The sequence below is a fragment of the Hermetia illucens genome, chromosome 3 (genome assembly GCF_905115235.1).
Source record: "Hermetia illucens chromosome 3, iHerIll2.2.curated.20191125, whole genome shotgun sequence".
NCBI classification, from domain to species: domain Eukaryota; kingdom Metazoa; phylum Arthropoda; class Insecta; order Diptera; family Stratiomyidae; genus Hermetia; species Hermetia illucens.
This window is the reverse complement of record NC_051851.1, coordinates 108,212,541-108,500,898: the sequence shown is the minus strand read 5'-3', so window position 1 is coordinate 108,500,898 and position 288,358 is coordinate 108,212,541. Positions and strand designations below refer to the sequence as shown.

The 288,358-nt window shown below is 41.6% G+C and overlaps 1 protein-coding gene and 1 long non-coding RNA gene across 9 annotated transcripts; one reads left to right on the top strand and one right to left on the bottom strand.

Annotated features, from left to right (window-relative positions):
- Positions 1 to 56,060: 56,060 nt before the first annotated feature.
- Positions 56,061 to 246,027, bottom strand: LOC119650746 (protein roadkill). Of its 8 annotated transcripts, XM_038053823.1 has the most exons (10): positions 245,692 to 246,027; positions 227,214 to 227,294; positions 176,220 to 176,306; positions 109,813 to 109,966; positions 90,253 to 90,374; positions 79,070 to 79,231; positions 78,714 to 79,009; positions 59,143 to 59,321; positions 58,947 to 59,089; positions 56,913 to 57,057 (listed from the first exon to the last, which is right to left on the bottom strand). In XM_038053823.1, the coding sequence occupies exons 2-10, from the start codon at positions 227,255 to 227,257 to the stop codon at positions 56,913 to 56,915; spliced, it is 1,332 nt and encodes a 443-aa protein (XP_037909751.1). In that variant the 5' UTR covers positions 227,258 to 227,294; positions 245,692 to 246,027. The 8 variants fall into 8 exon arrangements, with proteins under 8 accessions (XP_037909749.1, XP_037909751.1, XP_037909754.1 ...); XM_038053826.1 differs by lacking the exon at positions 176,220 to 176,306; XM_038053824.1 differs by lacking the exons at positions 227,214 to 227,294; positions 245,692 to 246,027 and adding an exon at positions 210,718 to 211,243.
- On the top strand, positions 65,412 to 68,490 carry LOC119650747. Its single transcript, XR_005249365.1, has 2 exons — positions 65,412 to 67,910; positions 68,074 to 68,490. It is a non-coding gene; the product is annotated as an uncharacterized LOC119650747 (long non-coding RNA).
- Positions 246,028 to 288,358: the final 42,331 nt, after the last annotated feature.

Sequence of the window (288,358 nt, the reverse complement as noted above, 5' to 3'; positions counted from 1 at the left end):
ATCAGCTGTTAGAAAGAACAACTCCCTCTCTCTTATGAGAAAGTATAATACATTCATTACAAATTGGCTACTATTGGTCAACTGATAGAATTTAATTCAGTAACAAATAAACAAATAGTCACATACATCTCCGAAAACGAAAATAAAAGCTTTGAAATGTCCTTCTAAGTTTTGAATAAACGATAGGGGATCCAAATGAGATACTAGCAATTCTCACATTTTAGTTCAAATATAATTGTCGCCACATTCTAACGTGCCATTCAATTGAAAAATACCAATTCAAAGTGCATCCGAAGCGCCATTACCATCATAAGATACCACAGTATATGTACTATACTGTAATATGATAAATGCATTTTAAGAAAAGGGTATGAGCGAACAAGAAAGAAAAAAATTAATACATTATCGTAATGAACTTGGAGCGACCGCATAATTTAAAATTTTCCACTTTAATTTTACATAGTGGCAAGATCTAGTAATCATATATCATATCAATGTAATGATATAGTTATAACCCCACAGTCCTCTACTTTCAATCCTACCTATAAATCACCCAAACAACACCACATATCATCAAAACAGACAAGAGAACTAATATTTTAAATAAATATAATTCACACCAACCTCCTCTCATTTCAAATAATTAGTTCAAGTAGCACTTATATAATTATATAGTTATAATTTTCGCTTTCTAAACTAATTCCTTTTTGGTTCTTAACATATGGTACTTAAAATAGAAGTTTTTAAAAAATGTACAAGAGGTTGAAATCAAGTCGAGCGGGATAAAATTAAAGAATGAAGCAAGAAAATTACGTTCTTTTATAATTTTAAAAGTATTCCAAAGGAGGAGTACGCACCTAGAACATTTACTATATATAGTTACATTTGCATCATGCCCTTCGTACGAATATACAACAGTGGCTTTCTAGATAATGAAAATGATAGCTGTAGGCAATAAGAACTGGAAGAATTTTTATTGCCAATTTATTAGGTTGTTGCATATGAAATGGCCGATTTGGTACTAAAATTTGAAACGACTGTAAAGTCTAGAAAAATTTATTTAATTAAACAAAATAGTTGCCAATCGGTTCAAAACACTTCTCCCAGCGAGATACAAGAGCATGTATGCCAGTTTAGTAGAAGTCCAATTTTCAGGTGTTGATAAACTTGTCGAAGGCAATTTTGATGGCCTCTTCATTCCTAAATTGTTTTTCCGCCAAAAAATGATCCAAATGCTTAAAAAAGAGGTAGTCGGTTGGCGAAAAGTCCAATGAATATGGTGAATGAGGCAGAGGCTCATACTGCAATTCGTTCAACTTTTGAATACATATGCATTTCTCGGCATTTATCGTTTCTCCAGGTGCCAAACAAAAATAGTGGACAACTCCAACTGTAGACCACCAAACAGTCACCATTACCTTCTTCGGATGAAGCTCGGTTTCGACATATGCTTCGGTGGCTCATCAGCATCTAGCATGTGTGATGATTGGCGACGATTGCCATATGATATCCACTTTTCATCACATGTCACTATTCTGTGCAAAAGGGGATAGCTTCTGCTGCGGGAGAGAAAAAACTGAAAATTTCCATTCAAAGCGCCATGTTTTGCGTAAGGGCATGCGGAACCCATTTGTCGATTTTTTCACGTTTCCAAGTACTTGCAACTGCCGGAAAACTGTCGAATAGTGTATGCCCAGTTTGTCTGCACTGTCTCCCACAGACTGACGTGTGTTGAATTCGACTAGCAAACGCAGTTCGTCGTTGTTAATCGATGGTCCTGGATATCCACGTGGCTCACGTTCAAGGTTTACGTCGCCTGACCGGAATTTTTCAAACTACCGCCGTGTGGTTCATTCCTTTACCGTATCAGCTCTGAATGCGCTGTTCCTGGTCACCTCCGCTGCTTTATGACCGAGTTTGAACTCATACAGAAAAAGTATACGTTCTTGGCTCTTTTCCATTATTTTTTTTCTTTTTATTTACTGTTATCGCAACAATGGTCAAAACTGAAATGACTCCTTGATTAAAGGTACGAATATTTATACTTCATTATCCGATACCAACAGCGCCAACTGGTGATGGTTTGATGCTGCAAAATCCCAACTAACTTCACTTCATTGCCAAATCGGCCATTTCATATGCAACAACCTAATAATTAAGAAATAACCGAACGCACATTTGCACTTAAGCAACAAAATGCATTAAGTGCACTAATTGATAAGAGTATACCCTAAGGCAAGATATTATTAGTATAAATAGGAAAGAGTCAAATATATAGTCAGTTGATAAGTAAGTGCCGACACAAAAGCATAATAAATAAATATATTTAGGAAACTCCTATTTCAATTTTATTTTTTTTATTATTCACTTTTATTCGTAAAATTTATATTTATATCGTATCAAATCTACATCATAACAATCTACATCATAACAATATGATGTGGACGGCTCAAGCGTTCCCAACACATTAAAGTGCCTGGGATGCTTTTCAAATGATCAAGCACACACTGAACAGATTTGCAACCAGTTGACATTTAGAGGCCACGTCCACAAAATATCAAAACATTTTGATGTTCTTGTAACCGTTGCCGCAATACGTTTGTATTGAGAATTTCTCCACAGACGTGCAACCGCACTGAAACCAGGAACCAACTAGGTTCGTCGTCTGTGCTTCCTTTCACGCACGTGTGAGTAGATTGGCTGCAGTCTCAGCAGAACCGAAATTATCTACATATCCACTACGCTGCGTACTTTAAGCGAACGTGGTGAAAGAAAATTATGGAATAGTATGGCAGTAGAAGTATTCCGTTTGAACAGTACGTGTTCAATTATCATTTAAGGAGGGCTTGAGGAGTAAATGAAACCCCGTTTCGGTATTTTATCTGCTCGATGGAGAGTTTTCTGCAGCCTTTTTCCTGCGAATTCACCACACCGGCATAATGCCGCGCTTACGATGCGTATAATGAGATGTCAGTTATCGTATTGCATTTAATGTAAACCGACGTTAAGAGTTAAGCATATGGCAACTCCCACATCATATTGCGATGCGAATCAGATAGCGTAGAATCTTACTAGGTTCTAACTTTAATATTACGTGACATATCCGTGTAGTGAGATAAATTCAACAGCCAATCACAATCATGTGTATATGGTTGCAGACATAGAATTGTTTATTATATGGCGGGAAACAGAAAAGAAAGAAGAAGAACTTGTTAAAAGTGTTCTACCAAAAATTGCACTTTGGTTTTAAAAATCCAGCAACACAAAATGTGTCGTGGATGCGAATAGCCGTTACAATGAACGATACGTTGGGCTGTTTTTTTTATTGAATTTCTGAATTTGTTTCATTTTTTGGAATCTTTAAACCAATTAACGATTGCACAAATTTATGTTTATCTAAATCCTGTTTCAAGTTCATCACACAAATCTTTTCAGACAATATTCATCATAATAAAGTTGACCCTTCGGTTTGTCGTATAAACTTGTGGGAGCGAATCGTATTCTCAGAAATTTCACAAGAATTTTTAACGATCACAGCAAAAAGACAACGACGACAGAGTTCTGTACCATCTTTCAAGAATACCGTTTGCTCTTAGCCGATTACTTTCCCGGAAGATTTCCGATTCGAATTGAGTGCCTTGATCTGTAGTTATCACCACAGTAGATTTACTATAGGCAATACCCACACTAAAATGACTCGACTTGCGAATGCACTTCAGAAGCTTATCAATACACATCAGAGACGCTAAACAAGGAAAAGGCATGATCTTTGTCAAATCGTATTGGTAAGAGAGAGAGATCGGTAAGCTTTTGCTATTCTGGTATTACTGCCGTGCTCACTCATGTAGCAAAAAGTTCTTTCACGTATTCACTTATACATAAGCAGAAAATTTCTGATCTCACCAATACATTTGCAAGTCCGGGGGGTATGTTAAACACAGCTGATCGGATTTTCGTTACATCTAGCTCATGCTCATTGGCCCTTGAGGTGCAAGGGGGAGTGTGATAGCTGTTTAGTATCTAACTGTGGTTATCACCTCAGGAGTACCATATCGTGCAATCCAGTTGTTATAGAAAGCTTCTGCTACAAATTCCGCAGACTGGTCTGTAATTGGAATAGCCTCGGGCCATCGCGAAAATCGGTCTGGCAATATCTACACCCTTTCGATTGTATTAATGGTCCTACTATCTCAAGATGAAATTTTTGCGAAAGATTTTTTGTATGCTGCATGACTTTTGATCTTTGGCAAGGTATGCATGCTCGTGACTATGACGAAAGATAAGGAGACCTTATGCTGGGCCAAATATATTTATTACGTAGTTGACGAGAAATAGAACGATTACCCGAATGGGAAAGACGGTGAGTCGCATTCAAAATGCGCTTGCACATAGTCATTGGTATGTAGACTCTAATATTGCCGCTTGGTGCGTCGCAGTAAACTTTTCCTTTTCTTTTTCCCTATGCTCATTTGTTGCTTGCTGTAAGTTTAATTGTTGGAGGGCCGCAGCCAATTGTTGTACTTGTTGCTCCCTCTTCTGAACTCGTTCTTGGAGTTCTCGAAAAGTGTTCTCCATACTGAACTCGTCAATTAATTTGCGGCTGATATTAAATATTTCACCTCTCTTCCCTTTTCTCCGCACTTTTCAGAAATGTACTCTAATCTACCTTACTTTCTACTACCTTGAATTTTCTGTAATTTTTTTATATAATTTGGTCCTTGGTCACTCACTGTCTCTCACAATTTTTTTTTTTTCACTGTTTGTCAAAGTATTTCACTGTTTATCACAATTTTTCACTGTGCTTTCTTTCTATTCACTTATTAGTTTAGTTTCACTATAACCAGATTTCTCTTTGCAGGCTTATCCTTTCGGACTTGGCCGCTCTGGTTTTATAAAATTTTTGATTAATTTTATTAATGTTCGCGTCGCGAAGCCCGTTTACTACCGAGTAACCTTTTCGGTCTTTCGATTTAATTAGTTATGCACTAATTACGGACACGACACTTGTGGGAGTAAAAAAAAAGAAAAAAAATATTCAAAGAATATTCTTCTTTAAATCTAATTAACTTTATTCAAGTTTAAATAATTGACAATTGACTTTGTTCAAGTTCGTTTTTTTTTTCCGCGAGTAATACTCTTACCAATTTTAGAAAAACGACGGGGGGGCAATCTATGTAATCAGTTTTCTTTTATACATTTTCAAATTGCAATTGTAATCTAAGACTAAGAATTTCCGCGGATGGGTAAATGCAAACCTGCAACGTAGAGTCTGGCAGATTTCCGTTGTTGGAATTTTCTCATGAAATTTCAGCAACGTTTGCATTTACTTGTTGTAGAATATTTCTTATTTGTTCGGAATTTGGAATATTATACATAACTCGCGTTAGGCTTTTTTTTGTGATTGTGCCCCCCTCTCTAATTAGACCTTCTGGCAGTTTCACTCCTTTGGAATTGAAGTTTTCGGTGGTATCAACCCGCCTCGAGATTTTACGTCTCTATTAGAGTAGTTTACCCGGGATGGGTTTAGTTTTTCTCTTGACTATTAAGTCAAGGCACGTGATTAAATCTCTGTGTGTGTGACAAGGAGGTAAAATTTGAGAACCTCTTGGCGAACTGCTAGCAGTTGGCTCCAGCATGTGCCGTCCGTTTCATCATATTATCTCGCGCAGTCGGTGTTCACGACTGTCAAACCTGTTAGTGGAGTTTAGTTGGTTGACAGCCTTGGTGACAGTGCTGGTGCCGAGGTGATACAAGGCCATACTCTCCTCATAACAGAGTAAGAATTCCCAACACGTGTCGCAGTTGGCGAAGTCTTGTTACGACCTTGATCGCAATAATGTTGCGTAATTTTAAATTTTTGTTTTTAATTTTTAAAAAAAAGTCCGCGAAAGTTCTTCGTAATGTAATGTCCAAGAATTACAATTAATTTTTCCATATAAAAAAATCTCAAAAAATCATGTGAAAAAGGAATTCTAATGTGGTTTCCTCAGTTAATTAATACAACTAGCGCTTTGTTGCTTATAAGTTGGAATGTACCAATATAGAGATTTTGAACTCATTGCAGCTTCAGGGTTACAGCGGCTACAGACGCGCAACCAAGTTACGGTTCGTTTGCCACATATGCAACTACATTTCATTGCCAGATCCCGATGAATACGCATCGTCACATCGTGAGGCTCATTCCGACGCGAGATGTCAAAAAGTGCACATCTTTGCACCGTGAGCTTCGGTACGTTGTGCGCTCTTTTAGTGTATGTCGTCGAATTACATACGTGTGTAGTCCTCCACGAGGGTTTTAGGGAGTAGCAATGATTGGGAACAACCGGATTTAAACTAAAATTATGGATTTTACTCACAGTTCCAAAGCAAGGAATGAGTTAATTGACTCCTTAGTTTCAATTCCAATAAAAAGTCGCAAGTCTAATTGTGAGATATTTACCTAGTCTAAGCTAACCTTGTGTAAATCTTAACAACAACAATTCCTGTGTGTTGTTCTTTAGTTCCCATGAGCTATACATTCTTATTGGAATTCCGCATTAGTTTATTGGAACTGATATGTTACATTAAAGCTGCACTCCAACATTTTATTTACTCTCCTAAAATCTTATTGAGTGGTTGTGTGGTTTGCATGGTCCAATGTAACTGGATGGCATCTCGAAGTTTTAAATGCAAGATTTGTAAATAAACTTAATTTTATTATATATATTTCCGATTTGGAAGTTTTTCACTTTTCGTTCAACTTATACTAAAGATATTTTGCTTTAGGCTATACTTTTACAAATTAATGCACTTAATGCATTTTATAACAACAGTTTATAACAATCATCATCATCAACGGCGCAACAACCGGTATCCGGTCTAGGCCTGCCTTAATAAGAAACTCCAAACACCTGCTTTTGCGCCGGAGTCTACTAATTCGATATCCCTAAAAACTGACTGCGTCCTGACCTATGCAATCGCTTTACCTCAGGCAGGGTCTGCCTCGTCTTCTTTTTCTACCATAGATATTGTCCTTATAGACTTCCCAGGCTGAATCATCCTCATCCATACCGATTAAATAACTCGTCGGACTTTATCCACAACCTGACGGTCATGGTATCGTGTAAAGGGGCCCAAAATTCTTCGGGGGATTTTTGTCTCGAACGCGGCCAAGAGGTCGCAATTTTTCCTGCTGAGAACACAAGTCTCCGAGGAATACATGAGGGCTAGCATGATCATTGTCTTGTACAGTAAGAGCTTTGACCCTATGGTGAGACGTTTCGAGCAGGACAGTTTTCAGTCAGCCAAAAACCATGCGCGGATCTCATCGTCATAGCTGTTATCGGTTGTGATTTTCGACCCAAGATAGGAGAAATTATCAACGGTCTCAAAGTTGTAGTATCCTATCTTTATTTTTCCCGTTTGACCAGTGCGGTTTGATGTTGTTGGTTGGTTGGTTTTGCTGCTGACGTTGCCATCATATATTTTGTCTTGCCATTCATTGCGGTCCAAGATCTTGCGCCGCCTGCTTGATCAGGATGAAGGCAGTTTGTACGCCTCGCGTCGTTCCTCCCATGAAGTCGATTTCAGTCTTATTAATTTCATCGGGATACCGAAATCTCTCGTGTCCGTGTACATTTATGATAATGTTCCGCAGGTGATTGCGAAGATCATTTGTTGATGCTTCATCTCCAGGATCTCTGTTGACTGGGGTTATTGCGGCATCCATTTCCCTCTTATAGGTGATAAAGAGGGCTGTGTTGTGGATGACTTCAGTGTTAACTCTCACCTGATTTTTGGGTGGTGTTGTAATTCGAGATTCTGGGTGGTGTTGTAATTCGAGCTCGGAGCACTATACCAATGAGATAGTGATCCGAGTATATATTGGCCCCTATGTATTCTGAGGTTCATCAAGGCGAAGAGGCGGCGATGTTCGATCAACACGTGGTCAATTTGGTTGAAAGTGATCCCGTCTGGAGGGGCCCACGTTTGCTTGTGGACGGCTTTCCGCGCAAACCAGGTACTAATTGAATATTCCGCAGTCCGTTATCATTTGTATTTTGATGTTAGCTATGGGAGGTAACGTATCGCCTGAATACGGGCTGCGTCCTTACTTGGCTGTTAAAATTCCCAAGTTTAATTTTGATATCATATCTGGGATAGGCTTCATTCTACTGCCCCGTAGAAGGTATGCTTCTCCGACTCTGCAGTCTCCTCTGTAGGTGCGTGAACGTTAATTTGGCTTATATTTCTAAATTTGCCTCGCAAGCGCAGAGTGCATAGCCAGTTTGTACAATTTGTCCCATTTTTATACGCGAAAGACTCCCCTTCATCCTTCTCCGTCTGTAGCTTTTCGTTAAGAAAGAGCTCCCAGCGTTTACCACGTGGAGGTGGAGATAGGGTTTGATAGTAGAGCTGTTGGTGTTGGCTTAGCAGGCGTTTCCCAGGTTTTGTGCTCCATCGTGTATACCGATCCACGTTTCACCCTGGGACCTATACTACCCTTTGACCACCAAAATGCAAATATGCCTCCGATTTTTCTAATTGTCAACATGTCTCCAGCTATAATTAGCCATTGCTGTGGCACCGTTTTTGATAGCGAATGCTTATAATGCAATAAAACGTTCTGTATGAAAGGATTCACGCAGCTTAGCAAGGTAATAATGCACATAGAGGAAGTGCAGTAATAAACAAAAAAACATGTCTGTGTCATCTTTCACCAATAGGTTAATTAGAATTTGGTGGATCAACTTATTATTTTTAGTGTGCATAATTTAATTTAATTCAGTATTTATAAACACCAAGAAATTAACGACATATGGAGCGAATTGCTAATTATCGAATCTCAAATGATTTTGTTTTTTTTTTTTGATTTTGATTGACTTCTTAATTTCAAAATGAAGCAAAGGGCTAACTTCACTATAATTTCCCATTTTCAAAAAATACACGGCAACATTACAGGGTCCAAGTACATCGCAAACCCGCGTTAATTAGGTTTCGTTAATACAGAACAAAATTCTTAATTACCAGGCGTGTTCCACACGGGAACTCCACCTACACGGACATGCGTCACCTGCTCGCAATAAAATAACCTAATAGAAGGATTAAGATAGACAATGGGGATGAGGGTTCTTTCAGTTAAAATTCCTTCATAATTAAGGAAGCATTAACGTAAACGTGTATCCACGTAAAAATCATTTCTTTAAGAATTAATATAAACATGTACAACTAATTAACGGTGGGAATCAGCTGTTAGAAAGAACAACTCCCTCTCTCTTATGAGAAAGTATAATACATTCATTACAAATTGGCTACTATTGGTCAACTGATAGAATTTAATTCAGTAACAAATAAACAAATAGTCACATACATCTCCGAAAACGAAAATAAAAGCTTTGAAATGTCCTTCTAAGTTTTGAATAAACGATAGGGGATCCAAATGAGATACTAGCAATTCTCACATTTTAGTTCAAATATAATTGTCGCCACATTCTAACGTGCCATTCAATTGAAAAATACCAATTCAAAGTGCATCCGAAGCGCCATTACCATCATAAGATACCACAGTATATGTACTATACTGTAATATGATAAATGCATTTTAAGAAAAGGGTATGAGCGAACAAGAAAGAAAAAAATTAATACATTATCGTAATGAACTTGGAGCGACCGCATAATTTAAAATTTTCCACTTTAATTTTACATAGTGGCAAGATCTAGTAATCATATATCATATCAATGTAATGATATAGTTATAACCCCACAGTCCTCTACTTTCAATCCTACCTATAAATCACCCAAACAACACCACATATCATCAAAACAGACAAGAGAACTAATATTTTAAATAAATATAATTCACACCAACCTCCTCTCATTTCAAATAATTAGTTCAAGTAGCACTTATATAATTATATAGTTATAATTTTCGCTTTCTAAACTAATTCCTTTTTGGTTCTTAACATATGGTACTTAAAATAGAAGTTTTTAAAAAATGTACAAGAGGTTGAAATCAAGTCGAGCGGGATAAAATTAAAGAATGAAGCAAGAAAATTACGTTCTTTTATAATTTTAAAAGTATTCCAAAGGAGGAGTACGCACCTAGAACATTTACTATATATAGTTACATTTGCATCATGCCCTTCGTACGAATATACAACAGTGGCTTTCTAGATAATGATAATGATAGCTGTAGGCAATAAGAACTGGAAGAATTTTTATTGCCAATTTATTAGGTTGTTGCATATGAAATGGCCGATTTGGTACTAAAATTTGAAACGACTGTAAAGTCTAGAAAAATTTATTTAATTAAACAAAATAGTTGCCAATCGGTTCAAAACACTTCTCCCAGCGAGATACAAGAGCATGTATGCCAGTTTAGTAGAAGTCCAATTTTCAGGTGTTGATAAACTTGTCGAAGGCAATTTTGATGGCCTCTTCATTCCTAAATTGTTTTTCCGCCAAAAAATGATCCAAATGCTTAAAAAAGAGGTAGTCGGTTGGCGAAAAGTCCAATGAATATGGTGAATGAGGCAGAGGCTCATACTGCAATTCGTTCAACTTTTGAATACATATGCATTTCTCGGCATTTATCGTTTCTCCAGGTGCCAAACAAAAATAGTGGACAACTCCAACTGTAGACCACCAAACAGTCACCATTACCTTCTTCGGATGAAGCTCGGTTTCGACATATGCTTCGGTGGCTCATCAGCATCTAGCATGTGTGATGATTGGCGACGATTGCCATATGATATCCACTTTTCATCACATGTCACTATTCTGTGCAAAAGGGGATAGCTTCTGCTGCGGGAGAGAAAAAACTGAAAATTTCCATTCAAAGCGCCATGTTTTGCGTAAGGGCATGCGGAACCCATTTGTCGATTTTTTCACGTTTCCAAGTACTTGCAACTGCCGGAAAACTGTCGAATAGTGTATGCCCAGTTTGTCTGCACTGTCTCCCACAGACTGACGTGTGTTGAATTCGACTAGCAAACGCAGTTCGTCGTTGTTAATCGATGGTCCTGGATATCCACGTGGCTCACGTTCAAGGTTTACGTCGCCTGACCGGAATTTTTCAAACTACCGCCGTGTGGTTCATTCCTTTACCGTATCAGCTCTGAATGCGCTGTTCCTGGTCACCTCCGCTGCTTTATGACCGAGTTTGAACTCATACAGAAAAAGTATACGTTCTTGGCTCTTTTCCATTATTTTTTTTCTTTTTATTTACTGTTATCGCAACAATGGTCAAAACTGAAATGACTCCTTGATTAAAGGTACGAATATTTATACTTCATTATCCGATACCAACAGCGCCAACTGGTGATGGTTTGATGCTGCAAAATCCCAACTAACTTCACTTCATTGCCAAATCGGCCATTTCATATGCAACAACCTAATAATTAAGAAATAACCGAACGCACATTTGCACTTAAGCAACAAAATGCATTAAGTGCACTAATTGATAAGAGTATACCCTAAGGCAAGATATTATTAGTATAAATAGGAAAGAGTCAAATATATAGTCAGTTGATAAGTAAGTGCCGACACAAAAGCATAATAAATAAATATATTTAGGAAACTCCTATTTCAATTTTATTTTTTTTATTATTCACTTTTATTCGTAAAATTTATATTTATATCGTATCAAATCTACATCATAACAATCTACATCATAACAATATGATGTGGACGGCTCAAGCGTTCCCAACACATTAAAGTGCCTGGGATGCTTTTCAAATGATCAAGCACACACTGAACAGATTTGCAACCAGTTGACATTTAGAGGCCACGTCCACAAAATATCAAAACATTTTGATGTTCTTGTAACCGTTGCCGCAATACGTTTGTATTGAGAATTTCTCCACAGACGTGCAACCGCACTGAAACCAGGAACCAACTAGGTTCGTCGTCTGTGCTTCCTTTCACGCACGTGTGAGTAGATTGGCTGCAGTCTCAGCAGAACCGAAATTATCTACATATCCACTACGCTGCGTACTTTAAGCGAACGTGGTGAAAGAAAATTATGGAATAGTATGGCAGTAGAAGTATTCCGTTTGAACAGTACGTGTTCAATTATCATTTAAGGAGGGCTTGAGGAGTAAATGAAACCCCGTTTCGGTATTTTATCTGCTCGATGGAGAGTTTTCTGCAGCCTTTTTCCTGCGAATTCACCACACCGGCATAATGCCGCGCTTACGATGCGTATAATGAGATGTCAGTTATCGTATTGCATTTAATGTAAACCGACGTTAAGAGTTAAGCATATGGCAACTCCCACATCATATTGCGATGCGAATCAGATAGCGTAGAATCTTACTAGGTTCTAACTTTAATATTACGTGACATATCCGTGTAGTGAGATAAATTCAACAGCCAATCACAATCATGTGTATATGGTTGCAGACATAGAATTGTTTATTATATGGCGGGAAACAGAAAAGAAAGAAGAAGAACTTGTTAAAAGTGTTCTACCAAAAATTGCACTTTGGTTTTAAAAATCCAGCAACACAAAATGTATCGTGGATGCGAATAGCCGTTACAATGAACGATACGTTGGGCTGTTTTTTTTATTGAATTTCTGAATTTGTTTCATTTTTTGGAATCTTTAAACCAATTAACGATTGCACAAATTTATGTTTATCTAAATCCTGTTTCAAGTTCATCACACAAATCTTTTCAGACAATATTCATCATAATAAAGTTGACCCTTCGGTTTGTCGTATAAACTTGTTGGGACGTCAAGCAGTGGATCCAAGGTGAGCATTGGTATACTGCATGGACTACAGCCAACGAACACCACTGCTCAAAGAGCAGGGACCAGCAAAAGCACGTCTGAGATAAACATAACAGACGTCAGGAAGGAGACAGGTCTCAGTGGCGCCGGGGTTAAATGGTACCTGCGCTATCTGAAGGAAGGCCTGAAACCAGAAGAGGCCCTTAAGAAGGCTCAGGACAGACCTAAGCCATCTCTACCGGAGCCGAGAAAGCGGGGAGCAGCAGAGATCAGCCCGCATGAAGGGAATGCCCCCAAAAAATCCAGACCTGAACTCGCGGGAGGAGAAAACCCGGGCAGGTCAGGAGTGAAGGCAGGACCCAGGAAGCCCGGCATAAGCTATGCTAGTGCGGTCAAGGGCATTCGGCTGGCCATACTGCCAAAAAGGTTTCCCGAGCAAATACTCACTCGGGAGGAACAGGAAACCATTGAAGAACTGGTCGTCAAGCAGATGATCAAGGGATGGACGTCGAAACTGGTGTTCACCGGGATACGCTTTCGACCAGGCCTTATACTGGTGGACTGCGCGACGGAAGGTACCGCAGAATGGGTCAGAACCATAATTCCTAGATTGCCAGGCTGGGAAGGGGTGGAACTGTCAACATGTGCTGGAGATGATATACCAGGAGCCCACATGGTGACAGTTTTTCTCCCAAAGGCCGCGGCAATAGTAACAGAAGACCTCATGAGACTCCTAATTGCTCAGAACGAAGATCTCCATACTCGACTATGGAGAGTCTTCAGAAGCAAGGTGGAGGGAAAGGGTAAACTCCTCACGATCGGGGTAGATGACCGATCACTAGAGGCAATTAAACGTCGGAGTTGTCATATCAACTACCGATTTGGCAACATACCCGTGCATGTGCACAAGGAAAAGCCAAGGAAAGAAACCTCGGAGGAGGCATCGGGTGGAAAACTTACCGAGGTCCCTGAAGAAGTCGCAGAAGCCATAGAGGCGGAAAGAACGGGATCAATCAGGGAAATAGACCTGCTGCCCAGTGAAGAGCAGAAGCTGGACGACCTAGACCTAGGACTGCTAGGGCTCGGGGTGGACAGCGACGCGCAGGAAAGCGCCATGTCGGAGGAGGAGGGTGACACTCCGACAGTGGAGAAGAGCTCCAAACAATAACGGAGCCAATGGCCAGCACTAGGATAGCCCAGATAAACCTCCACCATGCGAGAGCTGCATCTGCAGTGATTGCAAGGGCAAATTCCAAGGAGAACATTGGAATAGTGCTGGCTCAGGAGCCCTGGGTGTACCGGGGGCAGATTCGCGGTCTGCAAGGAGGAGACATGCAGGTAATTTGGGACTCGTCTTGTGAAAAACCAAGAGCTTGCATAATTCTCAAACGTAATCTAAAATACATATGTCTTTCAGAGTTCTTAACCGGGGACCTTGTGGCTATCCAAGTCTCATTGGAAGCCGGGAGGAGCACTCGAAAGGTAGTGGTAGCATCGGGATACTTCCCAGGAGACGAGAGCCGGGCTCCACCGGAACAAGTCGCAAAGCTGACGGAGTATTGCGAGGAGAGGGCGTTACCACTTCTTCTCGGCTGCGATGCCAACGCCCACCACGTAGTGTGGGGAAGCAGTGACACTAATCGTAGAGGTGAGTACCTTCTCGAATTTATTCTTAGTAATAAGTTAGAAATATACAACGTAGGGAACACTCCAACATTTGTGACCAGCACCAGACAAGAGGTACTAGATATAACTCTAGGAAATACCCTAATGAACGGGATGGTCAGGAATTGGAGGGTGTCGGATGAACCCTCAATGTCTGATCACAGGATAATCAGATTCGACATTGAGGGTAACTCCGAAATAAAAAGAATAATAAGGAATCCCAAGAGGACGGATTGGGAATCCTACACAATGCACCTGAGCAACAACATTGCCCACCTTCAAGGGAGCGGGGACATCAGGAGCGAATTAGAATTAGAAACGGTGGTGGAAGACCTCAACACAATCGTCATTGACGCATATGAGGCCAGCTGTCCGGCCAAGACAGTCAAGTCATCAAGGGATGTACCATGGTGGAACAGAAACTTAGCCAGAATGAGAACGGAGGTACGAAAACTCTTTAACCGGGCAAAACGAACCGGGGACTGGCGGAGGTATAAAAATGCACTGACTGCGTATAGCAACGCCATCAGGGAAGCGAAACGGAACAGCTTTAGGGAATTCTGTGAAGGGATTGAACAGATCACAGAAGCAACTAGGCTGTACAAGGCTGTAGCCAAAGACGGGAGAATATCCTCTGTCTGCTTGAAAAAGGAAGATGGGACATTCACCGAGAATGAGGAGGACAGGGTACACCTGCTTCTCAGAACTCATTTCCCGGGGTCCTACCCCTCGGCGGCAGGCGACAATAACCTGCCTGACACCCCAACAACGAATAAAAGGGGAAGGAAAGAGAGCTGGAAACTAGCAAAAGAGGTATGCTCAGAAGCTAGGCTAAGATGGGCAGTGGGAACCTTTCAACCAATGAAATCTCCCGGAGCAGATGGCATTTTCCCTGCACTTATCCAGAGGGGCCTAGGAATTATCCTAGAGTCTCTTCTGAGGGTGGTAAGGGGGAGCATAGCACTGGGTTACATACCAAGGGCATGGAGACGGGCAAAAGTGGTCTTTATTCCGAAGGCGGGTAAAAAGGATCCTTTTCACCCTAAATCTTTCAGACCAATCTGCCTAACATCGTTCGTACTCAAAACGGTGGAGAAGGTCATAGACAACTATATTAGAACTAACGTTCTAAAGCGTAATCCCTTACATCACTGTCAACACGCTTACCGGGCAGGAAGGTCAACTGAAACTGCTCTGTATCAGCTGACAGAGGTACTACGGGACGCCATTGAAACAAAAGAAATTGCACTGTGCGCGTTTTTGGATATCGAAGGAGCATTCGACAACACATCGCACACAGAGATACAGGATGCCCTGAGCCGCAAAGGAGTGGGAAACACCCTGGCACTCTGGATGGGCAAAATGCTAGAAAGCAGACAAATAGAGGTACAAACAGGTACAAATTCTATTATTATGAACACCACTCAAGGCTGTCCACAGGGCGGAGTACTATCGCCGCTGATGTGGAGTATGGTAGTGGATGAACTCCTGGACGTGTTAACTAATACTGGAATACAAGTCCAGGGCTACGCGGACGACATTGTTTTAATCTGTAGGGGCAAATATGAAGATACCCTATGTGATAGAATCCAAACTGGATTAAGGGTTACTAGTGCCTGGTGCAGGAAGGTGGGACTGCGGATCAACCCAACCAAAACCACCATAGTACCATTCACTAGGAGGCGTAAACTGGATCACCTGAAAGCCATAACATTACATGATATGGAGGTGAAACGAGAAACAGAGGTCAAATACTTGGGAATCACGCTAGACCAAAAATTACTCTGGAAGACACATGTCGGAAACACTTGTCGGAAAGCCACGAGGGCTCTGATGACTTGCAGATCCATAGCAGGAAAAAAATGGGGTTGTAGCCCGAAGATACTACTTTGGATATATACTGCAATAGTAAGACCAATGATTACCTATGGAGCGGTAATCTGGGCAGAAAGAACCCAACTCAGCACACAAGCCAGGGAATTACATAAGCTCCAAAGGCTGGCTTGCGTGTGTATCAGTGGGGCAATGAGGACATGCCCAACGGCATCCCTGGAGGTCCTTCTGGGATTAACCCCTCTCCATCTGCACATACAGATGCAGGAAAGGAGATCAATATTCAGGATGGCCGGTAGATGAGTGAGGCGGGGAGCTGCCTAAATCGAAGGAAGATTGATATCCTTTCTAGGCGGTATCCCGAATTACTGATACCGAGGGACAACATGACAACGAGGTTTCACTTCGATAAGAAGTTTGAAACACGTTGGAGTAACAAGACAAACTGGGAAAGCGTGGCTGTGACATACGGCTTAAACCAGCAACTGATTACTTGGTACACTGACGGATCCCTCACAGCAGAGGGAGCGGGTGCCGGTGTCATTGGTCCAAGGAAAATGTACTTTGAGCCAATGGGTAGGTACACTAGCATATTCCAGGCGGAAATTTACGCCATAGACAAATGTGCCTCCTTTAATCTACAAAGGAACTACAGGGGGCAGAACATAGCTATTCTCACCGATAGCCAAGCAGCGATCAAGGCACTTAGGTCCAACCAGGTGAACTCTAAACTGGTATGGGAATGCCTTGAGAGACTGAATACACTCGGCTCGTCCAACAAGGTCTGGATACTTTGGGTTCCAGGCCATGCTGGGCTGGAAGGCAATGAGGCAGCGGATGAACTAGCCAAGAAGGGAGCAGGGATGCCTTTATACGGGCCAGAACCCTTCTGTGGAATCGGAAACGGTTTCATGGCTATGAATCTAAGAAACGAAGAAAAACGGTTGAGGGAACTATATTGGGCGGGCCTACCAGGGATGGAGCAGTCCAGGGTGCTTATTGGGGGATACGAACCCATGCGCACAAAGGATTGCTTAAACCTCACCAAAAAGAACCTCCGAATCATAGTGGGAATTCTCACTGGTCATTGTCGGCTGAACTACCACCTAGGGAAGCTAGGGATATCTACGGACACTGCCTGCAGGTTCTGTGAGGAGGAGGACGAAACCTCTATGCACGTCCTGGGACAGTGTCCAGCACTTGTGCAAAGTAGGTCGATACATCTGGGAGAACACTTAATACCAGATGCAAAGCTGAAACTTCTGGAAGTGGGGAACATACTAAAGTTCCTAACGGTTACTGGCCTGCTTGAGATACTATGATCAACAGGTACACTATAACCAGTAAAAGGGGCACAATAGTTCTTCAAGGACGCGGTGCGACTTTCCCTTAACAAAATAATAATAATAATAATAATAATAATCGTATTCTCAGAAATTTCACAAGAATTTTTAACGATCACAGCAAAAAGACAACGACGACAGAGTTCTGTACCATCTTTCAAGAATACCGTTTGCTCTTAGCCGATTACTTTCCCGGAAGATTTCCGATTCGAATTGAGTGCCTTGATCTGTAGTTATCACCACAGTAGATTTACTATAGGCAATACCCACACTAAAATGACTCGACTTGCGAATGCACTTCAGAAGCTTATCAATACACATCAGAGACGCTAAACAAGGAAAAGGCATGATCTTTGTCAAATCGTATTGGTAAGAGAGAGAGATCGGTAAGCTTTTGCTATTCTGGTATTACTGCCGTGCTCACTCATGTAGCAAAAAGTTCTTTCACGTATTCACTTATACATAAGCAGAAAATTTCTGATCTCACCAATACATTTGCAAGTCCGGGGGGTATGTTAAACACAGCTGATCGGATTTTCGTTACATCTAGCTCATGCTCATTGGCCCTTGAGGTGCAAGGGGGAGTGTGATAGCTGTTTAGTATCTAACTGTGGTTATCACCTCAGGAGTACCATATCGTGCAATCCAGTTGTTATAGAAAGCTTCTGCTACAAATTCCGCAGACTGGTCTGTAATTGGAATAGCCTCGGGCCATCGCGAAAATCGGTCTGGCAATATCTACACCCTTTCGATTGTATTAATGGTCCTACTATCTCAAGATGAAATTTTTGCGAAAGATTTTTTGTATGCTGCATGACTTTTGATCTTTGGCAAGGTATGCATGCTCGTGACTATGACGAAAGATAAGGAGACCTTATGCTGGGCCAAATATATTTATTACGTAGTTGACGAGAAATAGAACGATTACCCGAATGGGAAAGACGGTGAGTCGCATTCAAAATGCGCTTGCACATAGTCATTGGTATGTAGACTCTAATATTGCCGCTTGGTGCGTCGCAGTAAACTTTTCCTTTTCTTTTTCCCTATGCTCATTTGTTGCTTGCTGTAAGTTTAATTGTTGGAGGGCCGCAGCCAATTGTTGTACTTGTTGCTCTCTCTTCTGAACTCGTTCTTGGAGTTCTCGAAAAGTGTTCTCCATACTGAACTCGTCAATTAATTTGCGGCTGATATTAAATATTTCACCTCTCTTCCCTTTTCTCCGCACTTTTCAGAAATGTACTCTAATCTACCTTACTTTCTACTACCTTGAATTTTCTGTAATTTTTTTATATAATTTGGTCCTTGGTCACTCACTGTCTCTCACAATTTTTTTTTTTTCACTGTTTGTCAAAGTATTTCACTGTTTATCACAATTTTTCACTGTGCTTTCTTTCTATTCACTTATTAGTTTAGTTTCACTATAACCAGATTTCTCTTTGCAGGCTTATCCTTTCGGACTTGGCCGCTCTGGTTTTATAAAATTTTTGATTAATTTTATTAATGTTCGCGTCGCGAAGCCCGTTTACTACCGAGTAACCTTTTCGGTCTTTCGATTTAATTAGTTATGCACTAATTACGGACACGACACTTGTGGGAGTAAAAAAAAAGAAAAAAAATATTCAAAGAATATTCTTCTTTAAATCTAATTAACTTTGTTCAAGTTTAAATAATTGACAATTGACTTTGTTCAAGTTCGTTTTTTTTTTCCGCGAGTAATACTCTTACCAATTTTAGAAAAACGACGGGGGGGCAATCTATGTAATCAGTTTTCTTTTATACATTTTCAAATTGCAATTGTAATCTAAGACTAAGAATTTCCGCGGATGGGTAAATGCAAACCTGCAACGTAGAGTCTGGCAGATTTCCGTTGTTGGAATTTTCTCATGAAATTTCAGCAACGTTTGCATTTACTTGTTGTAGAATATTTCTTATTTGTTCGGAATTTGGAATATTATACATAACTCGCGTTAGGCTTTTTTTTGTGATTGTGCCCCCCTCTCTAATTAGACCTTCTGGCAGTTTCACTCCTTTGGAATTGAAGTTTTCGGTGGTATCAACCCGCCTCGAGATTTTACGTCTCTATTAGAGTAGTTTACCCGGGATGGGTTTAGTTTTTCTCTTGACTATTAAGTCAAGGCACGTGATTAAATCTCTGTGTGTGTGACAAGGAGGTAAAATTTGAGAACCTCTTGGCGAACTGCTAGCAGTTGGCTCCAGCATGTGCCGTCCGTTTCATCATATTATCTCGCGCAGTCGGTGTTCACGACTGTCAAACCTGTTAGTGGAGTTTAGTTGGTTGACAGCCTTGGTGACAGTGCTGGTGCCGAGGTGATACAAGGCCATACTCTCCTCATAACAGAGTAAGAATTCCCAACACGTGTCGCAGTTGGCGAAGTCTTGTTACGACCTTGATCGCAATAATGTTGCGTAATTTTAAATTTTTGTTTTTAATTTTTAAAAAAAAGTCCGCGAAAGTTCTTCGTAATGTAATGTCCAAGAATTACAATTAATTTTTCCATATAAAAAAATCTCAAAAAATCATGTGAAAAAGGAATTCTAATGTGGTTTCCTCAGTTAATTAATACAACTAGCGCTTTGTTGCTTATAAGTTGGAATGTACCAATATAGAGATTTTGAACTCATTGCAGCTTCAGGGTTACAGCGGCTACAGACGCGCAACCAAGTTACGGTTCGTTTGCCACATATGCAACTACATTTCATTGCCAGATCCCGATGAATACGCATCGTCACATCGTGAGGCTCATTCCGACGCGAGATGTCAAAAAGTGCACATCTTTGCACCGTGAGCTTCGGTACGTTGTGCGCTCTTTTAGTGTATGTCGTCGAATTACATACGTGTGTAGTCCTCCACGAGGGTTTTAGGGAGTAGCAATGATTGGGAACAACCGGATTTAAACTAAAATTATGGATTTTACTCACAGTTCCAAAGCAAGGAATGAGTTAATTGACTCCTTAGTTTCAATTCCAATAAAAAGTCGCAAGTCTAATTGTGAGATATTTACCTAGTCTAAGCTAACCTTGTGTAAATCTTAACAACAACAATTCCTGTGTGTTGTTCTTTAGTTCCCATGAGCTATACATTCTTATTGGAATTCCGCATTAGTTTATTGGAACTGATATGTTACATTAAAGCTGCACTCCAACATTTTATTTACTCTCCTAAAATCTTATTGAGTGGTTGTGTGGTTTGCATGGTCCAATGTAACTGGATGGCATCTCGAAGTTTTAAATGCAAGATTTGTAAATAAACTTAATTTTATTATATATATTTCCGATTTGGAAGTTTTTCACTTTTCGTTCAACTTATACTAAAGATATTTTGCTTTAGGCTATACTTTTACAAATTAATGCACTTAATGCATTTTATAACAACAGTTTATAACAATCATCATCATCAACGGCGCAACAACCGGTATCCGGTCTAGGCCTGCCTTAATAAGAAACTCCAAACACCTGCTTTTGCGCCGGAGTCTACTAATTCGATATCCCTAAAAACTGACTGCGTCCTGACCTATGCAATCGCTTTACCTCAGGCAGGGTCTGCCTCGTCTTCTTTTTCTACCATAGATATTGTCCTTATAGACTTCCCAGGCTGAATCATCCTCATCCATACCGATTAAATAACTCGTCGGACTTTATCCACAACCTGACGGTCATGGTATCGTGTAAAGGGGCCCAAAATTCTTCGGGGGATTTTTGTCTCGAACGCGGCCAAGAGGTCGCAATTTTTCCTGCTGAGAACACAAGTCTCCGAGGAATACATGAGGGCTAGCATGATCATTGTCTTGTACAGTAAGAGCTTTGACCCTATGGTGAGACGTTTCGAGCAGGACAGTTTTCAGTCAGCCAAAAACCATGCGCGGATCTCATCGTCATAGCTGTTATCGGTTGTGATTTTCGACCCAAGATAGGAGAAATTATCAACGGTCTCAAAGTTGTAGTATCCTATCTTTATTTTTCCCGTTTGACCAGTGCGGTTTGATGTTGTTGGTTGGTTGGTTTTGCTGCTGACGTTGCCATCATATATTTTGTCTTGCCATTCATTGCGGTCCAAGATCTTGCGCCGCCTGCTTGATCAGGATGAAGGCAGTTTGTACGCCTCGCGTCGTTCCTCCCATGAAGTCGATTTCAGTCTTATTAATTTCATCGGGATACCGAAATCTCTCGTGTCCGTGTACATTTATGATAATGTTCCGCAGGTGATTGCGAAGATCATTTGTTGATGCTTCATCTCCAGGATCTCTGTTGACTGGGGTTATTGCGGCATCCATTTCCCTCTTATAGGTGATAAAGAGGGCTGTGTTGTGGATGACTTCAGTGTTAACTCTCACCTGATTTTTGGGTGGTGTTGTAATTCGAGCTCGGAGCACTATACCAATGAGATAGTGATCCGAGTATATATTGGCCCCTATGTATTCTGAGGTTCATCAAGGCGAAGAGGCGGCGATGTTCGATCAACACGTGGTCAATTTGGTTGAAAGTGATCCCGTCTGGAGGGGCCCACGTTTGCTTGTGGACGGCTTTCCGCGCAAACCAGGTACTAATTGAATAATCCGCAGTCCGTTATCATTTGTATTTTGATGTTAGCTATGGGAGGTAACGTATCGCCTGAATACGGGCTGCGTCCTTACTTGGCTGTTAAAATTCCCAAGTTTAATTTTGATATCATATCTGGGATAGGCTTCATTCTACTGCCCCGTAGAAGGTATGCTTCTCCGACTCTGCAGTCTCCTCTGTAGGTGCGTGAACGTTAATTTGGCTTATATTTCTAAATTTGCCTCGCAAGCGCAGAGTGCATAGCCAGTTTGTACAATTTGTCCCATTTTTATACGCGAAAGACTCCCCTTCATCCTTCTCCGTCTGTAGCTTTTCGTTAAGAAAGAGCTCCCAGCGTTTACCACGTGGAGGTGGAGATAGGGTTTGATAGTAGAGCTGTTGGTGTTGGCTTAGCAGGCGTTTCCCAGGTTTTGTGCTCCATCGTGTATACCGATCCACGTTTCACCCTGGGACCTATACTACCCTTTGACCACCAAAATGCAAATATGCCTCCGATTTTTCTAATTGTCAACATGTCTCCAGCTATAATTAGCCATTGCTGTGGCACCGTTTTTGATAGCGAATGCTTATAATGCAATAAAACGTTCTGTATGAAAGGATTCACGCAGCTTAGCAAGGTAATAATGCACATAGAGGAAGTGCAGTAATAAACAAAAAAACATGTCTGTGTCATCTTTCACCAATAGGTTAATTAGAATTTGGTGGATCAACTTATTATTTTTAGTGTGCATAATTTAATTTAATTCAGTATTTATAAACACCAAGAAATTAACGACATATGGAGCGAATTGCTAATTATCGAATCTCAAATGATTTTGTTTTTTTTTTTTGATTTTGATTGACTTCTTAATTTCAAAATGAAGCAAAGGGCTAACTTCACTATAATTTCCCATTTTCAAAAAATACACGGCAACATTACAGGGTCCAAGTACATCGCAAACCCGCGTTAATTAGGTTTCGTTAATACAGAACAAAATTCTTAATTACCAGGCGTGTTCCACACGGGAACTCCACCTACACGGACATGCGTCACCTGCTCGCAATAAAATAACCTAATAGAAGGATTAAGATAGACAATGGGGATGAGGGTTCTTTCAGTTAAAATTCCTTCATAATTAAGGAAGCATTAACGTAAACGTGTATCCACGTAAAAATCATTTCTTTAAGAATTAATATAAACATGTACAACTAATTAACGGTGGGAATCAGCTGTTAGAAAGAACAACTCCCTCTCTCTTATGAGAAAGTATAATACATTCATTACAAATTGGCTACTATTGGTCAACTGATAGAATTTAATTCAGTAACAAATAAACAAATAGTCACATACATCTCCGAAAACGAAAATAAAAGCTTTGAAATGTCCTTCTAAGTTTTGAATAAACGATAGGGGATCCAAATGAGATACTAGCAATTCTCACATTTTAGTTCAAATATAATTGTCGCCACATTCTAACGTGCCATTCAATTGAAAAATACCAATTCAAAGTGCATCCGAAGCGCCATTACCATCATAAGATACCACAGTATATGTACTATACTGTAATATGATAAATGCATTTTAAGAAAAGGGTATGAGCGAACAAGAAAGAAAAAAATTAATACATTATCGTAATGAACTTGGAGCGACCGCATAATTTAAAATTTTCCACTTTAATTTTACATAGTGGCAAGATCTAGTAATCATATATCATATCAATGTAATGATATAGTTATAACCCCACAGTCCTCTACTTTCAATCCTACCTATAAATCACCCAAACAACACCACATATCATCAAAACAGACAAGAGAACTAATATTTTAAATAAATATAATTCACACCAACCTCCTCTCATTTCAAATAATTAGTTCAAGTAGCACTTATATAATTATATAGTTATAATTTTCGCTTTCTAAACTAATTCCTTTTTGGTTCTTAACATATGGTACTTAAAATAGAAGTTTTTAAAAAATGTACAAGAGGTTGAAATCAAGTCGAGCGGGATAAAATTAAAGAATGAAGCAAGAAAATTACGTTCTTTTATAATTTTAAAAGTATTCCAAAGGAGGAGTACGCACCTAGAACATTTACTATATATAGTTACATTTGCATCATGCCCTTCGTACGAATATACAACAGTGGCTTTCTAGATAATGAAAATGATAGCTGGAGGCAATAAGAACTGGAAGAATTTTTATTGCCAATTTATTAGGTTGTTGCATATGAAATGGCCGATTTGGTACTAAAATTTGAAACGACTGTAAAGTCTAGAAAAATTTATTTAATTAAACAAAATAGTTGCCAATCGGTTCAAAACACTTCTCCCAGCGAGATACAAGAGCATGTATGCCAGTTTAGTAGAAGTCCAATTTTCAGGTGTTGATAAACTTGTCGAAGGCAATTTTGATGGCCTCTTCATTCCTAAATTGTTTTTCCGCCAAAAAATGATCCAAATGCTTAAAAAAGAGGTAGTCGGTTGGCGAAAAGTCCAATGAATATGGTGAATGAGGCAGAGGCTCATACTGCAATTCGTTCAACTTTTGAATACATATGCATTTCTCGGCATTTATCGTTTCTCCAGGTGCCAAACAAAAATAGTGGACAACTCCAACTGTAGACCACCAAACAGTCACCATTACCTTCTTCGGATGAAGCTCGGTTTCGACATATGCTTCGGTGGCTCATCAGCATCTAGCATGTGTGATGATTGGCGACGATTGCCATATGATATCCACTTTTCATCACATGTCACTATTCTGTGCAAAAGGGGATAGCTTCTGCTGCGGGAGAGAAAAAACTGAAAATTTCCATTCAAAGCGCCATGTTTTGCGTAAGGGCATGCGGAACCCATTTGTCGATTTTTTCACGTTTCCAAGTACTTGCAACTGCCGGAAAACTGTCGAATAGTGTATGCCCAGTTTGTCTGCACTGTCTCCCACAGACTGACGTGTGTTGAATTCGACTAGCAAACGCAGTTCGTCGTTGTTAATCGATGGTCCTGGATATCCACGTGGCTCACGTTCAAGGTTTACGTCGCCTGACCGGAATTTTTCAAACTACCGCCGTGTGGTTCATTCCTTTACCGTATCAGCTCTGAATGCGCTGTTCCTGGTCACCTCCGCTGCTTTATGACCGAGTTTGAACTCATACAGAAAAAGTATACGTTCTTGGCTCTTTTCCATTATTTTTTTTCTTTTTATTTACTGTTATCGCAACAATGGTCAAAACTGAAATGACTCCTTGATTAAAGGTACGAATATTTATACTTCATTATCCGATACCAACAGCGCCAACTGGTGATGGTTTGATGCTGCAAAATCCCAACTAACTTCACTTCATTGCCAAATCGGCCATTTCATATGCAACAACCTAATAATTAAGAAATAACCGAACGCACATTTGCACTTAAGCAACAAAATGCATTAAGTGCACTAATTGATAAGAGTATACCCTAAGGCAAGATATTATTAGTATAAATAGGAAAGAGTCAAATATATAGTCAGTTGATAAGTAAGTGCCGACACAAAAGCATAATAAATAAATATATTTAGGAAACTCCTATTTCAATTTTATTTTTTTTATTATTAACTTTTATTCGTAAAATTTATATTTATATCGTATCAAATCTACATCATAACAATCTACATCATAACAATATGATGTGGACGGCTCAAGCGTTCCCAACACATTAAAGTGCCTGGGATGCTTTTCAAATGATCAAGCACACACTGAACAGATTTGCAACCAGTTGACATTTAGAGGCCACGTCCACAAAATATCAAAACATTTTGATGTTCTTGTAACCGTTGCCGCAATACGTTTGTATTGAGAATTTCTCCACAGACGTGCAACCGCACTGAAACCAGGAACCAACTAGGTTCGTCGTCTGTGCTTCCTTTCACGCACGTGTGAGTAGATTGGCTGCAGTCTCAGCAGAACCGAAATTATCTACATATCCACTACGCTGCGTACTTTAAGCGAACGTGGTGAAAGAAAATTATGGAATAGTATGGCAGTAGAAGTATTCCGTTTGAACAGTACGTGTTCAATTATCATTTAAGGAGGGCTTGAGGAGTAAATGAAACCCCGTTTCGGTATTTTATCTGCTCGATGGAGAGTTTTCTGCAGCCTTTTTCCTGCGAATTCACCACACCGGCATAATGCCGCGCTTACGATGCGTATAATGAGATGTCAGTTATCGTATTGCATTTAATGTAAACCGACGTTAAGAGTTAAGCATATGGCAACTCCCACATCATATTGCGATGCGAATCAGATAGCGTAGAATCTTACTAGGTTCTAACTTTAATATTACGTGACATATCCGTGTAGTGAGATAAATTCAACAGCCAATCACAATCATGTGTATATGGTTGCAGACATAGAATTGTTTATTATATGGCGGGAAACAGAAAAGAAAGAAGAAGAACTTGTTAAAAGTGTTCTACCAAAAATTGCACTTTGGTTTTAAAAATCCAGCAACACAAAATGTATCGTGGATGCGAATAGCCGTTACAATGAACGATACGTTGGGCTGTTTTTTTTATTGAATTTCTGAATTTGTTTCATTTTTTGGAATCTTTAAACCAATTAACGATTGCACAAATTTATGTTTATCTAAATCCTGTTTCAAGTTCATCACACAAATCTTTTCAGACAATATTCATCATAATAAAGTTGACCCTTCGGTTTGTCGTATAAACTTGTGGGAGCGAATCGTATTCTCAGAAATTTCACAAGAATTTTTAACGATCACAGCAAAAAGACAACGACGACAGAGTTCTGTACCATCTTTCAAGAATACCGTTTGCTCTTAGCCGATTACTTTCCCGGAAGATTTCCGATTCGAATTGAGTGCCTTGATCTGTAGTTATCACCACAGTAGATTTACTATAGGCAATACCCACACTAAAATGACTCGACTTGCGAATGCACTTCAGAAGCTTATCAATACACATCAGAGACGCTAAACAAGGAAAAGGCATGATCTTTGTCAAATCGTATTGGTAAGAGAGAGAGATCGGTAAGCTTTTGCTATTCTGGTATTACTGCCGTGCTCACTCATGTAGCAAAAAGTTCTTTCACGTATTCACTTATACATAAGCAGAAAATTTCTGATCTCACCAATACATTTGCAAGTCCGGGGGGTATGTTAAACACAGCTGATCGGATTTTCGTTACATCTAGCTCATGCTCATTGGCCCTTGAGGTGCAAGGGGGAGTGTGATAGCTGTTTAGTATCTAACTGTGGTTATCACCTCAGGAGTACCATATCGTGCAATCCAGTTGTTATAGAAAGCTTCTGCTACAAATTCCGCAGACTGGTCTGTAATTGGAATAGCCTCGGGCCATCGCGAAAATCGGTCTGGCAATATCTACACCCTTTCGATTGTATTAATGGTCCTACTATCTCAAGATGAAATTTTTGCGAAAGATTTTTTGTATGCTGCATGACTTTTGATCTTTGGCAAGGTATGCATGCTCGTGACTATGACGAAAGATAAGGAGACCTTATGCTGGGCCAAATATATTTATTACGTAGTTGACGAGAAATAGAACGATTACCCGAATGGGAAAGACGGTGAGTCGCATTCAAAATGCGCTTGCACATAGTCATTGGTATGTAGACTCTAATATTGCCGCTTGGTGCGTCGCAGTAAACTTTTCCTTTTCTTTTTCCCTATGCTCATTTGTTGCTTGCTGTAAGTTTAATTGTTGGAGGGCCGCAGCCAATTGTTGTACTTGTTGCTCTCTCTTCTGAACTCGTTCTTGGAGTTCTCGAAAAGTGTTCTCCATACTGAACTCGTCAATTAATTTGCGGCTGATATTAAATATTTCACCTCTCTTCCCTTTTCTCCGCACTTTTCAGAAATGTACTCTAATCTACCTTACTTTCTACTACCTTGAATTTTCTGTAATTTTTTTATATAATTTGGTCCTTGGTCACTCACTGTCTCTCACAATTTTTTTTTTTTCACTGTTTGTCAAAGTATTTCACTGTTTATCACAATTTTTCACTGTGCTTTCTTTCTATTCACTTATTAGTTTAGTTTCACTATAACCAGATTTCTCTTTGCAGGCTTATCCTTTCGGACTTGGCCGCTCTGGTTTTATAAAATTTTTGATTAATTTTATTAATGTTCGCGTCGCGAAGCCCGTTTACTACCGAGTAACCTTTTCGGTCTTTCGATTTAATTAGTTATGCACTAATTACGGACACGACACTTGTGGGAGTAAAAAAAAAGAAAAAAAATATTCAAAGAATATTCTTCTTTAAATCTAATTAACTTTATTCAAGTTTAAATAATTGACAATTGACTTTGTTCAAGTTCGTTTTTTTTTTCCGCGAGTAATACTCTTACCAATTTTAGAAAAACGACGGGGGGGCAATCTATGTAATCAGTTTTCTTTTATACATTTTCAAATTGCAATTGTAATCTAAGACTAAGAATTTCCGCGGATGGGTAAATGCAAACCTGCAACGTAGAGTCTGGCAGATTTCCGTTGTTGGAATTTTCTCATGAAATTTCAGCAACGTTTGCATTTACTTGTTGTAGAATATTTCTTATTTGTTCGGAATTTGGAATATTATACATAACTCGCGTTAGGCTTTTTTTTGTGATTGTGCCCCCCTCTCTAATTAGACCTTCTGGCAGTTTCACTCCTTTGGAATTGAAGTTTTCGGTGGTATCAACCCGCCTCGAGATTTTACGTCTCTATTAGAGTAGTTTACCCGGGATGGGTTTAGTTTTTCTCTTGACTATTAAGTCAAGGCACGTGATTAAATCTCTGTGTGTGTGACAAGGAGGTAAAATTTGAGAACCTCTTGGCGAACTGCTAGCAGTTGGCTCCAGCATGTGCCGTCCGTTTCATCATATTATCTCGCGCAGTCGGTGTTCACGACTGTCAAACCTGTTAGTGGAGTTTAGTTGGTTGACAGCCTTGGTGACAGTGCTGGTGCCGAGGTGATACAAGGCCATACTCTCCTCATAACAGAGTAAGAATTCCCAACACGTGTCGCAGTTGGCGAAGTCTTGTTACGACCTTGATCGCAATAATGTTGCGTAATTTTAAATTTTTGTTTTTAATTTTTAAAAAAAAGTCCGCGAAAGTTCTTCGTAATGTAATGTCCAAGAATTACAATTAATTTTTCCATATAAAAAAATCTCAAAAAATCATGTGAAAAAGGAATTCTAATGTGGTTTCCTCAGTTAATTAATACAACTAGCGCTTTGTTGCTTATAAGTTGGAATGTACGAATATAGAGATTTTAAACTCATTGCAGCTTCAGGGTTACAGCGGCCACAGACGCGCAACCAAGTTACGGTTTGTTTGCCACATACGCAGCAACTACATTTCATTGCCAGATCCCGATGAATACGCATCGTCACATCGTGAGGCTCATTCCGACGCGAGATGTCAAAAAGTGCACATCTTTGCACCGTGAGCTTCGGTACGTTGTGCGCTCTTTTAGTGTATGTCGTCGAATTACATACGTGTGTAGTCCTCCACGAGGGTTTTAGGGAGTAGCAATGATTGGGAACAACCGGATTTAAACTAAAATTATGGATTTTACTCACAGTTCCAAAGCAAGGAATGAGTTAATTGACTCCTTAGTTTCAATTCCAATAAAAAGTCGCAAGTCTAATTGTGAGATATTTACCTAGTCTAAGCTAACCTTGTGTAAATCTTAACAACAACAATTCCTGTGTGTTGTTCTTTAGTTCCCATGAGCTATACATTCTTATTGGAATTCCGCATTAGTTTATTGGAACTGATATGTTACATTAAAGCTGCACTCCAACATTTTATTTACTCTCCTAAAATCTTATTGAGTGGTTGTGTGGTTTGCATGGTCCAATGTAACTGGATGGCATCTCGAAGTTTTAAATGCAAGATTTGTAAATAAACTTAATTTTATTATATATATTTCCGATTTGGAAGTTTTTCACTTTTCGTTCAACTTATACTAAAGATATTTTGCTTTAGGCTATACTTTTACAAATTAATGCACTTAATGCATTTTATAACAACAGTTTATAACAATCATCATCATCAACGGCGCAACAACCGGTATCCGGTCTAGGCCTGCCTTAATAAGAAACTCCAAACACCTGCTTTTGCGCCGGAGTCTACTAATTCGATATCCCTAAAAACTGACTGCGTCCTGACCTATGCAATCGCTTTACCTCAGGCAGGGTCTGCCTCGTCTTCTTTTTCTACCATAGATATTGTCCTTATAGACTTCCCAGGCTGAATCATCCTCATCCATACCGATTAAATAACTCGTCGGACTTTATCCACAACCTGACGGTCATGGTATCGTGTAAAGGGGCCCAAAATTCTTCGGGGGATTTTTGTCTCGAACGCGGCCAAGAGGTCGCAATTTTTCCTGCTGAGAACACAAGTCTCCGAGGAATACATGAGGGCTAGCATGATCATTGTCTTGTACAGTAAGAGCTTTGACCCTATGGTGAGACGTTTCGAGCAGGACAGTTTTCAGTCAGCCAAAAACCATGCGCGGATCTCATCGTCATAGCTGTTATCGGTTGTGATTTTCGACCCAAGATAGGAGAAATTATCAACGGTCTCAAAGTTGTAGTATCCTATCTTTATTTTTCCCGTTTGACCAGTGCGGTTTGATGTTGTTGGTTGGTTGGTTTTGCTGCTGACGTTGCCATCATATATTTTGTCTTGCCATTCATTGCGGTCCAAGATCTTGCGCCGCCTGCTTGATCAGGATGAAGGCAGTTTGTACGCCTCGCGTCGTTCCTCCCATGAAGTCGATTTCAGTCTTATTAATTTCATCGGGATACCGAAATCTCTCGTGTCCGTGTACATTTATGATAATGTTCCGCAGGTGATTGCGAAGATCATTTGTTGATGCTTCATCTCCAGGATCTCTGTTGACTGGGGTTATTGCGGCATCCATTTCCCTCTTATAGGTGATAAAGAGGGCTGTGTTGTGGATGACTTCAGTGTTAACTCTCACCTGATTTTTGGGTGGTGTTGTAATTCGAGATTCTGGGTGGTGTTGTAATTCGAGCTCGGAGCACTATACCAATGAGATAGTGATCCGAGTATATATTGGTCCCCTATGTATTCTGAGGTTCATCAAGGCGAAGAGGCGGCGATGTTCGATCAACACGTGGTCAATTTGGTTGAAAGTGATCCCGTCTGGAGGGGCCCACGTTTGCTTGTGGACGGCTTTCCGCGCAAACCAGGTACTAATTGAATATTCCGCAGTCCGTTATCATTTGTATTTTGATGTTAGCTATGGGAGGTAACGTATCGCCTGAATACGGGCTGCGTCCTTACTTGGCTGTTAAAATTCCCAAGTTTAATTTTGATATCATATCTGGGATAGGCTTCATTCTACTGCCCCGTAGAAGGTATGCTTCTCCGACTCTGCAGTCTCCTCTGTAGGTGCGTGAACGTTAATTTGGCTTATATTTCTAAATTTGCCTCGCAAGCGCAGAGTGCATAGCCAGTTTGTACAATTTGTCCCATTTTTATACGCGAAAGACTCCCCTTCATCCTTCTCCGTCTGTAGCTTTTCGTTAAGAAAGAGCTCCCAGCGTTTACCACGTGGAGGTGGAGATAGGGTTTGATAGTAGAGCTGTTGGTGTTGGCTTAGCAGGCGTTTCCCAGGTTTTGTGCTCCATCGTGTATACCGATCCACGTTTCACCCTGGGACCTATACTACCCTTTGACCACCAAAATGCAAATATGCCTCCGATTTTTCTAATTGTCAACATGTCTCCAGCTATAATTAGCCATTGCTGTGGCACCGTTTTTGATAGCGAATGCTTATAATGCAATAAAACGTTCTGTATGAAAGGATTCACGCAGCTTAGCAAGGTAATAATGCACATAGAGGAAGTGCAGTAATAAACAAAAAAACATGTCTGTGTCATCTTTCACCAATAGGTTAATTAGAATTTGGTGGATCAACTTATTATTTTTAGTGTGCATAATTTAATTTAATTCAGTATTTATAAACACCAAGAAATTAACGACATATGGAGCGAATTGCTAATTATCGAATCTCAAATGATTTTGTTTTTTTTTTTTGATTTTGATTGACTTCTTAATTTCAAAATGAAGCAAAGGGCTAACTTCACTATAATTTCCCATTTTCAAAAAATACACGGCAACATTACAGGGTCCAAGTACATCGCAAACCCGCGTTAATTAGGTTTCGTTAATACAGAACAAAATTCTTAATTACCAGGCGTGTTCCACACGGGAACTCCACCTACACGGACATGCGTCACCTGCTCGCAATAAAATAACCTAATAGAAGGATTAAGATAGACAATGGGGATGAGGGTTCTTTCAGTTAAAATTCCTTCATAATTAAGGAAGCATTAACGTAAACGTGTATCCACGTAAAAATCATTTCTTTAAGAATTAATATAAACATGTACAACTAATTAACGGTGGGAATCAGCTGTTAGAAAAAACAACTCCCTCTCTCTTATGAGAAAGTATAATACATTCATTACAAATTGGCTACTATTGGTCAACTGATAGAATTTAATTCAGTAACAAATAAACAAATAGTCACATACATCTCCGAAAACGAAAATAAAAGCTTTGAAATGTCCTTCTAAGTTTTGAATAAACGATAGGGGATCCAAATGAGATACTAGCAATTCTCACATTTTAGTTCAAATATAATTGTCGCCACATTCTAACGTGCCATTCAATTGAAAAATACCAATTCAAAGTGCATCCGAAGCGCCATTACCATCATAAGATACCACAGTATATGTACTATACTGTAATATGATAAATGCATTTTAAGAAAAGGGTATGAGCGAACAAGAAAGAAAAAAATTAATACATTATCGTAATGAACTTGGAGCGACCGCATAATTTAAAATTTTCCACTTTAATTTTATATAATTATTATATAATTATATAGTTATAATTTTCGCTTTCTAAACTAATTCCTTTTTGGTTCTTAACATATGGTACTTAAAATAGAAGTTTTTAAAAAATGTACAAGAGGTTGAAATCAAGTCGAGCGGGATAAAATTAAAGAATGAAGCAAGAAAATTACGTTCTTTTATAATTTTAAAAGTATTCCAAAGGAGGAGTACGCACCTAGAACATTTACTATATATAGTTACATTTGCATCATGCCCTTCGTACGAATATACAACAGTGGCTTTCTAGATAATGATAATGATAGCTGTAGGCAATAAGAACTGGAAGAATTTTTATTGCCAATTTATTAGGTTGTTGCATATGAAATGGCCGATTTGGTACTAAAATTTGAAACGACTGTAAAGTCTAGAAAAATTTATTTAATTAAACAAAATAGTTGCCAATCGGTTCAAAACACTTCTCCCAGCGAGATACAAGAGCATGTATGCCAGTTTAGTAGAAGTCCAATTTTCAGGTGTTGATAAACTTGTCGAAGGCAATTTTGATGGCCTCTTCATTCCTAAATTGTTTTTCCGCCAAAAAATGATCCAAATGCTTAAAAAAGAGGTAGTCGGTTGGCGAAAAGTCCAATGAATATGGTGAATGAGGCAGAGGCTCATACTGCAATTCGTTCAACTTTTGAATACATATGCATTTCTCGGCATTTATCGTTTCTCCAGGTGCCAAACAAAAATAGTGGACAACTCCAACTGTAGACCACCAAACAGTCACCATTACCTTCTTCGGATGAAGCTCGGTTTCGACATATGCTTCGGTGGCTCATCAGCATCTAGCATGTGTGATGATTGGCGACGATTGCCATATGATATCCACTTTTCATCACATGTCACTATTCTGTGCAAAAGGGGATAGCTTCTGCTGCGGGAGAGAAAAAAACTGAAAATTTCCATTCAAAGCGCCATGTTTTGCGTAAGGGCATGCGGAACCCATTTGTCGATTTTTTCACGTTTCCAAGTACTTGCAACTGCCGGAAAACTGTCGAATAGTGTACGCCCAGTTTGTCTGCACTGTCTCCCACAGACTGACGTGTGTTGAATTCGACTAGCAAACGCAGTTCGTCGTTGTTAATCGATGGTCCTGGATATCCACGTGGCTCACGTTCAAAGTTTACGTCGCCTGACCGGAATTTTTCAAACTACCGCCGTGTGGTTCATTCCTTTACCGTATCAGCTCTGAATGCGCTGTTCCTGGTCACCTCCGCTGCTTTATGACCGAGTTTGAACTCATACAGAAAAAGTATACGTTCTTGGCTCTTTTCCATTATTTTTTTTCTTTTTATTTACTGTTATCGCAACAATGGTCAAAACTGAAATGACTCCTTGATTAAAGGTACGAATATTTATACTTCATTATCCGATACCAACAGCGCCAACTGGTGATGGTTTGATGCTGCAAAATCCCAACTAACTTCACTTCATTGCCAAATCGGCCATTTCATATGCAACAACCTAATAATTAAGAAATAACCGAACGCACATTTGCACTTAAGCAACAAAATGCATTAAGTGCACTAATTGATAAGAGTATACCCTAAGGCAAGATATTATTAGTATAAATAGGAAAGAGTCAAATATATAGTCAGTTGATAAGTAAGTGCCGACACAAAAGCATAATAAATAAATATATTTAGGAAACTCCTATTTCAATTTTATTTTTTTTATTATTAACTTTTATTCGTAAAATTTATATTTATATCGTATCAAATCTACATCATAACAATCTACATCATAACAATATGATGTGGACGGCTCAAGCGTTCCCAACACATTAAAGTGCCTGGGATGCTTTTCAAATGATCAAGCACACACTGAACAGATTTGCAACCAGTTGACATTTAGAGGCCACGTCCACAAAATATCAAAACATTTTGATGTTCTTGTAACCGTTGCCGCAATACGTTTGTATTGAGAATTTCTCCACAGACGTGCAACCGCACTGAAACCAGGAACCAACTAGGTTCGTCGTCTGTGCTTCCTTTCACGCACGTGTGAGTAGATTGGCTGCAGTCTCAGCAGAACCGAAATTATCTACATATCCACTACGCTGCGTACTTTAAGCGAACGTGGTGAAAGAAAATTATGGAATAGTATGGCAGTAGAAGTATTCCGTTTGAACAGTACGTGTTCAATTATCATTTAAGGAGGGCTTGAGGAGTAAATGAAACCCCGTTTCGGTATTTTATCTGCTCGATGGAGAGTTTTCTGCAGCCTTTTTCCTGCGAATTCACCACACCGGCATAATGCCGCGCTTACGATGCGTATAATGAGATGTCAGTTATCGTATTGCATTTAATGTAAACCGACGTTAAGAGTTAAGCATATGGCAACTCCCACATCATATTGCGATGCGAATCAGATAGCGTAGAATCTTACTAGGTTCTAACTTTAATATTACGTGACATATCCGTGTAGTGAGATAAATTCAACAGCCAATCACAATCATGTGTATATGGTTGCAGACATAGAATTGTTTATTATATGGCGGGAAACAGAAAAGAAAGAAGAAGAACTTGTTAAAAGTGTTCTACCAAAAATTGCACTTTGGTTTTAAAAATCCAGCAACACAAAATGTATCGTGGATGCGAATAGCCGTTACAATGAACGATACGTTGGGCTGTTTTTTTTATTGAATTTCTGAATTTGTTTCATTTTTTGGAATCTTTAAACCAATTAACGATTGCACAAATTTATGTTTATCTAAATCCTGTTTCAAGTTCATCACACAAATCTTTTCAGACAATATTCATCATAATAAAGTTGACCCTTCGGTTTGTCGTATAAACTTGTGGGAGCGAATCGTATTCTCAGAAATTTCACAAGAATTTTTAACGATCACAGCAAAAAGACAACGACGACAGAGTTCTGTACCATCTTTCAAGAATACCGTTTGCTCTTAGCCGATTACTTTCCCGGAAGATTTCCGATTCGAATTGAGTGCCTTGATCTGTAGTTATCACCACAGTAGATTTACTATAGGCAATACCCACACTAAAATGACTCGACTTGCGAATGCACTTCAGAAGCTTATCAATACACATCAGAGACGCTAAACAAGGAAAAGGCATGATCTTTGTCAAATCGTATTGGTAAGAGAGAGAGATCGGTAAGCTTTTGCTATTCTGGTATTACTGCCGTGCTCACTCATGTAGCAAAAAGTTCTTTCACGTATTCACTTATACATAAGCAGAAAATTTCTGATCTCACCAATACATTTGCAAGTCCGGGGGGTATGTTAAACACAGCTGATCGGATTTTCGTTACATCTAGCTCATGCTCATTGGCCCTTGAGGTGCAAGGGGGAGTGTGATAGTTGTTTAGTATCTAACTGTGGTTATCACCTCAGGAGTACCATATCGTGCAATCCAGTTGTTATAGAAAGCTTCTGCTACAAATTCCGCAGACTGGTCTGTAATTGGAATAGCCTCGGGCCATCGCGAAAATCGGTCTGGCAATATCTACACCCTTTCGATTGTATTAATGGTCCTACTATCTCAAGATGAAATTTTTGCGAAAGATTTTTTGTATGCTGCATGACTTTTGATCTTTGGCAAGGTATGCATGCTCGTGACTATGACGAAAGATAAGGAGACCTTATGCTGGGCCAAATATATTTATTACGTAGTTGACGAGAAATAGAACGATTACCCGAATGGGAAAGACGGTGAGTCGCATCCAAAATGCGCTTGCACATAGTCATTGATATGTAGACTCTAATATTGCCGCTTGGTGCGTCGCAGTAAACTTTTCCTTTTCCCATGAAAGAATCTTGTTTCAACTGAAGTGATGTGTTATTTGAATGGAAAATTTCCCTTAACTGCTGGTCATTTTTTTTATTCGTTGATGATGTCTTAGATGGATACCGGCTCAGGCATGGATATAGTATCGATTCCCGATAGTGCATCAGCTACTGAATTTTCTGATCTAGTAATATGAATTTTATCAGTCGTGTAGTTTGATATGTACTTTAACTCGCGGATTCTTTTCAGTGATGAATTTTCATCCTTCTGATAGAATGCGTAGATAAGGAGTTTATGGTCTGTTACAATTCTGCAGTCTGCTCCTTCGAAAAAATGCCTTAAATGTTTAACGCTTTCGTAAATGGCTGTTTGCTGCTCTATTTTACTTAATTTCCGTGTAAAAAATGCTGTGGGACACCAAATTTCACCATCAAAGCTGCTCCAAACAGAAACCAACAGCCACGTCGGACGCATCTGTTGTAAGGGTTAAAGGGTTGCCTGGTTTATAGTGCACGAGCAGCGTTGCTTCAGCTAGATTGTGTTTAGCTTTTTCGAACACGTGATTTGTTTCGGGTGTCCATATGATCAGTCTTTTGTCATTGCGGGTACTTCCACGTGTTACGCCACTAGTCCAACGCACCATCTGCGTCTCCATTAAAGCAAGACGCCGTTCATTGTCTTTTATAATTGGCCAACACTTAGAACCGTAAAGGGCGACAGGACGGACGACATTGCGGTAAATTTTAGATTTCAGACATTCGCTGATACGTCGATCACGAAGAACACCAGTTGTGGAACGCCACTTCATCCAGATTGCGCTAATGCGTGAAGCAATTTCACAACGCAGTTCTCCATTGGCTGATAGCATTGCTCGGAGGTATTTAAATCGCTCAGTTCTGGGCAGATCACTGCCACTGACAGTGATTGTCCCTGTTTCGTGGGGATTATGGCTCGGGTTACATCAGCGATACAAAATATCCAGGTGAAAACACGGTGCAAAGCAATATTTAAAGTCAATGTTTTGGTACCATATGTATCTATTTTTGCCTTGTTTACTGCATAGAGACGAAGCGCTATAGGCTTTACCTTACAAATAATCGATTTCGGTAATCATCGACCTGCTACGTTGCCGATGGTCACGTAATTGAAGTTTGTTGATTGCTTTACGCAATTCCGCCATCTCACTATGCAACACAGGAATATTTCCATCGGCAGATGCTGACATTACCTGCGGCTCCCGAACGTCGAGAAGTTTATCAGCAGCCAGGGCTAATTTGTCATTATTCGCTATGCCACACGATGCTAGGATTGAACATACATCGGGTGGTAGACGATGCATCTATAAGGTCTTCAAGACATCTCCTACAATGGCGGGGCCTGCGCAACTCGCATTTTCCGCAGTAGATCGCTTGGTTTTTCGTCACCCAATTCTATGCCGCCGAACAGTTTTCAATATCGCTTATTGCCGGAATCGGTGAATTGCGTTAAAATTCATTGTTTGATAGCATCATACTTGTTTTCGGTATGCGGGTTTTCAATTATGTCTGCTATTTGTTCCAAAATAGTCGTGAGTAATCCGAAATAAGTGGAATGCGCTTCGATTTGTGCAAACCACAACGCAGGTCTCTGCTTCCAAAAGCAAGAAATTTTATTCTATTGATGGTAGCTACCTGATTTTGATTTTCGTTCGAAGCGTCATGAAATTCCTCGTCTGCTTGATCGGGTGAGTGTACTGAATTCAGAAGGAGTCACTAATGTAGTTCTCGTAACCAAAAATGAAAAACATCCGTTTTTAAATTCAATAAACAATCATTTATTCGCCTCACCAACGGTGGCTTAACATTTTGAATTTTTAACAACTCGTTAGGTTAGGTTTTGACATACGTTATCTCCAAAGATTCTCTTGAGCTCTGCGCCATCGCTATCTCACGGTGCAACTCTTTCATCGTTGGGCAACACGGTGGTGCTGCCACACAATAAATGCAATACGTTAACTAACATCTCATTATACGCAATACGTAAATGTGCCCTTATGCCGGTCAGGTAAATTCAACAGTCAACCACTAGGCACGCATGGAATTGTTTATTGTATGGCGGAAAACACAACGGAAAAAAACTTTTTGATAGAACCGCGTTCTCATCAATTTCATAAGAATTTTCAACGATCGCAGCAAAAAGGCTGCAGAAAACTCTCCATCGAGCAGATAAAATACCGATACATTTTCTCCCCGAGCCCTCCTGAAATAATAATTGGACACGTGCTTTTCAAACAGAATATTTCCACTGCCATACTATTTCATCATTGTCTTTCGCAACAATCGCTTAAAGTACGCAGCGCAGTAGATATGTAGATAAATTACCCAAGCTTCATTCAATCCACTAACACGCGCGTAAGAGTTCCACACCCAGAAGGAAGAATGGGTGCAACAATCTCCGCTGTTTCAACGTAAAAAGCCACTGTTGACGTGCGAAATTTCAAGTCTACAGCGAAGACAACGACGACGAAGTAACTATTTGCCCATTTTTCCATGGAATGTGCATTCCCTGCCAAGCAACTAGCCGATAGCCTGCCCCAATAGGGACCGGTTTCCTAGAGAAGAGCCACTACACCATATATTATAGCGGCCATCCAGTAAACCATGGCTCGGAGTGGGTTTCTTAGTCAGCCAAAAAATGAAACCTGCTGTTATCCGCTTTGAAAACATAAGCGAACGACTATGTACTCTGGGCTTGCGAGGCAAGTTTAGAAACATAAGCCTCATTAACGTTCACGCACCTACAGAGGAGACTACCGAGTCGGAGAAGGATATCTTCTACGAGCCAGTAAAACGAACCCTCGAAGTCTGTCCCAGATATGATATTAAAATCACACTTGGGGATTTTAACAGCCAAGTAGGGACGCAGCCCGTATTCAGGCGATAGGCTGGCTCCCATAGCTTATACCAAAATACAAATGATAACGGACTGCGGATTATTCAATTAGGAATGTCATACCAAATGGTTGTTGGAAGTACCTGGTTTGCGCGGAAAGCGGTCCACAAACATACGTGGGCCTCTCCAGACTGGACCACTTTCAACCAAATTGACCACGTGTTGATCGAGCGCCGCCACCTCTCACCCTTGATGAACGTCAGAACATATAGGGGGGCCAATATAGACTCGGATCACTATCTCTTTGGAATGGTTCTTTGAGCTCGAATAACAACATCACCTACAATCCCCTCTGACAATCAGGTGAGAGTTAACACTGAAGCCATCCATAACGCAGCCCTCCGCGACACCTATAAGAGGAAAATGGATGCCGCAATATCTGCAGTCAACAGAGGACCTGGAGATGGAGCATCAACAAATGATCTTTACAATCACCTGAAGAACGTTATCATGGATACGGCCACAAGCATACTTGGCCCCAGCCGCAAAAGGAGTCGGAACGGCTGGTTTGACGATGAATATAAGCTAGCAACGGAACGGAAGAATGCCGCATATCGAGTAATGTTGCATTCTCAAAGAACGCGGACACGCGCAGAGACTTACCACGAACTCCATTGAGCGGAGAAGCGACTTCACAGACGAAAAAAGGGAGCCTGGGGGAATCAACAAGTCTGTGAACTCGAAAAGTACAATGAGCAACCGCACTAGGGGCAGAAGTTTCACCAACAAGTCAGCAGGATGAAGCTTTATACACGTCGATGTTCATCCTGCCGAGACAAAGAGGGAAATTTGATTTCCGAGAGAATGGGTTGAGTATTTTGATAAACTGCTCAACAACCAAAATATCGGTGAGTTGTAATCCACCAGCTTAAAAATCATAAGTAATTACAGCCGAATTGGTTAAATATGGAGGCGACCAATTATACCAAGTGGTTCATCAACTGATGCTCAAGGTGTGGGACAGCGAATCAATGCCTCTGCCCCATACATAAAAAGGGAGATATTAAGCAATGTATCATGTTGCTGAGTACCATGCATAAGATATTCTCCATTATCTTGCTAGGCCGGGTAGCCCCGTACGCCCAGAACATCATTGGCTCATACCAAAGAGGCTTCACTCCAGGCAAATCAGCAACAGATCAGATTTTCTCTCTGCGGCAAGCGATGGAAAAACTGTTAGAGTATGGACATCAGTTGCACCATCTTTAAATCGACTTAAAGCCGCCTATCACAGCATAACCATGGTAAAACTGTACACGTGAGAGAATTCGGTATCCCGATGAAATTAATAAGATTGACTAAGCTGACCCTGACCAATGTGCGAGGCGAGATAAAAGCAGCAGGATCACTCTCAAGACCATTCGACATCAACAACGGTCTAAGACAACCTGGCCCTGGAGAAAGTGATCCGCGATGCACATGTAAATGCGGTAGGCACTATCCTCTTCAAGTTCACTCAACTACTGGCCTACGTTGACGATATTGACATTATGGGAAGAACAAGCCGAAATGTACAGTCTAAATTCTTCCAGATCGAGCAGGCGGTGCGAGATCTCGGGCTGCACATTAATGAAGGCAAGACAAAGTACATGGTGACAGGGATCAAGCAGTGCACTGCAGGATAGACTGACGCGGAATATAGCTCCCTGAGGCCAACCTATCTTTCTCTGAGCATGAGCTGTCCCTCCTCTGGAACGGTGCGTGGCTTTTCAGGGGCCAAGCTCCTCATATACCAAGACCGTTAGTGAGTGGTGATTGCCACACCCTGTACAAGGTGACCCTACTATTAATAAAACGCTGCGGATCTAGACTGGGGAGTCGAAAAACACCTCCCCCAATCCAGGGTGTTATGCGAACCGTGCCCATTGGATAGCCTGTATTCGAACGGAGCCTTACTGATACTTGGTCGCCTCAGTGAGTAAGTTAGACTTTACCGTGCTATGGGGGGCTATCGCACGCCAGACCTCCTAACCCCCATACTCGTGGGAATCAAATGAGTACAAACAACAAAGAAAAGAAAACGAAAACCAACGAAGCGGAGCCCCGTGCCGCACAAAAACTGGTTAATCAGGCAGAGACACATCTCCGAATTACTGAGAGCCAGGTGATTACACCCAAGAAAGGAGAAGTTGGGACGTCAAGCAGTGGACTAAAGGTTAACATTGGTATACTGCGTGGACAACAACCACTGCTCAAAGAGCAGGGACCATCAAAGGCACGTCTGAGATAAATATAATAGTCGACATCGTGGCAACGTCAGCGCCAAAACCAAAGAATGAACAACATCGAATCGCAATGGTCAAACGAGAAGAATAAAGATAAGAGGCTATAACTTCGAAACCTGGGTTCTTGGCTGCGTTCGAGAGAAGAATCCTCCGAAGAATTTTTGGCCCCCTAGACGAAGATGGACAATTCCGTAGCCTACATAATGACGAAATCTATGAGCGATACCATGACCGTCTGGTTGTGGATAAAATCCGGCTCAACAGGTTGCGGTGGTCGGGTCACTTAATCCGTATGGAATTATCCAGCCCGAAAAGTCTATAAAAGAAGACGAGGCAGACCCTGCCTGAGATGGAGCGGTGGCGTAGATCAGGACGCCAGACAGCTTTTAGGGATATCGAGTTTGTGGACCTCGGCACCCCCTGCCACTCCAAAATTAAGGGGGAACTTATATAAATGGGAGGACTGACGCTTTCCTGGGGAGATTGCAGCAAAAGCAACTCAATTAATTCATAATTACCTTTATATACTAGAAGAAATCGTTTTTTTTTTATTTTTAAAGTTCACATTTTCATACTTTCATTTGAAAATTTTCAATATGAATTTTATAACCAAAGAAAGAATTCTTCTTTCTTCTTTAAACGGGATTCATTCAAAATATTGCGAATATTCACTTTATTCCAGTCCGACTAGTCGTTGTTCTCTATACAGATTTATCTATTACCCAGTCTCAAGTCATACCTTAGTGTAGTTGGGAGACTTTTCCTCATATGTGTATAATTAGTTTCACAAATGCTCCGTTCTGAGGTCATCCGTGTGGTGAACAGGCTGCGATCGGGAGATTATGATTCTTTTCCATGTTTCCCTGACAACCGCCCGCACTCATTAGAATTGTCGGCAAACAGAGCAATCATCCATTTTTAACATTGGCACTAAATTTCGAACACTATCGTTGCGTTCAAAAATCGTTCCATCGCATCCAAGCACCTGTCAAAACTTTCCGTCATCTCCAGAACAAAATTTCCCAGCCAAATATCGTGGGAAAGCAGAGCAGGGCAGCCACAACGACAAGCTTCCCGTCCGTGGCCGAAGCTCGACGGCTCAAATTATTAATTAATTTACAAAGACAATATAGATTAATTTCAAATTATACTATGACAATTTCAAGTACGAATTTTACTTTCCTTTGTTACTTGTTACCTGCCGGAGCCTCTACGACTCAAACTCTATAATACCCAACCGTCCCTGTACCTATAAGGACTTCACACAGTGAAACTATTTAGTTTTATAATATCAGAAATCAAGTTTTACATTTCCAGACCGTTGCTATAGTGGCAAAACCTCAGCAAACACATCCAAAGTTCAATAAAATGTAACTGCACCTACGTTATAGTATAAAGGTTGAATTTGATCTACTTCGTTAGCGTAACTATAAGAGTATGCTTCCTCCCAGCCAGACATTTTTGGCAGTTCTAACCCTTGCTAGACCAGGTCCCACAAGTACTTTAATTTCTAAGAAAAATTATCGCCTTTACACTACTCAAATCATAATATATATAATATAATATAATAAAGTAACGATATCTAGAGCATCGGAATAAATGTTGAATCGTAGCTAGGGTTTAGTTTTGACTTTTTAGTATCAAAGGTGCTAGAGTTAGTACCTTTTGAAGTTCATCAATACCTCAGTACTTTCCTCATCTTTTAGTACTCTTTTAGTTAAATGAGTACTTTGCAAAGGTCACGAAACTGAAGTTCATATTTGGCAAAATCATTTTTTGTGAATGACAAAATGATCGAAAAGTTGAATTGGTAACATTACGTTACTTGTTACTTCGTGAAATAGGTAAAAATTTCCGTAGAATTGCAAAAACAAAGTATCGATTTCTGTGAGTACAGTTCATCACATCATAAAAGGTATAAAATAATCCACTAAATTGGACATAGCTGGCAGTTCAAAAACAACGTTCGAAAGTGCCATGACATTGGAAGAGTATATCGCGACATCCGCGGGCGGACAAGTTCACCTTAGAACAGAGTATTTGTGGGTAAAGAAGTTTCATAGTCGCCTGGTTAGAAGGAAACGGTTCATATTCAAAAATAACCAAGAGAATAGCCTGCCTTAAACTTTTGGTATTCAATTCGATTTGGGTTTAATAGGAAACAGTATGGTTGAAGGTAAGTCAATAGAACAACAAACCCATTTCCTTCTCGGCACGAGAATGATTATTATATCATGCCCCATGCCGACTCTGTACTATGCTGCAAAAACAAATCAATGTTGTTTGAAAGTGTAAAGAACCTCTCATTATAGCCCATGCGTTGAAGTTAACAGAAAAATATATTTATTATCATACTCTGTAATATGGGAGTAATCTATTCGGTTGAAATTTTGCCTCTCTTTCTTCCTGTCCCCCTTCCTCCCAAAAGAGAAGCCGAAAAACTGTTCTTATAATATTACTTTTCTTTTCTCTTACAATTGTAATGGGAAAATAATTTTTTATAGTTATTGTTTCAACACGTGGTAAGCATTATTTATTTATAATGAAAATCCTTATGATCGTAATAAAAATTGAAGTTATTTTTGGTTTCAGGGGCGATAAGGCAAAATTATTGCGAATTGGTAAAAAATCTGTAACGAAAATTATAAATGATTTAAATCCGACTACACCCTCCTAAGGTCCCACGACAAAAAGGGGAGCTCATAAAAGATTACATCAGCTGACGGACGAGATTTGACCCATCAGCAAGCGGTTATTCGTTTCTGGTAGGGTAAAAAGGACGAACGAAGCTACTGCTCTTGTGAACGATGCCATTAGTGATAGACAATTCAAAGACCATTTGTGAAAAAGAAAAAGCTAAAAGTTTCTTCGAAAACTCTCAAAAAAGGGAGGGGTTTTGTTTCAAAAAGTACAAATCTTGAACTACTTGAGATTGGAATTCGAAACTACAATATAGCGCGGTATTCGTTATTACATGGGTGGAGTCGAACGGAGTCGACCTGCTTATTCAAATAGATGGGGTAATTCGTAATTTGTATTATCTGCGTATTCTTGTTGACAATTTTCCTGCCGCAGTTAAAAAGATATGAGAGCTTCGTCGCGGGATCATATTTTAACATAATAATTACCCTAAGCTTCCGGAGAAAAATCGCAAAAGCATGGATCAGCAACCAATAATTTGAAGTCTTCAAGTAACTAGAACAGAGTCCGGATTTAAATCTAATTGAAAATTTTTGGGATTACCTTAGGTACCATTTATGTTGGACATCCTTACGGATGTGTGTCCGGATAGCTGAGTGGATAGAGCACAAGGCTGTCGTACGGAAGGTCACGGTTCAAATCTCGCTGGCGGCAGTGGGATTTGTATCGTGATTTGACGTCGGATACCAGTCGACTCAGCTGTGAATGAGTACCTGAGTCAAATCAGGGTAATAATCTCGGACGAGCGTAATGCTGACCACATTGCTTCCTACAGTGTTCTGTAGTATACCGATACGGTCTTGAATGAAGTGCTCTAACACACTTCAAGGCCCTGATCCAACATGGATTGCTGCGCTAACGATTGTTATTTATTCTTACGGAATCAATCAACTCTGGGAAAGAGTACAACAATATAAGCAGCAGTCGAAAAAAGACAAAAAACATTAGACAAAATACTTGAAATGTTTGCCTGGGGAAAAATTGAATCAATGATATTTGATGTTTAAGTGTATACATTTTTTTCATTAGTTTATAAAATTATTAACTTTGATTTCGCTTTTTAATACTAATGAATTATAGTTCAATAAAATAAAAAAAAAATATTTGGTTGATTAAATAATCAGTTTTTAATTGGGACTTTTCATTTTCTTATAGCATTGACTCATTTTTGCACCCTACTGTATATGTGCCCACAATCGGTAGACCTTAACCTACTTGAACATCTGTAGCATTTGCACGAATTCCAGATTAAAAAACGTAACCTCTCCTGAAAACAAGTCGGAATACCGGAAGCTCGCGCTTCGGGTATAAAGGTTTTGTGTTGATCTTATGTAAGAAATTTCAACCCACATTTTTCTATTCATTAGCACGCATATACTACATATATACCTACATACACACATGCCTGTTTGGAGTAATTGATATTCATATACAAATGACTAAAAAACTAAAACAAAATAATTCTTTGCGACCCCATTCATAAGAACTCATTTCGTTCTGGCATTGACGAATTGATTGCATGCAGGTTGTAGAGTCCACGAAATTCACGCAAAATGGTAAAGTTTTACCCCCTATAATTTTGTTAATAATAATAATAGTGGTCTGGGATGAACATCAGGGGGGTGCCGGGAAAATTTCTAAAATGTGGAAATTTACTATTATTAACTTTATTTGTGCAGATATCGGAACCGGATATATCTTGAGGCCTAGATTTCGTAGAGATACACCACTGTGATTTTTTTAAGATTTTTCAGTTGGATAGATTCTGAGAACGAGACCTGTTACAGTTTTTGGGGGTCATATTTTGAGCCCTTACTCCCCTATGTTTCACCCAATATCAGATATTGAACCAGTTTCGGAAAGTACTACATTCTGTGAAAAAAAAAATTTGCACCCTCCATTCACATGTATGGGGACCCCCCTTAAACTTAACACAAAATGGGGCCACTTACTGCATGTAAAGGGAACACCGGATTATATAATCTCACCAATTTTCATGAAAATCGGTCTAGCCGTTTCCGAATAAATCGGGTGTGACAGACAGATGGACAGACAGATACCGTCTCGATTCTAATAAGGTTTTGTTTCACACAAAACCTTAAAAAAATGATCTCCGGAAAGCATTGTAGTGGCCTGAGAACGGAATTCCTCCCGATGGGATTTGTTGTTTTAGAGCCTTAATTACATGCAGGCTATCAAAATTGAAATTAAAGTTCGAATTTGGTTGGTTTTCAATTAGAATTCGTTCTTTTTTTCGACAATACTTTTGTGCTATGCTGATTTTTTCTGCTTTCCTTGTGCGATCTGTACTACTTGGGGGGTTATAACTGTTTGAAGCCCAAAAAGAAAAACGTTTTTCTTCAAGATTTTTCTGTGAGCACATGTTTGAATTATAATTCGCAAGGAATACACCAATGGATTAAGCAACTTTGCGGGAGTAAGAAAAAAATGTATTATTGGTAATTTTTTACAAAATGGCGGCTGCAGGACTGTACAAACAAAACAAGATGTTTTGGGAATCGTCCGCGGCGAGTAGTAGAAATCCCGTGGATCACTATCTAAAATCATACCAATTTTTTTTTCATAAACTACATAAGTGTAGCTAGTGAAGTTCGAACGATTGCAATTTTAGAATCTTTTTTTTTGCAAAATGGCGGGGCTTAGAAAAAAAATAGCTTTTTCGACGAAAAAATTGACATAAACAAATAGTAAAGAAAATTTTTTTGCTCAATTACTAAAATCGTGTGCTTCAATAGATAATCCAATCAAGAAGTTACAATTAAATTTACACGTCTATCGGATGAAAACTCTTTGAGTTCTACTGCTCTAATTTTGAAAACGAAAGTTTAGGAACGCTAGAACTTTTCAAAATCATAACAATATGGTTCATACAATTTTTTTTTTAATTTCACTCTGCTATCCTAACATCATACCATTGCCCTTCTACAACCATATTTTGCTGTATAGTTCTTTCACTTCAATGTAATTGGTTATTAAATACTAGGGGTTTGTAAGAACAGTTGAAAAAGTTAGATTTATAGAAAGTGCTTGCCAATTCGGCTGTCATTCTAACTATTACTGCAGTTTACTAAAATCATCATTAACGCGAACAAGCGTAACTGGAAAGTAACCTCACCAATAAAACAAAAAATTTATTCTTATCATTGCAAGCCAAAACAGAACACACTTTTGCGATTGGGTGCCAGAGAGAATTAGAAAAAATTGGAACTTCACTAGAAATAAAAATATATACCGGTAAATAAATGTCTTTTTACCCAATAAGAAATGTGAATGTGTGGAATGAATCTGTTTCACGATTTATATTATCAAAAATGATGGAATTTAAAAGCTTGAACGCAATTATTGGAGATCAACTTATAGGGTGTTATATTTTCCCAAACCAATTGACACGTGAAGGATATAAATCTGCGGTTCCCTGCAGAACAGCCGTCAAATTCCCGATCTTACCGACTTTGGCATAATGAGGAATATAACAAGCCGGGAAACCGGAAGCTGGGTGCTTCCGGTAAGAAAGTTTTTGTTTGCTTCTTTTGTGAGTATATTTAAGTGTAGAACTATCCCATTTGTACGTAGCCCGTTATGTATATGCATTTAGCATGTCTGACTACCCACTTTGGTGTGATATTGATATTCAGTTGCAGTAAATTTACACGGTAAAGTCAACTTTGACATACTGTAACTTTGTTACTAATAGTATGATTTTGATCAAACTTGGGGATAATATACTTCATATTATATTTTATACTACTACCAACTTTTATAACTTAAGGGGGTTTTTCTCAATTTCCCTAAAAATATGGTAATATACTATTATTAACTTAATTTGAACGGATATCGATATGGAGAGTATTTTGAGGCCTGGGCACTATATGGAGGCAGCGTCATTATTTTTTTCACATTTTTCGGTTGAGTAGTTTCTGAGAATGGGTCCGTCAAAGAAATCATCACTTTCCACCCCTCCCACTCCCCGCCTTTCTAATAAATCTCCAAACTAAGATTGACTTCGAAAAGTACTAATCGAGACCTTTCCTTTGATACCCTCCTCCCCCCCCCCCCCATTCGGTGAAAAAAAATTTTACACCTCCTTTTTCATGTATGAGAACCCCCCCCCCCTAACTCTCCACGTAGAAGGATATAATTCACTGCATGTCTGGGGGTCCACAGCTCCCACCTTCTCACCAAATTTTGTGCCAATCGGTATAGCCGTTTCTGAGAAAAGTGTATGTGACAGACAGACAGACATTGAACCGATTTTAGTAAAAGGAACTAACTATCAGCGCAGCCCTGCTTTGATGTAAGTCCAGATCATTCGCAGGTTCCTAAGAGCTTACTCAAAGGTCCAATCAATCCAATGGGTCTACCAAGCTGACGACAAAGCAGAATGATTGGCCTAAGTATCGGAAATACATATTTTTGCGTCTAAAAGCAAATGCATCCTTGAAATTGATGCTCAAACTCAATCGGGCGGTACATTTCCTCACCAACATGTTAACATCAGCTGCCCTGCATGCCACAACGAAGTTCTAATGTGCAGATCATCCAAAGTGTTAAAAAATAATAGACCAGCTTATAAGAAGAAAACGACAATTGAGACGTGAATGGCGACTGTTTAGAATTCGAAAAGAACCTGGCGGCAGCTAGAAAAAAGCACCCAGAAGCATTTAAAAAGAAGAAAAATAAGGATATAAAGCGCCTTCTTAAAAATCCTGTTTCAACAAAGAATTATCCCCTTTGGAGAGCGGTGAAGAAGCTCCGCTGCGGAACCCTCCATCCTCATGTAGGGAAACAAACATTTTTCGGGAGATTCTTCTTTCGAACGCGGCCAAGCGTTCGCAATTTCTTTTACTAAGAATCCAGGTCTCCAAGGACTACATGCGGACGACGTTGTTGGTTCTTTGTTCTTTGGCGTTAACGTTGCCGCCATGTACTTCGTCAGCCCGAAATATCGCACCGCCTGCTCGATCTGGATGAAGGTAGATTATATTTCTCGAGTTGTTGTGCCCATAATGTCAATATCGTCAGCGTAGGCCAGTAGCTGAGTGAACTTGAAGAGAATGGTGCCTCTTGCATTGACACCTGCATCGCAAATCACTTTCTCCAGGGTCAGGTTAAAGATGACCCTTATCTCAGACCGTTGTTGATGTCGAATCGTCTCAAGAGTGATTCTGCTGCTTTCATCTGACCTCGCACATTGGTCAGGGTCAGCTTAGTCAATCTTATTAATTTCGTCGGGATACCGAACTCTCTCATGGCCGTGTAGAATTTTACCCTGGCTATGCTGCCATAGGCGGCCTTGAAGTCGATTTAAAGATAGTGCACCTGATGTCCATATTTCAACAGTTTTTCCATCGCTTGCTGCAGAGAGAAAATCTGATCTGTTGCTGATTTGCCTGGAGTGAAGCCTCTTTGGTATGGGCTAATGATGTTCTGGGTGTACGGGGCTATCCGACCTAGCAAGATAATGGAGAATATCTTATAGATGGTACTCAGCAACGTGATAGCTCTTTTTCTTTGCCAGTTCTCATGTATTCCTCGGAGACCTGTGTTCTTAGCAAGAAAAATTGCGAACTTTTGGCGGCGTTCGAGAGAAGAGCGCTCCGAAGAACTTTCCGTCCCCTACATGAGGATGGGCGATTCCGTAGCCTACATAACGACGAAATCTATGAGCGATACCATGACCGTCAGGTTGTGGATAAAATCCGGCTTAAAAGGTTACGGTGGGCGGGCCACTCAATCCGTATGGATGAGGATGATCCGGCCCGGAAAGTCTATAAGGGCAATATCTATGATGGAAAAAAAAGACGAGGCAGACCCTGCCTGAGATGGAACGATGGCGTAGGCCAGGATGCCAGACAGCTTTTAGAGATGTCGAATTTGTGGACCTCGACGCAAAACGACGAAAACGACGCAAAAGTTCCTTACAAAGGCAGGCCTAGACCGAATACCGGTTGTTGCACCGTTGATTATGATGAAGTGAAAATACAAATACACAAAGAGAGTGTAGATACCTCCGGCTAAAAATTCAATTTTTATGAATGCAAGCGACAGGACTAATGCGAGTGACATTAATAATTAGCACTTGTAACGCAAATAGTGCCTTCCGCAGTTCTCAAAACGAATTCATTTAAATAAAGTTAATAAGTTAAGTTATTTTAGAAGTTTGGCCGGAAATCCCCCTTAAATTCATAAGGCATAACTCTGGGAAGATTGAAGGAAATCCAATTATTACTAACAAAGTTATGAAAGGTGAAACTTTTACATTTTATATGAATTTCGTGCATTCTAAAATGTGTAGGACGTTATCATAACATGTCAATTCGCCAATATCACTACGAAGCGAGCTCATATGAATGGAAGGTCTTATGCAAATATTTCGTTTTAGTTTTTGAATCATTTATATATCAATATCAATTACTCGATACAAATATATGTATGAATTTATATGTATAAGCTAATGAAACTTTGGAGTAGTGCCTAATTCAGTTAGATATATTTGTACCTTAAAGCAGCGGTATTCAATGTACGTACTGTATATGTACGGGATGGCTGCTTCGACAATGAATGTAAGCTAGTAACGAAACGGAAGGATGCTGCATACCATGATTTGCGGTAATGGAGACGAAGATGTTGCGTTGGACTAGTCGCATGACGCGTTTTGATCACATCCGAACTGAGGATATCCGCGATCGATAGAGGGTTGCAACGATCGTGGAAAAATTGCGGGAAAGGCGTTTCCGATGGTATGAGCACGAAATTCGCGCTAACGAAAGTTCATTTGCCAAGATTAGTCTTAATATCGAAGTCGATGATAAACGACCAAAAGGCCGGCCAAAACAACGGTGGCTGATACTCTGGATGGGAATTTAAAAGCCTGGAGATTGACGATGAGCCGACCCCGCTTGTAAACGGGACAAAGGCTGAAGAAAAAGAAGAAGGTAATAGACAATGTTTGATCGTTTAAGGGGTATGTATCTACGTCTGTAATATGTTTCTACACCTTGTAATTTAACAAAAAATGTGAAGCAATATTTTGGATTTTTTGCCATATACAAATGGAAAAATGTGCGTAGGAAGCTTCTCACATAAAACGAACCCAAAACCCCGAAGCCCCAACTCCAGTATTCCCAGTTGTTTGTAAAAAGTTGTGAAAGCAAACCACATTCGTAGCAATTAAACAAAAATGTTCCACGGTCGCAGCAGAAAGACTACAGAAAATTCTCCATCGAGCGGATAAAATACCGAAGGCAATTTCATTTACTCGCCGAGCCCTCCTTAAACTTTAACTCAACACATACTTTTCAATCGGAATACATAGCCCAGTAGATAGTACACAGCCCAGTAGATAGTACACAGCCCAGTAGATATTAGATAATTTCGGAATCATTGCCTGTCTTTATTTTTCACTTCTTTTCATAAATAATGATTTAAACCAAGGAAACACTAATTGTCACTCTATGTTCTTACGACAACCGTAAATGATATACGATAAACATTACGTGACAACGTCTTACGTTAAGCGGCTTACGGTAAGTGGCATTTCGTTATGCGCATGGTAAATGCAGTATTACGGTATATTGCTTCATACGAGTCCTTGTAATGAACTTCATTTGAGAGCTCTCTCAACGTTGCCGCACGCATCCATTTCTGTTGTATTTTAGGCTTATGACATTAAAAAATGAAGAGGAATGTCTGATGCAACTATACTGGGCGAACCTACCAGCAATGTAGCAGCCCAGGATATTTATTTGGGGATTCGAATCCAAGCGCACAAAGGACTGTTTAAAGCCTACCAACAAGAACCTCCGAAACATAGTGGAAATTCTTACTGGTCATTGCCGATTAAACTATTCACTAGGAATGCTAAGGATATATATATAGGACAGTACTAAGGATATATACGAACAGTGCCTGCAGCCTCTGTGCGGTGTGTATCGAAACAGGGTCCGGCACTTGTGCAAAGTAGGTCGAGTCACCTGGGAGAGTACTTAATACCAGATGTGAATTTGAAAGATTTGGAAGTGGAATAAACTAAAATTCCAGACGGTTATAGGCTTGCTTGACATACTATATACGTAAACCGTATATATACGTATAACCAGTAAAGCACAATGCTTCTGTAAGGACGCAGTGCAACTTCCCTTAACAGAATAATAATAATAATCCATTCCTCAGTCTAAGGAGGTTAAATACCTAGGAATATACTTTAGGTTTACTTGCAAAAAATATAGAGGCAAGAAAAACCCAGGTCAACCTGAGATTCAAAAACTTGCACTCTATTAGTTTTCCAATATGCACCGGAGTGCAACCGCAAACGAGTTGCTAGCGCAGTTCGCTGCGGAGACCAAAGCTGATTTAGTACTCATCAGTGAGCAGTACCGAAACAAGGGCCCAGTTTCATGGCACCCAGACATATCAGGTACCGCTGTATGGAACGTCGCGAAAGTGAACACCAGGAAGTTTGTCGAAACTCTGGGAACAGGTGGGGCCACGCTGAAGGGTACTCGTGGGGGCGGTGGCGCCGCTGCTGACACTGTCGTAAATTCAGTTATGAACCTGATAACGACGGTCTGCGGAGCCTCCATGCCCAGGAAGACATCGAGGCGCGGCAAACCTTCCATGTGTTGGTGGACAGTGGAAATAGCAGAGCTCCGGAAGGAGTGTCACAGGCTCCGCCGCTTAACACAACGTCTAGGCGACCGGGAGGAGGCATGTACCATAATGATGGAGTACAAATCAGCCAAAAGGAGACTCCGCAGTGCAATCAACAAGAGCAAAGCTCGCTGCTGGCAAGATCTGATCGACGAGGTGAATGGGGATCCGTGGGGACTCGGTTACAAACTTGTAACCCGAAAAATCGGGGCTCTGTGAAAACCCTGTTGACTTAAGGCCGAGCAGATGGACCGCATTGTGAGGGCACTCTTCCCTGCACACCCCGTATGGGATGGTGACGTCGGCGCGGAGAGCGCAGAGGACTGTCCACTTTTCTCTGTAATAGAGTTGGAACAGGCAGTCCTCTCTATGAAAAATAAGAAGGCGCCAGGACCCGATGGTATTCCAGCAGAGGTGTACAAACTGGTATTCCAACACCGGCCAGACCTACTGCTCGGCGCATTCAACACTTGCCTGAAAGAGGGCATTTTCCCTGCTCGTTGGAAAGTTGCGAGGCTTGCGCTGTTCCCTAAAGGGAAAGGCGATCCCGAACTGCCGTCTTCATACCGCCCACTATGTATGCTTGATACTGCTGGGAAATTGCTCGAAAAGCTCATCAGAAATAGACTCGCTGAAGCGATACGCGCTGCCGGAGATTTATCTCCCCGGCAGTTTGGTTTTAGGGCAGGGAGATCGACAATTGATGCTGTCATGCAGGTCGTGGACGCCGTTCGACAAGCAGAGGCACATAGCCGCCGAACTCGACGGGTGGTGCTCCTCGTAACGCTTGACGTCAGAAACGCCTTCAATTCCGTAAGATGGAAAGACATTCTAGGCACACTAGACAATACCTTCAACGTGCCGAACTATCTCTTACGGATTTTGAGGGACTATCTGAGGAACCGCTCCCTGCTCTATGAAACACTAGAGGGTCAAAGGTGGATGGAGGTCACGTCGGGGGTAGCACAGGGATCCATCCTAGGGCCGGATCTCTGGAACGCTACCTATGACAGTCTGCTTAAACTCGACATGCCAGAAGAGTCGCGCCTGGTCGGCTACGCAGATGATGTCGCAGCGCTTGTTGCTGGGCGCACTGTCGAACAGGCGCAAAACAGACTCGGCATATTGATGCGACGGGTAAGCGGATGGATGACTACTCATGGTTTCAACCTTGCACTGGAAAAAACCGAAGTAGTCATCCTGACTAAGAAGAGAATTCCGACCCTGCGTCCCTTATCGTTCGGCGAGTCGATAATCGAGTCAAAATCAGCGGTAAAGTACCTCGGGTTGACTCTTGATTCAAAGATGAGCTTTTCTCAGCAAATCCAAGCAGCAGCAAACAAAGCTGCGGCTGGAGTTTCGGCGTTAAGTAGGCTAATGGCGAACATTGGGAGTCCTACGTCTAGTAGGCGACGTCTCCTGATGAGCTCAACGCAGTCTGCCTTGCTCTACGGTGCAGAGGTATGGGCTGGCGCTCTTAACAAGGAGGTATATCGTAGATGCCTCGCGCAAGTACAGAGACGGGGAGCTTTACGGGTGGCGTCTGCGTACCGCACAGTCTCTGAACCGGCCGTGATGGTGATCGCGGGAGTTATCCCCGTTGCCCTTCTTGCTAGGGAGCGTCAGGCCATATACAAGCGCAAGGGAGATGAGCCAAGGGAGGTGGTTGCTCGCGAAGAACGGCAACACACTCTAGACGAATGGCAGCTCTCTTGGCAAAATGAAACTAGAGGCAGATGGACTGCGCAGCCCATCGGCAACTTAGGTGGGTGGCTGAATCGGAAGCATGGTGAGACTGACTATTTCCTTACCCAATTTTTAAGTGGGCATGGAAATTTTCAGTCTTACCTGCACAAGATTGGAAAGGCGCGTTCTCCGCATTGTGTGTTTTGCAATGGAGTTGTGGACGATGCCCACCACACTTTTTTTTCTTGTGGAAGGTGGGATGGGGTTCGTCAGCAACTCTATTTAAACACAGGGGATCTTTCTCCAGACAACATTGTGGAAGAGATGCTGAGGACTGCTGACAGCTTGAACCGTGTTGCCCATTACGTTCGGACCCTTCTCGTTGCTAAGAAGATAGAACTCGACCGGTGGAGGAGCCGGATGGCAGGGGGTTCCTTGAACTGACAGTTCCCTTCCTCCTCTCCCCTCCCGTTGGTGAAAGGAATTCCCTGATTTGAAGGCTCCGCAAGGCGGGAGAGTTCGAGGGCTGGCCCGAAGTAATGTGACAAACGGTTTCAGGCTAGCTCTCTGACGATGGGGAGGTGTTTAGTTGGTAGTCCGACGACGTACCGAATCGGGAGTCCAACACTGTATGCGGAAATGCATTCACCTATCCTACCCCAAAAAAAAAAAAAAAACTGCCCTTGGAATTCAAAGTGCTGATATATAACGCAACGATAAAGCCAATATTTTGGTGGACTCATGGTGCACAACTTTGGGGATCTACTCGCACATCCAACATGGAAACCCTTCAAGAAGACCGCCTTAAATATACCTTGAGAATTAATAAACCAATATTTTATCATTTTGGTCTGAGTCAGTGGCAATGTAAATTCAAAACGACTTCCGGGGTTGTGGCAATGTAAATTCAAAACGACTTCCGGGGTTGTGGCTGCGATATAAATGCAAATTACTTTCTCAATTTATAGAATCTAAACTTAGAATAAATTATAAAAAAGCAAATTGTAAGAGGGCATTTGGTTAAAAAAAAAAGAGCTGCTTGTAAAATTAAAATTGATTTGTTTTCTTTGTTGTCGATAATTGATCTAAAGGAAAAAGTGGACTTAACTGTGAATACAATCTAAAAACAAAAATACATTTACACACTAATTTACAAATAGAGATAAATTATTATAACATTACATTTGTGGTTTGAAGTATGTTTTTCTTTAATTTTTCTGATTTTTTAGGGATTACATTTTTTTATTCATAGTCTATCTTACATTTTCTTTCCTTTGATTTTCTCGAGATAGGAATTTTTATTACTGTTTATTTTTAAGTTTATTATGTTAATATTAATCACGTTATTACTAGAAACTAAAATATATTAAATAATAATTAAAACAATAGCTTTACATTTTCTGCTGGGCTAACTATTATACATCTGATTGAAAACGAAAATTGATGACATCCAGCATTATTTTTATACAAACAATTCAACAGCAACCGGGCAAATAATACGGGATACCCATTCATAAAACAGATTATAAACAAAGTATAATAATAATAATAATCGGCAAATACAGAGACAAGGCAAATCCATCCTGTTTCAAAACTTATTCAATTGATTGAGTTTGTTTTTACGATTACCACTATTACTATATGAATTGATTTCTGAGTGGAGGAGAGCGGTCAGTCGAGTACTTATAATTAGTGCTGTATGTACTGCTGCCTTTATTTGTAATTGTTTATAACGTTGCTGTAAGTGTAACTTGTCCATCTTACGCCCGTCATTACGATCGTTGGTGAAGCTATCAACTTCCTCGCAATCATGTCGGTGCTGTTGAAGTAGTTGTTGTCGAATTAGTTGTTGATTTATGAAAGTAAGTTTAATAGGCAGTTGCATCAATATCTTTCAGCTCATCTTAACGCGTTTCCTTGGTGGTCCAATTGGTGGGATTTGTTGGGTAGCAAGTGCACGAAATGCCTCAGCTATTAAATGGGGGTGTGTTTTAATCATGTTTTTCCATCCGACTGTCTCCATCACATCAGTAGGGTGGCTAAAAGCGAAAGTTTGATGAATTATTTTTAGTCTTTTATTGAAAAATTGGCAATAATTTTTCCAATTATGTTTTAGTGTAATAAATTTCTTGAAAAGGGCGGTTCAATTTTATTTCGTTAGATCCATTCCCGTATATTCTAGTTTTTTATATTTCTAAAGAAAAGGTAGTCCATTTTTTTAATATTTTGGTTAAAACAAAATCTTATTAAAATCACTGTCACACGCATTTTTCTCCAAAACAGCTATACCGATTCAAACGAAATTTGGTGGACATATGAGAACTATGATATCACAGAGTAACATAAATTTACGTGTAGTTTTAAGGCGCTCCCATACATGTAAAAGGGGACTTTAAATTTTGTTCACTAAATATAGTCATGTGATATATAAAATGAAAGGTCTCGATTAGTACTTTCCGAAACTGATTAGTTTTGATTTAGATTGCGCGAACGAAGAGCTAAATTTGAATACTTAAAATCTTATGCTCAGAATAGACTGGAAAAGCCCCCTTATGTTCACCTAAGTACCAACTTCAGTAGCATAGAGCGCAATATCGCACATAATACTGCCAAGTTTCGTGGAAATCTGGTTGTTGATGTCAACGTTATAGCAGTTCAAACTTGTCAATTTTCTGCGAATTTACTGCATCTTAAGACAAGGAGTCCGGATAGCTGAGTGGTTAGAGCACAAGGCTGTCGTACGGAAGGTCGCGGTTCAAATCTCGCTGGCGGCAGTGGGATTTGTATCGTGATTTGACGTCGGATACCAGTCGACTCAGCTGTGAATGAGTACCTGAGTCAAATCAGGGTAATAATCTCGGGCGAGCGCAATGCTGACCACATTGCCTCCTACAGTCTACTGTAGTGTACCGTTACGGTCTTGAATGAAGTGCTCTAACACACTTCAAGGCCCTGATCCAATATGGATTGTTGTGCCAACGATTATTATTATTAAGACAAGGAAATAAGATGCTGACGTTATAATTAACCAGAATAATTGACAATCGAATGAAATATTAAAGGTCCATTTATGAAGGATCTACTTCTCCCAACCCTTTTTAAGGTTTTGTGTGAAATAAAACCTTATTAGAATCGATTCTATATCTGTGTGTTTGTATGTCTGCGGTTTGTGAATCCATTTGCATACAGTAAGTGGCGCCATTTTCTCTTAAGTTTTTTACAGAATATAATCATCCGGTGTATCTAATGAAAATGCTTGATTAGTAATATTCGAAACTGATGTTATTTTTGATATTGGGTAAAACTTAGGGGAGTGAGGGTTCAAATTATATACCCCGAAAATTGTAACAGGTCTCGTTCTTAGAACCCATCCAGCAGAAAAATCTAAAAAAAATTCACAATGGTCTACCTATACGCAATCTACGCAATCATACCATATTTACCCGAGAGCCCCCTAAGTTCGAAGGAAATCCAACCATTATTAACAAAGTGTCAAAGGCAAAATTTTGTATTTCAGGTAGCTTTCAATGGATATTTTGAATTTTTAGTTATGTACGAATGGAAAAACCTGCATAGGAACGTTTTGACACAAGAAGAACACAAAATCTTTTTTTCTGAAGCGTCGAGCTTCTGGTGTTCCAGTTTGTTTGTATCTGTTGTAGTTGAACTTCTTTATATTTTCTAATAATGATGAACTTCTAGCGTGAAGCGTATGAGGTTGATTATTACCAACAAAATGCTTCCCTGACAAATTATTTGTCTAATATTTCCTTAAAAATAAAGCGCAATTGAATTTTTAGCTATGTACACACAGAACTGTCACGTACTCATCGGGAAACGCAAAACTTTTTATACTTAAAAGCAGCATTCATCTATTTACTCTTCAAGAACGAAGTCCAAAATTTTTACTAAATTAAAATATACTTACGTATTAATAAAATCAATAGTTTGGGCTTTTAATTGATCTGCACTGTGTAGATCAGCTAAAATTAAAGTTTCAGCAGCGGTTTCTACAGACAAGTTAACGCACAGCGCCTCTTCACACATAACTTTCAATTTTTCTAATGCATACTATAATATAAAGTGAATTAGTATTGAAAATATACAAACGATCGCAATTATACTTTATCAGCTGCAGCAATGAGATCATCAGCCATTTTCTCTAGATTTGGAGCTTTTCCAGTATAAATAAAACGTAACATTTCCTTCAATACCTCGTGATCTACATCGGTAATCGCCACACGATTTAATTTGCGCTCTTCCATTTCATGTTCAAACATGGCAGCAAATACAGGACTCCGAGCTAATTGGGATAAAAACAATGTAATTTTTAAAATTTCTTGTAATTTAGTTATCTGATATGATGATGAATAATTTCATACACTGAGTGTACTATTAGTTATACGTTTAATGAAAAGCTTGAGTAAAAACTAAACAATATTCAAATCGGTTTACAGTCTTTCTCCTTCTGCCTGTCTCTCACACGCACTTTTCTCGAAAATGGTTAAATTTGGTTGACATTTGTATATTATGACATTATACGCATTAATTGGAAGATATGATATGCATACGAGCGAGGAGGGGATGCAAAATTTGTTTTCTCCGAATAAAACCAGTTGGGTCTATTGTAGATTAATACTTTACCAAACAAGTCTTAAATCTGACATTGGTGATGAAATGTGGGAGTAACGCCCGGGTTACAGCATATGGGAAAAATTATAAAAAAATTCTAAACGCGTTATAAAAGATAATTTAATGAATTATCTGTTCCAGGAGTAGAGAGAATAACCTCCGAAAAATGGAATATCTGGAAAATATTTTAGATAACTTCTTTGGAACAAACATGTAGAAGTAAGAAGCCAAGTAGCGAAAAACATGTTGGTTTTGAAAAATAAAACTGTGCTTTTCTAGTCGATTTCTGTGTTGTTTATTCATCATCATCAACGGCGCAACAACCGGTGTACGATCTAGGCCTACCCTAATAAGGAACTCCAGACATCCCGGTTTTGCGCCGAGGTTCATCAATTCGATATCCCTAAAAGCTGTCTGGCGTCTCCACCTACCCCATCGCTCCATCTCAGGTAGGGTCTGCTTCGTCTTCTTCTTCTACCATAGAGATTGCCCTTATAGACTTTCCGGGCTGGATCATCCTCATCCATACGGATTAAGTGACCCGCCCACCGGAACCTGTTGAGCCGTATTTTATCCACAACCAGACGGTCGTGGTATCGCTCATAGATTTCGTCGTTGTTTATGCTACGGAAACGTCCATCCTCATATAATAATAATAATCGTTGGCGCAATAATCCATATTGTATCAGGGCTTTGAAGTGTGTTAGAGTACTTCATTCAAGACCGTAACGGTACACTACAGTAACACTGTAGGAGGCAATGTGGTCAGATTATTACCCTGATTTGACTCAGGTACTCATTCACAGGTGAGTCGACTCCGATGTCAAATCATGATACAAATTCCACTGCCACCGTTCGTATGATAGCCTTGTGCTCTAACCACTCAGCTATCCGGACACTATCCCCATGTAGGAGGCCGAAAATTCTTCGGAGCGTTCTTCTCTCGAACGCGGCCAGGAGTCATTTGCAATGACTATTGACAAATCCCAAGGCCAAACGATATCTGTTTGTGACTTAGATTTGAGCACACCATGTTTTTCACACGGACAGTTATACGTGGCATGCTCTCGAGTAAACCATCCAGTTTGTTTGTGTAAGCTAAAGATGGGCTAACAAAAAATATTGTTCACGCTATAGCATTAAGAGATTGATATTGTTTGTTAGTGTTACTGTTGTAATAAATTAATGATATATAATTTTAAGGAATACACATTATAATAACTTAAAAATAATAATGTCTGGCGTTTGTTATTTTTATATTCCCTCATCGTTCACAGCGCTCCATGCCTATTTCACGCATATACCACATCCTTACAAACTTTCAATAAGTTAGATATTTTTTGTCTACACTAGATATGACAAAACAACGTTTGCCGGGTCATCTAGAATTTTTATAAAATTTTAAACAAAAATAATCAAAATCAAAAACAACTAGTTTTCTTATTTTTTAATTGCATACTAATGAACGTCAAACAAATGGAATAATAGAAGATCGTTTCGAAAGATTCGAATAACGACTCAGATTTTTCTTTTGTAGCAACTATAGAATGCTCTAAAGTTGTTTGGGGTGAATATGAGCCCATGTGACAAAACAATATAATATTCCAGAAATGTGAGTAATGAGGCATTATCTGTCTCATACGGGAGATATCACACAGTGCAGCAATAGAGTATCACGTTGCTGAGTACCATCTATAAGATATTCTCCGCTATCTTGCTAGGCCGGATAACCCCATACGCCCAGAAAATCATTGAACACATTCACTCCAGGCAAATCAGCAGCAGATCAGATTTTCTCTCTGCGGCAAGCAATGGAAAAACTGTTGGAATATGGACAACAGTTGCACCATCTATTCATCGACTTTAAAGCCGCCTATGATAACATCGCCAGGGTAAAACTGTACACGGCCATGAGAGAATTCGGTATTCCGACGAAATTAATAAGACTGACCAGGCTGACCCTGACCAATATGCGAGGCCAGATAGAAGCAGCAGGATCACTCTCAAGACCATTCGATATCAACAACGGTCTACGACAAGGGGATGCCCTATCGTGCGTCCTCTTTAACCTGGCCCTCGAGAAAGTGATCCGTGATGCTGGAGTACTTGCAAGAAGTACGATCCTCTTTAAGTCCATCCAACTACTGGCCTATGCTGACGATATCGACATCATGGGAAGAACCACCCGAGACGTACAAACTGCCTTCATCCGCGAGATCTTGGGCTGCACATCAATGAAGACAAGACCAAATATATGGTGGCAACGTCAGCACCGAAGACGAAACAACCAACAACATGAAACTGCAAACAGGAAGAATAAGGATAGGAGAATACAACTTTGAGACCGTTGACAATTTCTCCTATCTAGGGTCGAAAATCACAACCGATAACAGCTACCATGATGAAACCGCGCACGGTTGTTGTCAGCCAACAGAGCCTATTTGAGCTTAGAAAGGCTGTTCTGCTCGAAACGTCTCAACATAGGGTCAAAGCTCTACTGTAAAAGAATGTGATCTTGCAAGTCCTCATGTATTTCTCGGTTCTTAGCAAGAAAAATTGCGAACTCTTTGCCGGAGAAGAATCCTCCGAAGAATTTTTGGCCCCTTACATGAGGATGGACGATTTCGTAGCCTACACAATGACGAAATCTATGAGCGCTGCCATGACCGGTTGTGGATAAAATCCGGTTCGATAGGTTACGGTGGGCGGGCCACTTAATCCGTATGGATGATGATGATCCCACCCGGAAAGTCTATAAGGGCAATATCTATGGTAGAAAAAGAAGACGAGGCAGGCTCTACCTAAGATAGAGTGATGGCGTAGGCCCTGCCTAAGATGGAGCGATGGCGTAGGCCCTGCCTAAGATGGAGCGATGGCATAGGTCAGGACGTCAGACAGCTTTTAGGGATATCGAATTGGTGGACCTCGGCGCAAAACCGGGATGTTTAGAGCTCCTTATTAAGGCAGGCCTAGACCGAATACCGGTTGTTGCGCCGTTGATGATTTTTTCCTGTGAGGTGGGAATTAAAAATTCATTCAAATTGTAAGTATTGGATAAAAATCTGTTGGCTGGCAACCTGCAGCTTTGGATTTTTTCCTTACTATAGAAACATTATCCATGTCTCGGATTGGGACGGATCTATTGATGGCTATAGTAGCAGGACACAAGTTGGTTTTTGAAATGAATTCGCTCCTGAGCTCCGTCTGGCGGAAGTAAACGCGAATTCGTTGTTGGATTAATGCTTCCCGCAACCACTAGACACGCCCTTATTGCTTAGGAACTGGTTCGTCCAGAATGAGGAAAGTTTGAATAATACAGTCTTATGCACCAATCGATACAGAGAAGAAGGCTTTCTTCCTAAAAGTGGCATTGTGTTCGCGATGGTCTGAATGCCAAGGTGGGCTCTGTCAACACCTTGCTCGGACATAATGGGGAGACACTCTCTTATGGCTGCAACGACAATGATGGGAGGTTTCGGGATTTCTACAGCTTCCAGGACTTTGTCATTGCATATAAAGAGCATAGTAAGGGATGATCGTTATCATTTCAAAAAAGAGCACACATCTTGAATGCGACAATCGGAAGGGTATTCATGTGCTTCATGCCGTCGCAAAGAAACTGGCCAAAATAATTCTGTAGGGTTGAGTAAAAAGTTTTCTTTTACATATTGATTTGCCTTTTAACAGCTGTTTAAGCTTCAATCTTTAAAACAAGTTGGGCGATATGGTTGGGTTTCAGAGATTTGAAAATAAATTGAAAATGGAAGACCAGCCTGCATTTTCGCTATATTTTAGTCTTTTACTTCTTTAAGATAAAACGGAGCCCGTGAAAATGTGCGAGAAAAACGCCAATACCAAAACTGGTTTAAGATATTCTGTGGTGGGACGCCAGAATACATAAAAACGTTTAAAAAAAAGGTTCGCTTGCACCCAAAGAAGCTTGGATACGCAAACAAACTCAAAAATTGAATTTCTCGTTAACATCTGTTCTATGCTACTGAAATGTCACAAAACGATCCTTTTTTGGAAAAGATGATAATTGATGATGCGTAGTGAGTCGTTACAATGCAAATGATCTTGATTCTGTGTCTGCAAATCCGCTCTAAACCACTTTAAAAGCAGGAGTTCCTTAACTGAACGATCAATTTGGGATAGTATTGTCGCTAATTGGACAGTTTGAACGCATCTCTCATTCAGAAACGCCTGGAACTCTTCAATCGGGAAGAAGTTATGTCTTAACACTCAGTTGAAATTGTTCCGTACTAACGTTCATTCTGAGTTGCATCAGTGTACCGCCTAGTTGATCGTATACGTGTTGATCAAAAAGCAAAAGTAACAGTGAGAAAAGATGACAACTCCACTGCAAATTATGTTTTGTAACGGAACCAAGTATACCAGGATAGCCAATAAGTGCGTCGCCTTAGGACTACATGGTGTACAGTGGAAGAAACAAACTTTTCGGAAAATTGAGGAGAGAATTCAAGCATATTGACATTGCGACACCACATAAGAAATAAGTTGCTCAAGATCAGTTTTGCTATGATACGTGCGAAAAACATCACCTGTATAAAGCAGTGTGTAGGGCGCCGGAGGTTGGATGTCCTGTGTCACAGTGTCTGTAACAAGAATAACGAGAGGGCACTTTTTTCGTGAACACCAACAAAGGCGAAGCGATTTTAATATACTTGCCACACTTTGGCGCCTTCTCGAAATCCAGAAATGCAATGTGGAGAAGGTGATGCATCTTACGGTGTTTCTCCATTAGTAACCGCACAACTTGATTCATTGTTATTTCAACGATGTTCGGAATAAGTTCGTCAAGAATAAGTTCAAAGATCTTCATAGTATGGGACAGCAATACGATCGGGTGGATAATTTGAATATTCTGCTGGATTGCCTTTCTTTTTGCATATTGGAATGGTGGTGCTTTCTTGCCAGTCAAAGGGTCCTAGCTCTGCACTTTCCAAAGCTCAGCTGCGAAGTCATCAGTTGTTGATTTCAACGATAATTAACTTAGATAAGTTTGAAGTTAGTTTAAAAATTTCTGAGATTAGTTTGAAAAATTCTGAATCAGACAAAAGCTCTATACATTTCCATGCATTTGGCTGACGGTAGTTTTGTTACCCATGTCGCAAAAGATCAAATAGTAATAAATTTTGCTTCAACTAGGAACCAAATTTACTGAAGAGCACGAATTATTGGAAAAAGTGTATATAAATGATTGCATGTCTCATGCTTTAATTCATACGTGATTTCGGCGATTTTAAAGTGACCGTAATGATTTTAATAAAGACTCAAAACAGAACGACCAGAAGCCTCAAATTATTGTAATTTATTGGTGAAAGTGCTCTCGATGGAAACTTTATTATAAGAATGTTGACTTAGGAATTAAATACAATTAAGCATAGTAATTAGAGAAAATTGTTCAAGTTAGACCTAAATATCGAACAGGGAAACCGCTGTTGTTATCACACGATAATTTACCTTCGCATAAGCCCACAAAAGTTAAGCGACCACCATGTAAACATTTTATATTCCTTGAACTCAAAACAACGATGACATCAGCATTTCTATTTTTCAGTTATTCAAACAACCTTGACAGACCATTCCGAAAAACGAAATAAATAATTTATGTACGCATTAGCTGACTCTGTTACACGTTGAATTGATTATCGTGGAATCAACTTGAAACCAAGGTTGGGAAAATCGTATTCATAATTATGATTACAGATATGATGACGATTACAATCAGGAGTGGACATAATTTCATAATGACTAAATCATGATTCTAATCACAGGCCATGGTGATAATTATAATTATGTAGTCGTAATTGCTTTAATGATAATCATGGAATCATATAAAATCACCATCATGATCAGTTCTCTTCAAGATTGATTGATTAAGATTAATCAACAACAAATTAGTAAATTAGTTGCATTAGCAGGGCAATTAACAGCTACTATATTAGTTGATATGCGCTGGCTAAAGCTCACGCCCCTACGAAGGAGACGGCAAATCGACGAAGAGTGCCTTCTACGAGACCGTGGAATAAAACATCGAAGCTTGCCCCAGGCATGATATCAAATTCATACTTGGGGATTTTAAAAGGTGTGATGATGTTTATAACGGAAAGGAAGAACGCTGCATAACGGGCAATGCAGCAATTTCAAACAACCCCGGCACATGCAGAGACTTACCACGAAATTTTGCCAACAAGTCAGCAGCATCAGGCCATAAATATCTCGATGTTATCCAGACAAAGAAGGACATCTGATTTCAAACCGTACGGGCATATGGATTATTTTGATCAACTGCTCAATACCCGGAATAATGGCGAGATGGAGATACCGTCAACTAGAGACGGTGGACAAATACTGTCACCACCACGCCTGGAGGAAACGGTTTGAGCAATTCATCGGCTTAAGAATCATAAGCCGATGGAATTGCAGCTAAACTGATTAAGTATGGAGCCGACCAACTTATACTAAAGGTTTGGGATGACTGGCAACGAAACATTATATGTCCCATACTTACACTGGGATACCACGCAGTGTAGCAAATTATAGAGATATTGCATTGCGGAATACCATCTGTAACGATGCTAACAACACGTAAGTTTTCAATTTTAACCACCAGAGCGGCGTTTCCAAAACCGAGAAGTCTTTGGAAAAATATATCTCCCTTCTTGATTGTCAACCGATATGGTTTTACGTATTAAATCTCCTTATTAAATAAATGATTAATTGTTGTAATCATCGTGTTTGATTTTTATAGAAAGTTTTCACGACAACTATCTTCCCACTGGCGACTGATATATCTATAAATGGTGACCCCGCCGATGAACAAATTAGAATTGTAAAATTGAGACTGCATCCATTTGTACATTGCATGTACATTTCGCGAGAACTATTAGTAACAGTGATGTAGTAAGGCGCATTCTACCTCTAAGGATCAACTGCCTGTAATAGCGAACCAAAGTTCGGACAACAATCTGTTTCTAAATGGCCTATCTATGTCCAACGCACAGCAAATACGTGCCTCAGCTAGCCGTCTACGTACGGCAGAGTACCTCTCCAGATTGGAGAAAAGTGTTGCAGTACTTACAGCTCTCGACATCTAAAGTTTCACAACATCGTTCTCCCAATCGCAGTGGTAACTCGGAACTGTGCTACTATCATCGCAACTTCGGCGAAAAAGCACGGAAGCGTCGTTTCCCGTGTCGAATTGCACAAACAAAAATTTAAAAAAAAAAACCAACAAAACAACCTCCGTTTTCTGATTACGGCTCAATCATCTCCGTAATTCTTCGCAAATGTAACTTGTTCCCGGAAAGCTCAACCTTATTGACGCCAATCAAACGGAGATCATCACATATGAGGAAAAACCGTTTGAAATCAATCTAGAACTTCGAAAAGCCTTCAAGTTGGCATCTGTTATCGGCAACATCGACATACCAATTATAGCCACCGATTTTCTGGCGCATTTCAATCTTCTCGTGAATATCCCACTACGTAGAATTCGAAGGCAGCACATATTTTCCGAAAAATCATCAGCAAGCAAGCGGTGAGTTATCGAATCATCACTAACAGTCATTGCTGAACGTGCCCGTCGATTATTTTCATAAAAATTGAAAGCAGCGAAGACCTTCCACGTTTAATGGATTAAACATTTCGTGGTCTGGATTTCGTATTTTGTTACAATGATGATATCATCATCATGTCGAATTGAAGAACACAAGAAACACCGTCGATTTTTACTACAATAGCTTTAAGGTAATTGTTTGTCTATTAACGAGAGCAAATGTGTCTTCGGTAAACTACTTGGGATATACCATCAACAAAAATGGCTCCAAACCACCGCATGAACGAGTAGCGGCAATTGTAGCATATCCAAAATCAGAGACAATTGTCGAACTATGACGTTTTCTGCCGGTTACATTCGATCTTCTGGATTATAGCAATATCAGGAAGAAAACGACGAATTAAAACGATTGGAGCCAAAAAAATTCAGACTTCGCTTGTCATCAACATCAAATAGACTTGTAGAGCGCTGGCACAGATCGATGAAAGCCGCATTAATATGCTAAAATACAGCATCGTGGGTCGACTTACTTCCCACTGTAATCCTCGGATTAAGGACATACTTTAAAGAGGATTTAAAAGCTTCGCAATCCAAGCGAATTTTATGTGAACGAGGACATGCCTGCGTTTCGCGACAAAGTCACTAGAGAAGGGGAGTATGTAGCGGTGTAAGCAACAGGTACGTTTTCAACTTTAACCACCAAAGCGGCACTTGAAACGCCGATAAATTTTTGGAAGTAGATCTCTCTCTCCTTGATTATCAACCGACATCGTTTTACGTGTTAAGTCGCCTTATTACATAAATGATTAATTGTTCTAATAATAGTGTTTGATTTTTACAGAAAGTTGTCACTACAAATATCTTCGCACCGGCGAATGATATCTCCATGCATCTGTGGCGACCAGAGACATCTGTTGGCACAACGGGATTCCCAGACATACTTCGACGTTTTCCGACCTTCCCTCGTCCAGCGGTCCTACTACCGTCATCGGCCAAGCCCAGACACGTCCTTCGAATTAGGATATGGACCACATTCTCTATCATCATCATCAGGCAACCTCTATTAGATATCGCCCACGTTTCTCGCTTCTAACCTAACAATTGACGACACAGCACGTGTCCCTAAAATTATTACTATGTTTGAAATTACCAACTTTTAAGGAGTCATCCCGTGTGTCGGATCCGAGGAATCGAATTTTTTTTGACATCAATTGTACCTAGATATAGTGTAAAATATATGGGCAAAGTGATTTTTTGATATTCGTCCTTCGGAAATTATAGTGTTAAACACGTAATAAGTAGCATGCCAGATTTATGTCGATCGCCGTGATGGAGCGCGTATTTATCGGTCCGAACGTCGTTCGAATGACTTCGCTAAAGGGGCAAGAATTGAAGCCAAAGCTGTACATGTGTTTCTTCAAGAAACCTAAGGTTTATGGACTAGGCATAGTAGATTGATGGTCAGTTAAGGTTTTATGGCGAAAAGTGACATTCTACTTTTTAAATGCGTTTTTCTCGAAACTGCATATTGAAAATCTGCTGCCACTGTAGCCCAAAATCTATTCTACGAAATTTTTTGAAATTTTCATGACTTATTCCGCAAACTAGGATAATTGCGATTCATTATAATAATAATAATCGTTGGTGCAACAATCCAATTGGATTAGGCCCTTGAAATGTGTTAGAGAACTTCATTCAAGACCGTAACGGTACACTGTAGGAGACAATGTGGTCTGCATTGCGCTCGCCCGAGATTATTACCCTGATTTGACTAAGGTACTCATTCACAGCTAAGTCGACTGGTATCCGACATCCAGTCATGATAACAAATCCCTCTATTCCGCAAACTAGGATAATTGCGATTCATTATAATAATAATAATCGTTAGTGCAACAATCCAATTGGATTAGGCCCTTGAAGTGTGTTAGAGAACTTCATTCAAGACCGTAACGGTACACTGTAGGAGACAATGTGGTCTGCATTGCGCTCGCCCGAGATTATTACCCTGATTTGACTAAGGTACTCATTCACAGCTAAGTCGACTGATATCCGACATCCAATCACGATAACAAATCCCTCTTCCACCAGTGAGATTTCAAGCGCGACCTTCCACTACGACAACCTGGTGCTCTAACCACTTGAGGCATCCGGACACAATTGCGATTCATTGGGTAGTTTTTGTTATTCACTAAAGCCTTGAAAAAACACCAAAATTTACAAAAAAAAAGTTTAACACAGAAGCAAAAATTTAGCTTTTAATATTTTTTAATAATCTTAGTTTGCGGAATGTGGTTAAGTCTGCACGTTAGAATGCCGTTTACTTTTTTTCTTTAAGATGATCGCAGCGTCCTCTAGCGTGGCAGCAGGAAAACACCTTTTTTGGAGATGGTGATGTAAATTGCTCTGCATTTGAATAATGAACCACGCTATCGGGCTGGAAAAATTAATACGCATGCTCAAGAGATTACTAAATATATTGTAAAAAAATAGTATTTATATCTTTATCCAGTTCTTCACAAAAAAATTGTAAACAAAGCGAAAATAGCGGCCTTCACATGCGATGATCCCCTCAAATCACTAACTTAAAATAAATTTCTATTTCTGTTTAATATCCCCAACACATCTATAAGATATTTTCTGCTATCCTTCAGGCAAATCAGCGATAAATCAGATTTTCTCCCTTCGATAAGCGATAGAAAAACTTTTAGAATATAGTCATCCATTGCATTGCATCTTTTTTTCGAATTCGAAACCGTCTATGATAGCATAACCACGATAAAACTGTTCACGGCCATGAGAGAATTCGATGTCCCATCTAAATTTGACCAATGCGCAAGTCCTGAATCCAACTAAATTAATAAGACTAACTAGGCTGACTCTGACCGCGGAGTTTATTTGGTCAGATGCCAGATAAAGACAAAGTGGTTCAAATTAAATATAAAACTTCCCGTGTTCGATGAATAACATACGTGCGCCGACCGTCGAGCGACCGCTTCATTTTGTACAGATTCTTCTTCGAAAGCACGACATGCAACCAAAACAGTAAATCGTTTCAAAGACCCATGAAGATCACTCGTGTGACATCACCAGAAACAGCCCGTTTACAGACAATCAGTTCCATGATTTTGAACATAATTGAAGGTGAAGGTTCTGTGCTTGGAGTGGACTCTTCACTGGGAAACTTTTTCCTTTTACTTTTTTTTTTATATGGGGCCAAATGTAGGTAAGTGAGGGTTCAAAATATGACCCTCAAAAGGTGTAACAGATCTCGTTCTCAGAACCTATCCAACTGCATGTAAAGGGAACAACAGATTACATACACTTACTAATTTTCGTGACAATCGGTCCAGCGGTTTTCGAATAAATTGGCTGTGACAGACAGACAAACAGACAGACAGACGCAAGGTTAAAGCAGATGACGGATCTGAGTGCAAATGTCACGCGGATAAGACGAACACAGAAAGGCGACCTGTTGTTCGAACTTGAAACTGGTGGCGACGGAGGCGAAAACCTATGGAAGAAAATTGAAGCATCACTAGGTGAGGCTGCGGCCGTCAAAATGAGTAAGGATTTGGTGGTGATCGAATGCAAGGATTTAGATGAAGTCACCACAAAATCTGAGATCTGCGAGGCCTTGCAAACCCAATTGGAAGCGAGTCTAATGTGATACGACTTAGAAAAGCGTACGGTGACACGCAGATAGCGTCGATAAGTCTTCCTATTGAAGCAGCGAAAAAGGCGATTGCAGTGGGCAAAGTACGTATTGGATGGGTGGTCTGTCGGTTACGGGAACAGAGTCCAGTACATAAATGCTATAAGTGCTGGCAGTTTGGTCATATAGCGAAAGCTTGCACTAGCTCCCAAGACAGATCAAATCTGTGCCGCAAATGTGGAGAACAAGGCCATTTGGCAAAGGACTACAACGGAATGCCCAAGTGTGTATTCTGCGTGGAAGCAAAAAGTAGTGACAGCGCCCACATTGCAGGAAGCAGTAAATGCCCAGTGTTCACAAAGGCGTTCATGAATAAAGCCAGATGAAGTTTATGCAACTCAATCTGAATCACTGTCGAGCGGCCCAAGACCTACTTTCCCAAAGCGTATTCGAGAACAACGTCGACGTTGCGATTGTGCCTGAACAATACGAAAATCTGCATAGCGGAGTATGGATAGCAGACAAAACCAGTAAGGCGACGATATGGAGCTGCGGAAGCCAAGTTATAGTAGATGCGAAAAAACATCCAGAAGACGGGTTCACCCGTGCCAAGATTGGAGGGATATATATCTATAGCTGTTACGCAGCACCGAGCCTCACATTAGAGGAATTCACGTCATTGCTGGAGAAACTATCCTTCAATGTAAGTCGCTACAACCCCAAAGTAATAGCCGGCGACTTCAACGCATGGGCAGAAAAATGGCAGAGAAACCAATGCAAGAGGACGAATATTGCTGGAGACATTCTCGCGCTTGAACGTGGTACTTGCCAACTCTGGGGGAGCCAACACATTCCGGAGGGGAGAATTGCAATCGATGGTAGACCTCACCTTCGTCAGTGATACTCTAATCAGAGACTTGGAGTGGCGTGTCAGCGAGGAGTACACACACAGCGATCATCAGGCTATCATCTTTCAAACCTCGCAAAGAAATAATTTGCCATTAAAAGGAATAACGATGAGCTGGGTAACTAAGAAATTCGACGCAGAAATGTTCAAGGAGGTACTTCTGGAAGACACATTGCTATCGGGAAGCGTACAAAACAAAGTTTCACAGGTCGTGGAAAAATTGCAGCGGGCATGCGATGCCGCTATGCCTCGACGTAGCTCTTTCCGAAGACGAAATCCTAATTTCTGGTGGAATTCCGAATTTGAGTAATGCCGGAAAAAGTGCCTCAAAGCTAGGAGACGCTCCCAGCGCAGAAGAAACCGACCTGAGTTCGAGGAGCTACACGTGCAATATAAAAATGCGAGAAAAAAATTGCAAGTAACTATCGCAAAGAGCAAATCCGAACATTTCAAGCGGATGTGTACTGAAGCTGACTCTGACCCATGGGGTGGCGCATATAGGTCGGTGATGTCATCACTAAAAGGCGAGCGCTCCCCTCCGATTATTTGCCCAGAGTTGTTGCAGAATATAGTGAACACTCTATTTCCAGTGGATCTGAATGGTACAAGTCTGCCTGCAGTACATTTAAATCCCGACGAAGTTCCGATAGTGGTAAATGAGGAGGTTCTAGACGCAGCAAAAAGATTGATTGAAAAAAAGACTCCAGGACCGGATGGAATCCCTAATATTGCCCTGAAAGTAACCGCCAGGACAGCACCAGGTATGTTTGCCCAAGTTTTCATGGCATGCCTTAGGGAAGGAGAATTCCCCGAGCAATGGAAAGTACAAAAGCTAATACTCATTCCGAAGGCAGGTAAACCATTGGGTGACCCCTCCTCATATAGGCCGATATGTCTGGTCAATACCAGTGGCAAACTATTTGAACGAGTAATATATAACAGACTGCTCGGTGTTGCGGAAAAAGAAGGAGGCCTTTCCGACAAACAATTCGGATTTCGTAAGGCAAAATCAACTGTCGACGCAATCAGCATGCTGACTAGCTTGGCTCAGGCTGCAATAGAACAAGGAAAATGCTGTGCAGTAATAACCCTCGACGTAAAAAATGCGTTCAATAGTGCAAAATGGAAAAAAATCATCGAGGCACTCGACAAGATACAGGCCCCGAAATACATTGTACGCATTGTGGTCGAGTTTCTCCTTGGGAGAAGACTTTACTGCGACTCGGACGATGGGCTAAAAATATTCCCGACAATTTGCGGAGTGCCACAGGGTTGTCCTGGGTCTCTTGCTGTGGTTAGTTATGTACGATGGAGAGTTGACGCTACGCTTACCGGACAACGTGACAACTATTGGCTTCGCCGATGATATCGGAATAACGGTGGTTGCAAAGCACCAAGACGAGATCGAGATCTATGCAAATGAAGCGATATGGGAGATCAATTCCTGGTTGAGAAATTCTGGCCTTTCACTTGCCGAGCATGAAATAGAAGTAGTTCTCATTAGCAAGAGAAGAAAGAACACAACTGTGAAAATCAAAGTTGGCGGAAAAACAATTTACTCCCAACCATCGCTCAAATACTTGGGAGTAATTATTGACAGAAGACTCAACTTCAAAAGACACATTGAGTACGCCGCAACTAAAGCGTCTTCCATCGCTACAACGATCTCGAGGATACTACCGAACATTGGTGGGCCAAGACAAAGTCGACGTTTTCTGCTCTCCAGGGTAGTTAGCTCCGTGCTACTCTACGCAGCTCCAGTTTGGGCAACTTCTCTAAATAACAAAGTGAACTGCCGAAAATTGGGAATGGCGTATCGGTTAAGTGCACTCCGGGTAAGCATATCGGACAACATCAGGAGAAGCAGCATATGTACTAGCGGGGATGCTCCCCATAGACATCTTGGCGAAAGAAAATCGGCGACTCTACGACAAAACGTAGGCAGCTGGAGAGTCTAGCGCATTTCGACGGCAGCTGGCACGGTGGGAATCTATCGAACAGTGGCAACAGCGATGGGACGAGCCCCAAACTGGTCGTTGGACATACTGCATCATTCCGGATATTCGGAGATGGTTTGAACGAAACCATGGGGAATTAAGCTACGAGTTAACACAATTCTTAAGTGGACATGGAGGTTATCGTGCTTATTTACATCGATTTGGTCACGACGAATCACCATGCTGTCCAAGATGTGGTAACGTGGCTGAGGATGCGAAGCATGTCATATTTGATTGCCCCAGGTTCACCACGCACCGAGCAAGAATGGAAGCGGTCGCAGAGAGGCGTTTAACACCCGAAAACATTGTGGAGTTTATGCTGGAGTCAACGGATGCCTGGAACCAGGTTGTAACTGCAAGCTATTCACCAACAGCTTAGGCAGGAAGAACTACGATGAAAACAAGGAAGGGAGAGAACCATAATGAGCCGCAGTTAAAAGCTGATCCAGCCCCGCGACGCAATACTTGATAGGAGTTCCGTGGGGAGAGTGGAATGAGAAGGAAGTGGTTTTAGTGAGTAGAGGTCTCACATAACTACGTGGCAGGAGCCAGCAATAGGTTTTGAACCTTTCCACCTTCCAACGCCGAAAAAAAAAAAAAAAAAAACAGACAGACAGACAGACATCGAATCGATTCAAATAAGGTTTTGTTTCACACAAAACCTTAAAAAAGGTATTCCAGCAGAATGTTCAAATTATCGTTCGATTCAGTTGCTCTCCTATAACATAAAGATTTTTGAACGCATTGTTGACATCTGTATTCGACATCGTTCAAATAACCCCGAATCAAGCCGGATTTGTCGAGAACTGTGGAACTACTGACACAATACACGCTGCGCGGTTACTCATGGAGAAACGCCGTGAGAAACATCGCCCTCTTTACATTGCATTTCTGGATTTGGAGAAAGCGTATGACCGTGTGCCACATGAATTCATATGGCATGCTCTACGACAACACCTAGCACCATAGAAACTCGTGTGATATGTTCAATTGCTCTACCATGATATGAAAAGTAAAGTTCGAAGTGTGGCGGGTGTATCAAGCAGCTTGGTGTTTCTATCGGTATTCATCAAGGAAGCGCTCTGTAGTCACTTCTTTTTGTTCTTGTTATGGACACCGTGACATGGGACATCCAGCGTCCAGCGCCCTATACACTGCTTTATACAGACGACGTTTTCCTGGCATCTGATAGCAAAAATGATCTCGAGCAACTTGTCCAAAAATGAAATGATCGCCTCATATAACACGATCTCAGGTTGAATCTGAATAAAACTGCATTTTTGACGAAAGATCTCCATGAAAGAATCACTATCACTGTCAATAGCAGTGACCTACCAGAACTGAGCGATTTAAATGCCTCCGATCAATGCTATCAACCAATAGCGCATCCTGAGTGAAGTGGTGTTCCGTAGGTGGTATTCTTTTTGATGAACGTATCAACAAACGTCTCAAATCTAAAATTTACCGCAATGTCGTCCGCCCAGTCACTCTCTATGGTTCTGAATGTTGGCCAACTATAAAAGAAAATGAACGGCGTTTTGCGGTAATGGAGGCAAAGATGTTGTTGACTAGTCGCATTACACGCCTTGATCACATCCGATATGAGGATATTCGCGATCAACATGGAGTTGCACCGATCGTGGAAAAATTGCAAGAGAAGCGACGTCGATGGTATGGGCATGTAATTCGCGCTAAGGAGAATTCGCTTGCCTGAACATGGATGACTTGATACGCTGGATGGCGCTTTGAAAGCCTCGCGACTACATCCAGATCGGACTTTAGATAAAATAAAATGGTGTAATCGACCACGACGAGCGGACCCCGCTTGTGAGCGAGACAAAGGCTAAAGAAAAAAACAAGTCGGTAAATCGGAAGTTAGACGCTTCAGGTATGAAAGTTTTGTGTATTTCTTTTATAAAGAGATTTGAGTGTGGATTTGTCCCATTAATATGTATTAGAGATATTCTCCTCTATCTCGCTAGGCCGGTTAGCCCCATACGCCCAGAACATCATTGGCCCATACCAAAGAGGCTTCACTCCAGGCAAATCAGCAGCAGATCAGATTTTCTCTCTGCGGCAAGCAATGGAAAAACTGTTGGAATATGGACAATAGTTGCACCATCTGTTCATCGACTTTAAAGCCGCCTATGATAGCATAGCCAGGATAAAACTGTACACAGCCATAAGATAATTCGGTATCCCGACGAAATTAATAAGACTGACTAGGCTGACCCTGACCAATGTGCAAAGCCAGATAAAAGCAGCAGGATCACTCTCAAGACCATTCGACATCAACAACGGTCTACAAGGGGATGCCCTATCGTGCGTCCTCTTTAACCTGGCCCTCGAGAAAGTGATCCGTGATGCTGAGGCAAATGCAACAGGTATGATCCTCTTTAAGTCCACCAACCACTGGCCTATGCTGACGATATCGACATCACCCGAGACGTACAAACTGCCTTCATCCAGATCGAGCAGGCGGCCATTGGGGCGAGATCTTGGGCTGCACATCAATGAAGACAAGACCAAATATATGGTGGCAACGTCAGCACCGAAGACGAATCAACCAACAACATCAAACTGCACTGGTCAAATAGGAAGAATAAGGATAGGAGAATACAACTTTGAGACCGTTGACAATTTCTCCTATCTAGGGTCGAAAATCACAACCGATAACAGCTACCATCATGAAATGCGCGCACGGTTGTTGTCAGCCAACAGAGCCGGCTCAATAGGTTACGGTGGGCGGGTCACTTAATCCGTATGGATGAGGATGATCCCACCCGGAAAGTCTATAAGGGCAATATCTATCCCTAAAGGATATCGAATTGATGGACCTCGGCGCAAAACCGGAGTTCCTTATTAAGGCAGGCCTAGACCGGATACCGGTTGTTGCGCCGTGATGATGAATATGTATTATAGCACGTAATATATGCATATATTATGTGAGAATATCTACTTTCAAGTGACATTCAAAGGCTTGAATTTGCACAGAAGCGACAGTTTTGACCTATTATAACTTTGTTAGTAATAGTGAGATTTTCACCAAACTTGGCAGGATCATGCTCTATGCTGTAGCCTACTTTGCCGCAAAATGTGATTCTAGGAGGAACTTAAGGGGTTTTTCCTGCCAATTACTAAAAATAATAGAAATGTACTGTTTTTAACTTTATTTGAATAGGTATCGGTGTGGAGGGTATTTCGGAGCCTCTTTAGGATTTTTCGGTTAAGTAGTTTCTGAGAATGGATACGTTAAAGAAATGATTACTTTCAACCCCCCGCACTTCCCACCTTTCCAGCAACTGTCAAAACTAAGACCGACTTCCAAAAGTACTAACTGAGACCTTTAATTTGATAACCCACATGACTATATTTGATGAAAAAAAAAATGTACACCCCCTTTTTGAATGAATGGTGGGTTTACACAAAACCTTACTTTAAGCATGGTATTCTTAAGATGTTAGGGCATTTTTTCTAACTGAAAGACAGGGAACTTCGACGGCCTTGGTTTATATCTACCTAGTAAGGATATAAATATTTTATGCTATAATATTAAAAACGACTAAAATTTTTGGACCATTTTCTAAAAAATGTTTATTGGAATGTCCGCTTTTGGAATTCATGTACGTCTGAACACTTTACCGACCGGGAGCCTATTAATAGGCTTTTTGTCGGCAACGCTTACCGACCGGTAGCCTATCAAATGAAAGTGCTTGATTAGTACTTTTCGAAACTGATCTTATTTCTAATATTTGGTGAAATATAGGAAGAAGAAGAACCTGTTCAAACGAAAAATCTGAAAAATATCACAATGTTGCTGCTATTCGAAATCTAGGGCTCAAAATACATCCAATTCCGATCTCTGGTCAATTAAAGTTAAGAATAGTAAGAAATACAACAGTGACATCAGTATAAGACGTAATATAGAGGATATTTCTGATTGGGACGAAAAATCAACATATTTTGTCACTCACTTGTTTTTCCACTACGTAGGTTGGAATGTTAAAATAAAATTAGAACCGTTATTTGCCTCCCAGCTTATCGATTTTTCGATATTGTTGTGCTTTTTGTGGTTTTCCTCGGGAAAATCGAGAAAATAAGCTTAATATAGTTCTTTGCGAGATTTATGCTGTATTTAACATTGATTTTATTGTGTATGTACACCTCAGTTTTTTAATAAAGGTAAATTAAAAGGAAACGGATCAAAAAAGGAGATATTAAGGTAAAATAGAAGATGTAAATTCTCTCTTTTTTGAAAAAGGGAAAAAGCTGAAAACGGCATGCGGCTGGGGCGATTGTTATGGACCCTCTTGTACGAAGATTGCAATTCGAGCGATTTATGTAATTTTTTCTCGTTTTTTTTTTTCGAATTTCAAACTTTTGCTCTTTCTAATTTTTTGTAGGACATCTTTAATGGCGAATGTCGTCTAGAAGCGGTGACTGAGGCGGCTCTCCGATTTCAAATAATTTTCCCAAAATCTTCTTACTGATAATTCATGGCCCTAATTTCTGTTACATATAGCAATATTTGTCCTTTTTATAAGCGTACATTTACAACTAGCTCCCTTTCACAGGCAATTATATCGATTACTGCATTTTATTCAAAACCTTCCTATTCATTACAAATACATTGGTCTGCCAATACTGATCAAATTGGTGCAACTTTTGCACTTTTATGCCAAAAAATTTAACACAAATTAAAAACAGCCGGCTAGACAACGCTTCTTATCGGAAAACACCTGAGAACGACCTATTCGCAAAAAAAAGCTTCCGGCTTTTCTTACCGCTACTTCATATAACACTGCTGCACTGATGATTTAAGCGATATAAATAGTGAAATCGAGACAGGCATTATAATCATTAAAGGTTACCAAAATGTCACATTTTTAACATCACTTTTATTATTAAAGATAAATATTCCTTACCTGCCAAAATGGCTTTATGCGCTTGAAATTCTCGACCTCCTACTGCCAATGTCACGTCACTGAATTTTTCGTTGTCAAATAAGTTTCCCAAATCTTCAGAGAGTTTACATTCGGGTACTTTGAATTGAACTATGTTGCTTTGACCTGAAATGTTAACACTGTCCGCGACTACACTTACTTCACAAAATATTGTTAATTTGTCTTCAGGAAGAAGTCCGTTGGCCTCATCTAATAGAAAATCTCTTCGAATAAACTTTTTAAAGCCCCAATCTTTTCCTTGTACGAAACGGTATGCTCTTGAAAAGGGAAGGAAACATCTTAGTTGAAAAAAAGGAGATGAATGTAATTGATCTCACCTTTGTGATTCCATTGCCTTAGTTTCCTCCCGCTTTGCATTTAATATAGAAAATTTAAACTTGGCTCTAACTTCCGATTTATTACATGATACCAGGAGAAGATACAATGACAAGTAATCTTTGCTTTCCTCGTCGAGGCCTTTAGGATTCACCCGCAAACACCTAAAATATAAAATGTAGTTAATTTAATTTCTCAATTCTTTTAAATGGGCAAAAAAGTCGAGAACCAAGAACACCGCGCTTCAGGTTTGAAAGGTTTATTAGTAAAAGTGCAATTTTCACCAAACTTGCTAGTATCGCGTTCAATATTATGGTCTACATTATTACAAAACAATTTTAATGCTGAGGATTTTCGTCTGTAGAACATTTATGGAAGATAGTTGCCCAAATTTCTTGCTTAATTCCACCTATCGAATTTGCATGTCGACGAATACTAGCCCAAAAAATGTAATGAGGTCGTTAATAAACTTATCAGTAAGTTTTCCAGCCCCTTTTCCACCAATGCCTTTGTGATTCTTCTTTTCATTTCTAAGCCGCGGTCCCATGACATGTCCTACGCATTCCTTTTTTACTACTACGTATATTTTATTATTTGCAGAAATACCAGAGAAAACCAAAGAAGCAAAATCCAATATACAATATACAAAACTTGCCGCAATTGGAACATCCATGTTGATGCTTGCTAAAATTTTTTTTGCTAATGTTGATGCGAAGTCCTTTTTCTTCTCTGATAAGTATCGATTCCCATGAAATACTCGTTTTTTAGTGCAAGCATGACGTTGAACGTTAAAGCGATCCCCCTTCGAACGATCCATTTAAAAAAAATCACTGAACACACAGCACAATACTATATCTGAGTATAGCTTGAAAGCCTTTCAGTGCTCACTCTAGACTGGATTATCCTTTTTATTACAAACAGCAAATAAGTTTAGACAATTGATTGGTTTTTCATCTTTTTATATTTATACCCCTGTGTTCGAATTTATAAGGCTCAGGTCAAAAACTAACAGGTAAAAAAGATTCTATGCTCTTTCTCATCGAGTACTCTAGCCGCGGCTGCAAAGTCCTTACCTGTTTAACACTGTAATTTCTGAACGACTCGGAATATCGGAAAATCCCTTTGCCCACATATTCTCCACTATATATAGATAAAATTCATGCAAAAAAAAAATCGATTTCTCCAACCCGACACACGGGATGACCCCCTTAACATTATGACGATATATGCATAATTTCACCCGAATATGTCCTTTTTCTCAAAAAATAAACCGTTTGAAAAAAATCGTCACGTCCCCTTAATTAATAAAATAATCTAGAAACTATGGTTTTCAGGAATTTTGTTTCAAGTTCTGGCGCAAGTCCCAATTTCAATTTTTTTCCAAACAAATTTAATGATTTCTTTATACGGTATTTTGGAATATTTTATATTTTACGCTTTTTAACGGCCTAAACGTTCTGGGTTCCTGGAGAATCATCTCGAAATAACATTTTTCCTACATGCTCAGTTAAAGCCTCTCTCTGCTGTTCTTATATTTCCTATATAAGCCACATCACCATCCAGCAATATAATCTATGAGGAATATTTTTCAGTACTTTGTACACATTTACCACTATATCATTCATTGTTGCTGCGGCCTATAGTGATTCTCGCTGTATGGTAATGTCGATCGATTTGATGATATGATAATGAAACTCATAGATAAATGCCAAGCAAGGCCATTGATTGCTGTCATGTGAATCAAGCCACCGCTAAAACCACCTGCGATTTCACGAGAAAAGAGAAGAAATCATTTACGCGATTGTCAACTATTACGAACGTCCAAAAAAAGTGAAATCAGGCTAAAAATAGAATCTATACAGCGGCCCATGCAACCTTCAAGATTATCAAACCTCCGGTAAAGACGGTTCCAAGCCAGTTTGAAAATGGGTGAGGAAATCACTATAATCAGCGTCTCAGGGAGTATGTAGGGGAGGGTTTCACTAATATTCGTTATTCGTATTTGTATCTTTATTTAGAAAAGACTGCCTTTACAAAGGATGACCCCCTCAAGCCAGAATAATCTGATGACCCTACCCAGCCATGAATTGATGAAAGCCTGGAGCTTTCTGAAAATATATTGATAGTCACTTTCTATGTATTACGCATGTTAGTGTTATTAATGCGTCGAACGACATCAAATGTGATGTCACTGTCGGCAGAAACAACGTTTGCTATCCAGCATTATATATATATCCATACAAATTGATCAACGTCTTCGATTGTTCTGCCCATTAATGTAAATAGGAAGAGTGCGATGACCGGTCAAACTAAAAATAGAATAGTCCTGCAATGAAGGCAGCGTGAAAAACATCGATGGCGAGAATGAAAAACACCGATGACAAGATGTAATCTTCCTCTTTGGACTTCAAATTCATTTGTCTGTAGGTCTGTCTGTCACATTCGATTAACTCAGAAACGGGTGAAGACATTGTCACGAAATTTGCTGAGGACATGTCTGTAAATCCCTTTACATATAACAATCACGCCATTTGGCTCAATTTGTACTTTTTCAAACTGTTGCTATTTTGATATTGGATGGAATATAGGGGAGTGAGGAGTCAAAATATTAACTTTATAAAGTGAAACAAAACCTCTCAGAAGCTATCCAACCGAAAAATCTGAAAAGAAAATCACAATGGTGTATGTATATCTAGGCCTCAAAATACATCACATTCCGATATCTACTCAAATTAAGTTATTAATAGCATATTAACATATTTTAGACATTTACCCGGAGACCCCCCTGGGTTCCCTACTTCCATATTCAGAGAGAGCACCACTTCTTCTCGCCCACAGGAAATATGTGATTTATTTGCTGATCACTTTCAAAACACTTTTTGTCCACTCCATATCCCGTCATCTACAATGTCTGCAGTAACTACAGGAGCGGAATGGGGGTTCGCACTGGTGAAGGGACTACAAAGTGAATCCTACCTGCTAGTAACTTCTCCCACACCTTCCAAGGAACAGCCGAAAGAGCGGGAAGCCAGAGACGGGAACGGAACTGACTTGATGGCAGTTCGAGTGATCGAATCTATGCAAACCGGACACCGCAAACCAATCAAGGTGCTAAGTGGAAAACTTTCCCTATATCTTTCTGGTGCAAGAGCCATAGGTTCGATTTAACAGAATCTGTGGCATTGGACCAACAAAGGGAGCTAGGATCTTCTATGATGATGACCATAAGACCGAGAGCTTGCGTCCTAATGTCAAGACGTTTAGAGGCAACCATGCTGAGACAGTTCTGTTCCCAGGACTTAGCTACGGTCATCATACAATATCAGATAAATGGCGAGTGAAAAAACCTCATAGTTGCCTCCGCTTATTTACCCTATAATTCTTTGTATCCTCCACCGACGCAAGAGCTTACGAATTTGGTGGCGTATGCAGAATCAAGTGGTTTCGAACTCTTATTAGGTTGCGATACGAATGCTCAACATATTTGTTGGGGCAGTAGCAAATGCAATCCAAGAGGAAAGAAGCTGTTTGATTTCATCACTGCAGCTGGTCGTATGACTGTAAACATAGGGTGCGCCTCTACGCTCATGGGACCGAGAAGAAGCGAAGTAATTGACCTAACAATCTGTACCTCAAAATTGTTAGAATTGATTACACACTGGCGAGTGCTAGACGAGGTCTCAATGTCAGATCACCGATACCTAGAATTCAATCTGACCATTGTGGGGGAACAGTCTGCAGTACAAAGACGGATCCCCAGGAAAACGGATTGGACAAGGTTTCAAAGCACCTGGCATGGATGGCATCTATTCGGCAATGTTAAAGGAGGGTATGGAGCACATAGAGTGACCTCTAGGAAATATTTTTCGAGGATATCTTGCTCTGGGCTACGTGCCTTCTTCTTGGCAAAAGGTTAAGGTAGTCATCATACCGAAACCTGGGAAAGGTGACTATTCTAATCCAAAGAACTTCAGACGGATCAGCTTGACTTACGTGGAAAGTCCTGTGGACAGCGTGGAAAGTCCTGTGAGTCTGCTCTTCATTCTTTGGTCACAAAGATAGAGGATGCAACTTTGAATGGTGAGTACCCGATGGGGGTATTCGTGGACATTGAAGGGGCTTTTGACTGTGCCCCTGTTCAAAAACTTTGTGATGCCGCCAGAGCGCATGGTGTTGATGATGCTTTAATTAAGTGGATCCATGCTATGCTAACGCAGAGATTGCTGTGCGCTGAGGTGAGTGTCGACCGCTACCTGACTGCAGAAGCAACGTAGGGCTGCCCTCAAGGAGATGTGCTTTCGTCACTTCTGTGGAGTATGCTGGATCGACTCTCTACTATGCGAACTGCGAAATTTGCCAATACACGCTCAAGCTTATGCTGATGATGCGGCTGTATTTGCTGTTGATCGGGAACGGTGTGTAGGAATATCCAACAGGCCGTTGATTTGATAGACAGTTGGTGCCTCAGACATGGTCTTTCAGTTAATCAAAATAAAACCACAATGGTATTATTTGGTATTATTCACAAAAAGGAGAAAACTGGATGGACTGGAGGCACTCTAGATAAAAAACTTCTTTGGAACAAACATGTAGAGGTAAAGATGAAACGAGCTCTCACAGCTTAAGGGCTGTGCAGACGGACCTTTGCCTCGACATAGGGACTCAGGCCTCATGTGGTAATGTGGATATACGTTGCTATCATTAGGCCGATGTTCGTTTATGCATCCGTAGTTTGGTGGGTTAAGGTGAGACAAAAAGATTGTCACCATAAACTGGCCGCACTGCAAAGAACTGTGTGTCTGGGTATCACTGGTGCCATGAGCACGACATCCGGCGCAGCTCTAAATGCACTACTCAATTTGCAGCCCCTGGATATATTTATTCAAAGCACTGCAATGAGAGCAGCTCATAGACTAATTCGATTAGATCTATGGGGAAACAACGGATGTGGGAGGCACAGAGCATTCGAAGAGTTACTGGAAGTACTGATTCCAATTCGTACAATGCCTTCCGATTCTCGTGCCCCCATACATCTGTTTGATAGAAGATATGAAGTTACCCTGAAGCGTAGAGGGAACTGTGAAGTCCCAGAGGAATGTGTGGCGGGAAGTCTTCTACACCGATGGCTCAAAAACAGAAGAGGGTTCTGGAGCCGGAGTCTACCTCTCGAATAAAAACGAGAAGTGGGCTTTTCCTTTGGGACAACATGCAACGATTTTTCAAGCCGAGCATTGAGGGCGTTGAGTAGTCCTTTGACCACCTCGAAAATCGTTCAGGAATGCAGAAACCGTTTGAACCCGCTCTAAATTCAAAACGGTGGAACTACTCTGGGTACCTGGTCACTGTGGCGTAGAGGGAAATGAAATCTTGGATGCTTTAGCAAAAGAGGGGTGAATCTCCCCTATGCCGAGACCGGAACCAGCAATTAGAGTATCAGTAGTATTGGCTAAGTCTGTCTTCAAAAACTGAGAACAAGCTTCCCACAATGACAGGTGGCAGAGGACTTGCAGGTGTATTGTGGGCATTCTGACAGGACATAATTCACTAACTAGGCATATGTTCAGAATAGGAATTGCTTAAGATGATACGTATCCTTCCTGTAATAAGGAAGCGGAATTCACGGAGCATTTCCTATGTGAATGCCCCGCCTATGGACGCATCAGATCTTTGGTGCCGATGTTCTCCAGTTACGACGGGTAACATCACGTTCACTAATGGAACTCCTGGGATACGTTAACGAATCCAGAATATTCCGTTAGATAGGGCTGCCGAGCACAATGGGCCAACACGGCCTGAGTGTTCAGAAGCTGTAGCTTCTCCCCCACCATACACACTAACACACAACTATCCTGGAATCGCTTATCGGTGGAATACTTTTAAGCCGGGAACAGATCCACAAAGCTCTTCAGGAACTCAACAAAGGTTCCAGCCCCGACTTAATCCCTTGCTAATTTTTGGTGCAATGCGCTGATCAATTGACGACTCCCGTGTATATAATTTTTAACAAATCGCTCTCAACGGGCATTTTCCCATCCTCGTGAAATCGACCTCCAAAAATCTAACTATCCTAGTTTCTGGTGTCCTCTGCGAGTTGGAAAAAGGAAACCAAATTCACGCGGTTTATACAGACTTTATGTTCTATTGGGTAAATTGCGCGATTTCGATATATCGGACTTCTTACTCGGCTGGCTCCAATCCTATCTTAATGGTCGAACTCAATTTGTCAAGTCTCGAGGGCGTCTATCCAAAAGAGTTCTCGTGTCTCCTGGAGTACCGCAAAGTAGTCACTTGGGTAATCTACTCTTTCACATCATTTCGAATTGCCCGAGATATCGTGTATTATCCAATATTCCTCACCTGTTCTATGCCGATGACCTGAAAATATATCATAGTATCAACAGTCAATCCGATGCAAACTTTCTTCAGTCCAAATTGCAATCTCTTGAGTGCTGATGCATCCACAATGATCTCCACCTTAACGCTAAGAAATGCCATGTAATAAATTTCTCACGCAAGACTTTAGCTGCAACTCATCCCTACTTTATAGGCAACGAGAAACTGAACAGGGTGGATAATATCATTGACCTCGGCATAGTTCTAGACAGTAAAATGCGCTCAACATGCAGTATGACAGAATCCTATTCACGGCCAATAAATATTTTGGTTTCATCAAAAGACGTGCGAAGGAGTTTAAAAACATTTGGGTCACCAAGTTATTATGTATGACATTTTTACGTCCACTTCTTGACTACACCTGCATTGTCTGCAACCCAGCTCTCGAGCTGCACAGCGACAGAATCGAATCCATCCAAAAGTAATTTTTTCTTTTCACCTTAAGAGACCGCTATGACCCGCGTGATTTTCAGAATCTTCCCCTCTTAAATTTGGTTACTCTTTCATCCAAGAGAAAACTAATCTCTAACTGCCTCACCTTTGAAATCATTGTGAATGATGATGCCCTTTCTTCTAAGTTCACCCTTAACGATCAACCGAAGCGTACTCGATATAGGTCCTTTCTCAAGCAATATCAGCACCAAACTGTTTATGGTTATAATGAGCCCATAAACAGATGTCGAATGTTTAACACTGTTGGTACGCATTATTCCCCAGACTTATCTAGATTCCAATTTAAAAATATCCTGATTAAGAACCTGTAATCCTTATAATCTTTTTTCTAACCCCAGTTTACCTTAATTAATATTTTGTATTTGTTATTTGTGTGTGTTCATATTATACTTAAATTGTATTATTTCATGAATTGTTATTTGTGACCCAGGCCCTGATCTAATTGGATTGTTGCGTTAACGATTATTATTATTATTTCCGAGTTATCACAATCTCGGCAGATGCCCGATTTTGCCTAATACTAACTACTTAAATTATAATGGGGCGCTGGTGGTGGTGACCAGCGGTAGGTCAATGGAAGAATCCATAGAGAACTTCCCGGAACATCGAGCATGTATGCAAAATGGTATATTTCTGCATGATGTGAACCAGATTGTGTGAAAGTCCCAAAACATCCAGGGAAGCTGTGAGAAATTTAGGTACAATACCTGTAGCTGACAATATTATGGGAACTACAACCACCTGCTCGAGACACCAAATTTCTTTGATTTCCCGAGCCAGTGGCTCATAGTTCATCTTCTTCACCACGTATTTCCGTTCAATCTTGCCATTATGGGAGAGCGCAACATCAATAATGTACGCGAAGCAACCCATCTTGTCAACTAACAATACATCAGGCTTGCTGTGCAGTATGTGGCCATTAGTTAGAACTTACCGGCTCCAATATATGCTGTAAGCAGGGCTATCAAGCGCTGCTTACGGCTCATATCGATAAAAGGGACACGTTTCCGTGATCGGCCCATGCTTGTATGCAAGGTTTTGATGGACAACCTTACATACAGCATTATGCCTGTTCCTGTATTGCACCGGTGCCATAACAATGCAGCCAGAAATGAGATGATCCAACGTCTCTAATATCGAACACCAATCCCTCTGTCTCAGCAAAAAGCCCCCCAGCACACAGCCGGTTGCCAATCGCCAAATGGCTGCCAACGTGTTTACTGTGCCTTACCCTCGACTTGCATAAACCAGTGAAGAAATAGCGAATAAATTCAATGCGCTTATTTTATTCTGCCTCGAGAAATGTGTACTAATTTTATATGTCGCAAAAATTCCGACAGCAGAGCATCTTTCAGATCACCACCTCTAGCATGGATTCCTTGCAGAATTCCTAGGTATTGGTAGAAGTTTGTCTCGGTTATAGCTATAGATGGGGAGGTCCCCAATACTATGTCCGGCATGCGCCTCGTGAAGACCTTTGCGAATAGCTTGGATTCGACACTTGTCTAATCCAAACTCCATCCGAATATCACGGCTGAACATGTCAATTATTCGCAACAGACTTCTAAGGTATTCGTCAATACCGGCATACAGCTTGATGTCATCTAATTACATCAACTGTATCAGCTCACGTTTAGCACGTAGGCCATATTTTATTGCAAAACCATGCCCTCTAGCATCATTGAGTAGGCATGAAAGGGGTTCTATGGCATGCAAAACCAAAGGGGACTCAAAGAATCCCCCTGCATAATGCCCTTCCGTATATGGATAGGCTCTGAGGTATTAGCACCCTCAGATGTAGGCACTGATAAGTTGGTATGCTACCCTTCCATGACTGTCGCCAAAAACTTTATTAGTTTCGGATCAGTGCGATACAGATATGCGACATCGATTAGCCGGGTATTATTATTAAAAGTACCAACTTTGGCATCAATATAATTGATGAGATGGGACATCCTGAAAAATTTTAAGTAAATCCAACTATTCTTAACGAAGTTATAGATGGTCAAAGTGTTCTATTTCACGTGAATTATTTGAATTCTAAGGAGTGTATTACGTCATCATCAAATCAAGTGAACCCATGTGAACGGCGAATCACAAGAGAAAACCTAAGTTTCCTTTTTTAGTTTTTCTTTGTTATTTGTATATCATATATTTGTATATGGTAATGAAGTTTGCGGCTAGCATCCAATTAAGGGAGTCATCCCGTGTGTCGGATCCGAGGAATCGATTTTTTTTGTGGCATCAATTGTATCTAGATATAGTGTAAAATATATGATCACAGTGATTTTTTGATATTCGGAGTCGTTTGGAAATTGTAGTGTTAAACACGTAATAAGTCACATGTCAGATTGATGTCGATCACCGTAATGGAGCGCGTATTTATCGGTCCGAACGACGTTCGAATGACTTCGCGAAAAGGGCAAGTATTGAAGCCAAAGCTGTACATGTGTTTCTTCAATAAACCTAAAGTTTGTGGGCTAGGTAGGACAGTTTAATGATCGATTAAGATTTTATGGTTAAAAATCACATTCTACTTTTTAAATGCGTTTTTCTCGAAACTGCATATTGAAAATCTGCTGCCACCATAGCCCAAAATCGATCCATCGAAATTCTTTGAAATTTTCACGACTTATTCAGAATATATTTCTACGATCCGCAAATTAGGATAATTGCGATTCATTTAGTAGTTTTTTTATTGAATAAAGAAACCTTAAAAAAACACCAAAATTCACAAAAAAATAGTTTAACACGAAACCAAAAATTTAGCTTTTAATATTTTTTAATAATCCTAATTTGTAGACGGCAGTTAAGTCTGCACGTTAAAATGTCATTTACTTTTTTTCTTTAAGATGATCGCTGCGCCCTCTAGCGTGGCAGCAGAAAAACAGCTTTTTTGCAGATGGGTGTATCACTTACGTCTCTATTTCAATAATGAACTATGATATCGGGCTGGAAATACGCATACTCAAGATGTTAGTAAATATATGGTGAAAATTCGTATTTGTATCTTCATCCAGTTCATCACAAAAAGTTTCTAAAAAAAAGGCGAAAAAACGGCTTTCACACTGGATGACCCCTTTAAGATGGATATATATGTAAATTTGTATCAGCGGTATTCAATTTTCGTACATACATATATATCAATATATGCACGTATGCGTTTGTGCATGAAATAACGTGGGAATATTGAGGCGTTTTTGATAAATTGCATGTTGCATGTTGTATATGCATGTATTACGTTAGTGTGCGGTATAGGCAATGTTTGTTTCCTTACAATGAACACAATATCTGTCTTTAATATGTAAATATATCTCGGAGTTTGGAAATATATGAAGAAATAAATAAAACCCCGCACCTGAGAGAGGGGAGTGAAACTTTTTTACCCGAATATAGTCAAATGAAAGGGCTAAATTAGTACTTTTCACAATCAGGCTAACTTTCCACATCAGCTTTTGATAGCTTTTGCTTACATATTCTCAGGACCTACTCAACCGAAAAATCTGAAAAAAAAATCACGAAGCTGCCACTAAATAATGCCTAGTTGCCTGTTCAAATAACGTTACTAATAGTACATTACTATTAATAATTACCTAGGACCCCCCTTAATTTCATCCTAGACTCATGAAATTATTTGCAGCAATATAGGCTACAATATTAAGCATAATCCTACCAAGTTTAGTGCAAATCGCATTATTACTAACCAAGTTACCGTAGGTAAAAGTGATCGCTTCTGTGTAAATACTAAAACTTTGAATGTCAATATCACACTAAATTGAATATTCTGACTTACAAATGGAATATGGAAGTCTCCTTAAATATTTTTATATAAGAAATACACAAACCCTCCCGATTTGTTTTAGTTATTTGTATGTCGTTCGAGAGGAAAAATATGTAGGAAGTTTTCATGTAGCGAAAAATCTGTCGGAAGCATGCATGTGCGTCCAATGTATGTTTGTTTTATGTGCAAGTGATTTTGGCTTTTATGAATGAAGTAAAGCGAATACATTCTATCAGATGCATACTATCAATCTAAATGCGCACATGCATATATGTATATGTGTATACACCAGCAATTGATAATGGACAATGATTACTTAGGATGATCATAATAAAGATGTCTTCAATCTGTACATACATATGTAATGAAGGAATATTTTGAATTTCCAGCTATATACGAATGGGCAACCGTACATTGCAAATTCCTCACATAACCAAAACACAAAACCTTTCATACCTGAAGCGTTCAGCGTCTGGTTTCCCGACTTGTTTAATTTCTAAATAATTGAAGTAGCAAAGGATTGATAGGCAGTGCCGCCACTTAATAAATTCTTCTTACCATTTCAATTTGTCGTTAGCACCAGCTGAAAATGTTGATGATTTTAACACTTCTCCCATCTCTTCCCGGCAGAAACTAAAATTATTTATGGTCCACATGTAACTAAATTTGACGACCTTTACCTGGAAAAGGAGTGAAATATTTTGTAATGATTACCATGTGCGAGAAGTTTAAAGGACTTAACAAAAACTAATTTGCTTGTAAATGTTTTCCAATCGTCTCAAATTAGTTATGTAACAATTGAAAAAACAAATAATTTTGAACTCTGGAATTATATTAGGTTGTTGCAAATGAAATGTCGGATATTTGAGTAAAATTTCAAAAAACTATAACTTTTATGAAAATTAATTTTATTAGTCAAAATAAGAACCAGCAGCTTCAATGCACTTCTCCCAACGAGATACAAGGGCATTTATTCCAGTTTCGTAAAAGTCTGGGTTTCTAGAGCTAAGAAATTCTTCAAAGGCACTTTTGACAGCTACTTCATTGCTGAATTGTTTCCCCGCCAAAAAGTGATCCAAATGCTTAAAAAAGTAGTAGTCGGTTGGCGAGAGGTCGGGTGAATATGGTGGATGAGGAAGAGTCTCATATCGTAATTCATTTAATTTTTGGACCGTCATTCTGGAAACATGAGGTCGGGCGTTATCATAGAGCAGTATCACTCCATCTCTGTTGACCAATCTAGGCCGCTGAACACGTAATTTCTCGTGCATTTCATCAAGTTGGGCACAATATTTCTCTGCATTAATTGTTTCACCACGCTCCAAAAACGAATAATGAATAATTCCAGATGCAGACCACCAAACAGTTACCATTACCTTCTTCGGGTGAAGGCTCGGTTTTGGCATGTGTTGTGGAGGCTGATCGGCATCTAGCTATTGCGCTGATCTGCGACGGTTGTCATACAATATCCACTTTTCATCGCATGTCACTATTCTGCGCAAAAAGGGATTGTTCCTGTTGCGGTTGAGTAGAGAACTGGATATTTCCATTCGCAGCGCCATGTTTTGCTCGTTGAGTTCATGCGGAACCCACTTATCAAGCTTCTTCACCTTTCCAAGCTGTTGTAAGTGCCGAGATACTGTCGAATAGTGTACGCCTATTTTCTCTGCAATGTCACGAATCGATGATCGGGGATCAGATTCCACTATCAAACGCAACTCGTCGTTGTCGATCGATGGTCCTGGGTGTTCACGAGGTTCACTTTGGAGGGTCATGTCGCCTGATCGGAATTTTTCGAACCACCGCTGTGTCGTTCGTTCGTTTGCTGCGTCAGCTCCAAATGCTCTGCAAATGTTTCTGGTTGCCTCCGCTGCGTTGTGACCAAGTTTAAATTCATATAGAAAAAGTAGACGTTTTTGACTCCCTTCCATGCTTTTTTCTTTGAGTTTTACTTGGAACTTCAATGACGATTGAAACTGAAATGACTCCTTGATCGAACGAACGACTATTTATACTCAATTATCCCATACCACCAGAGTCACCTTGCGACAGTTTTAAACATTAAAATCATAACTAACTTCACCTCATTGAAAAATCCGACATTTCATTTGCAACAACCTAATAATATATCACAAACATTTTTTATAGGTGTAGCCTGTTTCAGAAATATTGATCAGATAGCAGATAAATAGACAAATAAAAGAGTGACGTCATTTTCTTCACTTACTCATATTTATTAATTTGATTGCTTCTTCTTCCGAACTCCTGTTTACTGAAATATCCCCAAATCTTCACTCAACAGTGCGCTGGATGGTGGTTCCCGTGTATCGACCACGTTCGCTTGTGAGTATTCCATGCCCAAAAAAACGGCTCATCAGTAAAAACTACGTTCGAAAAGTCGCAATTGCAAACATTTGTTTGTCTGTTACACGCATTTCTCTCGGAAAATGCCCAAATGCTTCAAAAAAGAAATACATAAAATCTTACATACCTAAAGCGTCCAGCTTCCAGTTTCCCGACTTGTTTTTTGATAAAATTTGATTTTATTATTCAATAATTATCTTCGAACGCGATAAAACGATTACAACGATCATACAATCTTTCGATACAATTTTTATAGTACGATTTGTCTTTAGCTTCAAAATAGGCCTCAGTTTCGGCAATTACCTCTTCATTGGCGCTAAATTTCTTTCCAGCGAGCACCCTCTTGAGGTCTGAGAACAGAAAAAAAATCGCTGGGGCCAGACCTAGAGAATACGGTGGGTGAGGAGGCAATTGATGCAATTTGCGGTGTTTCCCTTCTCAAAATAATCGGTGAAAATTATACCACGCGGTTCACCACGTGCAGTCCACTCAGATGACTGATCGTTTTGATTCTAGTGTGAAATAATGGAGCCATGCTTCGTGCATTGTCACATATCGGCACATAGCAATCCCAATCAACTTCCACTCTGCGGTCATCAAAAATCATTTTGTGGACTATTTTGATGTTTTCGTCGGTAAAAGCCTCTTTGAGGCTTTCACTCCGTGCATCGTTCTCGGTGCTCATTTAGCCTTGTTTAAACTTAGCAGACGAATTCTCTAGGGTTGATTTTTCTGGTGCAAAGTCCAAATAATGTTTATCAAGTCGAGACTTGGCTTCAACAGTATTTTTTTGTTTATCAAAAAGCAATGCTTTATTAGCATATGAAATTGATTTTTATCCATTTTCTTCAAACTAACAGAAGATGTTTCACTCAAAGTGCTTTATCCCGCAAAGTAATAGTCCGACAGCTTTCAGATTTGTACGCGGTCTTTTGAAGAGTTAACTAAATATCATGCGGATTAATACTAGTAGCGCGATCTAAGTTGTTATTTTGAGCACACCTTATATTCGGCCGGTCACTCTGTCCTCGGTAGTTGATCGTCTTAAGCCTCAAGCAGGCAGATCGTCGTTCATTTTCGTCTTGTTTTACCAATCGATCCACTAGCGACGAACAAGAACGCAGCTTCAAACCGTTTTGCGTAAGGGGCACTCATTTATATTACGTCAGATTTTCCCGAAAATTTCAAAGCAACTTGCAGCGTGCGTTAAGGAACACTACAGATAATTAAAAGATGTCATAATTAAACAGGAAACAAAATCCGGCCGTTAGGAGCAATCAGTCAGGGCATATATTCGTATTGGTTTAAAAGTATATTTTATGGATGTGGAAATAATTGATAGCACTATGGATATTTAAATATTTTAAAATAAAATTTGTGGAATTAGAATAATAATTGTTGGTGCAACAATCCATATTGTATCAGGGTCTTGAAGTGTGTTAGAGAACTTCATTCAAGACCGTGACAGTACACTACAGTACCACTGTAGGAGGCAATGTGGTCAGCTGTGTGCTCGCCCGAGATTATTACCCTGATTTGACTCGGGTACTCATTCACAACTGAGTGTCACCAGTGGGATTTGAACCGCGACCTTTCGCTACGACAGCGGATTTAATTTCATTTTCCAAAAGGACATTGGTCTGAAAGACACTTCCCTCATTGTCCGTGAATAGCAAACTCAACTGCATACTCCCAGTCATCATACCTAAACCTAATCAAGCATTTATGGGACGAAATTAGGAAAAGGGACAGAAAGAACAAAGAAGTGCTGAAACGGGCCTTGATAGAGCAATGGTCAAATATAACACCGCAAATGGCAAAAAAAAGTTAGTACATTCGATGCACCATAGATTACAGGAGATAATCGGTCGAAAAAGATACAGCACTTCCTATCAATGTCCCTGTATTTGATGTAAATGGTTATTTTTAAAGTTTTGTGGGAAACAAAACTTATTAAAGTCAATTCAATGTCTGCTTGTCTGTCATATCCGATTTACTCGGAAACGACAGAACTTAGTGTCATAAAATTTGATGAGCCCATATGGTGTGTGTGTTCCTTTACATGAGTGGTCCCATTTTGTGTTGTTGTGTTGAAGGGGGCTCCCCATACAGGCGAAAGGAGGGTGTAAAATTATTTTCCTCCGAATATGATCATGGTATCAAATGAAAGGGTTCGATTCGTACTTTCTGAAACCGATCTTATTTCGGATATTGGATGAAACAGAGGGGAAAGAGGGCTCAAAATGTATGTCCCAAAAAGTGAAACAGGGCTGAAAAAAATACATCCTGTTCGAGATCTGCACAAATAAAATTAATAATAATACTAGCTTGACCAAAAATTTCTCGGAATCCATGAAAAAAATAAACAATACCTGTTTACTGTTGAAAATTGATATTGTCCCCTTCGAAGTAGTCCCAATCGACTGCAGCGCACTTATGCTAACGCATGATCCAATCCTCGAAACATTTTTGAAACTCCATCTTCATTAGGGCCATCTTCGATTTTCCCATTATCTCCTCTCGGCTACTGAAACGCGTTTCTCTCAGTGGTTTTTTGATTCGATTGAAGAGGAGAAATCACATAGGACCAAATCAATTCGGTGGTTGTTGGATGGTATTCGTATTGGTTTTAGCCAAGAACTCGTGGATAAGGATGGCATTGTGCAACGGTGCATTATCATGGTGCAAGATCCACGAGTTATTTTCCCACAAATGATTCCATTTTTGACGGACTGATTCACGCATACATTTCAAAACAAATAGTATTCCTTGTTGACAGTCTGGCCTTGTGGCAAGAATTCACTATGCACCACACCGTGGTAATCAATGAAAACCGTGAGGATCGCCTTTTTCTTTGACTGGAAACAATGCGGTTTCTTCGGTATCGACTCATCCGAAGCGTGCCATTCACTCGTCTGATGTCTGGACTACGTGTCGTACCCATAAACCCACGTGATCTCCAGTAATGATGCGTTTGATGAATGTTGGGTCAGAATCAGCCATGAACATCATGTCTTTGCGATATGCACGCGGTCCTTAAGTCTATCAGCACCAACTTGGCTGCAACACGACAGAGACCGAAATCGTGAACAATGCTTTGAACTGATCCAAAACAAATGCTCAAGTCCACGGCGATCTCTCTGATGTTTAATTTGCGGTTTGTGACCAACATTTCCTTCACTTTATCAACGTTTTCTTCGGATTTCGACGTGGATGGCCTGCCGCTGCGCTCATCATCGGCAACACACTCACGACCTTTTCTGAACCGTTCGTACCATTCGAAAATGGTTGTTTTCTTCAAAGCATCGTTGCCGAAACATTTTAGCAACATTTGCTAGGTTTGCGTACCGTTGAAATTGTTTTTAACACAAAATTTAATGCAAACTCGTTGTTGCTCATTCAAATTCATTTTGAAAATTCTCGAAAATCGTGAACACGCTCAGAGACACATCTACTTAACTCGACTTAACTTTCAAAACTGATGCCAACGCCACACTTTGGCGGCAATATCAGCACAGTTGAGCAACACACACATACAAAAAGGACAACCAAGTGCTAAGAGCGCCACACGGCGATCATTCCCGGAACTTTTTGAATTTTGGTAGTATATTACTATATTTTGAAAATTTAAATTACAATGTATTTGAACCCCCTTAAGTTCATCCTAGAATTACCAAATTTGGCATCAGGTTAGGCGATGATATAGGACATAATTCTGGAAAGTTTGAACTTAATCAATATTAGTAACGTTTTATTGAAAGTTAAAATATTGAATTGCACGTAAAATTATTGCGCTCTAAGAGAACAGTGAGGTCCATGGAGGCACTTTCGCTTTTCTGTTTTAGCATTAGATCACTTCAAATGCGTACATGTACACATCCGTATACGGTAATAGGCAATCTTTGTTTCTTTAGGGTAAAGCACAATAATTATGTCTTTAATATGTAAATATATATACATATTTTGTTTGGCAATATATGACGGAATATTTTGCATTCTTAGCTATGTACGAATGGGAAAACGTACATAGAAAGCTGCTTACATAAGATGAACACAAAACGCTTATACCTGAAGAGCCGAGCTTCTGCTGCCCAGAGATTTTGTGAATTAAATTTTTATTTTTTTTTTTCCTTGCTTATACATATTCCAAATTTGAATGACGTTGGATTTATTTATATTTTGAATTTTCAAAATGAAAAGATTTTTCTACTGGAGCAAAATATAAATCTATTGGAGCAAAATATAAATCTATTGGAGAAAAATATAAATTTCTAACTTGTATATGTTCCCTTTTGCTCACAAGTGTATATTTATGCACCTCTTGCGTAAAACAAAACCTTAGTAAATTCGATTCACTGTCTGCCTGTCTGTTACACGCACTTTTCTCCAAAACGGCTAAATCGACCTGAACGAAATTTGGTGGACATACGGTAACTATGAAACCCCACGCATACAGTGAGTGACATAGTTTAGGTGGAGTTTAAAGGGGGTCTCTCCATACATGCAAAGGAGGGATGTAATTTTTTGTTCATCGAATGTAGTCGTGTCAAGTCTATCAAACGAAAGGTCTCGATCAGTAATTTCTGAATCTAGTATTATTTTTGACGTAAATTGTAAAATGCGCGAGTAAGGAGTCGAAATGTAAACGCTTAAAGGGAGATAGGACTCATTTTCGAAAACTACCCAACCAACAAATCCGAAAAAATAGGGTGCTGCGCTTATATGAAATCCTGGCATCAAAATATGTCTCATTCCGATATCTGCTCACTTAAACTTACTAATGGTACATTACCAACTTTTATAAATTGGCAGAGAAAACCCCCTAAGTTCATTCTAGGAGTACCACTATAGAGGATAATATCCCGCATACACATGGAAAATTTCATGAAAATCCCGCTATTAGCCCTGAAGTTATTGCAGTTCAAACTTAGCACTTTCACGCGAATTTACTGCATCTGAAGCCATGCAAATAAGATGCTAGCGTCAAAATTAACAAGAATAATTGACATTCGATTGAAATAATAAAGTCCCATATATGAAGAAGTTACTTTTTCCTAGCCCTTTTACCCTTTGCTGCTATTAGGTAAGTCATTCTAAAGGCTTTGTGTCAAACAAAACCTTATTAGAATTGAGTCGATGTGTGCCTGACACACCCGATTTATTCGGAAACGGCTGGATCAATTATCACTAAAGGTTGATGAAAAAGCGTGGTCTGTGGATCCCTTTACATACAGCAAGTGGCGTCATTTTGAGTTGAGTTTAAGGGGGGTTCCTCATACATGGAAAAGGAGGGTGCATTTTTTTGGCTGTGTGGATTATCAAGTGCAAGTGCTGAATTAGTACTTTTCAAAACCGGTCCCGTATTTGATTTCGAGTGAAATATAGGGGAGTGAAGGTTCAAAATATTACCCTTAAAAAGTGGAACAGGTCTCATTCTCAGTAACTTACATTTTATATGAATTACATGTATTCTAAAACGTGTGCGAGGTCGTCATAACATATCAATTTGTCAATACCACAACAAAGTGAGCTCATATGAATGGGGGGTCGTAGGGAAACATTTCATTTTAATCATTCATATATCAACTACTCGACACAGATATATGTGTGTATTTATATGTATATGTAAATGAATCTTTGGGATAGTGCTTAATTCAGATAGAGATATTTGTACATTAATCAAGCGGTATTCAATATACGTACTTTGTATGGACATTTGTATACTTTACTATACGAAGTAATTCGTAAATAGGTGTACGATCAATTTATATACATGCACATATAAGTTTCATCATCCACGGCGCAACAACCGGTATCCGGTCTAGGCCTGCCTTAATAAGGAACTCCAGACATCCCGGTTTTGCGCCGAGGTCAACCAATTCGATATCCCTAAAAGCTGTCTGGCATCCTGACCTACGCCATCGCTCCATCTCAGGCAGGATCTACCTCGTCTTCTTTTTCTACCATAGATATTGCCCTTATAGGCTTTCCGGGCTGGATCATCCTCATCCATACCATCCACCGTAACCTATTGAGTCGGATTTTATCCACAACCGGACGGTCATGGTATCGCTCATAGGTTTCGTCGTTATGTAGGCTACGGAATCGTCCATCCTCATGTAGGGGGTCATATATAAGTATAGTATTCGGTAATAGGCAATGTTTGTGCTGAAGGTGTGTGACAGCGAATCAATGCCTGACGACTGGGAAAGAGGCATTATTTGTCTCATACATAAAAAGAGAGATACCACACAGTGCAGCAATTATAGAGGTATCACGTTGCTGAGTACCATCTATAAGATATTCTCCGCTAATTTGCTAGGTCTGATAGCCCCATACACCTAGAACATCATTAGCCCATACCAAAGAGGCTTCACTCCAGGCAAATCAGCAACAGATCAGATTTTCTCTCTGCGGCAAGCGGTGGAAAATCTGTTGGAATATGGACATCAGTTGTATTATCTCTTCATCGACTTTAAAGCCGCTGTAAAACTGTACACGGTCATTAGAAAATTCGGTATCCCGATGAAATTGATAAGACTGACTATGCAGACCCTGACCAATGTGCGAGGCCAGATAAAAGCAGGAGGTTCACTCTCAAGACCATTCGATATCAACAACGGTCTACGACAAGAGGATGCGCTATCATGCGTCCTCTTTAACCTGGCCCTCAAGAAAGTGATCCGTGATGCTGAGGTAAATGCAAGAGGTACGATCCTCTTTAAGTCCACCCAACTACTGGCCTATGCTGACGATATCGACATCATGGGAAGAACCACCCGAGACCTACAAACTGGCTTCATCCTTGGGCTGCACACCAATGAAGACAAGACAAAGTATATGGTGGCAACGTCAGCACCAAAAACAAGCCAAGCAACAACATCAAACCGCACTGGTCAAACGGGAGGAATATAGATAGAAGACTACAACTTTGAGACCGCTGATAATTTCTCCTATCTAGGGTCGAACACTTCAACCGATAATAGCTACGATGATGAAATGCGCGCACAGTTGTTGTCAGCCAACAGAGCCTATTTCAGCTTACAACAAGTCGGAATACCGGAAGCTCGCGCTTCGGATATAAAGGTTTTGTGTTCATCTTATGTAAGCAATTTCAACGCACATTTTTCTATCCGTATATAGCTACACATCCAACATAATTCTTCATATTTTTCCAAATTACGAGACATACGTACATATTACAGTCATAGATATTACGCTCACCCTAAATAAACAAACTGCCTATTAGGTTGTTGCAAATGAAATGTCGGATTTTTCAATGAAGTGAAGTTAGTTATGATTTTAATGTTTAAAACTGCCGCAAGGTGACTCTGGTGGTATGGGATAATTGAGTATAAATAGTCGTTCGTTCGATCAAGGAGTCATTTCAGTTTCAATCGTCATCGTCAGTAAAACTCAAAGAAAAAAGCATGGAAGGGAGTCAAAAACGTCTACTTTTTCTATATGAATTTAAACTTGGTCACAACGCAGCGGAGGCAACCAGAAACATTTGCAGAGCATTTGGAGCTGACGCAGCAAACGAACGAACGACACAGCGGTGGTTCGAAAAATTCCGATCAGGCGACATGACCCTCCAAAGTGAACCTCGTGAACACCCAGGACCATCGATCGACAACGACGAGTTGCGTTTGATAGTGGAATCTGATCCCCGATCATCGATTCGTGACATTGCAGAGAAAATAGGCGTACACTATTCGACAGTATCTCGGCACTTACAACAGCTTGGAAAGGTGAAGAAGCTTGATAAGTGGGTTCCGCATGAACTCAACGAGCAAAACATGGCGCTGCGAATGGAAATATCCAGTTCTCTACTCAACCGCAACAGGAACAATCCCTTTTTGCGCAGAATAGTGACATGCGATGAAAAGTGGATATTGTATGACAACCGTCGCAGATCAGCGCAATAGCTAGATGCCGATCAGCCTCCACAACACATGCCAAAACCGAGCCTTCACCCGAAGAAGGTAATGGTAACTGTTTGGTGGTCTGCATCTGGAATTATTCATTATTCGTTTTTGGAGCGTGGTGAAACAATTAATGCAGAGAAATATTGTGCCCAACTTGATGAAATGCACGAGAAATTACGTGTTCAGCGGCCTAGATTGGTCAACAGAGATGGAGTGATACTGCTCTATGATAACGCCCGACCTCATGTTTCCAGAATGACGGTCCAAAAATTAAATGAATTACGATATGAGACTCTTCCTCATCCACCATATTCACCCGACCTCTCGCCAACCGACTACCACTTTTTTAAGCATTTGGATCACTTTTTGGCGGGGAAACAATTCAGCAATGAAGTAGCTGTCAAAAGTGCCTTTGAAGAATTTCTTAGCTCTAGAAACCCAGACTTTTACGAAACTGCAATAAATGCCCTTGTATCTCGTTGGGAGAAGTGCATTGAAGCTGCTGGTTCTTATTTTGACTAATAAAATTAATTTTCATAAAAGTTATAGTTTTTTGAAATTTTACTCAAATATCCGACATTTCATTTGCAACAACCTAATATTTTCGAATACTGTACACATATAGGCACGTACATAAATTGATCGTATCCATATTTCCGATTTACTTCTTATATCTATTTGAATTAGGCACTACCCGCAAAGTTCATTAGCACGCATATATTATATACCTTCATGCACACATGTCTGGCTGGCAAATAACTAAAAAAACTAAAACAAAATAATTCTCTGCGACCCAATTCATAAGAACTCATTTCGTTGCGGTATTGACGAATTGATATGTGATGATGACGTCATGCAGGTTGTAGAGTACACGAAATTCACAAAAAAATGTAAAGTTTCACCCCCTATAACTTTGTTAATAATAGTTGGATTTTCTTCAAACTTGACCAAACTGTGCATTATATTCTTGATTACACGCACGCCAAATTTTGTACTTCTGGGAAGAACATAAAGGGGGTGCCGGGTAAATTTCTAAAATGTGAAAATATACTATTATTAACTTTATTTGTGCAGATATCGGAACCGGATATATTTTGAGGCCTAGATTTCGTAGAGATGCACCACAGTGGTTTTTTTCAGAATTTTCGGTTGGATAGGTTCTGAGAACGAGACCTGTTACACTTTTTGGGGGTCATATTTTGAGCCCTCACTCCTCTATGTTTCACCCAATATCAAATATTGAACCAGTTTCGAAAAGTACTGATTGAGACCTTTCATTTGATATCCCATATGGCTACATTCTGTGAAAAAAAAATTGCGCCCTCCATTCACATGTATGGGGAGCCCCCCTTAAACTTAACACAAGATGGCGCCACTTACTGCATGTAAAGGGAACACCAGATTACATACTTTCACCAATTTTCGTGATAATCAGTCCAGCCGTTTCCGAATAAATCGGGTGTGACAGACAGACAGACAGACAGACAGACACCCCGGAAGCCGAAATCCAGAGGAACACCAGGATGGTCTGCAAAAGCGATGGATGAGCCAACATTCATGGAAGTGTGGCTAGACCTGCCTAGCAAAGCCGGTACGTCCACGGATAGAGCTCTCCATGTTACACAAAGCGTCTCCAAGGCATGTGACGCGTCGATGCCTAGGAGATGCTCATTCTACACTAGAAGACCCAATTATTGGTGGAATAGTGAACTTGCCAGTCTTCGATCGATTTGTCACAGAGCCAGACGAACGGCTCAGAGGGCAATAGATAGGATCGATCAAAGGCAAAAGGAGTATGCCTATAGGGAAGCCCGCAAGAACCTCAAGCTCGCCATCCAGCGGAGTAAGAGGGAATGTTTCAAGGAGCTCTGTTTAGAAGCGGATATAAATCCGTGGGGTAGCGCCTATAAAATCGTGACAGGGCGATTCAGAGGCCGATCATCACCGCAGATCACGTGCCCTATGCTCTTGTTGAAAATAATCCAGGGGTTATTTCCCCAGCAAGAGCGGGGTACTAACACTTTCCAGCGTCCCCTGAATGTGACGCCGTTTCCACCAGTCACCAGGGACGAGCTGCTGGAGATCTGCAGTCGAATAGGCGACAGCAAAGCCCCGGGTCTGGACGGCATACCGAATAAGGCGCTCAAACTTGCCGTCAAATGTAGACCGGATATGTTCGCGGAGCTGTTCGAAGCGTGCATGTCCGAGGGTATCTTTCCAGCGACGTGGAAGCGGTAGAAGTTGGTGTTGCTGCCAGGGGAACCGTCCTCCTATAGACCCATATGTCTTCTAGACACTATGGGGAAAATGTTGGAGCGGGTTATTTATAATAGACTACTCCCAGTCGTCGAGAGCCAAGGCGGCCTTTCAGATAGACAGTATGGGTTCCGCAAAGCCAGATCAACCATTGATGCCATCAAAATGGTTACTGGCTTGGCCGAAAATGCAATTCACGGAAGGGGTTCTACCAGCAAATATTGTGTGGTGGTCACCCTGGATGTGAGGAATGCTTTTAACTCGGCCAATTGGAACCTTATACGAAAGTCTCTGGCGACGATTGGTGTTCCCACCTACCTTGCCACTATCATAGATAACTATTTGCACGAGCGAACATTGTGGTATAATACCGATGATGGACCCAAGGAGTACATTGTCTCCGCGGGTGTCCCACAGGGCTCTGTACTGGGCCCACTACTGTGGAACATCATGTACAATGATGTGCTTAACCTTCCGGTTCCGGAGGAGGCCACGGTGGTGGGTTACGCCGATGACATAGCACTGGTTGTGGTCGCAAAGAATCTCGAGGATGCTGAGTTGTACTCAAGCGAAGCAATCAGTGCTGTTAAGGCTTGGCTGGAAAGTGCTGGACTGGCACTCGCGGAGGAAAAGACGAAAGCGGTCCTCATCACTAAGCGCCGCAAAAGAAATTACACCTGCGTCAGAATCGGGGATCGTATCATCACTTCCAAGCCGGCCATCAAATACTTGGGGGTGATGATAGACGGAAAACTCAATTTTAAGCAGCACATAGAGCATACTTGTAAACGAGCATCCACCACGAGTATGGCTCTCGCAAGGATGATGCCGAACGTAGGAGGACCGCGGCATACTTGCAGGCTGCTCATAGCCAAGGTGGTGAGTTCTATCATGCTGTATGCAGTCCCAGTTTGGGGAAACGCGCTGCAGGTTTTAGGAAATGCATATAAACTGAGTAGGGTTTACAGAAGAACAGCCTTAAGGGTGTGTTCTGCCTTCAGGACCGTCTCAGACGATGCAGCGTTCATCATCTCGGGAATGATGCCAATTGACATCCTGGCAACCGAAATGATGAACATTTATAACACCAGGTCCATCTCTCCCTTATCGCAGGTGAAAAAAGCCAAAAGAGAGAGATCCGTAAGCAGGTGGCAACAGCGATGGAACCAGTCAGAAAAAGGTCGTTGGACTTACAGGTTGATCCCTTCCATCAGGGAGTGGCTGGAGAGAAAGCATGGGGAGATCAATTATAATCTCACCCAGTTTCTCACCGGCCATGGAGGATACCGTCAATACCTGTACAGGTTTAAATTGGACACCTCGCCTAATTGTCCAAACTGCGACGGGGTCCCGGAGGACCCAGCGCACGTATTCTTCCAATGTCCTAGGTTCGTGGAAGAAAGGAGGAACCTAGAGGAAACTCTAGGTGAAGTGCTATCACCGGAAAATTTTGTCCGGAGAATGGTAGCTTGCCAGGAAGACTGGGATGCGATCAATTTCATGATCGCAGTGATCCAGGAGAAACTGCGAAAAGCAGAAGAAGTGAGGAAGGCGCGGTTACGGACCCCGCGGGAAGACGGAAGGAGACCTAGCTAAAGTAAGCTAACTCCGCCCCGTGATGTAATACCTAAAGGTGGTTCCACGGGGTAGGGGGGGAGTCAGGGGTGGTTTTAGTGGGTAAAAATCCCACACGCTGGTGTGTCCAGACCAGTGTCTTTTGAAGATTTCCACCTCCTCAAAAAAAAAAAAAAAAAAAAAAAAAAAGACAGACAGACAGACACCGTCTCGATTCTAATAAGGTTTTGTTTCACACAAAACCTTAAAAACTGTTCCGCTCGAACCGTCTCACCATAGCGTTAAAGCTCTTACTGTACAAGATAATGATCTTGTCAGTTCTCATGTATTCCTCGGAGACTTGGGTTCTTAGCAAGAAAAATTGCGAACTCTTGGCCGCGTTTGGGAGACGAATCCTCCGAAGAATTTTTGGCCCCCTACATGAGGATGGACGATTCCGTAGCCTACATATACTCGTACATCCGAAATCTATGAGCGATGCCATGACCGTCCGGTTGTGGATAAAATCCGGCTCAATAGGTTTCGGTGGGCGGTTCACTTAATCCGTATGGATCAGGATGATCCAACCCGAAAAGTCTATAAGGGCAGTATCTATGGTAGGAAAAGAAGACGAGGCAGACCCTGCCTGAGATGGAGCGATGGCGATATCGAATTGGTGGACCTCGGCGCAAAACCGGGATGTCTGGAGTTTCTTATTAAGGAGGCCTAGACCGTCTGAATATGTACGAATATTTTGTAGTTTGAAAAAAATATGAAGGAATATTTGAGATTTTTAGCAGAGGCGGCATCAACAACGCCGCACTGCAGGTAACAGTTTCAGTACCCGCCGAAGCACTCTTCTCCACCGTCCAACTGAGGTTCGGGGCGGATTCCAAAGAGCGTATATAGAATTTTCGGATATGGATCCTTTGCATAGACCAGGCATTCCCAGGCTCTATGCATCTCCAGCAACTCCGGGAATTCTATCTCAAATCAAAGATGAGATTGCATAAGGCAGGACATTGCTAGGTTGATTCAGATCAGGACTGGCAATGCCAGCAGACGGATGAGAAATAAAGTGCAGATGGTTTACCGGACCTATACCATCCCCAGTGAGACACCCGTAGTTGAAATTCTGGACACACTAAAACAGAAACTTTCTGTCTTATGCAGTCGGTTACGATGCTATGGCGAAAGTCATTCCAGACGTGTCCAGAATGCAACATTCGCGAGGAACCAGCGGAGCTTTTTCAGATCTCTCAACCAATCCCAACAGAGCGTCCAGACAGTACAGTTTTCGGTGACGGAAACGAAAGAGTATTGGAGTACCCGCCCAGCATGTTGAGCATGCTGAGTGGATCACCGCTGAAGGTATACGCCTGACATGAATTTTGCGGCTGTTACCGAAGTGGAAGTTCGACGAGCCATAAACAGCTCGAAGAAATAGAGGGGCCCAGGTCTGGATCAGATGCAGAATTTCTGGTATAAGAAATTTACCAACGGACACAGTCGGTTGTGACGATGTCGGCGCTTGTTCCAGTCCTGACTGCGCTGCCTCGCTCTACCTGGGCACAATCGTCGCAATCCCAAATTTCCGCAAAAACCTGCCTTTTTTCTTCGTTCCAATGGGGCGAGTTCTTCGGGGTCACCACTTTAATCTTAGTATGACTTTATTTTTAAACATCCATATTTTACAGAAGGAGAATATTGTAACTTTAGTAATTCATTTTAATCAAATCACAGCTTAAATAATTTTCACACAAAACCTTAAAAATCGATCTTCTGTTCTGTTTAACACCTTAAGGATGACATATTCGAATAATGGGGAATATATTCAAATACAAGTTTTGAGAGATTTTGTGTATTTCTTTTATAAAAAAATTCTAGTGGAGCTTTGTCCCATTAGTGCCTAGCACGAAATATATCCACATATTATGTGAGAATATCCATTCAAAATCTTGAATTTGCACAGAAGCAACAACTGTGACTCATTATTACTTTGTTACTAATAGTGCGATTTCCACCACCACGAAAAGTACTAACCGAGACCTTTAATTTGATATTTGGTGAAAAAAATGTACATTCCCTTTTGCATGTATGGGGACCGCCGTCAAATTCCACGTAGAATGATGTAACCACCTTTCTACCAAATTTGGTGTCAAACGCTATAACCGTTTCCGAGAAAAATGCGTATGACAGACAGATATTAAACCAATTTTAATAAGATTTTGATTTACGCAAAACCTTCAAAATTGTAGGGTGCATTACTTTAAAAAAAATAATTTATACAGTTCATCATATACCTGTATCAGAATTTTAATTTACTTCATTGTCGTTGAAAAAATCCCAAAATATGCTTATTTTGTTTGGAATTAAGGGAACTCCGCCATCCGCTTGGTTCTGCCCTGGGCGAAAATGTAGTCGCCTGTGTTCTTCAAAACAACTTGTAATTATGATAGGCGTGACATATTAACTATGGACTGAATCTTTCAGATTCTCTAAAGGTTGAAGTACTTTGTTGAAACAACGCTTCTGCTAATGAATGTGGAAGCTCGGAATGATTTTCATATAAACTTGTTATTGGTGTTGAGGTAGTTGCGTTTCCAAATTTTCAACAGCGGAAGCGGATTAAAATACAAATTGTTTGACAACTTCGATAGTCTACTCATTAATGCAAATAGGAAGATTGCGATTGTGATGACCAGTCAAGAAACTTGATGGTGTTCAATCTTCAGTCTGACCCCGCTCGCCTCCTTCCCCAAGTTCAGAATCAATACGACAAGGTCCATGACTGAACAAGAAAGCATCGTCGAGTCAAAGCAGCATGAAAAATGTCATCGATAACGAGAATGAAAAGTATCAGTGGCAAGACGCGATCCTACCGGGATTCGTTTTCGACACTGAGGTTTGACGTCGATAGAGCATTTGGACATTTGGCGTCTTCATATGTCGTTTTAATGATAGTTATTAGTTTCTCCGGATAGGCCTCTGACTAAAGTATTAAACGGTGGTCTAAACTCCGCAGACCGCTCCACAATAACCCAAAAGGTCTAAATGTGATCCATACAGGAGAATCCACAGTGGAATCCATTCTGCTCTCAGTCAATCAAATTTTCGAATGGTTCCTTAATACGTTCCAGTAGAAGTAACAAGTCTGCTGAAAGTGCAGGGGACGCACGGAAAAGTTCCATAGGGAGGCCTGCCTTTATTTCATTTGAATGTGTTGATGGAAAAGATAATTTCATTTGCCTTTAGAGGTGCATTCTGTATCCGCATGTTACGGTAGCTTCGGAAATTCACGGGACGTAATGCAATTCAGGATCGTGGTGAAGTGCTCCTTTCACCTCTTTAGCAGTCCACTCAAATGTTTTTATAAAAGAAATACACAAAATCTCTTAAAACTTGTATTTGAATATATTCTCCATTTTAATCTTTCCAGGATGTCATTCTTAAGGTGTTATGGGATTTTTTTCAGCAGAAAAACAGAAGATCGATTTTTAAGGTATGTTTTTGAAGTTTCATTTTAGAGGTACAAAATTTGGCGTCAGTATAAGGGGTCATTATAGACAACGAGGCAAACCATTATCGCACACCACCGTCATATTGGGTTGGGGAAAAAGAAATGTCGTATTTGTGATCGAAATTTGACGCTCTATTTAACATACATAGAATTATCCGACTTATCCGACCGTCAAATATGCGCCGTTTTGTTCGCAAACTTGTTACCATTTAGAAGACAATTTCATTATCCCCCCTCCTTATTTGCAAAAAAGTTAGACAGCTAGCTTTCGCAAGCCTCTTTTGAGGCCAATTTAGTAGCACCAAGAGCGTTTTGCATGGACCGGAAGAGATGGTAATCACTTGGTGCCAGATCCGGACTATACGGTGGGTGCGATGGGATATCCAGTCCGAGCTCCCGTAGTTTCTGGCGGGTCATCAAAAATGTGTGAGGCCGATCATTGTCCTAGTGGAACACAACACCTATTGACCAATTCTGACCGCTTCTAATGAACCGCCTGCTTCAAACGGTCGAGTTGCTTACAGTAGAGGACCGCATTGAGGGTCTGGCTATATTTGACCAGCTCATAATGGATGATTCCCTTCCAATCTCATCAAACACTCAGCAAAACCTTCCTGGCCGTCAAACCGGGCTTGGCGATGGTTTGGGCCAGCGCGCCGTGCTTCGACCACTATCTTTTTCGCTTGAGGTTTTCATACGTAATCCACTTTTCATCACCAGTCACCATCCGCTTCAAAAATGGGTCGAATTCGTTCCGTTTCAACAGTGCATCGCAGGCGTTGATTCGGTCCAAGAGATTTTTTTGCGCCAACTCGTGTGGCACTCAAACATCCAGCTTTTTTTGGAATCCAATCTTCTGCAAATGATTCCAAACGGTTTTATGGTCTACCCAGTTCCTAGTCAATCGACCAAATGCTCACATGCCAGTCTACTTGGATGATTTCGACGATTTTATCCGTTTGTACGACGATTGGCCTACCAGTACGGGGTGTATCTTCGACATCCACTACACCAGAACGAAATCGATCAAACCAACACCGTGCTGTGCGAATCGTTACAGTATCGGACCCATAAACCTTCGTTGCATTTTTACCTCTCAGGTAGTAAAAACGTAAAATATGACGAATTTCTTGTTGGTGGACTCCATCCTTGACGCGCTATAACTTGAGACTGAAACACACGATCACAACACTGTCAAAGAGGCACTTGTACCACATATTGTCGTCGTCAAATCGCCGTATAGAATGACCCTGGCCCGATGCGATAAGCGCAACACAAGATATGTTTAAGTGTTGCCATCTATTGACAAAATACGACATTTCTTTTTTCCCAACCCAATATAAAGTGAACTCATATGAACGGCCGAGTTAGAGTTTGGAGACATATAAATATTTTGAATTTTTTAGCTGTGTACGAGTGGAGAGAAACGTGCATAGAAAGTTTCTCACACAAGATAAACACAAAACCTTTTTACCCGAAGCGTCCGATTTGTTTTTAGTTAGTTTCATCAATCACCCGAAACAGACATATGAATATGCTAATCAAATTTGCCGGTAGTATACAATAAGATGGATATACACATATGTGGTTGATACCAGTAGTATTTAATTTGCGTATGGATTTACGTATGTATGCTTTTATGCACAGAGTAAAGAGGAAATATTCAAAAGCGTTCGATCAACTGCGATGCGTACATATATATGTATGCATCAGTATGCGCCAACAAGCTACGCTTGTTTGTTTAGGATGGGCACATAATTATATCTTGGAATTTGGCAATATATGAAAGCATATTTGCTGTTCTTAGCTAAGCATGTTTGAATTGAAAAATGCACATAGAAAATTCCTCGGGTAAGATGAACACAAAGTTTTCATACTCGAAGCGCCCAGCTTCAGAATTTCAACTTGTTACAAAATCCATAAGAAAATCACAAAACAAAAATCCTCCAGTAATATTTAACTTTTAATTATCAATCAAAACCGCTGAATAACTGTTTGAGGTGGGTTTTCAATTGAAATTGTTCGAATAACGAATAAAAATAAGAAAAATTTGTTGCATATTTTGGAAAAACAATTGAATTTGCAATTGCTAATGCCAAGTAACCTTTAAATTAATTAGTTTCCTCGCCAATTACAACGTCTTAGTGTTTCGAGAACGAGTGTCAGTGTCGAATACCATGACCTTCCTCAACTTATGAAACCGAAGTTACAATGATGCCGTCCTCATTAATACATGACGGTCTCTCGAATAACAGCAAAGTGTATTTTCCCTCAATTAACTTTCCATGGTCAATGGCCCTATTTCCATTTCCACAGTGAGGATCCTTATTTTCCAAGTCATAGTTTGTTGCATTTGAAAACTTCCTGCCATTTTAGGATGACATAAAAATAACTACAAATACATGCATATATTCACAAAGAGCCCCTTTTAATGACAGAGTATTTTATGAAAGCAATTTTCCTGGAAATTAAATCTATTGATTCAAAAAAACTTACTTGAGTATAACACCAATTCTCTGCAACTGGTGTATTTACTTCTGGTAATGGTGGCGACGGCACACGACTGACCGCCATTGTGCTAGTTGAAGAAAGGGGGTTGGATGAAACTCTAGCAGTTTGGCCTGCCGGACATTCGTTGGCCACCGGCAATCTGCAAAAGGAAAAAAATAAATTATATATTATATTAGATTGTATGTAGCAAACTCCAAGCAACATTCTACTTCCATGTTGAATATATACATACATGAAGGAAAATTTTTGAAAGGAGTAATAAACTCCTCACAGTCAATATATTAATTTAAGTTCTACATGTAACTTGGATGTAATAGGAGGGCGACAAAAAGAACATTTTACCGCAGATGTTATGAAATTCAAGATTTTTTCAGAAGAGTAAAAGATTACTAAATGTATGTACATATAAAATCGAGCCATATCAAAAAATAAGTCAGGAATCGAACAAGTACACTTAAGAGGAATGCTAAAGCTGCATCTTTACGAGGAAATACTAATCTCTATATTTTTCTCTAACGCCCTGTTAGCTATAATATATAAATGGAACTTTTTCCACTAATATGGTAATTGTTATTATACGACAAGGTCCTTTCTTGAACAATAATTTCAAACACAGCAAAACACTTGAAAAGGACTAACTTTGTTACCTTTAATCGATTTCCAATAAAAATATGTGCATGAAAAAAATGGTTATTTCATACGAATGCATATATCGCTATTTAATATGGCATATGTATCAGTTCAATGTAATACTGCAATTGAATTGTTTTAAGGTGCACAATTTCGACGGAATATTATTAACCCTTAAACCCCGATCTGGATAAAAACTTAGCTATATTCTTTTTTGCTGCCATTGATTCGCTGCGTTTACCTAAACTGACTGTTCCCTAGGCTTTGTTGCTTTCTTCCATCTCATTTGATTGGCTCTTGTAAGTAGTGATGTTTTTTTTGGGGTCCGTAAAAGGAAAACTGTACATGAAAAAACATGAAACATGAAAATTTCAGCACAATTATCTCAGAATTGTGTTAATTTGAAAGTACCTTCGCATTGGACACAGTCACTTAACAAATCGGAATACCAGAAGCTGGCAATTCGAGTATAAGTTTTGTTTTTACATTCGTATATAACTGAAAATGCAAAATATTTCTTCATATATTGCCAAACTCTAATATTAGTCATAAATATTATGGTCATCCTAAATAAAAATTGCCTACTACCGTATACTGATGTATTAATATATATACACGCATCTAAATTGATCTAAGGCATCTTCACGCATTCCCATCGAGCGCCAAATACACACTGACCCAATCGTGCTTATAACGAAGCACCGCAATTTTAGAATAATATCTATTCGTACTTAAACGATTAATATAAGATTCTGCAGTCATTCTACCTTTCATCTTCTACAATCTCCCAGGGTCCTTTTCTTGTCATACAGTCCCAGCATATTTGAGCCTCGTGCAAACTTCAATGTTGGCAGTACATGATATGGTTTTATTTTCCTTCAACGATGCTACTACACCCATTCGCGGACATCTGATCCAAAACCTGGTCCCTAGTCATCCGTAGTTTCGGTTTTCTATTTTTTTGCGAACGCCAATTGAAATTTCTTGTGAGGAGGATTCTGGATTTTTGGGCGCCAGCATTTCACAGTGTTCGTCGAACAGTTTTTGAAAATATTTCCAGTTTGTCAATATGTCCAAGGCTGTGCCATATTTCTACTACATTTTAGTATTTACCGCTTTTTATACTCCTTACAAGTTTCTGCTCCTAGACTTGGATAAAAATCCGTTTGTGATTTGCCTTATTTTTTAAGGCAATTCGTAAATTTTTTTGGTGGATTTTGGTTACCAGGCCAGCAGAAATTCAAACCCCATTGAAACTTGCCAATTTGTTTCGTCATTACGAAGCATTTCCTCAATTTCCTTGGAAATGTTGTGGCTAAAAATCTTGTTTTCCTACCCCGTGTCTACCGACGATAATAGCCACCTCAATGATTAATTTTGAATTTATTTGAACGTCTTTCCTTTAAATTTATCTAATCTCTTTAATTTGACACCTTTTTACAAAGCGATAACTGCTGTCAACCACCCGTGTATTCCACAGAAGAAACTCACAAAATTGATCACACGATCATTTGACACACAATCCAAAATTAATATACCGCTAGTTCTGGCTGGAATATGTCGATAATAGAAGTTTAAACAATAAGCAACCAAAATATGAAATGCTATTTGCATCTGCAAATCTTTATACACATTGAAACTAAAGCATTAAATAAAAAGCGTAATTAATCTGAGCCTGATCAATTTTGTGAGATACTGTATGTACAAATGGATACTTTGCCGAATGGATTAAAGTGTAAATATTGAAATTTCGTGTAATCAATTTAGATAGGTATGTTCGTTTATAGGTATATATGCATTAATATGCGTAATAAGCAACGTTTCTAGATGAGTTCAATATGTACATACACTTGCGAGAATAACTATTCATACACTTCAATGTTCAATTTTAAAGTTAATTTAAAAAAATAAATAAAATAGTTTTGTTTACTTATCTAATATCACCGATTTATCGGAATGTTTACTTTATTTTTGGTATGTTTTCCAAGCCCTGTGCTTCCGTAATATATTTTTTTTTTTCAGTGGAAAAATGCAGCTTTGCATTTTATTTTTTTGCTGCCAGACAAAGTATTCGTACATATACACTTCGGGGAACGTTTATTTTACAACGTAAAAGTGTGTCAAAATTACATAGAATAACAAAACACTACAAAATTGGTGTGAATTGAAGTGATTTAACTCGGTGACAGTTTTTTCCAGATTAAAAACCGTGATCTGTGTGAACGAGGATTGTTCTTAAAATTACGCAGTGAAGGAACATCTTTACGTAAAGTCTCGAAAACTATTAGTAGAAGTCACTCTTCCATCCAGTGCGTTATTAAAAACTTTCAATTCACGAGTTCTGTTTTGTCCAAGCCACGGCCTGTTTGTCCATTTAAGTTCCAAAAATTACGGCTTCCAAAGTTAGCGAACATGTAAGGGAATCCTTCAACAAAGACTTTCATGAAGATGCTATACGAAAAATATTGAAAAAAAGCCGATTATCATTGCCATGTAGCGTGTAGAAAGCCGCAAATATCCCACAACCAAAAGAAAAGAAGGAAGTTCGCTAATAAATACATAAAAATTGCTCCAAAATTCTGGGAACGGGTTCTGTTTTCCGACAAGCAAGTTCTGCATCTTTGAAATACTCGGAAGAGTAGGAAAACCGCTTAATAGAGAAAACTTTGTTCCAATGGTTAAGCACGGAGGAGATGGTATTGTGGTTTGGGGGGGTATGTCAGCTACAAGGGTTGAAAGATTCACATTTATAGAATCCATAATGGATCAGTATGGTTATTTAAATATTTTTAAACAAAATTTACAACAAAGTGCACAACAGCTGAACCTAAGACAAGATTTTTGGTTCCATCAGGATAATGATCTTAAGCACACGGCGCAAAATGTTAAGTTGTGGCTACTTTATAACACCAAACATCAATTATATACACCCCCTTAATTACCAGGCCTTAAATCCATAGAACGTTTGTGGGATTTACTGGAGCGTAAGATTTGCAAACATAACATTGCCTGGAAAGAAATGCTTAAATGCGTTATTATGGAGGAATGGGCCAAAATTAGCGAAGAAGAAACATTCAAATTAGTCAGATCAATGCCAAAACTACTTTCGGAGGTTCTCCAATGCAAAGCATATCATTCCAATTGCTAATAATAGTTATAAGATAATAATAAAATAACTTTTTTCCCATTATATTTGTAAAATTCTTAAATACACTAATATAAAAACACAAAATAAGTCCGTCAATTTTTATTTTATTCAAATTTTTCGTGCTCGCGTCGTATCTATTCGACCGAGATCTTTTCTCTTCTATCGTTTTTTATTAAACTATTTCTCGGTGTATCTCCGATTGAGATCCTTTCTTATCTTATCTGCTTTAAAGCGTAAAACTGGACAAGCGGAAGGGTTTCAAGTCAAACCTGTTTTCATACACATACATGTATTATTGGAAGATCTCCGTCAAAATCCATTCTCAATTTTCTTATTTGTGTAGGATTGCAAGCTATGGCAACAATTTAGTACGTCTACTAATTGCGTGTTACCCTACTCGTCCTACATGTTCAACTAAACCTCTTCCACGACTTTTATGTAATTACATAATTTTCATTCGATTGCGCATTAATAATCAATGAGTCGAAGACACTTTAGCTCTCATTAAACATTCCGAATACGAAATAAGTGAGAGATATAGAGTTCATATTTTGTCTCAGTGTTAGCTTTTTATATACTCGATTTCATCACTTAACAATATTTCAAAAGTATAAATACTCTTTCAGATGAATAATTTCTATAATTTGCTTTATTTTTTATTTAAAAAGAACTTGAAATAAAATGAAATTGTTGATACATAATAAAAAGAAAGTACACTCTTCAACAAATCTTTACATTTTTCGAAATTAAAATTTTTACATGTTTTCAAATTAAAGTTTTAGGTTTAAGGTGTACGAATAGTTACTCTGGAAAGTGTATGTATATCTGAAAGTTTGGAAAGTTGAAGGAACATTCTGAATTTTATGCTATCTTCGAAAAGAAAAAGGTGCATAGAAAGTTCCATACATAAGACAAAACCTTTATACCCAAAACGTTCGCACAAATCCTTTATTCAGCGACTAGGCAATACTAACGGACATTTTTTTGAAACGAGTTGCTGAAGCTATCGAAAAAAGATCGAGCACATATGGTCATATCCCCCACTGTATCTCTAGGTAACTTTTAATAAATATTCTTTCTGACATACTAGAAAGTTCGTTTTATTTCGCGGCATTTTGAAGGGTTATTCTAGTATTCAATGTGTAAAAAAGGGTATCATTATAAAACCGTTATAAAAAACTATAAAAGTTATCGATTTGAAATACTCTGTTATTCAGTCCTTAAAGATAGTATTTTATGTGAAATAATAAAAAGACTTGTTTTGTGTGAAACAAAACCTTATTAGAATCGAGTCGATGTCTGTCTGTCTGTTACAGCCGATTTATTCGGAAACAGCTGGACCGATCGTCACGAAAATTTTTAAGAGCATGGGATCTGCCGTTCCCTTTACATGCAGCAGCTGACGCCATTTTGTGTTAAGTTTAAGGGGGGCTCTCCATACATGTGAAAGGAGGGTGCAAAATTTGTTTTCACAGAATGTAGTCATGTGGGGTATAAAATGAAAGGTTCCAATTAGTACTTTTCGAAACTGGTTCAATATTTAATATTGGTTGAAACATAGGGGAGTGAGAGCTCCAAATATGACCATCAAAAAGTGTAACAGGTTTTGTTCTCAGAACCTATCCAACCGAAAAATGTGAAAAAAATCGCAGGAGTGCATCTCTACGAATTCTAAGCCTCAAAATATATCCGGTTCCGATATCTGCACAAATAAAGTTATATCATCAATAATAGTATATTTCCACATTTTAAAAATTCACCCGGCACCCCCCTTATGTTCATCCCAGAAGTACAAAATTTTGCATGCGTATAAAGAAGAACATAATGCACGATTTGATGCGAAGTTTGAAGAAAATCAAACTATTATTAACAAAGTTATAGGAGGTAAAACTTTACAATTTTTTATCAATTTTGGCACTCTACAACCTGCATGACGTCATCATCACATATCAATTCGCCAATACCACAACGAAGTCAGTTCGTATGAATTGGGTGGAAAAGAATTATCTTGTTTTAGTTTTTTAATCATTTGTATATGAATATCAATTATTCCAACGGGACATGTATGTATGTAGGTATATAGTATATGCGTTCTAATGGACTTTGCGATAAGAAGTAAATCGGAAATATGGGTACAATCAATCTATATACGTGCCTATATGTGTACAGTATTCGAAAATAGGCAGTTTGTTTGTTTAGGGTGAACGTAACATCTACGGCTGTAATATGTACGTATGTCTCGTAGTTTTGTAGCTGTATACGGATAGAAAAATGTTAGTTGAAATTTCTTAGATAAGATGAACACAAAACCTTTATACCCGAAGCGCGAGCTTCCGTTATTCCGACTTGTTTAAGGTTTTGTTTGATCAAAATCATACTATTAGTAACAAAGCTACGGTAGCTCAAAGTTGCTTTACCGTGTAAATTTACAACCAGAAGTACTAAATCTGATATGCTAAATGCATATTGTTAACGGGCTGCGTACAAATGGGATAGTTCTACACTCAAATATACTCACACAAGAAACAAACAAAACCTTTCATACCTGAAGCGCCCAGCTTCCGGGTTCCTGACTTGTTCTTAGTTGCTAGTGTTGACATTTTTATTTTTGCAAACACCGATACTTCGGGAACCACTTGTGCTCTTCATCAGTGCTAACAAGTCCCCCCCCTCTCCCCCAAGATGAAGAAAACAAGTGGTTCCCGAAATATCGGTATTTGCAAAAATAAAAATATCAACACTAACCAATAAGAAAAAACAAGTTTTTTATTATTTCAAATTTCAATATCACTGGAAACACCGCATAATTAGAACTAAGACCGACTTCAGAAACCTTTCATTTGATATCCTGCACGACTACGTTTGGTGAAAAAAATGTATACCCCTCTTGCATATATGGGGACCTTCTCCTTAAACTCGAAATAGAAAGATGTAACTTACTGTATGCATGGTTATTCACAGTTCCCAGTTCTGAGAAAAGAGCGTATGACAGACAGACGGACAGATAAACAGATACCGATTTTAATAAAACTTTAATTTACACAAAACACAAAATCAACATATATTTTCTTAATAACTGCAGCCCGCCATTGAATTTAATTTTTTGAAGTGATTTCTGATATCAAATTTTAGATTGAGCCAATTCTTCCTCTCTTTCCCTGCTTCTCCCTCAAATACATGAATTTCACCTCCGGCAAATTGCTGTTTACTTGTTTTCTTCTTTGGAACTTAATCAGGAAATTGCTGTGAACTAAGCGCAAAAACTACGAAATACTACCAAAATATTCCAGAAGCGGTGATGGGAACGCTTTCTAGCATTGACAAGTTAGAAAGTATATGAAGTGGAATGGAAGCATTCCATTTGTGCTTTTGAAGCGCTTCTTTCTTCAACACAAAACGGGAAAAAGGGAGTTTTTTAGGCACCGATGGACAGGATTTATCGACGGAATTGGAGTAAAGCGCAGTCCTTTCTCAGTGGTGTTAGCATTCTGAACAAGGGCTACCTTTTACTCGATTTGGACCTGTGCGAGGACAGTGACCTAAGGCGGGAGGGATGAAAAGGACTGTGGGATTGCGGGGCATGTATTGTGGGAGCTTAATTTAGGGAAGAAATTAATGCTTGGAGGTATTACGTTATGTACAGGCTAATTAGTGTCTATTGTATTAATGTGAACTAAGTAAAGAAAAATAACAGGAGGTGATCTACACCTGCGCGGGGATTGACTGCCAGAACATTGGACCTACGCGTTTAGCCACTGTGGAAGTCCGGGGAGGAGCTTTGATAAAAGGAGGGGATGAAGGAGGGAGGGGAGGCGTGATGGTTGAGAAAAGAGTCAGCCCTGACACGTAGTACCTCTAACAGTGCATTGCGTTTGAAGAGTTTTTATCAGTGGGTTAGGATGGGACAGCCACTTTGTCAGTCTGACGCGCGACAACTTGATCATGTGCGGAATTATGGGGCAAACCCCGGAAAGGTCGTACAAAAGAGAGTTTCGTGAAATTTTAGGTTTGGCCTTCTGTATTTGGCCGTGCATTTCCTGAGTATCGTCCTTTCAAAGCGTTGGAGGGTTTCTGCTACGTTCGGTGATATGGTAGCCCATGTTGGGAAACCATAGGTCAGGATTGGAGGAATGAGAGTTTGGTATAAAAGGGTTTCGGTGGCAGGGAACAGGGCCCGGGATGAGAGGAGGTTTTTAAGGCAGCTGAGGCCTTAGAGGCATTGGCGATAGCAGATCTGACGCGAGGGTTGGATTTGAGTTTGTTGTTGAGGGAGATTCCTAGGTATTTAATATTTGATTTCGGCTTGAGTGTGTGGTTAGCAATGCGTAAACCCAGGTTTTGGCTTTCTGGTACTGTGCGCCAGTGGCACTTCTCATTGGGGTTTCTGAAGCAAATAACCTCAGACTTGAGGGAATTAACGATAAGGGCCCACCGGTTGAAATAAGCGATGGCCCTATTGGTTAGGATATTGAGAGAGAGGGAGGCAATTGAGGGCCTGAGACCACTCGCATATAGGATGGTGTCATCAGCGAAGAGGATCCCTCGTGACGCGGGAGGACCATTGTCGTTGGGGGAAGAGGGCGAGAGAAGGGCTACCTGAGTTGCCGTTGCCATGGGGGATAAGTTTACGCTGGAGCGTAGTCCATCGAAAAGCACGTGGCAAGTTCTGTTGGAGATGAAATCTGCGAGGATTCTGAATAAGGGGAGGGGGCAATTGGACTGGATTAGTTTGTAGAGCAATCCCTTTTTCCAAACTGAACCAAACGCCGATTCGCCGACGCCCGAGGTCTAAGGTGCAGGCTACGGTGCAATGCCTGTTTTCCAGTTGATTGTCTTGCAGGTACATGATTGCCTGCGGATTTCCAAGATGCCGGGAAGTGGCCGTTGTTCAGGCAGTTGTTGAAGAGGATGGCGAGACGCTCACTGATGGTAGGCGCACGCTTCCGAAGAACAAATTTAGAGATGCTATCGGGGCCGGAAGATTTTTTATTGTTGCACCGGGAGATTGCAAGTTCGACTTCTTCTAGGGAGGTAAAGAATGAGGCGAACGGGCCTGTTCTGACTGTATCAGCCGGGCATCTGGGAGAAAAGTGGCAAAGGTAAGACCCTTCCAAACTCAACAGCATTGGCGACCACCGAGTTCCAGATGGGGTCCGCTGGCGATTTGGCTCTGAATAAGTGGCTGAAATAGTCTACGCAGGCGGACATTTTTTCCTTGGGGGAGTGACACTGGAGGTTACCTATTTTTATCGGGGTTTGGTGGAAGTTAGTATCTTTTTTTCTTCCGGCCAATCGATTAATTACTGAGAAAACTTGTGGGCCGGGTTTGAGTAGTTTCTTGTAAGATGCATTCAGTTCGGACCGAATAGCTCCATTGATTTTGTTGGACAGGTCTTTGATGATCTCGGAAAGGAGACGGTAGTCAGCGTTGCATCTGTTTCTATCGCGGACTAGGAGGAGGGTTGAGGGAGAAAGGCACCCGTATTTGTAGTAACCATGTCCTTTAACTGGAGCGTGTTTGTCGATTGTAGTTTCGAAGGCAGAGTTCATCTTTCGGATGTTTGTATCTAGCTCAACATTAGAGTGGATGCGCGATTTGTCCAGTGGAGGGCCCAGCACGCTGTCTAAGTCGCGTTGGAAATTGTCCCAGTTGGTCAGATTGAAAGATCTGCATTTGTGCGGATGGTGGAGTGAAGGGCGAATTTGCAGTAGATGTAGAGAGAGGCTGAGGGCAAGATGGTCCAAGTGGGCTGTTAGAGAGGAGCAGCTAGTGACACATTCTGAGAGATTGGACGAGATTATAAAGCCGTCTGGGAGAGAGAATTCAGGAGGAAAGGATGGCACTCCCGCGTTAATGATGTCCGCGCTAAGGAATGGACCTGGCTGGAACCAATTGAAGAGCACTTGCGTTGAAGTCGCCGCCGAGGATGAAGGCGTCGAAACTGCTCGCGATTTCCCAGAGTTCGTCCAGAGTGGGAGTGAGGTGGCGACCTGTGCCGCCCGGGAAGTAGAGAGAGCCGATTAGGACTCGGAGGGCGCCACCACCCCTGACAGGAAATCTGACTACTGCTAACAGGCAGTTTGACGCCAGTGCAGCCGATGGGATACTATTTGCCTTAGTCCCGCTTTGATTAGTATGGCTGTGCCTCTGCCCGCGTCGTTGCGGAAAGTACTGTAACCGGGAGCATGTAATTTTACGTTGGGGGCTTCCCCCAGTCTGATTTTGTTTAGGAGAGCGAGATTAGGATTGGAATCCTCTAAGAGCTTGTGGAGGGCGAAACGTTTGTCATTAGAAATGAGCGAATTAGCACCTTCATTTTGGTTGTCTAGCAATTTGAAGAAGAATTGTAGGTACGCTTCCGGTTTGTTTTCAGGGGGGAGGCGGAGATAGTTCTGATAGAAGTAGAAAATTGTGCTCCACAGCGAGGAGAAAGACATATTGAATAGAAACCCCGCTTTCATGAAGAAGCCCCTTGGAATGAAAGAATGCGCAGGCAATAAAGGGCTAAGGGTTTCGGGTTTTGTTTGACCCCTGGCCACTGCGTAAAAGACGGGGTCAGTGAGGGAGGGGCAGTCCAGTTGGCATGAGGCAGAGTGTTAGGCTGCGAAACACGAACAGGCGAGGGTCTGTCAAGGTGGGGGAAGAACGAAGCAAATCGAGAGTGCAGGATGCTTTTTGCTCTTTCTTTGCGCTGGATAGATTCCAGTCTGGGGGGCACTTAGAGAAGTTGGCAGGGTGACCCAATTGGTCACAGTTTGCACTTTTTAGTGGTGCCGCCCACTCGATTCCGGCGTTGTCTTCTACATTGGAACGGCGGCAATCCCTGGAGGCGTGTGGGCCCGCGCACTTCACGCATCTGGGGTCGTATCCGCAGTTTGCGGATACGTGGCCAAATTGTTGGCAATTGAAGCATTGGGTGACTTCCCCATTTCGGGGTTTCTCCCAGCTAATCCGTTGATGCAGGAGGGTATTTTTTTTGTGACTATATTGGCCTCTGCGTCAGAGTTGAAAGTCACACGGAAAAGGCTCAGATTGGTGTCATTGGCTCGTGACCACGGTGTGGAAAGCCTAGTCACTCGGACAGGTGTGATCTGCGTTAGCTCCTTGATTTCCCAAGCCACGTCTTCGGGAGTGAACTCATGGGGGAGATTCCTCTGAGGATGAAGATTGGCTTCCTCTCCCCTTTCAGCGTGAAGGAATGGCCTTCCAATTTGGTGATCTTAATTAAATGTATTAGTTTCCTATGGATATTGGGACAAGTGAGCCGGACTTTGAGCGTGTCCGCCAGTAGGTTGGTCATTTCAAATGTGGCATTTTTGTCTATGTTTTTGATTACCAGACCCAGTGCCCTGGCAGTCAATTCTATTTTTATCTTTAACTAACGGTGGAATGGCCGTGTCACCGGATTTCGAGGTTCCGGGACGTGCGTGCATCGTTTCGGTGCGATGTCAGAGAGGAGATAAAATCGGTTTTTGTTCGCTGGAGCCTCGTTGTCCAAGATGCCCGAATCTGTTTGTTTTCGTTTGAAAACAGACTTACCTGAACAAGTTTGAATCTTGGAAGCCTCCGATGTAGTTAACGCAGTAATTTTCTTCGCCAGTCGGAGCGTCGGGCTGGTCCCCAGGAGGGAAGTTCTGGTCGTCGTCGACAGTTATGACGGGGCAGTAGTCACTTATCATTTCTTCGACCGTAATGATCTTGTCGGCCGAATGGAGGAGTTGTGTGGAGATATCAGAATTGCCTAATCCATGGGCGACGGCAGTGTTAGCTGGTTTCGTGATTTCGTGCCCCTCGAGTAAGGATGAATTCCGCACTCGCGGCACGAGGCTTGTACCGGCTTTACTTTGTTAACGCGAAGTCACGGTTATTAAAACTCTAATTGTCAGTTTTACCATTGATCAAACACGGCTAAACAATTGAATATCGATGATCGTAAACTTGGCAACAGTGCACAAGCCCGATCAGAACACATTCGCTTCGGCGGACACAAGCGAACTCCTCTAAGAAACATTTACATAAGAATTCTTCTATTAACATTGCCAAATCGTAATTCAGGAAACATCTTAAGATGTTAATTAGGACTGAGTGTTCAACTTGACACTTACCTTGTTTCAATTGTTTTGACATATGCGGCCATGCTCGCAATGGGGTGACTGCACACATGATATCAACATTTGTAAACGAAGATAAACAGAGCGCCCGTTAGCCCATCAGGACTACTTCCTCCACCATACAATGTGTTAATGTGCTCAGTCATGATGAATGTTGGAACCAGTGGGGTGGAGTGGGGTGGCGTGGAGTTGTGCTTTTGAAATTATTTTATGTATTCAGAACCTCTCGCGTTAGCGGCTTTGTGTTTAGGCCTCCATATTACCATACCAAAACCATAATATACAGGGTGTCCCGTTTAAGATGGTAACAATTTTAAACTTGACCTTCACAAAAAAAAAATCCCACTTCCCAATTGCAGAGGTCGTCATTACTTCAAAGATATAACTGTTATAATTTTAATATGCATTATTCTAAGGGTATTTTAAACTTAAAACATTTAAAAACGATGGGCTTAATTATGCAAAATTTAGGAATAGGCATTAAATGCGAGAAAACATGGTCTTTACACGGAACAAATTCACATAAATATGTTAATTTTAAATGCGCACAATGGGAAATTAATGCATCAAAACACTTGAACTAACATATTTAAGTGAATTTGCTCCATATAGAGACCACGTATTCTCGCATTTAATGCGTAATATTCCTAAATTTTCCATCATTAAGTCCAGGGGCCAATAAAAACTTGGGCAATCAAATCTTGTTCGTATGGTGTTCCAGGCTCGAATAGAAATACTACTTCGAACCCCTTCCGAGGCCCTCTCTTCCTAACACCCATAAAAGGGAAATGGATGTGGCCATAACTGCAGCTATCCTGGAGATAAAGCATCGACAAATTATTTTCACAACCACGTGAAAAATGTTGCCATTGGTACCGTCGCAAACGTATTTGGTCTCAGTCTCAAAAAGTCGTATTGTAGCAATTTCAAAGAATGCGAGTTCGCCCAAGTACCTATCTCGAGCTCCGTTGAGTGGAAAGCGATTTCAAAGACAAACAAGTCGGGAAACCGGAAGCTAGACGCTTCAGGTACAAAAGGTTTTGTGTATTTCTTTTATAAAGAGATTTGAGTGTGCATTTGCCCCATTAGTATGTAGCACGTAATATATGCATATATTATGTGAAAATATCCACTTTCAAGTGATATTGACATTCAAAGTCTTGAATTTGCGCAGAAGCGACAATTTTGAGGTATTGTAACCTTGTTAGTAATAGTGTGATTTTCACCAAATTTGGTGAGATTATGCTCTTTACTGTAGCCTATATTGTTGCAAAATTTTGTGATTCTAGGATGAGCTTAAGGGGGGTTTTCCTGCCAATTACTAAAAATTACAGTAATGTACTATTATTACCTTTATTTGAGCAGGTATCCGTATGGAGGCTATTTCGGAGCCTAGGCACCATACAGTGGCAGCCGTCCAAGACCGGCTTCGAAAAGTACTAATCGAGACCTTTAATTTGATACCCCACATGACTATCTTTGATGAAAAAAAAATGTACACCCTCCTTTTGCATGTATGGGGACCCCACCCCCCTTAAATTCGACATAAAAGGATGTAACTCACTGTATGCGTGAGCGTTCACAGTTCCCACCTTTCTACCAAATTTGGTGTCAATCGCTATAACTGTTACCGAGAAAGATGCGTGTGACGGACAGACAGACAGACAGTAAACCAAATTTAATAATTTAATAATAAAATCGGGAAACCGGAAGCTGGACGCTTCAGGTATGAAAGGTTTTGTGTATTTCTTTTATAAAGAAATTTTTAGTGTGCATTTGTCAGATTAGCACGTAGCACGTAATGCATGCTAATATTATGTGAGAATATCCACTTTCGGATGGTATTGATATTCAGACTTATCACGAACTCCGTCGAGCGGAGAAGCGACTTCACAGACGGAAAAAGGAAGCCTGGGAGAACCAACAAGTCTGTGAACTAGAAAAGTACAGGGAGCAACCGCACCAGGCGCGGAAGTTTTACCAACAAGTCAGCAGGATGAAGCCTTATACACCTCGATGCTCATCCTGCCGAGACAAAGAGGGAAATCTGATTTCCGACAGAATGGGCATATTAGAGCGATGGGTTGAGTACTTTGATGAGCTACTGAACAACCAGAACATCGGCGAGTTGGAGGTCCCGCCAACTGAAGACGACGGACAAATACTGCCACCACCAACTTTAGGAGAAACAGTCCGTGCAATTCATCGGCTAAAAAATCATAAGTCGCCAGGAGCCGATGGAATTACAGCCGAATTGGTTAAATATGGAGGCGACCAGTTACACCAAGTGGTTCATCAACTTGTGCTCAAGGTATGGGACAGCGAATCAATGCCTGACGATTGGCAGCGAGGCATAATCTGTCTCATACATAAAAAGGGAGATATCACACAGTGCAGCAATTATAGAGGTATCACGTTGCTGAGTACCATCTATAAGATATTCTCCACTATCTTGCTAGGCCGGATAGCCCCATACGCCCAGAACATCATTGGCCCATACCAAAGAGGCTTCACTCCAGGCAAATCAGCAACAGATCAGATTTTCTCTCTGCGGCAGGCGATGGAAAAACTGTTGGAATATGGACAACAGTTGCACCATCTGTTCATCGACTTTAAAGCCGCCTATGATAGCATAGCCAGGGTAAAACTGTACACGGCCATGAGGGAATTCGGTATCCCGACGAAATTAATAAGACTGACTAGGCTGACCCTGACCAATGTGCGAGGCCAGATAAAAGCAGCAGGATCACTCTCAAGACCATTCAACATCAACAACGGTCTACGACAAGGGGATGCGCTATCATGCGTCCTCTTTAACCTGGCCCTCGAGAAGGTGATCCGTGATGCTGAGGTGAATGCAAGAGGTACGATCCTCTTCAAGTCCACCCAACTACTGGCCTATGCTGACGATATCGACATCATGGGAAGAACCACCCGAGACGTTCAAACTGCCTTCATCCAGATCGAGCAGGCGGCGCGAGATCTTGGGCTGCACATCAATGAAGGCAAGACAAAATACATGGTGGCAACGTCAGCACCGAAGACGAATCAACCAACAACATCAAACCGCACTGGTCAAACACAAACACGAACAAGAATAAGGATAGGGGAATACAACTTTGAGACCGTTGACAATTTCTCCTATCTAGGGTCGAAAATCACAACCGATAACAACTACGATGATGAAATCCGCGCACGGTTGTTGTCAGCCAACAGAGCCTATTTCAGCTTACAAAGACTGTTCCGCTCGAAACGTCTCACCATAGGGTCAAAGCTCTTACTGTACAAGACTATGATCTTGCCAGTCCTCATGTATTCCTCGGAAACTTGGGTTCTTAGCAAGAAAAATTGTGAACTCTTGGCCGCGTTCGAGAGAAGAATCCTCCGAAGAATTTTTGGCCCCCTACATGAGGATGGACGATTCCGTAGCCTACACAATGACGAAATCTATGAGCGATACCATGACCGTCCGGTTGTGGATAAAATCCGGCTCAATAGGTTACGGTGGGCGGGTCACTTAATCCGTATGGATGAAGATGATCCCACCCGGAAAGTCTATAAGGGCAATATCTATGGTAGGAAAAGAAGACGAGGCAGACCCTGCCTAAGATGGAGCGATGGCGTGGGCCAGGACGCCAGACAGCTTTTAGGGATATCGAATTGATGGACCTCGGCGCAAAACCGGGATGTCTGGAGTTCCTTATTAAGGCAGGCCTAGACCGGATACCGGTTGTTGCGCCGTTGATGATGATGATGATGATGATTGATATTCAAAGTCTTGAATTTGCAAAGAAGCGATAAATTTGACATATTATAATTTTGTTAGTAATATTGCAATTTCCATCGAACTTCATAGGATCATGCTGTATGTTGTAGCCCACATTGGTGTAAAATTTCCTCGTGCTAGGGGGAACTTAAGGGGGTTTTGCAGCCAATTACTAAAAATAATAATAATATACGATTATTGACTTTATTCGAACAGATATCGGTATGATATTTCGGAGTCTAGGCACCAGATAGTGGCATCCTCCTGATTTTTTCCAGATTTTTCGATTGGGTAGTTCCAGAGAATGGGTCCGTTAAAGAAATGTTCAATTTCGGCCCCGCTCTCCCCACCTATCCAGAAAATGTTTCAACTAATACCAGCTTTGGAAAGTACTGATCGAGGCCTTTCATCGCCACATGACTATCTTAGTTGTAGAAAAAAATGTGCATCCCCTTTTGGATGTATGGAGGGCTCCCCCCCTTAAATTCGACGTTAAATACTGTAACTTACTGTATGCGTGAGCGTTCACAGTTCACACCTTTCAACCAAATTTGGTGTCAAGCGCTTTAACCGTCTCCGGGAAAAATGCGTGTGACAGACACACAGACAGTAAAAACATTTGAAGAAGGTTTTGTTTTATAAAAACCTTAAAAAAAGTCGAGAATCATCAGGTCTGTGCGGGCAACGAATCAATGTTTTATGACTGACAGAGAGGCATTATCTGCCTCATATATAAAAGGGGGATATCACGCATTGCAGCAATTACACTACCTGTAAGATATTTTTCGCTATTTTGCTAGGCCGAATAGCCGCATATGCCCCCATCATCGACCTATAACAAAGGGGCGTCACTCTAGGCAAATCAGCAACACATCAGATCTCTCTGCGGAAAACGATGGAAAAACTGTTGGAATATGGCCATCAGTTACACTATTTTTTCGTTGAGGTTGTACATTAAATCTGACGCAATTCGTTCCGAAGGGCGGGCTATTTTATCCGTATGGGCGAGAATGATCTAATCGGAAAGTCTATGCGGGTAATATTTATGATAGAAAAAGAAGCCATGGTAGACACGGCCTCAGATTGAGCGATGGCGTAGGCCAGGATTCCAAGCAGATTTGAAGGATATCAATTTACAGAATTTCGGCGTGAAACTGGAATGTATGAAGTTCTTTACTAAGGTAGGTCTAGAGCGGATACTGTTTGTTGCACAATTGATGTTGAAAATTCGGACGTTGGGTGGGAAATTGTGGTGCCTGTAATTTTCCTGTTCCTTACAAATATCAGCATTGACCCAACATTCACAAATTTCAAAACCGCATCACGTTTTCGTATGTTCCCTGCCAGGGAATCTCATTGAGCGAAATGGCTTATGCAGTTACATATATTCTGTTGTCTTTTTTGGTTAGGCCTTTACATTAAAATTCCTTTGAGCATAATAATGTATGGCCCCTTATGTCAAGTATGGTTTGGATCTAAATCCTTCTTAACAGATTTTTTTACTAGTAATGAGTTAAAAATGTATTTTATTCAAATTTGATTGGAGCGATGGAAAAAATACAGAGGATTATAATCAACTTTTTAAGGTTTTGTGTTTACACCCTTATTAAAATCGATTTACTGTCTGTCTGTCTGTGTGTTAGTGTCCGGATAGCTTTGTAGTTAAAGCTATCTCACAGATGGCAGTGGGATTTGTATGACGACTTGACGGCGGATACCAGTCGACTCAACTGTGATCGAGTACATGAGTCAAATCAAAATAATAATCACAGGCGATCGCAATGCTGACCACATTGCCTCCTACAGGATACTGTAATCTTGAAATATACCGTTGTGATCAGGAATGTGTGTTAGCGCACTTACTGATACATTTCAAGACCCTGATTCAATTGGATTGTCGCGCCAATGATTATCATTATTATATTGTTTGAAAAGCAATTTACTGATATATTTACCTTTTATCACAGAAAATCGCTGTACGTAAATCTTTCAAATGGTGACATCTAACCAACAGTACAAGACACATTATTGGCTTGTAATGTGAGGAATCTAAAAGCCCATCGTTGCACGCATTATTCCAGAAAACATATTTTACGTACCCACCATTCGTTTTAGAATTAACGTCCGGAATATCAGCGGTGCATGTACTTGAATTCGAGTCGGCCGAATCCAAAACACAAATCGAACGGCGTCTGCAACCACACTTGAACAGAACATTTTTTTTCTTTATTTTCACGTATGGGTGAAACATTAAACTTCACTTAGTATTAATTCCACTGCCAATGAACAAATATTTTCAAAAATTCCGTCTCCCGTATGTATACCACCGTATCCTCCTTCGTTTTTCTGAATGACGGTACAAAACCGCAAAAAACACTCACATGCTCATCATATAGTTAAACTTTAAACCATCACAGTAGAATATCCTATAAATAAATACAATCAAGAGTTACAACGTTCAACACAAGTGCCTTCTAATTATAAGGATCTCGAACGGTGCCAGTTTAACCACACTTCTTAACAACCAAATTGTCGAAAACAAAAGTGAATACTGAGAATCAAATAGGTTGAAAGTATGTAACTTCGTGATTCACCACAGCCACCACTGAAAAACTCCAATTCCTACTAAGTCTTCCGCATATTTTTCACTTGTGTATGTAGCAATATCTTCATTCCATATTATAATGCCTTCACTAGCATGTAAGAAACGGAAAAAGCTAGTGGCTCTTCTTCGAACGGCAGCTACGCAGAATAAACAATTGATAATGTGTGCTGTATTTGTGCTCGTCTTGTCAACCAGCAAACTATAAACAAGCCGGGAAACCGGAAGCTCGGCGCTTCAGGTATGAAAGGTTTTGTTTGCTTCTTCTGTGAGTATATTTCAGTGCATTTGTACGTAGCCCGTTATGTATATTCATTTTACTTACTATCACTACTACTATCACTTTAGTGTGATATTGATATTTAGTTGCAGTAAACTCACACGGTAAAGCCAACTTTGACCTACTGTAACTTTGTTAGTAATAGTATGAATTTGATTAAACTTGGCGATAACATGCTTCATATTATATTCTGAACTACTACCAACTTTTATAACTCTGAGATAAACTTAAGGGGAGTTTTTACTCAATTTCCCCAAAAATATGATTATATACTATTATTAACTGAATTTGAGCAGATATCGATATAGAGAGTATTTTGAGGCCTGGACACCATATAGAGGCAGCTCCTGATTTTTTCAAATTTTTCGGTTTGGTAGTTCGTGAAATGGGTCCGTTAAGTAAATCATTACTTTCCACACCTCCCACTCCCCGCCTTTCTAACAAATCTCAAAACTAAGACCGGCTTCGAAAAGTACTGAACGAGACTTTTTATTTAATACCCAACATGACTATATTCGGTGAAAAAAAATTGTATACCCCCCTTTTGCATGTATGGGGACTCCCTAAATCTCAACGTAAAAGGATATCACTCAATGCATGTCTGGGCGTTCACAGTTCCCACCTTCTCACCAAATTTCGTGTCAATCGGAATAGCCGTTTCTGAGAAAAATGCGTGTGGCAGACAGACAAACATTGAACTGATTTTAATAAGGTTTTGTTTTACAAACAAAACCTTAAAAATAACAATGGAAAGTAAAGCCCTTGGCGTGCAATGTTTCGGTAATATTTGACTGGTGAAAACTTTCTTCGCGTCTGCATTGTCAAAGGAAAGTCTTCGCCAGTGTGAGTGTGTGAGTGAGTTCATTTGAATTTGGAGTAGCTCAGTGGTGTTTTATTTTGGATTTTAATCTTGCAACAGTTTTGTTGTATTTACATTATTGAACGATTCAAATATCAAAATAACTTTTCTATAAATGCGTAATGCCCCATCTCTTTGATTAAAAAAATAAATCTTGTAGGTATATCTAACAATTTTGAGTTTTTTACCTACTCGCTTCAAGACAAAGCACCCATTCATAAATTGGTTTTAAATAAGAAGAATGGTATTAGCTCACGAGAGCACGTTACATGCGGGCGAACTTTCAAGTCGGATTGGTCTCGCTACGTGTGGACGGAAATCATTGCTTTCCAATTTCACCGCAGTATTTGCATAGAACTTTACTTCGTCACAATAGGAGAAAGTGTTTTTTTTTCGCCTGGAAAATTGTTCCGTTATATAATTCATAGTCGTTTCTTTGCTGTGTTGTGCAGTAGCTAATTAATTTATTAGTTAGCTAATTAATCGACTAATAATTGATTCAGTTCTTAATTGCAATGATCGACTAGCAATTGATTAGTCGTAATCACGAGTGAGCAACTAATTTTTTCAATTCAATTCATTCGTTATTCGCAGCTTACAACTAAGAATTAAAAATCGTAAAAATTAGTTGCTCACTTATGATTAGGGCTAATCTATTGTTATTCATTAATTAACCTTCTGACTAATTCTGTGGGAATCCGTTATACCAAAATTGTACGAGTGAAGATGAAGGTTTTGTATGAAATAAAGCATTTTTTAAAACTCCCTGTCTGTCTGTTAGTCACTTTTATTGGAAAACAACTGAATTTGTTATTTCGGATGGCAATCATAAGCTTTCATCAGGATTGAGGGTGGGACTACCCCTCACCCCTATATATGTGATATATGAAAACTCAACCTTTACTTACTTACTTCACGGAGATCGGGTGAACGTAATAGAAATTGATATTTTGTACTGCCACCTAGTGGCAAATTACAGCAAAGTATATAGCATATAAGCCTTCTCCTCTCTCTCTGTACTAACCATTCTTACATTTTTAAGGTTTTTTTGTGAAACAAAACCTTGTTAGAACCGATTCAATGCTTGTAACAGGTCTTGTTCTCAGAACTTGTCCAACCCAAAAATCTGAACAAAATCACAATGTATACGAAATCTAAGCCTCAAAATATACCGTATTCCAGTATCTGCACAAATAAAGTTAATAATAGTGTATTACATTTTAGACATTTACTGAATACCCCCCTTAATTTCATCCTGCAAGTACAAAATTTGACAATGTAAAGGATAATATAGAGAATCCAGAGAACGTTTTCCATTTGATGTGAATTTGTTGCAGACGTGTATGATAAAATGAACTTATATGAACTTCGGGGTCCATGGGGATATTTTAGTTTTCCTTTTTAAGTATTGTATAAAACACAACCGCACCAGGCGCGCAAGTTTTACCAACAAGTCAGCAGGATGAAACTTTATACACATCGGTGCTCATCCTGCCGAGACAAAGAGGGAAATCTGATTTCCGAAAGAATGGGCATATTGGAGCGATGGGTTGAGTACTTTGATGAGCTACTGAACAACCAGAACATCGACGAGTTCGAGGTCCCGCCAACTGAAGACGACGGACAAATACTGCCACCACCAAGTTTAGGAGAAACAGTCCGTGCAATTCATCGGTTAAAAAATCATAAGTCGTCAGGAGCCGATGGAATTACAGCCGAATTGGTTAAATATGGAGTCGACCACTTACACCAACTGGTTCATCAACTTGTGCTCAAGGTATGGGACAGCGAATCAATGCCTGACGATTGGCAACGAGGCATTATCTGTCTCATACATAAAAAGAGAGATATCATACAGTGCAGCAATTATAGAGGTATCACGTTGCTGAGTAGCATCTGTTAGATATTCTCCGCTATCTTGCTAGGCCGGATAGCCCCATACGCCCAGAACATCATTGGCACATACCAAAGAGGCTTCACTCCAGGTAAATCAGCAACAGATCAGATTTTCTCTCTGCGGCAAGCAATGGAAAAACTGTTGGAATATGGACAAAAGTTGCACCATCTATTCATCGACTTTAAAGCCGCCTATAATAACATAGCCAGGGTAAAACTGTACACGGCCATGAGAGAATTCGGTATCCCGACGAAATTAATAAGACTGACTAGGCTGACCCTGACCAATGTGCGAGGCCAGATAAAAGCAGCAGGATCACTCTCAAGACCATTCAACATCAACAACGGTCTACGACAAGGGGATGCTCTACCATGCGTCCTCTTTAACCTGGCCCTCGAGAAAGTGATCCGTGATGCTGAGGTAAATGCAAGAGGTATGATCCTCTTTAAGTCCACCCAACTACTGGCCTATGCTGACGATATCGACATCATGGGAAGAACCACCCGAGACGTACAAACTGCTTTCATCCAGATCGAGCAGGCGGCGTGAGATCTTGGGCTGCATATCAATGAAGGCAAGACAAAATATATGGTGGCAACGTCAGCACCGCAGCCGAAGACGAATCAACCAACATCAAACCGCACTGATCAAACAGGAAGAATAAATATAGGAGACTACAACTTTGAGACTGTTGACAATTTCTCCTATCTAGGGTCGAAAATCACAACCGATAACAGCTACCATGATGAAATCCGCGCACGGTTGTTGTCCGCCAACAGAGCCTATTTCAGCTTACAAAGACTGTTCCGCTCGAAACGTTTCACCATAGGGTAAAAGCTCTTACTGTACAAGACTATGATCTTGCCAGTCCTCATGTATTCCTCGGAAACTTGGGTTCTTAGCAAGAAAAATTGTGAACTCTTGCCCGCGTTCGAGAGAAAAATCCTCCGAAGAATTTTTGGCCCCCCTACATGAGGATGGACGATTCCGTAGCCTACATAACGACGAAATCTATGAGCGATACCATGACCGTCTGGTTGTGGATAAAATCCGGCTCAATAGGTTACGGTGGGCGGTTCACTTAATCCGTATGGATGAGGATGATCCCACCCGGAAAGTCTATAAGGGAAACATCTATGGTAGAAAAAGAAGACGAGGGGGACCCTGCCTAAGATGGAGCGATGGCATAGGTCAGGACGCCAGACAGCCTTTAGGTATATCGAATTGGTGGACCTCGGCGCAAAACCGGGATGTCTGGAGTTCCTTATTAAGGCAGGCCTAGACCGGATACCGGTTGTTCCGCCGTTGATGATGATGATGATAAAACAAAACCCTGTTTAAATCGATTCAATGTGTTTCTCCGTTTGTCACATGAAATTTTTCCTGAATCGTCTGGAGTTATCGCTACGAAATGTGGTGATAATTTTGTGTTGTGTTTATATGGGAAAGAGGCATTTTTTTCACAGAATGTTATCATGTGGGGTATTAAATGAAAAGGCTCAATAAAAACTTTTCAAAAATGATTTCACTTCTGGTATTGGGTGAAAAGCAGGAGAGCGAGATCTCAAAATATGTACCTCGAAAAATGGAATATATACTTATAAATAATTAATTCCGCTGTAGCCGATCCCAAGCCGGTTGTGAAAGGAAGAAGGATTGATTGCTTCAGACTGAATGGTTGTACGCGACCGCAGCATCTCAGGGGTAGGTGAGGAAAGTACAGGAACTTTGCAGATTACACACTGGGGAAGCAATCACCACACCTGGCAGTTAGAAACCGCTAGTCGTGGGGCAATTCGACGTCTACACGTCACAACGACCAGTACTGCTCCGTCTGTTGTAGCTCTTTCGCCACAATCTGCGGCGACCACTTCAGTAAGTTCGCGTAGGCAGCGGATGAAGTGGACTGAGGAAATGAACCTCTTCATTATCCGCTCCTACTTCGAAATAACGGCGGGAGCAGGTACAACACCTTATCGCCCCTTGTCGCACTAGAGATTCGTACAGGGTTTCCCGCGATTCGCGCACGTGACTGTGCAGCGAGTTCCAGATCAGTACCGCTTTATTACTCGCAGTGACACAATCCCGACCATCATCAGGGAGCGTATTCGACTTGAGGTCATCGCGGAAACTAGTGACCAGGAGTCGATGGGGGTAGAGCCGGCGGCATCAATAACGCCACGTCGTACTGCAGGCAACAGTGTCAGTACTCGCCGAAGCACTTTTCTTTACCGCCCAGCTGAAGTCTTTGCTGAGGTCCGGGACGAATTCCAAAGATCGTATATAGAAGTCTCGGAAATGAATCCTTTGTATAGACAAGGTATTCCCAGGCTCTATGCATCTCCTGCAACTCCGAGAATTCTGTATCTCGGCTGGGTGCTGACATGTCGCTGCTGCAACTACAATCACTTGTGTATTGTGGTGCAGTTACGGCAGTCAGATGCGCGGCCAGAAGACTCGTTTTCGCGTTATTAGTTTGAGTGATCGAAGAGTGCCACCATGAACAATTCATCTGGAACGTTGGTAGAATTAAGCCAGGAGACTAGACTCATTCAAATCAGCTCTGGCAATGCCAGCAGACGGGTGAGAAATAAAGTGCAGATGGTTTACCGCTGGTTATCCCCAGCGAAGCACCAATAGTTGAAATTCCGCACACACTAAAGCAGAAACCCGCTTATGCATCCGTAGTGTGGTGGGTTAAGGTGAAACAAAAGAGTTTTCGCTGTAAACTAGACACACAGCAAAGAACAGTGTGTCTGGGTATCGCTGGTGACATGAGTACCACATCCGGCGCAGCTCTGAATGCATTACTCAATTTACAGCCCTTGGATTTGTTTATTCAGAGCACTGCAATGGGTGCAGCTCATAGATTAATTCGATTAGATCTATGGGGAAACAATGGACGTGGGGGCACAGAGGATTGGAAGAGTCATTGGGGGAACTGAATCTAGTTTTTATAATGCCTTCCGATTTCGTATTCCCATACATCTGCTGTGTCCGGATAGCTGAGTGTTTAGAGCACAAGGCTGTCGCACGGAAGGTCGCGGTTCAAATCTCGCTGGCGACAGTAGGATTTGTATCGTGATTTGACGTCGGATACCAGTCGATTCAGCTGTGAATGAATACCTGAGTCAAATCAGGGTAATAATCTCGGCCGAGCGCAATGCTGACCACATTGCCTCCTACAGTGTACTGTAGTGTACCGTTACGGTCTTGAATGAAGTGCTCTAACACATTTCAAGGCCCTGATCCAATATGGATTGTTGTGCCAACGATTGTTATTATTATTATACATCTGCTCAGTAGAAGATATGATGTTATCTTGAAACGAAGAGAAAACTGGGACGAAGAAGAATACGTGTCAGGATATACGACGTGTTCTATACCGATGGCTAAAAAACAGAAAATGGTTCTGAAGCAGGACCCTACCTATAATAATAAAATAAAATAATAAAAACGAGAAGTGGGCTTTTCCCTTGGGACAGTACAAAACGGCCTTTCAGGCTGAAGTGTATGCGATCCTAAGGGCGGCAATCTGGATGATTGACGGGCAGATGAATCGCAATCTGTAGTGATAGTGAAGCTGCATTGAGGGCGTTGAGCAGTACTTTGATCACTTAAAAAATCATTCAGAAATTTAGAAATCGATTGAACTCTGTTTCTAGATCCAATACGGTGGAATTACTCTGGGTACCTGGTCATTGTGGTGTAGAGGGAAATGAAATCTCGGATGCTATCAAAAACTGCGAACAAGCTTCCCATAATGACAGGTGGCGGACCCTTAATGCTGCTAGACACACCAAACTTTTCCTATCAGAACCACACAAACATACTGCAAAGTTTATCCTGTCAAAAAGCAGTAAGACTTGCAGAAGTATTGTAGGTATTCTGACTGGCCATTATTCACTAGCTGGGCATATGTGTGGCGCGGCGGGATTCGCGACATTCGAAATTTATTTCGAATGTTGCGAATACCAACAGACAGATTACGACACCGGCGCTCTTCACTCAGTTTAGAGCTCGCCACAGGAGTAGAGAGCAGGCGGTGGAAGAGTGCCATTAGTAGGCGGCGGAATGATAGAAAAATAATTGAAGTTTTTAGCTTGTCTCTCGTTTTCTCTTTTATCGTTTTTCAATTTAAATTTTAATTGGATTAGATAATTTTTTAATTATAAAAAAATAAGAGCGAAAAAAAGGGAATGTAAAAGTGAACATCGTTTGTTACAAGAAAACATTTCTTAATACATAATATATATAACGAATATCGTGTTTATGTATAAATGGATGAACAATACATAGGCCAACAAAGGATACTTACATCGTTAAAGGAGAACATTGCGAATCTCATCTAAGCGAAGGACTTTCTCCGAATGAGCAACTTATGGGTCAAAAGAGTCTGTCACGTGATATCCCAAGTCGTCTCGCGCGAAAACAAGTATTAATAACTTCAAAATATGTTTAGAATAGTAACTATCCAAGATGATACATGCCCATCCTGTAATGAACAAGCGGAATCCACCGAACATTGTCTATGTGAGTGCCGCGCCTATGGGCGCATCAGATTTTTGGTGCTGATGTGCTCCAACTGCAGCGAATGGCATCACATCCACTAATGGAAATCCTGCGATACATAAACGAATCCGGGATATTCCGTTAGACGGGGGAATCGAGTAGAATGGGCATTGAGGTCTGAGTGCTCAGAGGCTTTGCCTCTCCCCCACACAAAAAGCAGAAACTTTCTTGGCGACAGTCGTGGAAGGGTGGCATACCACCTTATCAGTGCGTACATGCGAGGGTGATAATACCCCAAAGCCTATCCATATACAGAGGGAGATTATTACATTGATTTGACTCAGGTACTCGTTTACAGCTGAGCCGACGTCAAATTACGATACAAATTCCACTGCCACCAGTGAGATTTGAACCGCGACTTTCTGTACGACAGCTTATAGAAGGCTCATCATGAAAGAACGGGTGGAGAGCGACCAGTGCAGAATGTGTGGTTCGGCGTTAGAGACGTAGGGCCATCTCATTTCTGGCAGCAGTGTAATGGCACCGGTACACAATACACGGACAAGCAAAATGCTGTATGTAAGGTGATTCACCAAAACCTTGCATACAAGCATAGGCTGATTACAGGAACATGTTCGGTTTACCGATATGAGGCGCAAGCAGTACTTCATAAGACTGACATGATGGCCACATATTGCACAACAAGCCTAACGTGCTGTTAGTTGACAAGACGGGTCGCTCTGCGTATATTATTGATGTTGCTAACCCCCATAATGTCAAGATTGAACGGAAATACGCGGAGGAAAAGGTGAACTATGAGCCACTAGCTTGGGAAATTAAAGAAATTTGGCGTCTCGTGAAAGTGTTTGTAGTTCCTATACCACGAGAGCCCGTTTATCTTTTAAATAGGTAGGATCTTCCGAGCTTAAATGCTTTGTACTTAGTGCATCCGTCGAGATAACACCATACCATATTTTAAAAATTTACTTAAAAACCCTCCTTATTTATTGTGAATGCACACAATTTAGCAGTAATATAGCTGATAATATATCGCATGATACTGGCACGGTAATCCTATCGAAAGCAACAAAGTCAGAGTACATGAAATTAATGCTTCTTATGAGAGAATTACCAATTACTGTACACTTATTGCTAATTGGAGACACATATACTAGAATTCTACACCAAAAATCATCTCATTGGGTTGGCGTGTAAGGCGCACAGTCGGGTTGAGCACTTTTTGCGAATTTGTAGTATTTCGATGGGAGCGATATGGTACTTATTTTCACATTTTACTCAATTGTAAAATGAAGTCGTAAGAAAACATTTTACATGGTACTAAGTTTGTTATGGAGTCGGTTCACCACATGCCGTCCACTGAGATGACGATCACTTTGATTCTGGTGTGGAATAATTGAGCCATGTTTCGTCCATTGTCGCATATTGACGCATAAATTCGGGTTTTTTTATGGAGGTAGAGTGTCACTGTTCGAAATCGTTAACTCGTTGTTTTTGGTCAACTGTAAGCTCGGTCAAAGGGTAGTATAGGTCCCGGGGCGAAACGTGGATTGGTACCCACGATGGAGCATAAAACCTGGGAAATGCCTGCTGAACCAACACCAACAGCTCTACTACCAAACCCTATCTCCACCTCCACGTGGTGACCGCTGGGAGCTCTTTCTTGACGAAAAGCTGCAGACGGAGAAGGATGAAGGCGAGTCTCCCGCGCCTAAAAACGGGACAAATTGTACCAACTGGTCCTCCAGGTTGGGGATTGGGTAGGGCTGACAACCCTACACGGAAAACAACCTGTTACGAATCCACAACAGAAGCCTCGGATAGGACGGATTTTAAAACGACGGACCCGGCAACGACAAAGGAACAACGATTTGCGCATTTTCTCATGGAACGTGCGCTCCCTGTACAGAGATGAAGCTGATAAGCAGCTAGCCGATACCCTGTCCCAATATAGGACTGATGTAACAGCGTTGCAAGAGATGCGATGGACAGGGACCGGTTTCCTGGAGAAGAGCCACTACACCATATATTACAGCGGCCATCCAGTAAGCCATGTGCTCGGAGTAGGTTTCTTAGTCAGCCAAAAAATGAAACCTGCTGTTATCGGCTTTGAAAGTATAAGCGAACGGCTATGCACTCTGCGCTTGCGAGGCAAGTTTAGAAATATAAGCCTCATAAACGTTCACGCCCCTACAGAGGAGACTGCAGAGTCGGAGAAGGATACCTTCTACGAGGCAGTAGAAAGAACACTCGAAGCCTGTCCCAGATATGATATCAAAATCATACTTGGGGATTTTAACAGCCAAGTAGGGAAGGAGCCCGTATTCAGGCGATACGTTGGCTCCCATAGCTTACACGAAAAAACAAATGATAACGGACTGCGGACTATTCAATTAGCAGGGTCACACGAAATGGTTGTTGGAAGTACCTGGTTTGCGCGGAAAGCGGTCCACAAACATACATGGGCCTCTCCAGACGGGACCACTTTCAACCAAATTGACCACGTGTTGATCGAACGCCGCCACCTCTCAGCCTTGATGAATGTCAGAACATATAGGGGGGCCAATATAGACTCGGATCACTATCTCGTTGGCATGGTGCTCCGAGCTCGAATAACAATACCACCTAGAATCCCCTCTGACAATCAGGTGAGAGTGAACACTGAAGCCATCCACAACACAACCCTCCGCGACACCTATAAGAGGGAAATGGATGCCGCAATAACCGCAGTCAATAGAGGACCTGGAGATGAAGCATCAACTAATGATCTTCACAACCACCTGAAGAACGTTATCATGGATACGGCCACAAATATACTTGGCCCCAGCCGCAAAAGGAGTCGGAACGGCTGGTTTGACGATGAATGTAAGCTAGCAACGGAACGGAAGAATGCCGCATACCGAGTAATGTTGCATTCGCAAAGAACGCGGGCACGCGCAGAGACTTATCACGAACTCCGTCGAGCGGAGAAGCGACTTCACAGACGGAAAAAGGAAGCCTGGGAGAACCAACAAGTCTGTGAACTAGAAAAGTACAGGGAGCAACCGCACCAGGCGCGGAAGTTTTACCAACAAGTCAGCAGGATGAAGCCTTATACACCTCGATGCTCATCCTGCCGAGACAAAGAGGGAAATCTGATTTCCGACAGAATGGGCATATTAGAGCGATGGGTTGAGTACTTTGATGAGCTACTGAACAACCAGAACATCGGCGAGTTGGAGGTCCCGCCAACTGAAGACGACGGACAAATACTGCCACCACCAAGTTTAGGAGAAACAGTCCGTGCAATTCATCGGCTAAAAAATCATAAGTCGCCAGGAGCCGATGGAATTACAGCCGAATTGGTTAAATATGGAGGCGACCAGTTACACCAAGTGGTTCATCAACTTGTGCTCAAGGTATGGGACAGCGAGTCAATGCCTGACGATTGGCAACGAGGCATAATCTGTCTCATACATAAAAAGGGAGATATCACACAGTGCAGCAATTATAGAGGTATCACGTTGCTGAGTACCATCTATAAGATATTCTCCACTATCTTACTAGGCCGGATAGCCCCATACGCCCAGAACATCATTGGCACATACCAAAGAGGCTTCACTCCAGGCAAATCAGCAACAGATCAGATTTTCTCTCTGCGGCAGGCGATGGAAAAACTGTTGGAATATGGACAACAGTTGCACCATCTGTTCATCGACTTTAAAGCCGCCTATGATAGCATAGCCAGGGTAAAACTGTACACGGCCATGAGAGAATTCGGTATCCCGACGAAATTAATAAGACTGACTAGGCTGACCCTGACCAATGTGCGAGGCCAGATAAAAGCAGCAGGATCACTCTCAAGACCATTCGACATCAACAACGGTCTATGACAAGGGGATGCGCTATCATGCGTCCTCTTTAACCTGGCCCTCGAGAAGGTGATCCGTGATGCTGAGGTGAATGCAAGAGGTACGATCCTCTTCAAGTCCACCCAACTACTGGCCTATGCTGACGATATCGACATCATGGGAAGAACCACCCGAGACGTTCAAACTGCCTTCATCAAGATCGAGCAGGCGGCGCGAGATCTTGGGCTGCACATCAATGAAGGCAAGACAAAATACATGGTGGCAACGTCAGCACCGAAGACGAATCAACCAACAACATCAAACCGCACTGGTCAAACACAAGCACGAACAAGAATAAGGATAGGGGAATACAACTTTGAGACCGTTGACAATTTCTCCTATCTAGGGTCGAAAATCACAATCGATAACAACTACGATGATGAAATCCGCGCACGGTTGTTGTCAGCCAACAGAGCCTACTTCAGCTTACAAAGACTGTTCCGCTCGAAACGTCTCACCATAGGGTCAAAGCTCTTACTGTACAAGACTATGATCTTGCCAGTCCTCATGTATTCCTCGGAAACTTGGGTTCTTAGCAAGAAAAATTGCGAACTCTTGGCCGCGTTCGAGAGAAGAATCCTCCGAAGAATTTTTGGCCCCCTACATGAGGATGGACGATTCCGTAGCCTACACAATGACGAAATCTATGAGCGATACCATGACCGTCCGGTTGTGGATAAAATCCGGCTCAATAGGTTACGGTGGGCGGGTCACTTAATCCGTATGGATGAAGACGATCCCACCCGGAAAATCTATAAGGGCAATATCTATGGTAGGAAAAGAAGACGAGGCAGACCCTGCCTAAGATGGAGCGATGGCGTGGGCCAGGACGCCAGACAGCTTTTAGGGATATCGAATTGGTGGACCTCGGCGCAAAACCGGGATGTCTGGAGTTCCTTATTAAGGCAGGCCTAGACCGGATACCGGTTGTTGCGCCGTTGATGATGATGATGATGATGTGAGCTCGCACGCCACCCACTTTGAACAGAGGTTTTACATACCTAAACATTCATGCACAATATGTCCAGACGTTCTGGGATTTTTTGATCTTTTCGGCGGTAGTAGCCTTTTTGGGACGTCCACTGCGGGCATCGCCCTCGGTGCTCATTCCGCCAGGTTTAAACTTAGCAAAACGCTTCTCAACGGTTGATTTTGCCTGGTGTAAGATCGCAATAATGTTTATTTATAGCTTCAACAGTATTTGTTTTCGCCAAAAAGTAATGCTTTATTAAAACACACTCCTTTTCATCCATTTTCTTCAAACTAAAAAAAGTTGCTTCGTTCAAAATGCTCTATACTACAAACTAAGTCCGACAGCTGCCGACGTACACGTGTCTTTTGAAGGTTAGGGTTAACTCAAAATCATCATCATGGCCCTGGACAAAGTGATTCACGATGCCGATGTAAATGCGCGAGGCACCATCCTCTTCAAGTCCACCCAACTGGCCTACGCTGACAATATCGACATCATGGGAAGAACAACCCCAGATGTACAGTCTACCTAATAAATAACAATGTTCGGTTTTCCCGACTTGTTATTTAAATAACAATGTCGAAAAACGATTTCCGATGTCATGGTCAACGCCATTCTCAAAACATCGTACGTTCATTCCGCCACAGCACTCCTCCCCCAGCTGAAACCGAAGGGTTTGGGCGAGAGAACTTGTGGCGGGCAACTCGGTAGCGCCGACTGGCTTCTGGAAGAAAGACTTCGGTCTGTTTAAGTAGAGAGTCTCTGGTTTGCCGCCGACGTCCAACCTGAACGCGTGCTCTCCACGCTCGAGAACCTTATAAGAACCCTCGTACACAGGCAGTTGCGAGTGGCGTCAGTTCTCAATAGAACATAGGTGCAGACTTCAAACTCCCCCAGGGGTGTGGACTGCTGGTTGCGCTTGACGAAGTGACGGAACCGGCTTCAATCCGCTGAGAACGGCATCCCGTAGCAGGCGTAACAATTCGGTCTCTCCAGGCCCGTCTTTCTTGTCGAGGTCGTGCGGTAATCGTAGATTCTCCCCATACACCAAATCAGCAAGGCTAGCAGCAAACCTCTCGCGGACGGCTGTACGGAAGCCAAACAAGCCATAATGGCTGCCTTCAGCGTTCGATGGAAACGTTGTAGTACGGACTGGGGATGGTATACGGTTGTCCGCTGACGTCTGAATCCAAAGAGCTTTTCGAGCTATGCATTCCCTGGTCTGCAATGATTACGGTGGGAATACCAAAGCAAGGAATTCACCCTCGACGGAACGCCTCAGCACATGACTGTGCTGTTATGTTCTTCAGAGGTATTGGCTGAAGCCACCTCGTAAACCGTAAATACAATATCGAGATGTATGGTGTGGAAGCGCTTTGCTGACTTAGGGAATACAACTAATCCCTTCTTAGCATGCCTGGGGTTGTCGACCCAATTCCAGATCGCATTCACAGAATATGCTGAGATTCTCTCAGACGCTAGGCCAAAAATCCCAAACCTAAAGTTTACTTCGGCAAGTACTAACATCATTGCTGCCGTTTACAGAACAAAAGCTGACGTAGAAGCAGCCCTTGAAAGGGCAGATAATTGGAAGACGCCAGCAGGTGATAAGATCTATAAATCCTAGCTGAAACGGTTCAAGAGCACTCACAGGGTAATGGCAACTCATTTCAATCAGATGATTGCTGATCCGAAATTAGTTTCAGAATTTTTCACCAAGGGGATAACTTCTCTTTTCCCAAGGAACAATTGCTTGTCTTCCCATCATTTACAAGGTCTTCACTTCAGTTCTGTACGCGAACATCTCAAAACATCTGGATGTTCATAAATTTATAACTGAGGAGCAAAAAGGATCCGCAAAAGGCTCCCGAGGCTGTAAAGAATAGCTTATAATCAATACGGTCGCTGTAAAGCAGGCTGCCCATCAAAAACGAAATATCTCGACAGTCTACATCGATTATAAATCAGCCTTTGACTCCATATCATATTCGTCGTTGTTACAAGTGTTACGCTTGTACAAAATCAACCCGAATGTCGTTCTTCTCCTGAATGAAGAATTGGAGAAGTTATCCGTATCCTCAAAAAACTTCAGGAGAGAAACCAATCAGGCGTGGCATCTTCCAATGCGACTCTCTAAGCTTACTGTGGTTTTGTTTGGCTTTGAATTCACTATCTCATCTTCTGCATAAAAGCAAATACGGGTCCCAAGTCATACATTGACGAAACCAAATTGTATGCCTAAGAAGAAAACCAACTTCGCTCCTTCTTGGACATCACCATCCAGTTCAGTAGGAATATCGGCATGCAAAGGGTAGTATAGGTCCCGGGGCGAAACGTGGATTGGTACCCACGATGGAGCATAAAACCTGGGAAATGCCTGCTGAACCAACACCAACAGCTCTACTACCAAACCCTATCTCCACCTCCACGTGGTGACCGCTGAGAGCTCTTTCCTAACGGAATGGTTTGACGATAAATGTAAGCTAGCAACGGAACGGAAGAATGCTGCATACCGAATAATGTTCCATTCTCAAAGGACGCGGGCCCGCACGAAGACTTATCACGAACTCCGTCGAGCGGAGAAGCGACTTCACAGACGGAAAAAGGAAGCCTGGGAGAACCAACAGGTCTGTGAACTAGAAAAGTACAGGGAGCAACCGCACCAGGCGCGCAAGTTTTACCAACAAGTCAGCAGGATGAAGCCTTACACACCTCGATGTTCATCTTGCCGAGACAAAGAGGGAAATCTGATTTACGAAAGAATAGGCATATTGAAGCGATGGGTTGAATACTTTGATGAGCTACTGAACAACCAGAACATCGACGAGTTCGAGGTCCCGCCAACTGAAGATGACGAACAAATGCTGCCACCACCGAGTATAGAAGAAACAGTCCGTGCAATTCATCGGCTAAAAAATCATAAGTCGCCAGGAGCCGATGGAATTACAGCCGAATCGGTTAAATATGGAGGTGACCAATTACACCAAGTGGTTCACCAACTTGCGCTCAAAGTGTGGGACAGCGAATCAATGCCTGACGATTGGCAAAGAGGCATTATCTGTCTCATACATAAAAAGAGAGATATCACACAGTGCAGAAATTATAGAGGTATCACGTTTCTCAGTACCATCTATAAGATATTCTCCGCTATCTTGCTAGGCCGGATCGCCCCATACGCCCAGAACATCATTGGCCCATACTAAAGAGGTTTCACTCCACGTAAATCAGCAACAGATCGGATTTTTTCTCTGCGGCAAGCAATGGAAAAGCTGTTGGAATATGGACATCAGTTGCACCATCTTTTCATCAACTTTAAAGCCGCCTATGATAGCATAGTCACGGTAAAACTGTACACGGCCATGCGAGAATTCGGTATCTCGACGAAATTGATAAGACTGACTAGGCAGACCCTGACCAATGTGCGAGGCCAGATAAAAGCAGCAGAATCACTATCAAGACCATTCGACATCAACAACGGTCTACGACAAGGGGATGCTCTATCATGCGTCCTCTTTAACCTGGCCCTCGAGAAAGTGATCCGTGATACTGAGGTGAATGCAGGAGGTACGATCCTCTTTAAGTCGACCCAAATACTGGCCTAGGTTGACGATATCTACATCATGGGAAGAACGACCCGAGACGAACAAACTGCTTTCATCCAGATCGAGCAGGCGGATCTTGGGCTGCATATGAACGAAGGCAAGACAAAGTATACGGTGGCAACGTCAGCACCAACAACCAGCCAACCAACAAAATCAAACCGCACTTGTCAAACAGGAAGAATAAATATAGGAAACTACAACTTTGGGACTGTTGATAAATTCTCCTATCTAGGGTCGAAAATCACAACCGATAACAGCTATGATGATGAAATCCGGGCACGGTTGTTGGCTGTCAACAGACCCTATTTCAGCTTACCAAAATTGTTTCGCTCGAAACGTCTCACCATAGGGTCAAAGCTCTTACTGTACAAGACAATGATCTTGCTAGTCCTCATGTATTTCTCGGAAAGCAGAAAAATTGCGCGTTCGAGAGAAGAAGCTTCCGAAGAATTTTTGGCCCCCTACATAAGGATGGACGATTCCGTAGCCTACATAACGACGAAATCTAGGAGCAATACCATGGCCGTCAAATTGTGGATAAAATTCGGCTCAATATGTTACGGTGGGCGGGTCACTTAATGAGGCTGATCCAGCCCGGAAAATCTATAAGGGCAATATCTATGGTAGAAAAACAAGACCAGGCAGGCTCTGCCTGAGATAGAGTGATGGCGTAAGGTCAGGACGCCAGACAACTTTTAGGGATGTCGAATTGGTGGACCTCGGCGCAAAACCGGGATGTCTGGAGTTCCTTATTAAGGCAGGCCTAAACCGGATACCGGTTGTTGCGCCGTAGGTGATGATGATCCTATTTTATAGTTATTTGTATATTGGCATCAATTGTATATACTAATGGAGTTGCGGGTAGTACCCAATTTAAATAGGTATACATACGTGTAGTAGAGCACCAGCGATATACAATCCAATTTACGCGCGGGGTGCGTGCATATATACATATGTATGTATGATTTAGCATGCGGTATTAGAATATGTTTGTTTGTTTAGGATGAGCTATATCTGTGACTTTAATATTTACATGGCCATATTTTGCAATTTGGAAATATATAAATGTCTATTTTGAATTTTTAGCTATGTACGAATGGAGAAACATGCATATTAAATTTCCGCTTCCGGTATTCCCACTTATTATATAATAGACTAGCTGACCCTGGTAGACCTTGTTCTGCCTGCGCTTATGCAAAAGCAGCAATCTGATGATACACTTATGTTCTCACTTTGAAGGATGCGAGTGGGCTACAACAACGTGAAGACCAAATATTTTCTATTAACTACCTGAGATGTACACAGATTTTCTGGCGACCGGATGAACGGGATATAAGTTGATCCCCCGCAGCGCCATCTAGTGACGAGTTATAACGTGGATGGGACCAAAGTATTTTCAACGGAAAAATCCACATATAGTTCAAAAAGCCCACGGACCCTCTTCCCGCCCAACCGGACCGAGGGGCGACCAACCTAAGGATGGGCTGAAGGCAACATCCAAAGGCGCGCATCACAGCGATCATGCGTTTTAACGCAAAGTGTGTGCGACCATGCGAAAATGTATTGCTACATCCCGATTGTCGCAAAGACTTCTGCCAATGACGCGGTGGTTCTACACTACAGAGACATGGATCTTATATCGAAGACAGTGCGGATCAAGACTGAAACCCATTAGGTCAGATTGTGACCGGACAGGACTCTTCGGACTATAGCACAGGTTGCAAGGATAACCGCTTTTTGCATCTCCATGTATAGTCCAGCCCTAAGATCGAGCGTTATCAGCGCTTTATGTAAGTTCTCGGGGACTAATCCCGTCGCTGAAATTATCACTGGGACTACTTCGATCTTTTGTAGTCTCCAAGTTTGCTTCATATCGTCTGCCAAGGGGCCGTAGTTCCGGATTTTTTCGTGCTGTTTTTCAACAGTGTTCCGGTCCAACGGTACGGCTACATAGATTATAAAGCACGCTCGTTCTTCCTTCAGAAGCAGAACTAGATCGGGTCTGTTATGATTAACGCTGTGGTCAGTGGCAATAGTGTGATCCCACAGTAGTTTGACACGATCATTTTCCAAGATTCTCTGCGGAGTATACTTATAATAAGGATGGTAGGTTGCCACTAAGTTATACTTCAACGCAAGGTTTTGATGGAGAATCTTGCAGACGGAGTTATGACGATTGGTGTACTCGGTACCGCTCAACATCCTGCACGCAGATGTTATGTGCTGGATGGTCTCCTCTTCACAGTTGCATAACCTACAACTGGAGTTGGTGATTGAGGAGTCGTGAAGAATGTACCGTTTATAATTTTTTGTTGGGAGCGAAGCATCCTGAATTGAAGTTAGGAATGCTTCGGTCTCATAGAAAAGTACACCATTTGTCAACCATTTGTTGGAGGCTTCGATGTCAATGCCTGACAACAACAAATTTTTTATATGACCTCCGTGAATGGGTTTCTCTTTCCACATGTCGATCTTCTGTTGGACTGAAGTAACATTCGACATGGGATCCCATTCTCTGCTTCTCAAGTTCAAAGGAGATAATTTATTATCTGCCATGACGGTAGCCGGATGTATTTGGCTAGAGGACTGTTTCTCATAGAAAAACTCACGAAGAGAATACACTTGATTGTAGTGCAACGCTTTTAAATCAAGTACCCCCCCCCTTCCTCCCTGATGTCGTGGGATAGTGATCCTCAATTTTTCGGCAGCTCTATTGTGCATGTTGTGGTTTGCAAGAACTACCCTTACCCGTCTACTGACAGATTCTAAATCAGTATTACTCCACTGTATCACACCGAAAGTGTATAGAAGGACGGGAATGGCAAAGGTGTTGATTGCCATGATTTTATTTTTCCCGTACAGCTCAGTTTTAAGGACAAGATCCAGACGCCGCTCAAATTCCCCCAGCAACTTAGATTTAATTATTGCCACAGCAGGTGTTGTTGCTTGCAATATGCCGAGGTATTTGTAGACGTCGTCCGAATCCATGCCCTCAATTCGGATGTTATTTTGGCTGTATCCTTCGTTGTCGGTGTGTTTTCCCCGAACAATTGTTTTTATGCGACATTTTTGCAAACCCAACTGCATGCCAATATCCCTGCTGAACTGGATGGTGATGTCCAGCAAGGAGCGAAGTTGGTTCTCGTCTTTGGCATACAATTTGATGTCGTCAATGTACATTAAATGGCTTAATGTACATTTCGACAATATGCCATGCTTGACTTGGAACCCGTATTTGCTTTCATGCAAAAGATGCGATAGCGGATTCAAAGCCAAACAAAACAACAGTGGGCTTAGAGAGTCGCCTTGGAAAATGCCACGCCTGATTGGTATCTCTCCTGATGTTTGCGAAGATACCGATAGCTTCGTGCTCCAATTCTTCATTACTGTTCTCAGTAGAAGAACGACATTCGGGTTGATTTTATACAAGCGTAACACTTGTAGTAACCACGAATGTGACATGGAGTCAAAGGCTGATTTATAATCGATGTAGGCTGTCGAGATGTTTCGTTTTTGGTGGACAGCCTGCTTTACAGCTACCGTATCGATTATAATTATTATATTATAATTGGTCGACATTTTGAAGGGCAAGAGACACCCTGTTCCTTGGGGATGGGGAAGGTTATCCCCTTGGTGAAAAATGGTGGAACTAAATCAGGATCGGCAATCATCTGATTAAATTGATTTGCCAATATCCTGTGAGTGCTCTTGAACCGCTTCAGCCAGAAGTTGTGAATTTTGTCAACTCCTGGCGCCTTCCAGTTACCTGCCTTGTCAAGGGCTGCTTTAACGTCGACTTCAGTTACGTCAGGCATGGTCATTTCGGGGAGGGCCTCGCATGAACGCATAAGGTGTGGGAGCCACGCTGCTTCTAAATTGCAACGGCTGGATTCGCTCCAAACACTTCTCCAGAAGTCTTCTGCCTGATCCAGATTGAGGTTACTTTCCCTACCTGAGTTGATGAGATTTTTGTAGAATCCCCGTTGGTTCTGGAAGAACAAGGTGTTGTCTGTCCTTCGCTGAAAGCTTTTCTGATACCTACGGATGCGATTGGAGCATACCGCAAGTTTCTGCTTCAGCACCTCGAGGATTTCTTCGATTGGCATATCATTGGACAGATGGTAGTTTCCAATGATGTTCGCAACGCATCTGTGCACTCTTGGTGATGGATTTCCAAGGAGTGCTTGCGTCACACGACCAATCTCCTTTCTCAACTTTTCGACTCTTTTGTTGAGTCGAAACACCCAGAACGGTAAAGTCCTTCTGCGCATACCTCTGTTATTCGCTCTAAGATGTTGGTTATGGAGACGAATAACCGTGGCAGCTGCAACGTAGATAAGGCTGCGAACCTCTGTAGCAGTAATCTCGCTAGCCAAACGATCAGCCAAAATTCTGTCAACGGCGGCAATGATGTTAGTACTTGCCGAAGAAAACTTCAGTTTTGGGATCTTTGGCCTAGCGTCTGGGAGAATCTCAGCATACTCTGTGAATGCGACCTGGAATGCGGTCAAAGCCTCATTATAAATTGGGTCGACATCCCCAGTTACTAAGCTTCTCCTGACTACTGGATTTATGGAGTGTCTTACAGGTGGAGTACTTGTGTTACTCCTTTGACTAGTCCGGTAATTTGATGATGATTGAAGTTGTTCGGGGAAAACACACCGGAAACGAAAGATACAGCCAAAATAACATCCGAATTGAGGGTATGGATTCGGACGACGTCTACAAATACCTCGGCATATTGCAAGCAACAACACCTGCTGTGGCAATAATCAAATCTAAGTTGCTGGGGAAATTTGAACGACGTCTGGATCTTGTCCTTAAAACTGAGCTGTATGGGAAAAATAAAATCATGGCAATCAACACCTTCGCCATTCCCGTCCTTTTATACACTTTCGGTGTGATACAGTGGAGTAATACTGATTTAGAATCTCTCAATAGACGGGTAAGGGTAGTTCTTGCAAACAACCAAATGCACAATAGAGCTGCCGAAAAATTGAGGATCACTATCCCACGACATCAGGGAGGAAGGGGGGGGGGGTACTTGATTTAAAAACGTTGCACTACAATCAAGTGCATTCTCTTCGTGAGTTTTTCTATGAGAAACAATCCTCTACCCAAATACATCAGGCTACCGTCATGGCAGATAATAAATTATCTCCTTTGAACTTGAGAAGCAGAGAATGGGATCCCATGTCGAATGTTACTTCAGTCCAATAGAAGATCGACATGTGGAAAGAGAAACCCATTCAAGGAGGTCATATCAAAAATTTGTTGTTGTCAGGCATTGACATCGAAGCCTCCAACAAATGGTTGGCAAATTGTGTACTTTTCTATGAGACCGAAGCATTCCTAACTTCAATTCAGGATGCTTCGCTCCCAACAAAAAATTATAAACGGTACATTCTTCACGACTCCTCAATCACCAACTCCAGTTGTAGGTTATGCAACTGTGAAGAGGAGACCATCCAGCACATAACATCTGCGTGCAGGATGTTGAGCACTACCGAGTACACCAATCGTCATAACTCCGTCTGCAAGATTCTCCATCAAAACCTTGCGTTGAAGTATAACTTAGTGGCAACCTACCATCCTTACTATAAGTATACTCCGCAGAGAATCTTGGAAAATGATCGAGTCAAACTACTGTGGGATCACACTATTGCCACTGACCACAGTGTTAATCATAACAGACCCGATCTAGTTCTGCTTCTGAAGGAAGAACGAGCGTGCTTTATAATCTATGTAGCCGTACCGTTGGACCGGAACACTGTTGAAAACAGCACGAAAAAATCCGGAACTACGGCCCCTTGGTAGACGATAGGAAGTAGACTTGGAGACTACAAAGATCGAAGTAGTCCCAGGGGTAATTTCGGCGACGGGATTAGTTTCGCAGAACTTACATAAAGCGTTGAAAACGCTCGATCTTAGGGCTGGACTATACATGGAGATGCAAAAAGCGGTTATCCTTGCAACTTGTGCTATAGTCCAAAGAGTCCTGTCCGGTAACAATCTGACCTAATAGGTTTCAGTCTTGATCCGGAATGTCTCCGATATAAGATACATGTCTCTGTAGTGTAGAACCACCGCGTCATTGGCATACAAGTGTTTGCGACAATCGGGATGTAGCAATACATTTTCGCATGGTCGCACACACTTTGCGTTAACACGCATCATCGCTGTAATGCGCGCCTTTGGATGTTGCCATCAGCCCATCCTTAGGTTGGTCGCCCCTCGGTCCGGTTGGGCGGGAAGAGGGTCCGTGGGCTTTTTTAACTATATCGATGTTCTTGGCGATCGATTGTAGAGTCTCGGAGTCTATCAATCACAAAGATATGTATACCAACTTCCATTTTTAAGGCTTTGCGTGAAACAAAAGGTTTTTAAAATCGTTTCATTGTCTGCCTATCTGTCCGTCACACGAGATGTACTCTGAAACGGTTGGAGCTATAGACACAAATTTGGTGAGAATATGTGGTCGGTGAACCGTTACACAGATAACGAGCTCTATTATTTCGAGTTAGGTTTAAGGAGGCTCCCCATATATGCGAAAGTAGGGAGCACGATTTTTTTTACAGAATATGATCATATATTATGGGGGGTATTAAATGAAAGGCCTCAATTAGTAGTTTAGTTTAGTGAACACATATGAACGGCGCAGTTGTAGCTGGGGACATATCAAGGAATATTTTAAATTTTTAATTGCGTAATATTAGAAAAACGTTCATAGAAAATCCCTTACACAAGAAAACCTTTATTCCCAAAGCGCCTAGCTTCCAGCATTTCGACTTGTTATTTACTAGATTTATATTATCGGCGGTATTCCATTTACCTACATATTTGTATATATGCTGGTATGATGGTTGCTTAATTTGGATGTAGATAATGTTTGTTTGCTTAGGGTAGAGTTTATAAATATATGAAGAGTGATTTTGAATTTTTAGCTATGTGCGAAAAAAAATATGTCCAAGGCGTCGAGATTCCGGTATGCCGAATTGTTTCCTTTTCGTGAGTGGCATTAGTATCTACACTAAGAAGCGCCAGACGATATTCCTTCGCGATCACTATATTGAAACTAATCAAATTTGCATAGAAGTCACAACTTTGACCTATTATATCTCTGTTAGTAACAGTGCGATTTTAACCAAATTTAGTAGCATCATAGTCTATAGTATTCAACAAAAGTGTGTTATTGCAAAAGTTGATGATTCTAGGATAAACTTAAGAAGTGATTCGCAACTAATTTTTAAAAAGCTTATTATAATAAATACGGTAACATATTATTATTAACTTTATTTAAAAAACTATCAGTATGGAGGATACCTAGACCCACCATATTTCTTTCCAGATATTTGGGTTGAAGTAACTGACTCCTCTCACCCGGATTTCACCCATTTGCATTGAATGTCAAAACCAATACCGGCTTCGGAAAATAATAATAATAATCGTTGACGCAACAATCTATACTGGGTCAGGGCCTTGAAATGTGTTAGAGCACTTCATTCAAGACCGAAACGGTACAGTACAGGATACCCTATTGGAGGCAATGTGATCAGCATTCCGCTCGCCCGAGATTATTACCCTGATTTGACTCAGGTACTTATTCACAGCTGAGTCGACTGGTATCCGACGTCAAATCACGATACAAATCCCACTGGCACCAGTGAGATTTGAACAGCGACCTTCCGTACGATAGCCTTGTGCTCTAACCACTCAGCTATCCGGATACGAAAGTACTAATCGACACTTTTAATTTGATACCCCAAATGACTATATTCGGTGAAAAAAAATTTACATCCCCCTTTTGTATGTATGAGGACACCCCTTTAACCTCAACATCGAACTATGTTACTCACGGCATGCGAGAGGATTCATAGGTCCCACCTTTCTACCAAATTTCGTATCAATTGAAGCTACCGTTGCTGATCTCATTATCTAATAGGTGACAGACAAACAGACAGTAAATTGATTTTAATAAGGTTTGTTTTACACAAACCCTTAAAAAAGGACATACTGTAAACGAATCTTGAAAATCCTAGTTCGGATCATAATGATGAGTATTACGATCACTTAATAAAAAAATATTACATAAAAATTGAAGAAATATTTTTGTTGAATCGATTACAGGCCACTTGGAAACCATGGGTACTACTCCGTGCCACGCGCTTTCTGCGTACTTATGCTGCAATATCTAGATGCTGACGCTGTCAGTTTGTTTTTTCTTTCTTAGTTTGGTAATATTGAAATTTAAATTTTGAAGAGTCAATAAACAAATAGTAGAACCTTAAGTCGATAGCTTTTATAGTTTCTTTTTAAAAAAGGTGAATTCTGCTACGATTTTTCTTCAGATAAAAAAGACGCAAGTTTGATGACAACTAAAAGGTCAAGGAATTTTTCTACGTGACGGTCCCCATAAATAGATTTTTTCTTTCATATATATTTTGAAATATTATTATTACTCCAAAAATTTCAGACCGAAATTCAAAATGTTTACCAAGTTACGGGAAATAGAAGAGCACACGCCATGATGACGTGCATACTAACCGAAAACTTTAAACGTCTTTTTCTCGAAATCACATTTCTAAGGTTGTGTGTCTCTTAATATCAAATTAACTAATTGGCTCAACTTTGGAAATATGTATATATAAATATGTACATATATTGGCCAATGAAGCAGCGATTAAGACTGGGAGTATTTTGGGGCTTTCAATGAAGTATTAGTCCTCACAAGCCAATATCCAGATCTCCAGTGAACAGTAACTTCTTAGAAGCTAAAAAAGGTTCCCACGCAAATTGAAATCGGAAGTTGAAGCGTATGAATTAACAACTTCGGATTATTCACTTTGGAAATTTAGCAAAAGTTGCAAACTGTATTTGCTAACTAAAAACGCGGTATACACCTCGAATCTGTCCAGAGTTGCGCTTCGACCAGTAGAGGAAGTTAGTTCTAGTAAGTAAGCAAAATTTGGATATAATGGAACAAGTTAGTAACCAGAGCTCGGCGCTTCAGGAAACAGTCAGCTTTAACCTGATGTAACCTTGTAAGGGTTTTCATCAAATTCGTAATAAATGAGACTTCCAGTTAATTTCCAGAAAATTTAGTTACTATTATTAACTTTATTTGACCAGATATTGATATGGAGAGTATTTTCAAGTCTAGGTATCATATAGATTTTTTGGTTGGTAAACGGTTTGGTAAACGAAGAAACATTGCCTATTACCGAATATTATATTTATATATGCATGTAAATAAATTGATCTTACACATATTTCCAATTTACTCCGTGCATACAAGTATACATATATACATATAGAGTACATATATTAAATACTTTTTCAATATACAAATATATCTATCTGAATTAGGCACTACGTCAAAGCTTCATTTATAATTTATATAAATATATCCACATGTCTGTCTGAAGTAATTGATATTGATATATAAATGATTAAAGGACTAAAACTCCCATTCACGTGAGCTCACTTTATTGCTGTTGATATTGACAAATTGATGTGTAATGATGACATCATACACGTTTTGGAATGTACGAAATTCATACAAAATGTAAAAGTTTCATTGAACCCTTTCATTTGATACCCCCCACATGGCCACATTCTGTGAAAACAAATTTTGCACCTCCCTTCACATATATGGGGAGCCCTTCCCTTGACGCCACTTGCTGTATGTAAAGGGAACAACAGACCACACGCTCTCACCAATTTTCGTGACATTCGGTTCTGCGGTTCCCGTATAAATCGGGTGTGACAGACAGACAGACATCGACTCGATTCTAATAAGACTTTGTTTCACACAAAACCTTAAAAAGTGGTCTCACTGCTTCCATTCACCTGGGTAAGTTAGCTAAAAATTCTCTAACTCATGCTAAGATCAAAAGTATTGTGTTACAGCACAATGATGATTACAAAATGCATTACTACTTCCTTCCTTCCGTGTTTTTCATTTTTATAGCTATTCAGACAGTTTCATGTTTTTCATTAAAATAACACTTTCTTGTATTTATTCGAAGATACTTTCTGGGTTTTCATGGCAATTGCCAATCATGTAATGACTGATCGAAAGTGAAAGTCTATAAAGCAATACCATTCCATGTTCTCTCCATTCCAAAAAATATTTTCATCTCTCCGTGATATAGATTATACTTATTAACGAAGTTTGATGTTTATATAAGCAGTTGCGGAGAGGAAAGCCATTTTAAAATTGACGATTATATAACAATTAACAAAAGTGCTTCGTGCACCTTTTACACTTCCAAATTGTTCATTGAGCACATCAGAGACGTGAAAAAAGCACGTTATAATAGTCTTTGATTCGGAAATAATGAATAACTAGCCACATGAGGAGCAAAATCTATACTTTGATAAACCGTTAGTTACTTTTACAATATTTTGACCTTCCGATCGCAGTATAAATTGATGATGAATCGAGTGCTTCCAAGGAAAATGAATGAAAACTATAACAGTGTAATAATGCTAAAAATCGTAGACGCCCATGAAAACCAGATGCGCATTTTAATCTTTGAAAAACTTCGTTTCCCTTGTAGAAAAAGTTTTAAAGTTGCCCCTAAAATAAGATTTATTGACGGCTAATTTTCTTTGATAAGCAAATAATGCAGTGAAGAACTGAAATCGTCAACTAGCTAATGTAGTTTCTAAAACCAAGATACAGTTAGCCCTCTATCTGCGTTATTAATTGCATCCTGGAAAACGCGACACAAAACAAACTGCTGATTGAATTACATCTGTATGTAAACTTAACAGGTTTAGAGCAGTAGGCATTTACCAAAAATATGAATTGAAAAATTTGATTGTTTCTGAACTATTATATGCATTACATTCTACCCAATGACAACGGAAGGCACTGCGAAAAGAGGCGAAGTTTCTTGGGAATGAGGACATGGACGTTGCTACACCACCAAGTATGGCGATATCCAGAGAAATTGGATGCAAGAAAACGGAACTTTCGGCGTAAGGTGAGGAGAAACCGGTAACCCGGTGAGAACCACACTGAACGCAGCAGATTTTTCAGTTAGCGAGGGTTTTCATATTAGACTGCACTCATGGTTACAAAGAAAATAGTTAGTCAAATTAACCTGCAGCATGCCAAAGCTTCTTCCTATCTACTGGCAACAAGGGTGACAAAGTTGCAGGACTTATATATTTCTGATTCAAGAGCCATGGGTTCGTTTTAATAGAATCTATGGTATTGGACCAGCCAAGGGGACTAGGATATTCTTCGATGAAAGATCATCGAGACCGAGAGCCTGCGTTCTGATGTCAAAATTGTTTGAAGGCAACCATCCTGAGACCATTTTGTTAACTCCGCCATGCTATTAACATAGTATACTGGTCGCAAGTAGAGGAGGAGGGTTTGGAACAACGTACTTTGTACTATCCTCAGAAAAAAACAAAAATAAAACACTGAGATCAGGGAAAGAGATAAATAAAGTATAGGGGGAGTTATTCCACTATACTAAGTCCTACTGGATCTCTCTTGATGACAGGCCGACCAAGTAAATGCATCCAATGTCGTTAGAAACAAGATGATCGGATCGAGAAACACACCTCTGAAAAATGCCAGAGCGTCCACCTCAGTCGACGCGGCAGGACCGGCCCCGGTCCTATCTGGGCTCTGCAAGAAACCCGATGGTCTGGTGCCAAAAGCTGCGACATTGAACGCGAACGCGGCGAGTCGACCCTGCTTGTGGATGGGACAAAGGCTGAAGAAAAAGAAGATGCTGAGATAATTTTGTTCCCACGAACTTGTTGTGGCCAACTTACAATACCAGGTTAATGGTAAGAGGAGAAACGTCATAGTTGCCTCTGCTTACTCACCCTATACTTCTTTGTGTCCTTCCTTTGTAACCTGCTTGAATTTATCACTACAGCTGGCGCTCATGACCGCAAACGTAGGATGCGCTCCTACGGTTGTGGGGCCAACAAGAAGTGAAGTAATTGACCTAACAGTCTGCACTTCAAAGTTGCTAGAGTTGATTAGAAACTGACAAGCGCTAGATGGAATCTCACTCTCAGATCACCGTTACTTAGAATTTAGTCTGATTATTGCAGGCGAACAGTCTGTAATACAAAACGGAATCCTAGGCAAACGGATTGGACAAAGTTCAATGAACTTCTTAGCGGCAAAGTTGAGCTCCCTAGGCGACAGAAGAAGGATTGAAAACTCTGAAATGCCCACTTTTAGAGTGCCATGAAGAGGCTTTCCCTATTTCCTGAGGCCAAAGCCGTAAAACGGTTCCTTGGTGGAACCGGGAACTGCAAAGACTCAGGAAATCAACCAGACAATTTGTAAATTGAGCTTGCAAAAGCAATAAAGTTAAAGACTGGTTAAACTTCCGGAACTTACAGCGTGAATATATGAGGCTCGTAAAACGTTCGAAAACAGACTTTTTGGAGCATACTGTGAGGAACTGGAAGATGAAAGGGAGACTTCCAGGCTGTGCAAAGTACTTAAGGATGAGTCGGTCAAGTTGGACTCTCTTAGAAAACCGGACGGCATTTTCACGAACTCCACAGTTGAGTCTGTATACTCTCTTGGAAGTACACCACTCGAGAGAACAGGCCTCAGAAGTGGAAAGAAGAGGATTGGCGGTTTTTAAAAACCTTTCAACACGAAGGTGTTACAAGGGGAATTGGGAAACTGCAACAGCGGTTGCTACCAATAAAAAGGCGAGAGCCGCTATACTATTATTTGAACACTTCAAAGCACCTGGCATGGAGGGCATCTACCCAGCGATGCTAAAGGGACGTATAGAGCACCTAGAGCAAATTCTAAGAAATATTTTTCAAGCATGCCTTGCTCTGGGTTACGTGCCTACCTCTTGGCGAAAGGTGAAGATAGGCTTCAGGCAAATCAGCTTAACATCATTTTCGCCGACATGTCTGGAGAGACTGGTTGTGCGACACATTTGCGAGAAGGCGCTAAGGTGGAAAGTCCTGTGAGTCTGCTCTTCATTCTTTGGTTTCAAAGATAGAGGACGCAATTCGGAAAGGCGAGTACGCAATGGGGGTGTTCGTGGACATTGAAGGGGCTTTCAACTGTGCGCCCTTCCAAAAGCTCTGTGATGCTACCAGAGAACATTGTGCTGACAGTGCATTGGAAGAGTCTAGGCAATTGCTATTCACCATTATTTAAAAAACTTTTTAAAAAAACTAATTAGAAAAACTTCTTCTTTCAGGATAGACAAATAAGTCTTAAAAATGTAATTAGATATTTCTTCATTTACAGGATCTAGATATGCCTTTAAAAATTAATTTAGCCATAATTAGAATAGTCGAGTATATGGTATAAATTTATACTAATATAAATACCTACTGAGGAGCAGACTTATCAGCATTGATAAAGGGAACAAGTGGTTCCCGAAATATCGGTATTTGCAAAAATGAAAATATCAACACTAGGGAATAAGAAAAAACAAGTTTTATTATTTCAAATAATTAACCGCTGGAAATATCGTATAATTACACTAAAACTAATTGTGCTTTCAGTATGAAAAATGCCCTTAACGCATCAGCACAACTTGACGACGTGATCGATGCATCAACAAAATCTACTTCAGTGCCGTTGGTCCTGTTGTCCTCTATAATTCCGAGTGCTGGCAGGCCACTAAAGACAATGAAAGCCGACTGGCTGTAGTGGAGATGAAGATTTTGTATAGGATCGATGACGATATGATTACATCGAAAATGAGGTCTTCCGGACTCGACATGGGATTACACCTAAGACGGATAAATTGCGTGGCAGACGCCTTTGATATAATCATGTAAACCGCGCTGATGAGCATTCACTAGAGCGGTACATCGTGGTCGATAGGAAACGACCCAAAAGACGTACGAAACAACTACGGCTTGATGCGATAGATAATGACTCCATCTCCGGCCTATGACGGACAAAAGTCTAAAGAAGATGAAGAAAGAGCTTTCAAGCGATTTAGAAGAAGACGATAAGGCATACTTTTAACAGTGAAGACCGTTTGATAAGGAAAATTTGACCTCAACTACGAAGAGCACGAACCCAAGCCCATGAACAGTCTATCAAAGATTGATTGATTATTTGCCAAACAATGTTCAAAAAGCGTTTGAAATGGGTGAAAAAGTATGCAAATTGAACGGTACGTGATTGAGGGTTATTCTAGTATTAAACGCATAAAAGAGAATTTCATTTTAAAGAAAAAACTAAACTAGTGATAAATCAAACTTTATGGTTCCAAAAACAAGCAAAATGGCGACCACAGTATTCAGATATTGCAGTGTAAGAACGCAAAGAGATAGAAATGCGCCTAACAGTACGTTTAGTTTTATTGTAAATCTACCTCATACACCTGGCTATGCATTTTGAATTATGGCAGTTTGGCAAGCTTTTGAATATAGTGTATTCGATTTTTGCAAAAGTGCTCTCAAATTTCCAAAAATTAATATATTTCTCTAATTTTAGTTAATTATGCCAATAAATCGGTTCATTAGATTTTTCTCTGGAAACCTGTATTGAGAAATAGCCTTTATTACTGATTTCTACTGAGAGCCGTTCGACGAACGCATCGAAATATACTTAAAGAATTAAAACGAAAATAGATCTCAAAATAACATTTCGGATAATTATTCTTGAACGAATTATTCCTTAAGGATAGTAGTCAAATTCAATTTGTACGTGAGTCGTAGATCAGGCCAACACTTTTCAAATAATGACGCCGAATCATTGGGAGATATTTTACAAACATTATGTTGGACAATTTGTATTGACAGAAGGGTTGGCAAACATGAATGCTTACAAAAATATTGTGGAAAATCCGCTAACTCCATTAACGGAAAGGTTCTATTTTCCAGCAGATTTTTGAAGATCTTTAGATCTTTCTGTGCTATATCGTCCCTGCAAACTGGTATTTTTTTTTAATTTCTTGTTTATGAGTTATTAGGTAAATAATAAAACATTGCTTTTACAGGTAAAGCTTTATTTTCGCAGTTGATATTTCTACACTAAACTACTCTAGAAACAGCACCGATCATTGCACAAAAGGTTCGCTAGTGACAGTTTCACCAAATGCAGTGTTAATATACCGAGCCGTTTCTGCTACTTTTCGATATAGTTTGTAGGTTGTAAAGAAGTCGTTCGAAACAAAACTCACACGAGTTACCAATTTAGCCAAAATTTCAGTTTGACAGACCCCTTTAATGGAGCGCAGAAATTTGACATTTCTAATGAACGCAGTTTTTCTTCTTAGTGGTTTACAAAAGTGTAGTGTTGTGTGCTTGGAAAATGGGAAATTTGAAACAGTTGATGCTGTAGGTAATAAAATTAACGAATTTAAAAAACATTGTGTAGTACGTCTCATTTATTTGTAGAAGAAATAATAATAATAATAATCGTTGGCGCAACAACCCATATTGGATCAGGGCCTTGAAGTGTGTTAGAGCACTTCATTCAAGATCATAACGGTACACTACAGGATTACAGTATCCTATACGAGGCAATGTGGTCAGCATTGGGCTCGCCCGAGATTATTACCTTGATTTGATTCAGTACTCATTCACAGCTGAGTCGACTGGTATCCGACGTCAAATCACGATACAAATCCCACTGCCACCAGTGAGATTTGAACCGCGACCTTCCGTACGACAGCCTTGTGATCTAACGACTCAGCTATCCGGATCCCTTGGTAGAAGAAAGATCGAAAGAAAGAAGATTCGCGCATATTACTAGCACAGCACGGATATTTCCGTATGTTGATCGATATTTTCATGTTTTCGTGTATTGTAAATATTATTAACAGTCTTTTGTAAAAATAAATAAGGCTTCTCGCGCATTTTATATGCAAAACAGAAGAGGTGACAAGAGCTGAATTTTTTAGGTAACATATACAAAACAAAATATTTGATGGACTATGGATATAAAGCTTTTATTAGGTATACATTTATTTTCCGAGTTGTCACAATCTCGGCAGACGACGGATTTTACCCAATACTAGCACGAAATGTTAAGCATTTAGACTCGGACGATCCTACCTACTTAAACTGAAGGGGCACTGATGGTAGTAGCCGGTGGTAGGTTAGTGGGAGAATTCGTCGAGCACTCCCCGCAACATAGAGCACGTATCCAGAATGGTGTATTTCTGCATGGTTTGAACCAGACTGTGTGAGAGTCCCAGGACATCAAGGGAAACCGTGAGGGATTTAGGTACAATACCTGTAGCTGGCAATATTATTTAAACTACAACCACCCACTCGAGACACCAAATTTCTTTGATTTCCCACGACACTGGCTCATAGTTCACCTTCTTCTCCACGTATATCCATTCAATGTTCGTATTATGGGGAATAGCAACATCAATAATATATGCAGAGCGATCCGTCTTGTCAACTAACAGTACGTCAAGCTTGTTGTGTGGTATGTGGCGATCAGTTAGAACTTGCTGGTCCCAATACTGAAGGTCAAAATTATGTATGACGTCGTCACTGTGGGTTCCATGGGGACATCTTAGTTTTTTTTAGTGTTTGTATACCAGTATCAATTAGAATTAGACATGAAATTTGAGGAGAGTGCACAATAAGATGGACTTGTGTACGTTAGTACCAGCGGAATTTAGTTTATGTACATATGTGTATGCTTTTAAGCACGGCGTAAAGTAGCAATATGTGTAGTAGTAGAATACGGTAATGTTTGCTTAGGATGAGCACAATATTTATGTCCTTTTATGTATGTACATATTTATACCTTGGAGTTTGGCAATGGATGCAGGTATATTTTTGTGGAGCGATGTGTAGTGAGCAAATTTGAAATCCGAGTAGCATCGTAAGAAATACAAGAGTGCAAAACATTCCCTTATATACCGCCAAATAAAATATGCATATGTACATACATATTGAAGACATAAATATTGTACACAAAATTGATCTAACGCATATTCACGAATTTTCACTTTACTCTCTGCACGAAAGTATACATAGGTGCACATATATCCATCTTATTGAACACTACCCAAAGAATTTCATTAGCATGCCATCTCCAGTAATTGATACTGACATTCATATAACTAAAAAAACAACCTAAAAAAGAAAAGCCAAAGTGTCTTCATGGATCCCGCGTTTCAAATAAGTTCACTTTATGCATATGTTGATGACGCCATACACGTCCTAGAATGCAATCAATTTAAATAAAATGCAATAATTTGACTTCCAATATCTTTGTTAATAATCGTTGGATTATATTCCAGAATTATGTCCTACATTATAAGCTCCACTGTTGCTAAATTTTGTACTTCTAGGATGAACTTAAGGGGATATCGGAACGGAATATATTTTGAGGCCTAGATTTCGTATAGATGCATCACTGTGATTTTTTTGTAACATTTTTGGGTTGGACAGGTTCTGTTTCAAACAAAATAATGTAATACCGCAATGTTATAGAGTGAGAACATATTTATTATGAAAATGTGAAGTTATCCATGATATTCTTCCTGAATTGTCTCTGCGAAATGACAAAATTGCTACAATAGTATCCAATACATGTGCAAAGTCATGGCTTCACTCTCATAGGACTTCTGTGGTTTTTGATAAAAAAAACTTTGATAAGCGCTTTTCGTAGCCACATTTTAAATTCAGGTTTTCTTCCTGAAAGCAGATTTGCAATGTACTCCACAAGTAAATCACGATTGATAATGCTCCACATTATCAGGAGTGATCTATTTCATTGGTTTACATTGAAAATCACAATCGAAAATTTCATGTTTAAATCGATTAGTTTTAGAACACTAAAACTGGATTTAAAAAACATAAAAATTTTTTTTCGCTCGTGCAGTTTTTTAAATAGTAAATTTGTTTTTTGGGGTACCATTTTACTTAAAAATACCTGGAGGAAGAACACCTAGTCCAATTTCGACAAATAGCATTTTATTGGAAAGAAAACTATATTATCTCGAACCATATACTACCGGTTTAGATTTGATAAAACATGGCTGGCCTATAATGCACCAAAGTTCAAATTTCATACAAATTTCGGTTTTTTTGGATACCAGTTGCGTTTTGAAAATTTTTTTTCGACCCAAAAAAAAAATATTTTATTTTATTAAACGCAGCTTTTGCTTTGTTAATGGTGATTACTTTCGTTTGGCAAATCGTGACGTGTCTCGGAGGAAAATTCCCATGCTGCTGCAGTCGAGATGCAAAAACCAAGTCCGCCGTTTTATTCCAGAAGAAAGATCTGGCTTTTGTAGCGAATCGGAATGTGGCACTGATTTTGCCACTGACTGCACATCTAGATGCACTGTGGAACGTTGACGTAAGGTTGTGGATTACGTCGAACAGAAATAACAATCAATCTCATGTCTTACTGCATTATCTGCACGATCAGAAATATATTCTCTTCGCCTTTTGAAATATGGTACAAAATGCACCGACAAGTGCCGCAAACATTGTTTATGCCCTCCCAACACTGATTCATCACTTCTTTCAAAACATTTCTCCACAAACAAAAGTTGTCAGCTGATATTTTGAAGACATTTGGGTGGACATTTGTCCTATTAGTATAATACTTAGCACGCAATATATGCATAACTTATATGAGAATATCTACTTTCAATTGATATTGACATTCAAAGTCTTGAATTTGCAAAGCGAAAATTTTGACTTATTATAACTTTGTTAGTAATATTGCGATTTCCACCAAACTTGGTAGGATCATGCTATATATGAGGGCCTATATTGCTGGTGGTACTAAGATGATCTTATGGGGGCTTTTAGGCGGTCCAACAATTACACTAAATTGTACAAACTTTATTCCATTCGATTAACCAATACTCCGAAGATAATGAACTTTGCTGAACATTGACTCACTCTTTCGACTAACAAAAAATATTTTTTAGATTATACTAAATTTTAATTAGCAAAACACTGTGTACAGCTATGTTCAATTTTGATTATCAAATTCTCCTGCACGCGTCGACGTTCGGCAGGTAGTCAGTCAGCGCGCGATGACCTCATGTTAGGCCGTCAGCTCTGTCGGTGGCAGTTCAGTGCGTCAGCAGAGGCGCATAGACCACGGTAATGCCTCCGATGTGCCGCCACATCACTCCACCCCAGCTAAAAGCGTGCGGGTTCAGTCGATCAACCCGACCACCTGATCCCGCCAATGGGGTTACTGGAAGAATCTGACGTTTCGCGGGCACTATTGTTAAGCGTCCACTGGCTCATCGAAGGTCTTTAGTCCCGCCAAAGAGACCCACTTGAACCCGCCCCGAACGTCAAGCTTGAAGGAGTGCTTCCCTCGCTCCAGGACTCTAAAGGGGCCTCCATATGGTGATGGCAGTGGCCTCCGAGGAGCGTCCACCCAACTGTCTCGCGGTTGCTGGCGGTATGAACCTACAACGACGGTGTCTTTTCCAAACACATGTTGGATATCAGAAGTGAACTAACTGACGAAGTTCAGTTGCCGAGGGGACGCTTTGTCGAGTTTTTGTTACAGACAAATAGGCGTTGAGGATCATTTGGTGATGAGTGGCCTTGGACAAGAAACGATGATAGAAGTTTAACATGCCCAAGAACCGTCACAGATCCTTCACCGTTGTTGGCAGGGGAAATTCCTTATCGCTTCAACCTTGTTTGGGTCAGGTTGGATTCCGCCAGAGATAATCATATGGCCGAGAAATTTCACCTTCTTTTGTAGGAATCTGCATTTTTGAACGTTTAGAACAAGTCCGGCCTTCAGGAAATGTTGGGAAATGACTCGAGATAGTTCAAATGCTCAGTTTCGCTAGACAGAATGGATGAATCTCTGGAATGTCTGTGCAGGGTGCACAAGTTAAAAGATATCCTGGTGAACTCGAAAAGTCCGAAAGGTGTCCAGATAACCATTTTCGGTATGTCTTCGGGAGCAACAGGAATTTGACGGTACGCCTTGGCCAGATCCAAGGTTATACGGCAGTTTATCAGCGAATGCGTGAAATCATGAATGGAATAGGACACCTGTCGGGAATTGTCTAAGCATGCAGGCGCCTGTAATCTCCGCAAGACCCTCATTCGCCGTTTGTCTTAGAAATGAAGTGGAGATGACCACCAGCTATTGGGAAGTCTGCAAATATCGTTTCATTAAATCACCAAACTCTTTCCTTGCAACAGCTAGCTTCTGGGGTGATAGATGACGGACCTTTGAGAAGGTCGGGGAGCCGCTAGTGTTGATATGGTGCTGCACATCATGCTTAACCAGCTGGGAGAAACTACTTTCAGTAGTGATGTTGCGGTATTTTATGAGGAGTGCGCGAATGCGATAGTCCGCCAGAACGAAACCGTTCGCCGCAGACCGAGACTCACGACCACCTGACTGTAGCCTTAAGTGCCAATGGGAGGAGATTTCGCGGCAGCCAGTCGCAAGCTTTGCGGTATGAATGTGTTTGGACTGGGTACGGGGACAACCGACACCTCAGCGCCCGTGTCGACCAGAAAGCAACGCCTGCTCAGAGGGTCAAATATTGTAATGGGATGTGGTATTGCACTTTGGGTAGCCGTCGTCGAGGCACACCACGAGCCTAGTTTTTTGTTGCAATGAAAGTGCATCCGGTGGTACATTTAGTTGCCTGAGCTTCGAATTTACGGTGGTACAAGCAAACCGTCGAAATCGATGAGGATTCCGGCGTGCGACTACCCGAACGCCCTTTTCCGGAAGTAGACCTCGACCGTGTCTGCAACCAAGATCTACCCTCCAAACGTAGACCATCTACCGTCACAGTAAGCTTCGAGACTGTGTCGGCCAGTGTCGTCACCATTGTTTTAAGTTCCCGAGTTGCGTCTCAAGAAACCTTCGTGTCCGCGGGGCCCGTACATACTTCGTATGTCTTGTTACTCATGGCGACCCCCCAGCGACCCCGAGTCCACGCAGGCCAAGATAGCGCAGATGCTTTCCGGAAGCCGCTGCAACCAGAGGGACTTCAACAACTCTGAGTCGACCATATCCTGCATCATTTCTCGAAGTAACTGGCTGGGGGTACAGTCGCCCAGCGTCAGCTCATTCAGTAAGTGATTTAGCTTCGCCTTCTCACTCGCTGAAAGCCGATGTATGAGTTGCCTCTTCAACCGGATGATCTAGGAGCAATCCTTCAATACGTCCGAGACTAATCTAATGAGGGCGTGGTGTCCATTATGACGCCAGCCAGCACAAATTGCGCCGCGGGACGACGCCGCCGGATTGCGCCGCCAATTGGCGGGACGACGCCGCCGGATTGCGCCGCTAAAAGGGGACACCCTGACGGTGACCGCTGCCACCGGGGGAATTACGCCTTCCGTGGCATGTCAGCCGAGACGAGACATTGGAGCGCAACAACAAAAAGGAAACCAAGTCAACTCACGCCCGTCGACACAACAACCCTGGAGCCACGCGGAAAACGATTCGACGGAGATTGGAGCGATGATCTTCCATCCCAAAGAGCCTCAGCTCACATGGACTCTTGCAGCGCTTTAGTTTACTTAACAAAGGTTTGCCAAAAATATTATACTATTAAATCCTCAATAATACCATTAAATCTGTTTTAAAGAAAAAGTAAAGGTGAATTCAAATTCAACGGAAAAATAAAATAAAAAATAAATTAAATGAATAAAACTCCGCCGAAGCCGGTCCCAAACCCGGTTGTGAAAGGAGGAGAGATGGATAGCTTCAGTTTGAATGGCTGTACGCCACCGCAGCGTCTCAGGGGTACATAGGTGAGAAAAGTGCGGGAAGTTTGCAAACTTGCAGATTACTCACTAAGGAAGCTATCCCAACACTAGGCAGCTAGGGATAAAATGCACCACCAAAAATGAAAGGAAGAAGAAATTTGAGTTTCGGTACGGATAACCGACGGAAGTCGTCTGACTTGGTGACTGGGTCGGGCTCCCGTAATGGAGAACACGGCGTCGAAACCGCTGGTCGTGGGGCGGTTCCACGTCTAGGCGTCATGACGACCAGGAGCATTGCCCCGTCTGTTGCAGCTGTTTCGCCACAATCTGTGGCGACCACTTCAGCAGGTTCGCGTAGGCAGCGGATGAAGTGGACTGAAGAAATGAACCCCTTCATCATTGGCTCCTACTACGAAATAACGGCGGGGGCGGGTAGAACATCTTATCGCCCCTTGTCGCACCAGGGATTTGTCGAGCGTTTCCCGCAATTCGCGCACGTGACTGTGCAGCGAGGCGCATGCCGGTACCGCTTTATTACCCGCAGCGACACAATCCCGGAGGTCATCGGGGAAACTGGTGACCGAGAGTCAGTGGGGGCAGAGGCGGCGATATCAACAACACCACGACGCACTGCAGGCAACAATTTCAATACTCGCCGAAACACCTTTCTCCACCGTCCAGCTGAGGTTTCCGCTGAGTTTCGGGACGAATTCCAAAGAGCGTGTATAGAATTCTCGGATATGGATCCTTTGCATAGACCTGGTATTCGCCGGCTCTATGCATCTCCAGCAACTACGGGAATTCTATCTCAAACCAATGATGAGATTACATCTCGACTGTGTGCTGATATGTCGCTGCTGCAACTACAATCACTGGTGTATTGTGGTGCAGTTGCGGCCATCAGATTGCACGGTCAGAAGATTCGCTTTCGTGTTATTGGTTTGAGTGACCAAAGAGATACACCATGGAAAAATCGTCTGGAATGTCGGCGGAACTCACTAAGGCAGGACATTGCTAGATTGATTCAAATCAGCACTGGCAATGCCAGCAGACGGGTGAGAAATAAAGTGTAGATGGTTTACCGGAACTATGCCGTCCCCCGTGAGACACTCGTAGTTGAAATTCTGGACACACTAGTAGAAACTTTCTGTCTTATGAAGTCGGTTACGATGCTATGGCGAAAATCATTCCAGACGTGTCCAGAATGCGAGGGACCAGCGGAGGTTTTTCAGATCTCTCAACCAATCCCAACAGAGCGTCCAGACAGTACAGTTTTCGATGATGGAAGCGAAAGAGTATTGGGGTGGACTTTGGGGTTACCCGGCCAGCATGCTCAGCATGTTGAGTGGATCACCGCCGAAGGCACCCGCATGCCAATACACCTGACATGAATTTTGCGGATGTTACCGAAGAGGAAGTTCGACGAGCCATAAACAGCTCGAAGAACTGGGAGACCCAGGTCTGGATCGGGTGCAGAATTTCTGGTATAAGAAATTTACCAGCGTACACAGTCGGTTGGCATGCAGTATAAATGATATCATTAGTCGGCCGGAGGAATTTCCACCTTTACTCACTGCAGCGATTACCTACCTTACCCCTAAGAAGGACACGGTGCAGGACTCCGCAGACACAAGACCGATTACTTGCTTACCAACCCTCTACAAAGTCATGACGTCCATTATTAGTGGAAGGATCAATGCGCACTTCGAGACCAATAACATTCTGTCCGAGGAGCAGAAGGGCTGCCGAGTTGGTTCAAGGGGAGAACTCATTATAGACTCGGTAGTTGTAGGACAAAAAACTAGAGATCAAAGAAATTTCTTTGGTTGCTATATCGGTTATGCCAAGGCTTTTAATAGCGTCCCGCATACCTGGCCAAACGATATCTTACATCTGTATCGTATTGATCCGAAACTAATAGTTTTTGGCGACAGTCATGGAAGGGTGACATATCACTTTATCACTGCGTACATCTAACGGTGCTAATTCCTCAGAGTCCATCCATTAACGGAGGGGCATCTTCCAGGGGGATTCATTGAGTCCCCTTTGGTTTTGTATGGAACTGAACCCCCTTTCATGGCTACTGATTGAAGCTAGAGGGAATGGTTTTACAATAAAGTGTGGCATATGTGCTAAGTGCGAACTGACACACTTGATGTACCTAGATGACATCAAGCTGTATGCTGGTACTGACAACCATCTAAGAAGTCTGTTGCGAATAATAGACATGTTCAGCCGCGATATTCCGATGGAATTTGGATTAGACAAGTGTCGAATCCAAGCCATCCGCAAAGGTCATCACGAGCCGCATGCCGAACATTGGTGACCTCCACATCGAAGCTAAGACCGAGACAAACTACTACAAGTACCTAGGAATTCTGCAAAGAACCTATAGAGTTGAATTACACATTTTATGTAGTATGGTGGCGAAATTTTGAAATGTAAAATCAGTTTAATTTAAAATAATGAAATATAAATTATATATATAAATTTGGTACAATTCACAATGCAAAATCACTTTATAGTCGCCAGACACTTCCAACCTCCTTCGTGGTTGAGAGAGAAGAGAGCGGCTTATTTCCATGCGGTCTTTTCTGTCCCTACCAACGGCACTTTCTCACCGCTAATCCTCCACTCTCGTGGCGAGTGGGTGGTGGCGCTTTGATGCGTCGGAGATTGTCCCTCTGCAGATGCACCAACGCCGACTCTGTGAGACCCGATCTCTTGTCGAAGACCGGATCGCTTGGGAGTCTTGGGTTCTCCCCGTGTACTAGCTCCGCGGGGCTAGCAGCTAATTCCTCTCGGCGGGTTGTACGTAGGCCGAGTAGGACGAGAGGCAAGACTTGAGTCCAGGACGGATCGTCGCGTGCCATAATGGCGGCTTTCAGCGTCCGGTGCCAACGTTCTAGTATCCCATTGGATTGCGGGTAGTATGCAATAGTCCGCTGGCGTTTAAAACCCAGGAGTTTGCCTAACTCCGAGAAAAGGTTGGATTCAAATTGCATTCCCTGGTCAGTGATGACCACTGCAGGGACGCCAAAGCGAGGCAGAGGGCTTCGGCACAAGATTGCGCCGTAATGCCTTTCAGAGGTATTGCCTCAAGCCACCGCGTGAACCTGTCGATGATTGTGAGGCAATACTTGTAACCGTGCGAGTCTCGCAAAGGCCCTACTATGTCGAGGTGTATCGTGTGAGAACGCTTAGTAGTGCGGGGGAATGAGCCCACTTCTTTCCTTACATACCTGGAGACTTTACACTTCTGGTATGCGATGCACTCTCTGGCCCAGGAATTGATATCCTTATTCATGGAGGGCCAGAAGTATTTTCCGGTGACTAACCGATTTGTTGTACTGATGCCGGGATGCGCCAAGCCGTGAACTGCGTGGAACACTTCCTTGCGAAAGGTGGCCGGAATGTATGGCCGAGGTCCCTTTTCCGAGTCTTCGCAGCAGAGAGAGAGGTTTGAGCCGAAAATGGGCAACTCCCGAAATTTGTATTTGGGGTTGGATTTGAGGCTCTGAAGTGCTGCGTCATTCTCCTGCGCCTTGGCAATAGCCGAGAAATCGAGTGAGGCGGGGATGTTAACCTCGGAGACACAAGACAAAGCGTCAGCAACTATGTTGTCCTTGCCGGACACGTGCTGGATGTCTGACGTAAACTGGCTTATAAAGCTCAGGTTTGCATCTTGCAAAGGAAATGCCAAGAGTGTAGCATCAGCCAGTTGCTGTCGGGATTTATCGAAAGCGCGGACAGCCTCTTCAGACCCCACAATCTCTCGTGTGTCTTTTGTTTTGGGGCCAGACAGGTACGCGTTCAAAACGGACTGGTGATGAACGGCCATGGGCAGGAAACGGCGGTAGAAGTTTAGCATGCCCAAGAACCTCTTCAACTCCGTCACTGTTTTCGGACGCGGGAAGCTTGCAATTGCTTGCACCTTGTCTGGGTCGGGCTGTATTCCTTCAGGGGAAATGGAGTGGCCGAGGAATCTCACCTGATTTTGAAGGAATTTGCCTATACCGGCCTCAAGGAGACGTTGAAAAATGCACTCGAGATGGGCTAAGTGCTCATACTCAGTGGAAGAAGCGACCAAAACATCATCCAAATACACGAAACAGAAATCGAGGTTTCGCAGGACTGAGTGAATGAATCTTTGAAAGGTTTGCGCCGCATTGCACAATCCGAAAGTCATTCGGGTGAACTCGAAGAGTCCAAAGGGTGTACATATTGCCGTCTTTGGAATGTCTTCAGGAGCTACAGGGATTTGGTGATAAACCTTGGCCAAGTCTAAGGTCGAGAGATGCGGCAATTCGCGAGGTGATGCGCAAAGTCGTGGATGAGTGGAATTGGATATCGGTCAGGAACAGTCTGTGCATTTAGCCTTCTGTAATCCTCACAGGGGCGCCATTCGCCATTTGGCTCAGGGACCATATGCAATGGGGAAGACCAACAGCTGTTTGAGGGCCTGCAGATACCCTGTTGAACAAGTTGTTCAAATTCTTTCCGCGCAATAGCCAGTTTCTGGGGTGGTAGAGGACGCACCTTCGAGAAGATCGGGGAACCAGTAGTGTTAATGTGGTGCTGCACATTATGCTTCACTGGTCTTGAGAGACTACACTCGGTAGTAATCTGGCTGAACTTTTGGAGGAGTGTCCGAACACGAGAGTCGGTGATGTCTGCCAAAAGAACGGAAAGGTTATTGTCAGCGTGAGATACCATTTGGCCCGACGAATTAAGTTTGGTCGTGGGATCTATAAGGGACTTATTTTGCAAGTCCACCAGCAACCCATAATGACACAAGAAGTCTGCGCCTAATATGGAGAAGCCGACATCCGCCACGATGAAACGCCACGAAAACGTCCTATGTAAGCCAAGACTCACGTCCACATGCATGTACCCGTAAGTGTTTATGCGAGAGGAATTTGCTGCCGCCAGTTTGAGCGGCTGTGGATAAAGTCGATGATGCCGGGGTACGGGAAGAACCGAAACCTCCGCACCAGTGTCGACGAGGTAGTTGCGCCTGCTGAGGGGGTCGAAAATAGTTAGGCGACGTGACACTGCGCTCTGGGTGGCCGTCGCCAAGACCCCCCGCGGACCTAGTTTTTTGCGGTAGGCGCGAATTTACAAGGTAGCGTACATCTTATCGCTTTATCTCCGAAGTTACGATGGTACCAGCAAATACCTTTGTCCGCAGGCTGTCCTGACGACCTGCTACCCGAACGCCCTTTTCGTGTGGCAGACCGTGAGCGAGCTCGCGATCTGACACTTGAACGATGAGCTCGAGTTGGTGATCTGAAGGATGCTCTGCTGCCCGAATTCCTGCGACGTATAAAGCTGGTGCTGAAATCGCATCTCTCGGGGAAGAATAAAATAAGCGCGTTAAATTTAAGGCAGACTGTGGGCTGACTCCACTTAACTTGAAGGATCGATTTTTCAATCCTCTGAGTGGGGGTTCATGTGTGCCATTCAGTGCGGCGTGGTCGTTACCCTAGCTTATATAAAGTTCATCATGAAAGAACGAGTGGAAAACGACCAGTGCAGAATGTGTGGTTCGGCGTTAGAGACGTTGGACCATTTCATTGTTATGTATTGTATTGTATTGTTATGGCACCGGTGCAATACATCACCAGGCATAATGCTGTATGTAAGGCTATCCATCAAAACCTTGCATACAGGCATGGGCTGATCACGGCAACATGTCCGGTTTATCGATATGAGGCGCAAGCAGTATTTGATAGTTTTGCTTACATCTTGTATTGGAACCGGCAAGTTCTGACTGATGGCATACTCTACATAACAAACGTAGTGTTAGTTGACAAGACGGGTCGCTCCGCGTATATTATTGATGTTGCTATTCCCCATAATAGGAACATTGAATGGAAATACCTGGAGAAGAAGTTGAACTATGAGCCAGTGTCGCGGGAAATCAAAGAAATTTGGTCTCTCCAGCGGGTGGTTGTAGTTCTCATAGTATTGTCAGCTACAGGTATTGTACCTAAATCCCTCACGGCTTCCCTTGATGTCCTGGGACTCTCACACAGTCTGGTTCAAACCATGCAGAAGTACACCATTCTGCATACGTGCTCTATGTTGCGGGGAGTGCTCGACGGATTCTCCCATTGACCTACCATCAGCGCCCCTTTAGTTTTTAAGTAGGTAGGATCGCCGAGCCTAAGGGCTTGGCACTTGGCTTGGTGTTAGCATTGGGTAAAATCTGGCATCTACCGAGATTGTGATAACTCGGAAATAAATAAAATTAATACAAATGCCTGGGTTAGGATCTGTCGTCTATGTCGTATCACTTCGATGGTATTTCGTCCGAGTCAAACAAATGACAAATCAAAAATTCTGTTCTAATTACTGCTAATTTCTATTGAATGAATTTTACTTTTATTTTTATAAGTTCGAATATTTTTAAACGAGGAATTGTCGTTTAACAGCATGTCTGTGATTTGTAAACACTAAAGAATTCTATCGTTGCATTTAGAGGACGAACTGAAGTCACTTGTTGTTGCACGGGGATTTTGGAATAGTTACTGTACTTATTTATTTCGGTGGCCATTTACTCTTAGCTGACATTGTGCATTTCCATGAACTGGGAATGTTAAAAATAAAAGAAATTGAAAATAATAAAGCGAAAAGCACAGTAGATCTACTATAGGCAGTACCCTTACTAAAATGACCCCACTAGCAAATGTGCTTGCAGAAGCTTATCTGTTCACATCAGAGACGCTAAACAAGGAAAAGGCATAATCTTCCTCAAATCGTATTGGTAAGAGAGAGATCGGTGAGCTTTTGCTATTCTGGTACTACGGCGTGCTCACCCATATAGCAAAAAGTTGTTTCACGTATTCACTTATACATAAGCAAAAACTTGCCAATCTGACCAATACATTGGCAAGTCCGGGCGGTATGTCAAACACAGCTGATCGGATTTTCGGTACATCTCGCTCATGCTCAAGGGCAAAACAATTTGAAATCGTGTGTACTCGCACTGATTTCCCCCCTTGAGGGGCAAGGGGGAGTGAGGTAGCTGTCTAGTATCTAACTGTGCACTATACGTCAAAGCTGAAGTATCTTCGACAAAGTAACAAACTGTCAGGACCACACTTGTGAATGTACTGTGAATCATTGCTTCTCAACTAAGAGGCATGAAAATAAAATTCTATAAGTGCTCACACAGCTTTTTGAAATTGTGCAACAAGCAAGATAACGAAATTTCAAAATTAACATAAAATACAAAAATAATTGCTTGTGTTAAATCTAGGGTAGAGCTCCCATTTTTCATGGCATTTTGGTCCGACTGGGCTCAACATTTTCCTAGTTTTGTATACTATAATAAGAATAATCGTTGGCGCCACAGGACAGGACACTTCATTCAAAACCGTAATGGTACAATACACTGTATGTGGCAATGGGGTCAGCATTGCGCTCGCCTGGTACTCATTCACAACTGAGTCGACTGGTATCCGGCAATTTTTTATACAAAAGACTAGCTGAGCCGACAGACTTCGTACTGCCTCAATCAATTAATAAAAGACCTAAACTTTTGTATAAAATAATTTTAAAACAAACAAAACGAATCCGTATTTAATAAAAAAAGCACATTGTAAAGCATTCCGTCTGTGGATTCGATCAATTTAATTATGTCGTGATTGCTGTTGTTGTGTTTGATGTGCACGAACTCGTTGCATTCTAAGCCTATCTACTTCATTATCACTCACTAAATAACGCAATTCTGACATAGCAATACGACTATTTTCTTGATCTGTCTCTCTCTAGTCATCAGCGCGGTTAGCACCTGAGGTAGTTCTTCGCACATTTGATTGACTGCGACGGCTTAAGTCAGGTCGTCTTCTCCTCGGCATCGTAAATTGTAAATAAATTAACAGTAAAGTGTTACAATCACAAAATATCAAAAAAAAAGAGCACATTACCTGGAATGTCACTATCACAAAGGATCGCCAAAGTAAAGAAAGTTCTCGCGCACTAATAGATATCGTAACGCAATATCGTAATACTTCTTTCCGTGTTGTAAAGTGCAACAGGATGGATTGACATATTAGTTGGTTGTCATATCTAATGTCAAATATTATCGTTGCGTTCAGAAATTTAATTTGTAACAAAAGTTAATATCTATAATAGTCTAGGTCTAGGTAGTCTAGATTGGTCTTGAAATATTTATGGAAATTCAGAGAAGGTTTAAACGGTGAGAAACAAAAATACTAAAAACAGAAATTCTATTTTCCAATACAACATGTTCTGAGCTGTGAAACATTTGATGTCTTTTGTCTTTTTAGAAATAAAATATTGTCACTTGGGTATCAAATATTTCTAGTTGCGTTAAAAAATTTGTCCGTTTCATAGCTGTAAGTTCAATATTAAAAGGATGTAAAAACAAGTCGGAATACCGGAAGCTCGTGCTTTGGGTATAAAGGTTTTGTGTTCATCTTAAGTAAGAAATTTTAACGCACATGTTTCTATCCGTATATAGCTACAAACCCAACATATTCCTTCATATTTTTCGAAGCTACGAGACATACGTACATATTACAGCCATAGATATTACGCTCACCCTAAACAAACAAAATGCCTATTTCCGAATACCGTACACATATATGCACGTATATAAATTGATCGTACCCATATTTCCGATTTACTTCTTATATCTATCTGAATAGGCAATACCCGCAAAGTTCATTAGTAGGCATATACTATATACCTACATACCCAATTGATATTCATATACAAATGACTAAAAAACTAAAACAAAATAATTCTTTGGGACCCCATTCATAAGAACTCATTTGGTTGTGGTATTGACGAATTGATGATGACGTCATGCAGGTTGAAGAGTGCACGAAATTCACAAAAAATGGCAAAGTTTTACCCCCTATAACTTTGTTAATAATAGTTGTATTTTCTCCAAACTTGACCAAACTGTGTCTGTGTCACCACACGTATGCCAAATTTTGTACTTCTGGGATGAACATAAGGGGGGTGCCGGATAAATTTCTAAAATGTGGAAATATACTATTATTAACTTTATTTGTGCAGATATCGGAACCAGATATATTTTGAGGCCTAGATTTCGTAGGGATGCATCACTGTGATTTTTTTCAGATTTTTCGGTTGGATAGGTTCTGAGAGCGAGACCTGTTACACTTTTTGTGGGTCATATTTTGAGCCCTCACTCCCCTATGTTTCACCCAGCATCAAATATTAAACCAGTTTCGAAAAGTACTAATTGAGACCTTTCATTTGATACTCCACATGGCTACATTCTATGAAAAAAAATTTGCACCCTCCATTCACATGTATGGGGAGCTTCCCCTTAAACTTAACACAAGATGGCGCCACTTACTGCATGTAAAGGGAACACCAGATTACATACTCTCACCAACTTTCGTGACAATCGGTCTAGCCGTTTCCGAATAAATCGGGTGTGACAGACAGACAGACAGACACCGTCTCGATTCTAATAAGGTTTTGTTTCACACAAAACCTTAAAAAATTAAACACGCCGAGCTGCCGGCGTTTTCGCTATAAAAAGGTTCGCATGTTTCTTGTGTGAAAATATTTTAGTGCAGAACTGTTCAATTTGCACGTAGCTCGTAATAAATGTATATGGGATATTAATATTCAGTATTCTATGCTGCAGTATATTTACACAAAAGAGACAAATTTGAACTGCTATAACTTCCTATTATTATTCTGTTAAGAAAAAGTCGCACCGTGTCCGTAAAGAACTATTGTGCGCTTTTACTGATTATACCTTTTATGATTACACCTATTGATCATAGTATCTCAACCAGGCCTATAACCGCCAGGAACTTTAGTATGTTCGCTACTTCCAGATCTTTCAGCTTTATATATAACTTATTACTTCCTAAATAATAATTCTAATAATAATTTCTCAAAAATATAGTAATATGGTATTAATAACTTTATTTGAGCAGATGTATATATATACATGGGGGTATTTTGAGGTGTAGATGTCGCTTCGCTCCGTGTTTCAGATTTCCTGCTTTCCATTTTCTAAGAATGACCCCTTATAACAAATTATCACTCCATAACTCCCGCAGTCCACCCTTTACAACTAACTTCAAAATGAATACTAGCTTCGGAAAATACTAATCGAGACCTTTCATTTTATACCTTACAAGCCTACCATATTTTTTGTGAAAAAAAATCACACGTTATTTGTGTAACAGACAGACAGATAATGAATCGATTTTGGTAAGGCTTTATTTTGAATGAAACCAATGCAGCAAATACCTAATTCCATCTACAAGGTCCCGAGATTAAAAAGAATATACAATGTTTATATTTGAAATTATTTTGATTCACCCAGCTGTTACCAAAAGCTGACGAAATAATGGAATGATTCCCTTGCGTCATCAGTCAATAAAAAATAAATTTAAATATTCAAACCTTGTTTGGTTGCCTTTTATTTGGATAGACCGGTGAACAGATCCGAGTGACCCTTTCAAGGTCTCTCCGGTTGAAGTGTTTAGTTGTCTGGAAGAAGTTTGAAGAAAGATCTTTAAAAACAAAAAGATGTCGATTTGTATTAAGTAAAAATAAATGCAAAAATAAACTAACTCAGTTCTCACTTCGAAAATAAACTAAATTTATAAGAAAAACTGTATGCAGGGCGGCCCGTTTATGATGGTAAAAATTTTAATGGTGGATAGTTCCACTTGTTTGAAGAAAATTAGTGTAGGGAGGTTCTCATGGTATCAAATCTAAAATTAAATGATTGAGGGAGTGGAAAATTGTGATTTTGTAAGGAAGGACAAGCTTTTGAACACGATTCATGAAAAACGCTATATCTGTGAAACTGACGGCTATACCATCGGATTTGGGTAGTAAATTGGAACAGTTGCTGATCAACCTTAAAATCCAGTGATCTCCTACTGATGGGCGGACAGGGCAAATTGGAGGGAATGACTTCCAATGTTGACACCATGGCGACATCACTTATGGCCAAGTCTGAAAACACATATGCACTGAACAGCTCTGAATATCATGCAGAGTTAAAACTCACAGGTGGAGTAGTATCTGAATCGAGGGTGGTTTTTCAGAAGATGATTAGAAAATAAAAAGCGCGCTAATGAGGACCCTGACGCATTTGATTCAGGACAGAGAGGAAGGTTAGCATCGAACATTCTAAGGAACACCACAAACTAAAAATCAATCTACTTCTAAAATACAACAACGAGATGGCAGAGAATGAATGAGATAGTATAGGAATATGCCACTGAAAAAACCTCATCTGACTACCAGTCTCAACTCTGAATAGAAATGCTGGACGCAATAATTTCGCTACATGAGCGAATAACAATCCATACAGCCGGAGACGATGAATCACTGCCTCGATCAAGTGACACCCAACTTTAAGTGTCCAAAATTGTTCTGTTACTTGAAGTGGGCTCAATTTCGCAATTTGCACCTTCAACTGATCCATAATCGTGCAATCGGCAAAGCGCAAAACAAATATTGCCTGATAAGCAATATATCAGGTGAAGCACGACCTTTAGTCCCATCACCTTCTCAACAAACTGCATAATACGCTATTATATAGTAAACAGTACTTCAACAAAGAAATCATCGCTTACCAATCGAAGCATACGGTCAACCTCGACACCAACTCAGCCACAAGCACCTGCATTGGCAACACCGGTGAAATCAACAACTCTAGCAGCCAATGCTAGCAAAAGAAGGACAATATTTTATTTAGCACAATACTCGTCAAGGTGTTGACGGTAGATGGACATGAACTTGAATCTCGGGCTATCCTTGATTCGAATTGAAATTCATCATCGAACACCCCAAACAACTCGGAAATTCGGAAAATTAAGAGAAAATGATGGACGATTTATGGTGGAATTACTATTGCTATTAAAACTGGGAACGTAAATTGTCCCGGGACGGATCGCTGAAAAAACGGTACACTGATTTCATGAGAGAATACTGCGAGCTGGGACATATGGCAGAGGTCGATATTCAGCAGATTCCTAGGCTCTATTACTGCGTCTTGAAAACAGACAGCACCACAACCAAATTTCGAGTGGTCTTTGACGTATTTGTTAACACTTCCATGAATATCTCGTTAAACGAAACACGGGACTGTTCCTTCAAGACGAGGCCTTTACCGTTCTTTTGCCTTTTCGGCTCCCTAAATTTGTGTTCACAGCGGACATTGAGAAAATGTACCGTCAAATAAAGGCAAAGGAATATTAAGTGTTATCAGCTTACTACCGCGTACAGCATTACAACGGTTCCTTATTGCATTAGACAGATAGCGACGCAAGGTGAAACGTCAGAACCATTTGGATTCCTAGCAATAAAAAACAATATTTACGACGATGACGTAATGCCATGAACCAATAGTTTAATAGAAACTCTGGTGGTACGAAAGCAACTAACAAAATTGCTTTGTTAATGAGGGTTGAAATTGAGAAAGTGTTGTGCAAACCATAATCAGCTGCTTCAGGGTAAACAGCAAACATCGCTATCATATGAAGACTTTAGGCGCGACGTAATTTCAAGATGACCATTTTTGCATGAAAACTTTCCAGCCAAGCGACAGTAAAGTAACAAAGAGAACAGTGCCCTCTGATATAGCGCACCTCTTGGACCCATTACGAATAATGAGTCTACTAGTGGTGACCGAAGCAAAAATATTCCTTCAGGTACTCTCAAACCTAAAAATAAATTAAGGCGCAGCGGTGCCAGCGAAGATGCATTCCTTTTGGATTATGTTCAGTGAGGAGCTGCAATGTTTGGAAGACAACAAATTTTCGAGAAATGTATTCTTTGGGAACACTACGCCATTAACGGTTACATCGGTAGTACGATTGAGACTTCAAGTTGGGGCACTGACTACCAAATTCGCCACTCGAATCAAGCGAGAACTGCGGTTGAATGATGCACTATGTACCTTTTGGTCAGATTAGGAGGTAATTCTTGCCTAACTGAGAAACATATCATCGTCCTATGTCAATTTCGTTGCGAACCTCGTTCAGGAAACCGGAAGCTGGGTACTTCAGGTAAGAAAGGTTGTGTTTTTTGTCCCATTAGTAACTAGCACGTAATATATACATATATTATGTGAGAATATCCACTTTCGCGTGATACTGACATTCAAATTCTGGAATTTGCATAGACGCGAAAGCTTTGACCTATTAAAACTTTGTTAGTAATAGTGCACTAAACTCGGTAGGATCATGTTCTATGTTATAGCCTACATTGCTGCAAAATTATTAAAAACTGTAGTGATATACTATTATTGACTTTATTTGAACATATACCGATATGGGGGTATTTCGGACTCTAGGCACTATATAGTGACAGCCTCTTGATTTTTTCAGATTGTTCGGTTAGGTAGCTTTTGAGAAGTGACCGCGAAAATCAAAATACTCAACTATCACTCCAATATACCCATTCTGCTGAAAAGCAGATTTTCCTCTTTGTCTCGGCAGGACGAAGATCGAGGTATATAAGGCTTCATCCTGCTTCCGCACCTGGTGCGGTTGCTCCCTGTATTTTTCGAGTCCACAGACCTGTTGGTTATTCCAGGCTTCCTTTTTCCGTCTGTGAAGTCGCTGCTCCGTTCAACGAAGTTCTTGGTAGGTGTCTGTGCGTGCCCGCGTTCTTCGACAATGCAACACTACTCGCTATGCAGCATTCTTCCAGCCGTTCCGACTTTTCTTGCAGGTATGTTTGCGGCCGTATCGATAATCACTATAACCGTTTACCAGAAAAATGCATGTAACAGACAAACAGACAGAGACAAACAGAGTTAACTGATTTTAATAAGGTTTTGTTTTACACCAAACCTTAAAAACAACATCATTTGGTTTTATGGGTCGAAGTTTCTACATGTTAGAGAAACGAATTTAGAAAGTAAGCAGGCAAACGTGGTGTACTCAGATTCAAATGGACCACCGGAATTTATTTCAACTCTTACGAAGAAGCCTCGCTTATGTTCTTCGATTCGTGAACAGAACTCGAACTAGTCTCTTTATTGGTTCAAACACCCAGCGTTCCTAACTGGGATTGGAATCAGCTACGTTCCTATTTATAAAGGAGACTCAACGTCCAAACTTTTCGCGAGAGCTAGACTCGCTTAAAAAAACTGCTACAGTGAATAAGCAAAATAATTTAAGTGCACTTGCTCCTTATTCAATAAGGTGCCATTGGGGTTGGACGACGCTTACAAGGGGCGAACATCGACAACGACACTAATTTTTCCAGATTTTTCGGCTGGATAGGTTCTCAGAATGAAACCTGTTATATATTTCGAACCATACATTTTAAGCCTTCATTCCCCTATGTTTCAATCAATATCGGAAATAAGACCAATTTCGTACTAATCAAGCCCTTTCATTTGATACCCCCCATGGCAAGGGGCGCAATCTATATTGTTGGATATAATAACAGGGACTCAATAAGGCAGGGTTAATCCGCAAGTATTAACTCTAAAGTAGTTGCAGAACTAACTGTGATTAAAGAACACTTCCCACCAACATTGCGAGTCCCCGGAAATCAAGGGCACCTAGTGAAATGTTATGGAATAATGTCCATAGACGGGCGAATACTAAGAGAACAGATGATTTTTCGAAAAAAATTTCCCCTTCTATCTCAAGAACAGTTTGAAACACTGCGGATCGTTCCAGTACCTATATTGATTAATGAAAACCCAAACCCACCAAGATCAGTATTATCCGATGTCTGAATTGGAAATCTCAAAATATCTTCTTGGTGATAAATCCGAGTTTATCTGCAAGCAGCGACACCTCCTGTATGGAAAAGGAATTTCAAGGATCAACAAATGTGAAATGGCAATGTTAACTGAAATAGCTGCACTTTCATCAAATTTAGGGAAACGGTAAGATAGACTGAACTCTTAAATCCTAATCACTGGATTTACGTTGTAAAGCAAGTCATTACCATAAACATCGTCCGTGGAGCTACGATTTCTGCTCAAGGGCTAGGTGAATCGGGCATTATCAATATAATTAGTGGATGAAGCATTAAAGACGAAATCACTGTTACTTTACAGGTTACTTTACCCTACAATGATAGGAGCATCCATTATTTCTCCTCGAAATCTCTACGACCTCCTCCCAATTGACCATCAGGATAATCTCGAGAACGACGTTAAAGGATTTCAATCTAATATCGATAAGTTGCGAGCAGTCCTTCGGCCGGCCACACTCCCGACAGATACGTCACCTCACGTCCATCATTTCACCATCGAATATATGGGTTTGCAATAGTCGTGGTTTGTTTAGTATTCCTTGGGGAAATTCTACAGAGAGCGATCCCCTAGCATTCCCCATGCCAAATGAATCGAACAGTGCGTTCAAAGGCGGTTAACACTAAACTAAAGTTCTTCTGGGTAACTTTAAAATGGCTTCTTTCGCAATTTATTTTCTTATACAATTTTGCTAAATGGAATAAATTTTTATATAGTACAACAGTTAAAATTTAAGTACAGCACAGCAGAATCAGTGTAAATATTTGTTAGAATAAGCAATTAGCATGTCAGACTACTCACTTCAGTGTGATTGATATTTAGTTGCAATAAACTCACACGGTAAAGTCAACTTTGAGCTACTGTAACTTTGTTAGTAATAGCATGATTTTGATGAAACTTGTGGATAGCATGCTCCCTATTATATCCTACAACTACAAACTTTTATAACTCTGGGATAAACTTGAAGGGGGTTTTACTCAATTTCCCCAAGATTATGGTAATATATTATTATTAGCGTAATTTGAGCAGATATCGATATAGAGAGTACTTTGAGGCCTTAACACCATATAGAGGCAACTTCATTTTTTTTTCAGATTTCTCGGTTGGTTAGTTTCTGAGAATAGATCTGTTAAAGAAATCATCACTTTCCACCCCTCCCACTCCCCGCCTTTCTAACAAATCTCAAAACTAAGACCGGCTCGGAAAGTACTAATCGAGGCCTCTCATTTGATACCCAAAATGACTACATCCGGTGAAAAAAATTCTACACGCCCTTTTGCATGTGGGTACACCCCCCCCCCCCCCCCCCCCCAAATCTCAACGAAAAAGATATCACTCATGTTTGGGCGTTAATCTTCTCACCAAATTTCGTGCCAATCAGTATAACCGTTTCTGAGAAAATTGCGTGTGATAGACAGATTGACAGACAGACAGACATTGAACCGATTTTAATAAGGTATATGAGGAATATTTTAAAGCAAAATAAATGAGTTGTTCTCCAGTGAACAAGTCTTTATCTTCTTTCCTTTGATAAGACTGTCAGAGGCACTGGACGTTAAGGACAGCTCAGAATCTATATTCTAGTACTGTACTAACAATATAGTGATACCCATATCCTTGTACTCAACTAGGTTATACTCGAAGTTGGCACTTCGACAATAATTGTGTCCTGGCATTGAACTAAATTACAGTGTGCATCTCGGAAATAGATCTCAGGCGGTATAGAGAAGCCTTTACTGCAATATATAGTGGCTTGCAACTTATTCTGTGTGGCTACTATATTAGACAAACCAAGCTTAAAATTGGTATATTTTATTCTGAACTCAACAAATAAATGATGCAATTTCAATTCAATTCAATCTCCAATATAAAACATCAAACAAATTTACACAAACATCAATACACAACGATTTCTTGCAAAAAAAAAAAACCATACAAATACTGCCTCACCTCTGCCCTGGGAGCAGCGTGACCGAAAGTGCCAACAGGTGGAAAGACGCTCCCTTTTATCATCGCAAAAACACGACAAGGTTGCGAGTTATATTGGACTTAAAACGCCAGTCGTTGTAGTCTAAGCTAGACTAAGGCTACAGCTAGGTTGTTGTTTAGGATCTGCGGGATCCTAAGCCCCCATCCACATGATGGTGGACCGGACTAAATGAGGAGCAACTTACTCCCACGTTTTTTGGTCCATGGATCCCTAGTTTGGAGCGTAGCACCCCAAGCATTCCACCTGTTGGCACTTTCGGTCACGCTGCTCCCAGGGCAGAGGTGAGGCAGCGTCTGATGAGTTGCCTCTGCCCTGGACGAAACCGTCAGTCATTTTTGATTTTTTCAATTTTTAATGCTTGGGGTGCTACGCTCCAAACTAGGGATCCATGGACTAAAAAACGTGGGAGTAAGTTGCTCCTCATTTAGTCCGGTCCACCATCATGTGGATGGGGACTTAGGATTCCGCAGATCCTAAACAACATAGAAATACGTAATCATTATGTCACATTTTATTTTGCGTATTTCCATTCTTATGTTTCTTGGACATCTTGGATTCTAATAACTAACAGTAGGTGAAAATATAAACTGAGATGATTGAAGAAAATGCACTTCAATAAAGATACGCGAGTTACGGTTTGGGAAATTCAAAATCAAATTGCTTAAATCATTAATTTAAGGGGGAAACCACATAGAAGGCCTTTTTCACATACATACTTGTTTGAGTTTTTTTTGTGGGAAGAATAGTACAGAATTGAATTTGGACATTAAATTAGTCATATTCCGAACAAGTTTTGACATTTTTAAGGTTTTATGTGGAACAAAACCTTATTAAAATCGGTTCAATGTCCGATCCGGTAGCCGATTTATTCGGAAACAGCTGAACGGATTATCATGAAATTTTGTCAGAACATGTGGTCTGTGGCGCCATTTTGTGTTGAGGGCCTGACATACATGCGAAAGATTGTATTTTTTTACAGAATATAGTCATGTGGGATCTTAGATGACACGTAGGCACGTGAGGGTTCAAAATGTGTGCCCCAAAAAATGAAACAGGTCTCATTCTCAGAACCTATCTAACCGAAAAATCTGAAAAAAATCACATTGATGCATCTATGCAAAATCAATATCTGCACAAATAAAGCTAATAATAGTATATAACAAATTTACCCGAAAACCCTCCTTAAATTTATTCTAAAAGTACAAAGTTTGGCAACAGTGTAGCGTAATATAAGACATAATTCTGGAAAGTTCTGGAAAGAAGTCAAATTATTGCATTTCATGTAAATTTATGGCATTCTAGTGTATGACGTCATCATCATATGTATAAAGTGAACTGAAAGTCGGGGTCCATGGAGACACTTTGGCTTTTCTTTTATAGGTTTGTTTTTTAGTTATTTGAATATCAGTCTCAATCACTGGATACAGGCATGTGTGTGTAGGCGTATATGCTAATGAAATTTGCAGATAATGTCCAATAAGTTGGATGTGTGTATCCATGTATAATTTCGTGTACAAAGTAAAGTGGAAATGCATGAATATGCGTTAGATGAATTTTGTGCACAATATCTATGTATTTAGTATGTATGTACATATGCATATTTTGTTTGGCAATATGTGATGGAATATTTTGCACTTTTACCTGTGTATGAATGGAAAAGCGTTCATAGAGAGTTGCTCACATAAGATGAACACAAAACGTTTATACTTAGAGCGCCGAGCTTCCGCTATTCCGACTTGTTTAAACCAGCAACTGACTACATGGTACACTGACGGATCCCTCAAGGATTGCCTTGATTGATTGCCATTGGGCAGCGGATGCCGGTGTCATTGGTCCAAGGAAAATGTACTTGGAACCAATACGTAAGCACACTAGCGTATTCCAGGCGGATATATACATCATAGACAGATGTGCCTCCTTTAATCTCTAAAGGAACTACAGGGGGCAGAACATTGCTATTCTCACCGACAGCCAAGCAGCGATCAGGGCACTCCAAGGAGGTGAACTCTAAACTGGTATGGGAATGCCTTGAAAGACTGAATACGCTCGGCTCGTTCTAAGCTATGTTGGGTTGGAAGGCAATGAGGCAGCGGACGAACTAGCCAAGAAGGGAGCAGGGACGCCTTTACACATGCCAGAAACCTTTTGAGGAATTGGAAACAAATTCATGACTATAACATTAAAAAATCAAGAGGAACGGTTGAGGGAACTATACTGGGCGGGCCCACCAGGGTGCTTATTGGGGGATATGAACCCAAGTGCAAAAAAGGATTGCTTAAACCACACCAAAAAGAACCTCCGAATCATAGTGGGAATTCTCGCTGGTCACTGTCGGCTCATCTATCACATAGGCAAGCTAGGGATATCTACGGACGCTGTCTGCAGGTTCTGTGTGAAGTGTGATAAAACCTCTATACACGTTCTGGGGAAGTGTCCGGCACGTGTGCGAAGTAGGTAGAGGCATCTGGGAGAACGTTTAATACCAGATGCAAATTTGAAAGATCTAGAAGTAGGAAATATACTAACATTCCTAAGGATTATAGACCCGGTTGAGATACTATGATTGTGATGATGATTGAATGATTGAATGGTACATTGTAACTAGCAAAAAAAAAACAAGACGTTGCCACGATATGTACCTAGGCTTCGAAATACCCTCCATATCGATATCTGTTCAAATAAAGTTAATAATATGTTACTATAATTTTTGTAATTGGCTGCAAAACCCCCCTTAAGCTCATTCTAGCACAACGAAACGCAATAATGTAGGGTGTAATATAGAGCATGATTTTACTACGTTTGGAAGAAATCGCGCTATTACTAACAAAGTTATAATAGGTTAATTCAAATTCAATACTTTGAATATCAATATCAATTGAATATGGATATTCTTTAAGTATTTAACATTCTTTATTTTAAATATTTATTGAATACTTATTATTTATTAATAACAAATGAATTATTGAATTCGTTCTATTTTAAAACTCTAATAACAAATTAATTGGCATGAGGAATTATTGAATTCATTCTATTTTCAAACTCTAATAACAAATTAATTGGCATGAGGAATTATTGAATTCATTCTATTTTCAAACTCTCTAATTACAAAATTAAATTGGCATGAGGAATTATTGAATTCATTCTCGAACTCATGGCACACTTTTCTCCGATCTTCCACTCCCGTGGCGTGCTACGCAAAGTGGATAGATCCGCGCCATCTATTCGCTCGCACTCGCAACATTCGAAATAAATTTCGAATGCTGCGAATCCTGCCGCGCCACATCACTCCGCCCCCAGATGAAACCTAGGGGTTTCGGCGACTGATCCCCGAACTTCGTTCGCCGTTAATCCACAAAGCGGACACGACGTTGCTTCGGGGCGCACGCGGGTTTCAGCCTGGACAAAGAGACCGCCTTTTTGTGACCACCGATCTCGAGCTGGAAGAAATGTTCTCCCCGCTCGAGAACGCGGTACGGGCCCTCATATGGAGGCTGCAGCGGCTTCCGGACGGCATCCGTCCTGATCAGCACGTGCGTGCAAGTGTCCAGCTCCTTGGGCGAACAGGCAGGTATGGACGAGTGTCGAGAGGGTGGCGGCGCTTTGATGCGTCGGAGATTGTCCCTCAGCAGACGCACCAACCCCGACTCCGTGAGACCCGATCTCTTGTCGAAGACCGGATCGCTTGGGAGTCTCGGGTTCTCCCCGTATACCAGCTCCGCGGGGCTGGCAGCAAATTCCTCTCGGCGGGTTGTTCGAAGGCCGAGTAGGACGAGAGGCAAGACTTGAGTCCAGGACGGGTCGTCGCGTGCCATAATGGCGGCTTTCAGCGTCCGGTGCCAACGTTCTAGCATTCCATTGGATTGCGGGTGGTATGCAGTAGTCCGCTGGCGTTTAAAACCAAGGAGTTTGCCTAACTCGGAGAAAAGGGTGGACTCAAATTGCATTCCCTGGTCAGTGATGATCACTGCACGGACGCCAAAGCGAGGTATCCACTCTCGACAGAGGGCTTCAGCACATGAATGCGCCGTAATGTCTTTCAGAGGTATTGCCTCAGGCCACCGCGTGAACCTGTCGATGATTGTGAGGCAATACTTATAACCGTGCGAGTCTCGCAAAGGCCCTATTATGTCGAGGTGTATGGTGTGGAAACGCTTGGTAGTGCGGGGGAATGAGCCCACTTCTTTCCTTACATGCCTGGAGACTTTACACTTTTGGCATGCGATGCACTCTCTGGCCCAGGAATTGATATCCTTGTTCATGGAGGGCCAGAAGTATTTTCCGGTGACTAACCGGTTTGTTGTCCTGATGCCGGGGTGCGCCAAGTCGTGAACTGCGTGGAACACTTCTTTGCGAAATGTGGCCGGAATGTATGGCCGAGGTCCCTTTTCCGAGTCTTCGCAGCAGAGCGAGAGGTTTGAGCCGAAGATGGGCAACTCCCGAAATTTGTATTTGGGGTTGGACATGAGGCTCTGAAGTGCTGCGTCATCCACTTGCGCCTTGGCAATAGCCGAGAAATCGAGTGAGGCGGGGATGTTAACTTCGGAGACACGAGACAAAGCGTCAGCAACAATGTTGTCCTTCCCGGACACGTGCTGGATGTCTGACGTGAACTGGCTTATGAAGCTCAGGTGTCGAAGCTGACGAGGGGACGCTTTGTCGGGCTTCTGTTTCAAAGCGAACGTGAGAGGCTTATGGTCCGTGAACACTGTGAACGGCCTGCCTTCTAGGGAGAAACGGAAGTATTTGATGGACAGGTATGCGGCGAGCAGTTCGCGATCGTAGGTGCTGTAGTTCCGTTGAGCGGGATTCAACTGCTTCGAGAAGAAGTTCAACGGCTGCCAAACTTGGTCCACCTTTTGGTGAAGGGCAGCACCTACTGCGATGTCAGAGGCATCAACAAAAACGGCTAGGGGTGCATCTTGATGAGGAAATGCCAAAAGTGTAGCATCAGCCAGTTGCTGTCGGGATTTATTGAACGCGCAGACAGCCTCTTCAGACCACACAATCTGTCGTGTGTCTTTTGTTTTGGGGCCAGACAAGTACGCGTTCAAAACGGACTGGTGATGGGCGGCCTTGGGCAGGAAACGACGGTAGAAGTTTAGCATGCCCAAGAACCTCCTCAACTCCCTCACTGTTTTTGGACGCGGGAAGCTTGTGATTGCTTGCACCTTGTCTGGGTCGGGCTGTATTCCTTCAGAGGAAATGGAGTGGCCGAGGAATCTCACCTGTTTTTGAAGGAACTTGCACTTCTCAACGTTTAAGACTAAACCGGCCTCAAGGAGACGTTGAAAAATGCACTCGAGATGGGCTAAGTGCTCAGACTCAGTAGAAGAAGCGACCAAAACATCATCCAAATAGACGAAACAGAAATCGAGGTTTCGCAGGACTGAGTGAATGAACCTTTGAAAGGTTTGCGCCGCATTGCACAATCCGAAAGTCATCCGGGTGAACTCGAAGAGTCCAAAGGGTGTGCATATTGCCGTCTTTGGAATGTCTTCAGGAGCTACTGGAATTTGGTGATAAGCCTTGGTTAAGTCCAAGGTTGAAAAGATGCGGCAATTCGCGAGGTGATGCGCAAAGTCGTGGATGAGTGGAATTGGATATCGGTCAGGAACAGTCTGTGCATTTAGCCTTCTGTAATCCCCACATGGGCGCCATTCGCCGTTTGGCTTAGGGACCATATGCAGTGGGGAAGACCAACAGCTGTTTGAGGGCCTGCAGATACCCTGTTGAACGAGTTGTTCAAACTCTTTCCGTGCAATTGCCAGTTTCTGAGATGGAAGAGGACGCACCTTCGAGAAGATCGGGGAACCAGTAGTGATAATGTGGTGCTGCACATTGTGCTTCACTGGTTTGGAGAGACTACAGTTGGTAGTAATCTGGCTGAACTTTTGGAGAAGTGCCCGAACACGAGAGTCGGTAATGTCTTCTAAAAGAACGGAAAGATTATTGCCTGGGTGAGATACCATATGTCCCGACGAATTAAGGTTGGTCGTGGAATCTATAAGAGACTTGTTTTGCAAGTCCACCAGCAATCCATAGTGACACAGGAAGTCTGCGCCTAGTATGGGGAAGCTGACATCCGCCAGGATGAAACGCCACGAAAACGTCCTACGCAAGCCAAGACTCACGTCCACTTGCCTATACCCGTACGTGTTTATGCGGGAGGAATTTGCTGCCGCAAGTTTGAGCGGTTGTGGGAAAAGTTGATGTTGCCGAGGTACGGGAAGAACCGAAACCTCCGCACCAGTATCGATGAGGTAGCTGCGCCCGCTGAGGGGGTCGAAAATAGTTAGGCGACGTGGCGCTGCGTTCTGGGTGGCCGCCGCCAAGACCCCCCGCGGACCTAGTTTTTTGCGGTAGGAGAGAATCTACACGGTAGCGTACATCTTGTCGCTTTATCCCCGAATCTGCGGTGGTACCAGCAAATCCCTTGGTCCGTGGACTGTCTTGACGACCTGCTACCTGATCGCCCTTTTCGGGTGGCAGACCGCGAGCGTGCTCGCGATCTGGCGCCCGAACGCTGAGCGTCCAACGTCGCCCGCATCTCGGCCATACTGGCTGTTAAAGCAGCAATCTCGCGCCTCAATTCACCCACCTCATCCGACGGTGGTTGAACGGCCGCCAAGGTTGGGCGTACGTACACCTCCTGGACCTGGTCGGCCGTCGCTGCCAGTTCCTCCAAGGAACCGGAGACGCAAGCGAGGATCGCCTGGGTGCCCTCCGGGAGCCGACGCAGCCAGAGCGACTTGATCAGGTCGTCGCCGATCTTGCTCCCACCCAATTGCCTCATTTCACGAAGCAATTGGCTGGGAGTTCGATCACCCAACGTTAAACCCGCCAGCAAGTGGTCTAATTTTGCCGACTCGCTTGCCGACAGGCGCCTGATCAACTCACTCTTGAGCTGCACGTACGATGTCGACTTCACCACGTCGGACACCAGAAGTATGGACTCTTCGTCCAGGCCGACCACCGCGTAGTTGAAACGGGTCGCGTCCGATGTGATGCCGGACATTTGGAACTGTGCTTCCAAATGCACGAACCACAGCTCGGGGTTCCGTCGCCAAAACGGAGGAACGCGTACGGCGAGGGCGGTCACTTGCGGGTCCGATGGGCCTGCCGCGTCTTTATTGTCAAAAGACATTTTTCTTACTGAGAAGTACGAGATTGAGATGTAAACGCGGTGAGTTTATACTGAAACGCGGTGAACTTTACACCGACACGGCAGGTCGCACCCACAAATGCACGCACGAAACGAGAAAAAAAAAAAAAAAAAAAACGACGAGAGAAGCGGACGCTCTCCAGCGCAGACCAAAAATACCACCAATGAAAATGGAGAACTCGCGATGCTAAACACCTCCTCGCCGTCTCTTGCAGCGATTTCAATCTTTTATTACTATTTTTTTTTAACTTTTAATGTATTGAACAATAATTTCACTTAAAATAAATTACAATAATGATTCGCTGCTGCGGCCTCTTTGGTGAAGACGGCGTCGATGTGAAGGCGGCGGCGGTGGCGGCGGCTTCTGCTGCAGCGATGGTGGCGGAGTCTTCGGTTTCTGCCTGATAGCGGTGGCTGTGGCAGTGATGCTGGTGTCGGTCAGCTGCGCTGATCTTGACGGCGAGGGCTGCAGTGACGGCGGCGGCTTCGACCTCTGCGGCGATGGTGGAGACGATTCCGGCGGCGGAAGTGGCTGCGGCAATGATGGTGGCTGGGGCTGCGTTGATGGCGTCTGTAGCGACAGCGGTGGCAGCTGCTGCGTCTGTGGCAGCACCGGTGTCCGCTGCTGCGTCTGTGATGGCAGCGGTGGTGGTTGTGGCGTCTGTGGCGACGGGGACAGCGGGGCTGCAGTGACGGGGGCGGCTTCGACCCCTGGAAACGACTGCGGCTGCGGTTGTTCACGCAATTATGGTGCGTGCTCCGGCGTCACCAATATGTGTTATTTGCGCTGCTGCTGTTCTTCGCCCGGGCCGTTGTGCCGGTTACAAAAAGACGACCCCTGACGCTGTCGGAATTGGATGGTGTCTGGGGCTGCGGTGCTCTTCGGGGTCACCAATTAAGTATTTAACATTCTTTATTTTAAATATTTATTGAATACTTATTATTTATTAATAACAAATGAATTATTGAATTCGTTCTATTTTAAAACTCTAATAACAAATTAATTGGCATGAGGAATTATTGAATTCATTCTATTTTCAAACTCTAATAACAAATTAATTGGCATGAGGAATTATTGAATTCATTCTATTTTCAAACTCTCTAATTACAAAATTAAATTGGCATGAGGAATTATTGAATTCATTCTCGAACTCATGGCACACTTTTCTCCGATCTTCCAGTCCCGTGGCGTGCTACGCAAAGTGGATAGATCCGCGCCATCTATTCGCTCGCACTCGCAACATTCGAAATAAATTTCGAATGCTGCGAATCCTGCCGCGCCACATTCTCACATGCTACGTACTAATGGGACAAATGCACACCCGAATGTCTTTATAAAAGAAATACACAAAACCTGAAGCGTCGAACTTCCGGTTTCCCGACTTGTTTATGTTTTCGTTGAAAGAAGATCTTGAGAATTTTAAGTAGTTCTCATTCGATCTCATTTCCAAAACCTCAGAACGACTCATACCGAGAAAATTCGACCTGCAACTGCAAAATTGCAAAAGAAGCAGATGATAAATGAGCCAGATTCAAATTAAGTCATAAGAGAAGAGATCGCTGCACTGCATTGTCTATACAACTTTTACGCCGACACATGTAAATCTACATAATTGAAAGTTAAAATTGTCATACTTGTAAAATGAAAAATATGTTTGACGCAATCGATGGAGACAGATATTAACCAACATTACAACATTATTATTCTACTTAGTATAATTAATATGCGGTAAGGAACATATTGAACTTTCCGTTTTGATACCTTTATTTTCGGGGACGTCGTACTTGCGAGAAGTTGTTACATAGCTTGTTACCATTACTGCCGAAACGTAAGATAAATTGAAGGATTGTCCTTTCAGACAATAATTTTCCACTTTGCTGTTAAAAACTAATTGACTACTTTAAAAGGAAAAAAAAAAAAAAACAAATATTAAAACGTACGCACTTTAAATAAGATTCAGTTAGCTCGCTCCATGCCGATACATGATGCGTCAGGCAATCACCGCGTATTCTTTTCCGCTTGTGAGATGATATGGTTATTGCGTAGGTCAAACTACTATTTCGGCGTAAAAAAACATTTTCTTACTTTCTGGGGACTCTATTCGACGTAGTACTGATATTTTATCCCGTGGGGAGAAGTAATTTCACGTCAAAGGGGAAATTTTTACCTACTATGACTTTGTTGATTATAGTAGGATTTTCAACAACCATTCCAGTATGATGGCCCTTAATTAAGTCTATCTTACTGCGCACCTAGGATGAACTTAAGGGGGGTTCGCAGTAAATTTTCAAATTACAAGTAAGTAAGTAAGTATATATATTAACTTTATTTGAACAGATATCGTAACGGGGAGTATGATTTCTTTCAAATTTTTGGGTTGGGTACTTGCTGAGAATGAGTTCTTGAAGTAATTCACCACTTACGGACTCCCGCACTCCCATTTACAACCAATGTCAAAACTAATATCTGCTTCGAAAAGTACTAATCGAGGCTTTTCGTTCATTTTATTTTCAACAAAACCTTAATTTTTACGGCCTAAATATAACTTTCTCAGACCAATTGTCCTCTTCATCAGTGACTAAATATCGAAAAAAAAAACCTCTTTTTGTAACCTTTTGAAAGGCGTAGTTCACATGGGAAAGTAATCGCTGTGTTTAATTGCATGCACCTTATTACCTATCTTTATACGCTGGTCCCTATTTAGATCTCTGATCTAAATGTGCCAGAAGCATCTTCTATTATTTTGTTTTGGACGGTAAAAAAAAATAGATGTAGATTCATTTAATTTGATTTTCGACTTGGTAGCTCATTTTATTTGGTTTTGGCTTCGTCACTGGAAAGTATATAATTGTTATGCAGAAAAACAGTATTGTTCCTTCTATTTCAATTTAAGTTATCGCTCGGATGCCTGAGATCTTAGAATATCGAAAAATTCTTCAGTTAGTTATATTGCGCTCCTGTTTAATTGTGGAAAGATTTACAAAAAAGCCTAATTTGCGAGTTGGTATGAGATTGTGATCCACAATGACTTTTTTTAAGTTTCTTCAGAAGCCTTTCTACAATTTTACCTTGACCGTGGTTAGGAAAAGTGATACGCTTCCTCCTTGTATAGGAAAAGGATTGCTTGGTGATCACTGTGGATAAGCCTCACTAAAGTGTCAAGCTATGTTATGCAGCAGTGCGATGCCGACAAAAGTCAGATTTATAATTAAACCAGATCTACCTTTTTTATAGACGTTTACATCATTTACGTTAACCAACAAAGCAAAAGCTTCTAACAAACTGAACCTCCTCAAAATCGTTACTCTACTTCCCCGCTCGAGTACCTATGCGTTGAAATCACTGGCAAGCGCTTCTAGATTTCTTTCGCTTGAGTTGAGGGCCAGTCTGCCAAACATGTTCACAAATTCAGAGAGCGTGAGACCTGATGGGGTATCCAATTATACACATATTGTTACGTACTCACTTTGCGTAGTTGTCCACTTGTATAAACTTACTTATAGTTAACGTGTTTCTATGTTCAGAACATTTACCACATACAATATAAAGTTGAGTTCGTTTCTGCATTCTTCGGCAATATTGTGCAAACCCTAAATAAACAAACGTTGCTAACCTAAACTCATCTAATGCATCTTCACGCTTACTCCGTTCACAAAAGCATACATATATGTATTTAAAGTAAATACCACTGGTATAAAGTACACAGATATATTCCTTATTGGACGCTACTCTCAAACGTAATTTATATGATGATAACATCATCATACTAGTCTTAGAATGCAATAAATTCAGGTAAAATGCGAAACTTTGTTCATAATAGTTGGATATCATTCAAACTTCGCAAGATACTGCCTTATATTGTCTTTTATACCAATGTAAAATATGTATTTGTAGGATAAACTTAAGGGGGGGTTTCGAGTAAACTTCTAAAATATAGTAATATGCTATTATTAACTTTATTTGAGCAGATATCGGAATGAGATTTTTCGGTTGATCAGATTCTAAGAATGAGATCGGCTTCACTTTTTGGGGCACACATTCTGAGCCCTCACTCCCCTATTTCACTCAATATCAGAATTAAGATCAGTACTAATTGAGCCCTTTCATTTGAGTGATTCATATACCACATCTTCTCACCACATTTCGGGACAACTGTTCTGCCGTTTCTGAATAAAACGCGTGTGACAGACTGGGAGACAAACCTGAATGAAAAATGGAGTTTTCTTCCAACAGATTTTTCCTACAATTTTTGATAAAACACCATATGTTTTTTTTCCTCAAATTGGAGTAATTTTTGACCCACTACACCAACAACGTAATTAAAAGTATCAATACCAGTTAAGGCGTAACATTGGAATAATCCCTTAAAATATATACTCTTCTTCACCCATGAAGCTGATTATACTTTATTTGCTATTGCTAACATATCACTACACACCAACTTTGAGTATGGCAAATCAATAGCTGCTAAACAGCCCCATCTATTGCCCGGAGAAATTAACTCACTGCCTGCGAGCGCCGTTTATGCTACGGCGCATTCCTGCACATTTCTTTTATGGATAGAGGACGCTAACTTTACAGTAGGCATTTGTGTTTTTGCCACCACGGGGTAGGAACTTGCGAAATAACAAAGAAGTTGTCGGTGATTGTTTTCATTAAAAAATGTAATCAACTAATAAATATTTGATAATATATTCATACCAAGTTGAAACGAGAAAGAAGCGTGACTCTTATCGCTGCCCGCAGTCAATGTGTTAATTAGAAACATGCGTATGTAGAAAGCAACGAACTCTTTGAAACATTGGGTAGAACATTTTTGGAAAGTGAATGGAATGGGTTTGTGAATTGACACCGACATTTCATTCAATTCAGCCATGGCTGAGAAGAGATCCGATTCCCCTTCAATGCTTTCGCATGGCTAAGAGAGAACCGATTCTCTCCTCTTCACATGCTCTCCACCATGTTCCGAGAATCTCTTTGCACACGCATACACGTTTCAAAATGCTACGCACAAATGTGCGCATAAATATGCCACAATTTATGTGTGCAGCGAAGAAGCAAAGAAATGTTCGATAGTCTTTCAATATCTCAATAGAAAGGCTAGGAGTCATGAGAGACGCCAACGTGCGAAAGCGAAGCCCTTCATATTTTAATGGGAGCTTAAATGGACCAAGGTTACGCATGTTGAACGAACCTCGTGCGGCAGCAACACGGAGTCTAGCAGCAGCTACACTCTCGCTAATTTGCTCCAAAACAAAAAGCGGCCTTCTCCATCGAGGTTACCCAATTTGGACTTGTAACAATTAGGGTTTCGTTCTGATCAGTTTATTCTTTTTTCAAAAATTAAAACAATCATTTCTAGTTATCGCATTTGACTCACGTAACATGTAAATTTAGAAATTAATAATTTTCAATTTTCATCAATATAGGAACATGATTTCCAGGAAATATGCATTGGAACCAGCAAATCTCATTCAATATGACTGATTAGAAATGTTTTGTTTAGCGACAATAGAACTATTGGTTTAGTTATTTCTATAATAAATAAATATTTATTCCTTCATCAAAAATATCTTTTACATTAATACATATTAATCAAACGCCAGACATTTTTAGGGATATCGAATTGGTGGACCTTGGGGCAAAGCCGGGATGCCTGGAGTTCCTTATTAAGGCAGGCCTAGACCGGATACCGGTTGTTGCGCCATTGATGATGATGAATCAAACGATCAATGTTGTAAAAAAAAAACAATAAGAACAATATATTGAACCAACAGGCAAATGATATACATATGTAGATAACAATTTTTCGTTTTCAAATTCAATTGTAAAATTCTTAAAACTTTTTATTAGGTTCCGTACCGGGAGCCGAACTGACTACATTTCTGCACTGACACTGAAGAACAATTTTCGCTGTCGACACGCAAGTTGCTCGCTCCGCCACAACACTCCACCCTCAGTTGAAACCAAAAAGGGTTTCATCGAGAAATCAGACGCACCGCGCCTCTCCCCTTGGTTGCGTTTTCTTGCTGGAAGGACTTTATTCGAGCAAAGGAGACCCCCTTTCCCGTGCCCCTGACGTTGAGGCTATAGTGATGTGCTCCTCGCCCGAGGACTTCGAAGGGGTCCTCGTAAGGTGGTTGCAGCGGCTTCCGAGAAGCGCTGGACGCTTAATTAGGACATGCATACAGGATTCTAGATCGCTGGTTGGCGGTTTCATAGTCGGAATTACGTCCCTAAGCAGGCGTAAAAAAAGGGCATTGTTGAATCTCGACCTGATGTCGAGTACAGGGTCGCTGAGGAGTCTCAGGTTCTCTCCGTATGTCAGCTCTGTAGGACTGGAAGCAAGCAAATTCTTCGTGATTGGCTGTCCGGAGGCCACGCAGAACGACTGGCAGGAATTGCGGTTAATGGTGGACGTATTGGCTAATATAGCGGCGTTCAGTATCCCATTGGACTGCGGGTGGTACGCGGTTGTCCGGGGGCATTTGAAGCCGCCAAGTTTACCCAACTCTGAAAAAAGGGAGGACTCAAATTGCATTCCCTGGCCAGTGATTATAATTGCCAGCACATCAAAGGGCATTCTCGGATTGTGCAGTAATGTCGTTCAGAAATATCGCATTAGGCCACCGCCTGGACCTATTGATGATTGTGAGGCAATACCTGAAACTATGAAGTGTAGCATCCACCAGCTGTTGATTTGTGGTCTCGAACGCCTGGGAAGCCTCTGGAAACTACACAATCACGCGGGGAAAGGAGAATCGGGACTTCAAAGCCTGCATCGACCAGGTAGTCGTGCCGGCCCAAGGAGTCGTAAATTGTGAGGGAGCGTGGCGCTGCATTTCGGATAGCAGTCGGCAGGACTCCTAGTATGTCTGGGTTTTTTGGTGAAAAATTGTAAGTACTGGTACTTACTTCTTAATCTTAATCTTTCGAAGAACCTTCGATGGTACCAGCATGCCCCGGTATTTGCCGAAGGTCCCGACGACCTACTATCAGATCGCTCATTTCGGGAGGCGGATCTAGAACTTGATCTAGTCCTACATCCAGAAAGCAAACCACCGACGGCTCTGTCAACTCACAGACGGTAACTATTAATGCTGCCACCATTTGCTGCAGCTAAACCAGTTGACTTGATGTGACACGAGACACCTCGCCCACCCACGGCATTTACCGAGGGACTTACCTCTATTCTGGTGGACATTGGGAACGGAAGCAAATAATACAGAAGAGATAAAAAAAAACGCAAGCGGAACGAGTGCAGAAAAGAACGAAAAAACATAGCGGCGTCGTGTGCGGCTTTCTTATATATATATATTTAAAGAGAAAGAGGTAAAGTTAACTGCAGCTTAGCCTGTTTGATTTCAGTAACACAATAATAATAGAAATAGAGAATGAAATTTAAACTGTAACTCTAATTCCACACATTTTGTTGATTATTTCTTGGAATGTTCGCCTGATCCTGGCACTCTGGCAGTCGTCTGCGGAGCTGTCAGGCTGATGCTAGTTGCTAGGGCCTCAACTGTTACCACGTTTCTGAGCTTTTCTTTGTAGACTGTGCTGACTTGAGGACCAATATCAGGCTTCCACTGTGTCTGCGGGTCCGGAACGAGCGCTCGCACTCAGCTTCTGTCTGCTGGGCTGGGACTCGAATGCGAACTCGGCTGCACGGTCTGTCTGGTCAGCTTCCGTGTTTCGATCGGCGTTTTGCCAACGCGGACGTGCAGGAAAATTTCGACTTTACTTCAAAAACGAAAACACGCGCACACGGATATTTCTCGTCTTGGCTCGGTTGCGGAAAACTCGGTGGCACTAGCCAGTGCAGTAATGCCATGCTAATTTGCCTCTTAGAAAAACTCAGTCTCACTCACTGTTCTATTCATTAACATAATCTTGCTCTGCAGCCGGGTAAGCACGATATTAGCTGTCACTTTTATTTATTTTCGAGCGGGACGAGTTCTTGCCTTTTTGGTTAAATAATTTTTATATAATAATAAATAGTTATTCATTCGTCTAACGTATCTTATTACATAAATATTAATCAAAACGATCAATGTTCCAGAAAAGACAAAAAAAATTCAAATTCAATTTTCACTGTCAAAAATTGTTTTTCGATGTCATGGCGCACTTTTGTATATTCGACACGCACATTGCTCGCATCGCCACAGCGCTGTGTTGTTAGCATTTTGTAATGACTAAAATTTGCTTAAAATCGAATCTTCAAAAGCAAAAGTAAACAAATGTTACATTCCAGGTTCGTCATTGCATACAGTAAGCGACATTAATCTTTCCGGATTACAAACTAATTTGTGCAAGATCTACATTTTTGGAACGATTCATCAAATTGAATCTTCATTGGTAGAGAACTTATTGAAGTATTGGTAACCAAATTTGGAATGAGTTAAATCAATTAGGTCGAAAGTTGAAGCAGAATATGCAAAACAATGATGAAGGGTGAGATAATATGCGTGTTATTATGTATGAATCAGTATAGGAACGAATTATGCTGTAGTGTCAAACTCTCGATATGGCGCGTAAGAGTCAACAGATCCGTGAATCCTTGATTTCGAATTTTGAGAAAGATCGTATGCCCAAGGCTGTCGTACGGAAGGTCGCGGTTCAAATCTCACTTTTGGCAGTGGGATTTTTATCGTGATTTGACGTCGGATACCAGTCGATTCAGTTGGAAATGAGTACCTGAGTAAAATCAGGGTAATAATCTCGGACGAGCACAATGCTGACCACATTGCCTCCCTCAGTGTACTTTAGTATATCGTTATGGTCTTGAATGAAGTGCTCTAACACAGTTCAAGGCCCTGGTCCAATTGGATTGTTGCGCCAACGATTATTATTATTATTTGTCGTAATGTGGAATATCAAAATATACGATTCTACGGCGCTTTCGAGCGAATGAATGGAACGAACGGTGGATTAAGTTATAAATCTCAAAAAAATCTTCCTCTTGTTGGGCAAAAAATGATATTTTCGGGACTTCTTTATTAAAGACAACTACCAAACTTTTCTGACCGATCATTATAACATCTTCAAACAACATTTTTCTTATTTTTTTTTAATGAAAAATATTTCTCGGTATTTTTATGTTTGGCGGTGACCAAAATTATGGCGAACTAGATCATCTGAATCTAAAAATGACGATAGATTTAGTTGAATAACAGTAGAAATTAGTGGTTGATGCATTTGTCACAAAAAGGCGAGCAGTCAAAGTTAATGGTTGGATTATTCACTAAAAAATGATCGTTTTTGAGCGACCAGTTTCTATCGAAAAAAAAAAATCAAACAATGAAACATTACATTATGCCAAGTTTCAAACAAATCTTTAAAAAAATACAATGAAAAAATCACTTTTTCTTCAAAGTTACAAGTGGGGTTAATTCCCTTAATTGGCTACGGAATTGCGTGAAAAAAACAAGTATATCAATTTCAGCCGTAACAATACAGAAAATGTACACACCCGCAACATCCAACGACTGTTGCACTACACATTGTCTAATGCAGCACCGTAATTCGGAAATGGACTTTTCGGCTACGATTTCTATCAACGAAAACGAATCGACGACGGCATCATGGGCCATCAGAATGCTAACTTTCTCCAACTTAAATAAGACAAGATGCTGCGACTTTTTTTATTGTACTTTGGAAAGTCTACTGAAAGTAAGCGTGAATCTAGTGTCCTGAAAATCTCAACTGCAAGGTTCCCGTCCAGAATGAGAGGCATCTCAATATTAGCCACCAACGGATACTTCCGATACAGAGTAAAAGGCTATTTTAATTGCTACTGCCTATAGCCCAGGGAAAGGTTACTAAGGACGACATAGCGATCGTTATGAGTGATCTGAATGCAAAGTAAGCTCTAACAAGTCGTTAAACCGGAAGTTGGACGCTTCAGGTATGAAAGGTTTTGTGTATTTCTTTTATAAAGAGATTTGAGTGTGCATTTCTCCCATTACTACGTAGCCCGTAATATATGCATAGATTATGTGAAAATATCCACTTTCAAATGATATTGACATTCATAGTCTTGAATTTGCAGAGGAGCGACAGCTTTGACTTAGTATAACTTTGTTAGTAATAGTGCGATTTTTACCAAATTTGGCAGGGTGCTCTATGCTGTCACCTACATTCCTGCAAAATTTTGTGATTCTAGGATGAACTTAAGGGGGGTTTTCCTGTCAATTACTAAAAATTATAATAATGTATTATTATTAACTTTATTTGAACAGGTATCGCTATGTAGGGTATTTCGGAGCCTAGGCACCATCTAATGGCACCCCCCTGATTCAGATTTTTCGGTTGGGTAGTTTCTGAGAATGGGTTCGTTAAAGAAATGTTCACTTTCTACCCCCCACACTCTCCACCTTTCCAATAAATGTCAAAACTAAGACGGGCTTCGAAAAGTACTAACCAAGACCTTTAATTTGATACCCCATGTGACTATTTTTGATGAAAAAAAAATGTACACCCCCTATTGCATGTATGGGGACACCCCTTAATTCGACGTGAAAGGATGTAACTCACTACATGCGTGAGCGTTCACAGTTCCCGCCTTTCTACCAAATCATCAACAATAGACCGATTTTAATAAGGTTTTGTAGTTACACGGCCCATAACCCCATGTTACAATGGGTTGCCATATTATCCGCAAGAGGCAGAACTTCGTCGGATGTCATACGATTCAGAATCGTGAAGAAATGCTCTTTTCCGCTCTTCAGCTATTCATCGTCACCATAGTGGAAGGAAAATTTACAATCATCTGCAAACTCTTTCTTATGGGAGATATAAGGTAGCAAAACTTTACGATTTGGGGCTTCTATGTCTCTCATTAATTCAACGGTAGAAACTTGCTTTTGATGACGGCCCAGTGCTCGTTAATCTTTTAATTTCCCCATTGCTGGACCACAGCCGGATCGCAGCAACGTCCGGAACTGAGTTGTGTGGGCCGACTACCTGTTTCTCTGTGAGCGGATGCAGGTGCTCAGACATGACGGTAAGGAAGTGGTCGAGGAGAACCTCCACAGTGGTGGCTTTAGCTTGCCGGCCGTGATGCAGTAGGCGCTCCAAAGGCCTAATTAGGGCGATCAAACCCGAGTCTGCCCGGGGACTCATCTGAAGTGGCAATTTGGTCAAGAAAACTTACCAGGGGTATACTGGTACCATGGGAACCGTGATAGCCCCTGGACTCTCATACTTCGGGTGAACTCCCGTTGTATGTGAGTTCAGCTCGGTTCTTTGCGGTTGGGGGTTGTGGTTATGCTCAAGCGAGAAGAGACCTTCGGGCCTCGGCGTGGTGTTGCGTTTCAACACGGGTGCCATACTCCTTAGTTCGGTAGAGATTTAGGTAGGTCTTGCATCCACCAGTATGAATGCTAAGCCATGCACTTGGTATAGACTGATACTGTTGTTTGTTCAAGCGGGGCTTTGATTGTGGTCACAAAATCAATCCGTGTCCTAAGAAGACCGTGGGATTAAGTCTTCTGACTGAGCGGATGCAGTAGCGACAAGCAAGTTAAAGAAAGCGAAGACCGGATTATGGTCTCTTTCGAGGTGGCAGACCTTGTAATCTATCAGAGCGACGACGAAGCGGTAAGAGCTACAAAAGTAGATAAACTTTAAACATTATGTCTCCTCATTACTGTCAGATCTATCACTATCACAATATCACCTTTAGAATGCGCCTCCTGAACTGTGTGTAATTGCTTAAGGAAAGCGCCCACTATATCGTAAATACTCGAAATCCTTGGCCGACACCGGAATCGCATATTTTTCCACTACATGCAATATAAAAGAAAAAAGAAAACACCATTCGAAAATAATTTTATAGTAATTTAAACGACACTACTTTAAAAAAGGTGGTCAAAGGGTAGTATAGGTCCCGGGGCGAAACGTGGATTGGTACCCACGATGGAGCATAAAACCTGGGAAATGCCTGCTGAACCAACACCAACAGCTCTACTACCAAACCCTATCTCCACCTCCACGTGGTGACCGCTGGGAGCTCTTTCTTGACGAAAAGCTGCAGACGGAGAAGGATGAAGGCGAGTCTCCCGCGCCTAAAAACGGGACAAATTGTACCAACTGGTCCTCCAGGTTGGGGATTGGGTAGGGCTGACAACCCTACACGGAAAACAACCTGTTACGAATCCACAACAGGAGCCTCGGATAGGACGGATTTTAAAACGACGGACCCGGCAACGACAAAGGAACAACGATTTGCGCATTTTCTCATGGAACGTGCGCTCCCTGTACAGAGATGAAGCTGATAAGCAGCTAGCCGATACCCTGTCCCAATATAGGGCTGATGTAACAGCGTTGCAAGAGATGCGATGGACAGGGACCGGTTTCCTGGAGAAGAGCCACTACACCATATATTATAGCGGCCATCCAGTAAACCATGTGCTCGGAGTAGGTTTCTTAGTCAGCCAAAAAATGAAACCTGCTGTTATCGGCTTTGAAAGTATAAGCGAACGGCTATGCACTCTGCGCTTGCGAGGCAAGTTTAGAAATATAAGCCTCATAAACGTTCACGCCCCTACAGAGGAGACTGCAGAGTCGGAGAAGGATACCTTCTACGAGGCAGTAGAAAGAACCCTCGAAGCCTGTCCCAGATATGATATCAAAATCATACTTGGGGATTTTAACAGCCAAGTAGGGAAGGAGCCCGTATTCAGGCGATACGTTGGCTCCCATAGCTTACACGAAAAAACAAATGATAACGGACTGCGGACTATTCAATTAGCAGGGTCACACGAAATGGTTGTTGGAAGTACCTGGTTTGCGCGGAAAGCGGTCCACAAACATACATGGGCCTCTCCAGACGGGACCACTTTCAACCAAATTGACCACGTGTTGATCGAACGCCGCCACCTCTCAGCCTTGATGAATGTCAGAACATATAGGGGGGCCAATATAGACTCGGATCACTATCTCGTTGGCATGGTGCTCCGAGCTCGAATAACAATACCACCTAGAATCCCCTCTGACAATCAGGTGAGAGTGAACACTGAAGCCATCCACAACACAACCCTCCGCGACACCTATAAGAGGGAAATGGATGCCGCAATAACCGCAGTCAATAGAGGACCTGGAGATGAAGCATCAACTAATGATCTTCACAACCACCTGAAGAACGTTATCATGGATACGGCCACAAATATACTTGGCCCCAGCCGCAAAAGGAGTCGGAACGGCTGGTTTGACGATGAATGTAAGCTAGCAACGGAACGGAAGAATGCCGCATACCGAGTAATGTTGCATTCGCAAAGAACGCGGGCACGCGCAGAGACTTATCACGAACTCCGTCGAGCGGAGAAGCGACTTCACAGACGGAAAAAGGAAGCCTGGGAGAACCAACAAGTCTGTGAACTAGAAAAGTACAGGGAGCAACCGCACCAGGCGCGGAAGTTTTACCAACAAGTCAGCAGGATGAAGCCTTATACACCTCGATGCTCATCCTGCCGAGACAAAGAGGGAAATCTGATTTCCGACAGAATGGGCATATTAGAGCGATGGGTTGAGTACTTTGATGAGCTACTGAACAACCAGAACATCGGCGAGTTTGAGGTCCCGCCAACTGAAGACGACGGACAAATACTGCCACCACCAAGTTTAGGAGAAACAGTCCGTGCAATTCATCGGCTAAAAAATCATAAGTCGCCAGGAGCCGATGGAATTACAGCCGAATTGGTTAAATATGGAGGCGACCAGTTACACCAAGTGGTTCATCAACTTGTGCTCAAGGTATGGGACAGCGAATCAATGCCTGACGATTGGCAGCGAGGCATAATCTGTCTCATACATAAAAAGGGAGATATCACACAGTGCAGCAATTATAGAGGTATCACGTTGCTGAGTACCATCTATAAGATATTCTCCACTATCTTGCTAGGCCGGATAGCCCCATACGCCCAGAACATCATTGGCCCATACCAAAGAGGCTTCACTCCAGGCAAATCAGCGACAGATCAGATTTTCTCTCTGCGGCAGGCGATGGAAAAACTGTTGGAATATGGACAACAATTGCACCATCTGTTCATCGACTTTAAAGCCGCCTATGATAGCATAGCCAGGGTAAAACTGTACACGGCCATGAGGGAATTCGGTATCCCGACGAAGTTAATAAGACTGACTAGGCTGACCCTGACCAATGTGCGAGGCCAGATAAAAGCAGCAGGATCACTCTCAAGACCATTCGACATCAACAACGGTCTACGACAAGGGGATGCGCTATCATGCGTCCTCTTTAACCTGGCCCTCGAGAAGGTGATCCGTGATGCTGAGGTGAATGCAAGAGGTACGATCCTCTTCAAGTCCACCCAACTACTGGCCTATGCTGACGATATCGACATCATGGGAAGAACCACCCGAGACGTTCAAACTGCCTTCATCCAGATCGAGCAGGCGGCGCGAGATCTTGGGCTGCACATCAATGAAGGCAAGACAAAATACATGGTGGCAACGTCAGCACCGAAGACGAATCAACCAACAACATCAAACCGCACTGGTCAAACACAAGCACGAACAAGAATAAGGATAGGGGAATACAACTTTGAGACCGTTGACAATTTCTCCTATCTAGGGTCGAAAATCGCAACCGATAACAACTACGATGATGAAATCCGCGCACGGTTGTTGTCAGCCAACAGAGCCTACTTCAGCTTACAAAGACTGTTCCGCTCGAAACGTCTCACCATAGGGTCAAAGCTCTTACTGTACAAGACTATGATCTTGCCAGTCCTCATGTATTCCTCGGAAACTTGGGTTCTTAGCAAGAAAAATTGCGAACTCTTGGCCGTGTTCGAGAGAAGAATCCTCCGAAGAATTTTTGGCCCCCTACATGAGGATGGACGATTCCGTAGCCTACACAATGACGAAATCTATGAGCGATACCATGACCGTCCGGTTGTGGATAAAATCCGGCTCAATAGGTTACGGTGGGCGGGTCACTTAATCCGTATGGATGAAGATGATCCCACCCGGAAAGACTATAAGGGCAATATCTATGGTAGGAAAAGAAGACGAGGCAGACCCTGCCTAAGATGGAGCGATGGCGTGGGCCAGGACGCCAGACAGCTTTATCGATATCGAGTTGGTGGACCTCGGCGCAAAACCGGGATGTCTGGAGTTCCTTATTAAGGCAGGCCTAGACCGGATACCGGTTGTTGCGCCGTTGATGATGATGATGATGACTTTAAAAAAGCACGAATTTTTTCTTTTCCAATATCTATGGAAGTTAAGGTTCGTACTAACAACCTCTTAAGTATATCAATGGTTTTTGCACTTCATGATTATTAATTTACAGGGTGATAATAAAGTTCTTGGACAAAGTCAAAATCTATGTATATTGGAGCATGATTGAATGTTGCATTGTGCAATGTTGTATTTTTTGCAATAATACACAATATTTTCTTTGTTTTTAATATACGATTTTTGGCTATTTAATAACGAGACTGAGGCTAGGAGAAATGCACGTGCGCCAATATCAGCGACTGACAGTTCACTTTCGAATGCAGTCCTCCTCGCTTCTGCGAACAAAACAATTCAACCGATGCCCTTGTTTGTATTAGAGTTTTTTTTGTATCGCCGGGAAAATGTTAAGTGCAACGATAAAGCAAGCACTCGTTGTGAAATGACACATGAAACTTGAAAAAAAAGAACGCTACTTCCTCAGCCTTTGCCACGTTTAGAAGCGAATTTAGCTTAATCAGTTCCCCCATTTTACTTTGTCAAAGGCCTGATTTGAATGTAGTCGCGACGCTTTTAAATCACCATCCAGTCTATGAAGCTATCCTTGCTTCGGCAGGCTTTGGGTCGATTACCATTGACTTCAATGCTCAGAACAATTTTGCAAGCGAATTTTCGTTAGCGTGAATTACGTGACCATACTATTGAAGATGCCTGTCAAGGCGCGTTACGCCACTAATCCAAAGGAACATCTTCTTCTTCATTACTGGAAGGCATCGTTCATTATCTTTTATTGTCGGTCAAATATAGAGGGCGACAGGGCCTACTCATTTACATAGAGTAGCGTATAGGGCGTCGGACGTTGCTTGTCCCGTGCGACCGTGTCCATAACAAAAACAAAAGGAAGTCATGAGAGGGCGCTTCCTTGATAAACACAAACAGAGATACGAAGCTGTTTTGATATGCCCTCCACCTTCGAACTTTACTTTTCGAATCATGGTAGAGCAATTTAACCCAGCGCAAGAGTTTTTCTGGTACACGGTTTTGCCTTAGAGCATATCAGACAAGTTCGTATGGCACAGGATCAAACGCTTTCTTTACATCCAGAAATGCAATGTAAAGAGGGCAACGCTTGTCTCTGAATAAATATCCGCGCAATGTATATTGTATTAGCAGTTCCGCAGTTGTTGACAAACCCGGCTTGATTCAATGTTTTTTGAACGATGTCGCGAATACGTTTATCAAGAATGTTTTCACCATCGGAGCCGAATCTCTTCCCCCTTCCTTCCTCCCTGTGAACAAGTAGAAATAAGATGAGGTCCGATCTGGTGAAAATGGCGGATGTGGGAGCAATTCCAATCGTAAATCGTGCGATTTCGCCATCGATTTCATCATTCATTGGTGAGACAGCGGTTTTTTCTTTGCTATGTGAGACCTTTTCTGTTTAATTGCATCAACCATTCGATTCAATAATTCAAATTCACTGTTGATCGTCTGACTCTTCGGAAGAAAATCCAGAAGCAAAATTCCGTGGATGTTCCGAAAAACTTTTGACTGTTGGGTGTCCGGATTCTTTGGTTGGTTTTCCTCCTTTCGTCTCCATTCAGCAGACCCTCTTTTTGACTCTGTAGTATAATGATAAACCCACGTTTCATCCATTGTTATGTATTGACGCAAAAAATCCTCGGCACCCACTGGTAATAACATTTTTTATATCCATGTTGTCATGCACGATTTCAGACACAGTGCTCTTTCATAACTTCAAAATGTTACCTATGTCCTACAACCTCGCTCTACGATCGGACATAAGGATTTTTAGGACTTTTTGGATGTTCTCGGGCGCAGTCACCTCAACTGAGCAGGGTGCTTTGCGTCTTTGGTAGATGCTCGACCGTATTTAAAATTCACATACCATCAGCAAATGGTTACTTTCGACGGGCACTTTTCTGGATAACACTTCTTCAACCCTTTTCAGTTTGAACGGTATTTTTTCCCATTAAGAAACAGTGTTTGATCATTTAAATAAACCCAAATCTATTCTCACTTACCCTTCAATATTTCAAGAACTACTGAACCGAATGATACGAAATTTTTACACATATCCTCTAATAGTTGTTTCTACCGAAAAACGTGGTAGTATGGTAATCCCGGCGCAATATGTGTGTTAGTCCCGAGACTTAATGAGCCATGTGTTAAGTATTGCAGCATTAGCACCAAATTATTTTATACTTATTTTATAAAATTGCACTTTTAATTGGTTTAATATTATTACGCAGCGTTTAACCAAATAGAAATTATGTTATGTCGTATAATATAATAGAATTAGGAATAAACTATACAAGTATAGTTATATCAACTTCTTACCGGTGATTAAGAATGTGGAGGGGATTCATTGAAAAAATCTGGGCTGTCCATCATAAAAAATAAATCGATCTAAGAATATAATGGTCCAATGGCGCGGTTGAGGTTCTACAGGAAACGACGGAATTCATTGCAGTCGCAAGTACACGATTTCATATCTTGCGGTCATGAAAAAAATAACAGATTGAGGAGATTTTGATATTTCTTCCAAGACCGAATACCTTCCATCCGTATCCAGTGATAAACAAGTCGGAATACCTGAAGCTGGTGCTTCGGGTATAAAGGTTTTGTGTTCATCTTTGTGAGAAACTTCCTACGTACATTTTTGAATACGTATATTCCTAGAAACCCAAAATATTCCTTCATATTTTTTTCAAACTACAAGATATAGACGTAAATATTATGTTCACCCTAAACATACAAACATTGCCTATTACTGAATACTATACTTATTCATGAATGTACATACTATATATAAATTGATCACTTATTTCCGATTTACTTCGGACATAAAAGCATAGATACGATATATACAGTACGTTTATTGAATATCGCTGGTCTAATGTACAAATACATATATCTATCTGAATTAGGTACTAACCCAAAGTTTCAATAGCAATTCGAAGCCAAGTTCATACATATATCTATCTCGAGTAATTGATATTGATATACAAATGAATGAAATAATAAAAAAAAAAATTTTCTTTATGACCTCCCATTCATAAGAACTCATTTTGTTGTGGTATTGACAAATTGATAAGAGATGATAACCTCATACACGTTGTAGCATGCACGAAACTCATAAAAAATGCAGCAATATAGATTACAGCATAGAGTATGATCCTTCCGAATTTGGTGAAAATCGCACTATTATTAATTAGATTCCCCCCAAAATTTGCAAAGTTATCCCTTATGTTATCTCTCACACCACTGCCAAATATTATAGCATAAACTTGAGGGTGGTTTCCGGCTAAATTTAAAAAAATATGTTAATATGCTGTTATTAGCTTTATTTGTGCAGATATCGAAGCCGGATATATTTTGAGGCCTAGATTTCATTTAAATACGCCACTGTGAATTTTTTTCAGATTTTTCGGTTGTATAGGTTCTGTAAAAAAAAATGCATCGCACTTTCGGGTGTATGGGAAGCCTCCCTTAAAATCAAAACAATATGGCGTCATGTAAAGGGATCAACAGACCACATGTTCTCACCAACTTTCGTGGCAATCGGTCCAGCCTATTCCGAATAAATCGGGTGTGACAGACAGACAGACGGACATGGACTCGAATCTAATAAGGTTTTGTTTCACGCAAAACCTTAAAAATGGATATGAAACTTGATAGTAAAACATGGAAAAGATCCCGAATTGGAAATGGAAGTCTGAAATTGAAATGAAAAATTCTGAAATTAGTTTAGAAAGTTTTGAAGTTCTGAGTGAGGCCTGCAAAACGTCTTCTCCAATTTAATTCATAATATTCGTAATAAAGCCCATCGTTTTTACATTTAATTCGAAAGAAAACATAATGAGGCAACTTTCTTCAACTTTCCTGGTTTATAAGTTTATAAGGTTATATAAAACCAAACGAAAAACCGATTTTGAAATTTCTTTAAAGTTTCAGCTGTTATATCTTCGAAGTGACGGTAACCTTTAAGTGAAATTTTATGTAGTTTATACAAATGGTGTCACATCTGGGATTAAATATGACCAAAATTGAAAAAATATCGTCTTTTTCTTTTTTGAACTGTATAAGCCCGCACACAGTTCAGAAAAGAAAAAGATGATATTTTGGTCTTACTACATTTGGGAGATTTCTAAAATTCGTTGTCTCATTAAGAGATATACATGGTTTATTTTTTATTTCCTATGAAATGGACATTTTGATTTGATTTGATTTAGGAGTGAATACCATGCTGGTCCCAAGCCCGGGTAAAGGAGGCGGGTTTGCGGCGACCTATTTTATACTATCCCCAGTAAAGTAAAAATAAAACGCTGAGATCAAGAAAAGAGATGAATCAATTGTAGTCGGAGTTATTCCACCATGCTAAATCCTACCTGATCTCTCTCCAGCGGCAGACCGTCTCAGCAAATGCATCCAATGTCTTTAAAAACAACTACTGGCAGGTAGAACAACATCTGACTGGCAAGAAATTACATAGTTCCAATATGGAAAAAGAATGGTAGTCCAGCAGAATGTTCAAATTATTGTCCGATCCGGTTACTTCCCCATACCATGAACATTTTTTAACGCACTCTTTACAACCGTATTCCCGAAATCGTTCAAATTACCGTGAATCAAGCCGGATTTGTCAAAAACTGCGGAACTGCTAACGCAATACACGCTGCGCAGTTAATCACTCATGGACAAACACCGTGAGAAGCCTCACCCTCTTTACATTGCATTGCTGCGTGTAACCGTGTGCCAGCTGAACTCATCTTATATGTTCTACGACAAAACTTAGTGCCAGAACTCGTGCGCTGGGTCCAATCGCTCTACCATGAACTGAGAAATGAAGTCCGAAGTGTGGCGGGTGTTTCGAGTCTCTGTTGGTGTTCATCAAGGAAGCGTCCTCTCACCACTCCTCTTTATTCTTGTTATGGAACTTTCATCCAGCGCTCTATACACTGCTTTATGCAGATGATGTTTTTCTAGCGTCCAATATAAAAATGATCACGAGCAACTTGTAAAAAAAGTGGAATGATCGCCTCATGCAACACGGTCTTATATTGAATCTGAATAAAATTGAATTTACGACGACTGGTCCCCATGAAAAAGGCACAACCAATGGCAGTAGCCTGCCCAGAACTGAGTGATTGAAATATTTCGGGTCAGTGGTAACAGCCAATGGAGAACTCCGTTGTGAAATTGCTTCACGCATTAACGCAACCTGGATGCACGGCGTTCCACAACTGGTGTTCTTTGTGATTGCCGTATCAACAAACGTCTCAAATGTAAAATCCACCGCAGTGTCGTCCGTCCTGTCGTCTTCTATGGTTCTGAGAGTTGGCCGATATGGGATTGCACCAACCGTGGAAAAATTGCGAGAGACGCGTTTTCGATGGTATGGTCACGTAATTCGCGTCAACGAGGATGCCAAGATTTTTCTGAATATCCAAGTCGACGGTATGCGACCAAAAGGTCGGCCGAAACAACGGTGGCTTGATACGCTAGACGGGGATGGGCATGACAAGCCGACTCCGCTTGAGAACGGAACAAAGCTGAAGAAAAAGAAGAGGACTGAATATTGTCGACTACCGAGTATTGAATATCTGTAGTAAGTGTGGAATAATTTCTTGTTACTAGGATTATTTTTTTTATATCTTGGTATCGAATTGGAGGTTTAAACGTTATAGATGATTTAAAAAAACGTATAGGAACAACTCTCACAAATAATGATATATACAATATAAATATTTAAACAATATCCCTCATTGGGCAGGAATTAATTTTTACCTGGCTAGAGCCATCCTAACATGAGAAAGCCCTTCTGTAGGCGAAGTTGGAGTATCCACTTTGGACAGGAAATTCGTTGTATATACAATTACAAAAATCCGATATTTCACGAGGGAGAAATTAGAATTTTTCGGAGAATCACTTATTGTTTTCTTATCATTTCGCGTCAAAAGCTATTCGAAAGGCTAGATATTTACGGACACGGACAAATTGAACACTTGCTTCTCCTCTTACATGTACAATTGTTGAGCATATCATAAGGCTCGTTTAGGACACTAGTCGGTCACTTTAAATCCAACACGCTCACGCACGCCCAGCGTAGTTAACGCATATTATTCCCATATCATTTAACCCCTGAACTTAGATGTAGCCGTAAGATTACACCGACAAATCACGAAACTAATTAGAACTCCACCGATTTCCATACACAAACTTGTTATCAAATCAAAAAAACTTTATCCAAAAGTAACGAGGATATGCCCGCGATGTGAAAACCCTCGCACGCGACAAATCTTGGACGAAGAGAGTAAACACTGTGACCTGCTTACAATGTAGCCGAGAGAATGAGATAGCAAGCATTGAACTAGATACAAAATGTTGTTGCTAACAAATCCAGGTTAGCAGCAAGTTGCATGCGATGTTGCAAACTAATATTATAGCACACTGCTACGCGTTCCGTTTTCGCCGTTGTGTACGTCTAGCCGTGAACTGTGCAGCTTTAGAAAGCTTTCAAGCTCTCGGGCCACTATCGTACTACATATCCATGTGGGCATGAGGCGGAAGATATGGGTGACTTGTGTAGGTCAAGTGGAATCAAGGCAAGACAATTTCAAGGTTCTTCCTTCTGCGTGTGTTCGCCACCACTGGACTTTTATCAGTACCTTAATTCTTACAAGCCATTATATCAATTATCAAATTATCGCGTTGCTAGTGTCTTCTACTAAACAAACTAAAATAACTGAAGAGCTGACGAGCATCAGTTCGGGAATACATACATATTTAAACAGTTGAAATTTTCTATATATAGGAAAAACGATACGTTGCTCTCAAGAGTGCGTTCTAATCACTCAACATTGTTTAAATGCATCTTCTCAACAATGCAAAATACAACTCTCCATTTTAAATATAGACACTTTAGACTGAAAATAAGTTATGAGAAACCCAGTTGCCTTGTAGAGCATTACAGTGTTGTCGGAAGCGAGCAATTTATAACTTTATATGGGCGGTACGTGGCTCCAAAGAAAAAATGAGGTAAAAAAACCATAAGTTAAAAAATTGTAAAATATAATGTATTTCAATGCCCTCAATTTAGAGGGATTTGTTGTGACGCTCAATATCTCAACCTTTTCCAAGAATTTTTTTTTCAGCTCGATCGGTTCACAGAATTTTAGTTATGTTTCCCACGAATTGAAGCAAGTCAGAATACCGGAAGCTCACGCTTCGGGTATACAGGTTTTATGTTCTTAAGTGAGAAACTTCTGAGCACATTTTTCCATCCGTATATAGCTACAAATCCAAGGAATATCCTTCTTATTTTTCCAAACTAGAAAAAACCGTCTCTTACAGAATACTGTACATATTGACGTATACGTGCATGAATTGATCGTACCCAATTTCCGATTTACTTCTCGCACAAAAGCATATATACATATATTGAATACCACTGGTTTAATGTATAAATCACGATCATGACGAGCCGTCCCCGCTTCTGAACGGGACAAAGGCTGAACAAAAAGAGAAATGTACAAATATATCTATCTGAATTATATACTACCCGCAAACTTCATTAGCACGTATATATACCTACAAACACACATATAGTATGTCTGCCTGAGGTAATTGATATTGATATACAAATGACCAAAAAACTAAAACAAAATATTTCTTTGCGATCCCCCATCCATTTGTTATGGTATTGACGAATTGAAACGCGATGATGACGTCATACACGTTGCACAATGCACGAAATGCGCAAAAAATGAGTTTTACCCCTTATAACTTCGTTAATAATTGTTAGATTTCCTCCAAATTTGACCAAATTGTTACCGCTTACACCAACGCCAAATTTTGTACTTCTAGGATGAACTTACGGGGGTCGCTTACCATATGGGGTGTGATCTCCCCGAGTAAGTAGTTCTGACCCCCTAGCTGGCAGGCTGCGTCCTAGGTAGCGGACTTGAGAAAGCCTCTCGGTGAAGCGCGAACCGCGAATGACCGGTACACATCGGCACACACTGGGAGTCTCCAGAGCCGTCGATAGCTCTCTGTCGACGTCAATGGAGTGATGTGAGCCTAGCTCTGTCAAGGTGGTAGTTGTGACGTGTATCAGGAGCCAGCCCCTTCGGGGGTGTGCATTGAACTGGTGATAGTGGACCCCGTTGGCCCGAGCGAGCGCTGATTCGTCAGTGAATTCCGGGATCAGTTAAGCGTAGATCAGGCCTCAGGGAACTGGGGTAGGAACTGTGTTCCCGAGAGTACACTCGTTCCTGACTATTGCGGCCCGCTCCCTTGCACACGATGTGCTGGTGAGTTTTCCATGGAGAATACACATAAATCAAAAAAAAAATCGACGAAACAACAGGGAAGGAGGAAGAGCTGAGTGCATATGGGCGCAGCACAAAAATGCGTCGTTCACCGCAGCGATCAGCAAAAGAGGCAGCGAGGGCTGACATACCCGATGTGATACCGGGGCGCCCGAATAAAGGGGAAGGCTTATCAAGTGGTGCGACTGACCGTACGGAGATGGCAACTCCAATACCCTCTAGTGCCCCTGTTCCGACAAAAAAAAAACTAGTCAGAATCGCTAGTCCTGAGCAGATGCATTCGGACCGAACCGAATACAATTGCAGGCGATCGTTCTAGCTAGAGCCGAAGAGAAAAAGCTCATCAGGAAACGCGCAGCAGTGGTGAAGCGTATGCGGTTGGCAACGTTCCTCCAGAGGAATGTCAGCAAAGGCGTCAAAAACGGGCTGATGGAACTTGAGGAACCTCCTTCTATAGGCGAACGTGGAGAGCTGCGGAAGACGATTGGAGAGCAGAAACAGCCGCACTCCCCGCTGACAACGCTGCTTGCGTCAAGCGGCCCGCAGGTAGCCCACTGCAAAACGAACTTTGGAAAAAGCGGAAAGAGGAAGACGTGCCTGAAGGAGATTTGATCAAAGTAGTTTCCAGGGCCCAGAAAAAAAGAAGACGAAGAAGGGAAAAAGGAAACAACGCCTATAGCGCCCATGTGCTCTATAGAAATCCGGGATCTTGACTGCCTCACAGAAAATGTCGAAGTGGAGGAGACGATAAAGCGTGAATGTCCAGAGGTAACCAATGCCCGGATAAATATCACCTCTGTAAATGCTCGAGACCAAAAACTCGCCGTGATGGAAGTCCACGAGCAATATGCGAGGAAACTCATTAGCAGCGGCAGAATCAAAATTGGATGTGTAGTATGCAGGGTACAAATGCGGATAGTCCCCACCAAGTGCTGCAGGTGTTTGGGCTATGGACACACGTCAGCAACTTGCAAGGGACCGGACAGGAGGACAGCATGCCGGAGATGCGGCCAAGTAGGTCATCAAGTGAAGAGTGTCGCACACACTGTCGGCTCGGGACGGTGTCCAATCTTCAGGGCGGAATTGGAAAGGGCTAGGGTGTGAATGGCATGATCCGCATTTTAAAATTAACATGCACCGGAGTGCAACCTCTCACCAGTTGCTAGCACAGACGATGCATCGACGCCAACATTTCGGCGCCCAGGCTGTGAATGGAGCATTCCTGACATCCCTTTTGCGTCGGAATCTCTGGCATCATCTGTCGACAGATTGTGAGTTCTAGAAGACTTCTCGACAAGTGATCACCAGTACATCGTGTTCGAAGTGGTTGATGCTACTTGCCGGCCAGCACCAACGCGACGCTCTCTCTGCCTATAGAATGTTGCGATGGTTGAAGCTGGGAGCAGGGGGGCGATAGCGTCCTAGCTGACACCGCACAGCAAGGGTAAAGGATTCCAGGAGCCCCAGTCTGCATACCGACCGCTGTATATGCTTGACACGGCCAGGAAAGTGCTCGAGGAGCTCATCAGGAGTAGATTCTCTGAAACGATCCGCGCTTCCAGATCCACAGTGGATGCTATTATGGAGGTCGTCGATGCGGTTCATCGAGCCAAGGCACACAGCCGCCGATCTCGACGGATAATGCTCCTCATAACGCTTGATGTCAGAAATGCCTTCAAATCCGCAAGATGGACAGATATGCTCGGCAAATTAGAAAATTCATTCCATGTGCCAAGCTCTTGCGGATATTGAGGAATTATCTGAAAGACCTTCCCTGCTCTATGAGACGCTAGAAGGCCAGAGGAGAAGAAGATGAGCTTCTTCGAGCAAAACAAAGCAGCAATGAACAGGGCTGCAGCTGGAATTCCGGCTTCGGAAAGTACTAACCAAGACCTTTCATTTGATACCCCATATGACTATATTCGGTAAGAACAAAAATGTACACCCTTCTTTTGCATGACGTAAAAGGATGTAACTGACTGTATGCGTGAACGTTCACAGTTTCCACCTTTTCAAAAAATTTAGTGTCAATTGTTATAATTGTCTCCGAGAAAAATGCGTGTGACGGACAGGCAGATAGACAGTAAATCGATTTTAATAAGATTTTGTTTTACATAAAGCTTTAAAAAGGGGAGTTGCCGGATAAATTTTTAAAATATGGAATTATCCTATTATTAGCTTTGTTTGCGCAGATATCGGAACCGGATGTATTTTCAGGCCTAGATTTTGTAGAGATGCATCACTGTATTTTTTTCAAAAATGAAATCATTTTCTGTACTAGTTCTAGTCAAGCCCTTTCATTTGATACCCCACATGGCCATATTCTGTGAAAAGTAAATGTACACTCCCCTTTCACATGCATGGGGAGCCCCCCTCAAATTCAACACAAAATGGCACCTTTGGCTATATGTAAACGGCACAGTCCACACATCCTTACCATATTTCATAACAATTGTTTTTCGAGTAAATCGGGTGTGACAGACAGACATTGAATCGATTTTAATAAGGTCTTGTGTTTACAAAAACACCTTAAAAATTCGGAAAAAAATGCGTCTAATGATTTCGTTTTGTACGACAATATGGCGTGTGCCCTTCTATTTGCTGTAACTTAGTAAATATTCTGAATTTTGGTAAGAAATTATGCATATCCAGTGTACTCCCAACATTTTCTGCTTTTGAAATATATGTATATAAAAGAAAAAATCAGTTTCTAGAAATCACATAGGAAAACTCCTTATGTACGACAAGCTTGTTTTATACTAAATTATCTTTGGTAGCAAGGCGAATACTGTTTGGAAACCAAATAGTGTATAGCACCGGTAAAAATAATGAGACAAACCATAACAATTATGATGTGCACTTCCTGTAGAATAAGACATTTTATCATAAAATTTTGTGCTGCACTGCCTGTCATATAAAATTCATTTAGAAACGGTTCTATCTATTAAGACGAAATTTGATGGAACTGCTGGGGGTACGGGCCCACGCATGCATTTAATAGCATCCCTCTATGTTGGATGAGGAGGGGAGGACGGTTAAAATTTCAGCATCGTGCGATATATAATATTATGACGCATTTCCACTATTCATGCCTGTGTCTTCAGCGATTCTTTTTTCTTTCCAAACTTTTGTTCGTCACTAAAAGTAACGCTTGTTACACGCATTCTTTTCCAAAGCGTCTAAACTGATCCGACAGAAATTTGGTGTACATATGGGACCTATGAAAACCCACGCATATAGTGAGGGACATAAATTTACGTGGAGTTTAAAGGGGGTTCCCCATACACGAAAAGGGGGATGTACATTTTTTTTCAACGAATGTAGTTATATGGGATATCAAATGAAAGGTATCGATTAGTATGAAACTGATTAGTTCTTTACAATTGTAAAGTACGTGAGTCAAAATGTACACACTTGAAGTGAAACAGAACTCAAAAAATTCGGGATGATGCGCTTGTATAAGATCTTGGCCACAAAATATGCCCCATGTGACATCTGCTCAAATAAACTTACTAATACTATGTTACTAACTTTTAGAAATTAACTGATAAACCCCTCCCAATTTCATCCTACGAGTTCAAGAGTTTGCTCCAGCATAGAAGAGAATGTTTCACATGCGCACACCAAGTTTGGAGTTTTCGTTGTTATCTTTAACTTATGAAACTAGTTCCGCGTTACAAGCAGTATTACCTGGCAAGTCTCTAATAGCCACGTTTAAAAAAACATATTCTAGGTTAGGATAGGTTTTGAGAACGAGACCTGTTTCACTTTTTGGGCATACATTTTGGGAGCACCCGTTCAAACTTAACACAAAATGCCGCCACTCAATACATATAATGGGGCACACAGACCACATGTTCTCACCGAATTTTGTGGAAACCGGTTCAGCCGTTTCCAAGTAAACCGGGTGTGACCGACTAACAGACAGACAGACAGGCAGACATTGAATAGATTTAAGTAAGGTTTTGTTTCACACAAAACCTTAAAAAGGGCTCACCTAATAGCAGCAAAGGGTAGAAGGCCTGGAGAGAAGTAACTTCTTCATATATGGGACTTTAATATTTCACTCCTGTCATATTTTAAGTTTGCAGATTTTTACTCCTCGGTCACTCATTTTACAATTTATGTCGAAACTAAAATCTGGTTGTGAAAGAACTAATTACCTTTCATTTGATTACAACAATTTACATCCTCCTTTCCATGTATAAGGAGCCCCCCCTTTTAAACTCCACCTAAATTTATGTCCCTCACGGCATGCATGGGATTTCTTAGTTCCCATACGTCCACGAAATTTGGTTTGAATCCGTGAAGCTGGACGCTTCAGGTATGAAAGGTTTTGCGTATTTCTCTTATAAAGACATTTGTCCGGATAGCTGAGTGGTTAGAGCGCAAGGCTGTCGTACGGAAGGTCGCGTTTCAAATCTCACTGGTGGCAGTGGAATTTGTATCGTGATTTGACGTCGGATACCAGTCGACTCAGCTGTGAATGAGTACCTGAGTCAAATCAGGGTAATAATCTCGGGCGAGCGCAATGCTGACCACATTGCCTCCTAGTGTACCGTTACGGTCTTGAATGAAGTGCTCTAACACACTTCAAGGTCCTGATCCAACATGGATTGTTGCGCCAACGATTATTATTATTAAAGACATTTGAGTGTGAATATGTCCCATTAGTACTAACACGTAACATACGCATATTATTCCACATATTCAGTATGTGAGAATATCCACTTTCAGGTGATATTGACATTCAAAATCTAGAATTTCCAAAGAAGTGACAAATTTAACCTATTATGACTTTGATAGTAATAGTGCGATTTCCAGCAAACTGGTAAGATGAAGCTCTATATTATAGCCTACATTGCTGCAAAATTATAGGAATATACTATTATTAACTTTATTTGAAGGGTTATCGGTATGAAAGGTATTTCGGAGACTAGCGACCATATAGTGGCAGCGTCTTGATTTTTTTAGATTTTTCGGTTAAGCAGTTTCTGAGAATTGCCCCGTTGATCAATTTCGACCTTCCGAACTTCCCGCCTTTCCAACAAATGTCAAAATTAAGACCAGCTTCGGAAAGTACTAACCGAGACCTTTCATTTGATACCTTACATGAATAGTCATGTAAGATATCAAATGAAAGGTCTCGGTTAGATATAGATTTGGCGAAAAAAATGGACACCCCCTTTGCATCTATGGGGACCTCCCTGTCGACTTAACAGGATGTAACTCACTGTAGGCGTAAGCGTTCATAGTTCCCACCTTTTCACCAAATTTGGTGCCAACCGCGGATGACTGATAGACGGTAAATCGATTTTAATAAGGTTTTGTTTTACCCAAAACCTTAAAAATAAATCCAGCTAAATGCATCCTCAACGAACAAGGCATGCCGCAAGCGAATAAAGTTAAATATTTGAATATGAAACTCAATGCCTCGGCCGGCCTTTTAGTCGTTTATCATTGACTTCGATGTTCAGACCAATCTTGGCAAGTGAATTCTCCGTTAGCACGAATTACGTGACCATACCATCGAAGACGCCTCTCCCGCAGTTTTTCCACGATCGGTGCGATCCCATATCGATCGCAGATATCCTCATTTTGGATGTGATGAAAACGTGCGACGCCAATAGTCCAACTCAATATCTTCATCTACATTACCGCAAGACGCCATATGTCCCGTATGATGGTCTTCATCATCAAGATTATCATCAACGGCGCAACAACCAGTATCCGGTCTAGGCCTGCGTGGTGTTGCTCATAGATTTCATCGTTATGTAGGCTACGGAATCGTCCATCCTCACGTAGATGGCAAACATTTTTCGCAGGGTTTTTCTCTCGTACACGACTAAGAGTTCGCAATTTTTTTTGCTAAGAACCCAGGTCTCCGAGGAATACATAAGGACTGGCAAGATCATAGTCTTGTACAGTAAGAACTTTGACCCTCGGGTTGTTCTTCCCATAATGTCAATATCGTGAAAGTGGACTTGAAGAGGATGGTGTCTCTTGCATTGAAATCACTTTCTCCAGAGCCAAGTTGAAGAGGAAGCATAATACCATCCCTTTGTCGTAGACCGTGGTTGATGTTGAATGGTCTCGATAGTGATCCTGCTGCTTATTATGTGGCATTGCAGATTGGTCAGCGTCATCTGAGTCCGTCTCTTGTTAATTTCTCGGGATAGCGAATTCTCTCATGGCCGTGTAGTTTTACCCTGTCATATGCGGCTTTAAAGTCGATGAAAGGTGCTGCAACTGATATCCATATGTAACAGTTTTTCCACCGCTTGCTGCAGAGAGAAAATCTGATCTGTTGCTGATTTTCATGCAGTGAAGCCTCTTTGGTATGGGCCAATGATGTTCTGGGCGTATGGGGCTATCCGGCCTAGCAAGATAGCGGAGAATATCTTATAGATGGCACTCAGCGACTTAATAGCTCTATAATTGCTGCACTGCGTGATATCCCTCCTTTTATAAATGGGACAGATAATCACCCATTGCCAGTCGTCAGGCATTGATTCGTTGTTCCACATCTTGACCGTCAGTTGATGAACCAGCTGTTGTAGTTGGTCGCCTCCATATTTAACCAATTCGGCTGTAATTGGATTTCACGGACTGTTTCTTCTATGCTTGGAGTGGTGGGATCATTTCTCCGTAATCTTCAGTTGGCGGGACCTCCAACTCGCCGATATTTTGGTTGTTCAGTAGTTCATCCAAATTCTCAACCCATCGCTCCAATATGCCCTTTCTGTCGGAAATCAGATTTCCCTTTTTGTGTCGGCAGGATGAGCATCGGGGTGTATAAGGCTTCATCCTGCTGACTTGTTGGTAAAACTTCCGCACCTGGTGCGGTTGCTGCCTGTACTTTTCGAGTCTACAGACCTGTTGATTCAACCAGGCTTCCTTTTTCCGTCTGTGAAGTCGCTTCTCCGCTCGCCGGAGTTCGTGATAAGTCTCCACGCGCGGTGCGAATGCAGCATTCTTCCGTTCCATTACTAGTTAAAATTCATCGTCAAACCAGCGGTTTTGACTTCTCTTGCGACTGGGGCGGGCGTTGACTGTTGAAATCTCCAATTGTCTCGTAGAAGGTATCCTTCTCCGACTCTGCAGTCTCCTCTGTAGGAGCGTGAACGTTTATGAGGCTTATATTTCTAAATTTCTCTCGCAAAAGCAGAGTGCATAGTCGCTCGCTTATATTTCTAAAGCCGATAACAGTAGGTTTCATTTTTTGGCTGACTAAGGACCTACTTCGAGCACATGGTTTACTAGATGGTCACTATAATATATGCTGTAGTGACTCTTATCCAGGAATCCGGTCCCTGTCGAACGCATTTCCTGCAGTGTTGTTACATCAGTTCTATATTGTGACAGGGTATCAACTAGCTGCTTGGCAGCTCCATCTCTTTACAGGGAGCGCACGTTCCATGAGAAAATGCGCAAATCGTTATTCCGTCGTCGTTGTAAAGTCCATCCTGTCCAAGGCTCCTTCTGTGGCTTCGTAACGTTGGTTTTCCGTTTAGGTTTGTCAGCCCTACCTAACCCCCAACCTGAAGGACCAGTTGGTACAATTTATCCCATTTATAGGCGCGCGATTCTCGCCTTAATCCTTCTCCGTCTGCAGCTTTTCGTTAAGAAAGGGCCTCCCAGCGGTAACTACGTAGAGGTGGAGATAGGTTTTGGTAGTAGAGCTGTTGGTGTTGATTCAGCAGGCATTTTCCAGGTTTTATGTACCATCGTGGGTACCAATCACGTTTCGCGCCAAAAATTCAGTTTTGTTTAGATTCAATCTGAGACCGTGTTGCATGAGGTGATCATTCCATTTTTGGACAAGTTGCTCGAGATCGGTTTTGCTATCAGATGCTAGGAAAACACCATCTGCATAAAGCAGTGTGTAGGGCGCTGGACGTTGGATATCCCGTATGACGGTGTCTATAACAAGAACAAAGAGAAGTGGTTGGAGGGCGCTACTTTGATGAACACTAACAGAGGCACGAAGCGGTTTTGATACACCCACCACACTTCGAACTTCACCTTTCGGATCGTGGTAGAGCAACTGAACCCAACACACGAGTTTTTCTGGCACTAAATGTTGTCGTAGAGCATACCAGATGTGCGAACTAAGCTACTGGGTAGGGAAATATCAGTCGTAGCTTAACGAGAGATAGTTTTAGTGGTGAAATATCCCACAATTTCAGGAGATGTGGACCCTGGGATTAGTCTTTTTAAGATGTCCACCTCTTAAAAATGAGTCGGGAAACCGGAAGCTGGACACTTTAAGCATGAAAAGTTTTGTGTATTTCTTATATAGACATTTTAGTATGTATTTTCTCCATTAGTACGAAGCACGTAATATATGCATATATTATGTGAGAGTATCCAATTTCGGGTGATATTGAGATTCATACTCTTGCAAAGAAGCGACAATTTTGACCTATTATAACTTTGTTAGTAATAGTGCGATTTCCACCAACCTCGGTAGGATCATGCTCTATGTTATAGCCTACATTATAATTTCGTGCTTCTAGGATGAACTTAACGGGGGGTTTACAGCCAATTACCGAAAATTATAGTAACATACTATTATTAACGTTGTTTGAACAGGCACCACATAGAAGCAGCCTCCTGATTTTTTTCAGATTTTTCGGTTGGGTAGTTTGCATGTTTGGGACCCCCCATCTAATTCGATAGAAAAGGATGTAACTCACTGTATGCGTGAGCGTTCACAGTTCCCACCTGCCCACCAAATTTTGTGTCAATCGCTATGTCTCCGAGAAAAATGCGTGTGACGGACAGACAGACAGTAAGCCGGTTTTAATAAGGTTTTGCATTACACAAAACCTTAAAAATTGGGTAATGGAGAAATAATTCAGCGGGGGTCATTTAAAGACCCCATGCTTTTTTCAGTTTTTCCACAATTGTTTCCAATGGAAGATTATTGAAACAAAAGTTTTAAAAGTTTGAAGATAGACAGTTAAGCATAAAAGTGTTCGCACACCACATTTTCTTCAAAATTTAATAGATTTTTGGTACTAACCCAAACGTTTGAATGTATTTGCGATTGAAATGCAGTTTTATTAATAAAATATACAACACAACGCAATATTTATTCAAAAATAAAAAAAATAACGATATTTTTCTATGGGCAAAAGTGTTCGTACACTACTTATTGTGTAATATATTGCTTCTTATTTAGTTTGAAAAACGGGATTTTTGCTGAAATACCCTTATTTTGTCCATTTTTACTTATATCTATAGCATATATTTAGTATTCTGTGAAATTTTGTGCTGAAAACCTAGAAAATGAGTGCTCGTAAAGAAATTAATATAGAAATTTAAGATTTCATTCATTAACAATATATAATAAGGAAATCTTATCGTGAAATTGGTGGTTTAATTCAACTGGGATTTAAAAATCTAACTGGAAGCAATGCAATCGAAAAAGAGAAAAATTTAGGTGATTTTATGGTGTTAACTTTCTCGTTTCGCTTTTATTGAAAATATAATACATCGACCTCAAGATAAGGGCCTTCTTGATCAAAATTTAAATCCTTGCGTGGAGAGTTTTGGTCTTGGAGAGCATTGGATTCTTCAACAAGATGATGATCCAAGGTGCACTGTACACGTAGCGAAGGGTTACTTTATTATGCATCAAGACAGCTTTATATGCCTCCGCAATCGCGTGATCTTATTCCAATTAATCATTGCTAAGAACTTTTGAAGCATAAAATAGCAAAACGAAAAGTAAGCCGCAAATAATCTTTAAAAGATACTTCCCGTGAATAATAGGCGAAGACTCGATCAGAAGAAACTGAATAATAATAATGGCGCGAGAATCCAATTGAATCAGGGTCTTGAAGCATTTAGAGCACTTCATTCAAAAGCGTAACGGTACATTACAGAACTACAGTGCGCTGTAGGAGATGATCACCATTGCGCTCGCTTGTGATTATTACCCTCATTTGACTCGGAGATCCAGTCACAATAAAAAATCCCTGACGATAGTGAGATTTGAACCGCGACCTTCCGCTACGACAGTGTAGCGCTCTAACCACTGGACTTGAAGAAACTGAAAATCTTGATTGCGCTCCCGCAACTATCGCACACAGTTGTTGAGAGCAAATAACTGTTAACGTATCATATTTTCAATATTTTAAACTCTTCTTGGGTATACTGCGTATGTACGAACAATTATCCACAGTGAAATATCGTTATTTTTGAATTTTCGATTCAATACGAATAAAAAATTAATTATGTTTTATACTTTCCCAATGAAAGTGGATTTCAAATATAAATGTTCTCGAATTTTCTATTTCACATTATTGATTTTTTAAATATTTGAAAGCAGTTGAGAAACCGGAAGCTGGACGCTTCAGGCATCAACATTTTTTTTGTATTTCTTCTTTTCACGTGCTACTAACATTCAAAGTATTAGAATTTTCACAGAGAGAACAAGACCACCCCCTCCCCCTAAATTCCACGTCGAACGATGAAAACCACTCTATGGCTGGGCGTTCACAATTTCCATTTTCCCAGCAAATGCGTGTGACAGACAATAAACCGATTTTAATAAGGTTTTATTTTACAACCTTAAAAACCTTAAAAATGCGGTTTGCGAACACTTTTGTCATTTTTTATTTATCTCAACAATAATATTAAATTCATATATGTAGACATACTGCTATAGTTTATTTCTAATTTTATTATACGAAGTAGTTTCAAATATTTTTTCGATTTGAGTAAATACCGCGTAATAATATTAAACCAATATAAATAGAATTTACAATATTCGTAGCAGACTCGATGATTCTTGTCATTATCTGCACTACCTGGCACGTGCCAGAACCGGTGCAGCTATGCGTTTACAATTCATGGCGGAGTAAGACCTGAAATATATATATGAATACATATACAGTATGCAAAATTCGTATTCGTACACCCTATATTTTGCGGGTTTTTGGGTTATTTCTGAGAAATGATAGAAAATTCGTTCAATCTTATATAACAATTTTTTACATAAATATGTATGTAGTTGTTATAGAACATTAATCTTAAATTTTATTTACATCCGTTTGTTCAAGAGAACAATTTCCAAATTCAATCGAAGCAAAATTCGTATTCGTACACCCCGACTAGCGGCTTGAACTCAATCCCTGTACGATATTAATCATTTTGCACTGTAAAATTCTAACGGTAAATTCTTGAAAAAGTGTGGTTGACAGTTCGAGCTAAAGTGTTTTGGGAATTACAAATAAAGAGTTAATTCTTTAACAAATTTTCCAAATGAGTCGAAAAGGTAGTGAATTTTCGAACAGTGATCGTAAGATAGTGATACAGCTATACAAGGATGGTAAATCCTTGAGACAAATTGCAAAAATTATGCATAGGAGTCACTCGACAATTCAATCTGTAGTAAAGATTTACAATTCGTCTGGTAGAATCGAGAAGAAAAAAAGAAATGGAAACAGATTAATTTTGTCAAGGAGACACCAATCCTTTGTTCGGCGTGTTGTTCGACAGGATAACACGATAAGTGCAGCGAAATTAGCAGGACTTTTGCAAAACCAGTTCCAAATTAAAATTACACCCCAAAGTGTTCGGAATTATTTGCGTAGATTCGGTATACAGAGCCGGACTCCCGCTTCTAAGCCATTTATCAATAATGCAATAGAAAAAAACGGTTAAACTTTGCAAAAAGATATCTAAACAAGGATTTTCGTTATTGGAAACGAGTAATTTTTTCATACGAGTGCAAAATTAATCTAAAGTTGTCGGACGGACGGGTTCGTATATGGCGAGAAAAAATACGAGGCTATATCCAAAAAACATGCTTCCTACATTTAAGCATGGAGGTGGTTCGTTGATGATTTGGGGATGTTTTGCAGCTTCTGGTGTTGGAAACTTGCATTTTATTGATGGAATAATGAACGCGAAGCAGTATGTGCAAATTCTTAAAACTAATTTACATCAGAGTGCACAAAATTTAGGAATTCGTAGGAAGTATATATTTCAACAGGACAATGATCCGAAGCATACGGCACTTCACACGCGGCTTTGGCTACTCTACAATTGTCGAAAGTGTTTAAACACGCCTCCACAGAGTCCTGACGTTAACCCAATAGAAAATTTATGGTCTATTTTCAAGAAGAATCTAAAAAATTACAGTATTAGGAATAAAGAAGACCTGAAAACTGCCTTGCAGACCGAATGGCAAAATATTTCACCGAACTTAACCCAAAAATTAGTTCAATCAATGCCAAATAGGCTTAGAGCAATAATAAAACAAAAAGGATTTCCCACGAAGTACTAAAACTATATTTGTAGCACATTTTTTGAAGTCTGTAGGTGTACGAATACGAAGTTTGTTTTGAGTTTTATATGAATTACTGTTTTTATTATTAAGTTTAAAATATATTTTATACTTGTTATTATGTACATGAATTAACCTCTTCATTTGCTATAATAATATACAATTTATTTATCTCTTAATGTTATATTTGACTTAAAAATAACAAATAATAGGTGAAAAAATGGGTGTACGAATACGAATTTTGCATACTGTATATATGTTTTTCGGAAGGCGAATGAACTAACTAGGTTGTGTAAAAGCTATACAGAACATTTTTGCTGGTTTCTTGCATTTCGTATTCTCAAAAATTGATAAAAATGTGAGCGGCTCTGAAAATTTGATCACCCTCTATACATACAGGAATCCTGGAGTAGGATAACAATATAGACACATGTAAGATATCGAAAATCACGGGAATGTCGATAACTCGAATTTACAACGTCATCTAATAGCTAAGGGGGTTGAATTCATTCCCTATATTCACTGCTGGATATTGTATGAAACCCTTGCTTTATATAATATTTTTTGGAACAAATAGCTTCGAGGCCATCTCACAACGCTACTTTTTCCTCAAGATCATTTATAACCAGCCAGTTGCAAAAAATGTCCTCATATGTAACCGTAATAGAAAGCAAATTAAATTCCAGAGTGAATTAGCAACAAGGCAGGAAACCGGAAGTTCGGCGCTTCAGGCATGAAAGGTTTTGTTTGTTTCCTCTGTGAGAATATTTATATGTAGTCCGTTATGTATATGCATTTAGCATGTTAGACTACTCACTTTAGTGTGATATTGATATTTAGTTGCAGTAAATTTACACGGTAAAGTCAACTTTGAGCTACTGAAACTTTGTTATGTGCTTCGTATTATATTTTATACTACTACCAACTTTTATAACTTGGGATAAACTTAAGGGGAGTTTTTACTCAACTTCTCCAAAAATATGGTAATATACTATTAGTAACTTAATTTGTGCAGATATCGATGTGGAGAGTATTTTGAGGCCTGGACACCATATAGAGGCCACTTCATGATTTTTTTTCAGAGTTTTCAGTTGGATGGTTTCTGAGAATGGATCCGTTAAAAAAATCATCATTTTCCACCCTTCCCACTCCCCACCTTTCTAACAAATCTCAAAACTAAGACCGGATTCGAAAAGTACTAATCGAGACCTTTCATTTGATACCCGACTATATATGGTGAAAAAAAATTTGATAACCCCTTTTACCCCTTTTACCTCAACGTAGAAGGATATCCCTCACTGCATGTCTGGGTGTTCACAGTTCCCACTTTCTCACCAAACTTCGTGTCAATTGGTATAGTCGTTTCTGAAGAAAGTGCGTGTGATAGACCGACAGACATAAATTGAAGCCATTTTAATAAAGTGTTTTTTTGCAAACAAACCCTTAAAAATGAGTGAGAAAAATGAATGGGGAATCAATTCAATTCTTTTTAATCATTAAAGTTCAACAAACATTTAACAACTTCTCTCCATGCAACAGGAGTAACGTATAAAATGTGGAAATGCCCTAGTGTTCGTTCATTGGTGTAAACATAATTTCCCGAAATATTTCTTATCACTTAATAACTACCAGAAGCATTAATTAGCACTTACCTTCGATAATCGCGGTCTTGATAATTTGTTGTCGTGCTTTCCATTAACAATGAGAAATAGTAAATTGTCCGATCACTTTATCTGAAATTGAAAAAAACGAAATGAGTAAATTCATTTAAACTAAGTGTAAAAGAAACCGAAAACAAACAATTTTACTATACGCGGTTGGACAATATGCAAATTATCTTGTCTCTTTGTTGTTTTTCGTCGGGCTGATAGAGAAATTCATTTAATTATACGCAACATTTCTCCTTTCCTACTACCTTATTATTTTCATCACCAAATTTCCATTTCCCTGAACCCATCCCTATTTTACATTAAACAATAATTAACGACTTTTGAATACTCATTTTAAATTATCATTTCAACTTTGTTTCCAAATCTCTACCCAAAATCCACCAAGCTTAAAATCTCCCGCAACGCTGGTAACCAGACCACAAATATGTATTATATTGGTTATTACCGGCAAGCTTTGTTAGAATATGTCTAGATTAATTGACACTGAAATGCAAATAACTAAAAAAAAGTCAAAAAAGAAAATTAAAACGTTCCTACGGCACCGTCGTTCATATAAGTTCACTTTATATGATGATGACGTCATACATGTCTTGGGTGCCATAAATTTACCTAAAATGCGAAACTTGGACCTCCTACAGCTTTGTTAACAATAGTCGGATTGCCTTCAAACTTATGTCCTATATTATCGTCTATGTTGACATCAAATTTTGTACTCCTGGGGTGAACTTAAAAGGGGCTTTCCGGTAAGTTTCCAAAACATGGTAATATACTATTATTAACTTTATTTGTGCAGATATCGGAATGGGATGTATTTTGAAGCCTAGATTTCATATAGTTGCATCACTGTGATTTTTTTTGCAGATTTTTCGGTTGGGTAGGTTCTGAGATCGAGACCTGTTTCACGTTTTGGAACACACAGTTTGTGCCCTATCTCCCCCATGTTGCACCCAGTATTCGAAAAAAGATCAGTTTCGAAAAGTAATGAATAATGAGCCCTTCCATTTGATACCCCACATGTCCTGTAAAAAGAATGTACATCTTCTTTTCGCATCTATGGGGAGCCCCCTTTAAAATCCAACACAAAATGGCGCACTCGCTGCATCTAAAAGGACACACGGAACACATGTTCTCACCAAATTTCGTAACAATCAGTTCAGCCGTTTCTGAGTAAATCAGGTGTGACAGACAGACATTGCACCGATTTTAATAAGGTTTTGTGTTTACGAATGTCGATTATTCTCGTTATTATGACGTCAGCATCTTATTTGCGCGGCTTAGGATGCAGTTAACTCGCACAAAACGGATAAGTTTGAACTGCTATAACTTTGACACTAATAACCGGATTTGAAACTTGACATGCGTATGCACGATACTGTCCTCTATGGAGCAAAATTTAGTACTCTTAGGATGAACTTAAGGGTCAATTTCTAAAAGTTTGTAATATACTATTAGTAAGTTTTTTGGACAGATATCAGAGTGGGACATTTTTCGAGGCTTAGATTTCACAGAAGAACTGAGGAGAAGTAGATTTTCCATAAATGCGACTTTAATATTTCACGCGAATGTCAATTATTCCCGTTAATTACTTGCATGACTTTAGAAGCAGTAAATTCGCGCGAAGTTTGAACTACTATAACTTTGGCGTTAATAGATTTCTGTGAAATTGTCCTCTATGCTGTTGCAAAATTTAGTATTCCTAGGATAAACTTAAGGGTTTTTTTTGAGCAGATATCGAAATGGCACATATTTTGAGGCCTAGATTTCATATAAGCGCATCACCTTGCTTTTTTTCGGATTTTTCGGTTGGGTAGTTTCCGAAAATGAATCCTGTCTCATTGTAAGTTTGCACATTTTGACTCGTTACTCGCGCACTTTACAGTTCACGTCAAAACTAATATCAGTTTCATTTAATACCCCACATGACTATATCAGGTAAACAATTCTTTTAAATCTCCCCTTTGTATGTATGAGTAGCCCCCTTTAAACTCAACCTCAACCTATGTCACTCCCTGTATGCGTGGGATTTCATAGTTCTCATCTGTTCACCAAATTTCATTCAGATCGGTTTAGTCGTTTCAAAGAAAATTGCGTGTGACAGACAGACAGACAATTAATCGATTTTAAGGTTTTTAAAAGGTTTTGTTTTACACAAAACCCTAACAATAACCATTGCCCACCTTTCCTTTTGTTGTAATTGACATTGCAATGCTATTTATGTTTCTATAATAGCTCACAATTGAATTTTTGTACAGCTTGATCCGGCAAGCAATAAAGAAATAATAGCTAAATCCGCCATGTTCTTTACACAATACGCTGGTCCCAAGCCCAGGTAAACGCGGAGGGTTTGAAGTAAACGGCTGTCTCATAATTTTTTATAGTGGGAACAGTAAAATCCAAATTGACTATATCCTCATAAGACGTCGACATTTTATCACTGTCACTGAGTTTAAAACCGTTTCCTATGAGACCATCGCACCTCAACATCAGCCGTTCATTGCTGTCTGGCAAGTGAAGCCACCGATAAAGCAGGGTGAGAAACGCACTGGCCCGCCGCGAATTAAATGCTGGCATTTCGTGAAAAAAAAAACAGAAAAAATGATTTACGGGATTACCTACTGTTACGAATGTCAAAGAATCGTAGAACCAAGTTAAAACCACGAACCACAAAGCGATCTATGCAAGGCTCGGGGTTACCAAGCCAGGCAAGCGGTTCATCAACCGAGATACTTCCCATTGGTGGTCCATGAAAAGAAACGCCTCTTTACATTGCATTCCCGGATCTAAAGATGGCGTTTGATCGTACCAGACAAATTCATCGAGTATGCTCTGCGACAACACATTTTACCAGAATAATTCATGCGTTGGGTTAAATTGCTCTATTATGATCCTACAAGTAAAGTTCCAAGGGTGGAGAGTGAATCAAAACCGCTTCATGACTTTAATGGTGTTTATTAAGGAAGCGCCCTCTCACCACTTCTCTTTGTTCTTGTTATAGACACTCACACGGAACATCTAACGTGCAGTGCCCTATACACTGCTCAATGCAGATCATAGTAAAGCTGATCTCGAGCAACTAATCCAAAAGTGGAATGATCGCCTCATGCAACACTGTCTTAGATTGAATCTGAATAAAACAGTATTTTTATACACTGATCTCAATGAAACAGACACTACCACTGTCAGCTGCAGTAACCTACCCCGAAAAGAACTTTTTAAACATCTCGCAACAATACTATCAGCCAATTGCCCAACTTGGATGAAGTGTCGTTCCACAACGGGTGTGATCGACGTATCAACGAACGTTTCAAACCAAAATTTACCGTAGTGTCGTCTGCCGTATTACCCTCTATGGCTCAGAATGTTGGCCGACAATGGAAATGAAGATGTCGCGCTGGACCATTGGTGTAATACTCCATGATCATATTCGAAACGAAGAAATCAGCGATCGATATGGGGTTGTACCGAACGTGAAAAAATTGCGAGAAGGCCTCTCAATTGTATAATTATGCACTTTGGGCTAACGAAAATTCACTTGGCAAAATTGTTTTGAATATAAAATTCGATGGGAAACGTCCAAAAGCCGGCCGAAACAACGGTGGCTTGATACGCTACATGATGATATGAAAGCCTCACGATTCAATCCAGATCGTGCTTTTGACAAAGCAAAGTGGTGCTGGTGGTAAAGAAGAACAAGACACTGTTGGGAAACTGCCAATTGTACGCCGAGTGTCGCCAAGGACGCCTGGGATTTTTGTTATTACGCACGAGAGTCGAACTTTTCGATCGCCGGTTCATTTCAGGTGATTAAGTTCCAAAAATCCAAGTTGTGATTTGAACACAATCGGACCAAAACAGTAGGATTTTTATGCCAGCCATGAAATCACTTCGGACTTAGGTGATTTGAAATGAACAACGAATGTGGGGTGAAGTAGCTTGTGTTGTGTGAATTTCGGAAGAAGTTGTCCTTCTTGAACAGTTTGGGTATTGCTCGATTCCTGAGTAATTTTTACTCGCACTAAAGTGGATCAGTTTTTCTAGCGGTGGACCTTTCTTATTTACGTTCGTTATTTTTGCATTCCGACGATTTATTTTTATTTTTTCCGAATTGTTACAATCTAGGTGAATACCGATACTAGCATTAAGTGTCTAATATTTAGGTTCGGATGGTTCTACCTACTTAAAAGATAAAGGGACTCTAGTGGTGGTGACCGGTGAGACCGTAACATCGAGCACGTATGCAGATTGTTGTACTTCCGCATGGTTTGAACGAGACTGTCTGGGAATCTCAGGACATCAAGAAAAGCGGTGAAGGATTTAAGTACAATAACTGTACCTGATAAACATTATGGAAACTACAACCACTTCCTCGAGACGCCTAATTTCTTTGATCTTCCGAGCCATTGACTCATAGTTCACCTTTTCTTCACGTCTTTTCGTGCAATGTTGCTACAAGAAGGGCTACCTCATAATAATATAGTATATACGCGGAGCGGCCCATCTTGTCAACGTACTGTTAGTTGACCAGGCGGGTCGCTCCAGCTAATTGTGCAGTATGTGGCCATCAGTTACTCAGTATCACAGTATCTTACCGGTCCCAATACAGAGCTATCAAGTACTCCCGGCGGCCATATTCCCGTGATCAGCCCATGCTTGTATACAAGATTCGGTGACTCACTTTAGATACAGTACTATGCCTTTTCGTGCATTGCACTGGTGTCATTTCAGTGCAGCCAAAAATAAGATGGTCCAACGTCTCTAACGCCGAACCATAAATTCTGCACTGGTCGTTCTCCACCCGCTCTCTTATCATGGATTTTTTATAAGCTCGTGTAGCGACCAAGTCATCCTGAATGGCACATAAAAATCCCTCCGTCTCAGCAAAGAACTCCCATCTGTTCGACAAATAACTGCCACAGATAATTCACGTGCTTACCGTGCATTGCTTTTGACTTCCATTCATCGATCCGCTCCTGATCTGACTTCACCACACTCAGAGGATTGAAAGATCGATCCTTCAAGTTAAGTGAAGTCAGCCCACAAACCTTGCCTTGCCTTGCAAACAGCCGCATGCAAAGGACTCACAGTGATGAATTGACTCACAGTCAATTTGGCGGTGATGTGTCGCCACGTCAACATATCCCTACCTCCGGTGTCACGAGGCAGAATCATCCGCTAAACAGGAGAGTTTGAATGATGCATTCGAAATTTGGACATAGTAGTCCGTATCCGCTGCTGGACGTTTTCCAGATCGATTTTCGTCCACAGCAATATTCCGAATTCATAATTCGCTGGCTTGGAAAATACATTCAATGCGCTTTTTTTATTCTTCCCCAAAAGATGCGATTTCAGCACCACCTTTACACGTTGCAGGAATTCAGACAGCACAGCATCCTTCAGATCACCAATTCGAGCATGGGGGTTCCTTGCAAAATTTCGAAGTGTGTCTCGGTCATAGCTTGGATGTGGAAGTCACCACTGTCCAGCATGCGGCTCACGACGACCTTTGCGAATGACTTGGATTCGACACTTTTCTAATCCATCTATTCCATCCGATATCACGACTAAACATGGCTACGGTTTTTCTTTATTCGTTTCATTGTTGTATTACTTTATGTATAAATTATGTTTGATTCTTATTCGAATAAAGGGCACATGAATCCCTCTAAGTTAATTTTTCTTCAAGGGTTGCTTTCGACCCTTTCTCCGTACTACTCGTAAATCGTACAATCAAATAAGAACTAATCGAGCCATTTCATATTCTGCGAAAAAAATACACCTCTGTTCCGTATGTATGAACTCGTTGCATGTCAAGGGACGCACAGAAGACATATTCTGGCCAAATTTCGAATCGATTTTAATAAGGTTCTGTTGCACCCAAAACCTTAAAAAGGAACATCACTCAATTGGCGGTAGATACCGAGACAAGGACGAGGAGGGTTCCTAAAGGTCAGGCTTCATTGCCCCCGGGTCAAGAGGAGATATGGGATGAGGAAATCATCCGTTGTAGATCTTCCCATTTCATCTCGGCATTCGGGACACAAGTTTTATTGCTCGACGCACGCAAGTCGGGAACTCCCTGAAATAATTTAATTGAATTTCCTTTCAACCGCAGTGATCTACTATCTGAAAATTATGTAACTGCTAGAGGATTAAGTAGAGCAGTTGCTAGGTAGAAGTGCCAGTCTACTCACAGTCTACAAATTATGATGAATCATCCACCTGGTAATACCATAATACCAACTTTTCGGCATTAACCGGAAAACCGCCCTTAAGTTTACCCTAGGAGAACCAAGCAGCAGTGTAGAGAATAACGCATCATGGTGAAAAATATCGTGGGAATCCGGCTATTAGGGTCAAAGTTATAACATTTAAAAATTATCCATTTCGCGCAAGTTTACTACGTAATTCATAGAAATAAGATGTTAACGTCATAATTAACGAGAATAATTGACATAGGAACAAAATTCTAAAGTTTCATATGATGAAGAAGCTATTTTTCCCCAGTCCTTTTAAGGTTTTGTGTAAAATGTAGCCATGTGGGGTATCAAATGAAAGGTCTCAATTAGTAATTTTTGAAACTGGTTCAATATTTGATGTTGGGTGAAACATAGGGGGGTGAGGGCTCAAAATATGACCCCCAAAAAGTGTAACAGGTCTCGTGCTCACAACCTGTCCAACCGAAAAATCTGAAAAAAATCACAGTGGTGCATCTCTACGAAATCTAGGCCTCAAAATATATTCGGTTCCGATATCTGCACAAATAAAGTTAATAATAGTATATTTCCACATTTTAGAAATTTACCCGGCACCCCCCTTCTGTTCAGCCCAGAAGTACAGCATGCGTGTAGTGAAGATCATAATGCACGGTTTGGTCAAGTTTGAAGAAAATCCAACTATTATTAACAAAGTTATAGGGGGTGAAACTTTACAATTTTTTGTGAATTTCGTACCCTCTACAACCAGCATGACATCATCATCACCTATCATTTCGTCAATACCACAACGAAATGAGTTCTTATGAATTGGGTCCCAGAGAATTATTTTGTTTTAGTTTTTTAGTTATTTGTCAACCAGATGTGTGTGTAACTTTGCGGGTAGTGCCTAATTGAAATAGATATAAGAAGTAAATCGGAAATATGGGTACGATCAATTTATATAAGGGCATATATGTGTACCGCCTTCGGGAATAGGCAGTTTGTTTGTTTAGGGTGAGCGTAATATCTATGCCTGTAATATGTATGTATGTCTTGTACTTTGGAAAAATATAAAGGATTTTCTTGGATTTGTAGCTATATACGGATAGAAAAATGTGCGTTGAAATTTCTTGCATAAAATGAACATAAAACCTTTATACCCGAAGCGCGAGCTTCCGATATTCCGACTTGTTTGTTCCTGTTTTAAGTGAATTTCTGTGCATTTGTTGATTATATTGAACTCTCAGTGTGAATCGTATGAAGTTGACTATTATCGATACAGTATTTTCCATAAATTAATTGTGTAAATGTTTCTTGTACAATTGAATGTTTAACCATGCATTGCGAATGTCGTGTAGTCAAAGTTTCTCACTTAGGGAAACACAAAACTCTCGATGATGATACGGCGGAGACAGGTGTTAACAAATGCTTCGAGCTTTCAAATTGAGTTGCGATCACTTCCTTCGTGCTGCACCCATATAACAGCATAGAGAGAACGGAGTTTCCTCCTGTGCAGAACAAAGTAAAATTTTCCCGCGCAGTCAGATGCTGTTCTACCTTCCTCAATAATGCGATTGAAGACTTCACGGAGCCAAAGAGTTGGATCCCAGCTCTTCGCTGTCCGGAGCTCAGTTGCGTTGTCGTCAGATCCTGTTACTATCCCCAATTGCAAAGTTACAGTGGCTCAAAATTGTCTGTCTCGTATAAATTTACTGTAAGTTAAAACATAATATCAATATCACACTGAAGCGAGTAGTCTGACACGCTAAATGCATACGAACTACGAGCTGCGTAAAAATGGAACACTTTTGCACTCAAATATTCTAACATAAAAAATACACAAAACCTTTCATAACCGAAACGTAGTGCTTACGGTTTTTGACTTGTTTTATGTTAAATAGTTAAAAAAAATTATTAGAAAATTAGGTATTTTTGATGTTCCGCATATCGTATTCTTATTGAATTCAAATTTCACCTTAATCGGTTAAGTAGTTTTTGTGGGTGCTTCCCTGCCACTTTGAAAATGTAGTTTCGGCTAAAAGGCGTTTAAAGTTTTGACAATATACGAAATTACCAATTCAAGTTTTTTCTCGTATACTGTGTAAATTTCTTATTTTCTAATAATTTCTAATAGTGTCTAATAACACAATCGAAGTAGCTGCCGCCGGCTAATTTTCATTTCTATACCTACTATGGCGCGCTCCATTCTTTGTGCCATAAGTTTAGAAATATTTTGAATTTCAATCTGGGATTTGTATATTTCCAATATGTTACACTTTCGGAATATGTAAAGGAAATACCGTAATACGTAATAAAAATTGCAAAAACTCAAAAACGAATGTACGACAATTTCATGACGTAATGAAATTTAAAATTTTAATTCCGTTCCGAAAAGTTTACCACTTTTGGATCTGAGGCTTCCATACCGGTGATTTATCATATTTTTTAGACTTTTTTCGAAGAGGCTACTAACATTACTTCATTAGAGTTTTCTGGAGATAGTTCTGCAATATTTAAAGGGTATTTTTGAGTTTTCGAGGGAAAATAATAATATTAAGCCAGTGTGCGATGTCCACGATTACACTTACACATATAGTTGAAAAAAAAAGATTATTTTATAAGTAAATCTAAGTCGCAACAAACTCCTTTTATTTTTATAATTATCATAATATACAATAACCTTTGTTGAAAACAAAACCTTCTTCAAATCGGTTTACTGTCTGCCTATTGTCCGTCGGTCTGTCTGTCATACCCATTTTTTCAGAAACAGTTACTTCTATTCATACGAAATTTGATGGAAAGTTGGAAACTGTAACCTATAATCTGAAAATAAAATCATAATGGTCTGTGCACATGGTACCTAGGTCTTAAAATAATCCCCCGACAGCTGCTCAAATAAAGTTAATAATAGTACATTATTAGATTTTAAAAATTTCCTTTGAACCTCAACTGAAATTCATTCCAGATCTGTAAAATTTAGCGGTAAGATAAGGTTAACAGGAAGTATCACACTGGAAACTTTGGTGAAAATCCTACTATTATTAACAAAGTTATGCTAGGTCAAATTTATTCCTTTCAGGACAAACTACTACTCCCTACGAGATAAAATATCAGTACCACGTCGAATTGAATATCGGATATATTCAACGTATATTCACCACGATCTAAATATCAATGAAATCACGGTGCAACTAAATATAATTATATAAAAAAAATCAACAAAACTTTTTATACTTGTAACGTCGAACTTCCGATTTACCAACGTGTGGTATCGAATGTGAAGGCTCAATTAGTACTTTTCAAAACTATTCTATCCATTGCGGTAGTCCTGTTCTCAGAACTATGATGCATCTACATGAAATCTAGGAGGTATGCTATCGCCACTTCTGTGGAGTATGTTAATTGGCTCATAACTATAGGAACTGCAAAATCTGTCAATACACACTCAAGCTTATGCGGATGACGTGGTTGTGTTAGCTGTTGATCGGGATCTTGGAACGGTGTGTAGAAATATACAATGTGCTGTTGATTTGATTGACACCCTGCTATCATTTACAAACAGGAGGAAACTACATGGTCTCCGATTAAGTGACATTCTAGATAAAAAGCTTCTTTGGAACAAACTTGCAGAGGTAAAGCCTGTGGGTAGTGCAGACGGATCTTTGCCTCGACATGAGGTTCATGTGGTATTGTGGATATACGTTGCTATCATTAGGCTGATGTTCGGGTATATATCTGTAGTGTGGTGCGTTAAGGTGGGGCAAACAATTTTCACCGTAAATTAGCCGCACTATAAAGAACTTTGTGTCTGGGTATTACCAATGCCGTGAATATAACATTCAGCGCAGCTCTAGATGCATTAAGCAATTTTCAGCCCTTGGATATATTTATTGAAAACACTGCAATGAAACCAATTCATTCATTCATTCATTGACGCCTATGAGAAAAGAACGGGAGTGAGAGGCATTAACGGAAAAGTTAGTTGGAGAACTAAACCCTGTTCTTATATTTTCCGATTCTCGAGTCCCTTTGCCGTTTGGTAAAATATATGAAGAATCCCGAAACATAGAGGAAGCTAGGAAGTCCCAAAGAGGTGCATGGTGGGGTATATGGGATTCTTCTCTGTTGATGGCCGAATCACAGAAAAGGGTTCTGGAGACGGAGCCTACCTCTCCGGAAGTAGGCTTTCCCTCTGGGACAATATGCAACGGTTTTTCAGGCTGAAGTGTATGCGATCCTAGGGGCGGTAAGTAGGGTAATGGAGGAGCGATTGAAGGGCAGACGCATTGCGATTTGCACTGAGAGCGCAGAGTAGTAATTTGATCACCTCCAAAATTGTTCAGGAATATATAAACCAATTGAACTTTATTTCTAGATTCAGTACGTTGGAACTACTCTGGGTATCTGATCACTGTGGTGTAAAGATGAATTAAATCTCAAATGCCTTAGCAAAACAGGTTTCAGTTTCTTCCATGCCGGAACCGGAGCCAGCAACTGGGGTATCAATAGCATTGGCTAATGCTGCTAGCAAAAACTTGCAACAATACCAGAGTCTGAATACTGCTAAACATACCGAACAAACTTACTGCAAAGTTTATCCTGTCGCAAAGCAGGAAGACTTTTAGGAGTCAGAATGCACGACTGGCCATAATGCAGTAGCTGGAAATATGTCCAGAAAGCAATTGTACAAGACGATACCTGTCTATTCTGTAATATGAAAGCGAAATCCACGGAGCATTTTCTATGTTAATGCCCCGCTTATGGATCTTTGGTGCTGAGGTACTCCAGTTGCAGCGGGAAACATCACATACTAAGAGGTTAGATATTGTCTTCTATTTGTAGTTAAGTCTAAAATTGATAGACCAGTTGCTTATTATTATGTATATATATATTTTATTATGTATATATATATTTTATTACGTATATATATAGGTAAAAAAGCCCACGGACCCTCTTCCCGCCCAAGCGAATCGAGGGGCGACCAACCTAAGGATGGGCTGAAGGCAACATCCAAAGTCCGGCATCACAGCGATGATGCGTTTTAACGCAAAGTATGTGCGACCATCCGAAAATGTATTACTACATTCCGATTGTCGCAAACACTTCTGCCAATGACGCGGTGGTTCTACACTACAGAGACATGGATCTTATATCGAAGACAGTGCGGATGAAGACTGAAATCCATTAGGTCAGATTGTTACCGGACAGGACTCTTTTTACTATAGCACAGCTTGCAAGGATAACCGCTTTTTGCATCTCCATGTATAGTCCAGCCCTAAGATCGAGCGTTTTCAGTGCTTTATGTAAGTTCTGCGGGACTAATCCCGTCGTTGAAATTACTACTGGGACTACTTCGATCTTTTGTAATCTTCCAGTCTGCTTCATATCGTCTGCCAAGGGGCCGTAGTTCCGGATTTTTTCGTGCTGTTTTTCAACAGTGTTCCGGTCCAACGGTACGGCTACGTCGATTATAAAGCACGCTCGTTCTTCCTTCAGAAGCAGAACTAGATCGGGTCTGTTATGATTAACACTGTGGTCGGTGGCAATAGTCTGATCCCACCGTAATTTGACCCGAACATTCTCTGCGGAGTATACTTATAGTAAGGATGGTAGGTTGCCACAAGTTATACTTCAACGCAAGGTTTTGATGGAGAATCTTGCAGACGGAGTTATGACGATTGGTGTACTCGGTACTGCTCAACATCCTGCACGCAGATGTTATGTGCTGGATGGTCTCCTCTTCACAGTTGCATAACCTACAGCTGGAGTTGGTGATTAAGGAGTCGTGAAGAATGTACCGTTTATAATTTTTTGTTGGGAGTGAAGCATCTTGAATTGAAGTTAGGAATGCTTCGGTCTCATAGAACAGTACACCATTAGTCAACCATTTGTTGGAGGCTTCGATGTCAATGCCTGACAACAACAAATTTTCGATATGACCTCCGTGAATGGGTTTCTCTTTCCACATGTAGATCTTCTGTTGGACTGAAGTAACATTCGACATGGGATCCCATTCTCTGCTTCTCAAGTTCAAAGTTATCTCCTTTCCACATGTCGATCTCTGCTTCTCAAGTTCAAAGGAGATCATTTATTATCTGCCATGACGGTAGCCTTATGTATTTGGGTAGAGGATTGTTTCTCATAGAAAAACTCACGAAGGGAATGCACTTGATTGTAGTGCAACGTTTTTAAATCAAGTACCCCCTTCCTCCCTGATGATGTGGGATAGTGATCCTCAATTTTTCGGCAGTTCTATTGTGTATGTTGTTTTTTGCAAGAACTACCCTTACCCGTCTATTGAGAGATTCTAAATCCGTATTACTCCACTGTATCACAACGAAAGTGTATAGAAGGATGGGAATGGCGAAGGCGTTGATTGCCATGACTTTATTTTTCCCGTACAGCTCAGTTTTAAGGACAAGATCCAGACGCCGTTCAAATTCCCCCAGCAACTTAGATTTGATTATTGCCACAGCAGATGTTGTTGCTTGCAATATGCCGAGGTATTTGTAGACGTCGTCCGAATCCATACCCTCAATTCGGATGTTATTTTGGCTGTATCCTTCGTTGTCGGTGTGTTTTCCCCGAACAATTGTTTTTATGCGACATTTTTCCAAACCCAACTGCATGCCGATATCCCTGCTGAACTGGATGGTGATGTCAAGCTCGCTCCTTGCTTGGTTTTCGTCTTTGGCATACAATTTGATGTCGTCAATGTACATTAAATGGCTTAATGTACATTTCGACAATATGCCATGCTTGACTTGGAACCCGTATTTGCTTTCATGCAAAAGACGGGATAGTGGATTCAAAGCCAAACAATACCACAGTGGGCTTAGAGAGTCGCCTTGGAAAATGCCACGCCTGATTGGTATCTCTCCTGATGTTTGTGAGGATGCCGATAGCTTCGTGCTCCAATTCTTCATTACTTTTCTCAGAAGAAGAACGACATTCGGATTGATTTTATACAAGCGTAGTAGTACAAGCGTGTAGTAACCATGAATGTGATATGGAGTCAAAGGTTGATTTATAATCGATGTAGGCTGTCGAGATATTTCGTTTCTGATGGAGAGCCTGCTTTACAGCTACCGTATCGATTATAAGCTGTTCTTTGCAGCCTCGGGAGCCTTTTGCGCATCCTTTTTGCTCCTCAGCTATCAATTTATGAGCACCAACATGTTTTGAGATGTTCGCGCACAGAACTGAAGTGAAGACTTTGTAGATGGTAGAAAGACAATTTGAAGTTCAAGAGGCACCCTGTTCCTTAGGGATGAGGAAAGTTATCCCCTTGGTGAAAAATGGTGGAACTAAATCAGGATCGGCAATCATCTGATTAAATTGATTTGCCAATATCCTGTGAGTGCTATTGAACCGCTTCAGCCAGAAGTTGTGAATCTTGTCAACTCCTGGCGTCTTCCAGTTACCTGCCTAATCAAGGGCTGCTTCAACGTCGACTTCGGTTACGCATGAGGTGTGAGAGCCACGCTGCTTCTAAATTGCAACGGCTGGATTCGCTCCAAACACTTCTCCAGAAACCTTCTGCCTGATCCAGATCGAGGTTACTTTCCCTATCTGAGTTGGTGAGATTTTTGTAGAATCCCCGTTGGTTCTGGAAGAACAAGGTGTTGTCTGTACTTCGCTGAAAGCTTTTTTGATACCTACGGATGCGATTGGAGCATACCGCAAGTTTCTACTTCAGCACCTCGAGGATTTCTTCGATTGGCATATCATTGGACAGATGGTAGTTTCCAATGATGTTCGCAAAGCATCTGTGCACTCTTGGTGATGGATTTCCAAGGAGTGCTTGCATCACACGACGAATAACCGTGGCAGCTGCAACGTAGATCAGGCCGTGAACCTCTGTAGCAGTAATCCCGCTACCCAAGCAATCAGCCAAAATTCTGTGAACGGCAGCAATGATGCTAGTAGTTGCCGAAGTAAACTTCAGTTTTGGGATCTTTGGCCTAGCGTCTGGGAGAATCTCAGCACACTCTGTGAATGCGACCTGGAATGCGATCTAAACCTCATTACAAATTGGGTCGACATCGCCAGTTACTAAGCTTTTCCTGACTACTGGATTCATGGAGTTCCTTACAGGTGGAGTACTTGTGTTACTCCTTTGACTAGTCCGGTATTTTGATGACTCCAGCCCGAGCTCAAGTGAAACCTCTTGGAAGATTTGTTGCCTAGTTGGTAAGGCAACTCGGTTGTTATTCACTATCACCCGGTACTGGTTGACGACGTTCTGTTCCGGAACATGACTTAGTTCCGGGAAGCGGGTTATGAACGCATCCTGGAGTCGATGTCTGTACCCTGATGGATTCCGTTCCAAATCTGTGACACGGTAATAGGCGCGGACGATAAATTCGTTGAGTTGATTCGTCCAAACCATACGACGCCTAGGTCTCCCGTCCCTGGTGGTTGACGGCATAACCGCCAAAACATCCAAGGGCGAAGAGCCGCTCTGATGCTGTTGAGCGACTCTTAACCGTGTTGGGTACTGTCTTCATGTCCCTGGGGTCGCATTAAAAGAATTTGATATATTTTCCCCCAATTTTGTGCCCACGAGTGTTGGGGAGGCAGTCAACCCTGCAACAGAGCCTCAATGTTTCGAAGATGCTGAAGCAGAAACTTGCGGTATGCTCCAATCGCATCCGTAGGTATCAAAAAAGTTTTTTGCGAAGGACAGACAACACCTTGTTCTTCCAGAACCAACGGGGATTCTACTAAAATCTCACCAACTCGGATAGGGAAAGTAACCTCGATCTGGATCAGGTAGAAGACTTCTGGAGAAGTGTTTAGAGCGAACCCAGCCGTTGCAATTTAGAAGCAGCGTGGCTCCCACACCTTATGCGTTCATGCGGGGCCCTTCCCGAAATGACCATGCCTGACGTAACTGAAGTCGACGTTGAAGCAGCCCTTGACAAGGCAGGTAACTGGAAGGCGCGGAAGGCGCTAGGAGTTGACAGGATTCACAACTTCTGGCTGAAGCGGTTCAAGAGCACTCACAGGATATTGGCAAATCAATTTAATCAGATGATTGCCGATCCTGATTTAGTTCCACCATTTTTCACCAAGGAGATAACTCTCCTCATCCCCAAGGAACAGTGTGTCTCTTGCCCTTCAAAATGTCGACCAATTACTTGTCTTCCTACCATCTACAAAGTCTTCGCTTCAGTTCTGTGCGCGAACATCTCAAAACATCTTGATGTTCAAAAATTGATAACTGAGGAGCAAAAAGGATGCGCAAAAGGCTCCCGAGGCTGCAAAGAACAGCTTATAATCGATACGGTAGCTGTAAAGCAGGCTCTCCATCAGAAACGAAATATCTCGACAGCCTACATCGATTATAAATCAGCCTTTGACTCCATATCACATTCGTGGTTACTACAAGTGTTACGCTTGTATAAAATCAACTCGAATGTCGTTCTTCTACTGAGAACAGTAATGAAGAATTGGAGCACGAAACTATCGGTATCCTCACAAACATCAGGAGAGATACCAATCAGGCGTGGCATTCTCCAAGGCGACTCTCTAAGCCCACTGTGGTATTGTTTGGCTTTGAATCCACTATCCCATCTTTTGCATGAAAGCAAATACGGGTTCCAAGTCAAGCATGGCATATTGTCGAAATGTACATTAAGCCATTTAATGTACATTGACGACATCAAATTGTATGCCAAAGACGAGAACCAAGCAAGGAGCGAGCTTGACATCACCATCCAGTTCAGCAGGGATATCGGCATGCAGTTGGGTTTGGAAAAATGTCGCATAAAAACAACTGTTCGGGGAAAATACACCGACAACGAAGGATCCAGCCAAAATAACATCCGAATTGAGGGTATGGATTCGGACGACGTGTACAAATACCTCGACATACTGCAAGCAACAACACCTGCTGTGGCAATAATCAAATCTAAGTTGCTGGAATTTGGACGGCGTCTGGATCTTGTCCTTAAAACTGAGCTGTACGGGAAAAATAAAATCATGGCAATCAACACCTTCGCCATTCCCGTCCTTCTATAACTTTCGTTGTGATACAGTGGAGTAATACGGATTTAGAATCTGTCAATAGACGGGTAAGGGTAGTTCTTGCAAACAACAACATGCACAATAGAACTGCCGAAAAATTGAGGATCACTATCCCACATCATCTGGGAGGAAGGGGGGTACTTGATTTAAAAACGTTGCACTACAATCAAGTGCATTCTCTTCGAGAGTTTTTTTTTGAGCCAAATACATCAGGCTACCGTCATGGCAGATAATAAATGATCTCCTTTGAACTTGAGAAGCAGAGATCGACATGTGGAAAGAGAAACTCATTCACGGAGGTCATATCAAAAATTTGTTGTTGTCAGGCATTGACATCGAAGCCTCCAACAAATGGTTGACTAATGGTGTACCGTTCTATGAAACCGAAGCATTCCTAACTTCAATTCAGGATGCTTCACTCCCAACAAAAAATTATAAACGGTACATTCTTCACGATTCCTTAATCACCAACTCCAGTTGTAGGTTATGCAACTGTGAAGAGGAGACCATCCAGCACATAACATCTGCGTGCAGGATGTTGAGCAGTACCGAGTACACCAATCGTCATAACTCCGTCTGCAAGATTCTCCATCAAAACCTTGCGTTGAAGTATAACTTGTGGCAACCTACCATCCTTACTATAAATATACTCCGCAGAGAATGTTCGGGTCAAATTACGGTGGGATCAGACTATTGCCACCGACCACAGTGTTAATCATAACAGACCCGATCTAGTTCTGCTTCTGAAGGAAGAACGAGCGTGCTTTATAATCGACGTAGCCGTACCGTTGGACCGGAACACTGTTGAAAAACAGCACGAAAAAATCCGGAACTACGGCCCCTTGGCAGACGATATGAAGCAGACTGGAAGATTACAAAAGATCGAAGTAGTCCCAGTAGTAATTTCAAGGACGGGATTAGTCCCGCAGAACTTACATAAAGCGCTGAAAACGCTCGATCTTAGGGCTGGACTATACATGGAGATGCAGAAAGCGCTTATCCTTGCAACCTGTGCTATAGTCCGAAGAGTCCTGTCCGGTAACAATCTGACCTAATGGGTTTCAGTCTTGATCCACCCTGTCTTCGATTTAAAATCCATGTCTCTGTAGTGTAGAACCATTGGCTGAAGTGTTTGCGACAATCGGGATGTAGCAATACATTTTCTCATGGTCGCACACACTTTGCGTTAAAACGCATGATCGCTGTGATGCGGGCCTTTGGATGTTGCCTTCAGCCCATCCTTAGATTCGCCGCCCCTCGGTCCGGTTGGGCGGGAAGAGGGTCCGTGGATTTTTTTAGCTATATATATGGTATATATTTCGGGAAATATATATATACATAATAAAATAAAATTGTAGTTTGGAGTAAGCTACTCGTCTATCAATTTTAACATCACATACACTAACGGGAATCCTGCAATACATCACCGGACCTGGGATGTTTCGTTAGGCGTGGGAGTCAAGTACAATGAACCACTACGATCTAAGTATTCTGAGGCTATGCTTCTTCCCCACCACAATCATTCACAATGCATTTCGTGAATACCATCTTCTGAATTTAGAAAATAAGCAAAATAATCCAGCGACGCCAACGATAAATAACTTGTCTTTAAGCACACCCACACCGCACCGACGTGTGGCACTACTTTACTAGGCTTTAGACTATTCAACTGTAGCTACAACCAGCATGAAATTATCCTTTTGACACCAAGATACGGCCACTTCAAGGCATAGCTTGACAAAAGCGGACATAACAGTTCCTATAGCGGTTCTATCTCACATCGCTCCGTTTCGAATGTAACTACTTTTGTCATTTGCAGAAATATTGAGTTATCAAGAAAATATATATTGGTAAAAACTGTGGAGCAGCCAGACGTAGAATCCATTTGATTTCCTGCCAAATCTCTGGTTTCGGCGACTTTAGAATATAAAAGGATTGCAGAAACTCTTATAGCAATGACTCCAATGTAGTGAAATCATGGTAAGGTGATGTAGAAACTGTTGGAAAGTAATTTATTTTCCAAGAAGTATTCAGGAAACACTGTTTACGTAGCAATCGATATACGTATGAGCACAATCCCAACGTGTGAGGATATACTCAGAAATGGTACTATAACGTGGATTTAGAAATTAGCGTAGACAAAGTCACCACACGCGACTAATTCACATTTCAGCCTTATAGACATATTACTTCCAAGGCAAAATCGATCATATCCCGTATGAAGGACCACTTACCGTTATTTCTTGTTGAATTTAATAAAATCCGATTATCCCGACAGTGTCTGCCTTTCGAAACTGTATTGCAACCGCAGATCCCCCCCGAGTGCTCCTATCAGCACCTTAAGAGGTGTAACCTAGAGGGCCCGTGAACAGCTTCAACTCACAATACCATGTCTTTCTACCGATCACGTTCTAATGTCGACGAAATTTTCGTACACTTCACCATTAATGCAGTTTATTCTATACGGGCGACCTCACGAACAATTAAATGTAAATAACAAAGTCGGATTTTGCCAATGACAGACAATACACGAAATGGATGGCAGACGTAACAACTGCACAAACTAAAAATATCCATCCTGCCAACACTCCGAACTTAATAGTTGTCAGTTGGCAATACTACCAACCAAGCAGCAATGTCTGGCTAATGTCATTAGAAAATAAAAAGACCAACAGGGGGATTTGGTTGCCATCGGGAGAGCTGTATGAGGGAAACCTTTCAGCTGTCCTATATAATTTATAGTAGATTTTCTTATTCACTGAATTGCTGTAAATATAACCTTTTCCGATTTTATCTCCTTTGAAGAATTGCACGTAATTCTTAGGTATATGTTTAACTACAAGATCGCTAGCATGTTACGTTGCCGCCGTTTTAAGGGTCATCAATTATGGCACTTCTATTGAATTGCTTTGTCATAAAAATTGAAGACAATAGTAAATAGAACTGTCGACCTTTCGTTGCAATCATGGGACCGCTTTTTTACCATTTTTAGGTCTCACTGGGAGTTATAGAGTTACATAGTTCTGAGTTCTCTGTGCTTTGTATGAAACTCCGGCCCCCACAAGACGTCCCAAAAAGCTAGTAACGTTAACGGCCAACTCCTTTCGCGAAAAAATGAGGTAATTTATTTCTTTAAGGATAACAATGCATAACAAATTCTAATTACGTCTTGCCCTCTAAGGGGGTAAAAGTAAGTAACCTTCTCTACGTTTTAAATCACTGAAAAAGACAAGTCAAGGGAAGTTGTAAGGTATTTTTAACATAGACAATCTCGGAATCAGGGTCAAGGTAGGTCGAGCTTTGCGAAGAAAAAAAAATAAAATTCGGAAAATAGTGCCCGGAAGACCAAATCTGTCCGTCAGCAATTATACAGCTTGAAAGCAATGCATACGGTGTGTCGAAAAAGCCTTCGTCTGCTTACCTTTTCCATGATTAACTTAAGATTTTCATAACCAAATAAAAAAGAAAATGTTCAGTCCATGTCCTTAATTTTTCTCTATTATCAATTCTTTAGAAATAAAATGAAAAATAAGTACTACTCCATTGTTAAAAACAAGTCGGGAAACCGGAAGCTGGGCACTTCAGGTATGAAAAGTTTTGTTCGCTTCTTCTGTGAGTATATTTGAGTGCAGAACGATCCCATTTGTACATAGCCCATTATGAATATGTATTTAGCATGTCAGACTACTCACGTTAGTGTGATATTGATATTTAGTTGCAGTAAATTTACACGGTGAAGGTAACTTTGAGTTATTGTACCCTTGTGAGTAATAATATGATTTTGATCAAACTTGGGGATAATATGCTCCATATTATATTTTATACTACTACCAACTTTTATAATAATAATAACCGTTGGCTCAACAATCCATTTGGACCTTGAAGCGTGTTAGAGCACTTCATTCAAGACCGTAACAGTACACTACAGTACACTGTAGGAGGCAATGTGGTCAGCATTGCGCTCGCCCGAGATTATTACCCTGATTTGACTCAGGTACTCATTCACAGCTGAGTCGATTAGTATCCAATGTCAAATCACGATATAACTCTGGGATAAACTTAATTTCCCCAGACGTATGGTAATATATTATTATTAACGTAATTTGACCAGATATCGATATGGAGAGTATTTTGAGGCCTTAACACCATATAGAGGCTGCTTTGTGAATTTTTCAGATCTTTCGGTTGGGTAGTTTTTGAGAATGGGTCCAATGAACACTTTCCACCCTTCACACTCCACGCCTTTTTAACAAATTCCAAACTAAGCCCGGCTTCGAAAAGTATTAATCGAGACCTTTCATTTGATAACCCAAAATGACTAATCCGGTGAAAAAAAAATTTACATCCTCCTTTTGCATATTCGGGACCCGCCTTAAATCTCAACATAGAAGGATATCACTCACTGCATGTCTGGGCGTTCACAGTTCTCAGCTTTTTACCAAATTCTTGTCAATCGGTATAGCCGTTTCTGAGAAAAATGCGTGTGACATAGAGACAGACAGACAGACAGACAGACGGACAGACAGAGATTCAACCGCTTTTAATAAGGTTTTGTTTTGCAAATAAATGAAATAAAATAAAAAGATGGAAGGAAGGGCGAAAAATTGTAAATAAGTTATTCAAACAAGGTCGTACATTCAAAGAAATAAGGGAAAGTGCTAACAGATCTGTGGCGCGGCAGGATTCGCAGCATGCGCGCCACGGGAGTGGAAGACTAACGAGGAAAGTGTGCCATGAGTTAGGGGCAGAAAGAAACACATGAAGAGAGATGATTCTCTTCTGCCACTAACGTGTAAATAGTCGTTTTGCTCTTACTGATTCATTAAAATTAATAAATTCAAATTATTTCATCTATCGAGTATTGATTGTAAAAAACCTAGTCTATGTTCCAGTGTACCTAAAAATTGTGGTTTGCAAAGAAATGGACTATTTTAGTTAAATTGGTGACCCCGTAACCAAAAGTTTGAGTAACGGATCTAAAAATTAAAAAAATCCATTGCCGAGAATTCGATGTTGTTTGACTGTTTTGTGACTCCTAGTTGGATCATGTTGACATTCTCTGGATTGATCCTGGAAAAGAAATTCACAATAGTTCCTATGCAAGAATTTGTCCATGAAGGAAAACAAAATTCTCATATCCCATTACTTGTGTAACTGAGAGCAATTCGTTTGCAGCGACTGAGGCCGCTCAACAAGTGGCGAATGCGAAAATTGAAAGTGTTGGCTATTCACACTGTCAGAAGACTCCTCCACCGTTGTTGCAATTCTGACTCGCAGCAGCGAACCCATCATTTGCCACGTATCCAGAACCACTCAGAGAGCCGACGCATCAGAGGTTCAACGAGCGCGAGCACCTTTTAACATTGGCAGCAGCAACCTAGAAAACGAACGATTATTTGGCAACCGCGGTCTTAAACTCAAATAAGGCCACAATTGACTTCATCTCAACAGCCACCGCTATCAGGCTGAAGCCGAAGACACCGCAGCAGTCACCAGAGAAGCAGCCGCAGCCACCAGAGACGCCGCCGCAGCCACGCTCGCCGTCTCCAGCATTGACGCCGTTGCCGCCAGAGCCGCTGCAGCCGTCGTCACCTTCACCGCCGCAGCAGCGAATCATTGTTGTAATTTGTTGAATTTTGTTGTTTGAATTTCAATTTGTTTTAGTTGAATTTATTTATTTAAAAAAAAAAATCAATGAATATTATGCCCGCTGCAAGAGACAGCGTTCAGGCGTTTGAGGTGCGGATCATCGTTGGTTGTCCGCTCTCTGGGCGAAGTTCTGGGAAGTGGTTTCGGTCTGCGCTGAAAAGCGTCCGCTTCGGTGGTGATTTCTTTGTACGTGCGTGAATTTGTGGGTTCGGCCTGCCGTGTAGTTAGAACAGTTTCACTGCGTTTTCGTTTTAACACTCGCGTCGAAAAGAAGTTTCCTTTTTACTAGTCAAGATGTCGATCGACAACAAAGACGCGGCAGGCCCATCGGACCCACAAGTGACCGCCCTCGCCGTGTGTGTTCCTCCATTTTGGCGGCGGAACCCGGAACTGTGGTTCATAACATTTGGAAGCGCAGTTCCTAATGTCCGGAATCACATCGGACGCGACCCGCTTCAATTATGCGGTGGTCGGCCTGGATGAAGAGTCGATTCTTCTGGTGTCCGATGTAGTGAAGTCGACATCATACACGCAGTTCAAGAGCGAGTTGATCAGGCGCCTGTCGGCAAGCGAGTCTGCAGAATTAGACCACTTGCTGGCGGGTTTAACGTTGGGTGATCGAACTCCCAGCCAATTGCTTTGCGAAATGAGGCAATTGGGTGGGAGCAAGATCGGCGATGACCTGATGAAGTCGCTCTGGCTGTGACGGCTCCCGGAGGGCACCCAGGCGATCCTCGCTTGTGTCTCCGGTTCCTTGGAAGAACTGGCAACGACGGCCGACCAGGTGCAGGAGGTGTACGTACGCCCAACCATGGCGGCCGTTCAACTACCTTCGGATGAGGTGAGCGACTTGAGGCGCTTTAAAAGCCAGTGTGGCAGAGATGCGGGCGACGTTGGACGTTCAGCGTCCGGGCGCCAGATCGCGAGCTCTCTCACGGTCTGCCACTCGAAAAGGGCGTTCGGGTAGCAGGTCGTCGGGACAGTCCACGGACCGAGGGATTTGCTGGTACCACCGCAGATTCGGCGATAAAGCCACCAAGTGTACTATCCCTTGCAAATTCACGCCTGCCGCAAAAAACTAGGTCCGCGGGGGGTCTTGGCGACGGCCATCCAGAGCGCAGCGCCACGTCGCCCAACAATTTACGACCCTCTCAGCAGGCGCAACTACCTCATCGATACTGGTGCGGAGGTTTCGGTTCTTCCCGTACCTCGGCAACATCAACTTTTTCCACAACCGCTCAAACTTGCGGCAGCAAATTGCTCCCGGGTATAGGCAAGTGGACGTGAGTCTTGGCTTGCGTAGGACATTTTCGTGGCGTTTCATCCTGGCGGATGTCAGCTTCCCCATATTAGGCGCAGACTTCTTGTGTCACTATGGATTGCTGGTGGACTTGCAAAATAAGTCCCTTATAGACCCCAGGACCAACCTTAATTCGTCGGGACAAATGGTATCTCACCCAGGCAATAATCTTTCCGTTCTTTTAGAAAACATTACCGACTCTCGTGTTCGGGCACTTCTCCAAAAGTTCAGCCAGATTACTACCGAGTGTAGTCTCTCCAAACCAGTGAAGCACAATGTGCAGTACCACATTGTCACTACTGGTTCCCCGATCTTCTCGAAGGTGCGTCCTCTACCATCCCAGAAACTGGCTATTGCGCGGAAAGAATTTGAACAACTCGTTCAACAGGGTATCTGCAGGCCCTCAAACAGCTGTTGGTCTTCCCCACTGCATATGGTCCGTAAGCCAAACGGCGAATGGCGTCCATGACCTCTCCTGTCCTGTCCTGACCGATATCCAATTCCACTCATCCACGACTTTGCACATCACCTCGTGAATTGCCGCACCTTTTCGACCTTGGACTTAACCAAGGCTTATCACCAAATCCCAGTAGCTCCTGAAGACATTCCAAGGACGGCAATATGTACACCCTTTGGACTCTTCGAGTTCATACGAATGACTTTCGGATTGTGCAATGCGGCGCAAACCTTTCAAAGGTTCATTCACTCAGTCCTGCGAAACCTCGATTTCTGTTTCGTATATTTGGATGATGTTTTGGTCGCTTCTTCCACTGAGTCTGAGCACTTAAGCCATCTTGAGTGCATTTTTCAACGTCTCCTTGAGGCCGGTTTAGTCCTAAACGTTGAGAAATGCAAATTTCTCCAAAAACAGGTGAGATTCCTCGGCCATTTAATTTCCCCTGAAGGAATACCGCCCGACCCAGACAAGGTGCAAGCGATAACAAGCTTCCCGCGTCCAAAGACAGTGAAGGAGTTGAGGAGGTTCTTGGGCATGCTAAACTTCTATCGTCGTTTCCTGCCCAAGGCCACCCATTACCAGTCCATTTTGAACGCGTACTTGTCTGGCCCCAAAACTAAGGACACACGAGAGATCGTGTGGTCTCAAGAGGCTATCCGCGCGTTTGACAAATCCCGTCAGCAATTGGCCGACGCTACACTCTTGGCATTCCCTCTGCAAGACGCACCCCTAGCCGTTTTTGTTGATGGCTCTGGCATCGCAGTAGGTGCTGCCCTTCACCAAAAGGTGGCTCAAGTTTGGCAGCCGTTGAGCTTCTTCTCGAAACAGATGAATCCCGCTCAATGGAACTACAGTACAGATACAGATCGCGAACTGCACGCCGCGTACTTGAGCATCAAATACTTCCGTTTCTCCCTAGAAGGCAGGCCGTTCACAGTGTTCACGGACCATAAGCCTCTCACGTATGCTTTGAAACAAAAGCCCGACAAAGCGTCCCCTCGTCAGCTTCGACACCTGAGCTTCATAAGCCAGTTTACGTCAGACATCCAGCACGTGTCCGGCAAGGACAACATAGTTGCTGACGCTTTGTCTCGTGTCTCCGAGGTTAACATCCTCGCCTCACTCGATTTCTCGGCTATTGCCAAGGCGCAGGAGGATGACGCAGCACTTCAGAGCCTCAAATCCAACCCCAAATACAAATTTCGGGAGTTGCCCATCTTCGGCTCAAACCTCTCTCTTTGCTGCGAAGACTCGGAAAAGGGACCTCGGCCATACATTCCGGCCACCTTTCGCAAGGAAGTGTTCCCCGCAGTTCACGACTTAGCGCATCCAGGCATCAGGACAACAAATCGGCTAGTCACCGAGAAATACTTCTGGCCCTCTATGAATAAGGATGTCAATTCCTGGCCCAGAGAGTGCATCGCATGCCAGAAATGTAAAGTTTCCAGGCATGTAAGGAAAGAAGTGGGCTCATTCCCCCGCACTACCAAGCGGTTCCACACAATACACCTCGACATAGTAGGGCCTTTGCGAGACTCGCACGGTTATAGGTATTGTCTCACAATCATCGACAGGTTTACGCGGTGGCCTGAGGCAATACCTCTGAAAGATATTACGGCGCAATCACGTGCTGAAGCCCTCTGTCGAGAGTGGATACCACGCTTTGGCGTCCCTGCAGTGGTCATCACTGACCAGGGAATGCAATTTGAGTCCACCCTTTTCTCAGAGTTAGGCAAACTCCTTGGTTTTAAACGCTAGCGGACTACTGCATACCACCCGCAATCCAATGGGATGCTAGAACGTTGGCACCGGACGCTGAAAGCCGCCATTATGGCACGCGACGATCCGTCCTGGTCCCAAGTCTTGCCTCTCGTCCTACTCGGCCTACGTACAACCCGCCGAGAGGAATTTGCTGCCAGCCCCGCGGAGTTAGTATACGGGGAGAACCCGAGACTTCCAAGTGATCCGGTCTTCGACAAGAGATCGGGTCTCACAGAGTCCGGGTTGGTGCGTCCGCTGAGGGACAATCTCCGACGCATAAAAGCCACACCACCCACCCGACACTCGTCCACACCTGCCTGTTCGCGCAAGGAACTGGACACGTGCACGCACGTTCTGGTCAGGACGGATGCCGTCCGGAAGCCTCCATATGAGGGCCCGCACCGCGTTCTCGAGAGGGGAGAACATTTCGTCCAGCTCGAAATCGGTGGACACAAAAAGGCGGTCTCTCTGTCCAGGCTAAAACCCGTGTCCGCCCCGAAGCAGCGTCGTGTCCGCTTTGTGTATTGACGGTGAACGGGATCAGTCGCCGAAACCCCTAGGTTTCATCTGGGGGCGGAGTGATGTGGCGCGGCAGGATTCGCAGCATTTGAAATTTATTTCGAATGTTGCGAATGCGAACAAATAGATGGCGTGGAACTATCCACTTTGTAGAGCTCGCCACGGGAGTGGAAGACTAACGAGGAAAGTGTGCCATGAGTTAGGGGCAGAAAGAAACACATGAAGAGAGATGATTCTCTTCTGCCTCAAACGTGTAAATAGTCGTTTTGCTCTTACTGATTCATTAAAGTTAATAAATTCAAATTATTTCATCTATCGAGTATTGATTGTAAAAAACCTAGTCTATGTTCCGGTGTACCTAAAAATTGTGGTTTGCAAAGAAATGGACTATTTTAGTTAAAGATCTTTTATAACTTTGAAAGTATTGTCTACATCCGAAAACAGGAAAATGTGAAAACGCCCGAAGATCTAGTTAACCATAAAAATTAACCGGAAGTGAAAAACGGCAAACAGTGGGATATATTTTTAAAAAAAATCCAAAACTAGCTGCTGAGGTAAAGAAAGAGATAGGGAAAATCGTATATGTATGTTGAAAATTTACGGAATATTCTTCCCAAGGTTGGATATGCCGGGCGTACAGAAATAAGAAAAAGCAGCTTAAGTTGGCAAAATGTACAAGGATCATCTCCTGAACTTTGGGAAAAGGTCGTCTTCGCAGATGAAAGCAAATTCAATATGTTTAAATCGGACGGTAAAATAAAAATAAGGAGGAAACAAAACTGTGAAATGAATGAAAACAATATAATTCCTATAGTAAAACACAGAGGGGTATCACTGGTTGTACGATCGCTAGTGGAGTAGACTTCTTGCACATTTTCGATTGAAATATGGACCACAAAGCCTATATTGATATTTCCAAATGCCATCTTCACAGAAGCGTGAAAAGTATCTCCAAATTACATTTTTAGTCAAGATGCCCCGAACAGCACTAAATACGAAATTGCGGCTACTCTACAACATTACAAAAAGTTTCAAAACTTTACCACAGTCTCCAGATTGGAAAATACAATCCGGAGCAGACATAACGGAGAACCATTTCAAGAGATACAACAGAAAATCTCGTAAATTCACTACCTAGCCGGTTCCAAGTTATTATTAACAACAAAAATAAGCTACAACGCAATGCCGGCTCACTACTCACCAAAATCTTTTGGTAAGTACCTTTATCTGCTAATTTTTTAAGAGAGAATGCATAGAGACGAGTACTTTTTTGGTGCGTAATACTGGTCTACTAAATGTTTTTATTTTTTCTTAATAAAAATGGAGTGAAGTGCTTATTTTCCTTTTATTTCTAAAGAATAGGTAATAGAGAAAAATTGAATATTTTCTGTTTTATTTAGTTATGAAAATCCTAAGTTAATCACGGAAAAGGTAGGCAGACGAATACTTTTTTGACACACTGTATATCAAGGAAGATATATTTTTGCAGTCAAGGGAGATTAGAGGTGCGGGGATGGGAAGAGCAGTCTACACTGAAAAAATTGTTTTTAACAAATTGTAATAGTACAACTTGAAGAGTGACGCAGTCACAACTGCAAAAAGCATATCGAAAACCAGAAGCTCGGCTTTTCAAGTATAAAAGCTTTTGTTGATTTTTTAAATAAGAATATTTGGCTACACGATAGTCGCACTTATATCCAAGACCTAGCATTGATATTTTACCTTGTAGAAATGAGTTATTTGGTGCGAAAGGGGCAAATTTATCTTACTATAAATTTGTTAATAATAGTAGAATTTTGTTACGATGAAAGTACGGCACCAAAGCTGACAACCATGTTAACTTCCTCTAACAGGTTTGCCAGTCATGAACACCGACTGGCCGAGATAATACTTTGACTTGGACAGACGTGCTGGAGCTAATCTGAATGCTTGTAGTTCGCCGAGATGGAAGCCGGGGTTCTCCATTCATTAATATTATCTCCTAGTCAAAACAGAGATTTTATACTCTAATAGGGACGTGAGGTCTCGATGCGAAAAATTCTTTCTCAAGGAAGATAACTGCCTAACGGCGTAACAAGGGAGGGGGTCAAATATAAAATAAAAATGAGCAGAGGGTTGGATAGTTTTGCAGTCAATTACTAAAAATTATAGTAATATACTATTATTGCCTTTATTTGAATAGAGACCGGTATGGAGGGCGTTAATTGCAGTAGCTTCTCTTCTATGTCTTCGCTGCGCTTCCGCTGCTTTTAGCTGCTGGAGGATCCATTTCACCATTGCAACTACCGCGTCCCATGCTGCATTGATTGCACCATGGACCTCATCGGATTTTCCACCGTTAAACAGGTATTTAGCTCCGTTTCAAGCTTTAAAATTTTGGGCAGGCGAAGAAAACGTGTTCTGCATTTTCAGCAGCACCTTCACACGTAGGACAATCGGGCGATGCATCTAGACCGAATTTATAGAGGTAATTCTTGTATCTACCGTATCCAGTTAAGAACTGAGTCAGATCGTAATTCGTCTCACCGTGGTGCCGTATAGTCCACGTAGTTATGCCTGGGATAAGTCTATGTGTCCACCAGCCATTCTCCACCTGGTCCCATGCTGTTTTCCTAGCAGCCAACGATCGCATGCGCTCATTTTGCTAGTTTAGGCTTGCTTCCTGATTCTCGTATAGACGGCTTGCCTCATCGGTTAGAATATCTACCGGGATCATCTTGGCAATCACGATGCCGATGTTGTTCGGTAGGCGCAACATGTTCGAAGAGCACTTAAACGATATGCAGCTTGAAGCTGTCTGCGATCTTCTCCTATTTTTATCGCCGACGCCCACACTGGTGCCGCGTATAAAAGTACATAGTTGACGACTCGCAATAAGAGTAATCGTCGACTGTGCTTCGGGCCGCCTACATTTGGAAGCATCCTTGCCAATGTTGAGCTGGTAGTCGCAGCTTTCTGCCCAGTAAGCTTTAAGTGGGATTTAAAGCTCAGCTTGGAGTCGAATGTTACTCCCAGGTTTTTCAGCGATGGCTGAGAACTGACAACATGCGCCCCGATGTAAATTTCAACAGTTGTCTATTTCCGCCGCTTTGTAACGAGCACCAATTTCGTCTTGTATTCGGCGAGCTCCAGCCCGCGCTCTTTAAGCCAAGACTTGATCGTCCGTATAGTCTCCTTTGCATATATCTGTACTTCGTCAGTGTGATTGAATGTTATGACCACTCCAACGTCATCTGTGAATCCGACGACAATGGCTTGTTTAGCTACTGGAAGCCGTAAAACGCCATTATACATTAAGTTCCATAGCAGAGGACCCAGAAGAGACCCCTGCGGAACTCCTGCCGTTATTACATACATGTTCGACCCTTCGTCCGTATCATAAAGTAGCTTCCTCTGTCGGAAGTAATCGAAGATTATATTTAATGCATATTTTGGTGTTTGTGCCGCGATAAGCGATAAGCGATTATATGGTTCTGTGGCGCGGCAGGATTCGCAGCATTCGAAATTTATTTCGAATGTTGCGAGTGCGAGCAAATAGATGGCGCGGATCTATCCACTTTGCGTGGCACGCCAAGGGAGTGGAAGATCTCAAAAAGTGTGCGATGAATAATTTTGTTTTAGGAGACCTGTCACAAATTAAATATATCAAGTTGGGAATTGAACACAGAAGTCTTTTTGAGTTCGTTGAATTAAAAAGTAATGTTAATTGTATATTAATGAAAATAACATATGAATTGTTAATTTAAAAATATCTTAAATATTTATATTCTCAACGTTTAGGACTAAACCGGCCTCAAGGAGACGTTGAAAAATGCACTCGAGATGGGCTAAGTGCTCAGACTCAGTGGTAGAAGCGACCAAAACATCATCCAAATATACGCAACAGAATTCGAGGTTTCGCAGGACTGAGTGAATGAACCTTTGAAAGGTTTGCGCCGCGTTGCACAATCCGAAAGTCATCCGAGTGAACTCGAAGAGTCCAAAGGGTGTACATATTGCCGTCTTTGGAATGTCTTCAGGAGCTACTGGAATTTGGTGATAAGCCTTGGTTAAGTCCAAGGTCGAAAAGATGCGGCAATTCGCGAGGTGATGCGCAAAGTCATGGATGAGTGGAATTGGATATCGGTCAGGAACAGTCTGTGCATTTAGTCTTCTGTAATCCCCACATGGGCGCCATTCGCCGTTTGGCTTAGGGACCATATGCAGTGGGGAAGACCAACAGCTGTTTGAGGGCCTGCAGATACCCTGTTGAACGAGTTGTTCAAACTCTTTCCGTGCAATTGCCAGTTTCTGAGATGGTAGAGGACGCACCTTTGAGAAGATCGGGGAACCAGTAGTGATAATGTGGTGCTGCACATTGTGCTTCACTGGTTTGGAGAGACCACAGTTGGTAGTAATCTGGCTGAACTTTTGGAGAAGTGCCCGAACACGAGAGTCGGTAATGTCTTCTAAAAGAACGGAAAGATTATTGCCTGGGTGAGATACCATATGTCCCGACGTATTAAGGTTGGTCGTGGAATCTATAAGAGACTTGTTTTGCAAGTCCACCAGCAATCCATAGTGACACAGGAAGTCTGCGCCTAGTATGGGGAAGCTGACATCCGCCAGGATGAAACGCCACGAAAACGTCCTACGCAAGCCAAGACTCACGTCCACTTGCCTATACCCGTACGTGTTTATGCGGGAGGAATTTGCTGCCGCAAGTTTGAGCGGTTGAGGGAAAAGTTGATGATGCTGGGGTACGGGAAGAACCGAAACCTCCGCACCCGTGTCGACGAGGTAGTTGCGCCTGCTGAGGGGGTCAAAAATAGTTAGGCGACGTGGTGCTGCGTTCTGGGTGGCCGCCGCCAAAACCCCCCGCGGACCTAGTTTTTTGCGGTAGAAGAGAATCTACACGGTAGCGTACATCTTGTCGCTTTATCCCCGAATCTGCGGTGGTACCAGCAAATCCCTGGGTCCGTGGACTGTCTTGACGACCTGCTACCTGATCGCCCTTTTCGGATGGCAGACCGCGAGCGTGCTCGCGATCTGGCGCCCGAACGCTGAGCGTCCAACGTCGCCCGCATCTCGGCCATACTGGCTGTTAATGCAGCAATCTCGCGCCTCAATTCACCCACCTCATCCGACGGTGGTTGAACGGCCGCCAAGGTTGGGCGTACGTACACCTCCTGAACCTGGTCGGCCGTCGCTGCCAGTTCCTCCAAGGAACCGGAGACGCAAGCGAGGATCGCCTGGGTGCCCTCCGGGAGCCGACGCAGCCAGAGCGACTTGATCAGGTCTTCGCCGATCTTACTCCCACCCAATTGCCTCATTTCACGAAGCAATTGGCTGGGAGTTCGATCACCTAAGGTTAAACCTGCCAGCAAGTGGTCTAATTTTGCCGACTCGCTTGCCGACAGGCGCCTGATCAACTCGCTCTTGAGCTGCACATACGATGTCGACTTCACCACGTCGGACACCAGAAGTATGGACTCTTCGTCCAGGCCGACCACCGCGTAGTTGAAGCGGGTCGCGTCCGATGTGATGCCGGACATTTGGAATTGTGCTTCCAAATGCACGAACCACAGTTCGGGGTTCCGCCGCCAAAACGGAGGAACGCGTACGGCGAGGGCGGTCACTTGCGGGTTCGATGGGCCCGCCGCGTCCCTATTGTCAAAAGACATCTTGTTTCACGAAAAGTACGAGATTGAAATGCAAACGCGGTGAGTTTATTCTGAAACGCGGTGGACTTTACACCGACACGGCAGGCCGCACCCACAAATGCACGCACGAAACGAGAAAAAACGAAGCGGACGCTATCCAGCGCAGACCAAAAACACCACCAATGAGAATGGAGGGGTCGCAATGTTAAACACTTGCACGCCGTCTCTTGCAGCGATTTCAATTTTTTTATTATTATTTATACAAAAAGTTGGGACAAACTCATTACGCTTAAAGAAGAGTGAAAAATACATGCGTGCCACGCGAGCATTTTAAAGTAAAACTAAAGAGAATTTCCTCAGGTCGTTAAGTTGCAGCGGTTACATTTGGTATGTATTTCGTCGTGGGGTCTTCTTATTCCGATAGCCGAGTAATCTGATGGTGATGAGTCTAGATCTTGCGACGGGCGCTCCCCGCAAGCGGTGGGGCTGCCGTTTTAATGGTAGCGAAAGTAGAAAAGGGTGTTGTGCAGGAGGACGTGCGTACGGGAAGTCGCGTGAAAATCCACTTCTGGTGATGGTCCGACGTGTGTCGCGCAGTACACTGTGTAGAGAAGGTTTGTTGATGGGGATGATGACGCAGTAGGTGCTGCCCTTCACCAAAAGGTGGACCAAGTTTGGCAGCCGTTGAGCTTCTTCTCGAAGCAGTTGAATCCCGCTCAACGGAACTACAGCACCTACGATCGCGAACTGCTCGCCGCATACCTGTCCATCAAATACTTCCGTTTCTCCCTAGAGGGCCGGCCGTTCACAGTGTTCACGGATCATAAGCCTCTCACGTTCGCTTTGAAACAGAAGCCCGACAAAGCGTCCCCTCGTCAGCTTCGACACCTGAGCTTCATAAGCCAGTTTACGTCGGACGTCCAGCACGTGTCCGGGAAGGACAACATTGTTGCTGACGCTTTGTCTCGTGTCTCCGAAGTTAACATCCCCGCCTCACTCGATTTCTCGGCTATTGCCAAGGCGCAAGTGGATGACGCAGCACTTCAGAGCCTCAAGTCCAACCCCAAATACAAATTTCGGGAGTTGCCCATCTTCGGCTCAAACCTCTCGCTCTGCTGCGAAGACTCGGAAAAGGGACCTCGGCCATACATTCCGGCCACATTTCGCAAGGAAGTGTTCCACGCAGTTCACGACTTGGCGCACCCCGGCATCAGGACAACAAACCGGTTAGTCACCGGAAAATACTTCTGGCCCTCCATGAATAAGGATATTAATTCCTGGGCCAGAGAGTGCATCGCATGCCAAAAATGTAAGGTCTCCAGGCATGTTAGGAAAGAAGTGGGCTCATTCCCCCGCACTACCAAGCGTTTCCACACCATACACCTCGACATAATAGGGCCTTTGCGAGACTCGCACGGTTATAAGTATTGCCTCACAATCATCGACAGGTTCACGCGGTGGCCTGAGGCAATACCTCTGAAAGACATCACGGCGCAATCATGTGCTGAAGCCCTCTGTCGAGAGTGGATACCTCGCTTTGGCGTCCCTGCAGTGGTCATCACTGACCAGGGAATGCAATTTGAGTCCACCCTTTTCTCCGAGTTAGGCAAACTCCTTGGTTTTAAACGCCAGCGGACTACGGCATACCACCCACAATCCAATGGGATGTTGGAACGTTGGCACCGGACGCTGAAAGCCGCCATTATGGCACGCGACGACCCGTCCTGGACGCAAGTCTTGCCTCTCGTCCTACTCGGCCTTCGAACAACCCGCCGAGAGGAGTTTGCTGCCAGCCCCGCGGAGCTGGTTTACGGGGAGAACCCGAGACTCCCAAGCGATCCGGTCTTCGACAAGAGATCGGGTCTCACGGAGTCGGGGTTGGTGCGTCTGCTGAGAGACAATCTCCGACGCATCAAAGCGCCACCACCCACTCGACACTCGTCCATACCTGCCTGTTCGCCCAAGGAGCTGGACACTTGCACGCACGTGCTGATCAGGACGGATGCCGTCCGGAAGCCGCTGCAGCCTCCATATGAGGGCCCGTACCGCGTTCTCGAGCGGGGAGAACATTTCTTCCAGCTCGAGATCGGTGGTCACAAAAAGGCGGTCTCTTTGTCCAGACTGAAACCCGCGTGCGCCCCGAAGCAACGTCGTGTCCGCTTTGTGGATTAACGGCGAACGAAGTTCGGGGATCAGTCGCTGAAACCCCTAGGTTTCATCTGGGGGCGGAGTGATGTGGCGCGGCAGGATTCGCAGCATTCGAAATTTATTTCGAATGTTGCGAGTGCGAGCAAATAGATGGCGCGGATCTATCCACTTTGCGTGGCACGCCAAGGGAGTGGAAGATCTCAAAAAGTGTGCGATGAATAATTTTGTTTTAGGAGACCTGTCACAAATTAAATATATCAAGTTGGGAATTGAACACAGAAGTCTTTTTGAGTTCGTTGAATTAAAAAGTAATGTTAATTGTATATTAATGAAAATAACATATGAATTGTTAATTTAAAAATATCTTAAATATTTATAAGAATTAAACTTAGAATTTCAAAAATACATATATGTGAAAAATTACTTAAGTTCCATCTGGCAGAATTGAACGTGTGGCTGGTGTCAAGAAATACCAGTGCGCAGTAATTTCTTTCGTCGTAGGCTTTTCTCACTAACTCAAAAACTAGTTTGGTAGCATCAACAGCTGACCGAGCCTTCCGGAAGCCAAAGTGCCTACTCGATAAATAATCACCACTATAAATTAATGGATATAGCCGGTAATAGATTACCCGCTCCAACACCTTGCCTATTGTATTCAGAACACAGATAGGTCTATACGATGTTGGTTCACCTATCGGGTTACCTGTCTTCGGGATCAATAAAAGCTTTTGTATTTTCCACTCTGCGGGGAAGGACTCCTTCTTTTAGGCAGTCTGTAAATACCCGGGCGAACATGCTTGGTGCGGTTCTGTCTGTCTGTCACACCCGACTTATTCGGAAACGGTTAGACCGGTTGTCACGTTGTTCCCTTTATATGCAGTAAGTGGCGCCATTTTGTGTTAAGTTTAAGGGGGGCTCCCCATACATGTGAATGGAGGGTGCAAAATTGTTTTCATAAAATGTGGCAATGTGGGGTATCAAATGAAGGGGCTCAGTTAGTACTAGTATCGGGTGAAGGACTCAAAATATGACCATGAAAAAGTGTAACAGGTCTCGTTCTAAGAACCTATCCAACCGAAAAATCTTAAAAAATCACAGTAGTGCTTCTCTACGAAATCTAGACCTCAAAATACATCCGGTTTTAAAATTAATAATAGTATATTTCCACATTTTAGAAAGTTACCCGGCAACCCCCCTTATGTCCATCGCAGGAGTACATGGCATGACATGGGTCTAAGAGATAACATAATTCATAACTCGGTCAAGTTTGAAGAAAATTCAATTATTATTAACAAAGTTATAGGGGATGAAACTTTGCCATTTTTTGTGAATTTCCTGTATTCTAAAGCGTGTATGACGTGATCATCAATTCGTCAATACTACAACGAAGTGAGTTCATATGTCGCAAAGAATTATTTTGTTTCAGTTTTTTACTCATTTGTATATGAATGTCAATTACTCCGAACATATGAACATAGTATATGCGTGCTAATGAAGTTCGCGGGTAGCGTCTAATTCAAATAGATACATTTGTACATTAAACCAGCCGTATTTAATATACGTATTATATATGTACATATGTATGCTTTTGCGCACGAAGTAAATCGGAAATATGGGTACGATCAATTTATATACGTGCATGTGTATGTACAGTATTCGGAAATATGCAGTTCGTTTCTTTAGGGTGAGGATAACAGCTATGGCTGTAATATGTACCTATGTTTTATAGTTTTAAAAAATATGAAGGAGGATGTTGGATTTGTAGCTATCGACGGATAGATGAACATAAAATCTTGGTTGGCTACTTTCTGAGAATAGGTCTGTGAAAGTCTCAAAACTAAGACCGGCTTCGGAAAGCATTAACGGAGATCTTTCATTTGGGGTTGATACCCCAAATGAAATGACTATATTTGGTGAAAAAAAAATTTACACTCTTCTTTTGCATTAATCTCCTTAAGTTCGACGTAGAATGATGTAACTCACTCTATGCGTGAGCGATCAGATTAGCTATAACCGTTTCCGAGAAAGACGGACAGCCAGCAAACCGATTTTAATAAGGTTTTATTTTACACGAGACCTTAAAAAAGGGATAAATTCTAATCTTACCGTTTTTAAGGTTTTGTGTAAACACAAAACCTTATTAAAATCGGTTTACCGTCTGTCTGTCTGTCTGTCTGTCTGTCTGTCTGTCCGTCTGTCTGTCTGTCTGTCTGTCTGTCTGTCTGTCCGTCACACGCATTTTTCTCGGAAACGGTTACAGCGATTGACACCAAATTTGGTAAAAAGGTGGGAACTGTGAACGCTCACGCATACAGTGAGTTACATCCTCTTACGTCGAATTTAAGGGGGGGTCCCCATACATGCAAAAGGGGGGTGTAATTTTTTTTTTCATCAAATATAGTCATGTGGGGTATCAAATTAAAGGCCTCAGTTAGTACTTTTCGAAAACGGTCTTAGTTTTGACATTTGTTGGAAAGGTGGGGAGTGCGGGGGGTTGAAAGTGACCATTCCTTTACGGGGGCCATTCTCAGAAACTACCCAACCGAAAAATCTGAAAAAAATCAAGAGGCTGCCACTATATGGTGCCTGGGCTCCGAAATACCTTCCACACTGATATCTGCACAAATAAAGTTAATAATAGTAGATTACTATAATTTTTAGTAATTCGCTGCAAAACCCCCCTTAAATTCATGCTAGGACCACGAAATTTCGCAACAATATAGGGTGTAATATAGAGCATGACGTTACCAAGTTTGGTGGAAATCGCACTATTGCTAACAAAGTTATAGTACGTCAAAGTTGCCGCTTCTTTGCAAATTCAAGGCTATAAATGTCAATATCATCCGAAAGTAGATATTCTCACATAATATTGTATATGCATATATTACGTGCTACGTACTAAGAAATGCACAAAACCTTTCGTACCTGAAGCGTCCAGCTTCCGGTTTCCCGACTTGTTTTTCAATTTCATTGGCCAATTCAGCTTTGATTTTCAGTGTGGGTACTTGCTAAAGTTACAAAGTCATAAAAATTCATTACTAAATTAAAATAAATCTTTTCTTTTGCGTACCCTCTGTTGCCTTCTTATTGCATATTCTTTCTTAACATTTATAATAAAAGGACGGAATAAATGAGACCTTTAAAATTTTGGTAGTGCTTATGAGTCTTGTAAAATGTTTTGAAAGGAATTGGACAAATTATTTTTACGTTTCCTTTAAAAATGTTGAAGATAAACACGAACAAAATCAAGGTTTTCAATCATCGCACTCTCGCCATCTACATTAATGGGTAGAGCATCGAAGACCTCGATCAATTTATATATCTAGGAGGTGTGGCTCCTGCCGCCGGCATCATCGAACTAATGTTGCCCGTCGCATTAACAGCGCTAGATCCGCTTTCGCTGGCTAAAATCTACCTCACACTAAGTTCAAGTTGAGACTGTCTGTACTATTTTTTTTTATGGATGGAGGTGGAAATCTTAGAAAGACACTGCTGCGCTAGGTTGCAGCAGTGTGTGGGATTCACACACACTAAAACCACCCCCACTCTTCCGCCCCTTCCCGCGGGACCACCGTGAAGTATTACTTCGCGGGAGAGGCTCTGGTTCGCTATACCAGCTCGTCCATGTCACGTCTCCGTCGCGCCGCCTTCTGAACTCGATCCAACTCCAGGAGTTTTGTCTGCACCACGGCTACTGCCATCCAGTTTTCCTCCGACTTCAACATCTCTTCCACCAGGTTGGAGGGCTCGATGTCCGCCCCTAAGATGCTGTTCAACCTCCTTTTCTGCTGCAGAAATCTAGGACAATGGAACATAACGTGCTCCGGGTCCTCGAGTGTAGCACCGCATTCAGGGCAGTTGGGAAACTCGTCCAACTCGAAGCGATGCAAGTACTTCCTATAGCCACCGTGTCCCGTAAGGAACTGTGTCAGGTGGTAATTCAATTCTCCGTGCTTTCGGTTGACCCATTTCTCGATACACGGTATCAATGTATGGGTCCACCTGCCCTTGTCGGAGTTATCCCATCGTTTATGCCACTTGCCACGCAACTCTCTCCTGATGGCTTTTCGGAAATCCGCATTTACCTCGGCTGGATTTGCCTTCCGTTTTTCGTAGAGCCAGTGTGCCTCGCTCGCTAGAAGATCTATAGGGATCATTCCTGCGATAACACACACTGCCTCCGTCGACGCCGTCCTAAATGCGCTGCACACCATTAGCGCAATTGGCCGGTATGCCGAACATATCTTCTCCGGTTGACAGCGTAGTTCAACGCTTCCGCCCAGACTGGGGCCGCGTATAGCAGGATCGACCTCACCACTCCCGCGATGAGTAGCCTGCGACTATACTTCGGCCCTCGCACGTTAGGCATCATCCTTGCAAGGGATGAGCTGGCATTTACTGCTTTCTCTCGCGCATAATCCAAGTGTCCCTTGAAACTCAGCTTGGCATCGATCATCACCCCCAGGTATTTGACGACCGATTTTGAGACGACCTCACGATTACCAACCTGGATGGTAACTGCCTGTCCTAGTGACTGTCTGTACTAGTGTTCTTTCAGTGTGGCTATATCGGAGTAGCACATGGAAAGTGAACTCCACTGTTACTTTGTATGCCTTTTACTTCAACCACAGCATATCTAATACGCAGTACCCACACTAAAAGGTCCGGACTTGGAAATGGATTGTGGAAGCCTATCCGTACACATGGTACGCGCTAAAGAAGGACAAAGAATAATCTTCATCAAATCGTATTGGTACGAGGGAGACGAAAAGAATATGTTAGCCATATTTGATTGGACGAAAAATTATGTGTCATGGCCGCTGTCAAATTTGTATATTTTCCAATTTTCAATCGAAAAAAGAGAAATTTCTGAATGAAAAAAAGCATTTGAATAGCATTCTCAATTCTTTCAGGCAAACTCTATTTATAAACTGCTAATGCGATAGTTTCATTCCTGAAATGCGTGCACCGGGAGAATTTCATTCCAAAAGTTGAAAACGAAACGTTTCATTGTTTACTTCAGTGCAAATAAAAAGTAAACAAAAGTAGTACAACGAAACGTTAGTTTTGAGAAGCAATGGAAGCGGGAATTTTGTTTGAAAAAGTTTAGTTTATTTCGAAGTAATTGCGCTTTTATTGGAAAATTAACAGAAATGGGATCAGTTTGTGTATAGAAAGCGTTTCTTACGGCAAAGTTTAAATGTAATGGCGGAAATTCTAACAGATATGCATCATTTATATGTGTTAGCCATTCAAAGTTTCCGATTTACTTGAAAGTGATGGCGATAGTAGGAAAAAAAACCCAACGATACAGTGAAAAAACAACTTTTCGTAAGAAAAATAAGAGCATATTAAATTAAGGTTATTATTTTTTTTTTAAGCAATCATCATTTCATACACCAAAACAAATTGAAACAAGAAATAAGTAAGTAGTTGAAAATTTGTAATTCTTAATCTATTCTGCTAGTATCAATAATCATGGTCAGTGAAATAAAAAAAAACTTTCATATATAACGTCCCTATCCTTCAATGTCCCAATAAAGTGTTCATTGCCGGAAATGAGGTATTAAGCCAATCGACGACTGAATGAAGTCGGTTATGCTTTTACTAGATTTGCGATATGCAAAATATAATTGGATAACAATTTAAGATAGATAGTTTGCAGTTTCTAGAATTAATTAATTAATTAATTTACTATGCACTTCATTTCGTTCAAAATGCCAAACGGTCCAAATTACTTTCAATTTGACATCAGATTGGCGCCAAACATTTTGACGACATCTACCCATTTGGTAATATCATATAATTCATTCGACGAGCTTTTGATATTCTGGCACTAATACCGTACTCACCCATATGGCCAAAAGTAGTTTTACGTATTCACTTATCTATAGGGAAGTTCTGCCGTACGTCAAACACAGCTGATCCGATTTTCGTTATATCTCGCTCAAAGGCAGAGCAATTTGAATTCGTGTGTACTCACACTGATTTCCAATTTTTGAGGGTCAAGGGGGAGTGCGAGCGCAATGCTGACCACATTGCCACAGTTAGATACTAGACAGCTACCTCACTCCCCCTTGCCCCTCAAGGGGGGAAATCAGTGCGAGTACACACGATTTCAAATTGTTTTGCCCTTGAGCATGAGCGAGATGTACCGAAAACCCGATCAGCTGTGTTTGACATACCGCCCGGACTTGCCAATGTATTGGTGAGATTGGCAAGTTTTTGCTTATGTATAAGTGAATACGTGAAACAGCTTTTTGCTATATGCGTGAGCACGCCGTAGTACCAGAATAGCAAAAGCTCACCGATCTCTCTCTTACCAATACGATTTGACGAAGATTATGCATTTTCCTTGTTTAGCGTCTCTGATGTGTACAGATAAGCTTCTGCAAGCACATTTGCAAGTGGGGTCATTTTTGTAAGGGTACTGCCTATAGTAGATCTACTGTGACATTGCCTCCTAGTGTACCGTTACGGTCTTGAATGAAGTGCTCTAACACACTTCAAGGCCCTGATCCAATATGGATTGTTGCGCCAACGATTATTATTATTAAGGGGGAGTGTGGTAGCTGCACAGTATCTACCTGTGCCTTCAACTTAATAAAGTGAGAAGATGTCTGCCAGTAGAATGTGGAATTCTTAAGTCATTACAAGTGGTTGGGGGAATAGCTTTTGATTTCTTTCACTTGGTCTGTGAGTGAACGAACGATCTCATCGCGCAGCAGTTGTCATGTATCTTTCGCCCTCTGTCGTGCTGATCAGGAGATGGGGCCGCCGCCGAGCGTCGATATCTCCAAGGCATTAATACCATGAACGTGGAATAGAGTGTCAGGAACGTGTCCCCTTCCAATGCTTGATGGCGGACTTGAAACCTTGAAGCTTCAACGTCCACCGTTCAAGTCGGCCACTTTGGCTCATGGGCCATTTGAGGGAAGTGTGATCAGTGACCACTTCAAATTCATGTCCCTTCACGGAAGCACAAAACTTCTTAATGGCCCGCACCGCAGCAGGACACTTCTGCTCGGTCACGGTCGCAATATACAGAAAACGGTTTTGTGAAATTTGCATTATGCATCACCGGAGCAGTAGTAAACGCCGTCTTAAGTTGGAAGCCATCATCGGGCCATTCGAACCGATGAGCCTTCCACAGCATATTGATTAAAGGACTTGTAACAACAGTGAAGTCGCGGATAAATTTACGATACCAGCCGCAGATGCTCAAGAATGGGTGCAACTGTCTCATTAATTTCGATGACGGAAACTCCACAATAGCCGTTACTTTACCCGGGTCAGTCCAAACTACTCCATGTCCGATGATATGACCCAAGTATTTCACCTCTTTTCGTGTGAAATGGCCTTTTTCCACATTGATGGTCAAACCTGCGCTCTTCAGATGAGCAGCACCCTGTTGAAAGATGAGATGTATTTCTCGAATGTTCCAGACACGAGCAACAAATCATCCAGACACTTGATTCCTCAGATAGGCTGGAATGACCTTGTCCATTAATTCACACATTTTTTATGGAGCTTTGCACTATCCGAAAGGCATTGTTCGGAGTTGGTTCAAGGGTCTACTTGGGATAACCAGAGCGGTCTTATCATTTGACGCCTCATCATAGGTATTTTTAAGAAGGCATCCTTAAGGTATCCGGATAGTTACGTGGTTAGAGCTCAAGGCTATCATACGGAAGGTCGCAGTTCAAATCTCACTGGTGGTAGTGGAATTTGTATCGTGATTTGATGTCGGATACAAGCCAACTTAGCTGTGAATGAGTACCTGAGTCTAATCAGGGTAATAATCTCGAGTGAGCGCAATGCATCGAGGTGTACAAGGCTTCATCCCGCTGACTTGTTGGTAAAACTTGCGCGCCTGGTGCTGTTGCTCCCTGTACTTTTCTAGTTCACAGACTTGTTGGTTTTCCCAGGCTCCCTTTTTCCGTCTATGAAGTCGCTTCTCCGCTCGACGGAGTTCGTGATAAGTGTCTGCGCGTGCCCGCGTTCTTTGAGAATGCAACATTACTCGGTATGCGGCATTCTTCCGTTCCGTTGCTAGCTTACATTCATCGTCAAACCAGCCGTTCCGACTCCTTTTGCGGCTGGGGCCAAGTATGCTTGTGGCCGTATCCATGATTACGTTCTTCAGGTGATTGTGAAGATCATGGAGATCAAGCATCAAGATCTCCAGGTCCTCTGTTGACTGCGGTTATTGCGGCATTTATTTCCCTCTTATAGGTGTCGCGGAGGGTTGTGTTGTGGATGGCTTCAGTGTTCACTCTTACCGGATTGTCAGAGGGGATTCTAGGTGGTATTGTTATTCGAGCTCGGAGCACCATGCCAACGAGATAGTGATCCGAGTCTATATTGGCCCCCTATATGTTCTGACATTCAACAAGGCTGAGAGGTGGCGGTGTTCGATCAACACGTGGTCAATTTGGCTGAAAGTGGCCCGTCTGGAGAGGCCCACGTGTGTTTGTGGACCGCTTTCCGCGCAAACCAGGTGCTTCCAACAACCATTTCGTGTGATCCTGCTAATTGAATAATCCGCAATCCGTTATCATTTGTTTTTTCGTGTAAGGTATGGGAGACAACGTATCGCCTGAATACGGGCTCCTTCCCTACTTGGCTGTTAAAATCCTCAAGTATGATTTTGATATCATATCTGGGACAGGCTTCGAGGGTTCGTTCTACTGCCTCGTAGAAGGTTTCCTCCTCCGACTCTGCAGTCTCCTCTGTAGGGGCGTGAACGTTTGTGAGGCTTATATTTCTAAACTTGCCTCGCAAGCGTAGAGTTGGCGTTCGCTTATGTTTTCAAAGCCGATAACAGCACGTTTCATTTTTTGGCTGACTAAGAAACCTACTCCGAGCACATGGTTTACTGGATGACCGCTATAATATATGAACCCCGAACGTCATTTTCGGGAATTCGCTTCTGCCGTCGCATTGAGCGGCCGCGGAAGCAGTTGACGGCTTGACAGGAGGCTGCAGTGAAAAATGTCAAAAACGACACTCTCGACAAGTCTAATAATAGTAATAATAATCGTTGGCGCAACAATCCATATTGGATCAGGGCCTTGAATACACTTCAAGGCACTTCATTCAAGGCCGTAACGGTACACTACAGTATACTGTAGGAGGCAATGTGGTCAGCATTGCGCTCGCCCGAGATTATTACCCTGATTTCACTTAGGGACTCATTCACAGCTGAGTCGACTGGTATCCGACGTCAAATCACGATACAAATTCCACTGCCACCAGTGAAATTTGAACCGCGACCTTCCGTACGACAGCCTCGACAAGTCTGCATATCATTTTGATTTGAAACGAAAAAGCATAATCTAAATATTAACGAAACATTGTTAAGTGTTAATGAAACAACATAAATGTAAATACATTATTGTGAGTTTGGTCGTATAAGTCGATAGGCACTTCTGCAATTGCAGCAATCGGATCCTATTGCCAATTCTTTGGGACCCCGTCGCAGTGGACAATTAGATGAGGTGTTCAATTTAAACCTGCACCGGTATTGAAGGTGGCCGGTAAGAAACTGGGTGAGATTATAATTGATCTCCCCATACTTTCTCTGCAACCACTTCCCGATGGAAGAGTTCAACCTGTAAGTCCAACTCACCTGCGATAAATGCTTTTTTGCACGTATGCTCTATGTGCTGCTTAAAATTGAGTTTTCCGTCTATCATCACCCCTAAGTATTTGATGGTTGGCTTGGAAGTGATGATACGATTCCAGGCGTAATTTCTCTTACGGCGCTTGGTGATGAGGACCGCTTCTGTCTTTTCTTCTGCGAGCGGCAGTCCAGCACTCGCCCGACGACTGGCAGTAATCTATTATAAATTACCTGGTCCAACATTTTCCCCAACATGTCTAGAAGACATAGGAGGACGACGGTTCCCGTGGAGGTTTGTCAGCCTTAGGCAGCAGCACCAGTTTTTGCCGCTTTCATGGTACAGGAAAGATACCCTCGGACATGTACGTTTTGAACAGCTCCGCGAACATATCCGGTCAATATTTGACGGCAAGTTTGAGGGCCTTATTGGGTATGCCGTCCAGACCCGGGGCTTTGCTGTCGCCTATACGACTGCAGATCTCGAGAAGCTCGTCCCTGGTGGTATCGGCGTCACATTCAAGGGGCGCTGGAAGGTGTCAGTACCCGCCTCTTGATGGGGAAATAACCCCTAGATTATTTTCAACGTGTCCGGATAGGTGAGTGGTGAGAGCACAAGGTTGTCGTACGGAAGGTCGCGGTTCAAATCTCACTGGTGACAGTGGGATTTGTATCGTGATTTGAAAACAGATACCAGTGGATTCAGCTGAGAATGAGTACCCGAGTCAAGTCAGGGTAATAATCTCGGGCGAGCGCAATGCTGGCCACATTGCGTCATACAGTGTACTGTAATGTACCGTTACGGTCTTGAATGAAGTGCTCTAATATACTTCAAGGCCCTGATCCAATATGGATTGTTGCGCGAACGATTATTATTATTTTCAACAAGAGTGCAGGGCACGTGATCTGCGCAGATGATCGGTCTCTGAAACGTCTTGTCACGATTTTATAAGTGCTACCCCACGAATTTATGTTCGGTTCCGAACAGAGCTCCTTAAAACATTGCCTCTTACTCCGCTGGATGGCGAGCTTGAGGTTCTTGCGGGCTCCTTTTGCCCTTGATCGATCCTACCTATTGCTTTTTGAGCCGTTCGTCTGACTCTGTGGCAAATCGATCGAAGGCTGGCAAGTTTACTATTCCACCAATAATTAGGTCTTCTAGTGGGGAATGAGCATCTCCTAGGTATTGACGCGTCACAAGCTTTAGAGATGCTTTGTGTAACATGAAGAGCTCTATCCGTGGAGGTGCCTGCTTTGCTAGGCAAGTCTAATTACATCTCCATGAATGTTTGTTCATCCACCGCTTTTGCACACCATCCTAGTGTTCTTTGGGATTTCGGCTTCTGAGGTGCGGGTCTCCTGCCTTGTGGCTCCGTCCTTAGTTCAAAAGTGATTGCTTGGTGGTCGCTGTACGTGTAGTCCTCGCTAACTTGCCAGGACATGTCACGTGCCAGCGCAGGGCTGACAAAAGTTAGATCTACAATTGAAGCAGATCTCCCTTTCCGATAAGTGTTTACATCACCTACATTGTTGGCTAGAACTACATCCAACTGGGCAAATGCTTCTAATAAGTACCGCCCCCTTGCGTTAGTCTCTTTGCTGCCTCATTCGATGGCCCACGCATTAAAGTCACCGCCTATCACCTTCTGGACCTCGCACCTTTGCGTCGTGAACAAGATCGTCTAACAGGTCTTCAAATTCCGTCACTGTAAGGCTCGGTGGGGCGTAGCAGTTGTGTACGAATATACCGCTTATTTTTGCCCACACAAAGTCTCTAGCCGCCTGGTCTATACTATATTGTATGGCTTAACGACTGGACGCCCATATTGCCGCTCCACCTGTCAAATCTGTGACTTATACACCACCGTGAAGATTTCTGTATGGTTCGCTAATGATAGAAATTTCCATCGCGGATTCGTAAGTGGTCTGCGCAAACAAATCTTGTGCGACCTTGCAATGATTGAGGTTTATTTATTTTAACCTCATGTTTCCCTGCAGTTAATACCTTCCTAAATTCTGGGCATTTACCACTTCCGGCAATATGCTGGTTATCTCGCCCCTCCTTTCCTTCACACAAAATGCATTTGGGGTCCCTATTGCACTCCTTGGCAATAGGTCCTTTCTTCCCACTACTTCGACATCGATCGCACCGATCGGTGCCGCTATTGCATCCCTTTGCGAAGTGTCCAAACGTTAGGCATTTGAAGCACCTTTTTAAAGAGATCTGTTCCCTTAGTCGGCAAACAACCCATCCAATCCGAACCTTCTCCACGGCTAACAACTTTTGTGCTGACTCCATTGGCAGTCGCATTGTAGCCGTTTGAGTACCGCCATAAGCTTTTCTTAAGCGGCTCACGATTGATTCTTCGCGAAATTCCTCCAAATTGAATTGTTGCTTCAAGGCAGTGCAGATCTCTTCTCTGGATGTTATCTCATCGAGATCCTTGCACTGTATATAGATCTCATGTTTTTGGGAACGAACCGCGACATTCTCCCCAAGTGACTTTATAACTTGGTTACGAAAGCGAAAGTTTTCCCCACGCTGGATTTTCTCAGCTCAAACATGAGATCGCCTTTTCTGGGTCCTCCGGATTTTGCTGACATTTCCGCCTAGGTCTTTTAGGTCGGGGTCAAATTTCACCTTTTTAAGGTTTTGTGTAAACACAAAACCTTATTAAAATCGGTTTACTGTCTGTCTGTCTGTCCGTCTGTCTGTCTGTCTGTCTGTCTGTCCGTCACACGCATTTTTCTCGGAGACGGTTATAGCGATTGACACCAAATTTGGTAGAAAGGTGGGAACTGTGAACGCTCATGCATACAGTGAATTACATCCTTTTACGTCGAATTTAAGGAGGGGGGGCCCATACATGCAAAAGGGGGCTGTAAAATTTTTTTTCATCGAATATAGTCATGTGGGGTATCAAATTAAAGGTCTCGATTAGTACTTTTCAAAGCCGATCTTAGTTTTGACATTGGTTGGAAGCGTGGGGATCGCGGGGGGTTGAAAGTGATGACTTCCTTAAGGGGGCCATTCTCAGAAACTACGAAACCGAAAAATCTGAAAAAAATCAGGAAGCTGCCACTATATAGTGCCTGGACGCCGAAATACCTTCCATCCCGATATCTGTTTAAATAAAGTTAATAATAGTATATTACTACAATTTTTTGTAATTGGTTAGAAACTCCCCTTAAGTTCATCCTAGTACCATGAAATTTTGCAGTGATATAGGCTATAATATAGAGCATGATCTTACCAAGTTTGGTGGAAATCGCACTATTACTAACAAAGTTATAATACCTCAAATTTGTTGCTTCTTTGAAAATTAAAGACTATGAATGTCAATATCACCCGAAAGTGGATACTCTCACATAATATATGGATATATTACGTGCTACGTACTAAGAAATACACAAACCCTTTCGTACCTGAAGCGTCCAGCTTCCGGTTTCCCGACTTGTTTAATATCTCCGCATACGTTAAATTTCCTTTGCTGGAGATTACAATTGCCTCCGGGCAAATTCGCACTTTTGGTTTCTTGTTCTTTGTTTTGTCCAACCACCGTTCTTATTTTCCTTCGGTTTTCTTAGCCGACATTCCTACTTTAGGTCTTTCTGAACTTTTAGTTCCGTTTGTTGGACTGGTCAAAGCTTCCCCATCTTTGTCTCGCCCTCTCTTACTTGACCAAAGTCGATGGCTTTGTGCTTTGGTGTCACTTGGGTCGCCTGTGACACTGTTGGGACTGGGATGTTTGGCCTTTCTTTAACCTTTCTTCTTCTTCTTGCGCCGGTAAAGCGTCCTTAATACTCTCACCATGTTCTTAATGGCTTGGTGCACTTTATGCTTGTCCTTGATGAATTCGGACAGCTCAACTATAGTAGTCCCAAGCTGCATAAAAGGTAGTTCTTCTGGATCAGGGTTCTTTTCTCGGTGAGTTTTGGTTTGATTACCCCTTTAACGAGTACAATGGGCCAACACGGCCTGAGTGCTCAGAAGCTGTAGCCCCCACCATACACATACACACCCCTTTAACGGACTCCTTCACCTTATTCAATTACTAGGTTCCCATGAGCTTTCTCTTTTATCGGCTTTGGTATTGGAGGAGATCGTGAAATTGCTGAGCTTCCCCTGAATGGATATATTTACTGCTGCTGGAATACCTCTTGACCAGATCCAATGGGTATCGAAATCGACTTTTTTGGCCATATATCTCCTTTTAGCCAATCATTCTTTGCCTTTGCAATTCGCGTTTTTTGCAGAGTTGTGCTTCGTTTGAACACCTCCTTCTCCAAATCTAAAAGACTTGTGGCATTAGATGCCACGGTGGCCAAGTTCTCCACCACCGAGGCGCTGCGGTTGAGGGATATCGAGGCCGGGAGCCCGCTTGCTCACTCGAAAAAGCCGCCGGCACTGGGCCCCTGCACCGTAACTTTACTCCTTTTCAATTCGTCCATATTTGTTTTATTTGCTGGGTGTCCTTCCCATTTTGGTACACGCACCAGAGATGAGCAAACACTAGCCCATGCACAGTCAGAAAGAAAGCGCATGAACACATATTTATACATCAATAGGTATGTCCCTATCCGCCACCTGGGATCGCGCCTGATACAGATCCGGCAACTCCTCACAGGTCTATCTGTCTGCCTGCCTGTCTGTCCGTCACACGCATTTTTCTCGGAGATGGTTATAGCGATTAACACCAAATTTGTTGAAAAGATGGGAACTGTGAACACTCACACTACAGTGAGTTACATCCTTTTAGGTCAAATTTAAGGGGGTCCCCATACATTTTTTTTCACCGAATATAGTCATGCGGGGTATCAAATGAAAGGTCTCGGTTAGTACATTTTGAAACTGGTGCTAGTTTCGAAATTTGTTGGAAAGCTGGGAAGTGCGGGGGGTCGAAAGTGATCATTTATTTAACGGGCCCATTCTGAGAAACTGCACAACCTAAAAATCTTAAAAAAATCAAGAGGCTACCACTATATGGTGCCTAGGCTCCTAAATACCTTCTATATCGATGTCCCTTCAAATAAAGTTAATAATAGTGTATTATTATAATTTTTAGTAATAGGCTACAAACCAACCCCCTCCCTGTACCCCATTTGAACACTTTGATCCCACAGAACCTGCGTGTAGGTACCGCGAGCTCTTCTCCCATCCCCGCCTGTGGCTATAGGGAGGTGGACGTGAGTCTTGGACTGTGCCGAGCGTTTTCGTGGCGATTTTTTCTGGCGGACATTAGCAAGCCCATATTAGGCTAACACTTCCTGTGGCATCCGAAGACTTCAGAAGACAACTATCTGCATACGTTTCGAACTCTTCGAGTTCACCAAAATAACTTTCGACTTGTGCAACGCTGCGCAGACTTTTCAGAGGTTCATCTACTCTGTCTTGCGGAACTTGAACTTTTGTGCCGTTTATATGGAAGATCTTTTGGTCGCTTCATCGTCCAAATCTGAGCACTTGGACCATCGCGAGTGCATTTTTTAACGTCTCCTTGAGTCCGGACTTGTTCTAAACATTGGAAAATGCAGATTTCTACAGAAGCAGGTGAAATTTTTCGGCCACTTGATAGTCCTCGACGGTATCCAACCTGACCCGGACAAGGTTGAGGCGATTAAGATAATGTTGTTGCATACGCTTTGCCTCGAATTTCGGAGGTCACAGTCCCCGCGCGGTCGATTATACGATACAAAAAGACGACGCAGAGCTTCAGAGCCTGAAGGCAAACTCCAAATTCAACTTCAAGGAATTTTCTATTATCGGCTCAAACTCTTATTTACTCTAATAGACCTCAGATAAGGGCCTAGGCCATTCATTCCGGCCGATTTTCGCAGGGAAGTATTTCACGCAATACACGATCTCGCGCACCCAGGCATCAGGACGACGGACCGATTAGTCTCCGAAAAATACTTCTGGCCGTCCATGAACAAGGACGTAAACTCTTGGGCCTGACAGTGCATCACGTGCCAGAAGTGCAAGGTCAGCACGTACGAAAGGGAATAGCTGTATTCCCTAGGTCAACCAAGCTGTTCCATATGATCTATCTCGACTTCATCGGCCCTTTGCGAGACTCGCACGGATACAAGTATTGCACCACAATCATCGACGGTTTTACGCGGTGGTCTGAGGCACCTCCCCGGACATTACCCCGCAATCATGTACCGAGGCTCTCTGTCGAGAGTGGATCCCGCGCTTTGAAGTACTAGCCGTAATCATCACGGACCAGGGAATGCAATTCGAGTCTACTCTTTTCGCGGAGTTAGGCAAGTTCTTTGGTTTCAAATGGCATAGGACTATTACACACCATCCACAGTCCGAGCGCAATGCTGACCACATTGTCTCCTACAGTGTACTGTAGTGTATCGTTACGGTCTTGAATGAAGTGCTATAAGACACTTCAAGGCCTTGATCCAATATGGATTGTTGCACCAACGATTATTATTATTATCCACAGTTCAATGGTATGCTTCCAGTTGGCACTGTACACTGAAGGTCGCCTTAATGGCTCACGAAGATTTGTCGTGGTCGCGGTCCTTTGCCTTTCGTCCTCTTCGGCCTCGACACAGCTCACTGGGAGGACTTCACGGCTGTCTCCGCGAAGATGGTGTGCGGGGAGAATCCGTGTCTTCCTGCCGACCCTGCGCTGGGTATCAGAGCAGCATTAAGCGACTCTGGTATACTGCGTCTACTCAAGATACGCGCTTTCAAAGCTGCGACCGGATCCACCTTCTCGACACGTGACAACGGAGATCGACACCCCCAGGAACTTCGAAACATGTTTACAGGTACTCATTCGGATGGACGCTACTTGGAGGCCGCAACCAGCATACGGGGGCTCTTTACAGTTCTGGAGTGAGGCGGGCCCAAGTAGGTTTCCTTGTCAAGGCTGAAAACAAAAAAGCGCCCGCGGTTCGCTCAGTGACCCCATAGGCAGGATCAGTTGGTCAGTTTGCTCCGCTGAACCCGCGCTGTCTCAGCGGGGAGCGGAGTGATGTGGCGGCGTAGCGGAGGTGCAAACGCCATTTTTGCGAATTCGCCTCTGCTGGGATGTAAACTACCCGGTAGACTTGTCGAGTTAGTCGACGAGCATCATTCTTGACATTTTCCACCTCAGTTCCCTGTCAGGCCGTCAGCCGTTTCCGCGGCCGTTCAATGAGGCGGCAGAAGCAAATTCCCGAAAATGACGTTCGGGGTTCGCGCCTCCAATGTGTCTATCTATAGGAAATCTAGGCCTCAAATCAATATCCCGTTCCGGTACTTGCACAAATAAAGTTAGTAATACTATATTAGCATACTTTAGAAATTTATCGGGAAACCCCCTTAAGTTTATGCTAGAACTACAAAATTTGGCACAAAGGAAAACATAAAGCATTACTTTGGAAAGATTGAAAGAAATCCAACTATTATTAACAAAGTTATAGAAGGCGAAACTTTTACATTTTGTGTGAATTTTGTGCATTGTAAAACGTGTATGACGTCATCATAACATATCAATTCGTCAATATCGCAACAAAGTGAGCTCACGTGAATGGGATGTCGCAGCTTTTTAATTATTCTTACCTATGAAGCTTCGGGGTAGTGCCTAATTCAGTTAGATATATTTGTACATTAAACAAGCGGTACTCAATATACGTACTTTAGATGTGCATATGTATAGTTTTATGAATAAAGTAAATCGGAAATATGTGCACGATCAATTTACAGACATGCATATATAAGTATAGTAATAGGCAATGTTTGTTGCTTAGGGTGAGCATAATATCTACGTCTGTAATATGTACGTATATCTTCTAGTCTGAAAAAAGTAAAAGGAATATTTTGGGTTTTTAGCTATGTACAAATGGAAAAATGTGCGTAGGAAGTTTCTTACATAAACATGATGAACACAAAACTTTTATATCAGAAGCGCCAGCTTCCGGTATTCCGACATGTTTATTGTGACGAGGTAATGCACAAAACGAAAAACCGTATAATTTTTGTCTTGGCCAGTGCAAGAATCGCACAGGATGATCAACTCTCAATAACAAAATTATAGAGTAGAGAGTAGACATCGTAAGCTCACTTCTTAGCCACTGTCTTATCATAAGTATACCAAACTGGTTTCTTATCAGATAGAAAATGAATATTAAGACGGTCAAAACTAAATTGTCGTTTGTAATGTACATCGTTTATATTATACTTACATTTGGCGGTGGAAGGCTTATTTGAAAGTCCAAAGTTATAGTTTCTAAAATGCGGCATTTTAAAAATTTCTTACGATGTGACCTTTTAAGCTGATAAAACTTATCGGCTTGTGAATCTTGCAGATGTTGATTGCGATTTAACGTATAAATTTCTTTGTTAGTCATGTTTTTTACTTCAATATCAATGGGTGAAGTGAGTTGAGCCTCGTATGACACAAGTATCTTTCCTTGGATATCCAAAGGCAATATTAAATTTGGAGCTGATGATTTCAGAAAAATTATAGAATGTTGGGTTTTTTTTCGCTGTACATATCATGAAGCTATGTTCAGCTCCTCTGAAAGGTAAAACTTTTTGGTTTTTTTAAAGCTGTAATAAGATTTCCTTTCTTTCAAGTAACGAATAAAATTCTCAACTTTTCCTTTTGTTTCTTCTGAAAGCTTGTGTAGACGATTGGTGTTCTTATCCGTTTGTTCCTTGGAGATTTGGTATATACAGCCAAAGATTTACGCAAAACGTTGACACGAGAGACAAAAAAAGTCTTTATGCAGACTGGAACATTAACAGTATTTTCTTCTGTGATCAGTCGGATTTGGTAGACGTGGAAATTTGTCTTCTTATGGGGGACCAACGGGGAGGAGAGGTATCTATCCACTAAGATACGAGTTCTGCTCATCAACAGTTGTTATTTCATTGAATTATTTCCGTTGTTTATTGTCTTCTTCTTTTTCTTCACCCTTTGTCCCGTTCACAAGCAGGGTCAGCTCGTCGTGATCGGTTTCGCCATTTGGCTCTATCAAATGCCTGATCTCGATGCAATCTCGAGGCTTTTAAATCCCCATCCAGCGTATCAAGCTACTGTTTTATCGGCCCGCCTTTTAGTCCTTTACCATCGACTTCGATGTTCAAACCAATCTTGGCAAGTAAATTCTCGTTAGGACGAATTACGTGACCATACCATTGAAGACGCCTCTCTCGCAATTATTCCACGACCGCGAATATTCTCATTTCGGATGTGATCAAAACGTGTCACGCGACTAGTCCAACACAACATCTTCGTCTCTCTCTTCTTACTGCAAGACGCCGTTCATTCTTTTTATAGTCAGCCAACATTCCGAATCATAGAGAGCGACAGGAAGGACGACATTGCGGTAAATTTTAGATTTGAGGTGTTCGTTGATACGTCGGGCACAAAATTGCCAGTTGTGGACCGCCACTTCATCCAGGTTGCGTTAATGCGTGAAGCAATTTCATAACGCAGTTCTCCGTTGGCTGATAGCGTTAACCCGTGGTATTTAAATCGCTCAGTTCTGGGCAGGCTACTGCATTGGTTGTGCTTGTTTCACGGGGACCAGCCGCCGTAAATTCAGTTTTATTCAAATTAAATCTGAGACCTTATTATATGAGGCGATCATTCAATTTTTGGACAAGTTGCTCGATATCATTTTTGCCATTCGATGCTTGAATACCATCATTTGCATAAAGCTGTGTATAGGGCGCTGAACGTTGGATGTCCCGTGTGATGGTGTCTTCCTTCCTAAATAACCCGATTAAAGAATTCATTGAGCCAGAGTGTTGGGTCCCAGCTCTTCGTTTTCCACAGCTCAGATGCGATATCGTCAGGTCCTGTGGCTTTCCCCGATTTTATTCCTTTTATTGCATTCTCGACTTCAGTTCCGCTGACAGTTAATTCCTTGAGGGTTTAACGTGAGCATCTGTCTGGAAGACTTAATCCCAAGGTCTTCTTAAGACACGGATTGATTTTGTGACCACAATCAGAGCCCCGCTGAGACAAGCAACAACGGTACCAGTCAATATACCATGCGCCTTGGCTTAGCATTCATACTGGTGGATGCAAGACATACTTAAATCTCTACCGAACTAGGGAGTACGGCACCCGTGTTGAAACGCAACACCACGCTGAGGCCCGAAGGCCTCTTCTCGCTTGAGCATAACCACAGCCACCATGAAACTCCCACTAGGGGGCCTACCGCAAATAACCGAGCTGTACTCGCATACAACGGGAGTATAAGAGTCCAGGAGCTATCCCGGTTCCCATCGTACCAGTGTACTCCTGGTAAGGTTTCGTGGCCAATTAACACTTCAGATGAGTCCTCGTGCAGACTCGAGTCTGATCGCCCTGATTAGGCCTTTGGAGCATTCTCCTACTGCATCACGGCCGGCAAACCAAAGTGAGTACAGCGTCTCCCTGTGCCACCACTATGGAGGTTCTCCTCGGCCACTTGGTTTTGGTTTGGCCGATAGGGTTGCCGCCCCATATTCCTCGCCACCACCTCTGAGCACCAGTTACACTGACAGTGAAGCCCATGGTGTCTTACGTAAGCACCTGTCATGAGACTTAATCCTACGGTCCTCTTAAGACACGGATTGATTTTGTGATCACAATCAGAGCCCCGCTGAGACAAGCAACAACGGTACCAGTCTATACCAAATGCATGGCTTAGCATTCATACTGATGGATGCAAAAATTACCTAAATCTCTATCGAACTATGGAGTACGGCACCCGTGTTGATACGCAACACCACGTCGAGGCCTGAAGGTCTCTTCTCGCTTGAGCACAACCACAACCACCATGAAACTCCCACTAGGCGGGCCAACCGCAAATAACCGCGCTGTACTCACATACAGGGTGCGGCAGCATAACTTCCTTTTTTAAAATGCGCGCCACTCAGTTAGTTGATGTCATAGCGGAGCGCTAGTGGTCTCGTTCAAGAGGGGATACTGCAAAGTTTTGTCCCGATACGGTTCAGTCGCCATCATGCGTTGGGATAGTGAGGAGCGTGCCGTTGCCGTTGAGGTTTACTTTTCAAGCGGATGTTCGGTTATTGCAACGCAGCGTGCATTTCAGAATCGCTTTAATTTAGCCCCGTTGGCTCCCGTCCCAGACCGCAAATCAATTGTTACATGGGTCACTACATTCAGACAAACTGTAAGTGCGACAAAAGGAAGAGCTGGAGTCCCTCGGCCCGTTAGATTACCTGAGAACATTGGAGCAGTGAGAGCGTTAATGTTGCGATCGCCACGGCGTTCTGCGCGCAAACACGCATCTGCCCTTGGACTATCGTTCTGTCAGAAGAATTCTTCGTGATGATCTTCATTTTCATCCCTATAAGATGGCGATAGTGCAGGAACTTTCAGAACGTGACTTCAATTCTCGGATGAACGCTTGTGAGCTTCTTCTTGATGTCGTTCCCGAGGGTGCTATTGTTTTTTTAGCGATGAAGCCCATTTTTATTTGTGTGGGTCGGTTAACAAACAAAACATGCGCTATTGGGCTGACACCAACCCTCGAGAATTGCATCAAAAGCCTTTGCATTCACCAAAAGTCACAGTGTGGTGTGCAATTTCCTCAGCTGGAATTATTGGTTCCTGGTTTTTTGAGGAAAATGAGGTTACAGTGACAGTGAATTCGGACCGGTATGTAAACATGCTACAGAATTTTTTTTTGCCACGGCTAGAAAATTTGGAAGAGTCATGACAAACGCCAGAAATCGGTTTACGCAATGTATGGAGAATGGGGGACGTCACCTAACAGATTTGATCTTCAAAACAATGTAAATAAAAACTTTAGACATGTACCTACATTATAAAAAATAAATAAATATTTTCCGATGCATACAATAGTTTTTATTGAGTTTTGGAAAAAGGAAGTTATGCTGCCGCACCCTGTACAACAGGAGTTCACCCGAAGTATGAGAGTCCAGGGGTTACTCCGGTTCGCATGGTACCAGTATACGCCTGGTAAGGTTTCGTGACCAATTTGCCACTTCAGATGAGTCCCCGTGCAGACTCGGGTCTGATCGCCCTAATTAGGCCTTTGGAGCATTCGCCTACTGCATCACGGCCGGCAAACCAAAATGAGTACAGCGTCTCCCGGTGCCACTATTATGGAGGTTCTCCTCGGCCACTTGGCTTTGGTTTGGCAGGCAGGGTTGCCGCCCCGTCTTCCTCACCGCCACCTCTTAGCACCAGTAGCACTGACAGTGAAGTCCATGGTGTTTTACGTAGGCACCTGTCGTGAGACTTAATCCTACGGCTCTCTTAAGACACGGATTGATTTTGTGACCACAATCAGAGCCCCGCGGAGACAAGCAACAACGGTACCAGTCTATACCAAGTGCATGGCTTGGTATTCATACGTACACGTCGAGGCCCGAAGGTCTCTTCTCGCTTGAGCATAACCACAACCACCATGAAACTCCAACCACAAATAACCGATCTGTCCTCACATACAACAGGAGTTCACCCGAAGTATGTGAGTCCAGGGGCTTTCCCGGTTCCCATGGTACCAGTATACCCCTGGTAAGGTTTCGTGACCAATTTGCCACTTCAGATGAGTCCCCGTGCAGACTCGGGTCTGATCGCCCTGATTAGGCCTACTGAATTACGGACGGCAAACCAAAGTGATTACAGCGTCTCCCGGTGCCACCACTATGGAGGTTCTCCTCGGCCACTTGGTTTTGGTTTGGCTGATGGGGTTGCCGCCCCAGCTTCCTCGCCGCCACCTCTGAGCACCAGTTGCGCTGACAGGTGGAACTGCTCCAAATGTCGGCCATGATTGCGGAAGTGGAGGATGAGAAAATTCTTCAGTTGAAATTTGTTCGAAGTATTCTCGCCATCTATCCGTTGCGGCTCGACGATTGGTAAGCTAAGTACGTTCTTGTAATTAACGCAACAGAAGTGTTCGATAGCCTGTGTGCGTTCGTTATGGCTTTTAGCAAGTCGATACAGATCTGTCTCACCACCCCGAGTGTCCAGTTTATCTTAAAGATTTTTGTAATGGTCCGTTAGGGTGATAGCGACTATTTTCTTTGCTTCCCGGTTGGCATTCTTATAAATTTGTCAATTGGCCAGCGTTTTATCGTCGAGAAATTTGTAGTAGAAGCGTTTCTTTTCATGGACGTTCATTTTAACATCGTCATTCTAAAGCCTAGTATCTCGGCTGATGTATCGCTTACTCGGCTTGGTGACTCCGAGGGTTGCAGAGGCCGCTTCGTGCATCGTGTCTTTCATTTGGTTCCACGATTCTTCCATAATTCCGTAATTGTCGGTAATCGCGTAAGCGAGGTCATTTCTTCTTTGTTCTCACGAAATCGCTACCATTTAATGTGCCGTGGACCAGTGCGTTCCTCATCCTCTTTTATCGGTAGCTTAATTCGCAGGACGGCAATCAACGGCCGATGTTGAAGTGCGATGGTCTCAAAGGGAACGACTTTGCAATCAGTGACGGTGGTAAAATGTCGGCGTCTTATGAGAATATAGTTGATTTGCGTTTTACTGTTCCCACTATAAAATGTAGGAAGATGACACAATCGTTCGATGAACCGTGTATTCATATATACAAGGTCATGAGTGTCCAGAAAATCGATTATACGCTCGCCACCCTCATTGCGCGCTACGAACCCCACATGACCATTAAGGTCGCCGGCAATGATGATATAGTCGTCAACAGGCACGTGACACGTGACAAGTCTTTTCATAGAAAAGTTGCCAGAAGGCATCCTTGTCGGCATCAGGTCGACCTATCTGTGGTGCGTACGCAATGAAAAAGTGAACAGTGCCATCAGTTGATATAATGGTCAGCTTCATCAGCCAATCATCAAATCGTTCGACTTCTTTCATGGCGTCCCGGAAACCTTCTGAGATGGCAATGCCAACACCACATTGAGTGTGTAGACTACCGAAGTAGAGAAGTTTGTAGCCATTTTTACCGCATTCGCGTTTAATGTCGCAACTTTTGGCACCAGGCAATCGGTTTTCTTGCAGACCGCATATGCGCCTATTCTCGCCTTTTTCGAAGGGCTCTTGTGAGTTCCTCGGTCTTTCCAGTTAGGATACCAACATTTAACGTGCAGAGACGTATTTGTTTTGTTCGTTTTGTTCGGACTAACTTGCTTACGTCCTGACACCGTCTATGCGTCAAGATCCCTTGCCCAATTCTCGACAGGACCGGGGCCCGTCCTGCCGCGTCGACTGAGGTGGACGCCCTAGCATTTCTTCGAGGCTTGTGACTCAATCCGATCATTTTGTTTGTGACGACATTGTATGCATTTTCTTCATCAGCCTATCGCGGGATCTGTCACCAAGAGAGATCAGGTAGGATTTAGCATAGTGGGATAATTCCAACTAAACTCTATTTATCTCGTTCCCTGATCTCAGCATTTCATTTTCGTTTTACTGAGGATTAGTACAGAGGAAAGCCTCAAACCCTCCTCCTTTACCTGGGCTTGGGACCAGCATGTTAATAGCATGGCGGAGTTCCGTTGTTTATCGTCATATCCAACGATATGTACATGGAAGCAACGGTAACAGTTACATAGGCACTCGGGCCCGATTTCATGAGTGGACCGCCGCATCTTCTTCTTTTGCAAACAAAACCTTATTAAAATCGGTTCAATGTCTGTCTGTCACACGCACTTTTCTCAGAAACGGCTATACCGATTGACATGAAACTTGGCGAGAAGGTGGGAACTGCGAACGCCCAGACATGCAGTGAGTAGTACCCTTCTACGTTGAGATTAAGGGGAGATCCCCATACATGCAAATGAGGGGTGTAAAATTTTTTTTCACCGAATATAGTTGTTGTTGGGTATCAAATAAAAGGTCTTTTGTTAGAAAGGCGGGGAGTGGGAGGGGTGGAAGTTGATGATTTCTTTAACGGACCCATTCTCAGAAACTACCCACCCAAAAAATCTGAAAAAATAATGAAGCTGCCTCTGTATGGTGTCCAGGCCTCAAAATACCCTCCACATCGATATATGCACAAATTAAGCTAATAATAGCACATTTCCATATTTCTGGGGAGATTGGGTAAAAACCTCCCTTAAGTTTATCCCAGAGTTATAGAAGTTGGTAGTACTATTGAATGTAATATGAAGCATATATCCCCAAGTTTGATGAAAATCATACTATTACTAACAAAGTTACAGTAGCTGAAAGTTTACTTTACCGTGTAAATTTACTGCAACTAAATATCAATATCAAACTAAACCGATCCGAACGAAATTTCGTGGACAGATATGAACTATGAAATCCCATGTGTAAAGTGAAACAGGGCTCATTTTCGAAAACTACCCATCTCAAAAGTAAAAAAAAAATTGGAGTGGTACACTTATGTGATATCTAGTCCTCAAAATATGTCCAATTCCGATATCTGCTGAAATAAACTTACTAATAGTATATTATCAACTTTTAGGAATTGACCTTAAACCCCGTTTAAGTTCAGTTAAGTAGGAATATTAAATGCACCGGCATAGTCAAGTTTCATGAAAATCCGCCTATTAGTGTCAAAGTTATAGCAGTTCAAACTTATCAATTCCTCGCCAATTTATCGCATCTTAGACCAAGCAAATAAGATTGTGACGTCATTATTAACGAGAATAATTAACACTCGAGTGAAATATTAATATTTCATTCATGAAGAGTCTACTTCTCTAGAGCCCTTTTAAAGTTTTGTGTGAAACAAAACCTTATTAGACTGGAGTCGATGTCTACCTGTGTATCTGTCTGTCTGTCACACCCGATTTATTCGGAAAATCGCAGTGTTGCATCTAAACGAAATCTAGGCCTCCAAATATATCCCGTTCCGATATTTGGGCAAAAATTTAATAATAGTATATTAGCATATTTTAGAAATTTAGCCGAAAGCCTCCCTTAAGTTCATGCTAGAACTGCAAAATGGGAAGTCGCATAAAGGATAACATAAGGCTATTACTTTGGGAAGGAAATCCAACGATTATTAAGAAAGTTACAGAAGGTCAAATTTTTACATTTTGTGTGAATTTATACATTCCAAACCGTGTATGACGTCATCATAACATATCAATTCGAAACAGCGAGAAGATAGAGTAGAAAGGCTTCAAATCCATGGTGGCTAAATATATGTTAGAGGAAGGGCACCAGGTAGATATAAACAATGCAAAGGTCCTTAAGCAGGTACAAAAATTCAATTTGTTAGATGCGTACGAAAGCCTGTAGATTAGTAGGCAATCTGAAAATACTCGACTAAATTCCGATTTAGGTAACTACAACTCCCCCTTATTTAGGTTTCTATAAGATATTATTATTAATCAATTTCAATTATCCACTAGTATATAAGTTCCAATTTTGTTCATATCAGCCAGTATACTCCCGTGCACTGAAGAAGGGAACAAGTGGTTCTCGAAATAATGATATTTGCTTATTAAAATAATCACTACTAACGACGGGGTCGGTGTTACGTTTTAATTTCCTTAAATCGGCTTGCTAGAAACATTGCGAATCACATATTGATTATATCATTTCGTTAATACCACAACAAAGTGAGCTCACATGATCGGGAGCTCGTAGGGAAACATTTCGTTTTACTTTTTTAATCATTTATTTATCAATGTCAATTACTCCAGACAGGTATATGTATGGGTAAATGAAGCTTTGGGGCATTGACTAATTCAGATAGATTTTTTTGTACATTGAACAAGCGGTATTCAATATACATACTTTATATGTAGTAAAGTAAATTGAAAATAGGTGTACGATCAATTCATATACATACATATAAAATACAGTATTCGATAATATGCAATGTTTGTTTGTTTAGGGCGAATATAATATCTACGTCTGTAATGTGTATGTATTGTAGTTTGAAAAAAAAAATTAAGGATTGTTTTGGGTTTTTAGCCATATACGACAAAAGATGAACACAAAACTGAAGCGCTCTGGCGAATCTGTTCTGGTATTCCGACTTGTTCGTATCTGTTGCAGGTCAACTTCTTCGCATTTGCTAATAATATTGAACTCTTAGTGTGGAGCGTATGAGGTTGATTATTATCAATACAGTGCTTCCCAGATCAACTTATTTGTGTAAATATCTCTTTAAAGAATAGAGTGCAATTTTATTTTCAACTATGTGCACACAGAACTGTCATGCATTCATCGTTCCTCACATAGGGAAATACAAAACCTTTTATACCTGAAGCGTCAACCATTCGGTTCCCTGACTTCTTCGTATCTGATGTAGGTTAACTTCGTCACATTGGCTAATAATATTGAACTCGTAGTGTGAAGGGTGTGTGCGATCTACTAAACTAAAGGGAAACCTATAAGACAGGAACCCGCGAGAGATTCTGGACAAAGTTGGTTTTATTCCTGCTGGTTATTCCCTGTACGCCATTATCTTCCCCATTCGTTTTCACGGGACTCAATTGATTATTTCAAGTTATGAGAATGTAGTAGTCAATTCGGCCACGTTATTTACATAGCATGCAAGTCCCAAGCCCTGGTGAAGGAGGAGGATTTGATGCAATGTACTTTGTACTATCCTCAATTAAACAAAAATAAAATGCTGAGATCAGGGAAAGATATAAATAAACAGACCGACCAAGAAAATGCATATAATGTATTTAAAAGCAAAACGATCGGATTGAGTTACAAGCCTCGGAGAAATGCTACAGTGCGGCTCAGTCGACCCGGCAAGACAGGCCCCGGTCCTGTTAATAAATGGGCAGAGATTGCCAACTCAGAGGGTTTCCGTCGAACGATTTGATGGCCGGTTGATGAAGCTCACCATTATATCAGCTAATCAAACTATTCACTTTTGCACCAGGTATACACCGCAG

Bases quoted from the DNA above. Each gene is read 5' to 3' on its own strand.
- LOC119650746 (XM_038053822.1), bottom strand. From the start codon at position 127,734: ATGTTTCACCCATACGTGAAAATAAAGAAAAAAAATGTTCTGTTCAAG. The intron at 90,375-109,812 runs GTAAGTTTTTTT...CTCCTTTTCCAG, and splicing joins AGAATTGGTGTTATACTCAA to GTAAAGGTCGTCAAATTTAG. The intron at 59,090-59,142 runs GTATAATTGCGA...TTTATATTATAG, and splicing joins TCATTGCTGCAGCTGATAAA to TATGCATTAGAAAAATTGAA.